Here is a 274,731-nt window from a genome sequence, read left to right on the forward strand (position 1 = left end):
AGTAACGAAAAAGAAAATCATCGATAAATACTCACCCATATTTACAATCGAATTTAGACCGTCGATAGTTGTCTACGAATTTTTGACTATTGATAATTCTCGATATTTTTTTTGATCTATTAGTATAATTCATTGACAAACATTTACTGACATATTTTTGTTATTGATAATATCAATTTTTCTTGTAATGTAACTGTAGTTAAGAATTGTCTAAAACATAACTTTAGTTAATATTGGTTGAAAGAGAACTCTGCCTAACATGAATTGAAATGAAAAAATATATTTGACATCAACCAAAATGATTAAAAATGTTCTTTGTAATCAAATTATTATATTGTATTTTGTTTATAACTTAAATTATAAATTTAGTATTTAGTCGTGTAATTTATGAAAATCATGTAAAATATCATCTTCAAAAAAAACGATGTTTTCCATGCCTTTCACAAAATGTATGAATGAAATATGTTATAATTTAATTATGAATGAAACACTTTTTTTTTTATAATAGTTGTAACAAATAACATATTTAACCCAAAAAATATAATAATAAAAAAATACTTTGACTTGAAAAATAACTATCTTAACATCACCAATAAACTAATTTTAACTATGTCAACTTGAAAAGTAACCATGGTTAATTTTAGTCTAAAAGAAACTTTCAACTTATAAAAACATATTGAGATTATGACACTTGATCAAGCTAATAATATTTTATGTTGAGAAGATAATAAATATAAATTAAAAATTATATAAAATTTTAGATTAAATTTGAAATTTTCTAAGAAATTAAATTTCTAAAATTTTTGAAATAATTTCAATTTCTTTTCAAAGCATTTACACTATTTTATTGTTTTCTTTTTTCTGTAAAATTCAACCAGTTTCTTAAAATTCCCTGTCGAAAAAGGTCAACAGTATACTAAACAAATTCAATATTGACCTTATTTTTGGATATTATTTATGCGATTGTTAAATTTGATACAACTTACACTAACAAATCCTATTTCTCTTTCACAAAATTCTATATATAATGATTTAGAATCATTACTTTTAAGAATGAAAATATTAAATGTTGTATTTTCTTTTTTTCTCAAGACACTTCTTATGTCTTTGTCATTGATATTTTATATTTTCAAGACCCCTCAATTTCTTTGCTAATATCGTCTTTAATGCTAACTTTTTTAATTTCAACTTTCTTAAATATGTTAATTTCATGTTTTTGAATTGTTTTCCCCAAATTTAAATTGTTTGTACTTCCACTCTTAATTGCAACTGCTTCTTGTTATTTCTTTAAATTAATTACCTCTACCAATATATCAATTGTTCACCGAAATAGTACACTTTTTTTTTTTAATTTTCGAATTGGGTTATCAGGGAACAAATTATGTGAAAGAAAATGCCTGGAAAAAAATAGAAAAGAATTATTAGAAAACTGAAATTTAAACTGATTTTTTTTTTCATTAAAAGAAAAGAGAGGAAGAGATTTTCGAAAAATCCAATATGCAAAAAACAAAAGTTCAAAATTCAGTTCTTTGAAGTCGAATTCTGACTTTAAAAAAATTCATGCAAATATTTGGCACAATATGCTGCCTAGGTTCATTTTAGGTCCAAGTGTGCTATTTGGGTGAAAAAATCACTTATAATATATTGTAATTTTAGATTTTTTAAATTTTATTTTAAAGAAATAAATAAAAAATTTATTTTAAAAAAATAAAATCAATACTCAACTTTATATATGCACTGTAATTATAATTTTTTAGATCGCTGAAAAGAAAATTAATTTATATTGTCTAAAATAAATTCACTTTTTGTACCTAAGCAAATTTAGAGGTTGAGAATTTTGATCCTTTTTCGATCTAATCTTATCAGTAGGCAACAAAAAAGGATTTGAGTTTTTTCAAATACAACTTAAAAACCACTTGTGAAATTATTTTCTCTTCCCAAAAACAACACAATACATTTAATTTCTTCTTTGTTCATTTAGTTTCATATTTATTTGGCCATAGTTTGGTCCCATAGTTTGAAGTTTGAAGTTTTGTTTTTAGCGGCAAGTAGCTTGGAGTATTACAACATCCTTAAAGACATGAAAGAGAAAAAGAATTAAAAAGGTAGATAAGTCGTTTTGACTTGATAGAAAATTGAAGGAATCACTTAATGTTCATCACTTAAATTATTTTATAAACCAAAAAGGACAAAACAAACTAAACTAAGAAGGTGTTACTCATGGTGTCATCATTTGCTGGTTTGTCTCAATGACAATGTTTTTTATTTATATTATTTATAATTCATATATAGTTAATATATGAAGATGTGGAAGACTCTAACAATTTGCATAAAATTAATTATGTGTCATACTCCACAACTTGCTAACCCTAAAGTTGATACCATTATATATTTGTGTGTTGTTGTTAAGAATAATAAATAAATTCAATGGGTTAAGTATAGTTTGGCTAGCTAGGAGTTTGATAGAAAATTCTTCGTAGGCAATTATTTTTTATAAGATTATAAAATTCACAGGTATTTTCTATAAATTTATTGCGAAAAGTCTTTTATATAAAATATTTTGAAAAAAGTTAGACAGTAATTCCTATAATTTTTTTTTATAACAAAATTTATAAGTATTTTCTAAAAAAATTTCAAAACAAAATTGACAAAAAAATATGAATTTTGTTAGTAGTGATATTTATATAATTGTTATGTGTAAATTTTTTAATTGTTATTTTTTATCCTTATTATAAAATAAGGTAAGTTTAATATTAAAAATAAAATACCAGTTAATGTAATTAAGGCAAAATATGTGTTTTAAATTAAGGTGGTTAACTTTTAGTTAGGTATTTTGATTAACTAATATTTTATTTATTTAATATAAATAAAGTATTATGCATATTTTTTTATTCAATAATTTACTCTCTTTTTTATTGAAAACCAGTGTAATTTGTTTAGATTTTTACAATTTAATTATAGTATTTTTGTTTCAATAATATAACTTCGAATGATTGTAATGATTTATTTTTTAAATTAGATATTTAATTTCTAAAGAAAAAGAATAGTAAAATATGTTTTAAACATTTTAGAATTACTAATCATATTATATTAAAATTATTTATAACTTTTTTTTTTATCTTTACACAAGTTCAAACTACTATAAAATAATTTATTCATAATATTTTTTTCGTTAATGGTTTTTACATATAAAATGATAACTATATAACTATAAAGTAAAAACTATACGAAATAGTTTCCTTTAAATAAAATTGTATAAACAAAAAATATTTATTATCCTAAAGAACAAAATGAAAAGTATTAAAAAGTATAAAACTACAAGTAATAATTTATTTATATAAAATTTTTAATATACTATTTAATTGAATGAAAACAAATAAAATCTGTTTATATGGAGTAAAAACACTTTCAAATTTTTACGAAAATAAAATTAACATTATATACATTATTTTTGTTAAACAAAAATGAAAATGATAATTCAAAAGGATAACTACATCATTATGTCCTCTTAATTAATTAATTAATCTATGGAGTATAGTGAGGATAACATTAAATATGAAAAATTCAATCCCGAAGTGTTGATTTGACCAACTCAAAATTTAAGTGATGAAACATAGGAAAATAATTATTCAATTAATGTATTTGGCGGCTAAATAATGAATTTGTTTGTATGTATATAAAGTGGTGTAGAATATTCAAACATAAACAAATCATTTGTAAGTATATAAAGTTTTTTTCTTCTGGTAGTCGTTGGTGCTATACAATTTAACTAATTATGCTCATGCATTTTTTTAATCATTAATTTTTTATTATTATAAAAATATTTTATGATTTATCTTACAATACTACAATAATATAAAATAATATTGGAATAACATATTTTTGTTCTTTTCTAAAATAATGATTTGTTTGCGAACAATACGTATGTTTTTGAAAAAATTGTTGCACAGACTATAGAAAAAAGATCTCTAGACAATTAATTTTTAATAGATTTGATTATGAAGACAGGAATGACTAGTTAAATTTATCTAGCATGCTGAAATTTAAATATTTGATTAGTTGTGTTAAAATATTTATGAAATAGAAAAGTTTAATCATTCAGATATTTTTTTTAAGAGATTTATTAATTAAGGAAGAGAATAATATAATCTATTAATCATATTTGCGCATGGGTATTGTATATCTAGATATGAGTGTTTACATATACATAGTTTTGATAGAAAAAGATGATTTCTATTAGGAATGATAAGGGAGGTGGGTGAGTATAGGTTTGACTAACACCTCTTTATTTTTTAAAATTAAAACTCATCTCCATCGTTATCTGTATAATTAATTAATGGAACTTTTGTTTCATTCCTAACTTACTTTATTATATCTGCTGCAATTCTTTTTTATTTTAAATACTAATTAAATATTTGTTTAATAAGAATTCAAAATTTTTAAGTAGAAATGTGATCTTATTAAGTATTTAATATTAAAAGGATATGTCAAATATTAAGAAAGAAATTAAAATTATATAAATGTAAAATAAGAGTATCAAATAATAATTGGAACAAAGTCAAATAGTTATGTAGAAAGTAAAAATATGAAATGTGTATTATAAAAATAAGTTATGAAATTAAAGACTTAAAATAAAAACGTTTTACTAATTTAAAATGGGATCAAATATGAGGATAAAATTAAGTATAAGGTACGGAGATGAGACAAATATATAAAAACTCATCATATCTCCATATCCAATATAGATAATTAGGTGCACCTATATCATACTAGATTATTTGTGAAAATTGGGATATGTTTTAATAATATCGTCAGACACAATTTCCTTTGTCATTCTTAATCTTTACTAGTTTAGGGTTATAATGACACCTCCAATTTGATTGTTAAAGTTTTTTTTTGTAGATATGTAAGTTTGAACTTCATGTGGTAAAATCTACATGTGGTAAAATCTACATTTTGTACAAGTGTTGTTTCGAGTAGTTGGAATTTTAATTAAATGAAGTTAGTTAAAATTTGATAATATCTTGGGGTTGAGGATTTGTACCTGGTAGATGTGACCTAGTAATGATGGTGAATTTTTGTGTAAGAATATATTCATATGAATTTATTTGTTGGTTGTATTTTTGAGATGTATGTATAAACATGAGATATGAGGTATTAATGATGATTTTTTGTTTGGGAACTTGTTTATACTTTTCGGTAGAAATTCATGTAGTAAGGTAAATAAGAAATTGTACATGTTTTACTTTTGAGAAAAATGTAAGTAGTTTTAGAATGGAAATTTGAATGTTTTAAAATAAGTTTGATTGATTTGGACAATAGAGAAATTATGTGAATGGATCTTGTTAGTAGGGTTTGGGATTGTCAAATATAATTATATACACTTTTGCATGAAAATTGATACTTGAACTTGGTATACATTGATGATTTGTAATTTGTTGATGGTTAAATTGTCAAATTTGATATGTTTGGTTGAGTTTTGAATTATCCATAAATACAATTTTTTTAATCATAAGTTTAATGGATCTAAAAATCACCCAACACCTTTGAAGTTATGAGAAAAAAAGTTTGTGTGAAGACTGAATTATAAGGAAAAATTGTGTTTAATGGCCAAATTTTATGTAGTGTGACTATGGAGAGAGATTTTTATGACTTAACTTGGAATATGAAAAAGAATAAATTCTTACAAGTCAGAAATTTATCATCATATGAGTAAATAATGTTTTTTGTCTCTAATTATGAAAGACAACAATAGTGTGATAAAGATATGATATATCTTCTGTTTTTAATTCAATTGATATACAGATAGCATATATTTTATTTCTCTTTGTTATCAAATATTTTGTATTGATGATATATTATATTTTTTTTTCTTATATTGTGGGATAATGTACTATATATATATTGGACAAGTTTCTAATAGATTAATATGAAAGCTCTCATTGAGTTGCTCTTCATCAAACACCTCTTGTAGACATTTTTCCTTCTCATGGCTTATACATATCTAACATATCATAGCTAATAGCCTTCCACATTTTCTCCTTTCTTGTTGATTGTCTGTCATGGGAATACTACTTCATCTTCTGGTTCTCCCACAAATTCTGTGAAAGGACTGTTTTCTCATGGTTTTGCTTTCTAATGGTGTAGACTTTCTCACGGTGTCGACTTTAGGATGCCTACCTTGAAAGGGGTGATAAAGATATCATATATCTTCTAGTTTTAATTCTATTGATATCATATTATCTTCTAGTTTTAATTGTATTGATATAGAGATATCATATATTTTATTTTTGTTTATTATTAGATATTTTGTATTATGATGACATATTATATTTATTTTTTTCCTCATATTATAAGATATTATACTCTATATATTATATGAGTTTCTAATAGATTAATATGAAAACTCTCATTGAGTTGCTCTTCATCAAACATCTCTTATGGGTATTTATGAGTATTTATAAGTATTTTTTCTTCTCATGACTTATACATATTTAATAATAACGTGACATGTGCAAATGTGAAACTATATATAAATGTGATTTCATCAAACATATAATATAATGTGATGTCAAACATATAATGTGATGATATAGATAAATATGAGTGTAATACTTCTTAGATGTAGAAAGTGATATCTTTAAATTTTGACATATAATGGATACACGTTTTGATTAGTTATATATTAGTTAAGATATGCTTGTGAATTTTTTTAATTACTAATTTATTCCTTTCAGATGATATAATTACAATAATAGTATTCTTGCACCAAATAATAATCTTGAAGATGAGAATAAGTTACTTAAAATGAGTTGATTTTTTTATTGATTTTTTTTAATGATGTTTGTAACTATTTTAAACAAAAAGACTTAATTGTTTAGAGCTTGAAATGTGGTGGGATGTTAGAAAGATAAAGAAGAAAAGGAATTCACGAAATTAAAGTTGAAATAAGAAAAAAAAAAGTGAAATGAACACAATGCTATAGACTAAAACTAAATCAGCATAAAGAAAAATAGGAAAATGCAACATTTGTAACTAGCCAATTCACTCAAACGATTAAAATGAGAAATATTCTTTTTAAGGAGACAAAAATAATAAAATTGACTGAGGAATGTATTTCCTCTAATACGAATCAATGCATTTGCAAAGGTATTAGAAACATGTCCATAACATATATTTTATATTTTTCTATTAATCGATCTAACATACTCGTGTAATGCAAAAACTAAATTATACCATGTCACCATTTACATTTTTTCTAAGGAGGATTTTCGTGATTATGAAATTTATAATTATTTTAATCTGAGAAATAACAATTGTGATGTGAGTTTAAGTTACTGAATTTTTCTGGAGCAGAACTTTTACCTTTTCTCTACTACCATACATTAATCAATGGAGGAAAGTTAGGAAACAGAGATAATATTATTTTAAGGTTGATATTTGTAGATGATTGTGACCAATGTATGACGTGTCACCCTTTTCAACTTGCTAAATTATAATATTCTTACTTTGGTTTCTTATAATCTTGTATTGAATTTGTATGGTATATTATTATGCTTTCTCATTCACTCCTTTCTATACATTGTTTTAGTTTTTTTTTCTTATTTTTTACAAATTGAACTAATGATTGAAAGCGTATATAGTTTTGGATCAAATCGGGAAAGATTTTTTATTGGTTAGTACTTAATTTTTACAATTTGTAGTTTAATAAGAAAGTGAGTGCAATCTAACTTGTTTGATTGAACCAAACTAACCCAATTTTATTTAACCAAATTTGACATCGTGAATCCAGATTAACTCTATCTTAACTTGAATTAATATGACACATTTGAACTTGATCTAACATTGTTCAAACGTGAATCCAACTCAATTTAGTCCAACATTGACCTGACTCAAATTGGTTTGATGTGGGTCCAACCATCACTAAACCAAAGACTAGTTCTACTTGACTCAACATATTGTAGGTTGACTCAACTCAACCCGAGATGGACACAATTGATTCGGTCCTATGTGGACCCAACTAGACTCGACCTAACATTGGCTTGACCGACTCAATCCAATGAGGCTCGCCTCCACTCGACCTAACACAAATACAACTCTACTAGATTCAGCACAAGCTTGACTCAATTAGGACCATGATTGACCCAACTAGAGTCAATGCCAACATGACTCGACTAGAGATGGGCTTGACTTAACTTCGCATGATGTAAAATTTGCTATAACTTGTGGGTTTAGCTCAATTTGAATATAGTCGGCCTGACACGGACCCTACTTGCTCTAATTTGAGGTGGGTTTGACTCGAATTGGCTTGAAGTGTATCCAACTCAATTGGACATGAGGTGGGTCTAACTTGATTAAACCTGACATGAGCCTAATGTGGGATTAACTTAATGCAATCCATCATGGACCTAACTCTACTTGGTCTGAGTGGACCCAATTTGATGGGGCTCACATGAGTCTAACTTGATTTGACTCGACTTGATTGGGCTTGAGTGAGTCTTACTCAACTTAACCTGCGATACGTCCGACTCACTTTGACTAAAGGTGTGACCAACTCAACACCGACTCTCATAGATCGACCCATGGGTTGACCCTTACCTATGGGGCTTTTGTTGTTATTTTGGCCATGTGAACTTTTTCTTTTGTTCACTTTTTGACCTTGTGGACTTTTCTAGTCTTGACCTGTGTGGATCATGATCAAGCCCAATGAACTAGGCCAAATTGATAGGTTTAAGAAAAGGTTAGACTATATAGGATTATGATTGTCCTTAGTGGTGGGTGCCTAGTATAATAACTTGCATTAAAGGTAAGATAATTCTTCTATTTTAATGGAAGTCACCTTTAATATAATGAAATAACTAGTGTAAATAAATTAACTACATAGATAAACCGCACTTATAAGAAAAACGTAGCATATGCTTACTTGGTGACATTTTTGAAAATATTGTCAAAGTATAGGCTACGATTTAGATAAAATCAAAGCATATACTAGTAAAGACTATGACTTTATCTAAATTGTGTCCTATACTTCCCTGAATAGAGTTATTTTCTACATTTTTTACTTGCCCACGAGAGTTCCTATTGCCTTTCGCCACTACAAACTAGTCGTTTTTCTCTTGTATCCCAAAAGGTAATCTTTTTCTTGTTTGGTCTTCTTGGCTTTTGTTTGGAAGCACCCATGAGTGGTTGCATTCGGGTTCCTCCTTTTGATGCAAGAGTCTCCTACATAAGTCTATTTTAATAAAAATAGGCCAAGGCTCCTAAGAACCGTAACTTATTAAAAATTATATGTCTTGATTTTGAACTATAATAGAAAATGATTGTTTTATACTATAGTAATGTACTACAATTTTTTTAACCATATTTTATCATCTAAAATAACCAAAAATATTTTTGCTGCAACAGTGAATCGGTGATTTTTATAAAATTAAATTCTATGTAATACAAATTCAAGATGAAATATTGAAGAATATATTAAGTTTAAAAAGAAGGAGAATTTCAAAGAATGGTTGTCTTGACTTAATGTGGCTTCATCAGTTCATATAAGCTTAAATTAAAAAAAAATAACATTTAATATTGGATATGTAAGTTTCTAGTATGAATTCTTGTCAATATAAAGAAAAGAAATCAATGCCAAAATAGTTATATAATGATGAAAAGTGGGGTCAAGTCGGCCCAACAACCTAGACGGGTTGGGTCGGGCTGGGTTGGCGAACTTGACGGGCATGATTGGCCTATATGGGTTGTCAGGCTGATCAAGCCTGTCTGGATCGTCGGGTCAACCCAACCTAGGCTATCTGAGTTTCCCAATTGGTCCGGCTCGGCTTAGTCGTCAGGTTAGCTCGACCCATTTGGGTCTTCGAGCCCATTTCCAAATTTATCATGAACTCAAAACATAATTAAGCCTAAAATAAATATTTTTAAAATGAAATTTTATCTCACAATAAATTCAATTATTTTATCCAAACAAGAAATTAAAATGTAAGGTATTTTAATTTCTTTATCCAAACAAGTTATTTAGAAAATGAAGGGAATTTAATTGCATGCAATTCAAATAGAATACATTTTAATTTCTTAACATTGTTGAAATGCTTCGTCCAAATACAAGATTAAAGTATAAACTAGGACTAAATCAACCAATAAATTTGCATTCTAACACGAATATAAATAAGAAAATAATAAAATAAAGAAGTGATATAAAATATAAAACAAAATGTGTATTCAAATTGTTGTTATACATATTTTTACTGCTCATTATTTTTGCAATAAAAATATGAATAGTAATAATAATAAGATAATAATGATAATAAAGATTAAATAGTTTTAGTCTTTAAATTTTGACGCAAAATTAAAATTTATTTATATTTTAAACTTTGATATATATATTTTTTTGAAATTTTAAAGATGAATAGATATAATTCTTATAATCTAACTGAATTAAAATTTTTTGATGTGTTAGAAAGACATTTTAAATTACTTACACTATTTAACACGTTCCAACTCATATATCAATTTAGAACACTATAGTTATCACCTAAAATAAATTTAATGTCATTAAATTACAAAAATTATGTCTATTATTTTTAAAATTTGTGAATTAAAATATATCAAAATTCGAAACATAAATAAATTTTAGTTTCACGTCTAAATCTAAAAATAGTAATTGTTTTTAAAAAATTGCTATATTTAATATTACATTAAAAATATAATAAAAATAGTTGAGTTGTTAATATGGGTAGGTAGAATATTATACTTTTACATTGTTGTTGCCAAAAAAAATGCTAAAGAAGATGATACGTGTATGAACTAAAATAAGTTAAAAAGTGTACAAGCAAGCAATGATTAGGAAGAGAAATTTCTAACAATAGAGAAATAAAATACAATAAAAATGAAACCAGTAACAAGGAAGAAAAAAGTAACCACATATGTAATGAGTAAGAACATGAACACATGGAGTTTTTATGAATTTTATTCCCATGTACACTGTATTTTCCCTCTTGAATTTGAGGTCCATCACCCTTTAATTATTCTTATACATTGCATAGTTTGTTTCAATCACATCATCCCCCAAGATGGTTATAGTTCTTGTTCAAAAGTGCTTGCTTTTGCCATTATGGTGTTCTTTCAATCAAGTCAACTCTTCAAATGTTCCTTTTGAAACATCCAATTGACACAATATTGAAATATGCAAAAGTTAAAACATATCATTATAACTATTGAAAGATGGAATGGACAATGAAGTTAAAATGTTTAATTACTATATATAGATTCATGTACATGATAAAACATAAAATTTAATCTAATTATGGTGATAATTTCGTTGGTTCCTTCAACTTTTGAAAATAATGTGGAGATGTGAGAATGATAAATGATATTTATAACAAATATGCTATTGTTAGTATATTGATTGAGATAAGTTTTTGAAAAATGAAAAAAAATATATTATTATAAAAACTAGGGTGTTCTGTACAAGTGAAATAGAAAGTATTTTTCACATAATATTGGCTCCGATGACGAACTTTTCTATATTTCGGTACAAAAAGAAGTGTTTTAAGTGGTGATATAAAATTTGGGAGAAACAAAGTTTCCCAATAATTTATATAAATATTTTTTACTTTTGACTTTTTAATCATTATAGAACAAATTTATCAATCGATGATTAAAGAATAAAAGTATTCTTATAGTATAAGTTCACTACAAGAAATTTTTTAAAGAATAATTAAGTTAAATAATTAAAAATAATTACTCATTATAACTAATTTAGATATCAATTTATAAATTAAAAATTATTAATAACTAAAACAATTTTTCTAATAAATAAAATTTTATAATTAGCTTTTGAATTGGTAATTAATCAATATTTAAATTGGTCATTATAGGTAAACAAAATTTTATTATTAATGAAATTGATTTCTAATTAGGAATGTGATCTATAATTAAAAAAATTGTCTCTAAATTTGTGTCCAAATATATTTTTTGTCACTAATTTTTTTTTAGTGAATACCTATATTTCAATTTCAAATATACTATAAAATTACATCATTAAGTTAATTATGATGACATTCCATATTGATGTAATTATTTTAATTTATATGTTCTTTTATTTGATTTTTTTTATCTTACAATTTGGATGTGCCAATAACGTGCTTCTCACATTTTGATTTAAATTGATTTGAGCAGCACTTGGAAGTGTTACCTCCATAGACTCATAGACTTGAATTGAGAATGGTGAGATAACGTCTTCTTCTTGGTATGGTTGAGTATAGCACGAGGACATTTCCTTATGGATAGGGTTATTGACTGTTTCATAATGAATTTTCTAAAGCAATTAATGTTTTTTCCTCATTGTACAACATTAAGGTTTACAAAGGGTAAGAAATTAAGCCATTGTTAAAAAAAAAAACACGTTTTATTTTAATACCATTTGGCCTCTATATGGTTGAAAAATGAACAAAATAAGGATAAGAACAAATATTAGTCAGCTGAAGATGGATATTAGGTTTTATCATCTCCAAATCAGGTAACAATGAAGGAAAAACCATGCATGAAAAGAAAAAAAAATGAAAAAAAAATCTATAATATATTTAAATAAATAGAAGTATATTTTTAAAAAATCCATAAAAATTGAATGCATGCATATAGATGTAGATTATTTATTCATTGGGCTCAATCTACACACGTTGAAATTGCGCAAGCAAAATGTCAACGCCCTCTCATATCTGAAATCTCTTGTATATATCAATCTTCTGAGCACACCATTTTATCAACTCACACACCTAACGCTGCCGAGTACGTCAAAGTGTACCTCTGTTCTTCCTTCAATATATCAAAATCCTCACCCAGAAACAGAAACTGATCAAGAGAACACTCTCAGACAAAGAAACACAAAGAAAGAAGAAGACACATATATATGCACACCATGAAGCTCGTTTGGTCCCCAGAAACAGCCTTAAAAGCTTACATAGACACCGTTAAATCAGTAAGCACCCTTTACATCAAGATTCAAGAACCATGTATATCGATCTGTCACACACTTTTCTTGCTTCTTAGCTCTATATTTTCCGCTGTATGTGTGGTTGTGCAGTGATGAATTTGATAAAGGTGTGAGTTTTATAAGAAAAGATTTCATTTTTGTTATGTGGGTCGAGTTTGATTTGTTTGTTTTGCCAGTGTGAGAAATTCAAGGAATCTGGGGTACCGGAGTTGCTGTCAGCCATGGCTGCCGGATTTAACACAAAGCTCATAGTGGAATCATGGTGCTACGGTGGTCCTATAGCGGCAAGCGTAGGCTTAGCAGTTGCAGCTCGCAACACGGGTGCGAGGCACGTGTGCATAGTCCCGGATGAAAAGTCGAGGGTGCGGTACATAGAGGCTCTGGCGGAGATGGGGGTGTCTCCGCCGCCGGAGGTGGTGGCGGGGGAGGCGGAGGCGGCGGTGTCGCGGCTGGCGGGGCTGGACTTTCTGGTGGTGGATTGCAAGAGGAGGGAGTTCGCTAGGGTTCTGAGGGTGGCCAAAGTTAGTCCCAAAGGAGCGGTTTTAGCATGCAAGAATGCATGGCAGAGAAATTCGCGTGGCGGGTTCAGATGGAGCGTGGTGCTTCAGAGGGGTGTGCGAGTGGTTAGGTCGGTGTTCCTCCCCGTTGGGAAGGGTTTGGATATCGCATACATAGGTAGTAGAAGTGGTGCACCACTGCCACCTCCGCCGCAAACCACCGCTTCAAACGGTGGTACTTGCCGTTGGATCAAGCACATAGACCAACAATCAGGAGAAGAACACCTCTTCAGAGAGTGACCCATTTTGTTCATATAATAACTTAGAGCATAATTAAATAAACTATTCAGACTCCTTAAAAAATATTAACATGTTTGGTTTTCACGTTTTGATTTTCAGATATGTCTAAACCTGGTTTCTTCTGTTCAAAACGTGTTCCAAACATGTTTTTGTTTTCACGTTATGTGATTTTCAGATATATATATCAAACATGATTCTTGTGTTCGAAAAAAGAGTTTCTAAAAACATGTTATATATATATATATATATATATATATATATATATATATATATATATATTTTGGTGGGTTCAGTTTGAATGTCTAAGATGAATTGTTTCTGATGAGTCTGATGAAGATAAAATTTCTTAACTGGGTTTCTGAGAAAATCGTGCACGTATGTATGATGGATTCAGATATTATTTTTATAACTAGGATAATGGCTAAGGAAGATTTATGAAATGATAATTAATGTTACGTATATGCTTAATTAGTTTAATGCATATAGATACAGAGTTTTGTTTTTCAAAATTATTTGTTGTTCCCCAGAAGCTTGACTTTGTTCTTTCACTTATTTTATGGCAATTTGATGCATAAAATCCAATCTACAGAGTCATACTCATTGGCTTTTATTGTATTTGTAGCCAAAGTTGTGCTTTTCTTTGACCAAGTCTTGTATATTATTTCACTGTTCATGAGAAGAAAAAGCATATTTTTTACACATTTTTCTTCTACCAAGTGGCAATTGAGAACTACTTGCGATTTTATATAACTAAGTTAAGATTGATCATTGGGAAGTAATGATAGGTACAATAAACTTTTTGTTGAAGTCAATATCTCAGTTCGATCAGAGAGTTAAATTAATATTTTCTTCTTCTTTCTCACCTTTTTTTTTATTGTATGAGTAGCTGTAAGGTTTTATAAATTGATATATTTCAATGTCAATTAGTTATATAATGTCAATTTGGGTTTGGTGGGTTGATGGCAATCATTCCAGAATTTTGGTTATTTTTGTGATAGTTTGTGGCATACAAATCAACACTAAAAGTTTAATAGAGTCAGCCTCTCACCATTTTGGAGATTCATATGTTGAAATAGCAATTTTTTTACCGAAGTGTTTATCTTTTTATAGAAAATTTCAAAGTACATTTATGTGGTTTTAAAGACATGAGTTCTAACAATAAAAATTATATTTTTAATTACGTAATATCTTTTTAGAGTTTACTTATTTTTTTATGATTTTTTTTCCTGTGGAAAGTAGAAAAAGAAAACCCAAGATTGGGACATGGGTTATCATTTCTGAAAGTTTTTACTTTCATTAAACTTTTCGTTACATGAAATTATTTTGAAACTTTTTTATAAACATTTATAGAAAATTGACGTAGAAATTGGTATTAAAATTAATAGTCGTATACGTGAATGTTATAAAAAAGTTTTCTGGATGACTTTATGACAAACTAGTGGAAACACATGTAACTAAATATAATTTTTTTTTTACAATAGAAAATTTTTATTTACTCTGTAAATATTTTTTATTAGATAGTTATTTTAGTTTAAAAACAATACTCAAATAAAAAAAGTTTTTAATTTAAAAAGAACAGTTACTTAAAAAAATTAAAGGTTGATAAAATTATGTTAACTTCAAAAAATGTACATCCCAATTGTAATAATATTCATAATCTAATGCTGTTTCTTATTTATTATAGGATATCTAATAGTATTTAGGTAGCTAGCCACTTAATTAATTATTATCAGAAGTTTACTCTCTCAATCTACAAATTACTATCTTTTGTTTAGATTCCATATTAATTGCACAAGCATAGGAAAAATAATTTTTTATGATCTATTTATATCCCGACAGTTTATTTGATTCATGTAATCAAATTATTGATTGGTTCCAAGCTTTTATAACACTGGACCATCATGGCATGTGCATGTGCATACTAAAGCATTTTTTAAACTTCTTAAATAAAATTTTGCATGGTTTTGTGTTACCTTGTGAAAATTTTCATTATACTTTGTGAATAAAAACTACCTTTACATCAACACCTCGTCAAGATATTAGTGATGATGGATTGTTGACATGTATCTAATATATCGATTATGAAAAAACAACTTTTCTTTATTCTAAATAATAATCTTTAAAGCAGTATTGACTAACATAAAATAGATATATAATGTCTGTAATTTGATGTCTGATATAAAGAGATAAGACATTAAACATAACCAATGATAAATTGGTAAATAAGTAATCAATATTCATAAAAATATTACAATATGTGTAAAGTAGAGATTATAATGGAGTGTAGTGTTCTATATTTTTGAAAATAAAAGATAAAGAATAAAAAATATTAAAAAGAAGTAGAAATAATTAAATGAGTGTTCTAAAAATTATTTGATTAGATGAAATTAAGGTTTTGTTTCTTAAAATGGAATAAATCATTTGAGCGAAGCGATACCAGGAAAAAAAGATATCTAATTAAGATTATGATAAAAATAAAAATACTTTAAAAATTTCAGTGAACTCTGTAAATATTGAACATGAAGAACAACAATTTAGAAAAAAATAGAAAATTTTGTCTAAATAAATAAATAATTTTTTTAAATGAAACAAAACTAAGAACAAGAAAGAATAGTGAATATAAATTTTATGATATAGTAAAATGAGGACACTACTAGTAAACTTCTAAATAGTGACCAATTTTAATGATCAATAATGATTAGTAATTATAGTAACCAATTTTAGATATTTACAAAACTAAAAATTATTAATTATTAAAATAATACTATTATGAATAAATTATAATTGGTCTTCAAAATTAGCTACTATAGTTTTGACTACCAAAGGAAATTGATCATTAAAAATTAGCTACTTAGGTTTTGACAACCAAAATGACTTAGTTTTTAAATTGGTCTCTAATTAATTAGTGACAAATTATAATTTTTTATTTATAACAGTGATTATTTTAGTAACCAATAATTTTTAATTTTGTAAATTGGTATCTAAATTGGTCACTATATAGTATGAATAACTATTTTTGTTTTCTGATTGATGGTTTTATTGTAGTGGGATATGTATGAAGATGAAAAATGATGAGTGATGAATCCAATCTATAGAAGCCTAAAATTGTCCATTTAATTAAATAAATCAAAATAAATTAATAAAAAATAGATCTTCAATATATAAAATGATTTTTTATGTTTGTGTAAATTATAAAGCTAAATGCTTTTTGAATTATGTTTGTATTTGATTTTTATTAAAGTAAGGGGTAAGAAATACGGTTTTAGTAATCATGTGCTGAGTTTGAGAGGTTTATATTTAGTTTTTTATTATCAGAAATTCAAAGATATAAGAGGCACAATTTTGGTCGTTATGGAATTGTAAGTATACAAGACATTTAGTTATTACGAAACCTATTTCCCACCTTAAATTTTGAGAAGCTTTAAAAATTTGTTGAAGGAACAACATCTTGATGAGAGAATTCACTTGACAGCCAAATGAATATCTTGCACACACTCAATGTAATACCAAATTTGCAATATAAACTGTTATAATGATTAGTATCTAGGGTGAACAATTTAACATGAGCATGTGTATATAAATTGCTTCTCTTGTAAAACGCTTTTTGTTATGATCATGATGTAAGGTTCAATGCTCTTTTGTATAGGATTATCATGTTCTTTTTGTAAAAAGGTTAAAATATTCCACAAATGATCTATTTTAATATTAATTTAATTTTTTACCGATAAAAAGGATAAGATTTAGACTATAGTTATTCACTTTTGTGAGATAATTAAATAAATTAGAGACAATAAAATTAATATTCCATTTTTTTTAAGATAAGGATAATGTAAGTATATAAAGCATGTAATATATAGAATGATGTGCGAGTGCATGATAAAAAAATGTTTAATTATTCATTTGTTGTCTATTTTCGTTTAAAAATATCAAGTTGGTCATCTAATTTTTTTAGTCTCAATTTAGTTTCTGTTTGTGAAAATGAATGTAATTTGGTCCTAATTTTTTAAAAAATTGATGTAATTTGGTCATTTTTGTTAAATTTTTTAAAATAAATTAAGATTTTTCATCATATTTGACACTAGGATTATGTTAATTACACAAATAAACAAATCATCCTCATCAACAACTTCATGAAAAAACTTTTATCCATGTCAAAAAATTTAACGAAAATAATCAAATTGTATCAATTTTTCATAATTCAAAATCAAATTATAATCGATTTCCACATATCGGAACCAAATTAAGAGTAAAAATGATTGGTGAAGCAATTTGATATTTTTAAACAAAAACAAAAACCAAATGAATAATTAAACTAAAAAAGAAAAAAAAAACAATTGAACACAAAGTATAAAAATTTCATAACTGTAACTAATAAATAAAAATTAATAAAAAACTCAATATTGTTGCATCATTCATCAATTTTCTCTCTACACCTAATAAAAATAGGATAAAAATAATAACGAATGAAACTTTAAATTTTTTTCAAAGCTTCAGTACGCGAAAATACTTCCTTCAAGACTTTCGGAAAAGTGAATAACGGGATAAATTGCAGGTTTCTAGTTTTTAATACTGGCACTATATATTTTTCAATTTTTCTATGATAGTTTTATTGACAGGTTATTAAATAGTTTTGGATAAATAGTCGTATGTTAATAATTAGTATAATAAGAAAAAGAATATAGCTTTAGTACACAAATTTGAATTTCTATTATTTTTAATGTTAATTTTTAATTGTTTAAAATACTGACAAATATTGAAGACTAGATATGAATTCAGGTAACTTAGTTATTTATGAAATTTGTAAGCATTTTAGTATTTGACTTGTATATATTGTTTGACACACTTTTATTTTAATGTTAAGTTAAATATTATTATGAAATGCGCTTAAAATGTCAAATAAACTGAACAAAATTTGATTAAAAAAATTAAATCTACGTATTTCGAAAGATGAAGAACTACATTAATCCAAAATTTTAAAATAAACTAATTCCAAAATTCACCGAAAGGGACAAAAATATATTTAATCCTAAAAATTTAAATAAAGTTAATGTAATTAAAATTTTCATATTAAGTTTATAATTTTTTTATTATATTAATTGAAATATATATGAATCAATTTTATTTACTTTATTTTAGGTTTTTCTTTATTTATTTTTCAAATTTGAAAGATTATTATCTTTATTAGTAAGTGCTCGGAAACACTTATATATGACTATTTTATATTTATATTTAATTTTAATGAAAGATTTTTACTTTTCACATCAAGAAAATATTTTGAAGTTAAAGATATTACTTCTTTTTTTATTATTGATGTAATTTTTTATTATTATTGCTCTTCAAAATATTCTTTCAAGTTACATATTTTAGTTTTTTTTTTTTTGTTATTTACCACCGTTAACACATGACAATAAAAAATTAATAATACATAGATAATCCTATTTAGACCTACAATCAGAAGATGAGAACTAGTCATCATTGATTTGTGTTATTATAAAATAATATTTTAGATTTGAAAATATATTTTTTTTCTATAAATCACACAAGTGTTGACATTTACCTAAACTTCTAAATTATGAAGGTTAACAATAAACTCCCAAGTCCTATACCTCGAAATTCCACAACAACCCCAATAAAAATGTAGAAAGTAACAAAACCTCAAATTCAAATGACTGGGGTCTGTTCCTAAAGAATCAACATCCTAAGAAGCAATGACCATAAGTTCATAATTAACATATTTCACCATTTCAGCTCAAACTAATATTTGAAAACTTTTCTCTTCCTGTAATAGTATAACCAAAATGAATTTAAAATTACACGTTATATTTAAAATGACTAATCAGAATAAATATTTTTTATATAAGATTATTTTATTCTATTTAATATTTATTATTTTAAATATTTAAAGTTAAATTTTCAACTATAAATTATACAACTCTTCGTTTAAAAATTAATTAATAATAATAATAATAAATTAATATAATGAAGAAAGAAGGGGAATTAAGTCTATGCACGTTAAATTCTTCTATTTTCGTTATTTCTTTGCACCCAACCCAAAACTCTTTTTTTTTTTCTCGAATCCGCCTTCTATTTCATTTGTTTAAGAAATTAATCACACATTGAGTAATTGACGTGTCAACAAACATTTTGGATCGATTAGTTTTTCGAGTAAGTTTATATTTACTTTATTGTTCCTTTTTCTTGAGTTTTAGTAGTACTTTAGTCATCAAACGAAGTTAGGGACAGTTGAAATAAGTGACCATTTCATTTTGATTTACCTTATACTGATTTTTGGTCTTGTTTGGACATTATGCAATAAATCTTTAATCGGGAGTGATTCAATTATTAGAGTTTTAGCTTTGGATAATTTTATTTGAGGTAGGAGAAACTATAAGGATTGTATAATACTATTATTTTAAAGTTATAGTAATATTCAAACGCCACTAATGAGAACTTCAGGAGTTTGATTGATTTTTTTGGTTTTTCTTTTTGATGTTGTTATGTTGAGTTGATTTGCCTTGTGTTGAATAAATCATTTGGGATGCAACTTTTATAAGAAATGGGATCGGGTAAAATATATGATTTAGGTTTAATGTGTTCAAATTGGTACATTGGTGTATCCAGGACAATTCTTTCAAAAGGAAAAGTCTTTATGATATAAGGAAGTCTTGAGCACTTGTGATATTTTCGTTGTACGAGAGTGGACTTTCATTGGCGAAAATTTGAGAGAATTATTTTGTTATTACTATGTTTTAAATTAATTAGAAGTGATAGAAGTATATTATGATGTTTTGTGTGAATGTGGTCTATGTAATGATTCCTGATGTGGGTCACTGATAAGTGTTCATTTTAACTAAAATTCAGTTGCATTTTAGCACTTAACTTGATTAATTATATTGAATATGCTAAGATTTTATTCCCGTTTACCTAGAATTCACTAACCTTGTGTTTTGATGAAGTATTTCAACAATGTTGAGAAATTCAAATCCATTGTATTTGAATTGCTTGCAAATAAATTTCCTTCATTTTCTAAATAACTTGTTTGGATAAAGAAATTAAAATACCTTACATTTCAATTTCTTGTTTGGATAAAGTAATTGAATTTCTTGTGAGATAAAATTTCATTTTAACAATGTTTATTTTAGACTTAATTATGTTTTGAGTTCATGATAAATTTGGACTTGACTTACCTGTTTGTGTTGTCAAGCCCACCTGACCTGTATGTGTTATCAGGTCACCCCGGTCTTGTCTATCTAGACCATCTAGCCAACCTAGTATGTCATGGTTGTCGGATTTGTTGGATCCGTTTGTGGTTGAGTCCAGAGTGTGGGGTTAAGTGAGAAGAATTTCAAATTCCACCTTTTTTTAGGGTATTTGAATTTCTTCTAATTTAGATAATTGAAATACTTCAAAAAAATGCATGGATTTTAAATGCTTTTTAATTTCTCTATCCAAACAAAACATTTTGTTACAAAGAATTTTAAATTCTCCAAATAAATGAATCACCCTCTTCAATTGCCTCATCCAAATACACCATAAAAGAATTTAGACATAAACATGTATGGTAAATTAATGCATTTCTAAATGAATTTTTGCAGATTTAGAAGAAACAAAGTCTAGCAACTTGAGCTCTAGAATCATAGCTTGAGCATTAAAAGGCGGTTTCAAGAAGATTCAAATTTTGTTTCCACAACTTAAGTAGAGAAGATAGTGTTTGAGCCACGTGAAGAAAGCTTCACCATGAAGTAATCTAAAACACCCAATTCTAGAACTCAACCATGGAGGAAAACCATCATTGAATGAAAACTTATGGGTTGAGCATCACAAAAACGATTTAAGCTATGAAGAAACCCTCTATGGAAGAAAATTTCAAAAGATCATCCACCATGTTTGAAGCTACAACAAAAAATCCAAAATTCTATAAATTAAGGCATAAACCTTCCTGTTTTATATCCAGAATTCTATATCTAGGTTCTTAGTCTCTCTCTGACTTCAGTTTAATATGATCATAAGTTGTTGAACTTCCAAGTGCTGGGATTGGATGTAGCACTCTGAACTTTTGTATTGGTACTGTTTTATTGATTTATATAAGTATTTGTTCATATGTTAGTGATTCAATTCACATTTCACGTGTGATGAACCGACCAATCATTCATTGCATAATAACTCGAGTTAGGTGAAAGTTAATTTGTATTGTAGATCAAATTGAGTCGTCTAATGTTGTTAGGTGGTAGATATGCATCTATATGCTTTAGCTGGTGATATAGTTTTGTTCAAATTAATGCAAAGATTTCATTCATTAGGAGTGAAGAAATCGCACTAAGTTTGAATGTCTTTAGGTCCTAGGCTGCAAACATAGGTCTAGGATTACATTAGTGTACTTATAAAAATGAATGAAGCTTGTTAATTCAATGAAACAATAACCAAATTTAGGAACAAAGTCGCAAAATCCAATTCCAAACACGCTTTCTTTTATCAAGTTATCCATTTTACTTTGAAGTTATGGATCATCATATTTTTCCAATCAAATCGTTTTAATTACAAATCCAAATAACATCACGAGTTCTAATAAAAGTTTATTGAATCTATATGAATATGACACTTGGTACTACAATTGAATCAATGCACTTGTTGGTGTGGTTGCTCCCCACTCGGGAGGTCATCAATGACGATAGGTGGTGGTGTATTGAAAAGAATTCTGTGTGGAGACTATCCTATCTCGACCATCATTTGACTCAAGTAGAGGATGATTTCTAGTGGTGAGAGCCGAATGAGGTTTCTATACTTTGGAGTTCAATATGAAAAAGGACTGGACCCACAAATATAGAAATTTATCCTAATCATCCTGATATTCAAATCTATAGTTATGGTTCCTAAGAGGCAACAAAGAGACTTGACAGGTGTAGGGTCTCTAAGTCACCCAATACACTAGACTTCTAGAAATAAAGTTAAATTTTATAATTATATGTGCTATGAAGGTGCATAATAAGATGAATATTGATCAATGTTATTGAATCTTTTGTGATAATATTTGATTATAAGAGTATTAAAAAATTTCACTAGGTTATACTTCATTCTTTTATGGTATTTTGATATTCACTTGGAGTGATTGTATATGTATTATACATGAGTAGATAACCAGGTCAATATTCCTGAGTAGTGAGGATTAATGGTGAGGTTATGTAGTCGTTATTTTGTATGATAATTGAAAAATGTAATTATACGATAAATATTGTAAATATTGTGTTAGAATTTCTTAAACATACCGATTATTAGGTTCTTTTTAAAAGACTTCCATATACAATTTAAATACTTGTATATTAGTATTTCATTGGTATTGTCGTATTACGACGTTACCATAATATGTAGAATTATTATTACCTTTCTATATAATTATTTATCAGTCAAAAATTTATATTCTAAATAAAAACTAATAAATGTATATTCTAAATAATTTTTTTTTAAATTTTGAATTTCACGGTTTTTTTGTATTTCTGGATTGTTTTGACCATGAATTTGTAAAATAGGGTGACATTAAAGGTGAAGTCATCGGGGACGACAATAAAAGTGAAGTCGTCCTCCCCTAAACCGGTTTCATTTTTTTAAAAAAAAGTAATGTCGTCAGGTGGTGGAGACCGATTTCAGATTAAAGTCGTTAGAGTACATGACGGTTTCACTTTTATTTTTTTTTAAAGTTATGTTTTGAGTTGTGACCAGTTATTTCAAATGGTAATTAATAGTATAAATCACAATGAAATTGCTTTTCTTGTTTGGAAATATTAGAGTGGAAGAAAGAGTGATGACAGAGGAAATAAAATAAAAATCTGAGAGAGGTGCTAATTGAGTTGGAAGTCTGCAAAAAAGGTTGCACCAGGACAGGAAAAGCAAGAGTGTAAAAACAGGGCATCCATTGATTGATCGATTCCGAAACCCGAAAAGATGAACCAAATTTGGCGTTGGATAAGAAAAAGGTAGTACTGTTGTTGTGAATAAGGGTTGAAGTTCCAATTTTTTTTCTACCACTAATTGTTTAAAAAAAGTTAAGAAAAAAAAACATAAAAGTGAAGTAGTCAATCATGAAGACGACTTCACTAGACGACTTCATGTGGAGATGACAGAAATCGGACTAGTCTATGACGACATCGCTTTTTAAAGAAAAGGTATAAATATTGATTTGGTACCCCAACTTTTTGGGAAAGTTCAATTTGGTACCCCAACTTTAGGAATGTTCAATTTGGTACCCAAACTTTTTAAACAGGTTTATTTTGGTACCTTCTGTTAAACACTACATAACGTCGTTTGGCTTCTGTTGAGGTGGCACTGTGCAGGGCATACGTGGCAGAAACATGGTTGGGTACGTGGTTTTTATGGTAAAAAAAAATTGAAGTAAATAATTTGTGAAGTAAAAAATTTTACAAAAGCGTTGTTTTCGATTTGGGAAAAAAATTAGGGATGTGAAATCGAAAAATTTGCAGAACGAAAAATTAGGGCAGAAGCTAAATTTGGGAATTAGGGTTCAGTGGTTGATTTGCGTTCGATGATCGGAGAAGAAGGACGAAGATTTCCTTCCGTTCGTTGGAGAGGGCGAAGTTGGAAAGAAAAAGCTTCAGCCGTTCTCCAAAATTGTCTCCCACCATTCTTGATAGTTCTAGCCGTTCTCAGCACAGCTTCCACTCCGCAATTGCATGTGGGTGCTTCACCCAACCCTCTACAGCCACCACTATTACAGGACAAGCTTTGATTTCACATCAACCATGAATTGTGAGAGCAAGAGGAAGATGATTGAGCCCTTGACATTTCTTCAATGTCTAGAAAGATCAAAAGAAGAGAAAACCACCTATTAGGGCACTCTCCACAAAATAGGGCACTTAAAGTTTACAAATAAAGGGGGATTCCAACTCATTTTATCTGAACCATTGTTTTTGCCACGTATCCCCAGCACAGTGCCACCTCAATAAAAGCCAAACGTCGTTATGTAGTGTTTAACAGAGATACTAAAATGAACCCGTTTAAAAAGTTTGGGTACCAAATTGAACATTCCCAAAGTTCGAGTACCAAATTGAACTTTTTCAAAAAATTGGGATACCAAATCAATATTTATATCTTGAAAAAACAAAAATCAATCGAAAGGAGGACGACTTCACCTTTAATGTCGTCCTCCCCTAACTCTGTTTCGCATAAAATAAATATCGAAAGACCTCTTTTTATAAATTTGAGTTACAATGACCTCCGGTTACAAAAAAAAAAGCCGAATTTCACGTTTGAAATTGATAAACTTCGAAGAAGGATAGGTCTGCAAGCATATTTTTGGAAATTGGTAACGCTCTTTTGTTTATTTTTACTTTTTTTCTAATAATTATGAAAAAAATTGTATTATAAGTTTAAAATGTTATCGTCAATCTATCATAGGATAAGTGGTGCTCAAATTAAAGTGTTCCAACGTGAACAATGAATTTCCTCTCCCAAGACATGCCATACTTGTTAGCTCACTAAACTGAAAATCTGAAAATCTGATCAATTTATAGAAAGAAAAGCATAGCACACCATCTTCAATTCCATCATATGAATTTATTTTGTTTATAAATAATATTATTTAATAGCATCCTTAATCGTGATCGAAGTCTATTCTGAACTGGATAATACTGAGAGTGCCAAGAAACTGTTTGATGAAATGCATGAGAGAACTGTTCCCATGTAAAATATACATTGATGGCTTCTTTGACCTGTGAAAAAAAACTAACAGGCCAAATGATTTACAAAGATATACACTTAAACACATGAAAAAGAAAAAGGCAAAATAAAAGATCACTGAACACCAAATAGCTTCTGTTCTATGACACATTCCTAAGAGGTACCCTTGAGACCATGTTATATCTATGTTTACTTCTACCATTTGATATTATTCATAATCATAAACAAAACCTATGAAACTATTAGCTTAGACTTGAATCTGCACTTTCTTATGAGGAGAGGTGACCCTAAAAATATGTTCCTCTCCAGTGCAGTTGTCCACTTGAACAATCCAACGACTCCTCCTTTGTTCAATCCTGTGATTATTATTTGGATCTATTTTGGCCACCAACAACCCTTCTCCAATGGGTAAAAATGATGCTCTTAGTTGTCTCCATCTTGAAGCTCTGTGCTTAACATTGTATCCAACCACAACTGCACCGTCTCTACTAGCACCTTTAAATGCTGCTAGAAAAGCTTCCCTTGCATTACCAATGTCACAATCCACAAGCACAAAATCAGCACCTTTGTAATCTCCTAGCAGAAGGCTTCTCACATCTCCTTCAACAAACTCAACATGATCTGCATAAACTCCTAGATCTTTTCTCAATGGTTTTGTCTCTGTTTGATCACAACATACACATATCACACGGCCACCGGTTTGATGAGCCGCTGCAGCCAGAGCAAGTGTGGCCGAACCGGCTACACCTGCTCCGGCCACCACCATGAGTTGTGCATTGTTTCCTGCTGCAAGAGCAGATATGAACTCTGCCACATCAGGTTCTTTGTCTCTTTTGGCCTGCAAAAACACAGCAAAAACTATGATAAATGAGGGTCGAAGATCACTCCGATATAATACCAATAAGATATGAATCAAACTCGAAAAACTTTAAGATTTGTATAAATTTTCTTCCTTGTATAATACTGCACTTTTATGAATTTTCTTTCTTATATAATACTGCACTTTTTTATTTTTATCTGAGACTTAAATTCACATTTAAATTTTTCTGACCATGATATCACTGATTAGTTCCACAACAGAATTTAACAGTATACTTAACTCACAGTATTCAAAACCTTAACATTATATCATTTTTACTTATGATGTTCAACTCAAGAATATGTTACACATACCCTCTTCCTTTAATCCACATAGACATCTTTTAATAAACAAAATTATGCAGATTAACCAGGTTTTATAGCAGATAATATCTAAAATACAGTAATTAACCTTAACAGTTTACAGAACATAACATATAAGTCATTCCCACATCTTAATGTCCAAAAATGCTACATCACTCATGAATCAAGATTAAATCAAGATTAAAGATAACTTATAATCACTCTACTACTCTAACCTAATAGACACCTTAAGAAACAAAACCAGGAGTTACCAGATTCATCACCTTGATTATTAGATCCCAACCAAATCATGACTACAACAAATCTCATGGGACAAAAGAAACAAAGTGACATAAGACAAACCCATGTCAGATATTGGTGCTGGTTCTTACCATTTTGAGTGCTTGAAGATAAGCTTTCTTGGCATTTTCAGGGGACCAATTGGCCATGTCGTTGATGTGTTGGTTTCTCTGAAATGGGAGATTTCTTTGAGTAGAACTTTGAGGTAGCTTTGATGTGTGAAAATGGTTGCTTCATGTTGGTGAAGAGGTACCAAGGTTATACATATATAGTAATAATAATAAATGTGGTGAGAAAACCATAGCTTATCTCTGCTACTGGCATTGAATATTTTAGACTTTTTGAGTTTGGAAGCAACTGAGGGAGGCCGTTATCGTAGATTCTCAAAATTCTGCCGTCCAAACAGGCGCCATTAATGTTCAAAGTCTCGTTACAAAATAAATATGATTCAATTTTGCAAATTAGATTCTCCTTTCTCATACAAACGCTACAAAGACATCATACAACACATTATTTTGAATATTCTTTCAGGATTCATGGTAAAATTCCTTATTTGACCACTTTTACATCGCACATATATATATATATATATATATATATATATATATATATGTATAAACTATTTGATTTATAACATTATTTACAAATTATTATGAAAAATAATTTTTTATTCACCAACAAATATATCTTTACAAATAGGATAAAAAAAATATGTGACAGTTTTGTTGAACAAATTTCAAAATAGTGATTATTCTTAAAAAAGGTAATTAATAATAATTATATTATAAAGAATAAAATAAAAATATGAATTATATATAAAAAAGAATATATATATATATATATAAAATGAATTAAATATATTTTTAGTATTTAAATTTTGACATAAAATTTGAATTGGTTCAAATTTTTTTGTGTTAAAAGACTATATTTTTTTTTTTTTAAATTTTTGAGAACTAACATTTTTGTAAAGATACAAAATTCAATTTTTCGTTAAAATTTGTGCCTAAAAACATATTTAAATTCTTTTAAATTTAATACATAAATTATAACTACTACAATAATCAATTATAAGATGACATCCTAACTAATCATTACTAAGCTATTTGAACTAATGGTTATATTCATTAACCTAAACACTTTTGTTTTTGTTGAAGATTACACAATTCCCAAATAAAATTGTGTGGCAATTAGGTTCACCAAATATCTGCCACATATATAACTTGGGCAACCAAATTTATATCCTTTGATCTCCATAATTAAATAAGCAATTTGGTCACAAGCACGCAAGGACACGTGGAGGGAGGGATTTTGTTCTTTGATAACCATGCATGTATGGATGAAAGTGTGGAATTAGAGATTTGATTTTAAAGTTTTCCTTTATATTGGAAGAGGAGCATTCAATTAATTAAGTGGTCCAAACTAACCTTAAACACCACAATTACACATACAATATAAAGGGTTAGATATGTTTTTGGTCCCTCAAGTTTCAGTGAATTTTGGAATTAGTCCCTCTTCGAAATTTTATACCAATTTAGTCCTTCATCTTTAGAAATGCGTGGATTTAGTCCTTCTTACCAAATTTTTTTTAAGTTTATTTGACATTTTAAACACATTTTATGATAATATTTGAGTTAACATTGAAGTAAAAATGTGTCAAACAGTGTAAATAAGTCAAATACTATCATGAAATGCGTTTGAAACGTTAGATAAACTTAACAAAATTCGGTTAAAAGGACTAAATTCACACATTTTTAAAGATGAAGGACTAAATTGGTCAAAAATTTTGATGAGAGACTAATTTCAAATTTCTCTGAAACTTGAGGGACCAAAAACATATTTAACCCCAATATAAATTAAGGCATCTTAATTGTAATGTTTAAGGCATGGAGTTTACTAAGTTTAAAATTTGCGTATTATATGATCTTTCCGTTGGAGAAGGCTAACATGGTAAAGAATTCTAAGATTTTTTTTATTTTGAATAACATACTAAGTTATAAGATTTTTTTTTTTTAATCATGAAGACTTTTTTTTTGCTAACAATTAAATAAAACATTGATTAAAGTAGGAATCGTATAAGATCCTTTGCATTGGAGTAAAAGTTCTAAAGATATTTGAAAGAAGTACGGCACACTAAAGTCTACAAAAGTAAATTAAAATTTTTTACAAGATGACCTAATTGATATAACCATTTTTTAATGAGAAGCTAAATATTTGCCATAAACCTAATACAGTATATGAGAATAATTTGTATTTGTGCATTGAAGAAAAAGAAAAATAATTAGATAGTGAAATTCAATCCTAGCATCTTCTCATTTTGTTATCTTTTAACATTGTAGTTATCTTAATTGTGATTCACTTTACAACTTACAACTCAATAGTAAATGAACAACATTAAATTTAAATTGTGCACAAACCTTTTTATTACAAGTTTAATTAGAATTATATGCTGCAAAATATCTCATAAGATCTTAAGGATATAACACTTATTTCAAAATATTACAATAAACTTGGTACACTTATGAAAATAGTAAGAATATAAAATTGTCTATAACATTAAAAATATACACATTTTTTTTTATGGAAGAAAAAAATTGAATACACAAAAAATATTCGTAAGTTGGTTAAGATGTGCCATTATGACTCATAACAGTATATGTTCCGATATAAAATACGACCAAAATAATCATCATAAGACAAATAAAATATAAACAAGACTAAACTAATCTGAATTAATCTCAAATATAAATTGTTTTGAATAATCATGCAAAACTCCTGTATACATGTCACATCAATATTCATTCTTAATTCAATTAAATAATCTCATTGAATAAATTACACTTGACCATTTTTAAACACATTGTTGGTATATTATCTCAAATCCATGAAATCAACATAATTAATATAATTAATATAATCAAATCATACAAAATATATATATGATCAATTTCAAAACATTGTTAGTCAATAAACACCAACTTTAATGAAATCATGACAACGTGTAAATTCTTATAAGACTTGTATTAAGTACATTCCATCAAAGACTAAAATGTGACTTATACTAACATTGATAAATTGATAAATTTTAAGAAAATATTTTAGGATGCCAAATTGGTTTACAAAATTGTTAGGATACCAAATATACAATGTATATTAAAATAAAATACATTATTTTCATTTATAAATGTGAAAATAAAAATTAGGAGAGTCAAACTCTGTCTCAGACACAACAAAGCTCTATCACTACATACTAAGTACTTTTGATTTACAAACCTCAAAAGTCAAGGTAAACTCATTTAATAAATAATTATAAAAGTGATACATAAACCTACTTTGATTTCTCAGCATATGATATATTATTTAGATTATAAAAGAATATTTCATTAATGGGTTCATCTACTAAATACTACAAATCATAAACTTGTTCAACATAACATTATGGATATCTACTTATCTCATTCAAGTAAAAATATCACTTAAACCAATCAAATTCATACATATAATTAGAATGAGATTCAAATTTCATACATTAGACCAATGAAAGTTATAAGAAATTATTTTATACCTAATTCAATTTATCTACATAATTTTTTATATACAATCAAACACATACACACACAAGCGTGCATACGCACATACCTTTTTAAGTAACATGAAGTATTTGTAAATAGAGATATGTCGCTTAATTAAGGTAACCTTTCTTGTGTAACTTGTCTTCGCCGAACAAAACATAACTTTTTGCTTAAGTTGTGAATTCACCATTTAAGCACTACATCATATTGATTGAGCAAGCTTATGTCACTTGTACGATAATAACTTAAGAGAAAATAGAGTTGGTTCAACCCCTTCTTTGTTTGAGTATCCAACGAAATGTTTGAGCACTCAATTTTCTATGGAAAGAAGTCAACATTGTGTCATCGCCCAAACATTGCATCCTTAAGCAACATGACTTTGTACATCAAGTCACCTACTTATAAAACCATCTCATATCAAACTTTCATCCCTACTCTCAATTGACTGATGAAATATCTAAAGTTAAGAGAATTGTCTTAACGTCTCTCTTTTTCTTAAATTTGTAGTTGTGACTTGAGTGATGAGCATTATTGCTTAAGCGACCAATTGGATAGTATTTAATAGTGTTCTGTGCATGAAATAAATGACATTGCTCAAATTATACTCAAATGATAACTCAATGCTCAAACGGTACGTGAAAAAATATTGCACAAATTAATGCACAGTCAAATTTTACCAATTCTAAAAACCCTAACTTCTTTATATATCAATTTACATCTACTATATACTTAGTTACCTAAAATTACAAGTAATTCAAAATATACATACACCTAAAATGAAATCCAAAATCACTTGTATTGCTAATTGAGTTATAATTCATTTTCATAATTCTTAATCAATCTTCACATCCAATCCAACATCGTATACTACTAACAATTTAATATCACAAAATCAATGTAAAATATATAGCAGATTTTTAGTTCAACTTCCCCTTCCCTTTAGATATTGTATTTAATTTTTTTCCAAAACTTTGAATTTAGTAAAATTCTAACTTACTTCAAAAAATCTAATTACAAACATAACACATTTATATATAAACTAACATAGATGCAATTATACGTAGTTGTATGTAGTATAGCTACGCAAGCAAGATACAACACATAAAAAAAAAATACAAAAATGCGAGAAAACAAAGCATACGTATGATAAGTTGAAAGTGATTTATATTGATCACATCCTAATTGAGAAAATAAGTTTCCAAAAAGGGAAAATGAGGAAGAAAAAAAAAATATAAATATAAATAAAGATGAGAGAGAAAGCACGAAAATTGTATTTTTCTATTGAAAAACACGGTGTTTACGTCATTAACATATTTATTATTTATAATTTATTGGAGAATAATCAAAATAAGTTTTTCAAAATATTAAATTGAAATTAGACTTCAAAATTCTCAATAATATCACTTACGATTTTCTGAACTAAAATAAATCTCATAATTAATGATTTTTTTTTATTAAAGAAAAAGTAAAGCATGAAATATTATGATATAATACATATAATTTATGATATAATACATATAAAATGATGACTCTCTCTTTTAATTTACTCCCTTTATTTCTTTTAATTTTTTTAAAATTATTATTATGTATTTACCATATGTTAAATTAAAAATTACATTAATTACCTTTTTTTATCAGTTACATGTTTATATCTTTTATAATATTTAAATAACTTACACATATATTTATTGTATAAAATAAAAGTTCTATAACTACTTTATTATTAGAATAAAAATGACTTTTTTATCAACTAGATTATTCATTTACTAGAACTTAGGAATACTTTATTGAATACTGAAATATATTTAAATGATTGATAACTTTCATAAGATATTTTTCTTTATACAAAAGTAAAGAATGTAATATCTTATGTTATGAGCATTGTATCTCTTAGTAAAATCCATAATTATCTATTAATCTCACCTCGAAATCTTAATTATGCGTGCAAAATGTAATTGTGGTGCAATGTTCCATGTCAGGGAATTTGTGTCATGCACTTAGATCAAGATTCAGAAACTAAATAATAGTTTCATCACCGTCCAAAATCTGCTCCAGGCAACAAATAATGAACTATTATATTGTTAAATTCTGTCCCCAAATCTAAGAATATTATATTAATTTATTTCATTTCAACATATAATTGTATCAGTAAAAAGGAGAAAAAAAAAACTTACACTAACAATTAAAGAAAATAAAAGATTGAAATTAATTTATAAATAAACTAAATTTATTTATATAAAAACTAATTAAAAAATATGTAATTTTCAAAATTTTAATTTTACTTTGTATAAATATCTGTTTTGATCTTTTTTCTAGTGTTATTTATAACTCTAGTGACTAAAGTAAGAAGATTTTATGCAATTAATATCCAGTATCATGTACATGTACAGAGGTATAGATTTAATAATAAAATTTCATTGATTTGATTGATACTTAGTATACATTTTGGATTTGAATAATGTGAAAAGAAAAGATATATAATTACCAAAACTTTATTAAAAGTATCTAACATATTTATATTTATAAGTGAATTTCATTAACAAAGTGATAGCGATTTTGAACAAATCTAAATAATCCAGAAATTTAAAAATTGAGATGATCATACATAAATACATCTAGTATTTTGAACTAATAAAGGTTAAATTTAGGTTAAATCATTTTAGAAGTCTGATTTTTGTAGCGAAATTTCAAGTAGATTTCCCAATTTTCATTTAACTCAATTAAGTCCCTATTTTTTAAAATTCGTTGCGATCAGTTCCTTTTTGTATAGTAATAATGTTAATTATGTGTCACATGTCAGCACGTGGTTTTTTTTGACTTTTTTTATTATTTTATAATTTTTTTTTATAATTTTTTTTATAATTTTTTTAAAAATAAAATAAAATTTCCACGTGTCAATCTGACATTGTGCCACATGACAGAGACAATGTGATGTGGCAATGCCACGTGTCACTGTTGGATGTGAAAAGTCTCAATGTAGTCCTTGTATTTGTTATTTTGTCTCAATTTGATCCCAAATTTTTTAAAATTGAATCAATTTCATCCCTATATCAAATTTAATTTTGGTATAAATTTTACAATGATATTTTTATTATAGTTGATATTTTTAACAAAATTGAGTTTATTTAAATGTATATTTTGCACTGATATTTATTTAATTTTTTTAAAATATTTATATATATAATTTATAGATAAATGTTAGAGTTGCTATAAAAATAAAAACTTTATAAATTCAAATATAAAATTTTAAATTTAAATTCTAACCTTTGTCTAATAAATTATTAATATATAAATATTTGAAACAATATTTAAATAAAGTTCAATGCAAAATATATATTTAAATAAACTTAATTTTGTTAAAAATATCAATTATAATAAAAATACCATTGTAAAATTTATATAGAAATTAAATTTGACATAGGGATGAAATTAATTTAGTTTTAAAAAAATTGAGACCAAATTAAGACAAAATAACAAATACAGGGACTACATCAAGACTTTTCACCTTCAATAGTGACACGTGACACTGTCATTGTCATTGCCATTGCCACTGCCACATCACATTGTCTCTACCACGCACAATGTCAGATTGACACGTGGCAATTTTATTTTTTATTTTTTAAATTATAAAAAAAATTAAAAATTAAAAAAAAGTAAAAAAAAACAAAAAAAAAACCACGTGACAAATAATTAACACTGTACAACTAACGGGAAGAAACTGATTGCAACAAATTTTCAAAAAGAAAGATTCAATTGAGTCACATGAAAATAGAGGGATCTAATTGAGATTTCGTTACAAAAATAAGAATCTCTAAAAATAATTTAACCTTAAATTTATGGTGATGGATGTATTTATCATTAATAGTTTGAGTCAACTATAACATATATTTATCAATTCTTATTCTGGAGGCAATTATATATATATATATATATATATATATATATATATATTTAAAATTTGAAAATAAAATTATAATTTGTTTTTATTTTAAATTTTATACATTTTAATTTTAAAATTTAAAAAGAAAATTAATATTTTTTAATTCAATAACATTAATTTTTTCACGTATTAAATAATATTCATGTAAATATTTAAGTTTAAAGATGTACAAAAATTTGAAAAAAAAAGAATTTTAATTTTAGTTTAGAATTAAAAATGTATTTAAAAAAATAAACTTTTATTAATAAATCACATGTGAATCATTATTTAAACATTAGTTGTGGCGTTTTGGTCTATGTAGGATATTGGTATCATTATTCTTTTTGTCTTTATTACCACGTTCATAGTCCACTGTCACATGCTAACAATGTATTTATTAATACGTTAATTTAAAAATAAAATAGTAACAAATGATTAGTCAGATTTTCTTTTCATCTACTGAACAATTAATTTTATATCCATATGATCTAAAAAAATGGTTATATTAAAGTTGATGGATTGTTGATTATATTAATATTTATACAGTGATATTCATATCTTGGAACCAATCAAAGATCCATTTTTATATAAAAAAAATTGCAATTTTAAGTCATTAATAATCATGAATAATCCTTTCATTTTAACCGGTTTATCCTATTTTTCAATTCACATAAATAACCGTAAAACCTTAGAAAATTATATTTTAACAGTAATAATTTAAAAATAATGAGATTCAATTATTTAAATATTTAAAGATTTTAGTATAAATAAAATTGTCATAAAAGAGTTTCATTATTTTAAATTACATTATTTTTCTAAAATCATTTTCTTAGAGCTATGATATTTTTCTAAGAGTGTTGTTTTTGGTCGTCTGATCGAAGAATCGAGATAGTAGGGTTGATTTTCAGCGAGTTCTTCAAATTGGACCGATTAGTTTCTCCTCTTGGGTAAGTTAATTTTTCGCTCTTTTTTTTTGTCTATTTTTATTTTTGCACATGAGCTCTCTTTCGCTTGTGTGCGTCGTTTTATTCATCAATATTAGTCTTTATTGATAAGTGATCATAATAGTATGTTCTGATCATTATTGTGATGTTTCTATGAGGAGATAGAGCATCCTCTGAAGTTAGAGTTGTTTGACATTCATAGAGTTGTTTAAGCAGTATACCAGGTAAGGGAAGCTAATTGCATTATTTTTAAGTTGCAAACATGTTAGAATTGTAAATTGTATTGTTGTACTGTGATTGATTGTTTTATCTAAAATTTTAAATGATTTGTTATATGTGAAAGATATGAAATCTAAGTGTTTAAATTATGTTCGTATAGAAATATTGATGTTTAGTATTGCAATTGAGGTGAATTGGTACTGATGTTTGTACTATACTTGATTTTGATATGTGATTGACATCTACAAAGGTTCTTGGGTTGTCTGGATCAGCTTGAGTATGCATAATTATACAGAAATCAGATTCTACATAATTATGCAGACTTGCTGGACGAGCATTATTCGTTGGGCAAATGGGTTGATTTGCAGAACTACACAGAATACTAAGCTGCAAATTTATGCAGATTCGCAAACTCGTTGGGCGAATTTTCAAGTCTAGAACTTCCAGACCTGGGGCAGTAGCTGGACGAGTGTTACTCGGTAGACGAATATGGGTCAGTAGTTGGGCAAGTATTACTCGCTAGGCGAGCAGGTTAGAACCTGAATTATTCCTTATGTGGTCAATTGAATATGATTTGAATTGTTGTGGATGTTATTTAAATTATTGATTGATTAATGAGTATATAAGCATACTTATTCGAGGAGAATTACTGGTTGTAATTATAATGTAAGCATTGATGTGGGAGTTCAGTTGGAAAGTTATCATGTCGCTCTAATGACCATCAATTTCTCAAATAGAGAAAATGGTCGGGAGAGGAGCAGTAGGTCCTAACTTAGGGTTTTGTTGACAAAAGGAAAAAGATGAACATCTTCTTCCAATAAGGAGTTTTGATGATGATGATGACTTATGAAGAAGTATGGAAGACTTGATGATGATGCATGAAAAAATGTTGAAGACTTAAAAGAATGCTTTGATTCAAGAGATGCATTGAAGACTTAAGGGTTTAGTTGTTTAAGTCTTGTAATTTGTGTTTGTTATTTAAAATAGTTAAATTAGCATGTCAAGAGTCAAAAGGCAAAACCCAAGTAGTAGAGCACTAAGAGATTTTTTTTTTATCTGCAAAACTTACTGGAATAATCGATTATTCTTAGTGATAATCGATTATCTTAGTTAAAACTGATTTTTGAGAAAAGCCTCTGGAATAATCGATTATCACTGCTGATAATCGATTATCACCTGCTAATAATAGATTATCCTGACTGATAATAGATTATCACAGCAAGAAAAATATTTTTAGAAAAGTTTTTGTGATAATCGATTATCACTTATGATAATCGATTATCTATGGCAGTTATGACTTAACTTTTCATATTCTTAACCTAATTCCTAAATAGGCTTCTATAAATAGAGTGGTAGGCTTTCATTATAAAAATACAGAAGTTAGAGAAGTCTGAGTACTTGAGAACTCTCTGTGGGAAGGCTTTGAAAAACCTAGTGTGGGTAGAGCGATAACTTTCATCAAGTGGGATCTTGAGTGATTGAGTGCTGCTGTTGTTGCTAGGAGAAGCCGATCATCCTTTGTGGGATTCAAAGGAGGTGTTCATTCCTTGTGTGATTCAAGGAAGGTGTTTTCATCCCTTGTGGATTTCAAGGGAGGTGTCTTCATCTCTTGTGTGATTCAAGAGAGGTGTTTTCTAAACCCTAATCTTTCTTATCATTGATTATAAGTTTGGTTTATTTTAGTGATTGAGTTAATATCGTTTTTTAGAGATTAACAACTGGACATAGGATCTTTTGATATGAACCAGTATAAATACTCTGTGCAATTTTCTCTTCTCTACTCTCTTTATTTTATTGTGTTTATTAAAATAAAGGAGATAATTTTAATTGATATTTGATTTTAAAAGGGAAAATTTTAAAAGCACAATTTTTATTAAGAACTCAATTAACCCCCTTTTAGTTTTTGTCCAAACGCTTAAACATTCTGCTGCGCGATACCAACAATTGGATGAATTATTATGATGATGGGAAAATATAAAATAAATTGTGATGATGGGAAAAAAGAAGAATCAAGATAAATTGCGATGATGGGAAAAATAGGAATAATAGTTTATTTGATTTGATATAGACGAAAAGCTTTGGTATTCCATGAGAGCTTCTTCTCCCATTTGTTTTCGTACTGATTTAACAATGGCATAATTCTACTTTTACAATTGCAACTTATATTTTATATAACATCTCATTTATGACTTACCTTTTTCATTGTGGATTTATTAGTGGAGTTTATTTATTTTTTTCTATTATAGCATTATTATTTTTTTCACCTGTATGAGAGAAAAAGTTAGAAATGATAATAGAAATTCTATTAAAAATACACAAATGGTTTCCTTATTTTTATTAACTAACAGTGCTATTAAAGTAATTGAACTGTGGTATCAAATTCAACACATTTTAAGTATGCAAATTATCAGTCAAAGATAAATAAAAGAGTCAATTCATATTTTAAATTTATTACTTAATGGAAAAAAAATTCAAGTGTCAAAAGTTTCTGATACATATAGTTAATATGTATTTAAGTGTTTTCAACAATTATTTAATATGCTATTAACTTTACAACAAATAATTAATTTAAGTGTTTTCATGATAATTTGTTCAATTCTTATAATTTATTAATATTATTATCACTATAATAATAACAATACCATTAAATATTATTTATAAGACATTATGTTTTTTTATATAAATTTAAATAATAAAGAATCTTAATGTGTCATAAACATAAGATATAGTTCTATAATATGAAAACACAAGCGTTTACTTTTTATAGTAAAAATATTATAATTATAAAAATAAATAAAAGAATTTCTACAATTTATTTATAGAGAATTTTTTTAGATGATTCTTATTTATTTAATTTTAAAAAATGGTTAAATTTTAAAAAAATAGTTAAATTCAAATAAAAAAGTAATTTATAGAATAAAATTGAAAAAAATGGGATATAATAAAGATGAATCATCTCCGTATAATAATATAGATTATTGTTATTATTATAATTATAAAATTAAATATAAATATTTTTTATAGTTTTTTTGTAAATAACTTTTATTTATTTTGTAGATAATTTTATGATTACAAAATAGTAAAATTAATAAATAATTAATTTGTTTTAAAAAAACTTTTATTTAAAGAATATAATCTAACTATTATATATATATATATATATATATATATATATATATTTTTTTTTTTTTTTTTTTTGAAGGAACACTTCAAATATGCGATAGTATTTCATTACAAGAATAAGCTGAATTATTCACATATAATTATCTATAGAAAAAAGTTAGTTTGTATATACTTATTACATACAGGATTACTTACTGATTTTAATAATATTAATAAAAAATTATAAAAAAAAGGAAAACTAGACCCATAATAAAGTTATCTACGAGAATAGGGACCAAGGGAAAAAAAATCCATGGGTAAGACTAATTAATACGTCGATAAAATAAACCTAAAACAAATTAAATTAAAAACAAAATAAACCTAGTACTCTTCTCCCAAAATCTATCTAACATTCCAACTTTGGTAAAATTTCTCTTCAAACCCATGGCCTCCAAATGTCTTGAAACCTAGCTCCCACTCTCCCAAAATATTTGACAATGAGCCCTAAATCTATGAAAGATAGGAGAATCTTGAATGGGGAGAACTAATTTTTTTTTGTTTCCGCAATGCACAAGTGTTGCTCGCGTGATTCTTTTGTCACAACAAAGTAAAAGGAAGAAGGGTCCTTCTCACATAAGTGCTACGCCTCTTTTCCCTATTTGGTTTTTCACAACAGGTGGGTAAATGATTTTTTGTTTTAACTATAAAGGATTGAAATATTTTTTGTTTTAGCTATAAAGGAAGATTCTTGGTTTGAAAATTTTGATACTCCTTTGTAATTAACAGGTGAAAGGGTGGGAGAAGTAAAAGTTGTTGTTGAGGTGAGAGCAGTTGCTGCATTGCTGAAGTAAAAGTTGTTCCGCGTTATTAGGTTTGATTGCAAATATAGTTTTTTAATAAATAAAAGACTGCAATCACGAGTGTGCAAATGTTGAAATTCTTGGGTGAATGAATATATATTATAATAGATATTTGAGATATGCAAATGTTTTATACAAAACCAACTTTCATGGCACATTCCAAGGCTATTATCAGACGGAGCAACCCTTCAAAGTTGGTTCAAAGTGATGTTGACCTTTCATGAACCCTTTATTCATTTATGTGATGTTTTTCTATTGAATTCACTGATATATGTTAGGTTATGTAACCACTTTTGACTTGACAAAAGTTAAATAAGGTTTGAATTAATTATATCCATAGGCCCACTTATTCATTGTGATTAGTTAGGATGTATGTGCCAACTCCACTACGAAACAAAATACTCTAGTGAGATCCAAGTCTATGAGTTCCACCAATCCAACTAGGGTGAACATCTCTCAAGTATCAGAAGATGGTTGCATTCTTCAGAAACTACATAATTCATCCTAGGCTCAGCAAGATCAAGAAAATGAAAAACGATGATAGTTTGGTTCTATTTTCATTGGCTCTTGCTCCTCCAATCCTAACCACAAGGTAACAGTAGTAGAGAATGTCAATGAGGATTGAATAAAGGGTTAGCCTTTGGGTTTTGTTGGGAGGAAAGGCTATTAAAGCTGATAAGATTCTGGTGCCATATTCAAATATGGGGCTGGTCCAACAACCATAGAGGGATTGGATCAATGCATAAATCAAAGTAATTACACCAACTGCCAGACTCGTTTAGTGCCAATGCATATGAACATAATTCCCATTGCACATGTTAATAGGGGACTCGGCCAAAATGCTAACCTGACTACTCTTGTGGAGTGGCATGTCGTGATGTGTTGTCGTGTGAAACCAACAATTCCAGCACATGTTGTTGAAGTTAGAAAGTGGGGGTAACATTTCTGAGGGTGCAAATGGTGGGTGTGAGCGTCAGAGATAAGACCAAGAACAAATACAAGTAGAGCAGAATTGGAAAACCTTTCTTGTTGCTTGACCCGCCATTGTTGTTTTATTGGGAAAGTTTGAATCTTGTGCATGCAACAAATGATGAAGTTGACTTTAGTTTTTTCAACCACGTGACATGGAACAAATGTAATGCATGTAAATTTTGTTGATTAACAAGCAATGGTACAAAATCAGACTTTTATAAGACATGGATGCGTCGGCAGTAGATAAACATGATTGAGAAGAAACACTAGAAGAAGAAGAAGAAAGAGGCAAAAGGAAGTTAAAGATACCGTAAAGAACAAAAGATTAAAGGAACAAAGAGAGACACAAAATCGTGATGGGACTGTGAACGAAAGCCTCTGATGTGGAGGTTGTGCTTGGATATGGATGGTGTTTTAGATTGATTGCATTTTGACATGTTATCTTTCATTTTATTTTTTATTATGTTTGATTTGGATAGTGTTTGAAATTAATTTTGAATTGTGTAATGATTGAAAAAATACTGTGTTCAATGTTATTTAAGTATTAAAATGATTGCAATTTTTAATGCATTATTTAGGTTTTTGAACAAATCCATATTAATCATCCACATGTTTAAAATGGTGAATAATTTTACCTAGTAAAATTTAGTCATGGGAGATTACCCACAAACTGTTTGCAATGGGAAATTACCCATGGATAATGATCTATTAACATTACCTACAAAAGTTAAAGTGTGAGAAATTACCTACGGAAGGTGATCATATGTATTATCCACATAATTTGAGTAGTGGATAATTTACCCACGGACTACGCTCTGTATGTATTATCAATACATTTTCTACGGACCAAAAATTCATCAAAATTTACCTATACAACTATTACATACAAAATTAGAGTCATCGGTAATCCGTGGATAATTTCTGATTACCTACAAACTTTTGTCATTACCCACGAACTTTTACCATTTGTAATTTCTATTTTTTTGGCGATGTTTGGACACTAGACCTTTCTTCAATTTTTTCTTAGAAAAATCAAATATTATACAAATTAAAGAAATAGTTTGGACAAGTGACATCTCTTTATTTTTTTCTTAAAAAAATGAAATATATATATATATATATATATATATATATATATATATATATATCAAACTTAGATAACATTTTATTTCTTTATAAACAATTTTAAAAAATTAACAATACTTTTCTAACAAAACTTAAAAATATAAAAATAATAGTTAAGATAATATGTATAAAATTGATAACAAAAATGGTAACAAATGTGACAACGATATTGTGATAACAATATTATAAATATTATAATGAAAATAAAGTGATATAAGGTTAGAAAAAAATGTTCATTTTTAAATGTTTTTTTTTCTTTGTGAAAATATTATTTAAGATAAAAGATGTCTTGTAAGAATATTCGTTAAGAAAGAAGATGTATTTTAAAAATATTTTTTAAGATAAAGTCTCATAGGAATATGTTATCACCTTATTTTACAATTTATATCCTAAAGGACCAAATTGAATCGCAAAAGAAAAAAATGACAAAATTGTAATCTATACCAGAACAAGGATTAAAATAGATAAATTTGTATTTATCCAAACATCAATGTTATTTAATGATTTGTGAGCATACGTATACCATTAATCAATTAAGGAGAGTGGTGGTACCATATTTTAGTACCACTCTACAAAGTTCTTAAAACTGTTCAAGCCATAAAATCGAAGTTACAATAGTCTTTGCAAAAGATTAAATACCAAAAACCTTCACAAACACTAGAACACACATAATCCAGAATCATGAAACAAATCAATAGAATAAGGTGATGTTCACTAGTAGACTTCAAAGTTCTAATTAATAAATTAGTATGGTGGTAACCATCAATGAAAAAAATTACGAGAGCGTAGGTTATAATTTTTCATAGCTGTGATTGAATTCTCTGTAACTTCTTCTGGAGGTATGTAATCAGGATCATGAAGGCAATTAACATCATCGGATAAATCACCATCTATCCATTCAGACCAATCCTCGTAATCAGTATCCATGTCACATGACAATTCTTTTTGTGTTTGCATGGTGTTAACATTGTTTATCAGAGTTAACAACATTTGATGGTTCAAAGTTTCATAGTCCCTGCATGATTAACAAACAAATTCTGAGATACAAAACTTATATTCAAAATAGCATTTTTTTTTACACTTTATCAACTTACTTGTATGTGCAAATGGCATGTAGCAGTTGAACCGAAGCAGCTACCATGAATAACAATCTTGCCACATTTATTATCCAAGTTTGGAGCTCAATGTTGTCACTTGTTAAACGAATAATGAGTACTTCCACAAAGAAAGTTGCAAAAAGCTCTGTAAAGAACCAATAATATTTAGTCCAAAATTATATATAATCTGAGGTTTATAAACTAATAGCACTATTCAGTACATACCAATATATAGGAATGGTCTCATATTGTATGTTTGTTTCGTACTAGTCAACATGAAGATGACAAAGATTGATATGGAATAAACAAAGAAAGCTTTGATCATTCTTGATTCAAGTAACAAGGCATTTTGCAGAGCAAAAATCCTGTCTAAAACAACAAACATGGAAGCCTGCTTTGATTCAAAAGATTCCTGAAAATTAGAAAAAGAAGTTTTGGTTAAAATTTCATGAAGCAAAAAAACCAGTAGTCTACAAGAAATTGCAAACCTGAGATGACAAAATTGACTTTGAATTTTCCATCAAACGATCATGAAATCCTTGAATCTGTTCCTGACGTTGAACAAGCTCTTCATGTTGTCTATGTCCATATTCAGCAAAATATTGTAGGGTTTTCCTGCAACACACCAAGAAGTTCAGCTTTTTCCAAATTTGATCTCTTTATTCAAATTTGAGTTAACTTGTCTACCTGCTCTCTTCTAGTGCTTTGGATTGAAACTGAATCAATGAATTTAGGGACTCAAGTGCTGTGGATTGTCCATCTAAAAGTTGGTGTTGCTTATCTAAGGAAAGCCCAGCCATATTTCCAATATCTTCAGCTTTGCTTTGCAGAGTGTTCATCCTTGATGACATGGCATCTCCAACTTTAATTACCTCATTCTCTATCTCAATGGCTTCATCCCTCAACTTTCCAATTTCTTTTCCCAGATAATTATAAGATTCTTTGAGCATTGTTACCCCATCTTCCAAACTTCTCTTCATACCCTCTTGACCTTCTTGTAACTGTGATTGTGATAGTGCAATTTTTGTAGTTTGCTCATAAACATTCTGTGAATGAATTAACACAGAATCTATGTGACCTTCCAGATGTCTAGCAGTTTGAGCTACCTGTTGGGTGTGGCTACCAATTGAATCAAGAGAATCATGAATTCTCTTAGATCCTTGTAACAGATGTTCTGATTTCTCTTCAATGTTATCTAACTTGTCCTCAACATACTGGGCTGAACTTTTTAATTCAGTCACAAGTCTCTCAGTTTCATGTTTGAATGCATACGCCCTATAAAAATGTACAAAACATTATTCAAGTTGAGACAAGACAAACACAGAAAATAAATAAATAAATAACAAAATATAGATTGGTTAAAGGAACTGCACTTAACTGCAACTGATAACAAATGATGTTAGTTTCAAGGTAGAATTCAAGGTAAACCTTATGGGCAAGGTCATCTAAGGTTCTCAAGCATGAAGAAATAGAAGCTTTGGGGTCACAGTGAGGAAAAGGAGATCTTCCAGAATCCCTCTGAAAGCAATCACTTAGGTGCCAAGCTAATCTAGACCTCTTCTCATCAACAGCCAAGATCTCAGAACACCCAGCAAAAAGATGTTCATACGCATTTTTCCAACAAGAGTTTGAGGTAATCATTTTCTTCTGAGCATTATCTATTAATTTCACTCCCTTTTGGTCGTTGAAGGCCTCAATGGAGAACTCTGCACTAGAACCTCTAAAATTGCCTCCATTGGAATAGGCCCTGTCACTGGAAGGAGTCTCTTTTGATGATGAAAACCATCCCCATGACTCACTTCTTAGCAAGAATGACAGCAAAATAATAGCTAGAAGAGGACTCTCGCCACCACCCATAGAAGAATTTAATCATACAGTTTATGTCCAAGTTTCACAACCCTGCATCAAACAACGTAACTAATCAAATTTGTTACCAAAAACAATTACCCCGTGCTGCATAACAGAAATAAGAAGCAAAATTCAGAATATTGAAATAAATTGATAAACTAAGACACGCCTTATACTCCAAAATTAAGATATAAATTTCACCAACAAACCAAATGGTTGTTTTCTGATCAGAGAACTACAACATTCTTTTTAAAGGAAACAAAGGCTGCAACAGTACACTAGAACTAATATTAATATTATGTACTTCAATTTTGTTTCAATTGCAGTATATGCACTTCACAACTAAATTGAGAGAGAGAGAGTAAAAATTTATATATCCTTTATTTTCAACAAGTTGAGTGTGGCAATAATTTAAGGTTAATTTGGGATATGAATGAAAGGGATATATAAGGAAAGAGAAACTTGGGATCCAAGAAATATAAAGTCGGCAGGCACAAAGCAAAGTGAACTAAACTTTCCTTTTATTCAAACAACAAATCACAAAAAACAAAGAACATGTCAACATTTCGGATTTCAGATAATTCATTGTTCTACAACTTAACATAATCAAAGGAACCGTTTGTATCAATCACTTATCATTCTCTACGAAAATATACTTGAGAAAAAAAAAATGTGAAAACATCCACCATCAAACTTTTAACATAATTGTCTTCAATTAAAATAAAATAACTACAAATGAATTGCGTAAAATAACATCAACAATTTTCTAAACATGGGTAAAGCAAAACAGGAAAATGTTAAAGAAAAATCTGTGGTATCCTTTTATGCTACGACTAAAGTGGAATTAAAATCTGAATTTTGATGGCTACTTAACAAGTAAATAAATAAATTAATAAAATTGTTAAACTGGTGCGCACCGTTTTGTAGGGGAAATTGTCAGAATGAAATCCAAGAAGAACGAAAGGGTAGTTGACTAAAGTTTGAGATGAAACAAGAAACAAGGGACAAACCTAAAGCATGGAAACGGTGCGTTTGGTGTTTGCAAGATTGTGAAAATGAAGTTATAAACAAAGCTTATATAGAAGAACAGAAACCAATGGACACAAGTCTTTCCAAAGAATATAACGCTACGTTTAGTCAAAAAGGCGGTAACAGTTACAATACTTCTTAAGAACGAAGTTGTATCTCATCACAGAATTCAAAATTTCGAAACACTACTTTCACCAGAAAAATTTTAATACAATTTAAAGAGACATGACTTTTCTGAGTTTTGAAAAAAAAAAGTTTGAGTTTCCTCTCTCTCTACATATATATATATATATATATATATCCATTTTGGAGTCAAAATCTCAAAATGGTACTCAAATATTTAAAAGTCTCTAAATGATCCTTTTTTTTGTTGAAATGTTTCACGTTTGCCCTTCCCGTTAAGTCAAGGTTGACGCCGTTAGAGAGAGTGCCACGTGTCAGTTCCTCGATTTTTTGAATTTTTTTATTAACTTTTTTTTATTTTTAATTTTTATTTTAAATTTTTTTTAAAAAATCAAAAAATTGCCACGTGTCAAGCTGTCATCGTGCCACGTGATAGTGACAATGACACGTGTCAGTATTACGCCACGTGTCATTTTGTTAGTCTCAATTTGGTTCCTTTATTTTAATTTGTCTCAATTTAGTTCCAATTTTTGTAAAAATGAGCAATTTTGTCCCTCTTCAAATTGAAAAAAAATTTAATTTTATATAAATGTTATACAAATATTTTTATTAAATTTGATATTTGTATTCAAATTGATATTTTTATTATATATTTTTATTATATATTTTTAACATAGCTAAATTTAATTAAAATTATGTTTCACATTCAACTTTACTTAAAATTATTTTAAAATTTTAAATTTATATGTGTTTTATTGTAACATGAACTAGGTAATTTATGAATTTTTTTCTATTAACAACTTTTAAACCATTTTAAATAAAGTTCAATGTAAAATATTAATTAAATGAACTTAATTTGATTAAAAATATTTACTTGAAATATCAATTTTGATGAAAATATTTGTGTACATTTATACAGAAATTAAATTTGATTTTAATTTGGAGAGGGACAAAATTGCTAATTTTTAAAAAAATTGAGACTAAATTGAGACAAATTAAAATAAAGGGACGAAATTGAGACTAAAAAAATGACATGTGGCGTAATACTGACACGTGTCACTGTCACTGCCACATGGCACGATGACAGCTTGACACGTGACAATTTTTTAATTTTTTTAAAAAATTCAAAATAAAAAAAATTCAAAAAAAAATTCAAAATATCGAGGAACTAACACGTGGCACTCCCTCTAAGGACGTCAACGTTGACTTAACGACAAAGACAAACCTGAGACGTTTCAACAAAAAAGAGGACCATTTTGAGACTTTTAAAATTTGGATACCATTTTGAGATTTTGACTCCAAAATGAAGACCAAAAGCATAATTAAACCTCTATATATATATATATATATATATTATGATTAAAAAATGAAGATAGCTTAATATAGTCTTTTACCATGTTTAACATGTAACTTTAACATTTACAAATGGTAAAAATTAATATTACACGAGAAGTTTAACACCAAACAAAGTTACAATGTTCTTGAAGACACTAAAGCACACCTCAATTCTGTGTTTACAAACAGAGAGGGAAGCTCCACTACCAAATCCTAACATTCACTCAATATTGATTCTAATAACTTTCTTTGTTCTTCCCCCTGAATTGTTTCCTGCCTCATACTTTGATGGGAATTTCCTATCTCCTTTAGATGGCTCCAAATATGCTAGTGGCCAAGTGTGGTTCCTGTTCAGCTTCCCATTGCTGGAATCTACAACATTGTGATGCTCTAGCATTCAGACACTTTTTGGTTAAACAAATCATGTTGAAAATCAGTTGTGATGAAACAATAATTGTAGATATGTTAAAAAAAGGTTAATATTATGAGTCACAGAAGCACATAGTATTTTCAGACATGCAAGAATAGTAGCATAGTAAAATGTGGAATTGAGCAAAACATAAAGCACGGAACTTGGTCCGATTAGCATGCACCAACATGAATTTGGTCGCTCAAATGTGTAGATCAAATCCAGATCAAGCAAAATATTTAGGAAATAAATCAAATCCTACCCCCGCTCATATGTACATCAAATCCAGGCAATTGTGCCATATTATTTCCTTTCCATGCTTCTTCAAATCCTGAAAGTTCATCTGAAGAATAAAAAAAGATACATCAGTATTGAAAGGAAGAAAAAAAAACACTACAACTTTTGATATTGCAAACTAGTAATCACATAGAGACAATGAACAAACCTTCATTAAGATTGTGCAGTGTCTGGGTTGTATCAACCTTACCATATGAGTCAAGCTTCCTTAAAACTGAATGACCCTACATGTACATAGAGCATAATCGAGCTTAACATCTATGTTAAAAAGAGAACAAAGACCGAACTGTAATAACATTCTCTTTTCTGATATACACACCTTGTCATGGATTCCTCTGCTAATCCTATGTGTTGCTTGGCCTGTTGTTGAATCAGCTTCTTTGTTCTCCTCCATCACCACCTGATTCACAAAGATATAATATTAAAGCAAACAATACTACCAATGGTGACAATAATCCTAACAAGTGACACTAACACAAAATCCCATACCCCATTAGACCCCATCCTTCTGGTTCTAGTAGAAGTATAATATGCACCATCTATTCCACCATAAGTTACTCTGCTACTCTGAAAAGAATATTTGTTAGCCTTCGAGGGTTCGGTCTTGTAATGGTTATTCTTGTATGTTACATCACTGTTCTTCCTTTCTGCAAGGAATCAAACAAAACAGTAACATATGAGAAAAGCAAATAAAAGAAACGTTTGTCCAAAACAACAAAAGTCTTACCCTGCAGAATAAGAACAATATAAATTACTAAATATATTAACGAATTTTAAATTGAAAACATTGAAAACATCCCTCCTCCTAGGACCAGGTATGAAACAACAAGCTCAGTGAATGGAAATATCCAAAGCTTTAAAAAGCGGTGTCCAACCACGATTGCAGTTCAAAATCAAGGTTTTGTAACAACAACACAATCACAATTATGGTCACATTGATCAAAACGCGGACAATTTTTCACAATATCATGCAATGTAACAAAATCGCGAACGTGACTGCAATTTAAAACCTTAAAACACCTAACAATGATAAAATAAAAAATATAATAAGAACAGAAAATAGAACATACCACTAACATCATCATCATCTGGATACTCAACCGATGGTTCCACGGTTGATCTAGATTTTTTCTGATCAAAATCTTTGTCTCCATGTTGAGGGCAATTATCAGCCCCTTCATCATCAGAGTCTAACTCTTCTATAACTATTCCTTTTTCTCTGTTTGGATTCTGCACTGCTCTCGATGCAGAATTTGAACCAAACAAGCTATCAAACGGGTCTCTGAAGAAGGGATCATCAAATGGGTCCCTGCCTCCAAAAAGACTTGGCATCATTCTTTCTTGAAATCCAAACCCACCAAAATCTCCAAACCCTCTTGGTTCAAAAATATCATCTCGAACTTCTCTACGCTTCTGCATCTTTTGTATCTAATTTACTCTTCAGAAAAGAAAAATCCAGACCAAAAATCACATCAAATGAGCAATCAAAAAGTTCATCCAAAAACTCGAACAGTACCAAACAATGCTCATAACTCCTAAACAAGACTGAAACAACATGAATTACAAAAAGCAATCACCACAATTTTGCATGTTTCGTAATATTTCTTGATGAAATCGTTATCACCTATAGAGAAGGAGAAAGGTGGCTTCATAAAGAATAAACATAAGGGATATCAAAACTTTTAGTTGTTGCAATGAAAAGTTTTGAATGCACAAAAAGAATAAAATGTTATGAAATGTTGTTACCTGAGGAAAGCAATTTGAATTGAATTGAGGGTGAGAAGAATAAGGAAGAACCAGAAAATCCTATGACATGAAACTTTGTAATAAAGGGACCAATTTATATGGTACAGAAGCAACACTGAGAGAAGGACACCTGGATTTTGAAACTAGAACCTTCTGGCTCTCTCTCTTTTTCTCTACGGTGATGCAATTTTTCATAATAACTTTATTTTGAGGCACTATTTATTTTCTATATTATCAAATTAACCAAATTGGGATAACTTTAAATTTGGATGTTCTTTTCGTTAATTTTTATTTTACTCATTTATAATTTATGGATTGACGAGAAAAAGGGAAATTTCTTAAACGGAAATTAAAAATTAAAATAAGTCACAATTCAGAAAAAATAAACTTAAATGTAGATTAAATCATTTCATTCATTCTTATTTTTCCAGTGAAATTTTAAATAGTTGTTTTATGTGCGTTAGTTTTGTTCGTATATTTAAAAATGATATATGTTGGTTTGTGATTTCTTTCTAACTCTTTAAATTTTTTTAGTCTTTTAACTTTTTAAAAAGAAATCGTTACATATTAAGTTGAGGTTGAGAGTATGTGATGCAAAGTTATCACATGCGAATGTCACATCAACTATCATTATTTCATTCTTAATTTATTTTATTTAATTGAATAATTTTATTTTTATTTAAATCGAAAACAAATTTAATTTTTATATAATTATTATATGAATAGTTTTATTAAAATTGATATTTTTATTAAATATTTTAATAAAATTAAATTTATTTAAATTTATATTTTGTATTAAATTTTATTTAAAATTATTTTCAAATGTTAAATTTACGTGTTTTAATTTGTTGTCAAATTATTTTAAAATACTTTGAAATTTTACGTTTGATTTCATAAACTTATTTTTTAAGTCAACTCTAATATATATATATATATATATATATATATATATATATATATATATATATATTATTGTATTTTACATATTTTAAAAATATATTATTATTTAAAATATAAATTAAAATAAAAAATAAATATTAAAGTATGATTTAATAAAATAAACGAATAATAAAGTTTAATATAAATTTAAAATAGTTAAACGAAAGTTGATAAAAGTATTTTATTTTATGAAATGTCGGAACAAAAGAAATATTTTAAAATTAAACAAGTTCAAATAAAAGAAAAGATTCTCAATGTTTTTACTTTTTTACTTCTGTTTATAACTCTTTATTTTAATTTTTATTGTATTATGTATATAGTACAATAAAATTGAAATTCTAATGAAAATAGAAAAAACCAAAATATATTTTATTTTACTATAGAATAAAATTTTAAATAGTGTTTTTATATATTTAAAGGATGATATATGTCGGTTTGTGGTTTTTTCTAACATTTTAAATTTTTTGCAAAAATAAAATTGTTATATATTAAATTAAAATTATATCACCTGACAGTTGTGATATTGATACGTGTGATTGTCATGTCAAAGTATCATTATTATATTTTTAATTAATATAAGACTCCAGTCCATGAACGTATTTTTTGGTTGTATTTTTTATTTTGATTTACATTTTTTTTATTATTGTTATATTTAAATAAATTATTTATTTGTATAATTATATTTTATTATTATATAATTAATATAATTATTGTTATATTAATAATAATAATAGTAGATTATACTAATATTAATATTAATAATAATAATAAGATTAAAAAATAGTAATCAAATATGAATTTGTTTGTTTTAAATCATAAAATTGATACTAATTGATTATTAATGTGTAATAAAACAATACTCTTACATGATTAAAATTTACAATTACAGTTTTGAGTTATATACTATATTAAAATAAAATGTGTATGCAAGGTCGTATTTAAAATAAAATGTAGGTATATTATGTAATATGGTCTGTACAAAATAAGTATATGATATTTGTTAAAATTTGTAAATAAAAACACACATAGAAATAAACACATGTATATTTTATTAAAATTAAAGGTGTATGCACGGGTTGTTGTTAAAATAGAATGTAAACATATTGTGTAATCTGGGTGATCTGGTCCCGTACAAGATAAATACATCATGAAATTAACGTTAAGAAAGTAGTGTTCAGATACAAAGTTTAAATTAAAAGTTTAACTTTCATCTCAATTCAGAGTGACGACCTATAAAAATACTTAAACTAATAATCATAATAATAATAATAATAATAATAATGTTAATGTTAATGTTAATGTTAAGGTTAATAATAATAATACAAACATTACCACTACTAATAATAATTCAAATAATAATATGATCATTTAGAAAATATGTATGTAATCGAAATATGGTCCCATAGAAAATTAAAACATGAGATTGATATTAAAATATGTAAATAGAAATATATGTAGATATTGACAAACACATACAAAGCTATTGAAATATATTTATATATAAAATCAAAGATATTATTATTTTTTTAGATGAAAAATGTTAAGACTAAAAAATAACATTTGAATTGATAGTTAAAATTAAATACAAAACTACCACTATAAAATGTAATAAAAATTATTAAAAAGTAATTAAACATAAAAACAACTACCAAAGTAACACATTAATAAAAATTACTAAAGACCATTTAAATAAAATAATATATCACAGTAAAAAAATTATTAAAAAGTAGTGGATATGGATTGCTAGAATTAGTGTTTAAACATATTTGAAGGTATTATATATTAAAAATAAACTTAAAATTAAAATTAAAATTTAAAAAATTATGTTTTTTTTAAATAAATACAACATGAAATTGATGTTAAAATTTTCAAATCAAAACACATGTAGATAATGTATGGGTCATTATTTAAGTAAGATGTATGCATATTGTGTAATATGATCTTGTACAAAACAAAAACAACATGAAATTGATGTTAAAATTTTTAAATAAAAACACATGTATATTATATTAAAATGTGTAAGGACGGGTCGTTATTAGAGTAAAATATAGGTATATTGTGTAATCAGGTCTCGTATAATACAAAATGAACTGTCACTACCACGTGGCACCATGTCAGCTTGACACGTGACAATTTTTTTAAAAGATTTTTAAAAAATAAATAAAATAAAATAAAAATTCAAAAAATCTAGAAACTGACACATGGTATACTACTCACAGAAATGACTTATTGCATCAAATTTCCCAAAATAGGGACCAAATTGAGTTAAAAAAAATAGAGGGATCAAATTGATATTTTGCTACAAAAATGGGACTAAAGGTATAATTTAACCTTAGAGTGAAATATAAGTATATTGTGTAATAGGGTCTCGTACAATACAACATGAATTGGATATTAAAATTTTAAATAGAAAAACATATAAATATAAACACATATATATTATATTAAAATGAAATGCGGACGCATGATCATTATTAGAGCAAGATATAAGCATGTTGTATAATGTGATCCTGTGCATTTGTTTTTATTTTTAACTTGTATTAAAACATTAATACAATTATTATTAATTTAAATAAGTTATTTTATTTATATGATTTTATAATTATGAATATAATATTTAAATAAAAAGTTGACTGAAAAAGAATCAAATAAATAATTATTGATGTTTTTCTATAACAAATTAATTAAAATTAATAATATTGAATTTTTACGTTAAAGTAATAGATTTATAAAAAATACAATTGCTAAGGAGTAGTAGTAATAATATTATTATTATTATTATTATTTTATTACTAATAATAAAATAAATAATAATATTTAAATATAAATTTATTATTTTGATGATAGCATGTACTACCTGTATGTATTATATTAATTGAAAAATGACCTCGTATTCACTACAAGTTACATGTGCCAACAGTAAAATTATTGATTTGGCTAAACTAAAAATCCATTTTACATTAAAAAGAAAATTTGAAAATACCAAATATTTGTCAATTATATTGATAATCGCTTAAAGTATATAATACTGTCAATATCCTGTGAAAACCATATATATCAGACTTGATTTTAGATTTTCTTGCGTATCATGTTGTTAGGACTATGAACATTTCTTTTTCTATAAATTTCTACTCCACTTTTCATTAAAAGTTAAAGGTCATTAAATAAAATAAAAAATCATATTGATCACTTAGAGCTACAAATACCATCATACATTAACCTCTTTTATGATCCACCATATAAAGTATGTAGAACATTAAAACTTTACTCCACCATTACATCAGTCGAAATTTCAGCAACAGGAACATCAAACTTTCCTTTGTTCTTACTGTGCAGTGTTATCACAAATATTAAAGTTAAAATACATATGTTTTATTAAAAACAATTTTAAGGTTAATTCTTAAAATATCCACAAAATTATACAATATTATTGTATACTTACATTAATTGATAAGCTTTTATGTGTTTGAGAAATTCTCTCCTACAAGCTAACACTTAAAAATATCAAACCACTAATGTAGTCAACTGAGTATTTAATATTATTCAATATGAGGCTTAGGTACCCCATAATACCCTAACATTTATCAAACTCATATCTAATATTACTTGTATTTATTTATAAGTTCAAGGACTCAGATTTAAAGTGTAGTTGGATGTGTTTAAATATTTCAAAGAAGTATGGGACTAACAAATTAATTTAAGCTTTATTCCATGATCTTGTAAGAATTTCTGAAATGGATCTTAACAAATTAATCAAATGAGTAGGTACTCATCTATCACAAATTAGGAAATCTGCCATTTTTTTATTTGTGAATTTATGGCGCAGACTTAGTGGTTAAGCATAGGGAACCACTTCTCTTAAAATAACTGTTAAATCTAAAAATGATACTGGTTTTAATCTGTGATGTGATTTCACTAAAAAGTTAGGAACTGGTACCATAAATAACAATCCATTTGTTACGCAAAGACTTCCATAAATTAACTACTTTGACATCAAACTTCCTATATCAAATGCTTATACTTTGATACAACCTTACCAGAATTAGCATCATGCTTATGAGGAGCTTTCCATAGACTACCAAACCACGATTTTGCAACCATTGCTTTTATCAGAAAATAAAATTGCCCTCTTTAAGATAAATACAGCTCCATAACTCTACAATGCTTAACAAATAAAATATAAAATGAAATAGTTAAAAAGGCATTAATAATCTTTTACTCATTTCAAAGAAATTTCAGCCTATATAAAAAATTTTCAAAGCTCAGATTATTGTCTCTAAATAATACCAAGGAAACTATTAACACCAGATGTATACATGTATGAAAGGAAACAAAATAATGTCTATTGTGTTGCTACTTGACAATAAAAAACTCTTGACATGATATTGCACCAGACATTTCATACCACATGCTAAAATTAAACTTAAGGTTAGAAATCTACATACTTTAAAGCATTTCATAGGCAGAATTGTACTTCACCATTAAGAACCATCTACATGCACAAAATTGTTCTAGTTAGCATGCTCAATATTTTTCGTCTTAAAATTTGATTATTCCAACATCCCAAATTTCTAGAAAGTTTAAAAACTCAAGGGATTAGCATTACAGGGATCCAAATTCATATCATTAGTAGCATTACAGGATACATTGGCCCAAACACATTTTTTGCTCATCCTTAAATCTTCAGTAGACTATCAAAGGCAAACAAAAGTAGAAAAAGTAGTACAACCTATAGGACATATTACAATTTCATTATCAAATTCTGGAACATACTTGAATATATATGATGACAGAAGAAAATGAAGTAAGATCGAGAAGCAAACACAAACATATCCATATATAAGATGATAAAATCCACAAAATCAATGTCAAAATCACAAGCATTCTCTAAGAACATGGGAATAACACCTATAGTTGTTGAGCTAGCCTACAAATTTTTTAATTAGCAAACATAATTACTTCATCAAATTCCAATAATTAGTTCGTAATATATAAGGTCATTCTACAATTATTTTACTATAACCCAATTCTTTATAATAATAATAATAATAATAATAATAATAATAATAATAATCAGGCAATCCTCATCATAGCAACTCAAGAAAGGTCACATTGATCACAATTTTGCTATACTTTCCTTGATATTTTATCAAAGGCAGAATCCAACATGAATGGATAATTATGATTATTTCGGTGTACTATGGTAAAACTTTATATTCATAGTTTTTGTTATGCATGTATAGTAAAACTCAATGGTGATGTTAATGTAAAGTATTCATATTATTTGATGGAATTAGAATTATTATGAAGCGGAATAGGAATTAATACTCTTATTAGGAATTAAAAGAATTAGCTTTCAATTTTTTGACTTGGGATTGGGACCCTCCAATGTCTCCATTGTCTTTTGTTAAAAACAAATCTGTCTAATACTCTTAACCACAAAGGGATCCGAATTGATTAATGAGTTTTTCACTTACTTAATGTGAATCTTGAAGGAGTCTTTAAGGTTTAAAACTCAATTAATCAATTTCGCAGTTCTGGGTTAATGGACTGTTTAAATCAATCAAGAAAGATTAAGAGAGAGAAGAAAGAATCAAGACACACAATTTATACTGGTTCGATTCAATGCGAATCTACATCTAGTCTTCTCCTAAGTAACACACTTAGGAGGATTCCACTAAACAGAAAGGTTCCAAGAATTACAAGCACACCTATGTAATTCTAACCCTCAAAACCCAAGAACTTGATTCAACAATCAAGAACTCCCCCTAGAAGCAATGCATCCACACAATTGCACCTAGGTCCACACTTCAAACACTGAAGCAACTGTAATCAAAAATACAGAAAACAAAACAAGAAACGAATACACCTAAGCTGTGCAGATTTGACTTGATGCTCCTTGAATCAAGCAAGATCCATCATGGTAGAATCAACCATCAATTCTTCTTGGATCTGTACTTGAGTTATCTTGCAGAATCTTCTGAAACTTTATGTCTTTCAGATGGCTCTGTCTCAGATGAAAACTGCGTGATCTTTCTGATTTTTTCCAGACCAAAAACAGATTCCAAAACAGCTTTTATACAAAGGTTTTTGCTGTCACTAATTCGATTAGCAATTTACCTAATCGATTATCGTGAGTATATTTTCACTTACTTTGTACCATAGTCACAACTAATCTATTAGTTAAAAAACTAATCATATGCAGAATTACACAACAGGCCTGAAATACATTTGATAAAGAGAAGCTAATTGCCTAATGCACATCCTAACTGGACCAAGCTATGTTTTATCCTAGATCAGTAGACATCATCAAAATTGTTCTTCATTTATGGATGAAAGGCTCCCCCTTCCAACAGTCTCCCCCTTTTTGATGATGTCCAAAACATGGACTGTGATAAGCCTACCTGCAGCACATTAAGCAAACAACAACAGCAGTACACAGTACAGGCACACAAGGCAAACAACAACATAGGCATATAATAGATATCACTTTCATTTTATGCTCCCCCTATCAGTATAGCCTATCAATGTAGTGGCAAAATAATCTCCCCCTTTTTGGACAGTAGCAAAAACACATATTCAATATTGTAAGACCCGTAGAATTTAATTAATTAAATAAATAATTAATTAATAAATACGGGAGGGGTAATAATTATGACATTAAATTATGGTTGGTATGACGTGGAAAAGTGCTAGCTCATGTGGTTGAGAGCACTTTGATTGTGCGAGAGGACTTGAGTTCGAGTCCTATGTATGCTAACTTTTGATGTTATGTTTTGTTATTTAAAATTATGAAAAGCGTGTTCTTGTATGTTATGATGCTTGAATTGTAGTTCCTAGCATGAAATATGGATTGGATAAATGGTGTGATATTGATTGGGCAATTGCATGGTTATGGGTTCAAGCCTTGGAGAAACTTACATTAAACTGTATATTTTTTTGGCATTTTTGGTTCTGATGTGAATATGTAAAGGTGGGGAGGAGACCTAATTGAGTGGGCAGCCTTTGGCATTTTTGGTTCTGATGTGAATATGTAAAGGTGGGGAGGAGACCTAATTGAGTGGGCAGCCAAAGGAGGCTGGAAGGGCAACCAAGGGAGAGATTGAATGGCACATTATGTATCATTCAATGCTATTTTCGTTTTAGAAGTTAATTCCTTAGTTCAGGCACACTTTAAAAGGGAAAATTAGGTTAAGGGCTAAGGTTTGGATAAGCTGATAAACTATACCTAAACTAGAGCACGAAAATCAGAGGGATTGGTGAGGTTTGAGTGAGAGGGGCTGGCGTGAGGGAATTGAAGGCAGAATTGAGGGAAAACCGAGGTTGGCCATTGGTGAACAAGGGAGAGCTTCATCAAGTATTCAAATTTAAGCTAAGGAACCAGGTTAGGGGAGCTTTCCACGTTAATATTGATTGTTGGTCTGGATTGTATGAAATACTATGTCATTTAAACATGTGCTGTGACTGGATTATATTTTTGTTGATTTCTGGAAATTTTCCAGAAACCGCCTGGCGGGCTATACATAGCCGCCAGGCGGCTCATCTATTTGTGTGTACTTCGCTGTGTTATGAGATGCAGCGCCTGGCGGTGATTCCCTGTGCCGCCAGGCGACTCATAGTCTGGGCCATTCTGGGGGTTTTTGGGATGAACTGCCTGGCGGGATTGGTTATGATCGCCAGGCGGCGCGGGTGAACTACTCGTTTTTAAGCTTTTCTTGAGTGTTTGGCGTGAATTGTTCGGGAGGGAAGCAAAGGGTGAGCCTTATGAGTGGATCTGGTATGGAGGTGTATTGGTTCGAGTGAAATTGACAAGGAACTTTAATGGAACAGTGACCAAGCTGTTAGGGTTGAACAATTGGGGTTTGATGTTGTGAGAGGGGTCAGTGATTGGAATGCTGGAATAATTATAATAGGGTGAGTGTAGGTAGCGAGGAAGACGATATATAAGGAAGATGGCGAGAGGTATGAAGGAGTTGAATCGGGAATGAAAAGCAAGAGAAAGTGAGACTGCTAAGGTGCGGGAATTCTAGAAATTTTACCAGAATTCTAATGCATCGCCTGGCGGCACGAGACTAGCCGCCAGGCGCTAGTACAGTGACGTGGATGCTATGGTTATTCTGGTCTGGGAGGGTGTTGATGGGTTAATTGATGTTTGGTCTCTTAGTAAATGGAAGTGTAGGGGTTTTATTACGGAAATGATAATTTCCCCTTACTAAACAAGCGAACTTGAGGAGCGTATAAATTGATTGAGATGGTGGTAATAGGGAGCTTGGGGAGTATGTCAGGTCACGGGATATTCTAGTACTGTTAGAGTTTTTAACAATCTGCGCATCAGTGTGGAATTGGGGAAAAAAATAAGGATGACACCTAAGCATGAGTGAGTTTCTTAGTTGTAATTATTTTAATCAGAGTTGTAGTAGAGTGGGAGAGTAGTACAGTTTCGACTAAATGAACCATACCATGCACTGAGTTAGGAGTAGGATGGACTAAGGTTGAGGGGTGAGTGCAAGACGCGAAGGGTAATTGACCAAAACCAGTACTGCATAAGTACTGACACGGCGCCTGGCGACAGAATTAGGTCCGCCAGGCGGTAGAAAGGCAACAGTGGGGTCCTGGTGCAGGGGGCGCCTGGCGGCAAGGGGTTCCGCCAGGCGATGGCGAAGAATTACGTGATCCCTGGAACAGCGTCCGCCTGGCGGTGTATACTGTCCCGCCAGGCGGTGGTTGCAGACTATGTGTGTTGAGGCGCTTGGCGCCTGGCGGTACGTGTCCCCCGCCAGGCGGTCTGGAAGCTGTGGCGCCTAGCGGTACGTGTCCCCCGCTAGGCGTTCTAGATGCTGTAAGTCCCAGTTGTTGGACTTCGTAGGGTGTTCTACAAGGTTCTGGTAATGCTTTAAGGGTGATGATGCTGGAGTTCCTTGAGTTGTGGCTCGGAACGTATCCCTTGAGTTGTGGCTCGGGATAGGGGTTAAGCACGTGGTATTCCTTGAGTTGTGGCTCGGAATAGCATCTCTTGAGTTGTGGCTCGGGATGGCGGATGGACACGAGTAACCCTGGAGTTGTGGCTCGGGTTGGCGAGTGTGGCCGGTATGAGTGTGCTGGTTGTGGCCAGTACGGATGGGTCCAGATAGATTGCCCTCCTCAGTTTTTGGCTGACGAGTTTGGTAGTCTTGGGACGATACGGACTTTGTTCGTATGTGGGAACTCTACCTGGCGTTGCGGTGTATGATCCGTAGCATGTATTCCCGCACGTGCTCTATCGGTTGTGGCCGATAGGTATGGCAGCAAGTCACCTTGAAGTAATTAGCAGACGAGGTAGAACACGAATAAACGTATTGGAGATTGAATTGAGAGAATAAAAATATAGGACAATGTGAGAAGTTAATTTAAGTGATGATACGTGAATGATTACTGATTTATATGTATGTGTTTATAGTTTTGTATATATATGTGTTTTATCTGCTAAGCTCACCCTATCTGCGTGTGTGTGGCGATGATCATGTACTCGGTACACGGGAGCAGATGCTGGCGATGCAGGTGACTCAGGTGCAGCTTAGGCGCGGAGAGGGGATTAATCTGGGGAAACTTTTCTTATGTATTTACTTGTTTTTGAAAACAATTGTAAACCCTGAGGGGTGACTTGATGTTATTGAGGTTTCAGTTTTGTAATGAACACTTTTAAATTATCTGCACGAATAATAAAGTTTTAAATTTTCCCGCGTTTTGGGAAAATGAGGTATTATTAAATGCGTTGTCTTAATTATTCTATTTATTTATTTATAATTTAGTAATATCCTGGCGGGATGTTACAAATATGGTACAGGGAAAGAAAACAGCTAAATAGCGCAACAAAGTAAAAGATGCAGCAGTAGTTAATGCATAACAACCAGGATAACAACCATAATTCATAACAATTTCGCATAATGGATTAGCGGGCTCCTTTTGAGAAATTAAGTAGCAACTATGTGATGCAGAACTTAACACAGACTAAGCTTCAGACAGAACACGATAATGGATTAAGGCCAAGGTTAGGCAAGCAACTACACAGTTTGAACACAGTAGGCATACAAAGTATGACAATACTAACAACGCAGCAGGTGAAATCAGTAGCACAGGTTAACATCAGAGTGCAGACATTTATGGAAGTATAGAGCAAATAGAAACCAAGACATGTGATGGATAAAAAATTTGACCTTTGTTATTATCACTTCTTGTAACATGACCAATAATTGGCTTTGTAAGATATCCTGCAGAAGTTCTTCACATCTCCTTTCATGTGTCTTGACCATCCATTATATAAAAGCTACATTGTTTTCCTTGCATCAAGACACACCTGAAACAAAGATTAAAGAGAAGATGCAGGTACCCAATTGAACTTGGGTCCTTTCATGTTAGTGGTTTGAGGTGTTCCTTTAGGTACCCATTTGTGCTCTCCTTTAGGAACCCCACAATTTTTAAAGTAGCAGGAATTAGAAAAATGGCCAGGTTCAGAACAGTAAGTGCAGATAATAGAGGATGGTTTGCTGATGTTGAGGAAATTTCTACACGATAATCGATTAGAGTTGCCACTATAACCAATTCCCTCTTTATTCAGCACACTCCTTTGAGATCCTAGTACAACATCTAGGTTGGATCTTCCTAATGTAAATTTTGAGAGAGTTTTCATCAAATACTCTATCTTTTCTAGCTGTCCTAGGCAGTGCTCACATCTAGACCTGAAATGTTTTTCAGATTGTTCTAATCTTTCCAAGGAAGTTGTTAGATTCTCATTTTCCTCTTCTAACTGCTCTATTCTACCCTCCAGCCACTTAATCTCTTCTTTACGTTTGCTATTTGACTTTTGTAGTTTTGTAGCTTCCTTATGCAGTTCATTAAAGGCATCAAGCAGTTCATAGTAGTCATTTTCCTCATGGTCAGATGTGAAACTACTTACACTGTTTTTGGATGATTCTGCTTTAATGGATGTTTCAGCTTTAGCCATCAGACACAAATTATTCTCCTCTTCAGTGCTGTCATCTGAATCACTGGATGTGTTGGAGTCATTTTCCTCCCATGCAATATAGGCTCTCTTTTTCTTCATGTGCTTCTCTGCCTCATTTTACTCATCCAGTTTCTGCTTCATCTTCAGCACTGGACAATCAGCTTTGACGTGTCCTGTTTTACCACACTCATAGCAGGTTTGAGTTCCAGATCTGGTCTGCCTCTTGTTTCCTGCATAACTGTTGTTAGTCTTGTTCTTATACTTCAGAAATTTTGAGAACTTTTTCACCATTAAGCTCAAAGCTTCACTGTCAGAGTTTCCATCATTGGAGTCGTCTGCAGAATCTGCCTTTTTCTGTTTTACTGCAGATTTCACTACACTCTTCAAGGCTATAGTGTGCCTCTTTTCTCCATCCTCTTCTTCCTTGAGTCTTCCAAGCTCTAATTCATGTTCCCTCAATTTTCCAAAGAGAGTGGCTATGCTCATGCTAGTGAGATCTCTAGATTCAGAAATTGCTGTAACTTTGGGTTGCCATGTCCTATTTAAGCTCTTCAAAATTTTGATATTGAGTTCCTCTTTGTCAAAGGTCTTGCCAAGAGCTAGGAGGTGATTTACTATATGTGTAAATCTTTTCTACACATCACAAATGCTTTCTCCAGCCTTCATTCAGAACATCTCATACTCTTGAATGAGAGTATTCTTCCTTGCCCTTTTGACTTCATTCGTGCCCTCATGGGTTACTTCCAAGACATCCCACATTTCTTTGGCTGATTCACACACAGATACCCTGTAAAATTCATCCAAAGTTAGTGCAGAAGATATAATATTTATGGCTCTAACATCATAATGTGCCCTCTTATTCTCATCAGGGGTCCATTGTGAGAATTCTTTAGGAAAAGTCTCTCCATCCACTATTTTAATTGGTTTAAAAGGTCCATTCACCACTGCATCCCATACCCCTTTGTCTACTGATTCAAGAAAGATTTTCATTTGAATTTTCCAGAAGGGATAGTTTTCCCCAGCAAACAGAGGGGGCCTGTTAATGGATGCCCCTTCAGCAAAGGTTTGAGATGTATTAGACATAACAGGATCTTTCTAATCGATTAGTGTGCGATTAACCAGCTCTGGTGCCAATTGTTAAAAACAAACCTGTCTATACTCTTAACCACAAAGGGATCCGAATTGATTAATGAGTTTTTCACTTACTTAATGTGAATCTTGAAGGAGTCTTTAAGGTTTAAAACTCAATTAATCAATTTCGCAGTTCTGGGTTAATGGACTGTTTAAATCAATCAAGAAAGATTAAGAGAGAGAAGAAAGAATCAAGACACACAATTTATACTGGTTCGATTCAATGCGAATCTACATCTAGTCTTCTCCTAAGTAACACACTTAGGAGGATTCTACTAAACAGAAAGGTTCCAAGAATTACAAGCACACCTATGTAATTCTAACCCTCAAAACCCAAGAACTTGATTCAACAATCAAGAACTCCCCCTAGGAGCAATGCATCCACACAATTGCACCTAGGTCCATACTTCAAACACTGAAGCAACTGTAATCAAAAATACAGAAAACAAAACAAGAAACGAATACACCTAAGCTGTGCAGATTTGACTTGATGCTCCTTGAATCAAGCAAGATCCATCATGGTAGAATCAACCATCAATTCTTCTTGGATCTGTACTTGAGTTATCTTGCAGAATCTTCTGAAACTTTATGTCTTTCAGATGGCTCTATCTCAGATGAAAACTGCGTGATCTTTCTGATTTTTTCCAGACCAAAAACAGATTCCAAAACAGCTTTTATACAAAGGTTTTTGCTGTCACTAATTCGATTAGCAATTTACCTAATCGATTATCGTGAGTATATTTTCACTTACTTTGTACCATACTCAAAGCTAATCCATTAGTTAAAAAACTAATCATATGCAGAATTACACAACAGGCCTGAAATACATTTGATAAAGAGAAGCTAATTGGACATCATCAAAATTGGTCTTCATTTATGGATGAAAGGCTCCCCCTTCCAACATCTTTATGGATTGAATGATAAAAGGAAGAACTAACCATTCACTCTTCTAAAACAACAAAACAATATTGTGCATCTTCGACAATCAAAATTTCTATACTGAATCACATAATTAATCATTAAAAAAGACAACAAAAAAATCAAATATGAAAACTATTATAATTATATGGTAGCTATATCACTACTAACAGGTATTTTATCAGAGTAACAACTGATTAACTTAATTAGGAACATTCTAAATTACAATGAACTGAATGAACAACAACTACTAATAGAAACATGCACATAACCTAACTCATTATTCATTTTTTGAGAAGTTAGACTTATTCTTTGTGTGCATGTTGTAGCCTCTTTCTTTTAACATCCAAACATATATTTGAGATACTAGATGCATAGGCATGGGACTTCTAGTTGAATCCAAGCAAAAAATATAGTTAGTTTTTCCATATCTTTTACAATGTTCAATTCTTACTGAGAGTAAAAAACTAAAGAAATAAGACTTCAAAATATTTGGATCTTTCCATGGACCTTTATTAGACCTCATACAACCACCTTAATCTATTTAGTATAAGAAATTGTAGTCAAAGTTAAACTCCTGATTTAAATATCAGCAAATAGCTACACTTAGTCATTTACCTAATTTATATTTAGTTAGATTTAGTTATATGATCGAATGAGATCATATTTATTGGGCATGAATTAAATTTTTTTTTAAGTTCATTAAAAAAACAATACAACCCATTCAATAATAGCTATGCCAATCCATTGAATAAAGGGTAGGGTTAAATGCTTACCTAACTTGGTTCCGATTAGAATTATTGGAACACCAAGGGCATGGGCGTAATGCCTTAGTTCAGGGATCCAGGGATCCAGGGATCCACTGACAGAAGAAATAGAAAGAACAACTTCATCATTTATATCATAATAAGTGCACAAGTTGATTTAAATGGAAACCATTTTGAATGAATTTTTCACATGAAAGAAAAGAACCAAACCTTCTTAGCAATATTTTTCATGGCTAGCCTGATCCATTTCATTTCATTAGATGTCCATAAATAGCATAATCCACCCATCTGCATTCATCTGTTATTTCAAGGGACCATCACTTCCATGTGCATGCACCATAGAAGATACCACATTCAACAACTCACTTGACAAAGCTTTTGCAGCATCTCATCATTAACATAGTAGATACCAATCTGAAATATCCACATAGATTAATTTAAGAGCACAAATTACACATTTTTTGTCAGTTGTTCTCACATTACTTCATACAACCATGTTTTTTATTTGAATTCATAAATATTGTTAAGTGGCTTCAGTAGTTAAGTTCAAACCATCAGAAGACAATAAGCCCAAGGCAAAAATAAAGTCACAGAATAGTTGTAAAGTCCAATAATGTACTAACTTCTGAAAACCATGGAAATAAAAGCAATACACAAAACTATTCATATATGAGCCTTAAAATCATGAAAATAAGCAAATTAAACACTTGTGTTTAGATTTCAAAGAAAAATGTTTTATACTCACCTCTAAAGCCTTTTTCCTCATCATATATAAATTATGGCAAATTTCTCACCAATCCCTTCTTGTCGGTGCTAATTATGGCCTTAATGATCTGTGTAATAATAAAATAATAATATACTAAAATAGTAAAAAATTTCGTTCTCCATCATATAAAGTTTGAAGAAAAAATTACAATGCACTTCTTGACATCATTAAATTTTTAAACATGTGCAAAGCCAACTATTTATATTTATGCTACATACATGCTTACCCCCATCAACTTCGGATTCAACAAAACATAAAATTAAATTTATTTAAATTTTTATTTCACATTAAATTTTATTTAAAATTAATTTCAATGTTAAATTTACTTGTTTTAATTTGTTGTCAAATTGTTTTAAAATATTTTGAAATTTTGCATTTAAATTCGTAAAATTATTTTTTAAATCAACTCTAATAATTATATATATATTTAAAATATAAATTCAAATACAAAATAATATTAAAGTATTATTTAATAAAATATCAATAAAAATAAATTTTAATATAAATTATAAAACAATTAAAAGAAAGTTGATAAATGTATTTTATTTTATGAAATGTCGGAATAAAAAATATTTCAAAATTGGACAAGTTCAAATGAAAGAAAATTCTCGATGATTTTATTTTTATTTTCTAACTTTTTACTTTTGTTCATAACTCTTTATTTTCTTTTTTATTGTATTATGTATATAGCACAATAAAATTGAAATTCTAATGAAAATAGAAAAAACAAAAATAACATTTATTTTATTAAAGAATAAAATGATTGTCATGGTTAACATTTTTAGTTAGATATGTATTTATATTCAATCTATCTTTTTGTTCTTAGGGGACCAAGTTGTATTTCACAAGTCTACTGGACGACTCTGATGCTGGGTGGTCGGGTGAATCTTCTTACTCCGATGAGGTTCCGAGGACGGCACAAGTGTGCCCACAAAAGACACTCTGATGCCTAAGTCAGTGCTGGTAATGTCAGAGAATTCAGAGAATATTTAATGCGTAACCAATGCATAGAATAATGTGATATTTATACCTTTTTACTTGTGGGTCCTACCTGAAATGGGCTTTCTGGCCCAATATTCCCTTTCTGGTCACTCCGGGATCCAGTGGTAAGGAGAGAAATTACCAGGAGGCCCTTCGAGGGTTGGTGGTTGTCGTTCATGGGCCTCCATTGCCGATTACCGTATACCTATGGGAATGGATTCGATGTGGGCGACACTTGGTACTCGGTCATGAGGATCTCCATGGTTGGGCACTTCTTGTGCGTCTTGACAATCTAAGTGGCAGTTGAATTTAGGTTGCTTGCCTCTTGGTCTTTGGTGTAAAACAAGTGGTTTGGGGAAGGATACTCAGTGCAGGGTATGCGGCCCACGGGACTGTTGGCAGCCGCATATTGTAGAGGAGGACTAATACAGGGTATGCGACCTAGAGGGTCACTGGTGGTCGCGTACTGTAGATGGGGGCACCTAGTACAGGATATGCAGCCTAAATGATTGTTGGTGACTGCATCCTTCAGGGGGGTATCTGTTATAGAGTATGCAGCCCAGAGGGTCGCTGGTGGCCGCCTCATAGAGTGTGGTATACTGAAGGGGTAGTATAGAGTATGCGGTCAGGGGCTTGCTGGGGGGCCGCATACTTAGGTGTGGTTAGGACACTTTTATTCATTCCATCTTTTGTTTTAGTTGTCTTGATAAATAAGTTAAAATATTACTTTTTTTCTTCCACTTTCTATGATCTCTTTTAAAAACAAATATTGTGATGGAGCATTCAAACGGGACAATACAATAAAAGGTAGTTGAATTTAACAATATCACTCGACAAAGTTAAGATCAAAAACTATAATTAAAATACATTAGTTCAAGAATAACACGAAATTCATGCACCAAACACTAACGAATTACAAATAGATGTTCAAAATTCTAGAACTCAAAATAATCTCAAAGAATGTCACTACCAAACTTGAACTCCATAAACAAGAATCACATCAGCAACATTATTATATAATTAAAACTTAATTACATTTTAAGTCCATGATAAATTGAAAAACTTTAATATTTTACGTTAACATATTGATGTAATTGTTAGGTAGACCTATGTAATTTAGTTATTTTAAAATTTTATAAATTATAATTTTAAACTTATGCTCTTGAGAACTGAAACTTATACATAATTGTCCAGTATTTGTACAAAATCTTTAATGCAACTCTCCACTTTTTTGCACATGGCTCCCCACATTTGTAACTCCTATTGTCATACTTTTTTTCCATTAAGATTGGATTCAACAAACTCTTTTTTTTCTTCAGGAAGACTGTAATGTCACTTTTTTTGTTCATATTATATACATTAAACATGTCGTCTCATACTTACATAATTGTCTAGTGTTTGTATTAAAATCCCAACGCAACTCTCCACTTCTTTGCACATGGTTCCCCACATGTTTATGATTCCCTTTGTCATATTTTTTTCGTTAAGAATGGGTCCAACAAACTTTTTTGTTTTTCATGTAGACTGCAATGTCATTTTTGTGGTCCATATTAAGAACATTGAACATGTTTCATAAATACATAACTATCCAATATTTGTAAAAAAACTCAACGTAACTTCTCACTTATTTGCACATAGTTCCCCACATGTGTGTGACTTCTATTATTATATTTTTTTTTCGTTAAGATTGGGTCCAATGAAGCTTTCTGTTCTTCATGAGGATTGCAATGTGATTTTTGTGGTTGACATTAGGTATATTGAAGTTGTTGTCTCATATTTACATGATTGTCTAGTATTTGTACAAAAACCTGAACGCACATCCCTACTTATTTGCACATGGCTCCCCACATGTCAGTGACTCCCGTTGTCATATTTTTTTTTTTCATTAAGATTGGGTCTAACAGACTTTTTAGTTCTTCATAAGGACTTCAATGACATTTTATGGTTCATATTAGGTACATTGAACATGATGTCTCATACTTGCAGAACTGTCCAATATTTGTACAAAAACTCCAACGCAACTCCCCACCTATTTACACATAGATCCCCACATCGTGTGACTCCTGCTATCATATTTTTTTCCGTTAAGAGTGGTTTTAGTGTCGTCATCTTCAACTCAGAAAAAACCTAAATTCTAAATGATATCTACACCAACAACAACGATAGAATGGAAAAACCCTACAACTCACCCACAAAACAACCAACCACAAACATTTCAATTACGTATGACATTTGAACGAAAATGAATAATTGGTGATTGTAAGAGTGAAACAAAGAATAAAGTCAAAAGGAACCACCACCCATCACCGTTGAGAACCCAAACCTTAGACCCTACTTCTCTGTTCAATGACTTTGCGAGACATTGCTTTTCTCTTCTCTCAAGTTGCAGTTCTCTCTACCAAATGAGAAAACTATGGATTTTCTTTGCTGAACCTCTTTCCCATCTTCTCTCACACTTGTTTCAGTTTTAAAAAATAAAAATAAAACAAATTTTTAAATAAAAAAAATGAGATTGACACGTCAATATGTCAAAAGTATCTTCAAAAAATATATGTCTAAATATCATTTCTCTTTTGGAAAAAGCCCTCGTCGACGTATCGAGACCTGCAAGTCTAAATACTCCACTGCCGAAGAAATCGCCAACCATCTCCGTTCAACTTACACCGATTACCGGAGAATTAAAAGCCAAATCCTAATTCGGTTTGTTGAGGAAGCGCTTCATTCCACCGCGAAGCCGAAACACATTCCCAAGCCCGCGTATTCCGATGGTGACGATGACGGCAACAGAGAAATCCCGAAACGCGTCTCGAAAGCGTAGGAAGAAAATCGACGAGGGTGAAGAGAAGTCGAAGAAGATGAAAGTGTTACACGTGCGAAGGACGGTGCAGAATTTTTCCGCATCGTCATGTACTTCTTCGGAGAGTGATGATGAGGAAACGGTGTCCACTTCGGAGGACGCAATTTACGGGGAGAAGGTGGAGCCTCAGGTTGATGTGGTGAAAGAAGAGCTAAGGAAGTCATATACGCCTAAGAAGAAGGTGGTGGCGGCAGCGGCGGCGGAGGAAAAGAACACCGAAATGGAGATAAGGAATAGAGATAAATGTTTGCTGAATGAGGAGAGGAAGCAATCTCTGCTTTCAGTTTCAAACGGCCAGATTTTAAATGATCTAGTGAAGAAGAAGGATGGGTCAAGATTTAAGAATTTGGGCGGGATGAAGGAGGTTTTGAAGGAACTGGAAGAGAATGTGATTCGACCTTTGTTTCATGCCCAATTTCTTAAAAACTTAGGAGTGAAGCCAACGGGTGGCATTTTGTTGCATGGTCCACCTGGATGTGGGAAGACCAATCTTGCTGAAGCTATAGCTAATGAGAGTGGTCTTCCTTATTATCATGCTTCAGCTAGTAATTTAGTATCTGGAGTCTCAGGTATTAACATTGATTTGTTTGGACTTGAATATTAACTGTGTCCTGGACAATTCAATGGTTAAGTTGTATTTTTCTTTTGTTATCCTGCATCGTATGCATATAAATGATATTTTGAGGATAGTATATGAAATATTGGTTTCTTTTTTGGTAGGTGAAGAAAATATTGGAGAACTTTTTTTGCTAAAGCTTACAGAACGGCACCTCGGTCATTTTCATTGATGAGATTGATGTAATCTGTCCTAAAAGAGATGATTTGCAGCGAGAAACGGACAAACGAATGGTGACGCAATTAATGACTTGCATGGATGAATCAAACCGTTTTGGCTATGTTCTTGTAATAGGAGCTACAAATAGGCCTGATGCTATTGACCCTGCCTTGAGAAGGCCTGGTCGGTTTGATCTTGAAATTCCGATTTGTCATCCTGATGAATCTGCGAGGGAGGAGATCCTATCTGTGCTTACCTCTGATGTTAGACTTGAGGGTGTTGATCTACATCAAATAGCTCGGATTACATCAGGATTTGTTGGAACTGATCTGGAAAATCTTGTTAATGAGGCTGGTAGGGTGGCAATGAATAGAGCATTTGAAGAAAGGAGACTTGAACTCATGATTAAACACGGTGAAGACTGGGGGAAGGAACCTTGGTCAGCCGAAGAAATGGATAAGACCGTACGAACAATGTCTGATTTTGAGGTATTTTCGAATTGTGTTTTGTCTACTTATTATCATTATGAATATTTATAGTCTATGTTTTTTTTCATATATGTCAAACACTTATTCTTGCTAATCATCTTGTTAACAATCTTGTTACCAATTTATTTATCTGGACACTCATGCAGAAAGCATACAAAAGGTATTACCTTCCTTGAAAAGAGAAGGATTCTCCGTCATTCCTGATGTAAAATGGGAAGACATTGGAGGGCTTGATGTTTTAAGGAAGGAGCTTGAAGAATATATTATATGGCAAATAAAATATCCTAAAGAGTGTGAGGTAACAAATTACTGCACTTTTCTGGAATTGTGATTATTTGTATTCTCTAAGGTTAGGATCAATTGCATGATTTCAAATTTGTGGGCTTACATATGAGATTGGATTACATGGGAATATGAGATTTTAATATGGGTGTTATTAGGCATTGATTCTCATACTAAATAAAATTTTCTGTTGTACTTCGTACCGAGATTTTTAATATTTCTTTATTAAGGTCACTTAACTCCCCTTTACTATTGAACAAAATTTGTGATGAAATAGGTTATCATGGGTTTAATCACGTAATTTTAGAATTTTGTTCTACACAAAAAAGGCAGGTAATTGCTCAGTTAAGTTTCATGTACTGTTTGATTTTTGTCTTTGCATATATATCAGTCATTGATTACAGTGCATGCATTTCTTTGTTTTAGGCGCGTGGTCTTAAACGTGACCCTGGATTTTTGCTTTATGGACCTCCTGGCTGTGGTAAAACGTTGATTGCCAAAGCTCTTGCCAGTGAGGCAGGAGTTAATTTTATCCATATTAAGGTCTGTCTAAATAGTCCACCCATTCCTCATTAATAATTTTGGTTTTCTGGTTTTGAATATATATTTTTATAGATAATTAAATTGCTTTGTTGCAATTTTAGGGTCCTGAACTTCTCAATAAATACGTGGGAGAGTGTGAACTTGCAATTCGAACCATGTTTAGCCGTGCAAGGAGATGTGCACCATGTATACTCTTCTTTGATGAGGTTTGCGAATAGTTCTCTGTTTAGTCTTCTATGTTCTTTTTAGTCTTCTTAGTAGTGTTGGTTAACTTAATATCTTATATGATTTTTTTTTACATGCCTATTTGATTTTGAATAGCAAACGAAATAAAAAAGTATTATTGTCTAGATTTTTCTTTATTTGGAGGAACTACCATGGAGTACAGTTACTGTTTTGTTCTGTTCCTCTATTTATGGTTCAGTATTTTTTCTTTCCATTTTTCACATATTATTACTGTGATTGGTGCTTACTAAGCAAAAACAAGTTTTCAGCAAACAACGTCTTGTGTAGAAAAATATACCTACGAGTGCTAAAATTAATTTTTATGCCATTTTCAGGTTGATGCTTTGACAATAGAACGTGGGGCTTTTTTGTATTTAGGGTCGTTTTAAATTTAATTTTGTAAAAATGGGTCCGTTGAAATTTTTTTTGCAAAATAGGGTCAAGTCGTCGTGGTGAGGACGACGACATTAAGGTTGAAGTCGTCCTCCACCGTGCCGGTTTCTTTTTTTTTTTTTTTTCAAAAAGCGAAACCGTGCTCTCAGAAGCCGGTTTTTGTTTATTTTAAAAGTAAAGTCGTCCTTGGACCTGACGACTTCACTTTTTGATTTTTTTTTTTTTTTTTTTTACATTCAACTTTATATATATATTTTTAATTATATATTATTTAGTTTTTTTTAAAATACATTGTCAATCTTCTTCATGATAAATATTAATTAAAACTTTAACTTTCGTTGTAATTAATTATTCGACGTTGTATTAATTAATAAGCGTTATCGAAAATATTAATTTAAATTCAAGGACCAAAACGGTTGACCCCTGTAATTTTCTTAGTTTTCTCAGCCGAAACAAAATAAAGCTCATTATTCATATCGTGATTGTATTCTCTGTGGTTGTTTTTTTCTTGGATCATTGTCCCAATGAGTTCTCTTTTGTGCTTGCTTGTGGCTATTCTTCCACTTCTTTACAATATTGCTGCAGCTTGTTCTAATGGAACGTGCAAGGTTTGTATTCCATTCAGTTGGTCAATTTATTACGTTGAATGTTTTCTTGTTTTAATCTTTTGTTGGTTTCAAATTAATTTTTGAACATTGTAGCTTCTTGATGTGTGTTCATCAGACGGAGATTGTGACACTGGTCTCTACTGTTTTTCTTGTCCATTGAGATTTTCAGGCGCTGAGTGTAAAAAAAAAAAAAATCCAAAAAGTGAAGTCGTCAGACCTAAGGACGACTTCACTTTTAAAATAATTAGAAACCGGTCTTTGAGAGCACGGTTTCACTTTTAGAAAAAAAAAAAAAAACCGGCACGGTGAAGGACGACTTTGACCTTATTTTGCAAAAAAAATTTCAACGGATCCATTTTTACAAAATTGAATTTAAAACGACCCCTAAATAAAAAAAAAGCCAGAACGTGGCAAGGAAGGTGGTTCGGCTAACATACCCTTGCTCCAGGTCAAATAATTAGTAGATTTTGGGAATGTAAAAAGTATAGTCATCTTAATTGATAACACGATGGAAACATGACAGTTAAATGAATTTGCAGTTGCTTACTGAGTCAGATGGCGTCGATGATCGTCGCGGTGTTTTTGTGATTGGTGTAGGTACACTTTGTTCACCATATCTGTTCTCCTGTTCTTGAAGTACTTATTTCACCTGCTTGTAATGCCACCATATTCAAAGTCAGTTTCTTATTTTTGCAGGCCTGAGATGATGGATCCTGCTCTCTTACGACCTGGTAGATTTGGTAAACTTGTTTATGTTCCTCTTCCCGGCCTTGAAGAGAGAGTTTTGATATTGAAAGCACTTGCAAGGAATATGACAATTGATGCCACCGTAGATTTGAGTGTGATTGCCGGAAGGAGAGAATGTGAAAACTTAAGCGATGCTGATCTTTCTAACTTGGTTTGTCTCTGCTCTTTATTGATGCCCGCCTCTTTAAATCTCATCATGTTTAAATTGGTTTGACTCTGCACTGTATTGTTATATACTTGTTTGATTATTTTTAGGAACAACTATATAATCAGAATTATAACTATATATAATCAGAATTATAGGAGTTAGTTTGGGAAATACTAATTGTATTGTTTACACAGATCCATGAAGCGGCAATGGCTTCTATGAGAGATGCTATTAGGGATGGTACGAGAGAGAAAGATAAAATTCTCAAGAGTCATGATTTTGAGGTGGCACTGAGTAAAGTGTCGCCGTCGGTGTCCGAGAGGGTACGTCTTATTCCTCTCTACTTTCATACGCATGAAATATGATGCCTAGTGGTGAATAAATTAGTTACTAAATTTTCATGATTTATTTCTAGTTTTGGAACAGCAAAGACAGTACTATCAGCACTTGCCGGAGAGCTTTAAATAGCGTGAACAACATCCCATGGTTATAATTTATGGTTTACTTGCTCGATTTTTTTTTTTAAATGTTACTATTCAATCTGAGAATATTTGTTTTAGAGTTTTATTATAGTTTTATCCTAAAAAAATATATTTTAAAGTTGAAAATATTCGTGGATTCCTGTTGATGATATTAAAAATATATGCGGACTTATAGATATTCGTACATGTACGAAGACAAATACGAGACTTATATTTATTTAGTAAGCCGTACAACAGTCCATTCTTTACAAAAATTTTAGAAATATTTTGACACAAAATAAAGTTCGTTTCTATCACATAATAAGATTAATGAGCCGGAAAAAGGCAGCAACAGGAAAACAAAAAATAAGAGAATCAAAATCAATGAGTTAATTGTCATCATATTAATGCTCAACTCTTTTCAAAATTTAAATTTGCCTAAAGATCCATCCACGATTATAGGTGGTTGAATAATTTGTTAGTACAAGTAAATGAATGAAGATTGCATGAGTTTGTATTACAATTAAATCTACTGTAACATAGAAAGAAAAACAGAGAAAAGAAAACGAGCAGAGAATTTATGAAAGATCTTATTATTGATAGACCAGAATGTTGGCCTTTATATATAGGGAACATCTAACAGAAAGGAATATATTCTCTAGAGCTGAGTTGTCATAGTGGTTATAACCGTATAATAAATACAGAATCTGAGTCAAAACAGAATTGCAGAATATAATTCTATATACTCTAACATTCCCCCTCAAACACAAGGTTATTGAAAGGAATCAATAACATTGAGTTTGTGACGTAAGATACAGAACCGAGCTTGAGAGAGGGATTTGGTGAGGATGTCAGCAACTTGATCAGTAGCAGGGATGTGGGAGACAATTAAAGAGCGATCCAAAACCTTTTCTCGAACAAAGAAGATGTCTAATTCCATGTGCTTTGTGCGAGAATGTAGAATTGGATTATGGCTCAAAGCAACAGTACTTTGATTATCACAATAGATGACCGGTGTGGCACACGCAATTTTTAACTCTTTAAGAAGAGATTGCAACCATAAGAGCTCAGAAGCAGTGATAGCAAGGCTGCGATATTTGGCCTCTGCACTGGACCGAGCAACTAAAGTTTGTTTCTTAGACCACCAAGAAACCAGATTTTTACCAAAATAAATACAAGCACCTGAAGTGGACCTTCTGTCATCAATATCCGAGGCCCAATCAGCGTCACAGAAAGCAGTGAGAGTATACTGGGTAGAACTAAGAGCAGGCTGAAGATGTAACCCATAAGAAATAGTACCCTTTAAATAGTGCAGAATGCGTTTGACAGCTTTCCAGTGATCAGATAAAGGTTGAGACATGAATTGGCAAACTTTATTGACACTAAAGCCAATCTCAAGTCTGGTTATAGTGATATATTGCAAAGCACCCACAATGGATCTGTAGAGAGCAGGATCATCAAAGTAGTCAGAGCCATACTTGGAAAGTTTGAGGCCACCTTGAAGAGGAGTGGAAATGCCTTTAGCTTCTGTCATGCCAGCTTTGACAAGGAGATCACGAATGTATTTGGTTTGACAGAGAAGAAGAGAGCCATCAGGAAGATGTTTTACCTCAATACCCAAAAAATACTCAAGATCACTAAGTTGTTAAGAGCAAAAACAGCATGCAGTTTGGATATTATAGATTGCAGCAACACAGCAGAAGACCCAGTGAAAATTATGTCGTCAACATAGATAAGCACATAAACACAATCAGAAGCAGTAGTGAGAACTAACAGAGAGGGATCACACTTGCTGTGAACAAATCCAAAACTGACCAAGGTAGAGGTAAGTCTATCATACCAAGCGCGTGGGGCTTGTTTTAAGCCATAGATGGAACGATGAAGTTTGCAAACAAGAGAGGAATCAGGAGACTCAAAACCAGGAGGTTGAGTCATGTAGACATCTTCCTGTAAAATGCCATTTAAGAAGGCATTATTGATATCAATTTGTTGCACAGACCAGCGATTGGTTAGAGCAAGTGTAAGAATCAACCGAACAGTAACCGGCTTAACAACTAGAGAGAAAGTCTCAGAATAGTCACAACCTAACCTTTGATGAAACCCTTTAGCAACAAGACGGGCTTTATACTTTTGGATAGAACCATCTGGGTTTTTTTTGATGCGAAACACCCATTTGCAACCAATAGCAGTGCGGCCAGAAGGAAGAGCAGTAAGGGACCAGGTCTGATTGGCCATTAACGCATCATATTCACATTGCATAGCCTCACGCCAAGGAGGAGAAGACAAAGCTTGCTTAACAGTGGAAGGTTCTGCAACAGTTAGAAGTAAGGTGGGAAACCTACGGGGTTTAACAATGCCAGATTTTGAACGAGTTTGCATAGGATGAGTGGGTTGAGATGGTAAAGGCAAAACAGGAGGCAAGGATTGAGACTCAGGAGAAGAAGTTGACACATGAAAAGGAGGAACAACAGGTGGGTCTAATGAATGGGAGTGCGAGGAGAAAGACACAGGAGGATACAAAACAAGAGGTGTGTCAAGAGTAGCATGCTGAGTGGGAGTGACAATCACAGAAGGAATGATGCCAAGAGGAAGAACCCGAGAGGATGAAAGGGCTAACAAAGGAGGCTGGACTTGAGTGGCAAAGGGAAAAGTATGTTCATCAAAAACAACATCCTTAGATATAAAAATTTTGCCATTAGTATCGAGACATTTGTACCCTTTGTGACAAGGGGAATATCCTAAAAAGGTACAGGCTGTGGACCTAAACTGTAATTTGTTGTTATGGTAAGGACGTGTGTGTGGAAAACAAGCGCAACCAAAGATTTTGAGGAAATGATAGTCAATTTCTTTGTGAAAAAGAGTGAAATATGGGACATGATAAGGAGCAGCAGATGAGGGAAGACGATTGATGATATAAACGGCAGTGTGGAAAGCATGGTCCCAAAAAGACAGAGGAAGAGAAGCTTAAGATAGAAGAGTAAGACCCATGTCCACAATGTAACGATGTTTGCGTTCGACTACACCATTTTGGTGGTGAGTATGAGGACATATAAGACGATGGTGAATACCAAGGGATGTGAGATAATGACTGAAAGGTCTAAATTCACCACCCCAATCTGTTTGAATTTCTGTAATTTTGTGATTCAATTGAAGTTCAGCAGAAACTTTAAATTGTTTAAAAACATGGATGGTTTCAGATTTGTGCTTTAGAAAATAGATCCAAGTGTATCTGCTGTATGCATCAACAAATAAAACATAATAGTTATACCCCATGGAAGATTTAATATGCGAGGGACCCCACAAATCACAAAAAACAAGTTGTAACAGCTTAGTATAAGAATTTAAAGAGGAGTGAGAAGGAAGTTGGGGGACTTTCCCATACAGCATGCTACACAAAAATCTGAAGGAATTTTATTTAATGGAGAGAGATTACAGCATTTAAGAACATTTTGTAAAACTGTAACAGATGGATGGCCTAGCCTATTATGCCAAAGGGAAAACATAGTGAACTTGTGTGTGGGTACAGTGGAAACAGAGGGTGATTTGTGTGTAACAGAAACAGAGGGTGATTTGTGTTAACAGAAACAGATGGAGCATGAAGAGAAGGCTGACGATGAGAACGCAACGGAGGCAGAGGAAACTGATACAGACCATCACAACCAAGATACCCACGAAGCAAGATGGAGTGATCAACCTGAGACTTGACAAAACAAACAAAGGAGTGAAATTTGAAATACATGTTATTATCTTTGGCAAACCGACTAACACTCACAAGGTTTTTATTAAGGGAAGGAACATGTAAGAAATGCTTAAGCTGCAAAGAGATGTGGGGATCATGAGAAGAAGAAAATGTTGCAGAACCTGAAAGATGAATGGGCAAACCTTGTCTGTTACCAAGGAAGACATGATCATCCCGGGAAGAAGGCATAGGGTCAATAATATTTGTGGCATCAGGGGTTATATGATGTGACGCGCCAGAGTCAACGAACCAGTTCTGAGACTGCTGGGCAGGAACCGGGACAGGTGGGGCATATGTAGGAGGTGGAGGCGGTGGAGTTGGGGCATGAGTAACATATGCATGAGGTGGAACAGATGGCATAGGATGAAGAGAAGACGCTTGTGGTGGATGAGAACGTGGCGAGAAAGAGGCTCCTGGAAACTGAGTGCCTTGAAAGTGAGGTGAATGGGAGGAATAAAAGTGTTGTTGAGGCGGTGCAGAAGCAAAAGTATATGATGGAGCCACATAGTTGGGGTCAAAGCGAAAATAACAAACTGAAGCGGTGTGGCCATACTTGGTGCAAACTTGGCATTGAACGTTGCTACGACCAGAGAGCCCACCCCTACGACCATGACTGGATCTGCCGTGCTGATAATAACCTCCCCGTGTAAGGGCGGATGGGGAAAGCGAGGATGAGACGGCGAGCACATTTCAGTAACTTGAACAGTGGGGGTTGAAGCTGTTTGTGAATGTGCCTGACTGAGGTTGAGAGAAACATTGTCATTATCATGTTTGAATCGCTCAAGGTGTGCTTCCTGAGCGACCAACAGTGACTCGATCTCGGCAAACGAGAACAGTTCAGGTTTGCTATGCATAAGAGAAAGAAATGCTTCATATTCAACGGGAAGGCCTTCAAGGAGAATATCTAACTGTTCGGACTCAGAAACAGGATCACCAATCGAATTAAGAGAGTGAACGAGAGCCTTGATACGGAGAAGAAATTCACTAATAGAGCGATCACCTTTCTTGATGGTGTAGAGTTCTGTACGCAGCTGACGTGCCCGAGCCTTTGTCTGAGAGTGGAAATGGGTATGAATTTTATCCCAAACTTGAAACGCATGATTACAACCAAGCATACACGCTAAGAACGGAGCAGATAAGGAAGACTGCAACCATGAAAGTAAGAGCTGATCTTGGGTCTCCCAAGTTGTGTATTCTGGATTTTCAATCCCTAATTCATGATCAGCAAGAGAGAGAAATTGCAAGGGAATGGACGGATTGACGAGATAACGATGAAGACGATGGGCTTTAATCACAGGCTCGACTTGTTGTTTCCAAACTAAAAAGTTAGTGTCGGATAGCTTCTCAGAGATGACATACGAGAAGATGATCGGAGTCGTCGACGAAGATGTCATTGGAGAAAGAGGAGTCGTGAGCTCAGGACCGGTGCCCATAAATTAGGCTTCACGCTCTGGATACCATATTACAATTAAATCTACTGTAACATAGAAAGAAAAACAGAGAAAAAAAAAACAGCAGAGAATTTATGAAAGATCTTCTTATTATTGATAAACCAGAATGTTGGCCTTTATATATAGGGAACATCTAACAGAAAGGAATATATTCTCTAGAGCTGAGCTGTCACAGTGGTTATAACTGTATAACAAATACAGAATCTGAGTCAAAACAGAATTGCAGAATATAATTCTATATACTCTAACAGAAAGAGAATTTTTATTTGTGTTTCATATTTCCTTTTTCATTCAGGAAGACTAAATAACATAAGCAGTTGCTCTCCAACTGAATTAAAATTCATATATAAAATATATTTTTGAATTATATAAGTTTTTATGATATATGATTTTAGATCATATGAATTTGGAAACGGATTATTTGTTTTAATAAAAATTCAAAAATAAAATATTTATTAAAATAAAATTGTTAAGAATATATATATATATATATATATATATATATATATATTTATTTATTTATTTATTTATTTATTGAAGTTCAAAGAAAACGGTTTTATCCTTATAAAACAGTTAAAACAGTTTTGAAAAGTTAAAAAAGAAAAATATATTTAAATTATTTTATCACTTCTAATCTTTGAAATTATTACACATACTAAAACATTATAATTAAATAAACACTAATTATATTTACTCTCTCGAGCGATGTATATAAGAACATTTTGCATATTATGTTTACAAGTTCAAACCACTAAAATCATTATTTTCGTTCATTATCTTTGCCTGATGTCTAAGTTAAATGTCGGTAACTTTTAAATAAAATTATCGACAATCAAAGATGTATACAAAATTTGAATCGTTCACTCTAAAACAAATGTATCACTTACTTAAAATATTAATTTTCTATAAATTTAAAATTAAACCCTTATCAGAATAAAATTACGCCTATTTTACAAAACAAAACCAAACTATAAATCGGTCCTTACTACAAATTTGGATTGGTACGACAGTTAAATATGGATGAATGAATACTTTTCTATTAATTTTTTTAATTATTAGAAATGCAAGTAATGAATAACTTTGTTCTTAATAAATACTTAAATTTTGTTAAACATTTCATTTCATTTGTCAATTAATAACAGATATTAAAACACTTAACCTACACTTAAGTGTTTTGTGCCTGCTACTGAACAATAGTTTCAGATAGTTGCTTCCTCTACCCAAAAATTTCTTCTCTCCCCAACCAGAACATCGTTTTAACATTTCATATTGATCAATCTGAAAGGTAAAAATTGGTAAGGTGAAGGAAAGAACAACCTTAGTTTCATGAACCATAGTTCTTTTTAGAAACTCGTTTGGTTTGAAATCAAATAATGAGAAACTATTGTGAACAACTTTGATTGAACTTCAAAACTTTAGTGACAAGCTCATCCACATATAAAATTCAGAAACTAGTCTGCAACTAAAGAGTAAATTCCAGCACAAAAAGAGATTGTTATTTCACTCAACCAGAATACAAAGGACATGTAAGAAGAATATTGCATTGCTTGGGAAAACAGTTCCTATCATTGAGGGAACATAAACACATTGGCCCCAGAAACCAGCATCACACCACCTTGGCCCCCATTGCTTCCTTCATTTCAACATGACACAAGCACCTTAGAAAAACAATTTCAAAAAAAAAATAATACAAAACAAAACATCATACTAGGTGTCTGTGTAGATGAATCGCTGGGGCCACATTTACTTACACGCTACATTGTGTTAGAAAGTGGAAGTAGAGGGTTGTGGAGTCTCTCCATGTCTTTTGTTACATGAAGTGAATATATATATATTAGGTTTTAGAACTATTGCAAATCAAAGTCAGGTTTTGAAGGGTAGTCAAGACCTTGTAGAGCTGGCATCTTTCGGATATCCTCATCTGTATATGAAGGAATGAACCAGTACTTCTTGTCCATTCCAAAAACCTGATATCCAACCAAACATCAATCATAATGTAACCACATATATTAGTCAATAATAATACCAGAACAAGACCACCCCCAGCATCCATATTATAATCATGACTCACATGATGAGTCCAGATTCTATGCTGGTTTTTTAGTGTTGTTTCTCTACTAAGCATTCAAAATACACTGATGTTGGTATATTAAAATTTTTAATATATTTTAATGCATCAAAATCAGTGTACATCAGTATATTTTCAAAACACAGCAGAGGAACAACACAAAAAACCAATTCCTCACATGATCTACCAGCACATTTGTCAACTATCCCAAAAAGGATTGGATTGCTCTCTAGATATTAAGTGTGTTTGCTTTTACTTTAAGTCATCCATAATCACGTTGAAATACCAGCTTAAATAGTTTTATGTAAATATTCATATGCTCAGTCCATTGCTAAAAGATTGGTTCTAGATCTAAAACTGATTTTGGGTTGAAACAACTTCAAGTAACTTTTATGTTAGATCAGAAATTTTATACAGTTAAAGTGATAACTTGATTTTAGAATAAGAACACTCAAACATAAATCACACACATCATCACTTCAAAATCAATTCTATTTAGAGTCAAATTTGAATACACTCACCCAATAACACTAAAGAACAAGATACGATCATATTAGAAAGAGGCATACAATTTATGAGGTAACAACCTCGCTAAATTTGGTTATAGGGTCTACTTTATTTATACTTTTATATCTCAAACAAGCTCCCTCACCCCAAGTGAGAGCCTATTTGGCTTGAAGTGTTGATAATGTACCTTTTACAGAAATTTAACTTTTTATTTAGGAAAATGGAGACAGCAAGAATCAAACTGTAGGCCATTTCATTTGGTTTTACAAATTTTCAAAGGCTTAACACATTAATCCTAGAGATATATTTAAGATACAAACACAGTTCCTGCACAAGAATGCATTTAAACACTAGTCATTCCAAGGAAATGTTCTGAAGTGAATATTAAGACAGACATCAAGGTGGTGCTAGCCAAATTGGAGCTGGTTGTTAAAAGTGTTGCTTCCCATCTGTCTCATTTCAAGTTAAACTAGTTCAAAATAAATAACAATGTAAAGCTGGTTTTGTAATATTCCATATGAAACACGGACATAGACATGGAGACCGAACACTTTACACTGTGGCACTTATAATCTCCAAAATGTAGGACATGGATATAAATATATTGAAAACAGTTAGTTGAATATAATAATCATAACATTGTTGATAAATATAAAAATGAATCTAATTCCTCTATCCAAGGTCCGAGGATCTAATTCATTAAAGACATATACCCCATTCTTGATCATCATCAATGAAAAAGATACTCTAGTTAAGGTTCATCTAAAGACAAATTAACAACTTTAAAGAATGCCACAATATACGAAGGTATGTGATTTATGAATAAATAAAATTGTTTTCAATAATACATATATATTCTAAATATTCCTAAGTATATAGAATTTGCTCCTTATTTCTTTAATTATAATAGAAACTTACACAAGTTTCTGAGTTTCTAACTTCTAAAAAAAAATCTGTGTCCGCTCTCATTAATGTTGTGTCAGAACCATGTTGGAGATGCTAAAGAACGCATTTCTAAGTTTGATACTTCAAAAGATTGTCTGATACACATCATACACGTAGTTGTGTTTGATATGTGTCGGACACAAGAACACGTCATTGAAGAGATGTGTTGATGATAGAACTGATATCCAAAATATACACTGAATATACTTCTTTATTGAACAAAGACTATTTCCGTACCAATGTGCGTAGATTGTTTAGGCTTAGCAGGTTTTATTCAAGTGTCACGATTTATCAAACAATACTTTGCAGCCAGCATCAAATTCAACCATAAAGTGACATTTAAAACCAAAGTGATATAAAACTGTCATTGAGTATATAATCCCACAAACAGACCTGCTCAAAATTTTTTCGACGACCAAGGTCATAACGCCATTTTGGAGTACTTTTCTTCTCATAAGCCTGTTCAGAGGAAGCAAAGTTGATCAATTCCCCCTTAACATTAGCTATAATGAAAATATCATGCAGGAGAATATTGTAAAATTTTCACACATTCAAAGCATTTACCTCTGCGACAGAGGGTACAGTTTACTACCAACAAATCATCATCAATTCAAATGCAACAAAATACTATCATTCAATTACGAGCAGAACCATTTCTTCAGGCAAAACTCAAAAGATATTATGGATCAACTTCAAAGAAGCGAGACAGATAACATAATTTTCTCTAGCTTATTTTAGGCAAAAGTTTACCTCAATAGTGGTAGTATTACCAGCCACCAAAGATATGTGCATGATGAGAAATCCCAAGACACTTAGTGCAAAGGCCAGGTTTAAAACTGCAGGTAATCCAACACAATTATAGAAATCCAAAGATGGAATCAACAGTTAAACCATGTTCTGAGATCCTACCAAAAGCAAGAAAAGTTGTAGCAAGAGAGCCAGGTGTTCCAGGAATTTCTCCATCACTAAAGAATGCTATAAAATGTGGCAGTAAGGATGCAGTCACTAGAGTCGTCTCAAGAAAAGTGTAGAACTGCACTAAGATTCAATCAAAACATATTAACAAAGGTAAGTGTTTTATATAAGCTGCAATATATATAAAACGAACAAATTTACAAATAGTAACAGGAAAAATATGGAGACTTCTGTATGTATAATCATATACTTCATAATGTGACATTTATTACAGTGTAAACACAATCAAAGCCATAACATCTTTTTTAAAAGTATAAATGACATAAAAGAGGTTACTGATTAATTAGCCTCAACACAGGTCACTCGGAAAACACCATGCAAATAATACTACGACCAAGAAGGAATTCATAGTATTATGTCCACCGTGATTACAATTACATAGTATCAGTTCTTTGCTGCTTCAGACAGAATAAGCCATCTTTCTTTCACCTCTTCAAACTTATGAAAGTAATATCATCCATTATACCACCCAAGGTGACAAATAAAAAGCAATGAAAAAGTATCATAATTAGGGTTACATAATCCATCAGGCCCTAAAGAAAGTTTCTGACAAGCTGTATGGACTACAACAGGGAGATCATAAAACTGCAACTCCTTGTGGCTCAATTATACTAATAATAGTATAGCTTAGCCCACATCATGAAACATAACAATTTTCAACTATAATCTCTTTTTAAGCTTACCCAATCTGTGTTGTCATAAATAAGTCCCCATTAAATCCAACACTATTAGCATAAAACCATTAGGATAGTCAAAATTCAGAGCTCCCGTCCATTTCAAAATTTGAAGAGAAATAAGTTTGGTATGGCTAATTGCAGTATATAAGCAAACTGCACACTACAGAAGAGGAAATTTTAAACCAGGTAAGAAGTAATTTAGTATGTGTATGTTTCTACTTCCCAACTTAAAAATAATTAAACACTGCGTAATATAAAACAGTGTACATCACAAGATAGAAAAAACTCTTCAGAGAATTGAAGACATAAAACAATCATTGTATGTCAGAAATAATAAAATTAACACAAGTATTAACTAGATAATGAAAGAATAACTCCAGCTAAGGCATCCATACCAAGAAGAGAAGGAAATACTTGTAATTTAGAGCCCCAACACAGTTGACTACCCACACACAATGGTGGTCCATCTTCAAAACACAGCGCCCACCTGGTATAAAGCCAAAAAAACATCAAACTTTTGCTGATTTATCTTCATGAGGCAGTACAAAAAATGGAAACTTTTGGAAGCAATAAAACTCACAAACTGAACAATGGTGGCATCGAGGTGGCTTGAGCTGATTGCACTTCCGACAGTACCGAATCCGTTGATTGGGATCAGCCTGCACGTTACTAAACTCCGTCCCAACCAATGGATCAGCCTCTCCTCTTTCCTCATCAATTGTAGGCCTCCAGTTAGGAGGAACGCTCCCAGGATCAGTAAAAACAACAGAGAAGTAACTCCACAACAGCATAACCAACTGCTCAACCAAGAGAAAAGTTATCAATACATTAAAACTAACTATTCGTCTTTAAACCGCATTCCAGCATCCGGCAAAAGGCCAAAGTCAAAATGAATTCCCACGAACACATTTCAAACATCATGCTCAATTGCTTCTCAAAAATCTCACTTTAGTATCATCGTTAATGCAACAAACTCTTGCTCATCATATAAACCAAATAAATGATCACGATGCTAACTATTTCCAGCTATGACAAGCTAAGGTCTAACAAATTCACAAACATCTCTCATACATCCACTCCATATCCCATAAAACAAATCAAAAAATTAAAAAACCCAAAGATCACAAATTAAAAAACAAAAAACGGCTCTAGAAGCTTACCAAACAATGAAACAAGATCAACACTAGCAAGGCAACAAGAAAATCAAGTCCTCCAGCAGACAAAGCAGGGCCATAATTGGTCAAAACAACAGCATAATAAGTCACACCAACGACCCCAAGAACCAACAGAATCATGATCGAGCCCAACCCTCGCAGAGCAGTGCAGAACTTGAACACGTTCCAAGCCATCGTAGCTCCAGATCTATGCATACTCGACACACCCACCACGATTCAACCCCAAAACTCGTTACTTTCCCACCTTCACGTTGATCCCACAAACGAAACTAGACCCGATGTTCTGCAAAATAATCAATTTCCTCGAAGGAAACACATGGTCATGCCCCAAGCAACAACCTCGGAGCAGGAAAAGTGTGTTTTGAGTCGCTGGGTTCCTTCTTTGTCGGTGGGTTCGGTGAATCTAGGGTTTATAGAGAAAATTGGGTTGAAAAGGGGAGATTTTTATTTTTGGGTGCAGAAGAAAATGAAGAAGGAAGTGAATAGAGCAGGCAGATAGATGAAAATTGTGGTTTGTTTCCTTAATTCTAATATTAGTTTGTGTTTAGGTTCTATGTTTGTTTCTTTTTCTTCAATGGATAACTCCTTTGTTTGTTTTTACTGATTTCCTGTAGCAGATGAGGGAACTTTAGGTGAGTGCTGTGTTTTTATTTACTCACAGATGATTTGCAAAGAGAGATTTGGAGGAATGAAAAGAGAATCATCTTCTTTAAAAATAAAAAGATTGGAGTGAAAAACATCTTACTATAATTGCTATTTTATTATTATATTTTTCTGTTTTTCGCTTTTATATTTTTTTTTACTTTTTTAATTACATTTTATTTCAAATGTATAATTTTTAATTTAAATTATTTTTATTAATGTATAATTTTTTTAACAAAATTATTTTCATTTAACTTATAGTAATTTTAAATTAACACGTATCAATTTAAAATAATTTTACAATATCAAATTATTATTTAACTTTTTTTAAACTAATCTCAACATTATATTTTAATTTTTAAAAATCATATTTTTATCGATGTTTTTTAATTTAAATAACAACTGATATTTTATTATAATATAATATGCATTATTTATAATTTAATTTAAATTATTTTTATGCATAAAGATAAATTATTAATTTTGTTTTCTTCTCGGTTAAACTATTTTATTTTATTTTATCACATTCATTACATCACTTACAATAAAATTTTCTTTAATTCTTTTTCAAATTTTATTATCTTTCCCTTGATTTAAATAACAACTTTCACTCATTTTTTTCCTTTAAATTCATTTAAATCCACCTCTTAAATTCTCTTCCTAAAATAAACTCACGGTAAAAATAATCTATTACAGGAATTGAAACAAGGTTTTGAAAAGTGATAAGATATGATTTTAGCTAATAAGGTTGTAATAGTAGAGTATCTGCTGGAGATTTTTCTGGATAAACTATTGCTGAAATGTTTTTTAATAACTATTATTAATACCAATTTAAATTATGGAAACATTAATTAGTTGTTAATTGATACTATTATTAGTAATTAATAAATAAATGGGTGATGAAATATCTAACAGCTGTGATATTTTGGTCAAATATCTAGAAGGTGAGACATAGTCATAGGACGTGACTTGACAGATTCATATTATCTGAGTGAATTATTCAAGCAAAATAGAAAAAGATGGTTCATGGAAGGTGAGTTTTTAATTTGTTTGAGGTATAAATACACATTTGGTACCCAAACTTTTTCGGAAAGTTCAATGTGGTACCCGAATTTTAGGAATGTTCAATTTGGTACCCCAATTTTCTAAAGAGGTTCAATTTGGTCCTCTCCGTTAAGTTGGAGTTAACACCGTGTCCGTACAGGACACGTGTCAAGCCATGAAATTTTTTTTTTTTAATTTTTTTTTTCAAAAAGTTAATTTTTTTTTCAAAAAATTTAAAAAACTGCCACGTGTCAGTTTATCATCGTGCCACGTGGCAACTTACAAGCATGACACGTGGCAGTGTAATAGTTGTTTTCAATTTAGTACCCCAATTTAAATTTTTGGTTCAATTTAGTACCCAAATTTTTTAAAATGATCCAATTTCGTCCTTTCCTATTTGAGACCAAATTAGTAAATAAGCTTAATTATAATTTATATAAACATGTTAAAATAATTGTTTTGAATTTATACATCAAATCACTACACCTAAATATTCAAATTATTTTATTTTTTACAAGTGTAAAAAATTTCATGTATAAAGAATTACAAAGGTTAAAATGAAAAAAATAAAATAATTTAAGTATTTAGGTGAAATGATTTGATGTATATATAATATAAAAAGTTATTGCAACATGTATATATAGGTTGTAATTAAGCTTATTTACTAATTTGGTGTCAAATGGAAGATGACGAAATTGAATGATTTTCAAAAATTGGGGTACTAAATTGAACCAAAAATTTAAATTAGGGTACTAAATTGAAAACAACTATTACATTGCCACGTGTCATGCTTGTAAGCTGCCACGTGGCACGATGATAAACTGACACGTGGCAGTTTTTTAAATTTTTTGAAAAAAAAATTAATTTTTTGAAAAAAAATAAAAAAAAATAAAAATTTCATGGCTTGACACGTGTCCTGTACGGACACGGTGTTAACTCCAACTTAACGGAGAGGACCAAATTGAACCTCTTTAGAAAATTGGGGTACCAAATTGAACATTCCTAAAGTTCGGGTACCACATTGAACTTTCCGAAAAAGTTTGGGTACCAAATGTATATTTATACCTTTGTTTGAATTATTGTTGTTAAAATTAAGAAATTTATTTGTGTTAAACATCGAATATTTTTTAACTAGTGCAAGTGAAATTAAATTGAATACACATATTATACACTTTTTTGGTCACATGGCATGTCATACACTCAATTCAAGTATAAATTACTTGAAATATTTTGTTTCATAAAATAGGATAAAAATATTTTTTGTAAAAGCAGATATTTTATAAAATATTATCAATTATTATTTTTAAAATTAAAATAATATAATATTAGTTCAATTAGGTGTATTTGAAGGGATTGAGTCGTTTGATTATATTATCACTCAGTTTTGAAACTCGATTGTGTTAACTTAGTACTTAATTTGGTATAGGAAATAAGTATTAATTAGTTTCTTAAAGTCTTGAGTTTTTTGGATTAAAAATAATTGAGCACGTATTGAATATGTTTATCATCTAATTCCTTATATAGAAGTTGTTTTGTTTAATCAAAGGAAACAAAAAAACAAAGTTATTTTCATAAAAGTAAATTATATTCATAATTTGAGAATAGGATTCAATGATTGTGATGGTTTAAAAAATTAATTTTAAGTTCTTCCCATTCCTCCAATAAGTTATCTTGAAAAGGAATCCACTCATTGAAATATTTGCCTATCAATAGTAGCAAGATAAAATCTCTTAAAAATAGCTCAGAATATAATTTTTAAAAAATAAAATTAAAAATAAATTAATCCATTAATTTTAGAAACCAAATTGTATTTTTTGATAAATTAATTTGGAGTTTATTTGAATTGATTTAAAACCAATTTTATATTCAAAAATCAATTTTTGTTTGAATGACGAGGAAATATCTTCTCATAGGAAAGATCTTTCCGGAATTGTAGTAAGTATAAAATTATGATGATATGAATAATCAATTTCCTATGCAATAATTTGTATTGGACAATTAATATTTCAAAATAGTATACGAGGGTACTTTGAAATGTAAAATTTCAAAAGAAATCCACCTTATATAAATACATTAAATCTAAAGGTTAATTTAATATATTGATTTAATTTATACATTTATACAATATTAATACAATGAATATTAACTATTAAGGGATATGGCGTAGTCCTGCAAGAAAATACGAAAGTGAAACTTTGGAGTAGTATCTCTGCGATATGATTTCAGTTTAGGTGTGACAATCATATCGGTATACACAAATGATATTTAAACATATATTTTGAACTTACTTTTGACATAGTGACGTATCAATCATTTTTCATATTTAAAAATTTGTTTTATTGTATTTTTTTAAAACTGAAACACATGTGGGAGAAGATGGGGAAGAGGTTCAGCAAAGAGAACCCATAGTTTTCTCATTTGGCTGAGAGAACTGCAACTTGAGAGAAGAGAGAAGCAATGCCTTGCGACGTCATCGAACAAAGAAGTAGGGTCTGAGGTTTGGGTTCTCAATGGCGATGGGTGGTGGTTCGTTTTGACTTTGTTCTCTGTTTCACTCTCACAATCGCCAATGATTCATTTTCGTTCAAATACCATACGTGATTGAAATGTTTGTGGTTGGTTGTTTTGTGGGTGAGTTGTAGGGTTTCTCCATTCTATCGTTGTTGTTGGTGTAGATATCATTTAGGATTTAGGTTTTTTTTTTTGAGTTGAAGATGACGACACTAGAACCACTCTTAACGGAAAAAAATATGACAGCAGGAATCACACAATATGGGGGATCTATGTGCAAATGGGTGGGGAGTTGCATTGGAGTTTTTGTACAAATACTGAACAGCTCTGCAAGTATGAGACATCATGTTCAATGTACCTAATATGAACCATAAAATGACATTGAAGTCCTCATGAAGAACTAAAAAGTCTATTAGACCCAATCTTAATGAAAAAAATATGACAGCGGGAGTCACTGACATGTGGGGAGTCATGTGCAAATAAGTAGGGAGGTGCATTGAGGTTTTTGTACAAATACTAGACAATCATGTAAATATGAGACAACAACTTTAATATACCTAATGTCAACCACAAAAATCACATTGCAATCCTCATGAAGAACAAAAAGCTTCATTGGACCCAATCTTAACGAAAAAAAATATAACAGCAGAAGTCACACAAATGTGGGAAACTATGTGCAAATAAGTGGGGAGTTACGTTGAGTTTTTTGTACAAATACTGGACAATTATGTATTTATGAAACAACATGTTCAATGTTCCTAATATGGACCACAAAAATGACATTGCAGTCTACATGAAAAACAAAAAAGTTTGTTGGACCCAGTCTTAACGAAAAAAAATATGACAGAGGGAATCATAAACATGTGGGGAACCATGTGCAAAGAAGTGGAGAGTTGTGTTGGGATTTTAATACAAATACTAAACAATTATGTAAGTATGAGACGACATGTTCAATGTATATAATATGAACCAAAAAAGTGACATTGCAGTCTTCATGAAAAAAAAAAGAGTTTGTTGAATCCAATCTTAATGGAAAAAAATATGACAGCAAGAGTCACAAATGTGGGGAGTCATGTGCAAAAAAGTGGGGAGTTGCATTGAAGATTTTGTACAAATATTGGTCAATTATGTAATTATGAGACAATTTGTTCAATGTAGTTAATATGGATGACAAAAATGACATTGTAGTCCTCATGAAGAACAAAAAAATTTGTTGGACCTAATCTTAACAAAATAAAAAGACAGCAGGACTCACATGTGGGGAACCATGTGCAAATAAGTGGGGAGTTATGTTAAATTTTTTGTACAAATACTGGACAATTCTATATTTACGAGACATGTTCAATGTACCTAATATGGGCCACAAAAATGACATTGTAGTCTTCATGAAGAACAAAAAAGTTTATTAGATCTAGTCTTAATAAAAAAAATGACAGAAGGAATCATTAACATGTGGCAAAGAAGTGGGGAGTTGCTTTGAGATTTTAATACAAATACTAGACAATTATCTTAATTGTATAGAACATAACATGTATAAATTTTTAACTTGTACATACAACATGACTGTTAAGACTGAGTCGAACAAACTATTTTGTTTTTCATAAGGATTAAAAAGTGATTTTTATAACCAACCTTAGATACATTGAACATGTTGTCTCATAAATACAGAATTGTCCAGTATTTGTACAAAAATCTTAACGTAACTCCCCACTTATTTGCACATGGTTCCCCACATGTGTGTGACTCCTGCTGTCTTTTTATTTTGTTAAGATTGGGTCCAACAGATTTTTTTGTTCTTCATGAGGACTACAATGTCATTTTTGTCATTCATATTAACTACATTGAACATATTGTCTCATAATTACATAATTGTCCAGTATTTGTACAAAATCTTCAATGCAACTCCCCACTTTTTTGCAAATGGCTCCCTACATTTGTCACTCATGTTGTCCCTACATTTGTCCAGTATTTTTTTTATCTGAAGATCCGCTACTGATTATATGTTGAATGATTTTCTTTTTAATTATTTACTATGTGAGATGACCTATTAAATGAATATGAAGATTGCCTATAAATTTGAAGTTTTCATTGAAATATTAAAGTTAGGTACGTCTAATAACAAAAGAGAACCTAATACAAATATGTTGTTAAGATACATAAAAGACCATAAATATCGGTGATAAAAAAAATTAAAGGTATTTGTTGGTGGAACTATAAAATGTGATTGTGAATTTTGACAATAGAAAAAATCATTAAATAATGATGAAAAATAAGTTGTCAAGTTAGTATATAGAAATCATACTCACAACTTTTATAAATGTTCATGTTTATTAATATGATAAAGAATAGGATGAAGCCTACAAACATTCTATTGGTGTTGAAGGATCACAATGAATAAAATAGGACTAATATAAAATAAGTCTATATTGCAAGATATACACGTTAAAGAGCTCAAATATTAATTTAAAATACTATTTATCACGTAAATTTTTTTTTTAAATTATTAAGTTAAACATTATTAAATTAAACAGACTATATTCAATTATTTTTAAATTTTTACAACCAAAAAATGTATCAACATTTTAAACTTAAACGAATTTTAATTTTACATACTAAAATCATAAAACCTAAACAAAGGTTTGAAAAGTCACCGAGAGAGTTAAGAACTTGAGGTTTTTATATAATTTACGATTTTGAATTTACTTTTGAAATTGTGCAATCTAGAAACCTCCCAGATTCTATAATCCAAAATGTTATATACAAAACAACTTTGACTAACAGATTGTAGAATTCAAATGTGAAAATTGTATCTGAATTATGTAATTTATAATACAATTCCGTGTCTAAAAATATCTTCATATTAGATCATAAAAAATGTATTAATTTTTGAAAAATGTTACAGTTTGTACAATGTGAAAACTTTTCAAAATAACCATTGCAAAATAAATTTACATAACAGAAGAGGAAAAAACTTTTAAAAAACTATGACAATGAAGTAAATGAAGTGGAGATGCAGAATAAAGGGTAGAGAACAAAAAATTAGGTTAAAAATATATAACTTCCTAATAAAATAAATGTGAGAACTTTTATGAGTTTTTATTAAAATTTTATAGTTTACGGAGAATACAAACAGATTTTATTTTATAATTGAGTCATTTTTTTTAATTGAATGACGTGATTGTTAATTAGATGATGTATCTATTATCTTATTATTTCACATTGCTCACTCATCACCAAGTTATTTTGTAGTTTAATGACTTTATAATTTTATAATTAATAAAATTTTGCCATTTTATAATACACTTTTATGTTAACATAAGATATCGTCCATGGCAAAACTCATTTTCTGTCATGGCTAAAGCACAAATTCAAAATGTCATGGTTGAAAAAAAGAGACTACTCTCAGTAATAAAAAAAGAGGAGATATGAATATCTTAAAAAAAAAAATTATATATTTAAGTTTTATATAATGGACGAAAATATTAGTTGGATATAAGATTTGTAACAATATAAAAAGTACTATATTAATTAAAAATATTGATATTTATAATAAATATAACCTATGATGCATAAATATTGATATTCTTTTTATAATAAATATAATCTATGATGCATGGATACATATCGGATATGATATGTATTCGATATGCTAATACATTTATTTTAAAAATAATAGGATATGATACGTAATATATGTATATTGAAAAGTGTCAAACAATTCTTAAAAATATGATAAATATATAATTGTTATTGTGTGAATTGCAATTAAAATCATATGTATTAAATGTTGTCAACATTAAAAAATTATAAACTATTGTCATCATAAAAGTATTACTATTTTATATATTAGATGCTTTATTGGTAAGTATCGATAAAATATCCTATAATATCGGATACATATATGTATCGGACACGGATACATGATACAAATTGAAATATTGGTGTATAGAATATAACTATTATTAAAAATATTAAAGAATGACTAATATTTTAATTTGAAGGGATATAAGTTTTAAGTTTTACATATATAGCTAAAACATTAAAAAAAAGGTGATAAATTATTTTTTATTTTATTCTAATAATTAATCTGTATAATACTAGAAGCTAAGTTGCATGTAAATATCAACAAATCAGAGTGGCGCAGCGGAAGCGTGGTGGGCCCATAACCCACAGGTCCCAGGATCGAAACCTGGCTCTGATAAAAAGAGAAGGCTTTCCGCTAATAAATTTTTGTTTTCTTATTTTCTGTAAATACACAATCTGGGCTGGTTTTCGAATCTGATTTAGGTCAAATGTGGGCCTTTATGAAATTAGGTCTGGATGGGAAACACTTTAGGCCCAAAAAATCTCTACTGTATCAGTGTAAATCATTAATAAAATATTTTACATTGTTAATGTATGTGCACAACATGTACGATAAATTGAACTCTGGAGGCAATATTTTAAAAATATGGCTATATTGGTAATTTTGTTAAAAAATTACACTAATTTTATAAGAAACCTAAAAGCTGGTTTTGCAGAAAACATATCATCCGAATAGTTACTCATCATAAAGATATAATAAGAACTCACTAAAAATTTTCAACTTTATTTGTTAAATTTTTAAAAATTAACTGTTACTTTTACAAATTTTTATAAAACTATTTATTTATCTTTTATCTTTTTCTTCTTTCCTATTCATTCATCAACAGTTATTTTTTTATATTTTTTTCCGTACATTTCATTTTATTTTTTATAAATATAATTTTATTTTGTTTATTAACTTAATAACATTACAATATCATCAATTAATATAATATCATGCATATTCAACAAATACGTATACACAGACGCGATAACACGGTGTTTACGCTAGTGTGTTTGTGTGTGTATATATATATATATATATATATATATATATATATATATATATATATATATATTATACATTAAGTGTATTGGTGTCATTTAACCACTCAATAAGGCTTGCATAAAAATTACGAGAGTGCAAAAAGAATTGCAAACTCGGCCCATTTCGAAGCAGATTCTAAATCTGATAGTCGTTTTAAAATTAAACAAATAACAGTACCTTTGCACAAATTTCTTCTAAGGGTAATCACTAATATTATGCATTATTATATGCAAATTCCGAAAGGTACTTTACTCACGACAAACAAATAATTTAGAAACAAACTAAAGGAATGAAAAGAACTCAGTATGCACAACTGAGTTACTATATACAAATGGGTAAATGTATCTAAAAGTCAATATTCTGAGATCTATATGTGAAAGAAATACAACAAAATGAAAAATACCTAACCACTGTCTAAACCTCTGTTTTCAGCTCATTACATATAATCGCTTCTTAATACGAAAATAAAATGGGAGGTTAAGAAAAGTTCCTTAGAGGAAAGAGATCCATGAATTCAACAGAGAATATCTATTTATCCTCGGCCACCTTCCTGCGTATCTCATGAGCAACATTAAAAATGCCTAGTGTTGGCTGGTTGCAGACAAAACACTTCTTATTCTTTGCATGATGCTGTAAATAAAACAAACACAAAGTTAGACATAACTAAATGGCAAGATATTTAGTGTTTATGTCACAAATCTAAAGGAACAAAAAGAGTATTCATCAGTAGTATGTCTGATTAATCAATCAATTCTTTCAGAAAATAAACGTTTAACCAAGCAGGGGAACATAAAATCAGTAGTCCTATAACAACTGCAACCGAATGTATCACACTAAAATGAGAAACATAAAATCTTAATTATAACTATTTCATCAGATGCACAACATTGAATAACTATAAATATATACCTTCAATGCACAATGCTCGCAGAAGTAGTGCTTGCACTTGGTTACAACAGGATCCACAAAGGGGTTTCTGCAGATGAAACATGCAAAAGGTAATGAATCCTCGTCATCTTCATCACTCAAATTGGCACCCTCCACCACGTCTGCGTCTTCACCTGCAGCCAATCTCATCTTCCTTGCTTTCTCAGCTTCATCCCATTCCTTCTCCAACTGCCACCCAGACTTGTAATCCCCTCGATCATGCATAAACTTACATGAGTCGCCATATCCACAATAACCAGTTTCCTTATAGTCCTTACATATGTCAGGCTGATAATCAAACCTTGCTGAAACTCTAATATGCGCCGAAGCCCTCAGAGGACCATGTGCTCCACCAGCTTTTTCACTAGCAATGGTTTGTTCTCTACGGAAGCCAGCCTTGTAGTCTTTGTAACTGTTCATCCCCTTATATAATTTTTCATCCTCAGGCCTTGCACTTTTCCCTTTCAGACTCTCTGATGCTTGCTTGAGAGCTCTTTCACGGATGGCACGAGCATCTCTCGAAAACTCAGTCTCAGTCTCTAGAGTTGCTGTTGCTTTGCTATCATGTTGAACTTGAATCTCTTTTGAAGACTCAAACTGAAAGACTGGTTTTCCAGACTCTTCACTTGGTTCAGCAGATACAGAACTTTTTGACGAGCCCGTGGAAAAGAACAACTTGTTGTCAGGCTTTAAGGTTTTCTTTTGAATATGCAACAGAGAAGTTTCTTTGTTTGAGTCCTCCTCATTGTCCTCATCATCAATAGTCCGCTTCCTTATATTCTTTTTATTTATCGGTTTTCTGAAAAAACTACAAACTGAAAGAAAACAAAACATATCAAATAATACAACAGTGCACTAATAAATAACAACTAACAAACTCTGATCAAATGAACAAAAACCAAGCAAGATTGGACATTTAGGTCCAATGCAGAGGCAGATTTTAACAAATTATAGATAAAATAATCGGACATACCTTGTTCAGGTTGCTGTTTTTCAGTAGACTTGGCAGGTTGGTCATCTTCCATAATCAGAATGATTTATGCACCTGACACAGATAAACATCCAGATTCTAATTAGGAATAAGACTATATCATATTTATGAATCTCTATTTACAAATTGTATAACCACTTGAGACTGGACTTTAAAATATATGAGTAGTGGACAACAGTACCACTCTCCTCCTCTTCTATTTATAATGAAGCAAGTACATATGAAAAGACTACTCTAAGATGTGTTGACCAAGTCATTAAGGGGACCTCGGATTGAGTTCATTTGTTCCAAGCTTGGTTCATACAATTTGTATGCTCCAGCTTGAGGGGGAGTGTTAGAATTATTACCTATTGTATCATTAACCCTATGTGTAGGGTGTTGAGTGTGGGAAACTACCTACTGCCGTATCTACTGTTACATGTAATCATGCCTAGTATCTTAGAGTAGTCTTTTCATATGTACTTGCTTCATTATAAATAGAAGAGGAGGAGAGTGGTACTGTTGTCCACTACTCATATATTTTAAAGTCTCAGTCTCAAGTGTTCTTTCTATCACAACTAAGAGTTTTGCTTGAAACTAACCGGCTGACAACTAACTGGCTGACCAACTTGGGAATCCAAATGGGAAAACTTTCAAAAGGACATCTTAATACTACTTTCAAAAGGACATACCCTTCCACTCACTTTAATTACCCATCTCACTCGCGCAGATAAAATCTCATTCAAATCACAGTCAAACATAAAATGTTTCTTTTTACAATGATTCTACTTTAATCCACCATCCTAAAAACCTAGCCACTTTCATCTCACCCCATTCATTACCAACTCCTTTCCAGAATGAAGATATACAGGGCCTCATCCTCATCTCCTTATTCTTTTCTAGAAAAGAATAAATTAAAAGAGGATAGTGTCGTTAGCTAAAAGAAAATTCCGCACCTTCCTTGGTCTTGGTGCCATTTTTTTCTAGCTTGCCTTAGTTCAGCAGGTGCATAAATTTGAGTTCATTCTCTGCCATTTAAAAGAACAATTTTTCAACTTAGAGGGCTTGTGATGAGGAAGGTCATCATCATCATAATTCATATGTGCTGTGTCCTGTTGTTGGATCCGTCATGTACAACCTACATCATAGTCATCTCTTACGTGTTGAATATAGCTAGGCATATACCTAATTGATTGTTACAACCATCACACTATTCATTTTACTGGTAAACACACCTGATAACCATTTATAGAACATGGACAAACTGATCAAGCAACTCCTACGTTAAAATTTTCACCAAACAGGAGCCTACCCTATGAATTAGTGAAGAAGAATATAATGAATAAAGTAAAACAAAATCACTTCAGACCAGATAGAATATGCTTTCAAAGTTATACCATTTATTATTCTTTTACATTCCTCTGTATATAAACTATGTAAACCATGGTTATCAAACTCGCGGGTTGACTCGTACACCCGTACGAGTCTGCGAGTCATGACAGTGTTCACGGGTTAACTCGCATATAAACTCGTTTTTTTTCAAACTCGTAATGAACTCGGAGTAAACTCGTCGACTCGTACCAAACTCGCGAGTTCGAGAGCGAGTCACCGAGTTCGAAGAACGAGACGAATTGACACAAAAACATGTTGTTGGCTTTCGGATTTTAAGCCCAAACCAAAACCCCAATGCCCCAAATCGAAAATCCAAGCAAAAATAGAGATCGAAACCCAACTCGAAAACCCTAATCGAAGAAGAAGAGAAGATCGAACTTGAAAACGTTTACCTATTTCGAAATCTCAGCCCCGGTCATTCACGTCGCAGCTCCGATCATCTCGCACGGCAGCTCTGATCGCCTCGCGTGGCAGCTCCGTCGGGTCGCTGGTTCAGTGGCGTCGTTGTTCCCTTCTTCTCTTTTCCCTCTTTCGAATTAATGACATACGTATATAATATATCTTTCTTTGTTTTTTATTTCATTTTTTTTACTTTTACTGATCATTACATATATAATATATTATATATCTTTCTTTGTTTTTTATTTCATTTTTTTTCTCTGGCTTTTGTTGTTGTTCTGTTACGTGTATATATATATATAATATATCTAGTTTTGCTTTTTATTTATTTTATTTTTGGTTTTCTAAAAATTAAATTATTTGATTTTTAATTGATTGAGACTGGTTTATAATGTCTGGAAGTGAGACTGGCAAGATAATGTTGTAGATGATAAAAGTAGAGGATTGGGGTCAAAAAGTTGAAGTTATTTATGATTTTTGATTCATATTAACTTGTGTGTTTGTTGAAATTTGAACTTATATAACAATCATGTTTGTTAAATTAAGTTATTTTACAATTATTGAACTATTATTTACTATTTGCATTAATTGTGGTGATGTGGTGATTAAATTCTGAATTGGTATGGTACTATATGCACTTTTTCATATGAAGTAGGGTGTAGTAGACTCTTACGAGTCTCCGAGTTGGGTCTACGAGTCGAGTCTACGAAGCTCTCACGAGTCTACGTAGACTCTCGAGTCTGATAACCTTGATGTAAACAATATAATAACTTCACTTTATGAGGAAAATAATGAATGCACACTAACAACATTAAGCTTTTTTTTTTCTGTAACCAGATAATTGTGTATACTTGTTTATAGCTGTAGAAGTCTCTTTCATTTGATCTGATTCAATTTTATAATAAGTTGATTGAATGGAGGGCAGTGGAAAGAAACAAGGGTAGGGGGTAGGGATTTATCATTTAGTAGGTGAGTGCATGTAGGCTCACAATCTTTCTGCTCCCATCTTCTGATCCACATTCAACATGTGCATAAGATTCTTATAGCCACTCCAGATGACCCTTATGTTTGTTTATGTTGCTCATGACAGTTAGTCTAAACAAAAATTCAAATTTTGAAGCATCCCAGCTAGAATCATACTTACCATGTCACAAACCACTAAAACAAGTTTTTTTTTTTTTTTTTTTTTTTTTATGATGATAAGGGATTAAACTAGTTTGAAAGAGTTGTATGAAAATTTTAAACTTTGTAGACTGGTATAATAAATAAACTAGTACTTCCCTTGATAAAAAAATGGTGTTCCCAAAGACAAATAAAAATTTAACTAGTAGTTATACTTGAAAGGCTTCTACTGATAATTTGTATATAAAGTTAATTTTTTTTTGTCTTTCGCTGTAGTTTTGGTGTAAAAGATCTTCCAGAAAACGGTAATTAAAGTTTAGTTCATATCTAGCACATCAGTGAATGAGTGGATCATTGCTTTAAAATGTGTGTAACAGATACAAGATGAAGTAAGATGTAAAAGGAATCCAATTATAGATGAACTAAGGCAAGCTAGAAAAAAATGGCATCAAGACGACGGAAGGTGCTGAATTTTCTTTTAGCTAAAGACACTATCTTCTGCTTCAGCACTTGGTGAGTTAGAGAGACACGACAGATTCCCAGGTCCCCACACAAATACAGCGTTAGGTGTGATTTGTGGAGCTGTGATTGTACTAAATTCACATGCCCCCATCCTCATGATATGAATTTTGAGTGTCCTTTGAGGTTACCTATTAGTGTATTGGAGGCTAAGCCATTCTTGGCACATAAAGGAACAATGAGCTCTCTACTCTCTAGCGTCTACACAACTGCAACTAACACAGTTTGCAACAGTGTAATACAGAAAAAACCCAAAAGACGTATTATAATCCTTTCTCAACCCAAGCTTAAAATCAATACAGCAAAAACATAGAATCCACCCAATAGTATAAGCATAAACCCACTGACAAAAACAACAAAATAAACACGCTTGCTCACATACTCCTGATCAATCTCCTGTCGTACGTTCAACCAATAAATCAATGTAAGCACATTCATACTTGGTTGGACTCAAATGCTTAAAAGAAGGTTAGAATAAAAAAATAGAAATTTCATAAAGTTAGTATATGGTAGTCAAGAGTAAGCAGGAATAGAAGTTTCAACAGTAAGATTTTACGATTGAAGAGCTCTAAAAGTCAACCAAACAGCGACTGAGAAAGATGCCCCACCCAGGCATACAAAATGGCTTTTACAGTATCACAAAAAAAAGAAGATCAAAACCTGATTTTCAGAGTTTCACAAGAACTCAACAAACAGTCTTCAAGTTTTCAAGACATCTTCCGTTTTGGTAACCGACCTCATACATGTAGACAAGAATAGCTTCGACTGTTTTCACTGAATCACACAACACTCCCAAACCACAAAACCCCAAATAGTGAAACAAATGATCGGTGTTGTCGATTGATAAACAGAAGGCAAATATGGCTAAAGTAGTCGAAAGAAACGCTAACCTCGTCAACGATTTTCTTCTTCTACCACTCGATCGTCGTCGCTATTACCGCCGCCTAAACCACCGTGTGTCGCTGTCGAACTCCACCGGTGGCAGTTGGGGAATGTGAGCTTTCTTTTGAACTTGGGTGAAGGGTTAAGAAATTTTTTTAAAGTTTGGGGCTTTCTTACTACTCCTCCAAGATTTCTTTCTGCACCCCCAAGCTTTTTGTATATTCCTGTATGACCATTAACCATTGACCACACAATAAACGAAAAAGCACCGTAAATGTCAACTTTGAATTAAAGAGAACAAAATCGAAAAAAAAAAAGAGGATGAGAAGTAAAGCAACATCAGTCTTTGCACGAAGAAGAAAAATAATCACCAATGGGGTTCGTAAATTTAGGACAGATATTGTGGAGGAATAAATTCAAAAGTAAAACATATAACTAACCCTAAAAATGGAACCAAGTCACGACAGAGACAGAGATTTATTTTTTTGCTGTGAACAAGTGTGGTGGAGCACCATGAATACAGTGAACAAAGCTTCATGAGTTTGATATTGATATTCTTAGACATCGATGATGAAGTTCTATATTTCCATTTTTTTTTCCATGGTCATTTAATGTATTTATACAAATTTTTTCATATGGATTGTGTCATTAGTTATGTATATAGATTTTATGGATAAATGTTAATATTAAATTGTATTTGTAGGAAGGTATATATTATATTTATGAAAAAAGTTGTATTGCGTTTGATACATAAATTGTTTTTGATTGATCTTTAAACTTTGGCACTCTTTTTAAGAGTTCGTAGTTTGATTTATGTTTTTCATTATGTCGTGTTCTTTCATTTATGTCATGTAGTTGTATAGTATTGGTTTCAGTGATGTTGTATGCTATGTATGATTGATTTTTGGTATGGTCAATTTCAGTTTTGAGGAACTTGGTCAGTGTTTCATGACATTTATAACGAATAAGGATGTCAAATATCGTAATAGTTCCGTTGAGAATAAGGATGCATGTCATTATAATACATTTAATTTGTGTTTGAAATTTGAGTAAGTCGCATGATCTAGTTGTTTAACTGCATTTGTATATATATTTGAGACATTTAAGTGGAATAAAATATGTTGGGTTTATTAATAAACTAACAACAGAAGGCATTGATCAGTTCATTTTGTTACAAGATTATTACGTTGAACAAGTTAGTTTATATAACACATTTAGTCATCTGTTTTCCAAAATTTTCTGATTTATCAGTTTTGATCTGTTTTAAATCTTTAGATATGATGGCCAGGATAGTGTAATTGTTTGTATTCAACATCATGTACTGCGTTTACCACTTAACTTAACCACCACGCATTGTTTGGTAGTTACATAGCACACACAAACATTTTATTGACAAAATTGAGAGTAATTTTTTATTTTTTTATGGAAGTTAAAAAACAAAATAATAGTTTTAAGATTTTTTTTATCAAAAATGATTTTTTTTTCAAAGTTTATCAGACAAAACTTGATCAAAGTATCATTTCTCTCTAAAATCTAGGAAACCCGAATTGAATTAATACTTTTGCATTTGTGTCTTCAAAAATATAATTAAACTAGCTTGTTGTCTCCTTCATAAAGAACAAATTGGTTGAAATGTAAACACTGTTAGGGAAAACATAAGACAAGTAAGTGATACATAGGTTTAGCATCTGAATCAGACATGGACCTAGATAACCGGGTAATTCTTCTTTGATTTGTGTTCTTTGTTTTCATCAAACACTAACACTGTCATGTTTTCAATTTTGGAATGAATTGAATTGAATTATTGTTATTGAACTTGCCTGCACTGCAGAAAAATGCACCATTTTCATCCAATCTCCAGCTCTATTCTTACTGCTATAGCTCTTGCTCATGGCGTACCCGCTTTGCTTTATGCCTCAAAGGTTCCTTCCTCACCCCTTTTTTTTATGACACAGAGCTTTAGGTACTGTTGTTCAATCAGATTTTCAATAATCTGTTTAATGAAGGTTTCATTAAATATCAAATCAAGAAGAGTAAAGTAAAACTCCAGTTCTAATGGGTGAACACCAAACGCACCAATTGAATTAGTTTTGTTCCATTTTGATAGAATAACTTCATAACAACATTGCTTCTTTTTATTCAGTTGGATTGGACTCAAGAACAAAAATTTTAGTTTCGTGATTGATTTTGTTTTCTTTTGATCTGATATGACTAGGAATTCCATGAGTACAAAGAAATAGACCAAGAAAAAGGACAGTAGTACAGTCCAGGTGAATACAGAGCTCAATAATAAATGTAGTGCTTTACCAACCAAACTCAATAGTGGTTAGAAAATTTTGTTTGACTGAAAAAATTCCATTTCTGCTTAAATTTCATAATTCGAGAGATTGAACCCTCTGCACTATGTTCCAGTATTAGTTGATGATAATATAGTAGTTTTAGACTCTTATGCAATAATTCTGGTAAGTCTAATGCTATAGACACTGAAAATATTGAATACTCTCTACCCAATTCCACCTGAAAAACTACTAACTTTTTTAAGCTCAAGTATCTATCTTTTCAATCATTCATCTCACTGATTAGGTTTGGTATTCTGTTATTCAAATTGCCACTTTGTGTGTTTTCACTTTTACCTTTATGGATAGCATTTGGAGGAAAAATATACTCAGAAGCCACTGTTGCAAGTTGGTCCACAGCTCAGAGCTCTCAATCTTCAGGTAAAATTCAAGATGATTGATTTGTATTTCTAACGTGAATGTGTTGAATCAAGATTGATTCTAACTGATAACCCTACTGGTTTGGTATCTTGTGAAGGAATTCAGTGAGAAAAAGCAAATCTTGTTGTGAATTCTTATGCTTAAACATCATAGAGGTTTCCAAATATTTGATAATGCTTATACTCTTATAATTGATCAACACATATTTGTGAAATCCTTTAAAAAAAAGTAACAAAAATCTAATACAGCTAAGTATGAGACTAAAACTCATGTATGAGAAGGAGCTAGATCATGTGTTACACAATCTTTCTATAGCTTGGCTACTATCTGATGATTATTATATTATTTTACAGGTTGCAAGTATTGTTCACTCCAGTATACAGCCTCTTCACATGCTTTCTCTTCTGGTACATTCATTCTGATTATTTGATCTGAAATCATTGGATTCCATAATGCTCTAATATTTTGGATTTTTTACACACATTTTTCTACAGAAAGATATGGAGAAAAAGTTTGGTGCAGAATCAAAACCATGGGCCCAATTTACCATTAACAAAGGTTTCTCAGGTAAGCATATTCTATACTATTATTTCCTTCTCAACTTTTTCTATATCTATTCAGTTCTCTTACTTTCACTTGGACTATGTCCAGCTCTTGAAAAGCTACTGAAGGATTTTGCTGCAACATATGCCTCAGGGAACGTATCTGTATGGTATAAACTGGTTGTGCTAAAGCCTTCTTTCTCTTTTTACTTACTATAATGGTTTTCTTCAACATGATTTGAAGCCTTATTTTGAATCTGTTCCTTGTTGTGTGTGGTCAATGTCAATTCCTGAAACATTTCTTGATGTCTATTTATTGAATGGAGAAAGGAAAAATTGGAAATGGAACTTTCTTTACATTTTCCTCACAGTCTGGCAGAAAAATCTCCCCTCCAATTTTACCTTTTAACTGTTATGGTGGGTTGTATGAAACTTTCATGTTCATCTTTTTCACTTAAAGTGTTTCCTATGCTCAAATGAACAATGTGATGATCTTGCTGGAAACAGTGAAATTTTGTGTTATTTTGAACTTATACTTCCAACCCTAGAAAGGCCTATATATATAACAAAGAAAACACTGTATTATGCAGGCTGATGTATTTTTGGTAGCAGACATAGAACAGTCAGTTGAGAGGTTTGGTGTTGATATGGTCAAGTATAGTTCTTACAATTTCTCAATATATTTTTGTTTCATTATATACAAATATTGGTACACAAGCCTGAGTGGTTGAGAGTGGATATAGAATTCTTCTCATCTCTTTTCTTCACTTCTGCATATTATGAACATTTTACAATTTTTGTGAGTTTTTGCAGTCCAAATTCCCTACCCTGAGTAGGTTGTATGAAACATACAAAGCTTTGCCAGAGTTTCAAGCATCATCTCACCAAAGACAACATCATTCACAACCCTCGACTACTTGAGCATCTGAAATTTCTATGTTGTTTTGGTTTTGGAGTTACCATGCAAATTAAATGGTTGTCACAAGGCCTAGTTGTGTCTGCCCCACAACAGCTTCATCAGTTGAAAGTTAAAACTGGGTTTCCTTCATAAGCATTTGACAGCATTATGGTTATACTTAACTAGTGTGTATTATTATGTCCCCTCAAAACCAGCGATTGAATATTTTGGTATTTCAAATAGATCACTATGTCAAGCTCAATATTAAAAATACATTTAGATTTTTGGTTATGCAGAACTATTTAAAGACTCAACAAAGATATAAAAAAATAATGTTGCTAACATTTTATATGAATGTGTAATATAATTTAATATTTAACTCTTTTTAAAGTGAATACATGTGTAATATTTAACTTATTCTTACGTTAATTAAGACCATGAAGTATTCCCATTAAAGTTAGCTGTGTATGTATGATAGTATATTCATCATATATTCAGTAAATAAAGCTATATTAAGTTCTAAAACGGCAAACTTTTATAAGCCCGTCTAGCTCAGTTGGTAGAGCGCAAGGCTCTTAACCTTGTGGTCGTGGGTTCGAGCCCCACGGTGGGCGAAAATTTTGACACTTTTAGATTTTTAACTTTTTTTAACTCTTATACACTTAATCTGAAAAATGGGGAAGAGTTATTTATACAAATGCAACGAGAAGTTAAATAACAATTTAATGTGAGGTTAAAGGATATATAGTCCAAGAAAATATACACATCAAAACTTTCAATGACCTTTTTATTATTTTTATAAATTACGCACTAGGAAGCTGCAAACAAGAAGCTGGAATCAAATTTGAAAATAAGCTGAACTTGGAGTGTAAAATAACTTCTTAAAAAGTGTATATCTAAGGACAATGCTCAAGGACTGTTCAAAACTAGCCTAAACTCTTTGCTTCACCAAACTTCAAATTTGGCACATTAGCAACTAAAACTCACTACAAAATTGTTAGCCAATAAATTCAGCATGATACATGACTAATGAAGCACACATTAAATCCCTACAATTTCACTAACGTAATTTCTAACATTTTCTCAGCGAAACTATACGACTTCCACAAAAGCATGTCAAAGAGGATGAAAGAATATCAGTATTTCTGAAGCATCACTTGTGCAAATTAGTCCAGCCATGTGCTTGACCATGCTACTGCAATTAGTGTGCTGAGGTAGTTGATGGAGCTGCCCACCATTTTCTTGTTCACCAATGTTGTGGCTAAAACTGAGATGCATTCTTTTCCTGCCGAATGCAACCAAAATAAAAATAAATAAATTGATATGATAGATTGAGGATGCAATCCAGACACTAAAACAACTCAACCTCTCACCCAAACACATTCACAACAGCCAAACATGTTGGTCCTCCTCCCAAAATTATATATCAAATTCTTCATGAAATTTCTCAAAATATTTTTTTAATCTTCTAAATTCTTCATGAAATTTCTCAAATTATATTTTTAATCTTCCAATGCTACTGTAAACAAGAAAAACATATATGTAACAGATTTGGCAAAATTACACTTGATATAGGAAGTACATAGTAACTTGGATTACACAAACAATTGAATAAATGCACATTTTACCTTCAATGTTGAGCAATTATGATAGCCCTTTAGATTTTACTTTCTTTTTCCTAGAACTTTTATGCTGAGGGCCTTTTTGTGTCCCCATGAGCAATTCGTTATGCATTTGTAGCCATAACTCTTCAAAGTGCTTGTGAAAACTATGCTGAAACCAATCCAAAATTTCTGCAAATAGTTCCCTAGGATTCTCCTTCCACACCATTCTTAGCACAGCAGAGCTATCAATCAGCCTGCTTTTTAACTTGCTTAAAAGATTTCCCACCCTTTTCTGACCAAATGCTTCTTTCTTCATGATACTTTCAGGGGGAGCCGACATATATTTTCGAACAGATTTTAAACAGGGACACACCTGGCCTTCAAGCAAAGCATAGGCAAACACTTGCACCCGATCTTCATCATTGCTAATGGGCAATGAATGCATTGGAAGCTTCCAAGAGAAACGGCCAAAGGCTGGGGTTACCCAACATTTTACTTGGTCAGTCTGGGCATCATAGTAAGATCTAGGATCCTTCAGGGGAGCTGAGAAGACGCATGAGGACTTAGCATGCTCAACAAGCCAAGCTGGCTCTACACTTGTTGCTCCATGCATATATGCTCTCATGGTACTTATCCCTTCTTTATTTGGTCTTTTGGTCTCTAATAGTTCATTGTAAACCAAATACTCAGGGCCTACAGTAGAAAGTGATGACCAACGATGAAGTAAAACACTTTCATCAACCATGCATGATTGATACCTTAAGGCACGAGATGTTTTCTCCCCATCGAAGACCCTAGAAAAAGATGTAATACGTTTAGCAACCCTATCCGCCCAGCCAGCACATATTGCTTCACAGATGAGTCTTTCCTCAACAAGAGAAAGTGGATATTTTTCAGAAGAAACCTGCCAAGCACATTCAACATCCTCTAAAGTTCCATGGATCCATGAGTACTCTTCTTCAAGACCACCTTTATCAACCTGATAAAAGACCAGTTTAAGTAGCTGTTGTCGAAGTTTGGACATTTCATCCATGGTTTTGAAATGCAAAGCATAGTCATCACAGAATTCTACTGATTTCTGTGAATGTTCAAAACACTGTAAAGCATAAGCTATGGTGAGGGCATCACTAGTGACAACTCGAAATTTTTCTCGTGCAACTTTTGCCGTTTCTTTTAGTTTCTTTCTTCTTGACTTTCCCTTTTTATCAAAGTCTCGCTCACCATCTCCCATTCCAGATTTCTCAGACATCTTTGAATCTCTGCTGTTATCATCTTCATATTGCATTATAAAAGGATTTGACAAGCTCAATGCCGCAGCAGCTGCAACAGCATATGCCAAAAGCAAATTTAAATTACATTTAAGCTCCTGTCTTGTATTTTTAACAACAGTGAGGAGCATTCTAGAATGACGAGGACTCAATGGATAATGTGCCATGGCTTTTCCCAAGGTTGTAAGTTCATCCTTGCTATCAAGTGCTTCAAGAGATTTCAAGCAATTTTCAGCTTCAAGCAAAGAAGCAGCTTTAAGAGATGTAGGAAATGGGAAATTTGCAACCTGGATGAGAAGCAAAATTAATGATTAAAAAAATACCTCAAACTGAAAAACAGAATAGAAAAAGAAAGGAAAATCCAATTTCACCTGGTGGGAAATGAATAAATAACATAGCCATTTGTAAAACTTGATAAATTTTACGATATAGAACAAAATTGACAACGCAGGACAAATTTTGAGATTACAATGTTTTAGAGCCAAACAACAACAATCCAAATGAATGCAATCTTCTTAATGATATATGTTGCATAAGACCATTTGGCTTATGAGGATTCCATTTCCTCACTCAGCCCATGATAAATAGTCAAGCTATCTGAAAGGAGTACATAACGAACTACTTCGTATCATATCTTCTAATGATACTACCCGACTTTAAAAAAGCAAATACAATGAAAACTCAACGGATAAAGTAATACACTTAACCTACCTTTTTAATATGCATGGATTTCAAGAGAAGGACAACACCATGAACAGGTACTTTCTCAACTTCGGCAGGAGAGTGCTCAGGAAATTCATTATTAAAGGCTGCAGAAGAATAGAGACGGTAACAGTGTCCAGGACCAGTTCTTCCAGATCTGCCTGCACGCTGTGCAGCAGATGCCTTACTTATCCATTGTATTTCGTATGTCTCCATGCCATTAGAGGGGTCATAATTCTTCACCTTTTCTCTTCCAGTATCAACCACATACTTTATCCCGGGGATAGTTAAAGATGTTTCAGCAACATTTGTAGCAACAACTACAAGCCGCTCTCCCTCCCCAACTTTTTCAAATACACGAAGTTGAGCTGCTGCAGGAAGCATGGCATACAAAGGTAGAACACAGAGCGCACCTGGAGTACTGCAATTTTCTTTAGTTCTTTTCTCGCTGAGAGCTTTTGATTGGTCCAAATTACCTTCTATGTTCGCAGAAAATGTCTTCTCTTCATTTGAGGAGCTTGATGTGGCCTGCCCAGACAATTTTTCAAAAGCAGCCTTTAGTGAAGCAAGACTTCCTGCCTGTCCCAAGGCATTCACAATATTACTATTGTTCTCTGGAAGCACAAGATTATCATCATCAAATTCCAGTTCACTCTCTGTTTCAGTGTCATAAGAAAAATCAGATTCATTCTCATTTGCATTATCCTCATCTTCATCATAACTACTAAATCTATCAGTTTGCTGGAAGGATGAAGTTCCATGAACCTCAAATGCTTCATTAATCTCTCTAATATTTACTCCCTCATCAGACTTTTTTTCATTGATCACAGTGCTATCAGTTTGCACAGATCCTTCAACTTTTTTCTTGATAAACTCCTTTGATGCTTTCCGTAATTTCCTACACAAGTCCTCTACTTCCCTTTGCCCAGTAACAAACACAAGTATGCCCCCAGGTGGCAACCTCTTGTGAATTGCCAAGACCTTTTTATATGCTTCTCCAATGTAATCTGTTTTCTCTGTTTTCTTTGAGAAGTATACTGTTACTGGAAATTGCCTAGTAGGAACTTCTATAACAGGTGGAGCAGTTTGGAATAACTTCCCAGAAGTGAAGTCTTGTACTCGCAAGGTGGCACTCATAAGCACAAGTCTTAAGGGAAAAATAATTTTTTCAGGACTTATAATTTCCCCTGAAAGTATCATCTTCTGTTGTTCATTATAAATCTGTCATCATATCAAAATAAAAGATCATCTTGATCAGAATGTCAGAGGCACAATAAATATACATAGAGCATATTTCATTTGTAAAATAAAGAACTTTCATGCTAACCATTTGGCGAGTTTTAATTACACGTGAGAGCATCCCGATCAAAATGTCCGTGTTCAAGCTCCTCTCATGGGCCTCATCAAGAATTATGACAGAATAACGTCTCAACAAAATATCATTCTGCACCAGTTATTCGGTTAAACAACATAAGTACAAACAATTCTGTAAATCTGTTACTTATTTTAGTGTTACTAAAGAATGGAGTCATCATAACAATACAAAAATAATAGCAAATGACAGGAAAATTTTTAATAAATCACTTTTCAGTTTCCAATCTAAAGTGACATGGATTATGCATCATCCTAAAATGTGCTCACATTCACATACAAATAGTAATGTTCTCAAATATTTCACAAATGAATACATGTTCTTAAGTGATTTGCCTTAGAATGAATAAGGTGTTACACAATAAAGTAAATAATAAATTCATAGATCCTATCATGTATTAAGTTTTAAGTAACATAAAAGAATCCTTGTTTCTTAATACAAAATTGTTTCTACGTTCCTGTGATTATGATAGAAGCACTTCTCAATATTAAAAATTGTTGGTAGGGATAACAACCTGAACTTCTCGTAGCAAAATTCCATCCGTCATAAACTTGATAGAACAATTTTCACCAATCTTCTTGTCATATCTGACTTGAAAACCAACCTCCTTCCCTAAGTGAAGACCAAGCTCATATGCCACACGCTTAGCTGTAGCAAGAACAGCCACTCGACGAGGTTGAGTAACACCAATGACACCCTTACTTGAACCGTAACCAGCTTCATAAAGAAACTGATCAATTAAAAAAATTCAAAAGAAAATAATCAACAGGTAAGCTGAATAAAATGAAGAATGCTATCAACATAATCAAGCATTAGACAAACTCACCTGAGGAACTTGAGTTGTTTTACCACACCCAGTTTCTCCACATATGATAACACTTGAACAGTCATTTATAGCTTCCATTATCTCTTGCTCCATCATAACTATAGGCAAATCTTTTCTTTTGTCTTCAACTTCACTTGGTCTATACACATGCACAACAGTAGGAACATTTGAAGCCCTTGGTGCAGAATAATCAAGGTTGCTCAATCCATTGGGCTTATTGTTCTCATCTGTTCTATCCTGTCCCATGTTAACAAACAAGTTCCGAAAAGCATTAAAGCAAATTAATGAAAGACAAAAGGGATCTCAAAAATCATGTCATCAGTTAATAACAAAGTATGAGATGTTAACTAACTACTTTACAGGTATATAAGCATGGTGTAGTGTGTGTAAAAGATTATTTCTCCCCAAATTACCAACAGAAAATAAAATTTTGAAAGCAGGTGTAAGTTTTACATACACAAAAAGAAAGTAAAGTGATGAATATAAGACCTAAATGTTATATGTGGGATATTATTCCAGTGGTCCAATGAAACAATTGAATTATATCTTATGCCTTGATTATCCACACTAACTTGCAAACACTAACTTGCAATTTAATTAGGTACTATACCTTTATTTCATCGACCGAACAAGACAATGGAGAACTTCTGATTTCATAAAGTTGTTTGTCAATGGAAATGTCAGCAAGATTTCCAGAAACGTATTTATAATTTTCAACTTCATTGCCATGAAGTAGTTCTTCAGAGGACTCCAGAGGTGTTAAAGTTGTATTTAAGACTTCTTCTGATTTAATGGGTTGAATTTGAATGTCATTTTTTTCAACTTCATCATCCTGTGCTGAATGAATCTCGTCCATCTCAGGTTCCTTAGACAGTCCATTATATGAAACGTTCAATCCTTCTTTCAACAAATGAACAGCCCTCCTACGCTTTTCCTTCATAGTCTCATTCTATAAATATATGACAGCACCAGTAAACAAACAGTCTCAACACTAATTAATTTTACCATAAATATACCACTGTTTCAACAACACATACCCGATTTATATTGCATGAAGACTGTAGAAGATGATACGCATACTCTGGAAGTGTGTGCTCGCTGGAAAAGAATTACTTCAAGGTTTTATCAACGACCCACAGAAAACAACATTAAAGAAAAAAATGTAACTGAATAATAAGTCATTCACATACTTCATTGTCTTAATAGCTTGTTCCTGCAGACGTTGTTTCTCCTTGTCATCCTACGTAGGCAACCAAACAAACTGAGACTAATAACAGAAGAGAAGAGAATGAAAAGCGCTCACTTTTTGTCTACCCAACAAACCTCAAACTTCTTCTTCCTCTTCTGAGGTTTGCTCAATTTCTGTTTTTTATTTGATTGAGCTTTTCGATGATCCTAAATAAACAGAAGTTATATCAGACAATGTTTGTAAACATACAAAATTGAATGAACAAAATGGCACGTTCAACTGTCTCTACCTGTTCCTTCCCTTTCCTTTTCTTCATCCTCTTTGCAGGCAAAATCAGTGCATTACTATCACCATCTCCCAGACTAGCCAAAAGATAAACATTCAGATCATTTAAAACGAAATATAAAAATGGTGTTTCCTCATTTTTGCAGCTTCCACAAAAAGGAGTAATTTTACCTTTGAGAATTCATTTCAATAACATCACCAGAGCTTTCCCAAGTTTCCATTTTGCTATTCTCAGAAGCCAGTGCTTCCCTAAACACAGGGGAATTGCATGCATTTTGACTTAATACAGATAATTACGTCAAAAAATTAAAAAAAAAAAAAAATATATATATATATATATATATATATATATATATATACATGGTTATCAAACTCGCGGGTTGACTCGTACACCCGTACGAGTCTGCGAGTCATGACAGTGTTCACGGGTTAACTCGCATATAAACTCGTTTTTTTTCAAACTCGTAATGAACTCGGAGTAAACCCGTCGACTCGTACCAAACTCGCGAGTTCGAGAGCGAGTCACCGAGTTCGAAGAACGAGACGAATTGACACAAAAACATGTTGTTGGCTTTCGGATTTTAAGCCCAAACCAAAACCCCAATGCCCCAAATCGAAAATCCAAGCAAAAATAGAGATCGAAACCCAACTCGAAAACCCTAATCGAAGAAGAAGAGAAGATCGAACTTGAAAACGTTTACCTATTTCGAAATCTCAGCCCCGGTCATTCACGTCGCAGCTCCGATCATCTCGCACGGCAGCTCTGATCGCCTCGCGTGGCAGCTCCGTCGGGTCGCTGGTTCAGTGGCGTCGTTGTTCCCTTCTTCTCTTTTCCCTCTTTCGAATTAATGACATACGTATATAATATATCTTTCTTTGTTTTTTATTTCATTTTTTTTACTTTTACTGATCATTACATATATAATATATTATATATCTTTCTTTGTTTTTTTATTTCATTTTTTTTCTCTGGCTTTTGTTGTTGTTCTGTTACGTGTATATATATATATATAATATATCTAGTTTTGCTTTTTATTTATTTTATTTCTGGTTTTCTAAAAATTAAATTATTTGATTTTTAATTGATTGAGACTGGTTTATAATGTCTAGAAGTGAGACTGGCAAGATAATGTTGTAGATGATAAAAGTAGAGGATTGGGGTCAAAAAGTTGAAGTTATTTATGATTTTTGATTCATATTAACTTGTGTGTTTGTTGAAATTTGAACTTATATAACAATCATGTTTGTTAAATTAAGTTATTTTACAATTATTGAACTATTATTTACTATTTGCATTAATTGTGGTGATTAAATTCTGAATTGGTATGGTACTATATGCACTTTTTCATATGAAGTAGGGTGTAGTAGACTCTTACGAGTCTCCGAGTCGGGTCTACGAGTCGAGTCTACGAAGCTCTCACGAGTCTACGTAGACTCTCGAGTCTGATAACCTTATATATATATATATATATATATATATATATTTGCTCTTAAACGGGCTACTCAGAAATCAAGCAGCAGAACTGCAAATATAGCCTATCTTTACTTCTAGGTCTATCAAACTAACAAGCAATCAAAAAGTTCTTGTAATTTCAATAGAACCACAATTTTTATTGGAATTTCAAATCACTACAGAATTCGGAAATCAGGAAAATAGTGTGGCTAACCTGCAATGATGTGAGTGTGTGAGTGTGTCACGTGCACCGGAGTTTGGTGGTGTGGTATGCGGCGGCAAGAAGCTTAGTTTGACGGCGGCACACGGCGGTGAGGGGCTGGAAAGAACTACCTTTATTCTGAACGTCTTCCAGAGTGTAGCCGATAGGGTAAGCACTCGCTGAACAAAATACTAGGTCGTTTTGATGATTTCACACCACGTTATTTTATCATTATTTACACTCTTTTTTTTTTCTTGATTATTGGTTTTTTTATCTCTAATTCTAAATTAATTTTATTAACTTTTAATAATAATAGAGATCCTTGTAACACAATATAAAGTATTTATTGTTAATTTAAAATAATATTTAAATATTTAAAATATTTATTTAGCATAGATTTTAATTTTATAAAATAAATATTCATTCCATATTATGTAATTCTATGTTTGATAAGAGAAATTTCATCTATATTTTAGAACATTAAAAAAAAAATATTCTTCCTTTTAACTAACTATTTTTTTTATTATGTACAAATCTTTATCATTTTATTCTTTAAGTAATTATTGTTTAAACTAAATTAACTATAACAATAAAAAATACTATTTCCATTATAAAAACTATTTACAACAAAATTGTAAAAAATTATTTATTTTTATGATTAACTTTTTTTAATAATTATTATGATAATAAGTTTTTAATTTTTTTTATAAAAAAAATGATTGAAACACATGATTCCACCGATGAGAATGAGATCTACACAAAATATATATATATATATATATATATATATATATATATATATATATATATATATATATATATATATATTATCGGATTTTGGTCGGTATGATTGAGGTAATCAAAATAATATATTTAAAATTTATATATATTTAATTATTATCACTAATATAATAAAAATGAATATAAATTTAGTATAATAATAAAAAAAGGAAATTATATATATCTAAAAGATTATAATATCATACTTAAAATATAGTTATAAAAACACACAGTACAATTTTTCTTTTTATGTTCATAAAATAAAAAAGTGAATATATAAGAAACTCATTAAATAAAAGATTAAACTATTTTATTATAAAGTGAGATAATAAATAATTACCTTCTTTATTTCTTGGAGATGAAAGAAAACAGCTGAGAGATGAGAGTAAAAATAATATATCTTTTTCTCTTTAAATACAAAACAAAAGAAAATGAGAGATGAAAAGAATTTGTGAAAAACTCAAGACATATAATGGAACCACAATTAAAATCCGGTTATAAAAAAAATACACAATACACTATTTTTTCGTCCATGTTCATAAAATAAAAAATTAATATAAAAGAGTTCATTAAATAAATTATTTAATTAATATTTCACTATTAAAAATTACCTTTTTATTTTCTTCCTTGAAAATGGAAAAAAAATAAGAGCAAAAATAGTAGATATTTTTCTCTTCAAAAATAAAAGAAAACACAAAATAATAGATAAGAACAATTTATTACAAAAACTCAGTCCATAATGAAAAAGAATAATAAATATATTAATAAATCTTTTAATTCTTTATTTTTTATTATATTTAATTATATATTTTATTATTTATTAACATTAATTATTATGTTTATAAAATAAAGAAAATATTTGATTTAATCATCATTATTTTTGTAATGTATTTTTTAATATCTATAATAAAATATAATATCTATAATATAAAAAAATTCAAAATACCAATAACAAAAAAATTTCAAAATTTTTGGAGGCCATAGCCCTGTCACCAAATACTCCGCATATATATATATATATATATATATATATATATATATATATATATATATATATATATATATATATATATATATATATATATAAAAGATAATTTTTTTCAAATGAATGTCTTAGAAAAGGAATATTAGAATAAGTTTAATAAAAGAAGTTATTATTATAATATTTAAACTTTTTTAATATAAAAGTTTAAGATTTAAGATTGAAGAGTAAGAGAAGTATTTGGATTGAGATATGGTCAGCTGATTTGCAACGATGCATTTAAAATTTTATATAAGTTCATTTGAAGAGAAATGCCTTGAATTGATAAGATGGATTTACAAAATTACATAAAAATTTTATCCCTGCAACATATTTGAGTGGATGCCATTTGATTTTACAAATTTATCCTCATCAAATTACATCACTGCATTTTATAAGTTATTATACATTATTATTATTTTTATTAATTATTATTTATTTATTAATATTATTTTATTATATATAATTATTATTTTTATTATTTTATTATGTATATATATAATAAAATAATAATATATATTTATATCTATAATAATAATAGTTATTACTAATAATATATGTATATAATAATTAATAATTATAAAAATATATATAAAATAATAATTAATAATATATATAATTATTATTAATAATATATGTATATAATAATTAATAATAAAAATTAAAATATTATTAAAATTTAATATTTTTTATTTATTTAAAAATTATTTAATTTTATTTTTATTAAAAGGGTAGTTTGGTCATTTTTAAATTTTATTTATTATAATGTTTTTTAATCTATCACATTACTCAAATCACTTACTAACTTTCATAAAATTCATCTTCAAATCCACTTACTTTACTTTCTAAATCCACTAAAAAAAAACACATATTTATCTACACAAATTCACACAAATTCATCTTCACACTCCCCCCTAAATCCATCTTCTCAGGCAAACATAGCCTTAATGTTGATTTAAGAGAAGGAATGATTCTATTTAAAAAATATAGGGATTTAGTTGAGTAAAATAAAATATAAGAAAATTAAGTAATCATATGTTTATTTAAATATAGAAATCAATTTACTAATCAAGCTTTGAAAAAATTTTACCTTAAAACTTCAAGATTATAGGTTATTTTCTTGCTTAAGCTAAAAACTTTCAGAGAATAAAAAGTTTTAGGTAAGGAAAGTTAACTTAATCCATCTATTTTTGTAAGATTTTAATAAAAAGTCATGCCTTGCTGTGGAGTTTAAAGTTAGTGAGCTTCATATGAGTTTGAAGCTTTTAAATTGAGACAAGAAGTAGTTTTGTTGCATGTGCATCTAATGTTTTTTTGTTATATGTAGAATCAAAAGAAATGTGTTTTTGACATTCTTTAGTTGCATGTATAACCTAAAGAACTTTTATTGCAAGTGATTTTTTAACTTTTTTTTCATTTCTGAAGTTAATTTGTTGCATATAAATATGATGCTTATTTAGTATACATTGAGTTTGAAGTTTATCTATTCTACGTGCATTTGTCTAATAAAAGTTTTCATTTTCTTTAGTCTTAAAATAAATTCATTTTTTAAAGAATTAATCTTATGAGATGGAATGAAAATGTTGTTTAGTTTAAGTGAGTTAGTTTTTGTTTTTAGAGTTGTTGAAATTTGAAATGTTTATGCAAATGTATCGTGTTTGAGTCACCTTAGTGTGTGTTTTCATCAGGGGTGGTTATGGATTGATTTTTGAATGATCCAATTCACATCCATTTTAAATCCAAATAATTGGATCAAATTTTCAATCCAAATCCATTTTTTCAAAAAAACTATTTTGGATTTTTTTAAAATTCATATCCAAATATTTGGATCAAAATTTAAATCCAGACCAAATATTTGGATCAAGTTCAAAATCCAGAATTCATTTATTCTAAAAGAAATTTAAATTGAATTTTCTAAAACTTGTGTTCTTAAAGTCGACAAGATACAATTTGGCCCAACCCATAAGGTTAGGCTCTAGCCCACGTGAGCTAGGGCCAAAAAATCCCCCCATTAAAGAAGTCCACAAGGCCAAAAATCACACAAAAGCCCTGTGGGCCAAGGCTTGTCCATGTTTTCTTCTTAAACATGAAAAATATATTATTTTTTAAAATATATTATTATACTTTCTATCGTCGGCTCAAGGTCGATAAGTCTAGTGGTCGTGTCGACCCGACCTCACATGGTCGGTTCATCATTCCCGCCTGGCCCATCAAGGTTGTCGGCCCTGTCTGGTTTGTATGGGTCGTCTGACACAACCCATCCGAGTCGTCGGAATAACTCAGTCTGTCCGAGTCGTTGAGCCCGCCCAACCCATCAAGGTCGTCAGGCCTGCCCAATCCGTATAAGTCATTGGGTCAGCCCTACTCATATGGGGCTTCAGACTCGCTTGGCCCGTTCGGGTCATTAGGTCCGCTCGACTTTTTCGGGTCATCGGGTCCGACCAACTCGATCCAGTCGTCCGGCCACCCTACTCGTTCGTGTCTTTGGGTCCGTCCAACCCGTTATGGTCGTCGGGCCCACCCGACCTTATAGGGGTCGTCGGGCCTGCCCAACCCGTAAAGGTCGTCGAGCAAGTTATGTCTGAGTTTGAATTTAGCCTAGTCCATCTCAACCTTTAACCTAATCCAACTAAAAATTTAAATTGAAAATTTGGATTGAATTTTTTGGATTATCCATTTTTAAAAATCTTTATTTAGAGAATGAATATCCAATTCATAAAATATATAAAATGTAGATTATATAGAAATCCAATAGATTTTAAATAGATTAAATTTTTAATAAAATAAATTTTAAATGAATTAGATAGGAAAAAAATGGATCGGACAAAAAAAATTAAATTTTTTGTCCATCCCTAATTTTCATGATACCTTGCTCAACAAAAATATTTCCTTAAGTCACTTATATAAGGGCATCATTTAATACTTTCGCTCAACAAAATACGAAGCCCTTAAACAAATGTACTACTTGAGTCGCTCTACTCAGCATTTCTATAATACTTTTTTCTCAACGAATTATTGAAGTGCTTAAGCAATGGTATTGTGCGAGTGTCTTAAGTGAGAGTACCAATCCGATATGCTCACTAAATAGAAAGTAGTTTTGCTCAACTAGAGATATCACATGATATATAGAGATTTTTCATCGTTTTTTTTATTATATATATAAAATAAAGTTACGATAGACTAAGATGAATTTATGTAGGTAGTTTGTGGCACTATAATAAATTTCTTTTTAGGAACTTAACGCACGCGTACATCCTAAAATTATGTCTGGAAAAGATTGAATTGTTGCTCAAAAAACGTTCAGATACACATTATGAAATTAATTAAATTTAGTATTTTAAATTGCTGAATATTACAAAATACTTTTAATATTATATAATGAAATTCATTTTACAAATCGTCAGGGTTATAGCTTATTGATACAAGGTTTTGGAGTGTTATATAAATTATACTAAACTTAAGTTCCTTAATATTAGAGTTAAATATTGACTCATGCGAACGAAGAAAACTTGTTAAAACTCTGCCATTGCTTGTAATAAAAGAACGTTAACCCAATTACAACTTTATTTTCCATTTTTGTTATTTGAGATTTTTAGATCATACACACATTAATCAATTCAACTATCAATTTTTTTTTAATGATTTGATATTTCATTAAAAAATTAATGTAAAATATACTTTTTAAATATAAATAAATATCATTGTAAGATTACATTATATAAATGCTTGATTTATATACAACTCAATATGCTTGATCATCATCATGTTCATATCAAAATTTTCAATCATGAGATTGATATAATTTAATATTATATATTAATCATTAAAGAAAATAATTCTATAAAAAATTATTGTTTGTTAATCCTAAATAACTTTTGTTTTCTTCTGCATTACTAAGGGTTGAACCACGCATGTAAAGATGAATTGAAGACTTTCTTTTGGATCACAGCTGAAAGGAAGAAAATAAAAGACAAAGTGATAGAAAAAAAGAAGAAGGAAAAATGTATTTAATGAATGAGAAGAAAAAGAAGAAGAGAACAAATACAAGTGAATGAACGAAGAAAAAAAGTAAAAAAATAATAATATACTTTTATTATGTTATTTTTTAACAAAAGTCTTTATTATTATTATTATTTTAATTTTTAATTATCATTTTTAAAGCAACCTCTCATGCATTTTTCCATAAAATTAGAACCAAAGTGAGAGGAAATATATTATTGTGCACTCTCAAATTATTGCAACTCTTTTCAATTCTCCTTCAAAAAAAAAAAATCCTTCTTTTAAAGGATGTATAAACCATAACATTACAAGACTACCTGTACTCTTATATAAAATTTTGGTTTTGAAGCAGAGCTAAACTAACATTTAGAAAACTGACAGTGAATTATAAAGATAAGACTTTTTTCAAATTAATCAAAATAATTTATTAAAATTCTATGATTTTACTGAATAGTTAGGTTTTGAATTTTGAGATGTAGATCTACTTGTTGAATTATCAAAACTATAATCTCATTAATATTTCCTTGTAAATCTTAAATAAGGTGTATAGGTTTTTATTCCGTAAAGGAGAAAAAAAGTGGAGATGAGATAGGTTAAAAAAATAGATAAATGACCGATAGAGAGAATGACATTATGCAGCACAGACAATGGAATGAAACTTTTTCTTCCGCGAAGAAAGAGTCATGATTAGACAGCTTATTTAGTGGAAAATTACTTCTTTTTTTGAAGTCATAAGTGAAGGCTTCAGTTTACGAAACCCAGAAGTAAAAAAAGAAGTAATACTCTAAATACAACCTACAAAGTTCAACCTTTGGAAACATAAAATTAAACTTTATCTTTTGTTGGTGTATATATATTTAGAGAAAGAAATGGAAGAGGCAAATATAATTTATATACTAAATCAAGGTATCCTTTAACTTAAAATCGACATGAAAAATAAATATACTTTAATAGCTTATGACAAAAATGTCCATCGTATACACTCAGAAGAAAAAGAAAAAGAAAAAGATGTTGGTGTGATGTTTTAACAAAATTTGTATATCAAAAAAATTGAAAGGGTCGCTGTGTTCATCCCTTGTTTGTGTAGAGGGTATAAAGTTTAAACTTTCTAATGTATAAACAATTAGGGATATTTATAAATTATAATTGATACAAAAGGGATGTCGCCAACCTGCTTGTAATTATCAGTTTCCGGAAAAATGTTATATGCCGAGGCCATTCAATGGTTGTTCAACTGGGCGTTCGCCCAATGTCCTTAATTTCTGTACATTCACCACAGCAGAAAAATGTAAATCAATCAATAATATGAACAACAATAAATGTCAGCAACCAGCTACTTCAGTTATACACTTTTTCCTACCCAACAATCTCTGTCTATCATGATTTATATGGTATTTTTTCTATGTAAAGACATCCAACTATATATCCTACTTTTTGCGATATTTCTCAGTTTTACTCTATCTTGTCTTTGCATAGTAAATGGTCTAAATAGTTTCTTGTGGTTAATTAACAAGGTGTTTGGTTTTCAGTAGAAAAAGAAAAAACCCAAAGGTTAAAATGGAGTTCCAAATAATACGCGGGATAGTAGCCTGAAACTCAAGAACTTAATAGAAGGATATATTGTAACTACAGAGTCACTATAAGAGTTAAAAGAGTCACTTAATGACGTCAGTTGAACCAGAGAATTTAAACTGAAATTATTTGAGAAGAATTTAATTCAAAAAAGAAACTTTTAAAAGCACAAAACCAAAATAGCAACATGATGATCGACAAAATCAGGGCATTGCTTAACATAAAATCTACATTATAAGAGCACTTCTCATTGTGAGAAAAATTGTGCAAAAGAGAATAACAAGGGCTTATTATTACCGTCATATATTGCGGAGGATCGTCCATGGAAGTAGTACCTAGGATTACTTCCCTTTTTAATTTTGTTGTCAACTTGTGACAAACTCGCAGCTGAAAAAATAAAGAAATACAAGTTAAGATTATAATTTAAACATTCAAGATGTTGTTCTTAAAGTTTCTTTTATCATCACACTCTACCTCGGATCGAGTAGCCCCGCCAATAATAAATATAAAGATTCGCTTTCCCATCTTCTTGAAATCAGTAAGCACATTCTTCAACGTGGAGTCACTATTGAAGGTAGGAAAAATTATAAAATCAGCTTTGAACTTTGAAAACCATTAAAGCACAACTTGTATCTGGTAAAGAAACAAACTTGAGTGAGATAATATAGTTCATGTAACCTTGAATATCCATCATCTGAAGTACGAGATCTTCCCCAGTTTGCTGTCCTCCTAGATCTAATTGAATTAGGAGCAGTGGTTGGGGCTGTTTGGGGAACTTTGCTGTTTTTTGCTGGACCTCCCCGGGCACTACTTTTAATTGGCTCATTTATACACGAATATTCAGTCTTAGGTAATTCACCCTTATTGAGCTTTTCAATGAGTTCCTAATAAACACAATACCATAAATATTTTACATCTTATCATATAAAAGAAAACAAATAATATTTTATACTAATATCATACTATGTTTAAGCAAGCAAAATGATTTCTTACAGCTCAGCTTCTTGCACCCATACGACAACAAAAGAAGAATACTCGATAAGCTAATTTTATCAACTCATCAAATATGACACTCTCAGCACAAAAAAAATGAACTACCACACTGGCTAAGAAACAAGCTAGAGGGAAAAATCATTGAAACTTATGACTGTTGACATCTAACTGAAACTAATGTCAATTTTAGATAAACTTCATGTTAAAATTACTCATAATAGAAAAAAAAACTTCAAAAATATATTAAACTTTTCTCAAAAACTAAAATTAATTAATTTTTTAGTTTTTGTAGAAATCTTACTATTTATTTTTTCAAAAAGTTGAGATATATAAATTATAGTTTATGAAATAATTTTTTTTTCTTTTATAATTATTCACCGAGAAATTTGTTGAAAAAGACCTAAATTAAACATGTTGAGTCTTTGTAATGGGCATATTTTACTAAGCAAGGAAATTTTCTTGTCTTTTCCTTCTTTCTATAATAAATTCGACTGACCGATGAACTCAATTTATTTCTTTAGTTACAGTCAACAGAAAGGAAAAAGAATAAATTAATCACTTCATTTCTTTATAGTTCCAGTGAACAAAAGAGGAAAAAGAATAAATCACATCAGGTAAAGGTTGTATTGTACAAAAACAATTTGAGAAATAAAGGATTGCATGATCTGTAGTCATACCTCTAACATGGGAAAAAATCGAAATAGTTGCCACGTTTCTTCCTCTTCACCGGTCCGATCTTTGCGTGCTGCATGTTTTATCTATGAAGAAAACCAACCCTTTTACAGATATTTGATGTGAAAGAGTTATGGACAACGCCATGCAAGAGATATATCATTTTTGGATATAAATAAACAAAATTCTTATAGAAAACACGAATCCACTCCTTAAATATTCAGGTTAAGAGAATTTTGATTAGTAAAATATAATAAGACAACTATCTTAATAAATTCTAATATGTTATTTGTTGTTCTTATCTTAAGAAACATATAATTTTTATTGATATTAATTTATATAATAATATATACTATAATTTTATTTAATATATTATCTAATATATGCTTATAATCTTTTTTACACAATTTTAAATTACATTATCTATTAAAATATTAGTTATAATTTCAAAGTTATATACTTTTTTTATGATAAAAAAGTAGGTGTATATCTCTAATTTGGTTAAAACTATGTTTTTATAATTTATAAAACAATTAAAATAAAAATTTTTAAGAAAATTTATATGTAATTTTAATGAAAAATTTAATTTAAACATAATCTATATTACATTTTATTATTAGTTATTCTGTTATATTCTGTATATCCAGGATGGTGAGAAGGACAATTTTATTAGCTAAACTATATATATTCATTAACTTTTCTACAAACTATTCACCGTAAAATATCCAAATCATATAAAAAAGTATTAAAATATCCAAAATGTTAATTATAATAACCAAAAATCTGCATATACTAATTATTAGTATTTTAAGATAAATCAAATTTTTTTTAGAAATTCATGTTTACAAATATTGACCATTAGATTTATATGTCACAAAAAAAAAATCATTATTAATTTATAATGAAAATTAATATATAGGTTAATTTCATTTTTTTAAATCTTTAATTAATTTCTAAAAACTGAGCAAACTATAATAAAATTTCACCGGGCTACAAAAAAAAATTTAAATTGATATAATAATCATGGATTAGAATTATTTTTTCACAAATATGCAATGAAACCCAATATTTTTTTAATTTATTTGACAAGTTTGGATCTACAGAAACACATAAAATCATTAGAACATTAGTGTAAGTAATTTGATGATTATATAAAAGAGTTTAATTATGGATTTAAGATTTGGCTTAATTAATTTAAATTAAACATATGTGGGCAGGTAGGAATGCCAAACAATCCATGTTTGCACGCATTGTCCAAACTCATCTTTAGGTCGATGTTGGCATGAGTTTGAGTAATATATAACTTTCTAAATCAGGTCAGACTGATATGATTATGGACATTTTGTTGGAACTATCTCTCTTTATGTCAGGGAAACATTTTTCTGTGCATGTGAACTAAGAAAATAATTTATTCTAAGGTATTCAAATTATTTCCTTGCTATCTGCTTGCATTTTTTATGGAAAACATGAACCAAGAAGATAATTTATTCTAAGCTCTTAAAATTATTTTCCTTTATATCTACATGCACTCTTCAGAAAACCTCAATCATATGCTATAAAGAGGAGTCTTGAGAGAGAGAAAGAAGACACACAAAAGTTGAGAATCAATTGAGAAAGAAAGAAGATACAAAAGTTGAGAATCAATTGAGAAAGAAAAGAGATATTTCATCATTCTTGATAAAATTGTTGTAATTTATCCAAAGGAAAGTGAGTTAGTGTTTCATCTTATTAAAAAAGAGAGATATTTTTGCAATTCTACTATTATAATGAATTTTATAGTAGGTTGAAGCCACTTTTCTATTTTCTATTTGAGTGGATTTTCATGTTAAAAAGTTAGTGTTAACATTTGCTCTTCTTATTTCTCACAAGCATGTTTTAAGTTACACAAGGAAACTTTTCCACTTTCTGCCTAAATTGCTATGTCTTCCCACATATTTTTTCCTTATCTTATCTCATACTTATCCAAATTTTAAATTACTAAAACATTCCTAGATTATTTAGCATTTTATTATAAAATTTCTTAATAATATTATGTTTCACTTATATGAGATTAGTTTTTGTAAGAAAAAAGTAATAAATATTTGATCAAGTATGGACGCAAGTATGGTATACCTGTTACTCGACATGGATGAAAAATAAAATTTCATTTATGTCAGGCACCAGAAATGGGAAGGAGTTGTCATTCCTGTATGTATGGTTGCTTCTATGCTAGAAAGGACAAACATAATAATTTAGGACGGTGTTTACCGTATATATGGTTGGGCTTGTTATTTTAGTAAGTCTGAGATCTGAAGTCATAATAAAGTACCGAGTTAGAAATTTATAGGGACAAATTCATTAACATTGTATTGGGAGGCTCATTTCAGAAACAAAAGGTTCAAACTTTCTCTTATACCATTCTCTCTTCCTTCAACCCTCCTATTTTCTCCTCCTCGTCTCAAATCTTTATTATAGAGAAACCACAACTTTATTTTTTTCATAAAGAAATTTTAAGTATCAATCCCAATTTTACATTGGGTAAGTTTATCGCCTTTATCTTTATTCAATTCTCATTTTCTTCAACGAGATGACAGATGCATGGAGTTAGGTGTGAGAAATTCGTTCAATTTTAGTCATTTACTAAATATACATTATATTTGTTGGTTTATTGTGATTGTTTTATAAATATAATTATCATATTTTTGACACGAGACAAAAGACAATAATGCAAAAAATATCTATAAAAGTAGAAGAATGGAATGAGAAGAAAAATACTAAGTGAATCTAAAATCTTTCTTTTTGAAACAGAATATCTAAAATCTTAAACGATGAATCATTTGTATAATATTCATATAATTAAGTTTACCACTAAAGGTTAATATGGTATTTCATTCTCAAATCATACATAATAAAATTATGTAATATTAAAAAAATTGTTAACGTCTTCTAAATATAATTATTTATACTAAAAGATGGATAATAAAATATTAAATATTTTATTTAAAAGAAAATTAATGTAATTGTTTCTATAATAAAACTATAAAAACAAATAGAAATTTAATGTAAAATGCTCAAAGTATTCAATGAATTAATTTTATAACAACAATAAAAAATATTTCATAAAAAATTCAAATATTATTATTTTATGTAAAAAATAAAAATATTTTTAAGATTAATATTATATATATATATATATATATAATTATGAAATTATAAAAAATTAAAGGAGCCAAATATCTCCCTGAATTGTATGTTTTTTTTTTGTGTACACCAAACATATATACATATGCATATATATATATATATATATATATATATATATATATATATATATATATATATATATTTGTGTGTATGTATGTATAAACCATCCTTGATATACAAAGGTACTGTGAAATGAATATGTATGTTTACCTTCTGGTTATTGAACTTGAGTGAGAAAGCACCTTCTCCACCAGATGATTTCTTCTTATGTGATCCCGCCAGCAGTTGCATGTTAGTGATAACTTTCATGTCATCAGGTGATAGTTTTGCCAACTGATTAGATGAGCAGAACCATCAACATATAAAATCACTTTACTTAGGCACAACTTGTACACGTCTTTTGTTTAGAATTTTGTAATTCGTGCTGATCTTGAATTATCAAATTAGTTTTGTAATAGTTGATAGAGGCTGAATTCCTTGAAAAACGGATTGGTGTCTAATTTGTCCTGTCTTAGACACCTCATCCAGGTTTACATAGGAGTGATTTATAAATAAAGCGAGGCAAAGTTATATGAGCAAAGTTCATTTACAGCAAACAAAAGATGAGAGTCAGGCACAGTCACCCAGGTGCAATTTAGTCAAATTTACCTAAAAAGATTATGAATCTGATGAGATATTGAGACTCTTGTATAACAAACGTTGAAGTTATGAGAAATGGGAATACCATAAATATGTTTTCAATTTAATTATTATATTCATGTGCAATAAAAGTAAAAATTTGGAGAATACAATAAACATGTAAGAGTTGATAATAACCTGCATTAGCTTTGAAGCTTTATCACCCTCAAACTTTTCAGGATAGACAATTGCATAAATCATCAACAAACGCAACTTATTTTCAGGTGTACTCTGCACGGGCAAAAGTTTTTTAGTAAATAAAGGGATTATAATAAAATACTATTGACCATTCAGATATCTCTTCATTTCAAGACCTGCTTTCTTAAAAATTGAATAACTTCCTTTGCTCCAGCATCCCCAAAAACAAGATCTTGTTCCAGCTGTCCGAGCTCTCTAAGTTCTGTTGCTCTGATAATTGTGTTGATCTTTCCAGCTATCTGCTTTGAATTCATCAAGCAGAATGGTTAGCATAGGAATTTATTTATTTTGTTATTACAGTGCGACCCTTTTCAGGTTGAAAGAGATATGTCATTTGTGTAAAGCCATCACGAGTTCTCATTTCTCAAGAAGTATGTCATTTCGTTCTCTCACATTCCATTGCCATTCTCAAGATGCAATAAAAAAAACTATACTTTTCCTAGACAAACCATAAAAAAGAAAAAATAGAAGATGACGAAAGTTAGATGGAATAAATCACCTCCACATGGAGTGAAATCTTTTCCACTTGCTCAGTGTATTGCGGCAATGCTTGAACCATTTTTTGCAAATCTCGCGTAGATATTTCACCACCATCTCTGCAGAAAATTAAATTTATAGGTCTAAAATAAGTGGCACGTGGTTTTGTCAAAATAAGTGCTCAAGGTTGGAGGTAGCAACGTAACCTGTTTTGAGAAGGCTTGGGAGGCTATACAAGTCTTCCTGTCGGATATGTAATTAATCTTAGTTTAGCCCAAGTTCACAGTTCATCTTACTTAGGTTCGGTTGGATAAGTATACCCTCATACTTGTGAGGTATCATCACCCATATAATCCATAACTACTATAACGAGACACTATTTAACTTTTCATTATTTTCTTACAGAATTAAATGTACACTCCTATTTCTTATTTAATCTTCATTTTCTTTCTTTTTTCTGATTTATGCTATCTTAAAAATTCATAGCAAGCACATGATGTCTCTTTCAAAATAAATTTGTACATATAATGACGTTTTTTATTGCAGAAACTGCCCTGATCAGTGTCTATGCAATAAAAAATCAAAAACTGTGCTACTAAAACTAAACTCCTTTTCTAGCTCTATTTTTTCCTTCTAACAAGAATGAAACTTAGAACCCTGTATATACCTACCACTATATAGATCCTAATGGTTCCTTCTCGTGCTTTCTCTGATTCCCTGGCATTGGTTCTCTCGCTCTCTATAATTCTGTGTAAAGCCCACCCGTCATTGTTTCCCTCCTATTCTTTATGTACAACGTCAACTATTTAAGTAACTGTGTAAGTTGTACACTTTGAGTCTGAGACTGTTCTAACTTGGACCAAGAACCAAATAATTCTTGCTCGGTATTGTTGACTTATACACTGAAATACTGTAATACTAGCTACTAATGGTAGAGCATTTATATTCTCGCTCAGGCACAAATTCCAGATTTATGGTACTTTTATCACCATATAATCATAACAATGAAGTATTTTAAGTAAAAGAACAAGTTTTAAAGGCATATGGGATTTAAAGACTAATAGTGCATTTAGTCACGAGAACGTAGAGAAGGGAAGGGGAGAGAGACTCTGAAAGGTAAAATGGATTATAATCCTTTTTCTATATTTACAGAATTTTAATGAGATGTTGTTTTTCTTTATTTTCCTTCCATTTAAAATTTAGAAAAACAAACAATACACTCTCTCTTACAACTTCATTTAAATACACATTTCTTTTTTGGATGAGATTTTTTTAAAATTAAAAAATTATATAACTCTCATTTGTTATTTAATAAATCTCACTAATAATTTTGTAGTTTAAATATATTTAAACAAAAAAAAAAAACGCTTTAAAGAAGCCACCACTCCACTAGATTTATTCATATTTTCCCTTTAGTTGCAAAGCAAAAAGCGAGATCTTCCTTTGTTATAATATTTTTCTCTCTCTCTCCTTTGATTATCCCCATGTGTTTGGATTGACAGTATTTTTAAATAAAAACCCTTTCTAAGTGGTCTTAAAAAAAGTAATTATTTTTCAGAAAAAAAAAACTTTCCAAACACATCATACCCGAAATGAATAATGACAAATTTAGTGAAAGCTAGGTCCTTAAATTAATTGGGAGGCATTTCACGAAAATGGCCATTATTTTTCATAAAGGAAGAAGAAAAGTGCCAATGCAAACCTTCCCCTTTGTTGCATTTGTGCTGCTTTGTTCTTTGATACGAAGTTGGTAAACTTGTCATGCAGTCTTTCACTAGCCTGGTATTAATGACGGTAAAAGAGCAATGAGATTTGAGAAATATATAAATTTTGAGTTGATAATATTAGATGAGTTCGGATAAATTTGTTATAAATATTTGTAAAAAAAAATAAAAAAATAACTTTCTTTTATATGTGAAAATTAGATTATGCATAACATAAATTTTTTTTTGGAGAAATTAATATTACATAAACTTGTTTCATTTAACAAAATCTGTATATATATATATATATATATATATATATATATATAATTTTCTTTTTATTTTTTCAAAAAATTATCTAAATAGATAGTGAAAGAGACGTACATCTGCTATATGAGCGTGGCGAAGTTCAAGCCAGACTGAATCATGATCTTGTAGAATGACCTCCTTGATCTCAGGTTCATCCCCGGTTTTGCTGGGAACCTAACATGATTGCTACGTTAAAATCAGAACTAGCAAAATGCAAAAACTTGTATACCTGAAGGCTGACTCAATAAAAGTGATGCTTCAAATAAATTGAGCGACCTTTTTATAAGAAAGCTGTACTTTTAATTATTTAATCAATATATGTAGCCTTTTATTTTATATATAAAAACTAATAACTGATAATTTTTATTTGTGAGTCCAAAGTTTAATTTAAGTAACCTTATTTTTATAATGATGGAGGGAAGGGCAAGCTAAAAGAAAGTGATACCTCATGCATATATTTATCTCCATCCATATTCAACAAATCATGGCACATAGCATCATAGGTCCATTCATGAATGACAGGAGCAATCTGTGATGCAGATTAAACACAGTTAAAAGTGAGATATAAAAGGAGACATTCATTGTGAACAGACTATTTTAACCTGATCTACGGTTCTGTCAATAATGAGCAGATCACAAGTTTCCTCTTGTGGAAAACTTGGAATGGTAGATTTATATTTAGAAACCATGTCCCAAACAACGCTAGCAAGGTTTGTAGGAACTAATTCTCGAACTTGTGCTGCAGTAGACTCGTCGTCAGTTTCCCTTGCAGCACGAAACCACACATATGGTAACTCCTAAAAAGATACACACATTTTTTAATATACTCTTTTAGAAGTTATACCTTATACGGAGAAGATTAGGAATTTAGGGAAAGTCAAGTATAACTTGTGCAGTAGAATTCGAAAATATGTTATAGATAGATCATGATTGACACTACATTTAAACATCTAAACCGATGATAGTTAATATCTTCAATAGATTTAAATACTATCATGATTACCTTATAAATGTTTTTAATCTTCACTGTCATTAAAAGAATGCCCTATGTTGTACCTTAAATTACAAGTAAAGAGTAATCTAGTTTTATTTTTACTCAAATTCGCCACCCACGTAAACAACCAAAGCATGCTTGAACTGAAATGATGGGTAAAAGTTACAGAAGTGGTCACAAATATGAAATTTATTGCATCCCACGAAATCATAACGTAGTAATTATTTAATTCTGAGTGACTTCTGCTAAAATAGTTTGTTAGACGTACAGCAAAATATATATTCACCAAAAACGAATGGAAATTAGAAAGGCTATATTACATAAAAATATGTAAGAATCAAACGGGATAAAAGAAGAAAAAGGACGACTTAAAAAGTACCAGTAAAATCTCATTACAGTGAGTCGAGAGTAGTCTATTAATATCTTAACCTACGTTAGTGGCAAATATAGAGTACAAGAGGTCATACCTTTAATGAAGCAAAAACTGTAGCTATTCGAATAGCCATATTATTCAAGCAGGAGTTAAATCTGCGAGTATTCTCAATGTTGCCAAAAAGATCGTCCATTGCTGTGTCTTGATCAGTAGTAAACCCCTGCATCATACACATCTCAGTAGAAAATCCCATTTTCCCCCTCGTTTTGAGTTCAAGGTGTTTCTTCGCTTGAGAATAAATACAATAATATATACTATTACTCTGTTGACCAAATTTCCATGGATTTGTATTTCTTATGCTAGTATTTATATATTGGTTGTGTCACGCAAATCATGACTTTGAATGCACTGCAATCCCAAATTCCTTGAGAACGCTGCTAAGTTTAGTAAGATTAAGAACATAAATAAAACCTTTGGATCATATGACAAAATCATGCATATAGGAATTTCATTTTGAAATCAGTAAATTCATCGAGGTAGTTTATTCTTGCAACTATGACGTACCATGAGCAATTAAAAAAATGTGTTTTGTTATACACGAAGATTTTGAGTAGGTAGGTAGGTTAATGGTTACTAAACAATTTCATTTAAGGTATGCATGAAGGTAAATACTACAAATAAACTGCGAAAGTACCTGGCTATCTACGGGAAAATATTCCAAATTCATCTGCAAAATAGAACCAAAGTAATTTCAATAAATAAAAAATTTGATGTTGACCGCCTGCTGATATCAATTAGATAGAAGGGGACAACAAAATCTTGACCTCTCTCAATGCTCCTATGCGGGGTAAAACACTTGTATCACACTTGATGTGGTTTACAAGTTCCTTTGGGATCGGTGAACTGAAAAATATATAGGCTCTGAAACGTGCAGAGGAAGAAAGAACACAGCCCCCGCCCCATTTTAAAAGAAAAAACAACGCTGTTAAGTTTTCTCCTGAGTTAAGCTTTTAAAAATCTTGAAACAATATTAAATTTGGGGAAAATTTAGAATGCTTCTCATACTTCTTATAGAGGGGCTCCCTTCCAGACATATCAGACAGAAACATGACCACACTGCAAGCTAGCAAAAGACATGTTTAATATGGATAAACTATGCGAGTGAAAAAAAAGGAACAACAGAAAAAATAGTTCATTTAAATTAATGCATGGAAGAGAAAACTTTAGATTGGGTTAAAATGGGAATAAAATTGGAAACAGAAGGGATTAGAGAAATAATTGAACCCTGATTGTGGCCTTATATTGCTGATAGATTAAGATTGGAAAGGTACCCATAAAAAAATGTACATTTCTCAATTTAAGGGTAACAGTTGTATAATTAATTAGAAAAATTTTGCTATTCAAGTTGTCAACCCTTTGCAAGCTTCAATTACTTTAAAGTGATGCTATAAGCTAATGAAAACATCCATTTTCAACAACAACAAAAAACAGTTTTTTCTTAAGAATAAGAGCTTCACATAAAAATATGAAAAAGACTCACAAATTCATTGTCTAAAGCATTTACATAGATGTTGATGCTTTGGTCTTTTATATGAGTTTATTAATTATGCATTGGTGATGAATTTCTTTGGTGTTTTCTTTCAAAAAAACCTACAAATGATATCAGAATCGACTTGTTGAGTATGATATGAAATGCGTGAAAAATCCTCGACAGTTTCAGACAAGTGTGATCATTTTTGGTAAATGACCGTACAAGTAAGAAATACTTATCCTTTTGAAAAGGAAGGAAGAATATCAATATGGAAAAGACCCACACAAAGACAAGTCATCATTAAGAATTCAAGTCTAAACGAAAAATATACCACCATCCTCAACAGATTCACACATATTCCCTAACATAACTTTTATGTAATCTCTATCACAATAATCATTGTATGAGATCTTAGTTTATTTTTTTTAGTCTTTATAATTTTTGTTCCAATACAAGGGCTTATAAGACTCACACTCATTATTGTTTTATTAGGTTAGAGATAAAAATATACATTTTTAATATAGAATAATAATATTTTGTATTGTTATGGCCCGGAGTCTTATTTAAGATCTAAGAACTTATTTAAGACCGTAAATTTTAAATTTCGTGTCATCTGAACATATTTTAATAAAAAAAATTATAAACTTAAGTCTTAAGCTTATAATTTTGTACATATGAAAATGAACACTTACATTTTTTATATTTTGATACAACCTGACCTTGTGTTGCATCAAATAGTGAGATTAGGTCATATATATATATATATATATATATATATATATATATATATATATATATATATATATATATGAATGAATTTTTTCTTCTGTAAGTTAAAAATAGCTTATACACAATTTAAAAATAAAAATTTAGAAAAAATAACGAGAGAAGCTTTACAAATTAGTTTGTGTATAAGTTAAGTTTACCTTACGGAGAAATTCAATTTTTCTTCCTACTTTTTTTTTTCTATTAACAGTTTTATGAAGAAACTCATCAAAAGAGATGTATATGTATTGAAATAGAATTTGGCAAACGAGAAATGAAAGAAATAAGCAGGCTAACTGTACACGTTTGCAAGCGTGGAAGTGAATGCTAGCAATCTTTTTATCCCTATGTTTTATATAACAAAAAATAAAATAGAAACTGCTAAAATCTATGAAAATTCAATTCATATTGTGTTATAATGAAAGAGTCTTCCTGGAATAATAAAAGAATTATTTAATTTTTAGATGATACTTTTATGTTTATTGCTGACATATATGGAAAATTCTAATTAAGAGAGGAAGTTACTTCTCTTTAGAAGGTTGCATGAAATAAACAGCATCCAAAGTTGGTAAAGGTTGCCTTCTCCGAAAGAGGTCTTCCACCACTGCAATATGATATTAACAGATGATACTGTATCAATATTATAACCGAGAAATCACAGAACGGATGCTATTTTAAAGTGGGCTCAGTAAAATATAGAGGAAAAGCATACGATAAAATGAACAGAAAAATAAAACATCTAATGTAATGTTCAACATTCAAATCTAAAAGAGATTGACAAATGTACATTGCCAATTGGAGTGGAGAGGACTATGTATTGGAAAAAGACTAAGACTAACGATATTATGTGCAAAATGATAATATGACTTAATCGAATGAAAAATGTTGTGTCAAATGATTTTATATTTTGTACAAGTTCTGTTCTTCAATCAAAAGATGACACCCAGATGCTGTTCATTACATTATTAAATAACCTCTTCCAAATGTGTTGCAGAATTTTAAAAAAGAAATCCATTTGTAATCCTTAAGTTACAGAACTCGATGGTAAGGATACAACTTGGATGTAAATTTTGTCCTTTAACTCCTTAAACTAGCATACATTTGAGAAACACTCCTAATCTTTTTGAAATCGTTGGAAGAAAAAGAACAGCATTAATGATAAGTTTCTAACAAAACAAGTGATTTCACAATTGCTCCTTTAAATTTTACGCCCTTGGATAGAAAGTAAGTGGGCCCTTGGAGAAGACATACAGAAAAATACATAAAGTTAAAAGGCGATATCATTTCGAAGGGTTCTCACAGGAAATCTCTTGGTCCGTAATATCTGCCATTTTACACGAATGTGACATAACTTTCACAGTGACTTTATCCATTATGAGCACCTGTAAGAGTAAGAAAAAAGTGACCAAATGTATCCCTAGCTTGAATTAACTAAAAATGAGATGAGAAGATGTAAACGTGGTAAAATATCCACTTTAAACTCTGAAGACACACCTTCCATGCCTTCGAATCTGGTGACCTTGCCGATCTAAGCATTTCATATAATAACCCTATTAGCATCCAACGATGAAAAATGATTACGAAACATGTCACGAAAGTGAAGCCAGCACGGTACTTAATTAAATTTTGCTCTCTTATTTGATTTAAATACATAAAACAAGGAGAGAGCACAGTTACGATTCATATTTCATTGCACACAATTTTCTCTCCGTGGATTCGTTTTCATGATAATTGGACCCATCAAAGTTAAGGAAAAAAAAATCACAAATACAACATTTCTTTTTCCAATCATGACATTATTGTAGAATATACTACTAATAGCTTAATCGATGTAAAAAAAGTCATTCAATATTTGAATGTAAAACTTTACTTAGCCTATCTACATTCAGTTTATTTCATAAAACAACTTATTATTAAGTTTCAAAAGACCGACTTCCAATCCAAACAAAATGCAGATTGAGAGATACAAAATTTCCAGCGAGATTCACAGTAACGAAGTTCACATTTCTTTTCACACAACTTTCTACCAGACAAAACCACTGATTCATTTCCTAGATGATTGGACGAAAGAAAAGCTAGGGAACGAAAAATAAATAAAAATCACAAACACAACATATTCGTTAGATTCAAATGACACTCCGAAATTCAATTTCCAAACGAAAATGCATATTGCGAGATGTTTCGATGGTGAGCTCCGTTCAACAGCTAGAAAACGAAGCTTCGAAATCAAGTTTCCAGTCCTAAACCAAATACATTAAACGGAGAACGAAAGAGAAAGCGGAAAGGAAAAGAAAAATGCGAAAGGAAAAGGATCTTACGGTCACGGCTGATTTGGCGGAACGGCTTGTACTCCGATGCTCCGGAGGAGGTTTCGGAATCGGAAAACGACATGGTTGATTGGTTGCAGCAAGAGGTGGTGATTGGAGCTGCGAACGCAGATTTGCTTATCGGAAGCGGTTGAGAGAGAACCGTTGGAGTCGTTGAATGAGGCTGAGAAATTTGTTTCATATGTGAGAGGGAAGGAAGGAGCGTTGGACGTGTGACACTTGGAACTTGAGTTTCGGTTACGGTTTTGCGCTCTCAATCTCCATTCATGTCAAGGTGCCTCACAAAGTAGCATGCTCATTATGTTTAAAAATATTATTTCATTAATTCAATAACTAAATTCAATGTTATGGAATTAAAAAAAAATACGTAAATTAAATTACATATTAGCAATTAGATATTAAATAAAAAAAAGCTGGAAATAATACCATGAATCATAGAACAGTACTCTCTTTTTCTAATTTCATACCTAGGATTGCAACATAGATAATGAAAATTTAATAAATACTAACAATAATTTTAAAAAATTATTTTATTTCTTCATTTTATGAAAATAATGTATAAAATTTCTTTATCGATAAAAAATATCCTTTTTATTTCTATTTAGATATTCATTTAAGTAAAATAAAACTTTACGAGAGTTTCTTACAATTACTTAGAGATGTTCGCCGTTAAGCAACTAACAATATTTGTAAAAATTTTCCTCAATAAAATCTTAAAAAACTTATTTCTATAATTTTATTTACTTAAAAATTAATTTAATAATTATTAACTTAGTAGTTGATGGTGCTGTCAATCATAATAGTAATTAACTTAATAATTGATATTTATTACCATTTAAACCAAATAAAAAGAAATGATTGTTTAAAAATTGTCATTATAATGATTTAATAGTTTTTCTTTTAAAAAATAACATCAAGTGTAGTCAAATTAAAAAAATAATAATTTTAATTATATAATATTGTTATTTTTTTGCTACTAAATTTAAAAAACAATAAATTTTATTTTTTAGCAAAAGTTTCTTGTGTTAATCATGATGCTTGATGAACTCAAGCTTACCAAATTCTGATTTCTCACAAATCAAATCAAAGTCAGAATCTCAGGTAAGTACAAATAATATTTACTAGGTATTCCTACATACTGTTTTTTCAAAAATCAGATGTTTATACACATATCTGATCATCACTGAGACAAAAGAAAATGCAGATTTCTATTTCATTTCAGTTCATGAAGTGAAGGTTTCATTCAACTATTGGTTCAGGTTTAACAAAGAAACTCCTGGCTTCCTCATCAGTAACATCACTGTAAAGAAACCAAATAACAAATTATGATCCAATGAAGAAAAAAAATATACTTGTATGGATTGAACCATCATGAGAAAGGTGATAAGATAATACAAGAACCTGTCTACAGCTTCTGTTGTGGAGATCAAGGTGAGATCCTTAGAAGCAATATACTGACAGAAACTGTGAAGACTTTTCTCTTGACAGAAATAACATATATGTTTAAGGAAACCATTGAACTGTTTTGATTTCTTCACAAACGAAAAATTGTTAGTTCAACAAGTTAAAAATTCAAGGAGTGATCACAAATAAAGGGTTGAATAGTGAAAATCCTAGCCATCGTTTACTTGCATGAATAAGGTAGATGATTACCTGCTCAAGGATGCAACTCTTGCGAAGCAGAAGTAGATATTCCAATGCTTTAGGATAGTTATCACCTTTGTGGGGATCCTCCACCAGGTCAAAGATTTTACTTTTCATTTCATTGATTGCTTTCACAACCCAATCTGAACTATCTTTATCGAAAATCAAGGCTACAAAATCTTGGGCTGGAGTCAGATCCTCTATTTTCTCAACTTTAACAGATGCATTTTCAATGAGATTGGCAGGTTCAGCAGAAATGTTTTCTTTAACCTCTTCATCATTTGAAGAAGATCTCTTTCCTCCCAATAAACGCCTACACTTTTTCTGCAGCAAGACATTTGAAAGTAGATCATAATTGACATGGTTATTCAAAAGATCACAATTGATGTTCAAAGAATAAGAGCGAAGAACTCATTCTTATCTTACCATTGGATTTCCCTTAAGGTCAAAAGACCTGCAGAATGAGTTTATTACAGATTTGTTCTGTAGAAGCAGGTGAGTATCAAGCTCTGTAATTTTCTTGAGTGTGTCATCAACAGAAGGTACTGCCACATCTGGATTCTTTGATTTCAGCTCCAGGTAACGATAGAAGCGCTGAAAGGTTGAAGAAACATAATAGATTACCCTTTAAAGGGACGAGAGGGGATAGTTTATTAGATTAGAGATCAATGCAAAATTTTCCGGTGGGTGAATATGCTGATCAACTTTAAAAATAGGATTAAATATGTTTTTAGTCCCTAAATTTTGACGTAAAATTGGAATTCGTGTTTTATGTTAATACTTGTGTTGTTTACACCGTTTCACACAAGTTCCCTATTCAATGTTAACTAGAAACGCATTTGACACATAAAGAAAGTTTAACGTAATTGAGTTAAAATAATTATATCTATTTTTTTTAATTTTGAAGATCAAAATGTATCAAAGTTTCGGACTAGATGAATTTCAATTTTGTGTCAAAGTTCACTGACTAAAAAAATATTTAACCCTTAAAAGTATAAAAGATAACAAATATTAAGCATATTTCTTCATGTCTTAAAGCATCCAGCACTAACTCTAGCCAATAAGAAATGCCAAATGAAGATTCAGCTGAAAAAATAAAGATGGAACTATGAGTGAATAAAGGAAAAAATTGTTAACAAGTGGATTAAGCCTAACTCAACTCCACAAAACTCGTTAGTATGATAAGGTTTGCATCTATATTCTAAATTGACTTTATCTCTAGTCGATATGGACTTCCAACAGGAAGAAATGAGAATATAAACCAAAAGTATATGAATGGATAGAATACGTACCTCTGACACTGGATTTGGTGTAAAGTCAGGTAGCAAAACTTCCTGTTGCCCATGTGGTGCAAGATCAAGCTTTTTTATTAAGTTAGCTGCAGCTTTTAGCTGTTTTCCATTTGGCTGTCTTGAAGCTGGGAAATTAGAGAAAGAAGGGAATTGAAACTCTCGCACATCCTCAGCAAAAGGAAGTACATTGAAGTAAAATGAATCAGGCTGCACAGCATAATCAGAGAAGCAAGAAATAAACAAATATGAAGAGGAAAAACTGAAGTGAGAACAGATAAAATTATAAAAATACAACAGACACAAAAAGCTTACAATATGTTCTTTCTCTGACAAATTGGGTGTCAAGACCCCAATGGTAACTTTCTTTAGTCCCTTTGTCCACACACAGCGTAATATTGCCACCTTATCCATTTCCTTCATGGCTCGTGCAAGTGCAGAAACTGCAACCATGGCTCTTGTATTTCCACGTTCAGGTAGGAACACATATGCATCTTTCATGTAATGGTGTCTATGGTGCAATTTTCATATTCAGACATGAATATATGAGATAAGGAGTCAAGAAATCTCCATTATAAGTTCAAATCAGATATATTCTTCTGAAGCATGTACAATCTTACCTATATACATTAGAAGAATCAGTAAAACCAAAAAGCTTCACACCCTTTTCTGGTTTGAATTTAACAGCATCCCATTCGGCAGAGGATATGGGAACTATTTGAGGTCCATAGCCTTTGATTCTTTGATCAGGAGGGACAACTCTGTCAGGATCTTCAGAACTCTTGTACCCATAATCTATTTTGACTTCATGTGTAACACGTTTATAATTTGGAGGAGCCTTATCTGAATATCTCTTCACAATAGGAGATTTCTCTCGTCCTGATTTCTTGTATACCCATACCTGATTAACATTAACATTTTCAAGTAAGGAAAATACCTTTTACTAAGAAATGAAAATGCTCCTTTCAAAAGACAAATTGGATAAAAAATAGCCCACTTGCATGGAGCACCAACTTGCCAGATGAAGAAGAAAAAAACTGAAGACACAGTAAACAAGCAATCTGCAACTTTAAATTCTGTTCACAAATTCTGATATACATTGCTCCAAAAAAAAGTTATCTTTTTTATTCTAACATCAAATTAAAAGAAATATGATGTTAAATAGTAACTTGCACTTGATGGGTTCGTTCTAAGGTACATACATCGATCATGGTCTGGAAATTAAGTTCAGGTATATACACCGATCTCACCTTAATGCTGAGATTTGGAGTGAATTCAAGATCCCCTCTGAAAACTGTAACCAGATTTATATTTCTTGTTCTAAGAGCACCAAATAAAGAAACTGGATTCTCCACATACAACAATCTTGTTGATGTTTCCTTTGAAAAGATATTTAACAAGCGATCATTCTCCTCCATTACTCCCTTGTTTGCCTTTTGACTAAGCTTTCCTCTAAAAACAATACTTTCCATTTTCATACCACGTGCAGTCAGTTTTTTGGCAATGGTGGTAACTTGCTTCTCCTTTGTTCCTTCTAAAGCTTCTTTAATTGGACATTGTGCATTAGTAATAAGACAGAGACGTTTGTCTCTCTTTTTGTTCGTCCAAATTTTCTTATCAACATATCCATGCCAACAATGATAGCATCAAGAACTAACATCAAAGTCAAGGTACGTGTGGAAAAGAGTGATGAAGTAAAATCTATGGCCGTAGGAAAGGATCAACTTTCTCTTGGAAATTTAAACATTCAATCTTAACAGCTTTTGCTACTCATTGCATCACTTGATTTTAGTTGCACAAACCTAATGCTTTTCAAGATAAACTTGTAATACCATTCATGCAAACAAATACTCATTAAGAAAGCAAGTAAATTGTACAATATAATGTAATCTGAAATACGATATCTCTGAGCTATTATCTGTTTTGGAGATTGAAACTTCTATCATGGTTTTGTCGTACTATTAGAAATACCATATTACCAAAACGATATGGTAATATTTTGACATGTTAAAAAAAAGTTAAAAAGTATAATTTAGCAGAACATAAAGCCAATGAATTTATGGATACAATCACCATCAGTTGTTCCTCGAGGCAGCTTTTGTAAAGCTTTAACAAAATCTCCATCCACAACTTTTGTGTTTCTCAAAATCACAACATGTTTATAGCCACCCACTTCCCTAGTAAGTGTATTATCGGTGTCTGAGAAAATGTCAGAATAAACACAGATGAGAGAAGCCCTTAATCAAATCAAATGACATAAAAGAAAACAAATAACAAAGTAGAAGGGATTTTTGGAGTGTCTCGTTGTAGCATGAAATGTAACATCTCAAACTCATAATACAATATTTTCCAATACAATACTTAAAATCATAGTAGTATTGTAAGATAATTTAAATATTTTACAATTTTGAAAATTCCTAATATATTACACATATAAACAAATATTTAATTAATAAAATAAAATATTTTAATTAAAATTTAATCTTTTAAAAAATAACTTTTTTAATATATATATATATATATATATAACAATATATAAAGAGATATCCTATGTGTCCACATTTTATTTTTCTAATTTTAACCTTAATTATTATTTTAATAATTCATTATTTTATAAATAATTTATTTTTAATTATTTTTTTAAAACCTTCTTCTATTTCTAATCCTTATTTTGAAAACTATCTCTTCGATCAATCATGACAATTCAAAAAATACAGAAAATTTCACCGGTATATAGAATCCAGATACTTGATTGAGCTTTCCTTTTATATAATATTCTTCTAATATGCCTTCAAGTATGCTAATCTTTCCATATTAAATATAATTTCTTTTAAAAAAATTAAAAATAGTGACATGTACAAACACGGAAGCGTTAACTTAATCAATTGAAAATATCAAATTGAATTATTTAAAAAAAAATTAAAATACAAACTAATTCATGACCAAAAATATAATTAAATCTTTTAATTAAGAAATCTTAAAAAATAATTATGTTAGTATTTATACTTTTTAATTTACTAAAATATAATTAAATTAATAATCATGAAATATCTGTAAAAAAAGTGTTAAACTTAGTGTAGTTTACAGGGAAAAGTTTATTTAGAAAGGGAATGAAAACAACAAAAATAAAAGAAAAATATTTAATTAATAATTTGATTTTTATATTTAGTTTCTTTTATTCCTTTTAGTTTCTATATTTATTTTTGAGTAGATTGAGTCCTATTTTTTAATAGAAAAAAAAATAATTGAATTCTTATTCTCCCAAAAAAAAATATCAATGTGACCATGTCTATTAAATTAGTGTTAATTCTATTTGACAAATCAGACACTTTCCAAACATCATTAATTTCCAAACGTAACTAAGATCAATTTAAGAGAAATAACCACGTTAACTCTATCTAAAAATATTTTAAAAAATGACAAGATTGATCCGAATTTTCAGTGCAAGCATACTCGGCAATCACATGACAATAAAATCAGCAATGCACGTAAAACACTAAATCAACACGATTCATTGTATTTGTATAGCAAAGATTAAAGAGAGCGAGAGTACCCTTAGTTCCAAATAACACTATTCCCACTTGATCATCTTTTCTAAATATCATCTGCAAATAAGCACAAAATCAGAACCAAATAACCTAGATTTTTTGCTAGATGTTAAGAAACAACATTGAAAAACATCTAAACCAAACACACAAGACTGAAATAACAAGAACATCACAAATGAAACTGTGAATAAGAAAGAGGGTGAGAATGATTAATACCTTCTTTTGTACAAGCAAGGAGCAGACTTTTTCAATTTCAGGAAGAACAGAATGCATGGATGGGCCAACGTCAAGCAGCAAAACCAAAGCTTCCTTTTTTTAGTATCATCGTCATCGAAGCAATACAAAGCAAATATAATGAATTTATACATTCAGATTAAGTAATGAAACTTAGAATAACAAAGGGAAAGACAAAAACATTCTAAATGGGATTTCCCTGGAAAATGAGTGATGTTGAAGTAAAACCACAAACCCAGAGAAGTGGAGAAAAAGGGTATGGAGAAATGAAGTAAAAAATGGAACCTTGTTTCGCCCATGGATGCAAAAGGAAAGAGCGGGAGATTGAGCTTGCAGAAGGAGGAAAGTTCTATGAATGCGACTTTGTGAATTCCCTCTTAGAAAGAGAAATTCCTCAACTGAATTTTTCTTATGAAAGTTGTTTTTGTAATAATTATTCCAAAATAAAACAATCTTTAATTAAGGATCTAAGTTAAAAAAAAAATTGTAGTGTTTTCATATTAAAAAGGTATTAAGGTGTAGATTTATTGAATTTATGATTTTTTTCTTGATTCAAGGAAATATATTAAAAATGTTACATCAGCTTAATTCACAGTATTTTATATATATATATATATATATATATATATATATATATAATCATCACCTAAATTAGTTTAATGATAATAAGGTTAAATTAGATTTAAATCTATGTAAATAAATCTCAAACAGAAAGTTCGGGTAAAGGGTGATGATAATAAACAATGCAAATGAACTAAAATAATCTTTTGATACTTGGATAACAATAATATGCAACACCTCGTTAGAAACAATAATACGATATGTCTTCTAATATAATTTTTTTCTGGTTTTATTTTTCTCGTTGCATGGCAATTTGAAACATCATTTACAAAAGTGGTGCAATTTTGCGGAAAATTTCAGCGGAGGTAAGTCATAGGATATTTGGACAACTTTGTCTCATAGAAGTTGCATGGAAGTGATACGATTTTAGTTAAGTAGAGTTGAAATAGTATCATATTATAATGATTTCAGTAGATTTGAGTGAAGTCGTGAGAGTCAAAGACGACTTTACTTAAGTTAAATTTGGTTAATAAGCAGAGTCGTGCCATTATAGTACGATATGAGTTTGAACTAAATTTTAAGGTTTTTAGTTGTTTTTAATATGTTATTGGATAGTCGAAGTTAGGTAATGGAAATATCTTGAATTTTGGTTATCATATATTTGGACAAGGCACATGGCAAATTGTTGTTCATTTTTTCTTATTAGAGCATAAATATCCTCCAGATATTAGTGATCAGCTCGTAACATGTATTCAATCTTCGTCCCTTGTTCCACGAACCATTTTTTGGTTCTTTAAAAAAAATTAACAAGAGCACAAATTGGCAATGATTTTGCTCCCTTCAAAATGGAGTTCATACATTTGACTAAATTTGTTATCATGTGGTTGTATATTTTCCCCCATCATAAGCCTGAGTCCACTTTTTCAATAGTAGTTGATTTATCCAAGAAGTTTCTTGTTGAAATTTGGCTCTCATAGCAGATATCTTTGCTTGAAGTCTAGGTTGTTTCATTTCATAACCTATGACATTTTCATCATTAGAATTAGGTAATAAAAAATAGTGTTTATTGTATTTAAAAATTGCAATATAACTAATATACATACCCATGTTTAGTGGTTGTGTCTTCACTTCCGCATTTTTGAACAGATTGTTGAAATTAAAGGCAACATGGCGAATGCAATAAACATATGTGAGTCCATTTCCTTCCCAACTAAATTCCGGAGATTGTAGTGCTGAGAGTATAGTTGTGCCTCTATCAGTGATCAAGCATAGATTTAGTTGTGGTGTCACATATTCTCGCAACAGTTGGAATAACCAAATCATGGCTTCCTTTGTTTCTCCTTCCACAATAGCAAATGCTAATGGAAAGATGTTGTGGTTGCCATCTTGACCAATTGTTGTTAACAATGTACCATTGTATCTTCTAGTCAAAAAAGTGCCATCAACTTGCATTATTAGCTTGCAATACTTGAATCCCTCAATACAAGGTTTGAAGGACCAAGAAACCCTTTGTAAGATGTATATTGACATGTCTTGTACATCACCAACAATATAAGGATGAGTCACATATTTCACAATTGTGCCTGGATTGCTATTTTGCATAGCTTTGAACCTCCGAGGAAGATGATTATATGATTCTTCCCAGTCACTGAATTCCATGGCAAGTGCCTTTTGCTTCGCATGCCAGGCTCTTTTATATGACACAGTATATTCAATGTGATTTTTTATTTCAGCAATCAAAGTAGCAATTTGGGCAAAGTTCAAATTAATGTGATCGTTAGAAATATATGTTGACAAACATGTATGTGTTGCCTCTATTTTTTTTTTATTTCCCATTGTCTCTATATTTTGCTGAAAGAAGCTTGGATTCTAAATCGGTAATCAATTCCATAACTCGTGCAACGCACAACATATCTGTCTAGTTTAGATTCAACCACCACAAACTTAAAGCCTTGATCAATATGGAATTGTTTTATAGCATTAAGGGTTGACTCTTTTGTACTAAAACATGTTCCCTTTGAATGTTGGAGTTGAATATTTTGAGCAGCCTTACTAAATGACACCCCCTGTTGGGTATATGATGTGGGGACCAAGTCTTCCTCTTCGTCAAATTCGACATTGGAATCATTTGAACTAGGATCATTCAATATGTCTCTTATTATTGGTTCAATTTTAAAAGTAATTGAAGGGTCACCTACGTTTCAATCATCCATTTGTCATAATAAAAGTAAACATTGAGATAATACATGCAATACATGGTCAATCAATGTTAGATAACGAAATGGATGGAGAAATGGTTTATAAGACTTGTGTTTCAATTGCTATTCGAAACGGTAGAAGAATATGGTTCAACACTAGTATTTTTTGTTCCCACACTAATAAGAATATGGTTCAATAACATTGAGTTGGTAATGACATAGTCTGGTAGATATATGATACTATGGTCTGCTTTAAGAGTGGTCAAGTTTGAAAACTTTGTATTAATGGTGCAACTACATAACAACCATTTCTCATTGTTGAAAATTCAAATGTTTTGAAGTTGTATTATATAACGTCAATGTTTTTCATTAATAAACTGAAGTTGTTTAAAATTGAAACAACTTTGTAGTTGACGGAAGGTGAAGTCTTGGCATGTTAGGACGGATTCATCATCAAGAAAGTCTTTGCAAATTGGGACAACTTCTTCATGAAGTGGGGAATCTACCCATTATGACACGACTTATGCTTTTGTAAGTAAGACAAAATGACGCTGGACACTTGTGATGAACATCTGAAGTTTTGGGGTTCACCTCCGCAACACATAATCATATTGAGTGTCTTGTTGATCGTGTATTGCTACAAAAAAACGTGTATCACAACGGAAAATAAAGTGTGTTGCAATGCCAGAGATTCTTTCCATATACTAGGCTTTGCACACACATGATTAGTAACAATGGGTGACTAGTGGGTGAACTATTCATGCAAGTATCAATGCAGGCTGTGAATTATATTTAAAAAGGCACGTCAACACAATGATTGGTGCTCATAGACCACTTGTTTTGAGAATGCTCATAGACCACTTGTTTTGAGAGTGTTCAAGTCACATAACGCATTGTGATTCCCTCTTGGTTATAACTACCTCTTCTAAGGTAAAGCTTTCATAGTTTGTTACCTCTGGGTTATTAGTATTTAATAGTTTGTTACATTACATTTAGATATTAATATTTTAGTTTAATTAGTCGGATAATACTCATTTTCATTCAGATGTATCAGTTTGGTACCCGGTTTTAAAAAGGTAGCAATTGAGTCACAACTTTTGAAAAAATGTCTCAATTAGGTTCTTTTCAGAAAAAATTATTAATGTCGTTAACTTTATTCATGACTTTTACCACTAAATTTTAATATAAATATCAATACTTAATTTTGCAAGTCATTTTAAATATCAATATTGTTAGTGACATTAATAATTTTTTTAAAAGGACCTAATTGAGACATTTTTTCAAAATTTGAAACTCAATTGACACATTTTTAAAAGCATGTATCAAATTGACACATCCGAATGAAAGTGGGTATCATCCGGCTAATTAAACCTAATATTTTATACATGTTAGAATAAAAAAATATATTTTTTGTAATAATATGTGTATGCATCAATTGTTGGAGCGTACATCCATTAATATGTAATACTTTTAAAGTTGAATGGTATTGATCCACAAGTGGGTGACATTTAAAATAAAGTTTGATTTAACACTTTACATTATAGATGCATAACTGTAAATAGTATTGATTATATGTAGGTCTTCATAAAAGCGATGACTCATAATGTTAGATTCTCTTGTGATAAGTTTGTATTACAATTGCAAGAGAGATATGTTACTAATGCAGATTGAAAGGTCATGATAGACTATTATGTCCAAGAAAACACTATATTTGGACAACGAACCATGTTATCTGAATTGATCCACGAGTGAAGACAATGATGGATGTTGCTGGATTTGGGCAGTTATTGCCATTTTGTAACATGAACATCAATTGTCACTTAATAACTACATTAAAGGAGAGGTGAAGGACATAGACGCATACATTTCATCTTTCGCACAAAGAGACCACAATTACATTAGAAGATGTTGTCGTTCAGTTGGGTCTTCCTATTAATGGTGAACCTATTATTGGTGAAACATCACTTGAAGACTTGATACCACGAGTGGGAAAACTACTAGGGTTCATACCCCCCAGATTCTCTTAAAGGAAACTTAATAAAAATTTCTTGACTAAACAACATGTTCTAGGAACTACCACATGATGCAACCGAGATAATGTTGTTGCTCAACATGCAAGGGCTCATATTTTTTGCAATAATTGGAAATCTATTGATACTTGATACATCAGGTGCTAGAATCTATATGATGTATCTACTACTATTGGGTGATCTACACTCAGTTCGTAATTATAGTTAGGGATCAACTGTCTTGGCGTCTTTGTATTATGCCTTAGGTCATATATTAACTAGGAAAACATTGGTGGTTGCATGCTTCTACTACAATGTTGGGCATGAGAACAAATTACATGTATTGCTTCTATTGAGCCATTAACTCCCAAACAAATTGTTGCAGGTGATGGTTTCCCACTTGAAAAAAGGCACATTTCTATTCCTTAATCATGCAACGAATAATTTATACATTTTTCTTCCAATTACACGCAAGTTTTTGTTTTACAAAGGTGATATTGTGCTCCAAATCAAAGGCATTATGCCCTTACCAAGATCGTTCCCTTAGTAAGGAAAATCTTGGACTAACTGAACACTAAACAGGTGAACTGTGATTCTTGTACAAAGTTTGTATGTATGGTTAACAAACAATTTCCACCGCTATTGACATGTACTCTTTATAGTTCTTATGGACTCCATACTCCAAGGATGACGTCGTTGTACTGATTGATATTGAGGTTTCTCCAGTTTGTCGAGTAGTAGTCCCTTTTATTTGTTTTGCCACTATGGAATTTCATCAGGTTGATCGGTTCATGTGACAATTTCGATTTTGCCAAAATTTTCCAACTAACCCTTTGAATTTGGATCAGCTTCACATAAAAGATATGAAAGGTAGAACATAAAGAATGTGGAATGATCGTTATTATCGTTTAATTGAAGATATTAATTTCACTGGTAATGGCCATTTACATGACACAACAACATACATGCAGTGGTACATCAACCATGTTATTTGTTACATTTTGCCTCTATAATCATCCTCTGATGACGATGTAAGTCACTTGTCTTTAACAAGTTATTTGAGATTTCTTTTCATGTGAACTATACATTTCCCTTTTATATTACAGTATGACACACCACAAGAGTCTACCCAACCTCCATCAAACACTCCTTATCAATATGTTGGGTCTTCTTCGTACGTTCAACAACCTTAGTACCAGTCACTTGGTCAGACTAGTTTTCAACCACTGTCTTTTCCACTATACTTGGATGTGTCACAACCAATGTTTTCAAATGCTCCATTGTAGCAAGTTCTATACACATACAACATGTTTCCTCAACAAGCAGATACTTTCTCTAGTCCTTCACAAAATGTATTTGCAACTTCTTCGTCAACACCTCTGTCAGCAGATACTTTCTCTGGTCCTTCACAAAATGTATTTGCAACTTCTTCGTCAACACCTCTGTCAGCATATCCCACATCCTTTTAGTAATATTATCGGCCTACAATGTCGCCACAAATGTCGGAAGATGTCAACCAAACACAACAAGATGAAGACATTGATGACAATAATCTAGTTCAGACCCCTCAAATAAGACCTAGACGACATCGATGAAGATCTCTTTGTGGCACGTGCTCTCATAGATAACTTTCACGCCCTATTGAGATGAACAAAATCATCATGAACATTTTTAAATACTTATATGCTTTATTATTTAACAAATTAATATCACTAAAAAATTATTACTTTTACTCAGCCTACAAATCCCTTAACGTGCATTAATCACTAAAAAAATGCATTAACCGAAGTCGTTCAAATATAATACGACTTCTTCATTACGAATCTAATGCTGAAGTTGTCCAAATATGACACAACTTTTTCATTACGAATCTAATACTGAAGTCGTGTCATATTGAAACGACTTGCTTAGACAGATGATTAACTCAATTAAAGTCGTATCTACTTAGCACAACTTCACATCAACAAGAAAGTCTTACCATTTTGGCACGACTTCAAATCATTTTAACACAAGTCGTCTTATATTGACGCAATTTCTTCATTGTGAAATTGTACCATTATCCCATGACTTCTCGTTTGTTGAAATATTTAAAATTTCCGTACTACTTTAGTAATTACAAAAGTAAATTGCATTAGGAAAAAACCGATTTTTTCTTCTGCTTCTTTTATTAATCTTGATTTTCATTTGTGTACCTTAAAACCAATTAATTAGTCTTTACAATTAAGAAATGTATACTTTAATTTTTTATGTTTTTGATCAGAGTAAAAAACTATCATGTAAAAGAAAAAATGACAGCTACATTAAAAAATTATTAGTTTATAAAAGTTATTAATAACGATGATTTATTTTATTTATTCATATAATTAACATAATTATAATATTAATTTTCAATTTTAATAAAAAATATTGATTCGTTTCAAAAAATTTAATAAAAAATATTAAATTATATCAACTTTTAAAAAATTAAGATGAAATTAATTAAACAAAGTATTCATAAATATAGATTTAAGTATAAAATAAAATTAAAACTATACATTTTAAAAAATTAATCTGAATTCATCAATTTAAATCAAGTCTAAAAAAAAGTCGAAGAATCAAAAGCCTCTTTTTTTCTTGATTAAACATTCAAATATATTTTTTCTTAATATCCAAATCACAAAAAAAAAAAAAAAATTGGTGCTGAGAGGAAGATTCCCACCGTCCACCTTCCCTTATTCATCATATGATTCACATCTTCTCTAATATTTTAAGTGTCACGTTCTTCAATTTCGGATCATAAGTAGTCCCAAGCTCCTTAATTTTTTCAAACCTTGTTCATATTTTCACCTACAAAACAATGGCTTCAGTGACACCTTCAAGCTCCTTCTGTAGCTACTTCAAGGTTTGCACCAAACCCAACAATGGTAGAATCAGAGTTTCCTCTTTTCCTCGCATTCTATTCTGTCAGAAGCACCACGATGATATTCCCACCGACCAAATCAACCGAAGGTTCTTCACACTCTTGCTTTTCTTACTCTTATCTATTGATTGTTCATGACTGTTCATAACCATCTTCTAAAATTTATTCACTTTTTTCTTTTGTTTTGGTATTTTGCAGAGAACTCATATTGAGAAGCAGTGAAATAGCGACCATTGGTGCTATCTTCAACTTCAGGTAACCCACCTCTGTTTTTGAAAAAAAAAAAAGTTTTTTTTTGGTGTAAATTTAATTCAAGATTTGATTTTGTTGATGGGTATTGACACCCATTTGGTTTTTAGTTTTGGTTTTGCTTTGGGTGGAAAATGGGTGGTTGTTAAAGAAGATAATTTGGTCTGGGTTTTGTGTTTTGGTGGTGCATGCAGTGGGAAAAAACCTGATTATCTTGGAGTGCAGAAAAACCCACCAGCATTAGCTCTGTGTCCAGCAACTAAGAACTGTGTATCAACCTCTGAGAATATCAGTGATCGCACACATTATGCTCCTCCTTGGTAAAACCTCCCTTCTTTTCCTCACTTGAATTTTAGTATTAGTTTTATGGGATTATTATATGAATATGTGAATTAAATGCAAGTTTTTAGTTGTGTTTAGATAAACAACTTAAACACCTTAGTTCAGTGTTTATGGATTAAGTGCCCGTAATGTAAGTAATTATGTATAAGTTGGTACTATGATTAAATTATTTTCATCCAATACAGGTTCTGAACTATTTTCACAAGCTATTCTCGAAAAGCTTGTTGAAATAAACTGAAAACAACTCATAGAAACATCGTAAAGTTATCTTCAAAGATACTTGTATTATAAGTCTAATTAGTTTTCAAGCTTATTCAAATATGATGTTTTTCCATTATGTTGTTCTTTGGAGTCTTGATTTTTGGATAAGTGTCAAGTTGTGTCAAATTTGCGTGCTGAGAACAATCTGGTAAGCCGAATTTAGGAGATAAGTACTCGGTTTAGGTATTTTTTGGATTTAGTCCAAAAGATGTTATGAAATATTTGTGAGAATCACGTTGCAATAAACAAAGTGCACTTGGAACAATTTATCACGTTTCAAACTGCGTGAAAGTTGTGCAATCTTTACTTTTCTATTTTTTGACAAAAGAAACTTTTCTGTAGATTGGTCTTTGTATTGAGTATGGTCCCACCAAATTCCAAACTTTGTTATTGGACATAGATGAATCATGATGTCACTCTGTTTAACTGTTTTCTTTCTTCTTCAGGAACTATAATCCTGAAGGCAGGAAAAATCCTGTGAGCAGAGAGGAAGCCATGGAGGAACTGATAGACGTGGTAAGAAAATCTATCTGAACTGAAATCACGAATTATGATTTTTTTCTTCTTTTCCTTCCTTTACTCTATCAACATAGATCATAATTTATAACAATTTATCTATCAATGGAGGGTTAGTAAGTAGTATACTTTGCAGCTAACTATTTCTATTACACTCTCTTTTCTCTTTATTGGTTACAACTTATTGAAAGTTATGAAGTTACAAAAGAAACTCATCAACTAGGAGTGAAACCTGCATAACTTGGACTTTTTCAATAAGATTTCACTAATAACAGAGTTATCAAAAACAGTGTTGAAGATCCTTCTTTAACTAGTGATTTAGTTAAATCAAACTATTTGAGTGGAGATAACGCTCATCTTAATTGTGAGTCTGTTTTGTAGGATCAAATTAGATGTAAACTTTGATTATGATGCTAACCTTTTTCTAATTTGTAACTTATAACTGTGTTGTAATAGTTGGATATTTGCACTTTTTCAATCATGTAAGTTGAAAACCAGTTTATTTTTGCAGATTGAATCGACAACACCGGACAAATTTACCCCAAGGATAGTTGAAAGGGAAGAAGACTATATCCGTGTGGAGTATCAAAGCTCAATCTTGGGGGTATGTGCAACTTACATCTAAGGAAACTCATCATAAACAAAAATAACCATTTTAAATATTTTGGCTGATATCAAGAGCCATCTCTAATTTCCTTCTCCTTTTCTCTGTCTTGTTTTAACAGTTTGTTGATGATGTTGAGTTCTGGTTTCCACCTGATAAGGGTTCTACTGTGGAGTATAGATCTGCATCTCGGATGGGAAACTTTGATTTTGATCTGAATAGGAAAAGAATAAAGGTATGGTTTGTTTCATCCTCCTATCATGTGCTTTCTCTATAGCTACATCAAGAAATTCTTGGTTTGCAGGAAGAAACCTTCCTTTTCCCTCATCATGTCAAATACTTGTTCAAGTTTTTGTATGATTCACTAAATATGTGTTCAGTAAATTAGAGGTGTCAGAGTGAGCCAATTTGACTCAGACGGGTTGGTTCACCACTGATTGAGCTAAAATGAGTCGGTTTTCTTTTTAGTGAGCCAGAAATTTTGTAACTCACATCAACCCACCATGGATTGGCGAGTTAATGGATTGACTCACTTAAGGATGTTTTGCTTTTCCTATTTATTTTATATATTTATTACATCAAAGTGGATTGACTCTTGTCAACCTACATAAATAGTAGTAAATAATTATAATAAAAACCTTATAAAAAATGGTAAAACATAAAGGACGGTTGTTAGCGAGTTACAGGTCGATTCACCCTCAACCTGGTTCAAACATGTTTATCAGATTAAGTGAGTCGAGTTCAGTTTGACTCATTTAAAAAAACTGAATTTTTCAAACCCAAACCTTCTCGACCGTGGTTTGGCTCATGGCTTATGTGTTAGAATTCATTTTGATATCTCTACAAAAAATTCGTCTCTGATCAGAAATAAATTGACATGTTTTTTTTAAAATGGTAGAGATAAAGAACACTTTTGTAATGGATGCAAGTCCTTACCTTAAATATTGTTTTGATGAAAACATGTTGGTTGGTGTCAGGCACTGCGACAAGAGTTGGAGAAGAAAGGATGGGCATCTCAAGACACGATATGATGATAAATTCAGGCAGAAGTGACACATTTCATAGACTTTGTGACCTCGTTTACTTTAGTAATTGAAACAAATCTCACAGAATCATCATTGAAAGTAATTTTTTTCTTTGATGATTGGAACTAACCCCGTATCTTCTTTGAAGTTCTTTAGTTTGGCCACTTGTTTACTCTTTCACTCAGTTCAATCTGAATCATTCTTGTTTCAAGAATTTTTATTTGTTGTGGTGGAAAGTTTGTCTATGCTTTTCTAATTTAAGTTACATCGAAGCCATGTTTTCAAAGACTTTCTAATTTCCTTAATATTTTTAACTAGGGATGAGAACTAATTCTGTCAGTTTGCATAAATTTGTTTTGCATAACTCACTCTATATGGATATAAATGTATTGTCCCATCTTGTAATTTATATTGATTTTTTTTATATTTTATTATTGTGTAGTATCGTTTCATTAATATAATATATTTGTAAGTACAGATTTTATTTTATAGTCTACTTTAACATTTTTTTTTCATAAAATGTCTTTTCTTATTTTCTTATAGTAAATAGCAAAATAATTAATCTTTAAAATTTTTGCAGTAATTGTTGTATTTACTAAATTTTGGCTTTTTATAATATACTCAAATTAGAATTAAAAGATTACAAAGCATTTTGTTAATTTACTTTTGAAATTTATGTGAACTACTTTGCAAATCCGGAATTATACAGGGTGTTCAATATCCATTAACTCACAAATCTTATACAGTCACCTTAATCCAACTTACTTTTGACCTATCAAATGTGAGGCAAATCAATATTGCGTGAATTTTTTGTAAATATTTATATAAAAAAAATAAAAGAAACATGATTAATTAAAATTTTAAATTTAGCTTATTCACTTCAATACTTACACGATTTTTTTTCTTATCAAACTTCAAAAAATTTGAGAAATATAAAATGATCATAGGTAAATATATCAAACAACTGATTAAACAAATTTATTTTATGTGTTGATTATTCTACTCTTATGGGATGACATAATAGATACTTTTCCTGTAACAAATATCTTATCCTAGCTACCAAATGTATCCATATAGTATTAACACTCTAAGCGGAATAAATTGTTAACCAAATCTCTACATAAATGACGCCTAGGTGGTGACTTTTCAATGCAAGTATGGAAATGGCCTAAATATACTTTTACAAAATGATTTGTGAAATATACATTTAAAAATACTACAATTTTGATACATTTCCAATCTTAAATTTATTAAACAAAATTCTATGAATTTTTTTAAGAGAATTATTTTAAAAATTAATCTTATTATGCTCTATCATCCATGAAGAAACAATGATAAAAATTATTTACATTATCAACACAATTTTTTATGTTTTCGATGATAGAGATTCTGTCAATGCATCCCAATTAAATTAAACAAGGATTAAGTATGTTTTTAGTCCCTGAACTTTAGTCCAAAATTGAAATTCGTCCCTAGTCGAAACTTTGATAAATTTTGGTCCCTAAACTTTAAAAATGAATGAATATAATCCTTTTAACCCAATTTTGTTAATTCTTTTTTAAGTTTCGAACACATTTCTCAGTAAATATTAGAGTTGTTTACGTCGTTTGACACATTCTCGACTCAATATTTACTGAGAAATGCGTTCAAAACGAGAAAAAAAAAAGTTAACAAAATTAGGTTAAAATAATTATATTCATTCATTTTTAAAGTTTAGGGACCAAAATTTATCAAAGTTTTGACCAGGGACAAATTCCAATTTTGAGTCAAAATTCAGTGACTAAAAACATACTTAACCCATTAAACAAATATTTCACTCATTTAGTTACACATTATTTAACACGAGAAGAAATTTAAAGAAATATACCTAAGCTGCACTACTCAAAAACTAAATAATTTATTATTTAGTCATTAGAAAGGTAGCTCCTATAATTTCCAATTAACTATAAATAATTAAAAATCAACAAGATATAAATGATATGGTACATAATACACTATCTCTACATATATGAATAACTCAATTATCCAAAATAATGTGACTGAGTTCTCTAAGAAGAAAAAAGAAACAAGAAACCAAATGTTAATTCTTGTAAGAGGTTTTACACAATCATATCTAATAATCCTCAACTTACTAGGTTTCTATAAGAGAGTTTCAAAAGGGAATAGGTTGTCTGCTAGGCCATGATTCTATCTTCTCAAAAAATTTGGGAGGAACAACGCCATCAAAACCTTCCGTCAAGATTACCTTGTTGTCAGAAATGTAAAGCTTCATACCTTCTGAAATAGGATAAAAAACAAATAAAGAAGCTATCAGTAATCTTTTACTTACCATCATCAAACAACAAATAACATTTCAAGATGAGGATATTAAAGAACACATTGTTTGGAATATTGTCATATCATACCCTCCAATGCTTTTCTGACGTCAATAAAGATAAGAACATTGACATCTCGCCTCATACCTGGGAAAATCAAAATAAAAAAGATGAGTAATTGGTACACTGAGGAAGCAAGTCTAAGTGCCTAACTGTTAGAACCTAATGCTTCTAAGGAAATAGCTGAAACTACTTAAGATCGTGCTACACATTCGTACTTTCATATGCTAAAGTAATTTCATAGGATGATAGGGGTGACAGAACATAATAATTCCCATGTTAGCCAAGAGGAGTGATAGGAACTGAAATTTACTACTAATGTTTGATGAGAATTCATGGAACTGGCCTTGATTACAGTATTTAAATAGTATATCACGTTACCACTAATTACTTCTCCATCTGTTGGTAAACCACAAGAGAAATGAACATGCAATCTTTTCATGCGCTTCAGCCCAGATCCTAGAATTGATTCCAAGTTCTTTCTGTAGGTTCCATGCACACAAACTGCATGCAGTCACAAAATCAAGTAAATGAAACAAATAAAATATAAATACAGAAAGAGATAAAATTCACAGAATGAGTTGAAAAGGCAGATGTACAGATCTTAAGTAATTAGAATTTTGTTAATATAATACCAGGTTGTTGGAAAACACTAAGTTTGGTAACATATCCACCATTAAAGAGATAAATTTAAATTATAAATATGTACATAGCATCATAACATACAGAACTTAGTGTGTTGCTATGTACAGCGTTCATCATAGCTTGAGTCTAGTTAAAAAATTCCAAATCTAATGATTATGCACCTGGAACTTCTTCAGCTGAAAGGATTGGTTTCAATAAGCTTTCAGTTTCAACAGTCTGCAGATGAAAAGTCAATAATTGTATTGTAAGGGCAGATGGACAAAATTAAATGAATTCAAGATTCAAAAGTTCAACATAACACAAGTGACAACATTACTCTACTATTTTTAACTGCTAAAAAATTGGAAACAGAAGTATTAGTGAAACATATGCAAAAGACAAGCAACAGAATTTGGCAAGGCTGCGGACAACATAACAGGCATAATTTTTTCCCGTCACTTGACTGGAAATTTTAAAGATATATTAAGGGAATATGCAGCCCAGGGTTAAAAAAGGTTTAGCTCATTGACAATAGAAACCATTGATAATACTTATTATAAACATTTATTGGTGTTAGTATATCTCCATCAACCTTAAGGCATTGTTTAAACAGGTTGGAACAGGAAAAAGCATAATATACGAGTTCTGTTAGAAAAGCATAATATGTCTTGTATAGCTTAAAATGAGAACAGACCATAAGCCAAAGTGAATAGAATAAAACAGACTGTCCCATTTGATTATGTTCACATGCCTAGCTGCACTGTACAGTCTAAAGGCATAAAGAAACGAACTCACATGACAAATGTGTTATTTTCAGAACTGAGTAAAAATATTGTATCTAAAAGTACTTTGGACTTCATGTAACCATGAAAGAAATGAATATGTCATGGAAGTCATATTAGCGTTCTTATAAAGAAAACAAAAAACTCAGGAAGTTGACAAAGGAAAGAGAGTACAACACAAGACAGTAAGCATTATTGTTGAGTTTTTCATTAGCACGTTAACATGACAATGGCAATCGAAAATTTTAACAGGACATTAAATGCATAACCATATGTTGCATTCCAGAGTATAGAATTGATTCTTCAACACTTCAAAAGTAGATGGAATACATGAAGCTGTCACCGCTTGATAAAGAGGAATACCCTACCGTTACAGTGTGGCCTTGGTTTGCACGTATTAATAGTTCCCCATTCTCTTCCATGAGGCTAAACCGTTGCTTATTATCTCTTCGAACAGCCTAAGAGAGTAACCAAAAGATATTTTAGAATAAAATGTTTTTCTTTCAGTTAATTAGCATTATAATGAGATGGACTTACAACAAGTTGTTTACAAGAATGAAAAAATAAAACCAAATACAAATAGGTATAACTTAGACAAAAAGAGGTTATATAAGCATAAATAGTCATTCAAAGGCAACAGAAGCCACGTACAGTACTAAAAATTAAGTTGAAATTTAAGAGTAGGTCTAAACCACTAATATACTCAACATGTAAATTCTTTGCATGACAGAAAAATACCATGCTAATGTTCCTAGTCAATTTCCTAAATTATTAACTCATACCAGAATTAGTTGCTGAAAGCAGAAATGATAGATCAGGTACATTCTTAAGCTGTTAGCCATATTCTGACTACTTTTACAAGAGAAAGACAAATATCAATCTTCTAAAATTCTACAGAAGTGAGAAAGGATGCTAGTAAATAAATACAACGAATTTATCTTTGACACAATACAATGAAGTGATCTTTTATGCTTCATAACAATAAAAATTGAAGAGGTAATCTATTATCAACAATATGACAATCTTATAATTATATCCTTATTTTTTATATTTTCACCCATATGCTTCTTAGATAATGTGACTCAAGAATCTAACTACAAAATAAACGGTATTGACAAGGCAGGACAAAATTGGAATGCTGAAACAGAGAAATATATGAAAATATTTTACCTCCTTAATATCATCAACAGTGTGCGATCTCAATGGAATATTAGCAAATGTCTTCATATTCAGCTTTAGCAAATCATTAACTTTCACAAAACCATCATTTCGCATTTTCAAATTCAATTCAGATGCCATATGTCGCAAAATTCGTGTCCTGCACATATTAAACAGAGATAAATTGAGAGTATTTACTTCCTAGAAGATCAAGCACAAAACAGCTATGATGCTGAAATCTGAAAGCAAACAAATTCCATATGTTTCCCAAAGTTCTTTCCACACAGAAAAAGAATGACAATGCCACTGTATTTTTCAAACAAAAACAAAAAACAATTGATGAAACTCACATTTGGTAGCTGTGAAGAAAGAAAACAAAGACAATGTTTATGAAAAATAAGAAATTATCAGAGAGAAGTAATGCTTACAGGAGCCTACCAAGAGCGTCGATTTTGTCCTTTCCTGAGCCACTCTCCCCACCACGCCCTCTTGTTTTTTCTCTATCATTTCTCATATCAAAAGCCTTTCCACGGCCACTGCCAAAATTGAACATAAAGATCAAAAAGCATAAAACCTCCTGCTTTATGTATACAGACCAATGAAACCGCAAATCTTGAGCTTCAATCCTCAAAAGTTTTGTACACTAGAATACTCCAAGATAACTGCATCAATGTCCAAGAGAAGCTTTGAATCACCAACCATGCAAAGCCAACAAAACGCCTCTATTTCACCTCCTTGAGTGGTGAAAACATCAAAATGTTCAATCACAAGAATTCATCCACAACAAAAAGATGGCAATCTCCAACACAATGATATAACCGTCATTTCCAAATACGAAAAACGACGTAGTTTCTCATTGCATGTAGCTACATTGATAACATCATCTAAGCATTCGATTCACAATCACATTCCCTAAACCAAACAAATCCTTCGAAATTCACAAAAATTTGAACAGAGGCATTTGGGGAAGAGAAAAGAGAAAGGGAATTGGTGAGTTTGGAGGAAGGTGAAGGAGATATGAGAAGCAACCTGGAAGAGGCGTGAGCGTAGGAGGAAAAGCGGTTGTTGCTGCCATTGTCCATCGGAGCTGAAGCACCGAACCTGTGCAGGAGAGAGCAAAATTCAAGAGTGAGGACACGTGGACGGAGGAGAGCGCAGCGGCGTAATATATTGATGCTGCTGCTGTTGCTCACCGAAGCAAACATGGATTGGAATTGGAGATTGCAGAGAGAGACAGAAGAATGGAACCTGAAAGAAGATTTTGCACAGTAGAGAAATATTAAATTGCAAATTAGTCCTTATCATCGCAACATTTTCAACTTTTTATTAATGACCTATAAAAATTACCCCAATAACACATTTCTTTTTCTTAAGTGTTAATTTTTAATATTTATTACTTTTTTTAAAAAAAAAGTTGTATGTTAATTTATATCTTTTATGCTGTAGATCCATACAATAAGACATTTTATTAGGGAAATTCAATGTTTTACAGAATCAATCGTAAGTACATTGTAGAATTCAATTAATTAAAGTTTTATGTTACTGCGTCAACAATATAAAGCTCCCTACTGCAGATGCATATGGCACTTTAGACATGTGATTTTCTTCTTCCTCTGTCTGAGAAGATTGCCTTTTTGAGAACTTTAAGTGAGTTCCCAAAGGTGTATTCCTGGTTTTAGCATTTCCAACATTGAACCTACTAAGCAACTTTTCTATATATTTTTCCTAAGATAAATTTAGAATACCTTTAGATCTATCCCTGGAAATTCTCATACCAAGAATTTGCTTGGCTGGACCAAGATCCTTCATTTCAAAATTTTCTGACAATTGTTTCTTCAACCTGTCAATTTCTGCCATATTAGCACCAGCAATCAACATGTCATCAACATACAAGGCAAGAATGATATAACTATCAATATATTTCTTCACATAACAACAATGATCTTCTTCACATCTGTGAAATCCTGAGTTTCTCATAAACTCATTAAACTTCTTATACCATTGTCGCGGTGCTTGTTTCAACCCATACAAACTTTTATGAAGCTTGCATACAAGATTTTATTTGCCTTGTACTTCAAAACCTTTTGGTTGTGCCATAAAGATTTCTTCCTCAAGATCTCCATGTAGGAATGCAGTTTTCACATCTAACTGCTCCAGATGAAGATTTTCTGCAGCTACTATACTCAAGATAACTCTGATGGTAGTCATCTTGACAATAGGAGAGAAAATTTCTGTGAAGTCAATTCCTTGTCTCTGTTGGAACCCTTTCACTACGAGTCTGGCCTTATATCGTTTGCTGCCATCTGGTTCTTCTTTTAACCGATAGACCCACCTGTTTTGCAAAACCTTCTTTCCTTCTGGAAGCTTGGTTAAAGACCATGTCTTATTCTTTTGAAGAGACTTTATCTCATCTTCCATTGCTAGCTCCCACTTAATAGATTCACCTCCCTGCATAGCCTCAGCAAAATGCTCTGGCTCACCAGCATCAGTCAACAACAAGTAATGCAATGAAGGGGAGTACCTTTGTGGTGCTACAATGGTTCTGCTAGACCTTCTAGTCGGTAATTCAGGAGTTACTGACTCTACTATCTGTTCAGGTTCTGACCCAAACTCTGACTCGGGCTCTGACTCAGGCTCTACTTCTGTATTCTGCCTTCTGTTGGCTACATCACTTTCTGAAACTTCTTCTAATGATACCTGCTCTGACTTTTTATTTGCATTTGAAAATTCTGCAGTCCTGTCCTTATAGAACATGTTTTCATTAAAAGTATCATTTCTACTTCTGATAATTTTCTTGTTTTGGTCATCCCAAAACCTGTAGCCATACATGTCAGATCCATAGCCAATGAAAATAGCATCGCTTTGCCTTGGGGTCCAATTTATCTCTACTATTAGAGTTCAACAAAATATATGAAGCACAACCAAAAACTTTCAGATGTGAAAGGTTTACCTCATTTCCAGACCATACTTCTTCAGGTAACTGATAGCCTAAAGGAACTGATGGTCCTCTGTTTATGAGATAGGCTGCTGTGCTTATTGCATCTGCCCAAAATACCTTGGGTAATCCTGACTGGATTCTCATACATCTTGCCCTTTCATTCAAGGTTCTGTTCATTCTTTCTGCCACACCGTTTTGTTCTGGTGTTCCTGGAACCGTCTTGATCATTCTGATCCCATTCTCTGAACAAAACTCCTTGAATTGATTACTGTCATATTCTCCACCATTATCAGACTTCAAACATTTAATCTTTAAACCTGTTTGAGTCTCAACCTCCTGTTTCCACCTTTTAAACACACAAAACACATCAGATTTATTTTTAAGAAAATAAACCCATACCTTTCTTGTAGAGTCATCAATGAAGGTTACGTAATACTGTGAACCTCCAAGAGATTTCACTGGAGCTGGCCCCCAAACATCTGTATGCACTAGTGCAAGTCTTTCAACTTTAGACGACTTACTTGTTTTGGAGAAGCTAACCTTTTTCTACTTTCCAAAGATACAATGTTCGCAAGGTCCAACGTCAACATGCTTCAAGTTAGGTATTTTACCTTTTGAGACCATGAGCTTCATTCCTTTCTCACTCATATGCCCAAGTCTCTGATGCCACAAAGAGGAACTGTTGCCAACTTCTGCAACTGATATCATATCCTCATCTGCAATCATGTAAAGAGATCCTCGCTTCTTTCCACGAGCAACAACAAGATTACCTTTCATTACTTTCCAGTTTCCATCTCCAAAGGTGGTGTAATGACCTTTATCATCCAACTCCGCTATAGATATTAAGTTTCTCTTTAAGGCAGGAATATGTCTGACATTATTCAAAGTCCACACACTTCCATTAGAGGTTCTGATATTGATATCACCTCTTCCTATAATATCAAGAGATTTTCCATTTGCAAGGTAGACCTTCCCAAACTTTCCTGGAACATAGTTAGATAATAGTTCTAAAGAAGGTGTAGTATGAAATGACGCACCTGAGTCCATAATCCATGAATCAATAGAACAATCTAGACTACATAATAGTGCATCTTCAATTTCATCAGTTGCTGCATTTGCTGATTGATCACTATCTTGCCTCTTGTTGTTGTTGTTCTTCCTTGGAGCCCTACATTGATTTGTAAAGTGACCCCTTTTCTGACAATTCCAACAAGTGATATCATTCCGGAATTTTGGTTTTGATTTCTCTCTAGACTTTGATCTGCCTCGGCCTTGATTACGACCTTTCTGGCTACTTCTTCCTCTAGTTTCAGTACTCAATGCTGAACCGGAACTAGAACTGGAAGATTCCCCTGAACTTTTCCTGCGAACATCTTCGCTTAAGATCAAGTCACGGATGTTATCAAGCTTCAACTTACTATTACTTGCAGAATTACTAACTGCAGTAACAGTTGCACTCCAACTTTCCGGAAGAGATGATAATAAAATTAATGCTTTCACCTCATCATCAAATGTTATCTGCACTGATGTCAACTGCGCAATAATTGTATTGAATTCACTAATATGATTAGTAATCGAGTTACCTTCACCCATTTTTAGGTTGACTAGTCTGCGAATCAAATACACTTTATTGGCTGCAGATGGCTTCTCATACATATTTGACAATGCCTTCATCAAATCTACGGTTGTGTTCTCGTTCATGATGTTGAACGCAACATTCTTGGCTAATGTCAATCGGATTACACCGAGTGTCTGCCGATCTAACAAATCCCATTCCGCCTGCTCCATGTCAGTTGGCTTCTGCCCTGTTAAGGGTAGATACAACTTCTTCTGATACAGGTAGTCCTCTATCTGCATCTTCCAGAACCCGAAGTCATTGCCATCAAACTTCTCAATCCTCACCTTCCCTTCTTCCAATGCCATTGGTCTTGCTGCTTTGACGAAAGCTCCTGCTGCGGCTTTTGACCAAAGCTCCTGCTGCGGCTTTTGACCAAAGCTCCTGCTGCCTTTGACCAAAGCTTCTGCTGCCTTTGACCAAAGCTCCTGCTGCTTCTCTAAACTGAGATCCCCAAGAAGAAAAAAATAGAAACCAAATCTTTTCTGATGTGGAAGATCAGACAATGCTGCAACCACAGAGCATACTAAGAAAAATGGCTCTTGATACCAATTGTTAGGAACAAGGCAATAAAGGAAAGAATAAAGGAGAGAAAAATAGACACAGAGAATTTAACGTGGTTCGGCTACAATGTGTATGCCTACGTCCACGACTACACTAGAAAGTATTTGTATTTTTGGTGTATCTTAAAGCTTTACATAGAGTCTCTTATATAGTAAAATAGAGAACCACAACTCACTATTCTAAGCGATGTGGGACTAAATCAAGCACCATAATTCTAACAGACACGACTAGTGGAATGGGCTTGACATAACAAAAGTTAATTTGGGAGTGTGCTCCTTCCTGTGGCTGCACTATCCTGACTTTGACCTTGAGGACAAGGTCCTTTTTTTTTCATGGGGGAGGTGAGGTAATGAGTATCTGTTGAGTTTTGTGCTGATTCTATCTGGTTGTTACAAGGACAAGTTGCGTTTGTAGCTGAAAACAAGGGAAGTGGATTGGATTTGGGGGAGGAACTGCGGATCAAAAGAATTTAAGGCATGTAAAACAGTAAAAGGAGAAGGAAGGCATGAAATCAATTAGTATTCCTTCTAAGGGCTGTACCGGTCTCCCTCTTCACTTTAGATTTCTATCCCTTCATCTCTTCTTCAAAGTTTTAACTAGCTTCATTATAGGTTTTGTTAAATTTTCTGTTTTTTGACTATATCTTCTGCAATGTAATGGAATTCCTACTTCATTATTGTTATTCAATATTATTAAGAAGTTTCTGTGTCATAGATTGCTTTACATTATGTACACTTATCAATTCAATCAGTAGCTACCATTATGGAATCAAGCAGGAGGTTTTATGCTTTTTGATCTTTATGTTCAATTTTGGCAGTGGCCGTGGAAAGGCTTTTGATATGAGAAATGATAGAGAAAAAACAAGAGGGCGTGGTGGGGAGAGTGGCTCAGGAAAGGACAAAATCGACGCTCTTGGTAGGCTCCTGTAAGCATTACTTCTCTCTGATAATTTCTTATTTTTCATAAACATTGTCTTTGTTTTCTTTCTTCATAGCTACCAAATGTGAGTTTCATCAATTGTTTTTTGTTTTTGTTTGAAAAATACAGTGGCATTGTCATTCTTTTTCTGTGTGGAAAGAACTTTGGGAAACATATGGAATTTGTTTGCTTTCAGATTTCAGCATCATAGCTGTTTTGTGCTTGATCTTCTAGGAAGTAAATACTCTCAATTTATCTCTGTTTAATATGTGCAGGACACGAATTTTGCGACATATGGCATCTGAATTGAATTTGAAAATGCGAAATGATGGTTTTGTGAAAGTTAATGATTTGCTAAAGCTGAATATGAAGACATTTGCTAATATTCCATTGAGATCGCACACTGTTGATGATATTAAGGAGGTAAAATATTTTCATATATTTCTCTGTTTCAGCATTCCAATTTTGTCCTGCCTTGTCAATACCGTTTATTTTGTAGTTAGATTCTTGAGTCACATTATCTAAGAAGCATATGGGTGAAAATATAAAAAATAAGGATATAATTATAAGATTGTCATATTGTTGATAATAGATTACCTCTTCAATTTTTATTGTTATGAAGCATAAAAGATCACTTCATTGTATTGTGTCAAAGATAAATTCGTTGTATTTATTTACTAGCATCCTTTCTCACTTCTGTAGAATTTTAGAAGATTGATATTTGTCTTTCTCTTGTAAAAGTAGTCAGAATATGGCTAACAGCTTAAGAATGTACCTGATCTATCATTTCTGCTTTCAGCAACTAATTCTGGTATGAGTTAATAATTTAAGAAATTGACTAGGAACATTAGCATGGTATTTTTCTGTCATGCAAAGAATTTACATGTTGAGTATATTAGTGGTTTAGACCTACTCTTAAATTTCAACTTAATTTTTAGTACTGTACGTGGCTTCTGTTGCCTTTGAATGACTATTTATGCTTATATAACCTCTTTTTGTCTAAGTTATACCTATTTGTATTTGGTTTTATTTTTTCATTCTTGTAAACAACTTGTTGTAAGTCCATCTCATTATAATGCTAATTAACTGAAAGAAAAACATTTTATTCTAAAATATCTTTTGGTTACTCTCTTAGGCTGTTCGAAGAGATAATAAGCAACGGTTTAGCCTCATGGAAGAGAATGGGGAACTATTAATACGTGCAAACCAAGGCCACACTGTAACGGTAGGGTATTCCTCTTTATCAAGCGGTGACAGCTTCATGTATTCCATCTACTTTTGAAGTGTTGAAGAATCAATTCTATACTCTGGAATGCAACATATGGTTATGCATTTAATGTCCTGTTAAAATTTTCGATTGCCATTGTCATGTTAACGTGCTAATGAAAAACTCAACAATAATGCTTACTGTCTTGTGTTGTACTCTCTTTCCTTTGTCAACTTCCTGAGTTTTTTGTTTTCTTTATAAGAACGCTAATATGACTTCCATGACATATTCATTTCTTTCATGGTTACATGAAGTCCAAAGTACTTTTAGATACAATATTTTTACTCAGTTCTGAAAATAACACATTTGTCATGTGAGTTCGTTTCTTTATGCCTTTAGACTGTACAGTGCAGCTAGGCATGTGAACATAATCAAATGGGACAGTCTGTTTTATTCTATTCACTTTGGCTTATGGTCTGTTCTCATTTTAAGCTATACAAGACATATTATGCTTTTCTAACAGAACTCGTATATTATGCTTTTTCCTGTTCCAACCTGTTTAAACAATGCCTTAAGGTTGATGGAGATATACTAACACCAATAAATGTTTATAATAAGTATTATCAATGGTTTCTATTGTCAATGAGCTAAACCTTTTTTAACCCTGGGCTGCATATTCCCTTAATATATCTTTAAAATTTCCAGTCAAGTGACGGGAAAAAATTATGCCTGTTATGTTGTCCGCAGCCTTGCCAAATTCTGTTGCTTGTCTTTTGCATATGTTTCACTAATACTTCTGTTTCCAATTTTTTAGCAGTTAAAAATAGTAGAGTAATGTTGTCACTTGTGTTATGTTGAACTTTTGAATCTTGAATTCATTTAATTTTGTCCATCTGCCCTTACAATACAATTATTGACTTTTCATCTGCAGACTGTTGAAACTGAAAGCTTATTGAAACCAATCCTTTCAGCTGAAGAAGTTCCAGGTGCATAATCATTAGATTTGGAATTTTTTAACTAGACTCAAGCTATGATGAACGCTGTACATAGCAACACACTAAGTTCTGTATGTTATGATGCTATGTACATATTTATAATTTAAATTTATCTCTTTAATGGTGGATATGTTACCAAACTTAGTGTTTTCCAACAACCTGGTATTATATTAACAAAATTCTAATTACTTAAGATCTGTACATCTGCCTTTTCAACTCATTCTGTGAATTTTATCTCTTTCTGTATTTATATTTTATTTGTTTCATTTACTTGATTTTGTGACTGCATGCAGTTTGTGTGCATGGAACCTACAGAAAGAACTTGGAATCAATTCTAGGATCTGGGCTGAAGCGCATGAAAAGATTGCATGTTCATTTCTCTTGTGGTTTACCAACAGATGGAGAAGTAATTAGTGGTAACGTGATATACTATTTAAATACTGTAATCAAGGCCAGTTCCATGAATTCTCATCAAACATTAGTAGTAAATTTCAGTTCCTATCACTCCTCTTGGCTAACATGGGAATTATTATGTTCTGTCACCCCTATCATCCTATGAAATTACTTTAGCATATGAAAGTACGAATGTGTAGCACGATCTTAAGTAGTTTCAGCTATTTCCTTAGAAGCATTAGGTTCTAACAGTTAGGCACTTAGACTTGCTTCCTCAGTGTACCAATTACTCATCTTTTTTATTTTGATTTTCCCAGGTATGAGGCGAGATGTCAATGTTCTTATCTTTATTGACGTCAGAAAAGCATTGGAGGGTATGATATGACAATATTCCAAACAATGTGTTCTTTAATATCCTCATCTTGAAATGTTATTTGTTGTTTGATGATGGTAAGTAAAAGATTACTGATAGCTTCTTTATTTGTTTTTTATCCTATTTCAGAAGGTATGAAGCTTTACATTTCTGACAACAAGGTAATCTTGACGGAAGGTTTTGATGGCGTTGTTCCTCCCAAATTTTTTGAGAAGATAGAATCATGGCCTAGCAGACAACCTATTCCCTTTTGAAACTCTCTTATAGAAACCTAGTAAGTTGAGGATTATTAGATATGATTGTGTAAAACCTCTTACAAGAATTAACATTTGGTTTCTTGTTTCCTTTTTCTTCTTAGAGAACTCAGTCACATTACTTTGGATAATTGAGTTATTCATATATGTAGAGATAGTGTATTATGTACCATATCATTTATATCTTGTTGATTTTTAATTATTTATAGTTAATTGGAAATTATAGGAGCTACCTTTCTAATGACTAAATAATAAATTATTTAGTTTTTGAGTAGTGCAGCTTAGGTATATTTCTTTAAATTTCTTCTCGTGTTAAATAATGTGTAACTAAATGAGTGAAATATTTGTTTAATGGGTTAAGTATGTTTTTAGTCACTGAACTTTGACTCAAAATTGGAATTTGTCCCTGGTCAAAACTTTGATAAATTTTGGTCCCTAAATCAAGCACCATAATTCTAACAATTCTCCCACTTGGGGTTTGATTTACATTACCACCTAGTGTAGTGCCTTCATCATCAATCTTCTCGAAGGCCAGTTGAGGCAATGCAAAGCCTCAACTTAGTTGTTGTGACAGTCTTGGTCAATATATCACCGTCATATTTTAAATAACCGTTGCAGATAAACCCCACCCCAAACTCAACCTCTTCAACATCACTCAGTAGCAATTCAAATCAGCTAATTAAACAAACGAATTTCACAATCGAATAAATCATCAAACAATCTAACAAAATACACAATCACCAAACACAAATTTCCAAAGTTCAGGAATGATGCGAATAGTCGTGAGGAAATATCAGCTTCACCACTCCATTTGATTTCATCAACCCATTAGAATACACCCAATCAGCCCCAATAACCCTCAGAACGAATCCAAATCGAGAAAGAAATGAAACAGAGAAAGAGGGAGAGAGGATGATACGCACACACAGAGAAACGCGGCAGAAAACAGGATGGAGATTATGTGATTACGTCTCACCGGAAATGGCAGCGGCGGCCTAGGGTTCCGACGTCGCAGTCTCAAGTGTTCTTTCTATCACAACTAAGAGTTTTGCTTGAAACTAACCGGCTGACAACTAACTGGCTGACCAACTTGGGAATCCAAATGGGAAAACTTTCAAAAGGACATCTTAATACTACTTTCAAAAGGACATACCCTTCCACTCACTTTAATTACCCATCTCACTCGCGCAGATAAAATCTCATTCAAATCACAGTCAAACATAAAATGTTTCTTTTTACAATGATTCTACTTTAATCCACCATCCTAAAAACCTAGCCACTTTCATCTCACCCCATTCATTACCAACTCCTTTCCAGAATGAAGATATACAGGGCCTCATCCTCATCTCCTTATTCTTTTCTAGAAAAGAATAAATTAAAAGAGGATAGTGTCGTTAGCTAAAAGAAAATTCCGCACCTTCCTTGGTCTTGGTGCCATTTTTTTCTAGCTTGCCTTAGTTCAGCAGGTGCATAAATTTGAGTTCATTCTCTGCCATTTAAAAGAACAATTTTTCAACTTAGAGGGCTTGTGATGAGGAAGGTCATCATCATCATAATTCATATGTGCTGTGTCCTGTTGTTGGATCCGTCATGTACAACCTACATCATAGTCATCTCTTACGTGTTGAATATAGCTAGGCATATACCTAATTGATTGTTACAACCATCACACTATTCATTTTACTGGTAAACACACCTGATAACCATTTATAGAACATGGACAAACTGATCAAGCAACTCCTACGTTAAAATTTTCACCAAACAGGAGCCTACCCTATGAATTAGTGAAGAAGAATATAATGAATAAAGTAAAACAAAATCACTTCAGACCAGATAGAATATGCTTTCAAAGTTATACCATTTATTATTCTTTTACATTCCTCTGTATATAAACTATGTAAACCATGGTTATCAAACTCGCGGGTTGACTCGTACACCCGTACGAGTCTGCGAGTCATGACAGTGTTCACGGGTTAACTCGCATATAAACTCGTTTTTTTTCAAACTCGTAATGAACTCGGAGTAAACTCGTCGACTCGTACCAAACTCGCGAGTTCGAGAGCGAGTCACCGAGTTCGAAGAACGAGACGAATTGACACAAAAACATGTTGTTGGCTTTCGGATTTTAAGCCCAAACCAAAACCCCAATGCCCCAAATCGAAAATCCAAGCAAAAATAGAGATCGAAACCCAACTCGAAAACCCTAATCGAAGAAGAAGAGAAGATCGAACTTGAAAACGTTTACCTATTTCGAAATCTCAGCCCCGGTCATTCACGTCGCAGCTCCGATCATCTCGCACGGCAGCTCTGATCGCCTCGCGTGGCAGCTCCGTCGGGTCGCTGGTTCAGTGGCGTCGTTGTTCCCTTCTTCTCTTTTCCCTCTTTCGAATTAATGACATACGTATATAATATATCTTTCTTTGTTTTTTATTTCATTTTTTTTACTTTTACTGATCATTACATATATAATATATTATATATCTTTCTTTGTTTTTTTATTTCATTTTTTTTCTCTGGCTTTTGTTGTTGTTCTGTTACGTGTATATATATATATAATATATCTAGTTTTGCTTTTTATTTATTTTATTTTTGGTTTTCTAAAAATTAAATTATTTGATTTTTAATTGATTGAGACTGGTTTATAATGTCTGGAAGTGAGACTGGCAAGATAATGTTGTAGATGATAAAAGTAGAGGATTGGGGTCAAAAAGTTGAAGTTATTTATGATTTTTGATTCATATTAACTTGTGTGTTTGTTGAAATTTGAACTTATATAACAATCATGTTTGTTAAATTAAGTTATTTTACAATTATTGAACTATTATTTACTATTTGCATTAATTGTGGTGATGTGGTGATTAAATTCTGAATTGGTATGGTACTATATGCACTTTTTCATATGAAGTAGGGTGTAGTAGACTCTTACGAGTCTCCGAGTTGGGTCTACGAGTCGAGTCTACGAAGCTCTCACGAGTCTACGTAGACTCTCGAGTCTGATAACCTTGATGTAAACAATATAATAACTTCACTTTATGAGGAAAATAATGAATGCACACTAACAACATTAAGCTTTTTTTTTTCTGTAACCAGATAATTGTGTATACTTGTTTATAGCTGTAGAAGTCTCTTTCATTTGATCTGATTCAATTTTATAATAAGTTGATTGAATGGAGGGCAGTGGAAAGAAACAAGGGTAGGGGGTAGGGATTTATCATTTAGTAGGTGAGTGCATGTAGGCTCACAATCTTTCTGCTCCCATCTTCTGATCCACATTCAACATGTGCATAAGATTCTTATAGCCACTCCAGATGACCCTTATGTTTGTTTATGTTGCTCATGACAGTTAGTCTAAACAAAAATTCAAATTTTGAAGCATCCCAGCTAGAATCATACTTACCATGTCACAAACCACTAAAACAAGTTTTTTTTTTTTTTTTTTTTTTTTTATGATGATAAGGGATTAAACTAGTTTGAAAGAGTTGTATGAAAATTTTAAACTTTGTAGACTGGTATAATAAATAAACTAGTACTTCCCTTGATAAAAAAATGGTGTTCCCAAAGACAAATAAAAATTTAACTAGTAGTTATACTTGAAAGGCTTCTACTGATAATTTGTATATAAAGTTAATTTTTTTTTTGTCTTTCGCTGTAGTTTTGGTGTAAAAGATCTTCCAGAAAACGGTAATTAAAGTTTAGTTCATATCTAGCACATCAGTGAATGAGTGGATCATTGCTTTAAAATGTGTGTAACAGATACAAGATGAAGTAAGATGTAAAAGGAATCCAATTATAGATGAACTAAGGCAAGCTAGAAAAAAATGGCATCAAGACGACGGAAGGTGCTGAATTTTCTTTTAGCTAAAGACACTATCTTCTGCTTCAGCACTTGGTGAGTTAGAGAGACACGACAGATTCCCAGGTCCCCACACAAATACAGCGTTAGGTGTGATTTGTGGAGCTGTGATTGTACTAAATTCACATGCCCCCATCCTCATGATATGAATTTTGAGTGTCCTTTGAGGTTACCTATTAGTGTATTGGAGGCTAAGCCATTCTTGGCACATAAAGGAACAATGAGCTCTCTACTCTCTAGCGTCTACACAACTGCAACTAACACAGTTTGCAACAGTGTAATACAGAAAAAACCCAAAAGACGTATTATAATCCTTTCTCAACCCAAGCTTAAAATCAATACAGCAAAAACATAGAATCCACCCAATAGTATAAGCATAAACCCACTGACAAAAACAACAAAATAAACACGCTTGCTCACATACTCCTGATCAATCTCCTGTCGTACGTTCAACCAATAAATCAATGTAAGCACATTCATACTTGGTTGGACTCAAATGCTTAAAAGAAGGTTAGAATAAAAAAATAGAAATTTCATAAAGTTAGTATATGGTAGTCAAGAGTAAGCAGGAATAGAAGTTTCAACAGTAAGATTTTACGATTGAAGAGCTCTAAAAGTCAACCAAACAGCGACTGAGAAAGATGCCCCACCCAGGCATACAAAATGGCTTTTACAGTATCACAAAAAAAAGAAGATCAAAACCTGATTTTCAGAGTTTCACAAGAACTCAACAAACAGTCTTCAAGTTTTCAAGACATCTTCCGTTTTGGTAACCGACCTCATACATGTAGACAAGAATAGCTTCGACTGTTTTCACTGAATCACACAACACTCCCAAACCACAAAACCCCAAATAGTGAAACAAATGATCGGTGTTGTCGATTGATAAACAGAAGGCAAATATGGCTAAAGTAGTCGAAAGAAACGCTAACCTCGTCAACGATTTTCTTCTTCTACCACTCGATCGTCGTCGCTATTACCGCCGCCTAAACCACCGTGTGTCGCTGTCGAACTCCACCGGTGGCAGTTGGGGAATGTGAGCTTTCTTTTGAACTTGGGTGAAGGGTTAAGAAATTTTTTTAAAGTTTGGGGCTTTCTTACTACTCCTCCAAGATTTCTTTCTGCACCCCCAAGCTTTTTGTATATTCCTGTATGACCATTAACCATTGACCACACAATAAACGAAAAAGCACCGTAAATGTCAACTTTGAATTAAAGAGAACAAAATCGAAAAAAAAAAAGAGGATGAGAAGTAAAGCAACATCAGTCTTTGCACGAAGAAGAAAAATAATCACCAATGGGGTTCGTAAATTTAGGACAGATATTGTGGAGGAATAAATTCAAAAGTAAAACATATAACTAACCCTAAAAATGGAACCAAGTCACGACAGAGACAGAGATTTATTTTTTTGCTGTGAACAAGTGTGGTGGAGCACCATGAATACAGTGAACAAAGCTTCATGAGTTTGATATTGATATTCTTAGACATCGATGATGAAGTTCTATATTTCCATTTTTTTTTCCATGGTCATTTAATGTATTTATACAAATTTTTTCATATGGATTGTGTCATTAGTTATGTATATAGATTTTATGGATAAATGTTAATATTAAATTGTATTTGTAGGAAGGTATATATTATATTTATGAAAAAAGTTGTATTGCGTTTGATACATAAATTGTTTTTGATTGATCTTTAAACTTTGGCACTCTTTTTAAGAGTTCGTAGTTTGATTTATGTTTTTCATTATGTCGTGTTCTTTCATTTATGTCATGTAGTTGTATAGTATTGGTTTCAGTGATGTTGTATGCTATGTATGATTGATTTTTGGTATGGTCAATTTCAGTTTTGAGGAACTTGGTCAGTGTTTCATGACATTTATAACGAATAAGGATGTCAAATATCGTAATAGTTCCGTTGAGAATAAGGATGCATGTCATTATAATACATTTAATTTGTGTTTGAAATTTGAGTAAGTCGCATGATCTAGTTGTTTAACTGCATTTGTATATATATTTGAGACATTTAAGTGGAATAAAATATGTTGGGTTTATTAATAAACTAACAACAGAAGGCATTGATCAGTTCATTTTGTTACAAGATTATTACGTTGAACAAGTTAGTTTATATAACACATTTAGTCATCTGTTTTCCAAAATTTTCTGATTTATCAGTTTTGATCTGTTTTAAATCTTTAGATATGATGGCCAGGATAGTGTAATTGTTTGTATTCAACATCATGTACTGCGTTTACCACTTAACTTAACCACCACGCATTGTTTGGTAGTTACATAGCACACACAAACATTTTATTGACAAAATTGAGAGTAATTTTTTATTTTTTTATGGAAGTTAAAAAACAAAATAATAGTTTTAAGATTTTTTTTTATCAAAAATGATTTTTTTTTCAAAGTTTATCAGACAAAACTTGATCAAAGTATCATTTCTCTCTAAAATCTAGGAAACCCGAATTGAATTAATACTTTTGCATTTGTGTCTTCAAAAATATAATTAAACTAGCTTGTTGTCTCCTTCATAAAGAACAAATTGGTTGAAATGTAAACACTGTTAGGGAAAACATAAGACAAGTAAGTGATACATAGGTTTAGCATCTGAATCAGACATGGACCTAGATAACCGGGTAATTCTTCTTTGATTTGTGTTCTTTGTTTTCATCAAACACTAACACTGTCATGTTTTCAATTTTGGAATGAATTGAATTGAATTATTGTTATTGAACTTGCCTGCACTGCAGAAAAATGCACCATTTTCATCCAATCTCCAGCTCTATTCTTACTGCTATAGCTCTTGCTCATGGCGTACCCGCTTTGCTTTATGCCTCAAAGGTTCCTTCCTCACCCCTTTTTTTTATGACACAGAGCTTTAGGTACTGTTGTTCAATCAGATTTTCAATAATCTGTTTAATGAAGGTTTCATTAAATATCAAATCAAGAAGAGTAAAGTAAAACTCCAGTTCTAATGGGTGAACACCAAACGCACCAATTGAATTAGTTTTGTTCCATTTTGATAGAATAACTTCATAACAACATTGCTTCTTTTTATTCAGTTGGATTGGACTCAAGAACAAAAATTTTAGTTTCGTGATTGATTTTGTTTTCTTTTGATCTGATATGACTAGGAATTCCATGAGTACAAAGAAATAGACCAAGAAAAAGGACAGTAGTACAGTCCAGGTGAATACAGAGCTCAATAATAAATGTAGTGCTTTACCAACCAAACTCAATAGTGGTTAGAAAATTTTGTTTGACTGAAAAAATTCCATTTCTGCTTAAATTTCATAATTCGAGAGATTGAACCCTCTGCACTATGTTCCAGTATTAGTTGATGATAATATAGTAGTTTTAGACTCTTATGCAATAATTCTGGTAAGTCTAATGCTATAGACACTGAAAATATTGAATACTCTCTACCCAATTCCACCTGAAAAACTACTAACTTTTTTAAGCTCAAGTATCTATCTTTTCAATCATTCATCTCACTGATTAGGTTTGGTATTCTGTTATTCAAATTGCCACTTTGTGTGTTTTCACTTTTACCTTTATGGATAGCATTTGGAGGAAAAATATACTCAGAAGCCACTGTTGCAAGTTGGTCCACAGCTCAGAGCTCTCAATCTTCAGGTAAAATTCAAGATGATTGATTTGTATTTCTAACGTGAATGTGTTGAATCAAGATTGATTCTAACTGATAACCCTACTGGTTTGGTATCTTGTGAAGGAATTCAGTGAGAAAAAGCAAATCTTGTTGTGAATTCTTATGCTTAAACATCATAGAGGTTTCCAAATATTTGATAATGCTTATACTCTTATAATTGATCAACACATATTTGTGAAATCCTTTAAAAAAAAGTAACAAAAATCTAATACAGCTAAGTATGAGACTAAAACTCATGTATGAGAAGGAGCTAGATCATGTGTTACACAATCTTTCTATAGCTTGGCTACTATCTGATGATTATTATATTATTTTACAGGTTGCAAGTATTGTTCACTCCAGTATACAGCCTCTTCACATGCTTTCTCTTCTGGTACATTCATTCTGATTATTTGATCTGAAATCATTGGATTCCATAATGCTCTAATATTTTGGATTTTTTACACACATTTTTCTACAGAAAGATATGGAGAAAAAGTTTGGTGCAGAATCAAAACCATGGGCCCAATTTACCATTAACAAAGGTTTCTCAGGTAAGCATATTCTATACTATTATTTCCTTCTCAACTTTTTCTATATCTATTCAGTTCTCTTACTTTCACTTGGACTATGTCCAGCTCTTGAAAAGCTACTGAAGGATTTTGCTGCAACATATGCCTCAGGGAACGTATCTGTATGGTATAAACTGGTTGTGCTAAAGCCTTCTTTCTCTTTTTACTTACTATAATGGTTTTCTTCAACATGATTTGAAGCCTTATTTTGAATCTGTTCCTTGTTGTGTGTGGTCAATGTCAATTCCTGAAACATTTCTTGATGTCTATTTATTGAATGGAGAAAGGAAAAATTGGAAATGGAACTTTCTTTACATTTTCCTCACAGTCTGGCAGAAAAATCTCCCCTCCAATTTTACCTTTTAACTGTTATGGTGGGTTGTATGAAACTTTCATGTTCATCTTTTTCACTTAAAGTGTTTCCTATGCTCAAATGAACAATGTGATGATCTTGCTGGAAACAGTGAAATTTTGTGTTATTTTGAACTTATACTTCCAACCCTAGAAAGGCCTATATATATAACAAAGAAAACACTGTATTATGCAGGCTGATGTATTTTTGGTAGCAGACATAGAACAGTCAGTTGAGAGGTTTGGTGTTGATATGGTCAAGTATAGTTCTTACAATTTCTCAATATATTTTTGTTTCATTATATACAAATATTGGTACACAAGCCTGAGTGGTTGAGAGTGGATATAGAATTCTTCTCATCTCTTTTCTTCACTTCTGCATATTATGAACATTTTACAATTTTTGTGAGTTTTTGCAGTCCAAATTCCCTACCCTGAGTAGGTTGTATGAAACATACAAAGCTTTGCCAGAGTTTCAAGCATCATCTCACCAAAGACAACATCATTCACAACCCTCGACTACTTGAGCATCTGAAATTTCTATGTTGTTTTGGTTTTGGAGTTACCATGCAAATTAAATGGTTGTCACAAGGCCTAGTTGTGTCTGCCCCACAACAGCTTCATCAGTTGAAAGTTAAAACTGGGTTTCCTTCATAAGCATTTGACAGCATTATGGTTATACTTAACTAGTGTGTATTATTATGTCCCCTCAAAACCAGCGATTGAATATTTTGGTATTTCAAATAGATCACTATGTCAAGCTCAATATTAAAAATACATTTAGATTTTTGGTTATGCAGAACTATTTAAAGACTCAACAAAGATATAAAAAAATAATGTTGCTAACATTTTATATGAATGTGTAATATAATTTAATATTTAACTCTTTTTAAAGTGAATACATGTGTAATATTTAACTTATTCTTACGTTAATTAAGACCATGAAGTATTCCCATTAAAGTTAGCTGTGTATGTATGATAGTATATTCATCATATATTCAGTAAATAAAGCTATATTAAGTTCTAAAACGGCAAACTTTTATAAGCCCGTCTAGCTCAGTTGGTAGAGCGCAAGGCTCTTAACCTTGTGGTCGTGGGTTCGAGCCCCACGGTGGGCGAAAATTTTGACACTTTTAGATTTTTAACTTTTTTTAACTCTTATACACTTAATCTGAAAAATGGGGAAGAGTTATTTATACAAATGCAACGAGAAGTTAAATAACAATTTAATGTGAGGTTAAAGGATATATAGTCCAAGAAAATATACACATCAAAACTTTCAATGACCTTTTTATTATTTTTATAAATTACGCACTAGGAAGCTGCAAACAAGAAGCTGGAATCAAATTTGAAAATAAGCTGAACTTGGAGTGTAAAATAACTTCTTAAAAAGTGTATATCTAAGGACAATGCTCAAGGACTGTTCAAAACTAGCCTAAACTCTTTGCTTCACCAAACTTCAAATTTGGCACATTAGCAACTAAAACTCACTACAAAATTGTTAGCCAATAAATTCAGCATGATACATGACTAATGAAGCACACATTAAATCCCTACAATTTCACTAACGTAATTTCTAACATTTTCTCAGCGAAACTATACGACTTCCACAAAAGCATGTCAAAGAGGATGAAAGAATATCAGTATTTCTGAAGCATCACTTGTGCAAATTAGTCCAGCCATGTGCTTGACCATGCTACTGCAATTAGTGTGCTGAGGTAGTTGATGGAGCTGCCCACCATTTTCTTGTTCACCAATGTTGTGGCTAAAACTGAGATGCATTCTTTTCCTGCCGAATGCAACCAAAATAAAAATAAATAAATTGATATGATAGATTGAGGATGCAATCCAGACACTAAAACAACTCAACCTCTCACCCAAACACATTCACAACAGCCAAACATGTTGGTCCTCCTCCCAAAATTATATATCAAATTCTTCATGAAATTTCTCAAAATATTTTTTTAATCTTCTAAATTCTTCATGAAATTTCTCAAATTATATTTTTAATCTTCCAATGCTACTGTAAACAAGAAAAACATATATGTAACAGATTTGGCAAAATTACACTTGATATAGGAAGTACATAGTAACTTGGATTACACAAACAATTGAATAAATGCACATTTTACCTTCAATGTTGAGCAATTATGATAGCCCTTTAGATTTTACTTTCTTTTTCCTAGAACTTTTATGCTGAGGGCCTTTTTGTGTCCCCATGAGCAATTCGTTATGCATTTGTAGCCATAACTCTTCAAAGTGCTTGTGAAAACTATGCTGAAACCAATCCAAAATTTCTGCAAATAGTTCCCTAGGATTCTCCTTCCACACCATTCTTAGCACAGCAGAGCTATCAATCAGCCTGCTTTTTAACTTGCTTAAAAGATTTCCCACCCTTTTCTGACCAAATGCTTCTTTCTTCATGATACTTTCAGGGGGAGCCGACATATATTTTCGAACAGATTTTAAACAGGGACACACCTGGCCTTCAAGCAAAGCATAGGCAAACACTTGCACCCGATCTTCATCATTGCTAATGGGCAATGAATGCATTGGAAGCTTCCAAGAGAAACGGCCAAAGGCTGGGGTTACCCAACATTTTACTTGGTCAGTCTGGGCATCATAGTAAGATCTAGGATCCTTCAGGGGAGCTGAGAAGACGCATGAGGACTTAGGATCCTTTTTGACCGCGTAGTTCTCGAGTTTCACTGTGATGACCATGGGGTCGTCCTGCTGGTGGTCGACACCAAGGAAATCATCGTCCGTAAAGGTAATGGGAGGCATGCGGCGTTTGTGGTGAGAGTGTGATAATGGACTGGAGTTGGCGGAGATATTTCTTTCTAGCTAAGGAGGTGGATCCACTGCTAGCAAAGCCTCTAAAGATGGTGTTAATCGTGTCGCGTAGTGGGGATCAGACGAGGTGATATCAGTGCGGGCAGGTTGTGGGTCTTGGCTAGTTGGTTAGGTTGAGTGTCAGTCGTGGCGAGTACTGCAGGGGGATATCTATGATCAGATCGTGATATATGTGAGTGTTCGTCTCTGCGGATGAAGCGGGGGAAATGGCCGACACAAACCAATTCTTTTATTTTATCTTGGAGTGCCTTGCATTCGTCTGTGGTATGACCATTGTTTCTGTGGTAGCGGCAGTACTTGGTCATGTCTGCGTTGGGAGGGTTGGATGTTTTACAAGGTGGTGGGATGAGGTCGACATGGAGGGCTTCGTCCATAAGGCGGGACTGGGGGACACTTAGAGGCGCGTATCTGGTGAAGCGTGGTTGTCTGGGCTCTCTGGGTCTGGAGTCAGGTCGTGAGGGTGGTTTATCGTGGGCAGCGGTTGAGGGTGTGTAATCATTGTAGAACTTGGTGTGGAGGGTCTGCATCTCTTCCATGCGGATGTAGTCTGCCGCACGGGGTTTAAGTTCGTGGATGGTTGCGGGGGAGGGGGGGAGGTAGACGTTATTAGCGAACGATCCTGGTTTAAGGGTGAGGGCCATACATTGCAGTATCATTTCTTTGTTGAGGTGGGGTGTGTGGAGGGCGGCTTTACTGAAGCGATCGATGAAGGCTCGCAGCGTCTCGTCTTGTTCTTATCTGACGCCAAGGAGGGAAAAAGTGGTGGTTTGATGTGGGCGACTACTAGCGAAATGGGTAGTGAACATGTGGGAGAGGGTGTCAAAACAGTCTATGGAGTATGATGGAAGGGTACTGAACCATTCGAGGGTAGGGCCTTTGAGGGTGGTGGGGAAAGCTTTGCAGAAGACGACGTCATGGGATGTATAAAGGGCGACATGGGTTATGTATATCTTGAGGTGCTCGTTAGGGTCGGTTTCGCCCGTATAACGGTACAATGTGAAGGGTTCCCATTGGGCAGGGAGAGTGGTGTTGGTGATGGCATCAGTGAAAGGGTGGCGACGCCTCGGTCGTTGGGGTGGTAACGGGTGTGGTGGAATGGGGTGGTGGACGAGGGTAGGGAAAGTACTGGTGAAGTTGTGCGGTGGGATGAGTAGTGGGAAGGGTGGAAGCAGTGGTAGATACTGCGGTGTGTCTAGGGAGGGTGGGATGGATGTGTGTGTGATGGGTAGAGATGATGGGTGTCTGTTGAGTGGTGGTGAAGTTGTGCGGGGTAGGATTGTACTCGCTTTCTTCCTCACTGGGCTGGTAAACTGGAGACTTGGGGGATTTTGACGCTTCCCTGGCTTTCCCCTTCTAGGTGGGGTCAGCCTCGATCTTCTCCTCAGCCGGGAGTTTTCTTGCCTGAGTGCCTCCATTTCATCAGCACTACGCTTCCTCAGATCAGTGAGCTCCTGTTGCATCTTGACTTAACCTTCAAGGATGGCGGCCAAGTCCGGGGTGGCTTTAGCAGGCGTTGTGGGACCTGCTTCAGGTTGCTTTGTGACTCCAACTTTGTTGCGAGTGGAAACCATCGTCGATAGTGTGCGGGCTGATACATAAGGTGTTACTTCATGCCCCACGGTGGGCGCCAATTGTTCCTACGGAGAACAAATAAGAGAAGTCAGACACAAACATCACCTTACCTCAATCCGCAATCTCTCTAGTTGGCTTCTCCTCAGCTCGCGCTTGCCATATGTATCACGACTTGGACCCGTGGGGGGTTACCTTCGGAGAGGGCTCTGACAATCAAGTCAGCTAAAAAACTCTCAGAAAGTCAAATCTCGTGATTAAGGGATTAATGAATGCGTACCTTTAATTGCTGGGGTCCATGCGTATTTATAGTCTATTAATTATGTTTGGCCTTGTCATGGGCTGGGTTATTTCTTGGGTCGTAGGTAGGCCTAGGCCCCCTTAATTCAATGATAGTTGGTCTTAGGGGTTTTGTCTTAATATTCTAAGTCTGGAATGGCCAGCAGATGTCGTCCTGTCCTCTGAAGTAGGCGGCCTAGGTCGCTTATGCTTGTCCGTTGATTCATTTGATAACTGTTTCCATACTTGCGGGCTATATAGGCGGATTTTACCGTATAGTCGTGTTGGGCCGCCTAGATGCAGTACACCAGTCCCCCAACCTTTATCGATGGAGATACAACGACAAAGGATGAGAAGTATGAACAATTTTGTTGGACTGCTTAGGTGCAATACAAAATCTATTAAAATAATTAATAACGATTGGTATAAATATATATATATATATATATATATATATATATATATATACTGTTTTTTTTAATTTTTTTGTTACTTTAATTTTTAATTATATTTTTAAACGTGTTAAATTCAATTTAGTCTAGATTCACGGTTGAATATTAAAAAAAATTAAATTTAAGTTGTATAATAAACGTGTAAATAAGATTTATACTGATAATTTCCATGATAATATTCTTCTTCTTTTATTTTTAGCAATATTTGAAAATAAATTATCTCCTAGCGTGTGTTCATTTTCAGCCACAAAAATCTCACAAATAAAGAATTGCAACGATAGTTCCAAAATCGATGGAGTAAACTACGGAAAACAAAAAAATATCATCTTCATCTTTCCGCCCATACATGCAAGTAAAAGTTTTTTTCTACTTTTTATAATAAATTGTATTTAAAAACTATCTTATAATCAATTAAACAAATAAATATAATTAATTAAAATAAAATAAAATACATCACCGTGACTATATCACCGTCATTTAGGTTGAGAATCCAGCTGATATGTTGACCAAGACTGTCACAACAACTAAGTTGAGGCTTTGCATTGCCTCAACTGGCCTTCGAGAAGATTGATGATGAAGGCACTACACTAGGTGGTAATGTAAATCAAACCCCAAGGGGGAGAATTTCTAGAATTATGGTGCTTGATTTAGTCCCACATCACTTAGAATAGTGAGTTGTGGTTCTCTATTTTACTATATAAGAGACTCTATGTAAAGCTTTAAGATACACCAAAAATACAAATACTTTCTAGTGTAGTCGTGGACGTAGGCATACACATTGTAGCCGAACCACGTTAAATTCTCTGTGTCTATATAAGAATAAAGACCCATAAACCCATTGCCTTAAGGTTTTGGGTTGAGAGTGGTGTCAGTGTCTTATGTGGTTAGGCTTAGGTCTCATTGGTGTGTTGTATCTCCCCAGTGATACCTCCTCCTTATAAACCTGACAAGTGGTATCAGAGCCGATGGTTAATACCGGCTTAGACGAGTGCAGTACCAGTATGGTCCTAGTATCGAAAGTCTTCCTAGCAAAAGTCCCAGATAAGGGTTCCAGGTAAAGCGTGTCCCATTAAGAATAACGACGGTACAGAAAAGGGTAGAAAAGGAGTGCTCGTGGTTGGGCAGCTTCCGCTGAAGGGGGAGTGTACCAATGTGGTTGAAGGGACTCACCCTTGAGGGGGAGATTGTTAGGAATACAAGTATGAGTCTAAGTCTCACATTGACCAGAAATGAGAAAGTAGAGCACCATATAAGAATAAAGACCCATAAACCCATTGCCTTAAGGTTTTAGGTTGAGAGTGGTGTCAGTGTCTTATGTGGTTAGGCTCAGGTCTCATTGGTGTGTTGTATCTCCCCAGTGATACCTCCTCCTTATAAACCTGACGGTGTCCACGCAGACCAACAATTCTATTAACCAGCACAAATTTATGTATACAGACCAATGAAACCGCAAATCTTGAGCTTCAATCCTCAAAAGTTTTGTACACTAGAATACTCCAAGATAACTGCATCAATGTCCAAGAGAAGCTTTGAATCACCAACCATGCAAAGCCAACAAAACGCCTCTATTTCACCTCCTTGAGTGGTGAAAACATCAAAATGTTCAATCACAAGAATTCATCCACAACAAAAAGATGGCAATCTCCAACACAATGATATAACCGTCATTTCCAAATACGAAAAACGACGTAGTTTCTCATTGCATGTAGCTACATCGATAACATCATCTAAGCATTCGATTCACAATCACATTCCCTAAACCAAACAAATCCTTCGAAATTCACAAAAATTTGAACAGAGGCATTTGGGGAAGAGAAAAGAGAAAGGGAATTGGTGAGTTTGGAGGAAGGTGAAGGAGATATGAGAAGCAACCTGGAAGAGGCGTGAGCGTAGGAGGAAAAGCGGTTGTTGCTGCCATTGTCCATCGGAGCTGAAGCACCGAACCTGTGCAGGAGAGAGCAAAATTCAAGAGTGAGGACACGTGGACGGAGGAGAGCGCAGCGGCGTAATATATTGATGCTGCTGCTGTTGCTCACCGAAGCAAACATGGATTGGAATTGGAGTTGGAGATTGCAGAGAGAGACAGAAGAATGGAACCTGAAAGAAGATTTTGCACAGTAGAGAAATATTAAATTGCAAATTAGTCCTTATCATCGCAACATTTTCAACTTTTTATTAATGACCTATAAAAATTACCCCAATAACACATTTCTTTTTCTTAAGTGTTAATTTTTAATATTTATTACTTTTTTTTTAAAAAAAGTTGTATGTTAATTTATATCTTTTATGCTGTAGATCCATACAATAAGACATTTTATTAGGGAAATTCAATATTTTACAGAATCAATCGTAAGTACATTGTAGAATTCAATTAATTAAAGTTTTATGTTACTGCGTCAACAATATAAAAATAAACGGATAAGATGTAATCAAAATAAATCAATGATATAGACTTTAAGGGTTTCTTTTTTTGTATTTCGGTGTTGGTTTTGAAAAATCAAATGAGTCATGACAGTTTTATGTATTAGAAAAGTAAAGATTTCAGTATATCAGATAAATGAAGTCGTCAGAACTCGTTATGATTTTAATATATTAGAAGATAAAGTCATTAGAACTCATAGAACTTTATTCTTTTCAAGAAAAAATAAATTGCAAAATCGTTTTGGACGACTGCACCTGAAAATAAAATAAATCGATCCATATGTACAATTTTCACCTTAAATCAACCCCAAATACAAAATGCCAAACTTATCCATTGTATTTGTCTATATAGACAAGTGCCCATTAAATTTAGAAGGTTACCTTACCTTGTTTTAATTTTTGTGTTTACATTACAAATTACGAAAAAGAAAAATAAAGAGTGTGAAAGTGAAAAACAATCATTTAAATACTCAATCCAATGCTTTCCATAACTCACAACCCTTCAAAATCAAATAATAGAGTGATAGGTTCAAATTAATAAAACCACAAAACTTTAAGAATTTATACAAAATTTATCCACTCTAAAATTACAACGGACGGTGAACAAAACGACATATAAAACATAAGGAAGAAAAAATTAATATAAATTTTAAAATATTTATTTTTTAAAAAATATTTATGTTTATTTAGATTCGATAAAAATTGACCTTATTTCTATTTATCTCAGATAGGTATATAATTTTTAAAAATTATTTGAAAAAGTAATTTAATTTTTTATTTTAAAAATTATTTGAGAAAACAATTTAATTTGTTTTATAAACTCGACAAAGACTAGTTTATTTTCATTTAAAATGAAAAAAAAATAAGAATGTCGTATTCTTAAAAAACCTTATGTTTTGTTAATATTTTTTAATTTTTAATTTTTAATATTTAAAAAAAATATTTGAACATAAATTTTAATTATCAAATAAATATTATCCTTGAGATTATAATTAATAATTTTTTAAAATATTATAAATTTTTAATTATCAAACTCAACGTAGTAATTACATTTTTTTTCCTTTTTAAGTGAATAAAACTTTAATTGTTAAATAAGTTCAAGACTTAAGATATAATAAATTTTTTAAAGTTTAAAATAAATATTCTAATTATTATTATTATTTTTACTATTTTTTATTTCTTATCCTTAAAATCTTTAAAAAAATTCATATAGAATCATCATTACGACCATCGTACTTGCCCCTATCATCAATATATTGATTGAATTAACCAATCAAATCTAACTTCAGTCATTATATATTGAACAAAAGTAAAAGATTATAATGGTAGGATGATAATAAAAAGTAATAGCAAATGTTGTAGCTACTTAGACTAAAAAAATAAGTAAGTGAAATTCCTCTTAAATAATGAAATATGTTCACATGAGGCGAAACATATTTACTGGTTATATCATCGACAATCGCCTTTTAAGACATTCTTCAATGGATTGCTAAACAAAAAAGACTATTATTTAGAAAATTAGTCAATGATGGATTTCAATGGGTTCACCTATATAAGTTGCAATTAAAGTAGCAAAAATTATAGTTTAAATTTAACTTGAGAATAATCCAAGGATCATGACAGACATAGAAACTACTAAAGATATTAAAAAAACAAGAACAATAACTACTAATTCATTAGCTAATATACTTTTGAAAAGTTGAAAACTAAGGGATAAGGATTTTGTGAAATCTTCTAATATGTTAATTGGTAAAAGGATTGTAGTTGGTTGGATGTATTTACTAAAATAAGCTAATCCTTTTTTTTTAAAGACCCGCATAGAAATATGCAACTAATGAAGTTAATGCAATTGTAATATTTATATCATTTGTAGGTGTAACTAACTCTCAATGAGGTAATGGGATGATTTTCAAAGGTAAGAGAGTCCTTGACTAATTAAAAACAAAAAATAAATAGACACAAAGTTTCAATAAAAGGAACCCACAAACCATATTCTTCTCCCGTATGAGTTTTGCTCACGTCTGGAATGTATTCAAGAACATATTCAAATAAATTCTAAATAACGTAAATGGCTTGCAAATTTTGAATACCTAAATGGCTAAAACCAATAAGATAGCAATTACAACTAGGGATGTCAACGGGGCGGGTAGGGTACGGATAGTAGCTCCTCCGTACCCTATTATATGGGTATCCGTATATTTTTTATTTTTCTTAATATACACGGATATCCACGGGTACCAGTGGGTATTTACAAAATAAATATTTAATTTTTAACAATATATTTAACCATTAATTCAAATAAAAAACAATGCATAATATTCATAAATTTCAAAGAAAATCCAAATAACTCATTTAAATATTGTTGTGTAAAAGTTTACAAAGAAATGAAGATTTTTTAAAACCTATTGATAAGTAATAACTCATTCAAGATCAATATATTAATGTTTTAATCATGTTTTTTTTTAATTTAAATTAGAGTATAGCGGGTGTAACGTCCTAGCCGGAAATTACTTATTAAAAAATAAATAAGAAATAATTTTTATAAAACATCGTATTTATTCTCGTAATTTCCCAAAAACGCGGAAAAATTAAAAGTTCAACATTGCTTCCATAGTAAATAAAATCACAGTGTTTAGTCATTACAAAACCAAACCATAAAAGAAAATTACAAAAGTAAACCATATTAAAACTGAGTAAATAATCTCGTCATGATCCCCACTCCGTCTCTACACATCTGCATGCTCACCTGCATCAACATCTGCTCCCATGTAACAAGTTACATGATCATCGCCAAGCACACACAAATAGGGTGAGCTCATGTAAATAAAACCAAACAAAAATAATATTAAACACAACATCTCAACGTTAAAACCCTGGGTTAGTATTCTTCTCCCTTTTTCCTTACTTCTCCACTTCCAGCACTTGCATTAGACGTCTATCATTTATATACCCTTTAGGTGAGATAAATGATCGATCTTTGTTGTACGAGTGTCCACTCGCCCCTCCGACTACAGGCCACCACCTGATAGTCCACACGTGGGAATAACGTTGCCACAACATCTCATCATGACACCAAGTGGAGTTCCCCAAAACAAACCTAAGTTTGTAGTTGTTTCCAGACTACCAAATCTCTATCAGAATCCACTGAAGAGGGCAATCATCTGAAACCTCGCCGTACGAGCCACAACCCGCACACTCCACTGAACTTCCTAAACCATCAGGCTACAACCTAGAGTGGTCACGTGTTACCCCAATACAAGATGCACTCGTAACTGGGCCCCCAGCCAAAGCATCGCATCATGAACATCCCCTAAAGTGGGGTAGAAAACTTTCCTCGCGCACCATCACTGGACCAAAACCGTCTGGCGCGCATCTCACGCCGCTAAGCGAAATTTAGCTCCAGACCGCCTAGCGGGCATCACACACCGCCAGGCGCCAAGCGCCTGCAAAATCAACACTGCATCGTCACCGCCTGGCGGACACCATCTTGCCGCCCGGCGCCTCTGACATCGTCGCCGCCTGGCGCTTCCACCCTGTGTCGCTAGGCGCCTGTCTTCTTCCAGGTCTCCTGCTGCACCGATTCTGCCTGGCGGAACCATCCTTACCGCCAGGCGCGCTGTGTTAACAGTGGCCACTGCCACCGATTGAAGGTCCTACCACCTGGCGGCTCGCTCATGCCGCCAGGCGCCATACCAGTAACGTAATGCTACTGGTTTTTGGCACCTAAAAACAGGTCCTAACAGACCCATAACATACAACACTTGAAATTTTAACACAACATGATTTCCTAGACATATTCTATAATTAGTTAACATCACACAAATATGTATCCCATCAATCCCTTTTTCATTATGCACACATCTTTGTCAAGGCAAAGAGTCAATACTTTCATGTCAAAAACCACATTCTTTTACAAGCGCTACTTTAAAACATGTTGTAACACGCTCAAGAATACAAGTCACATACTTCAACAGATGAATACTAAGATATCTCCTACCAATTCACATACCAATGTTACCTAATCGAAAAAAGACAATTATCTCACTGCAACAACCAATATATATTTATACATCACAGCACACCAACCCATATTTCACACACCAATTGATCCCATAATCGTTTCCCATTACCGCTATATTAGAATCCCTATTTTCACATACCACACTTTATTTACAGTCAACACAATGGATTACATACCATAATTATTTTACACACACCACCCTTAGTCCATAATCTTCTCCGTTTTAACCCTCTTTCATTATAATCCATGCCCATCACAACACAGATCACGTACATGCATAAACAATTCTTATATGAACAACAACGTCTGTTTAACTACTTACGCACACTTTATAGTCCAAAAATTTCGAATGGTTCCATCACCCAAGTCTAGGTTTACTTATTTTCCAGAATCTTTCAATGTACGCATATACACAACATTCCAACAAGATCATACATGGTAGCACATAGGTACTCTGCTCATAATAGCGTCATTTTCAACAAAATAGTGCCAATCATGTACTTATATCATGCACCATTATTTTTGTCTCCCAACATAAACCCAACACCCAATTTCAGATCAAAAGTCATGCCTTGCAACATAATAAGCATAAGCAAAGTCCATCAAACATCAAAATTCACATTCGAACATACAGACATCACGGCTACATCACAGGTACCCCAAAATTATCAAAAATGGCCAAAAAAAACAGTGTAACTGTGTTCGTGCTGCCTCGCGGTTCATCCTCTGCCGCCAGGCGGTTCATAGTTGATACCCAAAAACTGGGTCTGGTGCATGTGTCGCCTGGCGGTCACACACGACCCGCTAGGCAGTTTCTAGAAAAATTCCAGAAACCCGATTTCATCTCTGATTTTCACGTAAATTGCAATCCCAACCCCGCATACATCACGATTCAATCAACAATGAATAAAAAAACATCGAACAATCAATAGAAACTCCCCTAACCTGGAATTCCTTCGCTTAAAATGAAATGCTTGCGTTCTTTCCTTGATTCCAACAATTCCTCAAGCTCTCCCGCTGTCCAGCCCTTCATTGAGCAGACTCCAAAACCCTCCTCTCTCTCACAATTAGCCTTTTAATTGGGTCTTAATTATGGTTTAATGGCATAAAACGAAATTGCTTGTGATAAGTGTCATTCAAGACCATTATAGGTTGCCTTCACGCAGCTGCTAGGGTTTCTACCCCTTCCCCTCTTTGCCAAAACGAAATTTAGCAAAAATAAAGTTTTGATTTAGGTTCTCCAAGGCTTAAAGCCACCACCTTGCCAATGCCGAATCAATGCTAAACCACCAAGCCAATTCATGTTTCTTGATGATTAATATAATTTTATGATTATATTATCACTCAACAAGATCAAGAATATTATATTATAAAAATAATACTGAATTAAATAACACACAATTGGCATACTTAGGACTCGAACCCAAGTCCTCTCACACAACCTAAATACTCTTAACCACTTGAACAAGTACTTTTCCACATCATGAAGGTTAACCTTTAATGTCATAAAGGTTTCTCACACCCACATTTATTAAATAATTATTTATTTAATTATTTAAATTTAGTGGGTCTTACCACGGGTATGAGTATATATGGATATATTTTCCTTCAGGTGTATGAGTGACCCCTTTTTGGTTATGGTTATGCGGTCAGTCACTCCGAATCATCGGCTCTGATACCATTGTTAGGTTTATATTTTTTTTTCTCATATGGTTTGGTTATATATGAGTTATATGACATTAGTATTACACTTATAAGGCATTTGACACCAGTTTTACACCAAAATCTTAAGGCAATGTTGTTATGGGTCTTTATTATTATATAGTGTTTAACTTTGTCTTTTCTATCCAATGTGGGACTTTGACTCACACTTGGACTATTCCCAACAATCCGCGGGTATCCATTTACAATATTCATTTCCTACCCGTTGCGGGTTTTATCCACGGATACCCGCGGGTACAATTTTTTTTGACATTCCTACTTACAACCTAATAAGTAATAGTACTTGGGCATGTATTAGGAAACTTCCTATTTGCAAGTAGACATGTTGACCTACTTCCACAAAATATGTATCGTATAATCTTTTTAGACTTAAATACTCTTTTGGTTTCTATTTTCGTCAAGTTTGTTCAATTTGTTCATTTTTTGTGTACATTCAATTAGGTTCTAATTTTAGTCATTTTTTTGTCAATTTGATCATTTTTGTAAATGATGTTTAAATAGTTAATGCTTGTGAACAATGCATGTCATGTGTTAGTTCCTAATTTTTTTTAATGTTTATTTTTTTTTAACTTAAAAGAAATTGTCCACATGTCAAGTCAGTATCGTATCACGTGTCAATGTTAGAGTCACATGTCAATTCATTTTCTTTTCTTCAATTTAATCTTTATATTCGTTATTTATGTTCACTCTCAATTTTTATTAAAATAAAAAAATTATTCCTTTCAAATTGAGACACAATTTAATTTTTATATAATATTATACTGATTTTTATTGAAATTAACATTTTTTTAGTTATTTTTGAAAATAAATTATAAATTATTATATTTAATTATAAATTGAATATAATTTTTAGATTTAATTATTAACTAAAATATAATTATAATAATATTATTAAAATATACATATTATATTATTAAAATATAATCATTATTTTTTTTAATAATTCTATTCTAAATATCCAAATATTTCAAAAATTGATTCTTGAAGAAACTACAGCAACTGCATAAAGAGAAGAAAGATCAAGATCATGTAAACAACATGTGAATAAAAGGAAAAATACGGATTATATATCCTTTAAAAAGACTAGCGTACACACAGGCGCTATCGCGTTTGTGTGTATGCGTTCTTTAAATATGTGTGTTATTATATTAGTAGGTGAATATTGTAATGTTATTAAGTTAATATATAAATTAAAATTAAATTTATTAAAAATGAAGTGAAATATATGATAACAAATGAAAGAATAACCATTAATAAATGAAGACGAAGAGAAGAAGCAGAGACCTCCGATTTTATAAAAATCTTGTAAAAGTAACGGTCAATTTTTAAAAATTTAATAAATTATTATATTTAAAAGGTAAAATGAGTATTTTGAAATGTGGACACAAAAAGAAAATTCCCTTTATATATTGTTATAGATTATTGTGGTTGAAAAAGCTAAATCCTTCGAGATGTTATGAATTAATGAATTAATGATTGTCCATTGATTTGATACATTTACTCATATGATTGATACTCATATGATTCATTACTCTTTATGTACATATTTGTATACGTTGATTTTTGTTTCCTTCATGGAATACATGTTGTATATATAAATAGGACTCTTCCTATCAATTATTAATAATAAGATACAGATGAGTTGCTCCCTATTCTCTCATTCTCTATTCTCTCTTGTTCTTCTCTTCTCTATTATTTGTCGTCATTCTCTATATTATTCGCTTTATTTCATAACACGAGAGAGATATATATGACAATTTTCATTTTTAAGACCAAGAAGTAGAGTTGAATCATAGTTTAATTATTAAAAGTATCGTGAGTAATTACATTATCACTTTAAAACATATTTCAGGAAAAAGAAAAGTAGAATATGAAATAAAAGTTTAGTTCAGAGTGAGAAATGAAGAAAAAGAAACAAACTTTCTGTATCTTTAAATTATTGGCTACACTTGAACTTTCTGTAACTATGCGAGGAAATGAAAAGTAGAAAATGAAATTTTGGAAGTTTAAATGAAGAAAAAGAAACTTAAAACAGAATACTGGCGTCGCCCGGACTTGAACCGGAGACCTTCGGTGTGTTAGACTGACGTGATAACCAACTACACTACGACACCTCATGCTCTAAACTTTTCGCTTAATATTTTGTCTGATAAAACAGTAAATAATTTATTTCCGAAAATATATTGTACTAGTAAGTTGGTTTCTAAAAGCAAAAATTGATAAAAATGTCCCTAAAATTAAAAAGTGACAGGCAATCTGATCGTAATTGTGATTGTCATGCATGTTTGATATTAATTGAGAAGGTATATATATAAAGGATAATGATATTTTAATTTTTTTTTACCTTTTTTAACCTATTTATATGTTTGCTGAAATGTCATTATTATAAAAATAAATTGCACCAGAATTATAAAATAGCTTATAAGTTAGGTAGGGTTTTGCATATGAATATTAAAATTATAAAAGTACATAATTTTAAATTTCAAAACATAAAATTCAAGATATTTAAAATTTAATAGTAAAATTTTTAAAAAATTGTAAAGTATGGAATTTGTCAAAACTAAATATCCTACGGAAACAATTTTTTTTATATTAGTCGAAATATATGATATTAAAAAAATGTAGAAATACAGTAAGGAATTATATATATCCATTTATACTACAAAAAAATTTGATTTTAGGAGAGGTTATTTTGCCGAGGTCGTAAGAAACCTCAACAAATTAACATTACTTGGAATGATTTTACAGATTATCTAAAATGAAAATAATAGCAGGGGTTTTCATTCTATTTGGAGGAGGTTATCTGTGATTCTTTTTTTTCCTTCCCTTGTTTTTTTCACTCCTTCCCTCCTTTTCATTTCTAAACCTTCACTGTTTCGTTCTTCGTTTGCCATTGCACAAAACCCTTCACCCTTCCCAAACCAGCTTCAAGTTGTGAGATACCTAGGAACAATGTCCCAATCCAAACATTGTGCGTCCTTCATTCGACTGAGGCATCACGTAGCGGCACCGATCATCGTTCCCTCTCTGTCTCGACTCTGATGCTCACACGAGAAAAGAGACTCTGCATCTTCGAGAATTGGTTTTTTTTGGTCAAGTAAGTGATGATTTATGGTTTTACATTTTGAGTTTCTTTGGATGATTTTATTGAATTCCACCTCCCCAATTTTAGTAGAAATACCTGATGTTTGAGAAATTCATACTGATGTTGTATCTGTAGGGTTCTGCTCCTCTAGGTTACGTCATTTTTGTTGGTTAGATGTTAAGTACAGTGGGCAAACAACAATGTTGAAAAGGAGACTTTGATGAATCGGGTGAGCTTTGTGTGATGTCGCTAAAGGTGCTTGGATTGCAACATTTTTATATTTTCGTTGCATAGTTTCATACATTTGTGTCCTGTATCTTGATTCCTTATTGTCATGACCACAAAATGAATCATAGTTTTATCTCCTAATTGCATCGAAGTTAAGAAACTTGATTTTTTGTAGAGATGTGATTAGTGGTGGTTGTACTGTGGACTTAATTTTTTTATTTGAATGCATTGAGAAACTAAGCACAAAAGAAGAGGTGTGGAGTTGATGTTGTTTTCTCTCCAGGGACACCAGAAAGAGTTCTATAGAGTTTTTTGCACTCATTTCTTGATAGCAGACTTGGTGGAGTGCCTTTTCATCCTACGCCTCTTTATGATCATGCAAACTTACATTGATCTTTCTGTTGGTTTTGCAGGTTAGAGGTGTTAAACCACTTCCACTTCCTGAAACTTTTGATTGCCTTGTGATGGATCAGTACTTTTGCTTCTTGGCATTTTGTATTTTGTCTTTTTAACTTGTTGTTAATGATTCACTTTAGCAATCTGAAGTCGTGAAAAAGCACACCGATTTAAAAGTGGGAACGTATTGCAGAGTCGTGGGAGTTGACTTCTGGGACACTGTTATGTGGAAACAAGAAATGGAGAAATATGAGGTGAGGATTTTTGCATTTCTATTAAGACTGAAAGATGCCCTTGTTAGTTGTATGAACATGCTCTACTTAATCATAATTTGTCTGTTTGTGCCTTGTGTGGATGCTTTGGATATGCAGCTTTTGGAAATCAAACACTAGAGAATCTCTTAACAGGGTTTGGGTTTTATGAGCCTTATTGGCTTATTGACTTTGCTAATGCTTGCATTGTTCCGTGGGAGGATATCAGGTACTATACATAAGATTAATAGAAATCAATTGAACTACTAATTTCTTTTCTTAACATGAAATTAATTAAAATAATGGTATTCATGCCTAAAGCACCACTGCACCAGGTAATTAAGTTACCATCAGGAAGAAATTAAAAGAACTATTAATATACTTATTTTTTAATGGAGAATGAAAAAGATTGACTTCAAAACTTCATAATGCCCTTTTGCTAGCAATTGCTTCATGTCTGAACTCTTTCATGTTACTTGAGAAATCATAGTTCTGTCATGTTTGCAGTCATGTTAATTTTAATCTCTTTGTCTTTTAGTTATAATAGAGTAATATTAACTTAGGCTTAATCATTTATAGTTTTAAAAACTTTTCCTTTCGATTTCTACAATGAAGAATTATTTTATTTTGATTCTTATAAATATCAATTCAATAATTTTTAATTCATATGTATGCATGAGTTTTAGTTTTCTATTTTACTTTTTATCCTCTAAAATTGCATAGATTAAAAATAATCTATTTACATATTAAAATAAACATGACTATTTTCTTGTGAAAAGTTATATGATCAAATCAAAGGTAAAAGTTAGTGATCTACGTATCTTCTTTACCATTTCTTATGAAATTAACACATTGATGTATTTTCCTAGAATCTTCTTCGTGATGTATTTTTATAAATTTACTAGATCTTTAAAGTTGTGTTTTTTTATTTACATTTTAATAATGATTTTTGCAGGGAGACCAAAATTGTATTGGTATCATACCGCTAGCTATCAAAGATGCTTTTTTAGCATTATCCAAGATGTGAGCTTTCATGCTAATAATATAGTAAGTGTTGATAAGTCATTGTTATTTATGGGTTAATTTAGAAATACTCGTGTGGCTCTGGCCATTGTTTTTCACTATAATATTGTGCTTTGGACAAGCAGTTTAACTAACACTATAATTTACATAATTTGATTTGAAAATGTTTTCAGACACCATGATCTGTGAAAGCCATGTTCAAGGACCCTTGCATTTGACTTGCATCAGAGGTATCGAAAGTACTGATAGAACTTTCCAACAACATAAGAAATTGTTGTCATTGCTCTCCAGAAATACTCTCTGATCATCTCTAGAAATACTCTCTCCAGAAATATTCATCACTTAATAACGTAAGCCTTATTCAAAGAGTTATCGTTCTCTTTTTGAGAAAGAATCGACAGAGGACTACGAAGAAGAACAACGAAGGGATCAATAGATTAATCTTTGTTTGAGTAGCTTTAAACTCTAAACTCAGTTTTTATATTTATAAGATTATGCATTTTCTTTTTTCAACATTATGTATTTTTTTTATATTTACATTGTAAATGTTAATACTTTATCAAATCATCAATAAAATTAATTTTGGTTAATTTTTGTGTACTTAACAAATTTACATATTTTATTTATTTATTATCATAAAGATAATTTCATTAATTAATAAATTCTAAATGCAGGTGGGTAATTACAAATAAAGGAGGTTTCAAACCTCCACAAAATAATAGACACCAATAGAAGAGGTTAAAACCCTCCACAAAATAACCTCTGCAATATAACTCAGATACCAGGGTCACTCAAAACCTCCACAAATAACTTGTGGCGACTCTAAATTTGGAGGTTTAAAAAATCTCCGCAAATTAATTTACAGAGGGTGAAATCCATAGATCGAAAAAAAAACCTCCACTAAATAATATTAATTAATACTATTTTAAGAGTAAAAAATATTTGTTATCTATTTCACATTTCTAATATTAAATATATTGTTGCTTTGTTTAATGTTTATTTTTAAAATTAAAACATATTTCTTGATGTTTTCCTAAAATTTAAATATACTTTGAAGTTTTGATAAAATAATGATGGGTAGACACTCACAGACGTAGACAACTATAATCATTCCAACGTTATGGTTATCTTTATCATAATTTCTTTGTTTATCCTTATTACTAATATGTCCTAAAATTATTTTTAAATATAGAAAGATAAAAATAACAAAATATTCAGATAAATATATTTTATCACCGTTAGTAATCATTGAGGATGCACTCATACCACCCAAGGATCCCTCGTTTTATTTGATCACCGTTAGTTTTCATTTATGCAGTCTGTAAGTGAATCTTTTTACCTTGAAAAAATACATGGTCTTTGTAAATTTTGCAAAAATTAACCCTTAGTTAAGACTTCGGTTCTTTATAAAATTAAAGCGTATAACAATAAGCTTCGTTTTTATAAAGAACTGAAATCTACAACTTGACACTAAAATAAAATATTTTAAATGTTAGAAAATATTATTCAAATAATATTAATAATAATATAAATATGAAATAATATAATAATAATTATTAAATCAATAATAATACTAAGACAATATATAAAATAATTAATATTAATCAGAGATCAACAATTATAATAATAATAATAAATAAAAGATAAAAGATAAGGAGTGAAAATATCTTGGGTTGAGGCACGCATAGCGCTATCTTTAAAGAGAAAACGCCCCTACTGCACATGGTTAAACAAATATGTCAATACACAATCATATGTGTTTCTTATTCTTATCATATGCGTTTCTCTCCCAAGATACAACAACCTGTCAGATCGATCGAGTGCAGCGAAGGATCTCCGCACCTTATGAACACCACTGTCTTAAAGATAATATAGAGAAGAAAAGAAGAACATTTCAGAGAAAACTCTAATGTTTGTTGTCGTTGTGTTGTTGTTTCTTTCCCCATGCACCTAGGTGGTATTTATAGGTAGCAAAAGGAGACAAAGGAGTAAAGTGTAATAAGAATATAGCCGTTAGCCATAAAAAAACATTAACCCATAAATTAAAGGTCTATAAAAGCTTTAGTAATAGTAGAATTTCTATTTTAATTATTTATTTTTTAAATTATATTAAAATATTTCTAACATTAAATTTAATAGTATTTTTGAAATTATTAAGAACCTTTAAGCACTGATTTCCTAACAACTAAAGTTTGTTCCTCCGTAGACTTCAGTTTTAAAGAGAACCAAAGCTTAAGAATTAACAAATTTTTTTAAAATGTCACTCTGTATTTATATTTATAAACTTGCTTTTTTTAAACGTAAGACATATTAAGTGTACCACACCTAGCCAATTCAACCAAGTAATAATAATAAACGTCCACCATATCTACACGCGAAGTTATTCAGGTAACCGGCCTAGGCTGACCTAATCCTAACCGGCCTAAATCGGTAACCTAAGACACTAAGACCAGCCTAGGACCACGTATTAGCAATGGCGGCATAAGCCGCCAAAGAGGTAATCGGCCTATGCCGACCACCCTGGTATACTTAACGAAATCAAAGCCCACAACAGTCGAGACTAAGGCCCTGGGCCAAAGCCTAGGTCCACCTATAGCCCAAACCAAGGCCCAGCCCATGGAATAGGCAAACATAATTAGTAATCTATAAATACACATGGACCCCACGAATTAAAGGTACACATTCATTACTCCATTAATCACCTTATTTGACTTATTGAGAGCTTTGGCTGACTTAAGCTTCGGAGTCCCTTCTACAGGTAACCCCTCCCGGTTCCAAGCCGATATATGCCAAATGGGAAGAAGCCAACCGAGGAGATAGCGGATATGGGTAAGGTGATACTTATGCCTAACTGATCTTATTTGTTCCCTTCTGTAGGAACAATTGGCGCCTACAGTGGGGCACGAGATAACACTTTACTACCCGTTTTCTCCGAAGATGGTTTCAACCCGTAGTAGAGCTGAAGTTAACAAGCAAGCTGACGCTGGCCCTTCAGGACCCGCTAACATCACTCCAGATATGGCCGCCATCTTAGACGGTCAAGCCAAGATGCAACAAGAGCTAGCTGATCTAAAGAAGCGCAACGTTGATGAGATGGAAGCACTGCGACAGGAAAACTCTCGCCTCAGGCGAAAGATCGAGGCCGATCCCACTCAAAAGGGAAAGGCCAAGGAGGCATCTGAAGCTGCAAGGTCCCCGGGCTTCCAACCCACAGAAGAAGAAGCGAGTACAATCCTACCCCACACACCTTCACCACCACCCAATAAACACCCATCCTCTCAACCCATCCCACTCACTTCCCCTCCACCCTACCAGGGCACACTGCGACCCCCACCCCTACCGCCACCCTCCCCACCACTTAGGTTCCCTACAACATACCCACCACCCTACACACTACTCATATCCCACCACCCTATAACCCCCACTACCTCCCTACAACCCACATCCCCCCTCACAACTTCACCTCCACCTTTCCCACCCTTGTCCACCATCCCATTCCCCTCATCCGCTCCCACCCCACCAACCCAGACGTCGCCACCCCTTCACCGACTTTATCGCTAACACCCCCTTCCCACCTAGTGGGAACCCTTCACACTAGAGCGTTACACTGGTGAAATCGACCCCGACGAACACCTTAAGGTGTACATCACCCACGTCGCCCTATACACTTCCCAAGATGCCGTCTTCTGCAAAGCCTTTCCCACCACCCTCAAAGGCCCCACTCTCGAATGGTTCACAACCCTACCACCTTATTCTATCGACAGCTTCGACATCCTCTCCCACATGTTCACAACTCATTTTGCTGGCAGCTGCTGACATCAAACTACTATAATCTCCCTCCTCGGCATTAGGCAAGAACAGGGTGAGCCGCTTCGGGCATTCATCGATCGCTTCAACAAGGCTACCATTCGCACCCCACACCTCAACCAAGAAATGATTCTCCAGTGTATGACCCTCATCCTTCAACTCGACCCCTTCACCAACAACATCTACCTTCATCCACCTGCCTCTATGCACGAGCTAAAGTTGCGTGCCGCCGACTATGTTTGCATGGAGGAAATGCAGACCCTCCACACCAAATTCTGCAATGACTATGCACCCACCGCTGCTAACCCGACCCCACAACCCTCCTGCCCTGATCCAAGACCATGAGAGCCCCAACAACCCCGCTTTAGTAGATATGCTCCCCTCAATGTCCCCAGATCTCGCCTCCTTGATGAGGCCTTACAAGCCGACCTCATCCCACCACCACGCAAAACGACCACTCCCCCCATGCTGAGATGACCAAATATTGCCGCTATCACCGAACCCATGGCCACACTATAGAGGACTGCAAAGCACTCTAAGATAAAATTGAAGAACTGGTGCGTGCTGGCCACTTTCGCCGCTTCATTCGCATAGAGGATCATCCCTCTCGATCCCGCCATCCTCCTCGCTCCGACCACATGACTCTCGCCACGATAGACGCCCTAACCAGCCCACCAACCAAGACCCCCAACTGGCTCGCACCGATGTTACCCCTGTCGATCGTCCCGTAAGCGGCACTATCAACACCATCTCCGGTGGTTTCGCTAGTGGAGGATCCACCTCTTCTACCAGAAAGAAACACCTCCGCCATATTCGTTCCATTAACCACATTACCCATTCCCATCACAGACGCCGCATGCCTCCCATCACCTTAACGGACGACGACTTCCATGACCTCGATCACCAACAAGATAACCCTATGGTCATCACTGTTGAAATCGAAAACTACGCAGTCAAAAAAGTCCTCATCGACCAGGGCAGCTCCGTTGACATCCTCTACTGGGCAACATATCAGAAACTTCAACTCCCAGATACCGCCATGGTCCCATATGATGAACCAATTTATTGCTTTTCTGGAGAACAAGTTTTCACCCGCGGCTACATTGACCTTCACACCGTCTTCCGTGATGGAGCTCAAACCAAAACTGTTCCCATCCGCTTCCTCATTGTTGACGCACCCACATCTTATAATGTCCTTCTTGGCCGCCCCTCGCTCAACACCCTTGGCGCCGTCGTCTCCACCCCTCATCTGGCCATGAAATTTCCCTCCCCTTCTGGCGACATCCTCACCATCCATTACGACCAACGCCTGGCACACGAATGCTACATGGCCAGCCTACGCCCATAACTCCCTATCCAGCAAACCAATCACATCGAGCGGCCACCCGGTTCTGGAATCGCTCTGTCGGGTGACGATCTAGACCCGAGAGCGGGCCGAGAGGTTCGTCTCGAACCTGTTGAAGAGACCACCCCCCTAGAGCTTCCGAATGGCCACTCCATCAACCTTGGCACCAGATTAGACTCTGACGAGCGTGCCATCATCACACCCGATCTAGTCGGCAATGCAGACCTTTTTGCTTGGTCAACTGCTGACTTACATGGAGTGGACCTCTGGTAGCATCCCACAAGTTATCCATCTACAAAGAAGCCCGCTATATCTCCCAGAAAAAACGCAAACTCGGCGAAGAGCATGACTCATTGAAGAAGTTCATTACACCACTTGGCTTTCTAACATAGTCCTGGTGAAGAAAGCCAACGGCAAGTGACGGATGTGTATCGATTACACAGACCTAAACAAAACTTGTCCTCGAGATGCCTACCCCTTACCCAACATTGACCGACTTGTTGACGGCACGACGGGAAACAAAGTCCTCAGTTTTCTTGACGCATATTTCGGTTACAATCAAATCCTCATGGCCGCATCCGACATGAACAAAATCGCTTTCATCACAGACGACGCCAATTATTTTTACAAAGTTATGCCTTTTGGCCTCAAAAACGCCGGAGCGACCTACCAACGATTGATGGACAAAGTTTTTAGTCATTTGATAGGCAAATGTGTCGAAGTATACGTCGATGACATGGTTGTCAAATCTCCAAGCCATCACCAACACGCGTAGGACCTCTCAGCAGTCTTCTCTGCATTACGCCAATACAACCTTCGCCTCAACCCTGACAAGTGCGTATTTGGCGTCGACCGCGGTAAATTCCTCGGATTCATGCTAACCCAGCGCGGCATAGAGACCAACCCTGAAAAGTGCAAAGCGATCATCGAAATGCGTAGTCCCACCAACATCAAAGAAGTCCAACACCTCATAGGCCGCCTTACAACCATTTCTCGCTTCCTGCCCAAATTAGCTGAACAAACCCAACCCATCATACAACTACTCAAAAAATTTGCCAGGTTCACGTGGATTGACGACTGTGAACAAATTTTCCAAAAGCTGAAAACGACCCTTACCTCACCACCTATCCTCCACAAATCGGATACTCATCAACCCTTGGTGGTTTATATCACAACTACAGATCACACCGTCAGCGTCGCGCTGGTTCAGGATGTAGGCAGCACTCAACATCCTGTTTACTTCGTCAACAAAACGCTGCAAGATCCTGAAACTAGATATCAAATGGTGGAAAAGCTAGCTCTATCCTTGGTACACACAGCCCGCCGCCTACGCCCATACTTCTAAAATCACAACATCATCGTCAAAACCGATTACCCAAATCAGAAGATATTGCAAAAATCAGACCTGGCAGGACAGATGTCGTCCTGGGCCGTTGAGTTGTCCGAATTTAACATTCGTTATGAACCTCATGGCCCCATAAAAGCTCAATGCCTCCTAGACTTCGTCAACGACCTCCAACAGACACCCACAGAGGACCAGTGGACACTTCACGTAGATGGTTCTTCAAATCCGAAAGGTGTATGTGCTGGCATCGTGTTGGAAGGCCCCAACGATATCCTCATTGAGAAATCCCTCCAATTCGCCTTCAAAACATCCAACAACCAAGTCGAATACGAAGCCATCCTCGCCGGCCTATCCCTGGCCCACGAGGTTGGCGTCAAATCCTTAACTTGCAAAACTGATTCCAAGCTTACTGTGGGCCATCTGAATGACGAGTTCCAGATCAAGGACCCCACCCTTTTACAATATTACCATCTAGTCCGTGCAGTCATCCAATCTGCCTTCGACCAAGTTCGCATCGAACACATTCCTAGGACCAACAACATCAGAGCCGACACCAAATCCCTATTGCAACAGACACTATCCACCCCTTCCATCACAAATACTTGCCATAGCCTAACCCACTCCCAAGCCGACAACCTAACCCATCCCCAAGCCGACAATTGGACCACTCCTTATATGCGATATCTCCAAACCGGTAACCCCCCACCAAATACTGACAAAACTTGGATAGCTAAACCCGCCAGATATACATGATAGGCGATGATCTTTACAAACGCGGATATGGCCAACCACTTCTCAAATGTGTCACTGCAGAACAAGCCCGGTACATCATTAAGGAATTACATGAAGGCATTTGCGGCTATCATTTCAGCGCACGCACCATGGCTACCAAAATCCTTCGGCCCGATTACTTCTGGCCAACTATAGAAGCGAATTGCCAAGACTTCGTCAAAAAATGCAAACCATGCCAAAAGCATGGCAACCTCATCCACCAGAAACAAGAACAACTTCATTCCATACTAGCCAATTCAACCAAGTAATAATAATAAACGTCCACCATATCTACATGCGAAGTTATTCAGGTAACCGGCCTAGGCTGACCTAATCCTAACCGGCCTAAACCGGTAACCTAAGACACTAAGACCAGCCTAGGATCACGTATTAGCAATGGCGGCATGAGCCGCCAAAGAGGTAATCGGCCTATGCCGACCACCCTGGTATACTTAACGAAATCAAAGCCCACAACAATCGAGACTAAGGGCCTGGGCCAAAGCCTAGGCCCACCTATAGCCCAAACCAAGGCCCAACCCATGGAATAGGCAAACATAATTAATAGTCTATAAATACACATGGATCCCACGAATTAAAGGTACGCATTCATTACTCCATTAATCACCTTATTTGAACTTTTGAGAGCTTTGGCTGACTTAAGCTTCGGAGTCCCTTCTACAGGTAACCCCTCCCGGGTCCAAGCTGATATATGCTAAATGGGAAGAAGCCAACCGAGGAGATAGCGGATATGGGTAAGGTGATACTTGTGCCTAACTGATCTTATTTGTTCCCTTCTACAGGAACATTAGACAAAGAAAAATAGACATTTTACACTAGTGTTCGTGTCTAAGTTGGGAAAAATAATGTGAGAGACCCAAATATATATATATATATATATATATATATATATATATATATATATATATATATATATATATATATATATATATATATTTAAATTAGATATTGATTCATCCTGGTCATACATACAAATATTTTGTTCTAATTTTGTTCCCTATAAAAGTACTTGCACAAAGTCTGCCTTGAGGTTTTCTTCCTCGGCTAAAATACCCTATAAAATTGTGTGGAATATATTCACGCCACTCATCGATATTAATATACTTACAAATTGCATTCGAAATGAATACAATTAAATCAAAATAAATGGTAAGATAATATCGTGTTAAATATACAACTTAAAATATAAAACACAAAGCCTAAATCACTCTATACCATCCTAAAAAACATGTTCTTTGATAATGAATAAAAATTGTATCGTATGGACCAATCGGCGAACCAAACATCGATCGACATCCAAAATAATTTACATAACCAAACAAAATCCTGCAAATAGGTCAGCATGGCTCGTCGATCGGCTTGCACGAATGTGAGCATGTAGAACAAATCTTGTTCAAGTAAAGGTCGATGCGGCAAACAAGTAACTTCTTCCGGACGTTGCGATCACTTCGGAGATCATGAGGTAATGTGTCAATGAGCGACCAGTCACACACGACACTAAGCGGATAACACGTCGTCTGCCAAAGCGCCAACTATTGATAATATGCAATTATGTGCCAACGAATGACCAGTCATGTAGGCACCGAGGGAATATTATGTTAGCCACCAAAGCCCCAATTATTGATAATATACAATTATGTGTCAATGAGCACCAATAAACCACGTCGCGATGCTTGCCATAAATATGTCAGATGTTTTAATGTGTCATACAATGACATATGTCGATAACACTGAACGAGTCTAAGATAAACAAGTCAACTGCTGGTTGAAAGATAAACATTTCAGTAATAAGGTTTTTAAAGTAATTGGGCCTTGATTAAATCAACCCTAATCAAAGGCCCACAAAAAAAACTATAAATAAAGATTAAAGGTAAAGTTGTTGGAACTTTTCTCTCGTATTTATTATAGCATTAACTGCTATTACAGATCAAATCATTGCTAACTTAAGAATCAGAGTCTCTTTAGCAATGCTAAGTAAACTATTGATCGCTAAACGAACTATTGGAGTGAGGATTTGAAGACCAGACAAATTGTTTTAAGTAGACATTAGGTCCCTACACTCGAAACAAAAATCATAATGCAAATTTATATATCAATGATTTAGTTTTGGTAGATGTCTTATTATTATTAAGAACTAAATTGATTCAATGTGAGTTCTTTTTTACAAGGCTAGCAAACACCTACTTTTCAAACTAACTAGGGTGTTTTATGTTTAAGCGTCTACGAAGAAAATTAATTTGATGCAAAACTCGCTAATTTCGTGAACTAGTCTCACCCAAAGACTTGATGAAGTCAATCACTTTTTACTTGGATTTCAATGAGAATTTCACGCATTTCGCACTAACACAATTTATATTTTTGTTTCTTTCGATTTTCTAATAACAATAGAGATGGGAATACAATAATAATGGATGAAGCGTAATTTACACAAATTGTAATGAAATGAAAAGAACACCAAAGTAAATTGAAAGAAATAAATTATTAAGGAAAATAAAAAAAATTCGTAACATAAATCAACGAGAGTAGTGATCAAATTACTGGATTAATCATTCTTTTTGTTCACGGGTTTATTAGAATGTATGCATTCACTAGTCCAAAAATTGCTTTTGTAACGAAAGTGTGAACTAACAAGGGGGTGGAGGTGTTAGACCTATACGTATGATAACAATTCAAGGATTTCTCATTCCGACGTATGTGATTTTATATGTTGGTTGTCGCCATAACTGACATACAATATCGACTTTCTATATACCAGTTGTATCTATGTCAATACTACATTTGAGATTGTTGTATATGGTAGCATTTATAGAGTCCGATTACCTACCGGAAAAATTGTTGCATTGAAGAAAACTTACTGAATTGAATCTAAAATTCCATCTTCCAGTAAAAGTTTTCGCAACGAGGTGAAGATGTTAACAAAATTCCATAATAGAAACATCGTAAAGGTTCCTGACTTTTGCTTCCACAATCGGTTCAAGTTTCTTATCTGTCAATACATGGATAGAAAAGAACTAGCGAATTTTTATATATTGAATAATGATGTGGAATATGCCTTGTGCTACATTCATAATGATGTATTAGTAAACAAAAGATGTTGAATATATAACGCTTGCTGCAACAATAGCATTAAGATGTTTGTGTTCCAAACCAAAGTTCAGGCCATCAATACAAGAGGTGGTTGAAAAGAAAGAGGACCACATTATGAAAACTTTATGAATGAACAAGATGCACAAGTCCAAGCCATAGAGTCCAGATTTATTATTGATTTTTTGTTGTTTTCATTTGTTGTACTTTCAAAATACACTAATGTTAGTATTTTAAAAATCTTTTTAATGTATTTTAAAACAACGATATAAGTGTCCATCTATATATTTTGGAGATATAGTAGAAGACTGGTCCAGAAAAACATAAGAGATAGAAATAGAAAGGGGTGTCTTTTTCTATAGACCAAAATTAACTTCTGCATGAATTAAAATTGTTTCTACAAATTAACTTCTGCATGAAGAATTTTTAACTTTGAACAAATTTATATATACATTTACTTATTTTCCCAGAAAGGCTTATCTTTCCAAATGCACTGTGAAGAACTTTCAAATTTGACCATTGTATCAGTTGCACAGTTCCTTCCAAATTCAGATAAATGGGAGAATTAAACATTGAACAGATATGCAACCGTGTATATAAGATTGAAGTCCATGGAATGCAAAGCAAAGATTAGTTGTTGAGTGGAGTTATTGAGAAGACACATTTGGAGTAACATAAGAAGAAAGATCATCTAAAGCAACATGTGAATGAAGGGGAAAATACAGATTATAAAGTTATATCATGCAGTGTCTTATATGAATTATTAAAATTAAAGTGAGTAATTAGATTATCACTTTAAAACATCATGCATATTTATTATTTATTGTAAGAATTTAGCAAATGTTCTGACTGTATTAAGTCCCTCTCTATCCCTATTAAATTTAAATTATTCCATGTACATGAAGTTTCTGTAACTATGAAAAAGAAAAGTAGGTTCAGTTTACAGTAAGACTGAAATCAAGAAAAACAAACATAAAACTAAATTTGGCGTCGCCCGGACTTGAACCGGAGACCTTCAGTGTGTTAGACTGACGTGATAACCAACTACACCACGACACCAAGTCCCTAACTTTGACTTAATATTTTTTAGATAAAAAATAATGAATAACCAATTCTAAAAATTGTATCGTAGTAACAAGTTGGTTTCTAAAAGTAAAAACTTGAAAAGAATGTCCCTACAATTAAAAAACATGTCTGACACACCTATGTAACACCTGTGTTTCAATATGTACTTTGATGGTCTAATATAATGTTTATTTATGTAAAAAAATAATTTGTAATTATTTAATTAATATCAGATTAAATAAAAATATATCACTCAAATCTATTGTTAAACATACATAATATTTATTTACGTGATTAAAATGTTAATTCACATATGGATCTATATAAGATAAGTTTGTTTATACTTTCAAAATAAACTAATTTTAAATTCGTGCTTACGATTGAAATTTATTTTTGTTTTTTTTAATGATAGTAAATATATCTTATATTAAGAAGAATTTAAAGATCAAGAAAATAAATAATAAACTATTTTTAAATTTATAATTAAGTACAGAATAAAGTTATCACAAAAAATATTTATACATTTAGAAAGTTAATATGTGTGTAAAATATGTAAATAATAAACTTTATAAAAATATAAATGATAAAGTATGTGCAAAAAATATAGAGTATGCATAAATATGTAAAGTAGACCGACTAAAACCACAATTTAGTGCATGAAAAGACTCGTCTAATGTGTATTGATAAACTCATCTTATTTGTGTATCAACAAACTTGGTTAATATGTGTTATTAGACTTGTCTAGTCAATATATGGACACATTTACCCAATGTGTATTGTTAGACTCATTTTAATCAATGTATGGATAGACTCATCTTATGTGTATTGCAATACTTCTATAATTAGAGCATTAGAGCATGAATATAATTGTCTAATGTGTATGAATAAACTAGTGTAATATATATATATATATATATATATATATATATATATATATATTGGTAGACTTATGTAACCAGTGAATAAACTCGTTTAATCAATATATGAGTAATTACTATTTTGTTTAATAAAACTTTGCAATATTAAAAATAGCTATGAATTTTTGTTGTTTATATTTAATTATCTCAATTTGATTGCTCATTTTCACGTATATTTCTAAATATATTTATTATTATTATAACTTTGAAGTATTAAATGAAAAAATAAATGGATAAAAGAGTAAATATATTATTTTTTGAAATAATATTATTTTAAAAAATAAAAGTAAAATTTAACTATATTTTTCTAAAAGAAAAAAATTGGGTAAAAGAGGAAATATATTATTTTAAATAATAAAGTTAAAAATAAAATATTTTCTTAAAATAAAAACAAATGGATAAAAGTATAAATTAACTATTTAGGGACAAAGTGATCAAATGTGTACATTCTTAGACCATGCAATTAATGAATGATCAAATTGATCTAATGTATATTAATAAACTCGTATAATCTATGTATGGACACATTTGCCTAATATATATTGTTAGGCTCATTTAATCAATATATAGACAAACTCGTTTAATAAGTGCATAGACAAAGTTGCCTAATGTATATGAGTAGACTCTAGAGATGACAAATAAACCAGCCCCTATGCGTATTGCCTGAACTCATCCCCGTTTTGACGTAGAATCCTCGCATGGACTAGGTATGAGTATGGGTATGGGGAATCCCCGACTTTTTCAATTGGATATGGGGATGGGTATGGGAATGTACATATCTCCGCCATAATACTTGTCCCCGCCACATCTTCCTCTCCATTTAAATTATTAAAATATTCACAATTTATTAAGTAACCCTATACATACATACATACACACATACATACATACATACATACATATATATATATATGTATGTATGTATATATATATATATATATATATATATATATTATAGGGTTATTTCTTCTAATTACATACTTTCTATTTTTTATTTCTTCTAATTATTTGGTTTGTTATGAAATTCATTCGCATCTCCAATATATTTTTCATCTTATCATAACCTTTATGTAATTATGTTAAAACCAAACTGAAATTTCATGACAAATAGATGGACCAAAAGAGTAATTTAACCTTAAAATTAATATTGAAGTATAAGAAAATGGGTACGGGTATGGGTACGAAATTATATACGTTACTCGATGGGGATGGCGATGGGACAAAAGTTCGATACTCGTTGGATTTGGGTATGGGGATGGGGATGAATTATTTCTACGGGGATGAGTATGGGATAGTGAAACTCATTCCCGCCCCGTTGCCATCCCTAGTAGACTCGTCTAATCAATGTGTATGGAATAACTCATTTAATATTTTTTGGTATACTTACCTAATTGGTGTATGAACAAACTCGTCTACTATATATTGTATGACTCGTCGTATAATTGGTGTACAAATATACTCGTCTAATGGGTGTTGTTAGACTCATCTAATTAGTATATTAGTAAAATGGTCTTTTGTGTATTTCTAGACTCGTCTAACCAATGTATGAAAAAATTTGGATTCTTTGTTGGTTTTTTCTGTGTAGTTCCTCTGTTGTGTCTTCAAAATACACTACTAGCCACTGATTTTAAAATTTTAAAATATATTACAAAGATTTTTAAAGTATCAATACTGTGTATTTTTAATGCTCAACAGGGACAACACAAAAAATCTCAGTAGAAAACCTAGACTCTATGAACTAACTAATTTAATTTGTTTTCTTATATCTCTAATCAGTGTATGAACAGACTCTTCAATGCGTATTGCTAAACTCGTATATTTAGTGTGAGGACAAACTTGTCTAATATGTATCGTAAAATTCATCTAATCAGTGAATTAACAAAGTCATCTATTTGTATAAATAGACTCGTCTAAATTATGTATGAATAGGTTCATCTAATGTCTATTTTTATACTCGTCTAATCAATATATGAATTTTTTTGTCTAATGTGCGTGTTTAGACTCGTATATTTAGTGTATAAACATACTTGTGTAACTTGTATTGTTATACTCATGTACTCAATGTGTGGACAAAGTCGTCTAATGTGTACTTCTAGACTCGTATAGTCAATGTATGGTCTGATTTGTCTAATCAATAAATGGAGTGACTCGCCTAATGTTGTTTGGAAAACTCGTTTAATTAGTTTACCAAAAAACTTGATGTGTTCCTCATATCAAAACTTATCTAATGTGTTTTGCCATATGCTTATAATTAGTGTATGAACAAAGTTATCTAATATGTATTATTATATATATTCGTTTAATTAGTTATATACAAAGTCGTCTAATGTGTATGGCTAGACTCGTCGAATCAATGTAAGGACAAAGTCATCTAATATTTATTCCTAGACTCGTCTAATTAATATATGAAATGATTTGTCATCTTCTATTTTCTTTTACATTAAACAAATGGATCAAATTTATTAAACAATATTTTCATTATACCTTCCAAGCCCTAATGGTCTTACATCAATATGGATACTTCCAGTAGATCGTGCGTTACCACAGATACAACGCGTTCGATACACCACCTTCATGGTCTATATAAAGTGTGACGCTTGTGATTTATTTTTATTCGACTAACTATGTACATCAATCCAAGGTAACCATATCATCATCCTCTATTCCCCTAGGTCTACATGATCTTTCTTTGGACTCTATACTTAGTGTGTCTTTATAACTATTCATATGTCCTTAAAAATGACATTATTTTCTCATCTGCAATTTCATTCACTATAATTTATTTTGTAGTCCTTATTCCACATTAACTTTTCATACAATTCTAAAACTAAAATTTATTCAAAAAAAGTTGGCAGCATAACAGTTGTATTTCTAACTTCCCAAAATTTTTAAAACAGTCAAAATTACAAGGTAATACAATTCATATAATTATTTCCGCCGCGGGGATAAAACAAAAATTAATGTTCCCCTATCAGATTGTCTCACTGTTGAGATTAACTTGGTCTCATTAAGTTAGGTTTGAACCCACAACCCATCAATTACCAAGTCAAATGCACAACCAATTCAACCAATTCACATTTATGATAATTCTTAAAATTTTAGGATTATATTATCACGTCCAGCATTTAATTATATTAACGAAATAATGCATAAATTAAAATGACACACAAAGGCATACATAAGACTCGAACCTAAGTCCTCTCACACAATAAAGTACTCTCAACCATTTGAGCTAGTACTTTTTCACATCACAAAAATTAGCATTAAATGCCATAAATGCTTCCACTACCGCATTTATTAAATAATTATTAATTTAATTATTTAAATTTCCCGGGTCTTATAGAAATAAATCCTAACTCTAGTTCTAACTAAATGAAACTATATGACTAAGAATTTAAATGACTAGGAAAGGAATAAAAAAGAATATAAGAGAAAAAAAAGAGTAGGAAAAAAGAAGAAGAGAAAGCTTTCCTTATGTCTTTATTTCTCTAATTGTAGGAAATTGTGAGAAAGATGTGAAAAATGTAGTTGTATTTAATGGAAAAACTTTGCACAAAAAAGGCAAAGATAATTTGTAAAAGAAATAAGTTTTTAATCCTAGTAATTACATTTGGAAGATTGTCATTGGAAGAGAAGAAAAAAATCTACTCAACCTTATGCCTTTACATTAAATCTGTCATGCCAGGTAGAAGAATGTTCTTACTTTGCTCTTATCGTGGGTGCACCCTCTAGTGAAAAAAGGGGAATCTATGATGACTTATTATGACAAATATAAGCCACCTGTCATAATAAGTTGACCGATGACATTTTTGTAATAAAAGTAACAGTTATTATGATTGGTAAAAAGGGATCTGTCATAATAAATGAAAAGGGAAAATTTATTATGACAGGTGCAGAGGACCTATCATAGTAGATAGCCGCGGTGGCAAAATTGAAATTATGTTAAAAATATATTATGACAGTTTTGAGAAACATGTCATAATATCTTTAAATCCCTAATTTTTATCCTTCCCTCTTTTCTCCTTCTTGTCTCCATTCTTTCTCCAGAAGTATCCTTTCTTTCTTAAACAGTCATGTTGCCTTCTTGTTTTGCATTGTCGCCACTGCTCCATTCATCGCGCCATTCGTTGCACCAATCGTCGCACCGTTCGTGATCGTTTGTGTGTTGTTCGCGTGCCGTTCGTGCACCCTTCGTGCATCATCCGTGTGTCATTCGCACACCATCCACATCGTCCGCGTGCCATTCGCGCATCGTCCGCACGCCATTTACGCACCGTCCGCGCCGTTCGCCCACCGTTCATGCATCGTTCACTCACCGTTTGCACACTGTTCCTGGTTACTGCATTGGTGATTTTGCCTCCCTTTGGACAATTTTTCCCTCTTTTCTTCACTTAGTTTGCACATGTGTGTTGGGCTATGGTTTTGCTTTGGAGTGAGTGAGATATGCCTTGCCCTAAATCTCGTTGCTAGACTGTAAGAATTAAGAATCCATATCTTGTGTGTCTTGCTATGGATTTAAATAAAAGTAATACATAAAAATGCTTGGTTTCTAGCTCATGTCATACTGCTATTTGTAACTAGAAGACATGAAATGTTGAAAGTATATTCAAATAAACCGAAGAAAATAACATTGTTGAAAATGACCTCTATATTTAAATCAAATAGTCAAAAGTAGACACATGTCTAAGACAAAAGTTTGTGCTATTTTGCTTTGTCTCCAGAAAGCTTTGTACTATAGGGGATAACTAATTTGACTAAGCCCTTCCTTCCTCATAATATATTTCAAACCACACACGTTGCGATGTTTCCTAGGAAGCAAAAAACACACAACACATAAATTATTAGAGACTATGAGTCAATGATCACTCTTGCTACACTAGAGTTATTTCTAGGCCAAACAACACAATTTCACATGTGCTTTTTAGACTAATAAAGCTCTGCTTTACTAAAATAAGGCACTTTAGATTTTACATGCATTCACACAACTTGTGAATCTTGTGTAGATAGGTGTAGTGGTTGTGAATGACAAGTAATTCAATTCATATTCAACTTTGAATATGGCAATATTCAATTGGATTCAAGGAGCTAGGAGTTTAGTGTACAAAATTACTACAAGTCTTAAACAAAACTTGTATTCTTTTTGCTTAACATTATATTCTTAGCATCACTTCTTTTTGTTTATTTTTGCATAATGTATGTGGTTATTGGGTATATAGCATATATTATATGTGTTTAGCTTTGATTCCAGGAAAATCTGCAACTTTGGCAAACTAAAAAATTGGTGCATTGTAGAGCGAGAAGAATAGGATCACTTCTTTTCTTTTCTTTCTTTAGCTTTTAAAATTTTTTTTATTTTACCAAATATATAACATTAAGTTAGACATGTGGTAATGAGCGCTAAAGTTGTAAAGATCAATAATATTATTACATTAATTTTATATTATTGAAAGTAATAATTACGATAAAGCTCCACATACAGTGGCTTCCCCGATTATTGCTAGCACAAAGGGAAGTTGTCCTCTTCCTGAAGAATCAGAGGATGATGTTGATGTTCCTACTGATTGTGAACTATATGTTGATGACGCCCCTCGACATTTGGTGGCCTTAGGTAATCTCATTCCTATCATATAATTTTTCTTTATATTTGCTTTATATTTTGTTTATTATCATCTATTTTTTGTCTTAAGTAAAATATATAATTTGGGAAAGACCATCCACCACCATACTATTAAAGATTATATGATGCGAGTGGTGGTTGTAAATGTTAAAGATTCTTCTGCTCGCGTTCCTGTACCCACTGAGGAGGTTGAAACAGTGGACAAGCTCTAGGGAATTTTATCATTTGGCCAGTCAGATTGGCTAAACCAATTTTAGTAAGTGTTGGTTTTCATATTTTATTTATTTATGTAAGTATTTGTTGAAATTGGACGGATATATTATTCTACTAATTTTATTTAAATTTAGGAGGGTTCTAAGAATGCAAACATTGTTACACCTCCACAACCACAATTGTCTCCTCTCCAACAACTCGGTGTAGCGGTAGTGACAATGGGGAATAAAACTATCCAGTTAGATATGCCTCATGAATTGACAGGCAAGACTAGTGCCACCCCTTTTTTGTATGTCATAAGGATATTTGTGAAATTATGATTGGTAATGATCTCATATCCGCAACAGTTCTACAAGTTTGGAATTTGTAAGTAAGCCTTCATTAACCATAAACATAGTTTAATATTGTATTCAATAATTTATTCTAACTTTATTTGTTGATATTGAAGGTATTTGCATCACCTATGCATCAAAAAGAAGAATGCTAATATTTATGGATTTCTTGACCTTATTATCATTCAGAGTGTAGGAAATAGATTGCAAGTGGTGCAAAAATACTTAACAGAGATATTTGGAAAAGCTGGCAAATAGGTGTATTTAGCACCTTACACTACAAGAAAATGTCTTATTAGTAACCAATTTTAGTGACTAAAAGTTGTTAGTTACTATAGTGACCAATTTAGATTTCAATTTACAAAATTAAAATTTATTGGTTACTAAAATAGTCACTAATATAAATAAAAAATTATAATTGGTCACTAAATTTGTTACTAATTAATTAGAGAGCAATTTAGTAACTAAGTTATTTTGGTAGCCAAAACTTAGGTAGCTAATTTTTACTGACCAGTTTTCTTTGGTAGCCAAAACTATGGTAGCTAATTTTAAAAACCAATTTAGTTACCAATTATAATTTTTTATTCATAATAGTAACTATTTTAGTAACCAATGATTTTTTTACTTTGTAAACTTGTATCAAATTAGTAATTATAGTAACTAACAACTTTTGGTCACTAAAATTGGTTACTAATAAAACATTTTCTTTTAGTGTTACTTGCATAAGTAAATACACAATTCTTGAATTATAGGTAACTAATTTAGAACTTATTTTTTTATTAATATTATTCCAACTTGTATGGAATTGGTTTAGTTTGGAATTGTTTGGTCTGGTGATATGAAAGTTATTTGCAGGTGAATTGAATGGAAAGGAAAATGGTAAAATAGAGAAAATCATAACAAAAAAGAAAATTGTCTTATTATGATGTAGTTTGCACTACCTATCACAGTAATTTGGACTTATTATGACGTATTTTGCATTACCTGTCATAGTAAGTTGGACTTACTATTATAGATTTTACAAAAAATTGTTATAGTAAGTTCATTAATTGTCCCAGCATCATCAACTTGTGCGGTGGTAAGTTATACTTATTATGATTGCTAATCGAACACCTATCACAGTAAGTCTGACTTACTATGACAGGTTTCTGCAGCGTGTGTGCATTTTCTATAACTCTTGGACCATTTTCCAGTAGTGACCAAATTTTTGAGTGAAATTGGTTTGATCCACTTGTTTCTATTGTTTTCACATGAGACCAAACAATGGGCTTGAGGTATTGGTTTGTAATACACAATTTTGTTATTTTTAACCACTTAGTAAATCCAAAATCATTTATTTCAATAAAAAAACATTTCAAAATTTGTTTAATACATTCTAACATTTTATTTCTATGAACTATTGACAATTTAAATTTATACTAAAAACCACAACGATGATTACAAATTTAGTAGTTGTATATTAAGGATGTATTGTTTGTTGAAGAAACCACTTCACTTAAAAGATAAGTTGGCGTCGCCCGGACTTGAACCGGAGACCTTCAGTGTGTTAGACTGACGTGATAACCAACTACACCACGACACTAGATGTTCAATGTTTTAACTTAATATTTACTGGCATTAAGGAATAAATAACTTATTCCAAAATAAAAGTTGGTTTCTAAAAGTAAACACTTATTAGAACTTATAATCATTTTCCTTTCTAAACCAATTTAAAGCATATGGTGTCATGGTGTAGTTGGTTATCAAGTCAGTCTAGCACACTAAATGATACAACCTATCTAGGAAAGAGTATAATCGTTTCTGAATTTGAATCCTCAAGAGGCAGGACATGAATAAACCAAAGAAGAACGCGAAATAAGATAGAGATGGAGGATGCCATAATCTAGCAGATTGGTAAGTCAAGTAAAGATTCGCCACAAAGATGTTAATCTTTGATAAGAATCAGAGTTCTAATCCAAGAACCAAGAAAATCCTCTCTCAAATAATGCAAATGCATATAATATGAATAAAAAAATGTCTACATTAGTTTTTGGTACCTCTATATATAGGCACATAAGTTTAAGAAAACTTGGAAATCCCACAAGAAGACCCGAGCCCAAAAACATAAAAATATAAACTAATTTATAAAAGAAAGCTCAAAGCCCAAAAACATATAAACATAACTAATTTCTAACAGAAAACCCAAAGTCCAAAATCATAAACTATTTTTTCTAAAAACTATCCTTCAAATGTGTTCCAAGTCATCGTCTTCATATCCTTTGAATTTCTGGTTGCTTGATCTCCCAATCTCTTGCTCCTTGCCCTTATCATATGTCCTTTGAATTGTAAATGTTCATCTGTAAGTTCTTCTTGTATGGAATCTATGGATAGTCCTCTATCATTCCTTCCTTCTTGAAGAGAATTTGTCCTCAAATTCATACTACTTGAAATTTAGGAGATATTCCTCTATCATACCCTCATTCTTAAAGAGAATTTGTCCTCAAATTTGTCTCACTTGAAGATTCCTTATCACTGAAGGTCTCCAATTTAAGTCCGGGTGACACCAAATTTAGTTCTGAGTTTGTGTTTTTCATTTCTTATTTAATCTAAACTAAACTCTCAAGATTTCATGTTCTACTTTTCTTTTTCTTCACATATAACACAATGCATGATGTAACTCTATAGTTCTTAGTCTTAAAAATGAAAAATGTTATATATATGTCTTGAAGAAGGATTTAGCTTTTTCAACAACAATAAATATTTTAAAGGATATATAATCTGTATTTTCACTTTTATTTCATATGTTGTTTACATTATCTATCTTCTTTTATGCACTTGATGTAGTTTCTTCAACAAAAAATAATCATCCTTCCAACGAAGAAAGACAGGCTTTACATCCAGTGAGACCATACTCAGAAAGAATTTCAAGACATTACGTATGTTGATTTAGAACCAAACCACGTTGAGATCTTGCAACTTCAATCCCAAAAAAAAAATTAATTCCCCAAGGTCCTTGATGTGAAACTGGTTATGAAGATATTGTTTGACACGACTTATCATGTAGAGACTATTACCCGTGATTACGATATCATTGACATAGACTAAATTGTAAGCATCATTGTTTGTACGAAGAAGAAATTATCAATTATGCTGTGAGTGAAACCAAAATTTAATAAGGCAGTGTTCATAAAGGACAAAACAAAGGACAAGACAAAGGAAGAAGATGAAGCAACGAGAATAATGGCCTTCTCTATAAATATTTTTGCGATTTTGAACCCTAGAAACACATTTAGACATCAGTTATTTCGAAAACCAAGGGGTCAAAGGCTTAACTACCTCAGTTATAATAAAATCTTAGGCCTAAAAGGGTGTGTCTAGTGGCAATTTTGAAATTTTGACCAGCTTTTCGGCCTCGATTATTAAAGACCCGAAGCATATACCCCCATTATGTCTTGGTTGTGGGGAAACCGAAGTCATTTCGCGTATTAAATAATTAAAAAAAGAGTGAAAAATTTGTAAATTTGAGGAACTTCTAGGCACTGGATTGTAAAAAGAAGCATATTAGCTTTTCTGCTTCGATTTCAGAAGAACCGAAGCCCAAACCTCTACATTCAAATTAAAAAATCCAAAATAATTGACAAATTTTGGAGACCTTAAGCTTCAGTTATTGCGGAACCAAAACAAAAAGACCTTTATGTTTCAGTTATTAGGACAACTAAAGCATAAAAGTTCGCTAAAATTGTAAAATTGCGACTGCATCTTAATATGTTTCGGTTCCACTCTAACTGAAACATATAGGGTGATTTAAAAGCCCAAATGTGCACTAGTGAATGGGAATCTCATCCTGGTAACATAAAGGCTTAACAACAACAAATCTCACTAAAATACATTTTGAATGGTTCTGATGACTATTTTAAGAATGAGATTTTAAATGTAACTCAACCTTAAAAATTATTTTGTAAGATAAAATTACCGCTACTTATATATATATTTATAATTCATTTTAGTTCCCAGTATGCCATAAACCTTCATAAACTAAACAATTATTCGGCGCATTATATAATGTCAAGGAATAAACTGATTAATATTAACATAAATACTTTCAATAATTTTTTATTTATCCTCAAGCTACTTTTAAATATTTTAAGTTAACAAGATTTTCTAACTAATAATGTCAATTCCATTATTAAATTGATAGTTTTACTAGTAATGTTAATATTCGTAAAATAATTTTTATTTTATTCAAACTATATCTTTACATCGTACACTCTACACAATTACATTAAATTAAACATGGTGAGTCTGATAAGGCATATCCAAAAGTTGGATAGTAAGTAACGTGAAGAATACATTGTATCAATGAGAAAAAAAAAACATAGCACGATCATTAGTTAGCTTTGAAACTAAATAAGAAAGAAATTAAAAGCATAACTTATATGATTTCCTCGGGCAGATGACAATTGTAATTATTTATTATGGGACTTTCCTTTGTTAATTTTGATCTTTCTTAATATATTTCTCTAATTATTTCTGTGAAATACATTTTAGAATGACATATATTAACTAGTGGAGGCATCTTATATAGAGAAATATGAATATTATTTGTTCTTGCCAGACTAATATGTATTAAGCCAACCCATGTGTTCACTTATATTTTATGTCTGGAATAAAGTAATTATCTTCCTTAATACATTCATAATATATAAACACCATCCATTTAATATCAAACATACATCATTCTCACAAACACATAATATTACGTGTGGCTTTCCTTTTTCTAATTTTAGGGCCTTTTTTTTATCGAGTTTTTGCTTTTAAAAGCCAACTTAATAGTACAATGTATTTTCAGGAATAAATTATTCATTTTTATTCAGAAATTGTTAACAGAAAATTTAAAGCATGAGCTGTCGTGGTGTAGTTGGTTATCACGTCAGTCTAACACACTAAAGGTCTCCGGTTCAAGTCTGGGCGACGCCAACTTTTGAATTTTCACTCTTTATGTTTCTTTTTCTTCATTTCTTACTCTGAACTAAACTTTGAAGATTTCATGTTCTACTAAACTAAATTTTCTATTTCATGTCCTACTTTTCTTTTTCCTCACATAGTTACAGAAACTTCAAGTGCAACCAATAATTTAGATTTAATACAGTTAGAAAATTTGCTAAATTCTTACAAAAAAATAATAAATATAAATATGCATGATGTTTTAAAGTGTCAAATTTCTTAATTCTACATCCTTAATTGGGTAAAATTCCCTAGTTCTACTGGTACTGAACCACCAATTTGATCAAAAGCAAAGAAGAAAAAGTATCAAAATCTTCAAAAGTAGTATAAGAGGTTGTTGAAAAGAGAGATTTTTGAGAAAGGATGAGTATAGTTTGTTTGTTGAAGAAACTATATCAGCTGCATAAAAGAACACAGACCATGTAAACAACATGTCAATAAAACTCAAAATTCAGAACCTAAATCCTTCAAGTCACACTTTTCAGTTTTAAGACTGAGAACTGCAGAGTTAGATCACGCAGTGTCTTAAAACAAAACTTGAACATCAAATGTTAAAACATTACTTTTAGAATAACACTCAAATGAAGAAAAACAAAATTCATGGCGTCGCCCGGACTTGAACCGGAGACCTTCAGTGTGTTAGACTGACGTGATAACCAACTACACCACGACACCACATGCCTGAGATTTTCACTTAATATATTCTCCCATAAAACAGTGAATAATTTATTCCCGAAAGTATATTGTACTATTAAGTTGGCTTTTAAAAGCAAAAACTCGATAAAAAAAGTCCCTAAAATTAGAAAAATGTCAGCTACACTTCAGCCGATATGTAATTGTGAGAGTTATGTATGTTTGATGTTAAATGAGATTGTGTATATAAATCATGAATGTACTGAAACAAGTCTATTACTTGAGAACTATGAAAATTTAGTTACTTGAAGCTTTTTTTTTTTTGGAACAAATAATGCTAATGTTTGAGTGTTGGTGTAGTTATAACATCATGAAAATCATATGACTTTATTAAATGACTTTTTCTGAGTATTTCCAAAGATAAAGTTGATAATTTTATTCACGTGACAATCTTTAAAACTCGTTTCAATGTGTAAGATGAATGATTATGAGTAAGAATATTTTTCGTTCACCATAAATTATCTTATTTTTCATGTTTCAGTTATCTTTCTCATCATAGGAAAAATAACATTGAGTTTAAATACTGGTTCACCATCTTGTTCTTAAAGGGCGTCGCATTCACGACTTTATCTTGAAATAATACTTTGGAGGGTGAAAGGATGAAAGAGTGTTTAAACTGCATTTGACCTCGATTCCTAAGTAATGTGAAGCTTATTGGGTGTACCAAAACAAGTCCCCAATCGAGGACAAAGGGAGTTGCCAGTCCCCACGATGGACGCTAATGTTCCAATTCGACTTAAGTTCGTATGACAGTATCATTAGAAACAACCACCGTGTTTCCCGAGGTATTGTTCGCTTTGGAAGGTGGAGCTTCGTCACAGTTTTGTCCTTAAAAGACGCCTCAGGAGGTGGAAGGAATATTTAAACTGCACTTGACTTCGACTCCTAAGAAATGTGAGACATATTGGATGTACCGGAACAATACCCATTTACATGTAACTTGAAAGTGTGATGCTGATACCCATCAATCACTTTCATTTAGGAATCATTAGAATTAGAGCTGTCAAAATGGGTTGGAACCCACGAGCCAACCTGGCTCACCACGGGTTTAGGCCGGGTTGGGTTGAAATTTTTTTACAAATTTCAATACGGATTGATTTTTGACCCAGCTCATTTAGAACCCGGCTCATTCAGGTTGAACCCGTGGTGAGCCGGGTTGGCTCACCAACTCGCAGATAAAAGGGTTACACAAATGTTTTTTATTTTTTTTATTAAGTTGAACTTTACATTTGGGTCATGTTAAGTTCTTTTTATATCCAACACATTAATAATTTGTATTTTTTTTATTTTGGTTTGTATTTGGACTGTATTAAAGTTTATTTAGATTTTAATTAGAATTGCAATTTAGTTTTGACTGAAAAAAAATAAAAAAATAATATTTTTTAATTAAGTGAACCCATGAGCCAACCCGTTTAACCCGTCAATCCATGGTGGGTCGGGCTGGGTTCGAATTTTTTAGCTCGCTAAAAAATGAGTCGGGTTGAGTTAGCTCACTAAATCATCAATCTTTGGTGAGTGAAGCCGGATCAAGCTGTATTACCCGTTTTGACAACTCTAGTTAGAATATATGATTAAACCTTTACAAAAGGATCTTTCTTTTCATTTTCTTAACTAGTATCATCACATCTTTCATATTGCATTATGATATCCCTCAAAGTGAATACTTGTACAAATATTTATAATCTTTATGCAAACATTACGATAATTTCATATCGCATAATTTTCTATTTATATTTGGTCAATTTGGTTGAACAAATTCCAAAATTTAACTCCATTTTCATACTTTTTAGCGACACAACTTACGTTTATCCAATTGTGGTCCATTTTCCAATTTATTGAATACAAGAACTCTATAGCATGCATGCACATCTCACTATTTTATGAAGGATGACATCTTATCTCATTAGAAAAGTCATTCGATAAGTCTCATTTTTCATTTTCATAAAATTTTAGCAACATATCACTTTGATCTCCAAGTAGATAACATGAAAATGATCAAATTAAATCTACCACAATCATATATGTTCACAAAGAACAAAACGAAATCCACATATTAAAATTTCAATACAACTTAACGAGAGACTTAAGGTTCAGGGTTTAAACCCTAAGGTTGTATTTTATATAATTTTATTATATAAAATTTTATTCTTCATTTTATTATTATCATGAATTAACATTAATCACTAAATTATATTATTTGTAAATCTCAATTATATTGCACAATTGTTATTAATTTATGGATAATACATATTGAGTTTTTAATGAATAGTCTGTGATGAATTTAAATATTCAGTAACTTGTTGAGAGGTCCCTAGTCTCTGATAAAAAGGATATAAAATTGATACTCATTAATCAATTTTTATTATGACGTAAAACTATACTCAGATACACGATATATTTTAGAATAACCGTACCAAAAAAAGAACAAGTATGCTCTCAACACAGTTATAGAAAGAAGGATCCTTCACTGATTTCATGTGCTCTACAAGTGCTAATATTTCACCTACTCTCTCAATAACTAAGTACGCTCTCCTGTCCAGTATTTTAGTATTGAGAACTTGTATTTTAGTATTGAGAATTATTCTATTAATTTAGGGTTTATTTTTTATGATTAATCTTTACTATTCATAATCTAACACTTAATGCATTGTGTACCTATTAATCAAGTAAAGAAAAATGAATGTTTAAATTATAAGATTCATTAAAATAATAAATACTACATTAATCATTATATTACATCTCAAATATAAAGCCAAGATTAATAAATTTATAACTTTAATATAAAAAAGTTACGATTCTTTATATATATATATATATATATATATATATATATATATATATATATATATATATATATATATATATATATATATTAATATGAAATATTTTATTTTTTCATAAAAATTTAATATATTATGCTCTATTTCTCTTGACAAAAATTTGCAATAAGAAATATGTTAAACAATTACATTCATCGTATAACAAACCTTTTATTTAAGTCTCAATTAATTTCAACTAAAATAAAGATTAAATATGTGAAGAACATTGTCACCGGTATCACCATTTTTATATCCATTATTTTTTCTATGAATTTTAAACATTTCATACAAGTCAATAATATTAGTCACACTAGTACAAAAAATGCTTATAATATTATTACTTCCACGTCACGTCGCATGATCCAAAATTTAACGCTAAGAATGCGCAATTATATTTTTGTAAATATTTTTTCAAATTAACGTCGGATCCCTTACAATAGATGTCAATTTCGAATTTGACGTCGATCCTGTGACCAACAAATATTAAAAAATGTTGACTACCCTAGGTCCAACATTTTTTAACGTCTATTGGCCATAGGACCGAAATCAAATTAGAAACTAACATCTATTGTGAGGGATTTGACATTTAAAATTTCAGAAACAACATCAATGATCTCACATTTCTCTTTTTCGTTTGTACAAAACCTTCCACCAAAGTGCAGTGACAACGCAAAACCCGTAGGAGCAAGTTCTTCAACCCATTTCACTCAATCTTGCTGGGATGGTGCTCGTTTGGGCTCAAACTTTCATTCTCTCCTATTGCATTTCAATTAAGGTTAATGCTAATCATTGTTGTGTGCCCTAAAGGTTATGTTTTGTATTTTTAGGTTAACCAAAATTTTGTAAAAGTAACTAAAAATAGCTAGAAAATGATTTTTTGACTCAATAATTTTTTTTGTGGTAATTTCTATTAGGTTTTATTAAACTCTAATGAAACGTTGTGTTGGTATCGCGTAGCGAAATGACTAAACAGTGGTAAAAAATGAAGAAGGGGGATGAATTGGATTTTTATAAAACTTAACAGATTTAAAAAATTTTCTAAAAATTTTACTAATTAACTTATAGTCACAGTTACTTTAAATGCAAATGCAGAAAACTAAAGAGTTTAGGGAAGAAGATAAGCACTGATATTTATACTGGTTCGGATCAAAAGACCATGCGTCCAGTTGTTAATCTCTTAAACAAAGAGATTAACTCAATCACTATAATAATCAGAGTACAAACATATTATAAAAGAGTAAAGAATTAGAAAACACCTCTCTTGAATCACACAAGAGATCAAGACACCTCCCTTGAAATCCACAAGGGATGAAAACACCTTCCTTGAATCACACAAGGAATGAACAAAAACTTTCCCTGAGTCACACATGTCAGGTTTTACAGAGGGGGTTTCATTGGGGAGAACAACACCAATGAGATATGAGCCTAACCACAAAAGACACTGACACCACTCTCAACCCAAAACCTTAAGGCAATGGGTTTTGATTCTTATATAGTGCTCTACTTTCTCATTTCTGGTCAATGTGGGACTTAGACAGCGGCTGCCCTTTTTTGTACCGTCGTTCTTCTTAACGGGACACGCTTATCTAAAACCCTTACCTGGGACCTTTGCCAGGAAGACTTTCGATACTAGGACCATACTGCACTCGTCTGAGTCGATATTAACCATTGCTCTGATACCACTTGTTAGGTTTATAAGGAGAGGGTTTCACTGGGGAGAACAACACCAATGAGATCTGAGCCTAACCACATAAGACACTGACACCACTCTCAACCCAAAACCTTAAGGCAATGGGTTTATGGGTCTTGATTCTTATATAGTGCTCTACTTTCTCATTTCTGGTCAATGTGGGACTTAAACTCACACTTGGATTCTTAACAACACAGAGGATGACCAGCTTTTCTAGGAACACCACAACACTCAATCTTCTAAGAACTCACTTAAAAAAATTATCATTCACTCACACTAGGCTTTTCAAAGCTATTTTTAAGAATCTCACAGAGCACCACTTTGTAGTCACAACACAAGAACTCTGAATCTTAAAAAGGTACTTTTGAAGTTGGAAATTGAGTTCTATTTAAAGAGGTTTTCTAAAGCTAAGTTAGAAATGAAGAGTTGAGCTGAAATTGTCAAGGATAATCGATTACCACTTAAGATAATTGATTAATCTAGTGGTTTTCGAAAATAAAGTTTTGCAGTGGTAATCAATTACCCAAAATGGCAATCGATTATCTCATGTACATTTTTGAACAAATAATTTTGTAATTGCCAATGATAATCGATTATTTTGAGTCGTTTTGCAAGAGCTAAGTTATAACTGCCTGTGATAATCGATTATCATTCGTGGTAATTGATTATCTTAAGTGCATTTTTGAAAAATAAAAGTTTTAAGTTGGTAATCGATTATCGTAAGTTGGTAATCGATTACCACACTGATTTTTGTGAAAATTTAGTTTTTCTCAGAGGAGTTGTGAGTTGGCTATTTTCTAACAATCTTACAACTAACTAGAGAAAGTTAAGTCTATTACAATAAGAACTTTAAATTTAAAATGTATTATCTTCAAGTATTTTCTTCAATATATTTATCATCATCAAAATATTTTTAATCAATCTTCTTCTTTTGTCAACACGTTGGGCTCTGAAATATCGGTCACGGATTCATAGTTGTGAAGATTTGGTGGTGAAAAACTTCAAATGGTCATAAGCTTTGCTAAGAACCTTAGATGTAGATGTTCCAAAAATGAAAGTTATTGAAAATGTGGTGATGAAAGCTGTAAAGGGAATATTGGTTATGAAATTTTTAAAAATTCATCGTTTAAGGTATGCTTTTTTATTTTCTTAGTATTTTTCACCATTTTTATATATTTTACACTTTTATTTTAGATACACATTCTACTAAAATTCTAGAAATTTTTGTGATGTATTTTTATATCGTATATTGATTTTTCATTGTTTCATTGGAGGAAAATATTTGCGAAAAATTTAAACTAAAAAAACCCACAAATTGATACGTTAATTGATGTCTGTTGTTTCTGCAACTAGGGATGTCAAAAAAATTCATACATGCGGGAATCTGAGAATAAAACTCGCAACAGGTAGAAAATGAATATTGTAAATAGATATCTGTGGGTAATGGGTATGGTATTTTTTATACTTGTATGTTAACGGGGCGGGTACAGGTATCATAATATCTGTACCTATGGATACTCGTACCAACTATACTCTAATTTTAATTAAAAAAAATAAAAGACATGATTAAAACATTAACACATTGATTTTGAATGGGTTATTTTTTATCAATTGGTTTTAAAAAATCTTCATTTCTTTATTAATTGTCATTCAACACTATTAAATGGGTTATTTGCACTTTGTTTGAAATTTATGAATATTATACATTGTATTTTTATTTGAATTTATCGTTAAAATATATTGTTAAATATTAAATTTCTTTTTTGTAAATATTCGCAAGTACTCGTGGATAATAAAAAAATATGTGGGTACTTGCATAACGGATACCCACACAGATATGAATACGGGTAAGGGACGAATATTTATCCAACAGATAAGGTACGAATAAGACAGTACATATACCATACTCATCTTGTTGACATCCTTGTCTACAACAAACATCAATCAACGTCTGTTATAAATGCAATTGACAAAAGACGTCAATTTAACGTCTCTTGCTATGACATCAAATCTTTAGTCAAATGTCAGAAACCTAAAATAACATATTTTAAAGTTATATATATATATATATATATATATATATTTATTTATTTATTAGTGCCACTAACTATAAGAATATGCGATACCAACTTTATTTATTTATGTTCATGCTAAACTTCGTTGTTACAATTTATGTTGTCTTTGTAATATATTATAATATGCAAAGTTTACGTTAATTATTTTTAACTAATCTCAAAATCTTGTGTACTAATGATTTGAGTTTAGAATAGACATCATGTCCACTAATTTTTACTATATTACGACAAAAAATTACTTTAGACAATACTAAACAAGATCATGGGTATAAAAATGTTGTCTAAACATAATAAAGGTAACATTTATTTAGACGTGACTTAAAAAACTATCTTAAACAACATTGATATAAATGTTTCTTGTAAAAAGTGTAGGCTAATCCAAAAAAAAATGTAGTCTAAAATACAATAAAAATTAAAGTTTTTATATTAGAAACTAGTAGGAGACCCGTGCATACGCACGGGTCGTGTCTTTTATTTTTTATGTTTTGTAATTTTTAAAACAGAAATTTTATTATTATTATTATATAAATCAATTATTTAAATGATTATTATTATTGGTTTAATTGCATATAATGATTAATTTTATTATTTAAATACGTTATCAATTTAATTAATTATAAAATTTATAATAATGGTATTAATAATAATAATAATAATAAATAATATTATCATTAAATTAGACTAAATTGCATATATATAGATATATTATGTAATATGATTCCGTATAAATTAAATACAATATTGAATTGATTTAAATATTTTGAACAGAACCATATGTATATATAAATACTTGTATGTTATATTGAAATGAAATGTATATGCACGAATCGTTATTAAAGTAAAATGTAGACATATGGTGTTATATGGTCCCGTATAAAATATACACCATGAAATTGATGTTCAAAATTTTAAATATAAACACATGTAGATATAAATAAAAACATGTATATTATACTAAAATAAAATGCATATGGGTCATTATTAAAGTCAAATATAGACATATTATGTAATATGGTCCCTATAAATTAAATACAACATAAAATTGATGTTAAAATTTATGTGTAGAAACACATGTACATATAAACACTTCAATGTTATATCAAATTGAAATGTGTATGTATGAGTCTTTATTAAAGTAAAATGTAGGCATATGGTGTAATACAGCCCCGTATAATATATATATATATATATATATATATATATATATATATATATAACATGAAATTGATGTCAAAATTATTAAATAGAAATACATGTAGATATAAACACATATGTATATTATATTAAAATGATATGTGTATCTAGGGACGTCGTTGTTAGAGTAAAATGTAGACATATTGTGTAATATTGTCCCGTATAAAATAATACAACATGAAATTGATGTTAAATTTTTTAAATAAAACCACATGTACATATAAATACATGTATACTACATTAAAATAAAATGTGTATCGACGCATATGGTTAAAGAAAAATGTAAGCATATTGTATAATATGATCCCGTATAAAATAAATACAACATGAAATTGGTATTAAAATTTTTAAATAGAAACACATGTAGATATAACCACATGTATATTAGATTAAAATGAAATACGTATGTACATGGTTTTTGATTTTTTTGTAATTTTTAAAATAGATTTTTTTTGTTATTATATATATATATATATATATATATATATATATATATATATATATAACATGAAATAGATGTCAAAATTATTAAATAGAAATACATGTAGATATAAACACATATGTATATTATATTAAAATGATATGTGTATCCATCGTTGTTAGAGTAAAATGTAGACATATTGTGTAATATTGTCCCGTATAAAATAATACAACATGAAATTGATGTTAAATTTTTTAAATAAAACCACATGTAGATATAAATACTACATTAAAATAAAATGTGTATCGACGCATATGGTTAAAGTAAAATGTAAACATATTGTATAATATGGTTCCGTATAAAATAAATACAACATGAAATTGGTATTAAAAATTTTAAATAGAAACACATGTAGATATAACCACATGTATATTAGATTAAAATGAAATACGTATGTACATGTCGTGGTTTTTGATTTTTTTGTAATTTTTAAAATAGATTTTTTTGTTATTATATATATATATATATATATATATATCTAAATAAAATATTAATTTAATTGTTTATTTTTATTAATTTAATTATGTACGATAATTAACTTATTATTTTATTATAAGATTATTTGATAATTATAATAAATTTATTTTAGTTAAATTAATTAAAAGAAATAGTTGTAATAACAGTATTAAATAATAAATATATAAATATGTTATTAATATTGGTGCATATTATACTGCATTTTTTAATTAATAAAAATTTTAATTATAATATTATATTTTACTATTATATAATTAATGTAATTTTTGATATATTAATAATAGTAGATTATACTAATATTATTATTAATAATAATTAGATTAAAAAATAATAGTTAGATATGGATTTGTTTGTTTTAAATTATGAAATTGATACTAATTGATAAATAATGTATAGTAAAATAATATTGTTACATGATTAAAATTTATAATTATAAGTTTAAGTTATATATTATATTAAAATGAAAAGTACAAGTACACGTGGTCGTGGTTTAAGTAGAATGTAAGTATATTGTGTAATATGGTCTCTACAAAATAAATATAACATGAAATTGATGTTAAATTTTTAAATTTTTTATATAAATAAACATGTAGATATATTTACATATATATTATATTTAAATGAGATGTGTATGCACAGTAAAATGTAGACATTTTGTATAATATGGTCCCGTATAAATTAAATACAACATGAGATTGATGTTACAATTTTTAAATAGAGACACATGTAGATATAAATACTTGTATGCTATACTAAAATGAAATGCAAATGGTCGTTATAAAGTAAAACGAATGCATATGGTGTAATAAGATCCCGTACAAATATATACAACATGAGATTGATGTTAAAATTTTTAAATAAAAATACACGTAGATATAAACATATGTATATTATATTAAAATAAAATACGTATCTACATGTCATTATTAAAGTAAAATGCGTGTATATTGTGTAATATGGTCTCGTATAAAATAAATACAACATGAAATTGATGTTAAAATTTGTAAATAGAAAAACATGTAGATATAAACACATGTATATTATATTAAAATAAAATGTATATGCACGAATCATTTCTAAAGTAAAATATAGATATATTATGTACTATGGTACCGTATAAAATGAATACAACATTAAATTGACGTTAACATTTTTAAATAAAAACACATTATATTACATTAAAATAAAAACCCTAGACATACTGTGCAATATGGTTCTGTATAAAATAAAGGGTTAAATATGTTTTTGGTCCCTCAAGTTTGAGCGAAATTTGGGTTTAGTCCCTCATCAAAACTTTTGACCAATTTAGTCCTTCATCTTCCAAAATGCGTGAATTTAGTCCTTTTAACCAAATTTTGTTAAGTTTATTTGACATTTCAAGCGCATTTCATGATAGTATTTAAATTATTTATACTGTTTGACACATTTTTGTTTGACACATTTTTGCTTCAATGTTAATTTAAATACTATCATGAAATGCGCTCGAAACTATAGATAAACTTAACAAAATTTGGTTAAAAGGACTAAATTCACGCATTTTGAAAAATGAAAGACTAAATTGGTCAAAAGTTTTGATGAGGGACTAATTCCAAATTTCGCTGAAACTTGAGGGACCAAAAACATATTTAACCCTAAAATAAATACAATATAAAATTGATGTTAAAATTTTTAAATAGAAACACTTATAGATATATAATAATAATAATAATAATAATAATAATAATAATAATATAAATACTTAATAATTAATAATTATAATGATAATATTAATAATACGCGCGGATGGTTGCTGTTTTTTTTTATTTTTTTTATATTTCAAAAATAAATAATATTGTTATTATATTTAAATTGGCAATTTTTTGGAATAATTATATTTAAATGGTTTAATTATTTAGTGTATGAGATTAATAGCTATCAAGCTAAATCAAAATTTTGAACCGTAAGTCGTCTAGATTAGGTAACTAAATATGACTACAAACAATTTGAATATAAAGTAATTGAAATAAAGCAAGTCAAATTCCACAAAATATATGACTTACCATCACCATCCAACAACAACATTAACACACGTCCACATAAATATTAGCATAGGAGAAAAAATGAAAGAGAACCGCACACTCAATTTTATTCGTAGCTGACATTGATTTTCATCACAACGTGTTCCAAACATTGATTTTAAAATTAATAATATAATTGTTAACTGTAAATGTATAAATTTAAAAGATTTAAAAAATTAAAGGATAAAAAATAATTTATTGAGTTAGAAAAAAGTAAAAATAATTAATGAAATTAACTGTTCAATTAATGATTTTTTTAAATAAATCATATAATTATTGATCGTATAAATCAAATTCCAATCTGTATATCTATGAGCCCAAATCATTACTAAATTGAATTTTTATCAATAAAGATATTTTCTTTATAAGTCTCCTCATAAGAATAATATTTAAAGGAACATTATTTTATATATTTATCTATATCATTTTAAGAATAACCATTTTATTTTTTGAAATATAGATAGTAAAATTACACTAACATAAATATAATTTAATAATATAAACGTAAATTTAAATTTAGTAACTAAATGTATCAATTTAAAATGATGATTATAATATGAACTTATGATGGTGTATCTTTTAGATTATAAATATATTATATTATAAGTTATTTAGGTATTTCGCTAAACAGATAGATTGTTTATTTTATAATTACTTGTTAAGTTGTTAAAAAGTTAATCAAATGCTTGTACATAATTGGTGTTAGAAATTAACAAATATATGAAAGAAATACAAATTTTGGTTCTAAAATAATTGAAATGGAAGAATGGTTTATGAATCTTAATTGACATAAACTAATCATGTGTTCTGCCACTAATATTGTAATCATTATTACAATAAAATAAGATCTCATAGGATCTTAACAAATCTTGCCATTAATTATCATTCCAAAGTTTTAGCATAAGTTATATCTTGCAAACATTGAAAAAGTCAATTATCAGCACCACAATATTTACATACAACGTTTTTAATGTTATAAAATTTCTAACAAAAAAATAGAACATTCATTTTAATGCTAAAGATACGTATTTTCTTAGTACAATTCAGAATTCAGTGTTAAAATGATATACACAGAGATAATTATAGCTAATACATTACAATTCAAAGAAGGATAATTGAAATATCCCAAGTTTATGAGATACAGTGAACCAAAGTTAATTGCAAAACAACAAAACAGAATCAGTGATAAGACTCTAGACTTTGTCTTGCAGCATCTCAATGTAGGTGATAGCATCTATAATAATTGTTCCTCTATTCATCTAAAACAAAATTTAGAATCTTTAATGAGATTATATCCCAGCAATTTGGAAATCAAACAATGAAATCGAATATCGAATGAACTCTTAAACAAAGATGCAAGAGTCAAGAAAATAAGGACTTAGATAATTGCATTTGTGATGACAGGGAATCATACCTCTATAGTTTACTCTAACAGTCATGTTGGTATGCTCCCTACAATGGTAGAAAACAGAACAATTACATAAATATTTAGATTAAATACCATAAACACAAAATCAACCAATGATTTAAGTTAGAAAAGCTTGGAAGTAAATAATATTTATCTAAATCCAGCTTAAGAAAATTCATCTGATTAAACTTTATACACTATCAACGAAGTTCATGCAGAACTTCACAAACATCTATATGTCTAACCTGTTTAGTTAGAACTACATTATGAATTTGGTCCTTTGTATCATACGCCAGTACCAATGTATCATTATCTTTGTTAACAGGCAGCCTAACATTGTGTTATTACATTAACAACAATAACAACAATTTTGTCTCAAAGATCACAAAATATTTTTCACTTCTATTATCAACATTAACATAAAAGTCATAGTTAACCTTCTATCACCAGTGGACGTTGTAATTGCCATTGTTAATGAAGAATACTATTACTTTCATCTTTATACCCATTACAGATTCTTGAGTTGCCTATCCTATCATTATTGTATAGATTTAAGTTTGAGAAGCAAAAAGAATAGTCAATAGAATTTGAAATTATAAGATAGAAATATGAAGAAGATAAATTGGAAATAACTGTCATAAAAAAATAATGTTGAAAATGCAAGACATACCACCACAACAATTCATGCTCGTCAGAGACATTTTTTAGAGCACCTGATTTTGAATCTTCAACTCAAGTGACTTGTTGCCTTTTTCTGTTACATCAAATGCAACATTTGGGTTTGCAATTGAATTAACTAAAGAAACACACTCCTCCTGCAATTGAGTTAAAAACGGAGCATGCAAGATCAACACCATCCATGCTAATAGCTTGAATCAAATAGTTTTTGATTCAACATCAAAACCAAAGCTCTCATATTATGTAATTTAGAAGAAAGTAATATTTGTTATGCCTGATTGGTCAGAAATATGTGTTTTAATAGGCAAAGATGGCTAGAATAAATACTAATGATCCTAATTACAAAATATAAATAAGGAAAAGATGCAAATCTACTAAAACATATTTATGGTTGTTGAGTAGTTTATTTTTTTTCCCTTGAAGATGGATAGAAATTCTCAACACATAAAATTCAGATATAGGGTACCCATACTAATTTTCCACATAATACTAATGTGTTCCTTTCTGTAGTCCCCTCGGAAGGTCATCTTAATGTATTCAGATTCTTCTCCAAGCTTCACATATGCCCTATACTTGTCGTACACCCAAGCAACTACAATAACCAAAATTATGACGAACTCGTTAAAACCAAAAGATAAAGTTTAAACAACACACCCCGATTGAATTAAAATAAAATCATGTCAAAATAAAATATAAAAAAGGAGTAAGAAGTACACTAAAACAAAACACGGCAAAAAAAAAAATCAAAATTTCCTAATTTTTTAATTTCAAACAAATATTGTCTTTCTTCTACAAATTTACCTCATCTGGACAATTCCAACATTGACCACCTTTTGGATCTTATTCATCATCATAGGATTCTTCGTATATTCCTGTGCAGCCTTGGGATTTTCCTTGAAATCAACCAACACCTGCATAGACATTACAAATCTAATTCTGTTAAGCATGTTTGATTCTTCAATCCACAACCATAAACATCAAAGAAGCAACTAAACACACAACACTGAGATTAAAAACGAAAAATAGTAAATATGTCTTCTAAAATCAAAAGGTTTAACCTTTTCTTCAATCCACAATGATAGGTATACGAAACAGAATAGAAGAAGACCATGAAGAAGAAGAAAGAAAACTCAAGCTATTGACTTTCAACAACTACTAAAATGTACTAATCCACGGTACACCATCTTCAACACAAAAATCCTCAAAAAAAATTAAAGCTTTCGTGAAGAAAAAGTAAGAGCAAATCTGAAAATGTCTTTCAAAAAGTAAGAAAAAAAAATCCAAGAAGGAGAACTAACCTTGAGGCCGAAAGGTTTTGTTCTGGTTCTATAAAATTGCCTTCTGTCATTGTACCCATCCATTCTAAAAATTTCAAACAAACAATGAGCCTAATTGCAAACAATAACATGTGAAGAAGGACATAAAAGATGAAATTGCAATAACTTGATTTTGTTATGATGCAGCAACAAACTTCGATCCATTTAGCCATTTGGGTCTGAAATCCTCTAGTCTACAAAAGCAAGAAACGATTTCAGCAACAAACCAAAGCTTTTTACGAAAAAAAAAATTAGCAAACCCCTAAGTATCGAACAAAAACATAAAAATATACCCAACTAACCCGATTGGAAATGAATAAAAAAAATCCAACAAATATATCCTTTAATGCTTTCTGCAGACCCAAAAGAAAGTCGACTCAAAATCTAAGAACGGCGGCAAGGATGTTTAGATATATTTCACCAAATAAAAAGCAAAAGAATACCATTTGATGAAGGAGACCTACAGAGACGAAATAGAAACAAAGTTCGGTTAAAACAAAAGTAAATAGAAATTAACAATGTCTAACGTTTGATCCATTGTTAAGATGAAGAAGGATAAGTTTTGAGAAGAAGTAAAAATACCTTTTATGAAGACCGAGAAGGAGAATTCGAAAACAAAGTTGAGTTATTATAACTTACCTTCATCTCGATATGGCGACACAAACAGGAGACAAAAAAGAAAAAGAAGGAGACAACCTTGAGGTTGGAGGGTTTTTTTCTAGATCTGTCAACTTTTGTAGAAGAAGATTGAAAATAGTTTTTTTTTTCTTGGAGAAGAAGAAGAAGAATAGTAACTGCAGCCAACACGTCAATCAACATTCAATCAATATCAATATTTTAATAAAATATTAAATGTGGAATCATTCAAAAAATTGTCAGCCATTAAGGAGGGAAGAAGCGGGAAAGCTTAAACATCGAAAAGACGAAAAAACCCTCCATTTGGGACACGTGTCAACGAATTGGAATGGCCAGTTTAGTAACTTCATTATACTAACCTTTTCTTAGATATATAGTAGATATTCCCTATGTCCTTTTTTATTGAAAATGCAAAACTTAGTTCCAAAAACGCAAAAATTTGAATTTCTTCCCTCCTTTTGATTTTAGACGGAAAACGCCAAGAATTCACAGTGTTAAAATGTGAAGTTTTGAAAAACATGTATGTTAAAATTATTGCCTTTTATAAAGATTTTATAAAGATTTTAAACAACGATTTTAAAATTGTTACCGTACTGAAAACCGTGACTTATTATCTACAGCAACGCTCACCTAGACTAGGTCTAAAAAATTGTTGTCTAAACTTTAACCTACAACTTTTGTGATTTAACTCACAATTTTGTGTTGTTGTTTAAAGTAATTTTTGTTGTAGTACTATATTTCGGTTAGGGGACTCAAAATATGTTAAATTGTTTTATAATTTTATAATTTATCTACATTTAGGAACATGAACTCTGTCTATGAAATAAAATCGAGGGTTTTATGTCAACTCTTACTGTTGAGTCCTTCGGTGACAAACTTTGGATATGCATAAAATTCTCACACTTAATAGAAGTTATAAACATCTTCCTTCCTAAACCAATTTAAACAAATTTTTAAGATAACATCAAAGTTTCAAACCTTAAAAACAATATATCAAATGTAATAATTAATTTTTACAATGTTATCTAAAAATACTTAAGGTTAAACATTAACTTAATTTGTTGAGATAATGAAGAATGGTAATATTCTTTAATCCTTAACTAAAAGAGGTGTTCGTGTTTCAATACATTCACAAGATTTAAGATATAGATTTATACACACCATCATATTTTAAATCGAACATACAGCAGAATCACATATGTTATTAGGTGTGGCTGACATTTTTTAGTTTTAGGGACTTTTTTATTAAGTTTTTACTTTTAGAAACCAACTTTTGTTAGTACACTACAATTTTTTGAATTAATTATTATTTTGTATGTGAAGAAATATTGACTGAAAATTTTCATAGTTGTGGTGTAGTTGGTTATCACGTCAGTCTTACCGCAGCCAATCATTTAAATTTAATATGGATTGAAAGGCTCAGAACATTTACTAAATTCTTACAAAAAATAATAAATATAAATATGCATGATGTTTTAAATTTTAATAATTCATATAAAACCCCGCATGATATAACTTTATAGATCTTAATCTTAATAATGAAAACTGTCCCTTTTATTCACATGTTGTTTAGATGCTCTTTCTTCTTTTATGCAGCTCATGTAGTTTCTTCAAACAATACTCATCCTTACTCCAAATGTGTTTTCTGAATAACTCAATTCAAGGACTAATGTTTGCATTCTATGGACTTCAATCTTATAAACAAGGTTGCATATCTGTCCAATGTTAGATTCTAAATAAATTATGTTTTCTTCTCTAAATTTTGTGTTTTAATTTGTTCCTAAAAATTAAAAAAGTTTCAACTTGTTCTCTTACTATAAGCATGTCCTTTTACCGATGATCAATATAACATCCCAATTTTTGCAGCATAAAACTAATAAAATAGGAAGTTTCACCTTAATGTTCAAAACAGATGAACCAATGTATAAAATATATTAATACAATATTATAATTGATAGGACTATAAATATATTAATTATACAAACCAAACATTTCTAGTTCTAAACAAGACTAACCACTTACAATAGCGTCCCATTGAGACCTTCCACCAACCTAATAGATTCTCCTCATCCTCCAGAGGTGCCTCTCACCACATACTTCATTCCTCTCTACTTGATAATTTGAATGGTTATTAGAGTATCAAGATAATTGTCAAGACAATCCCTACACCAATGCATACACTACTACAACCATTGCTAATCCTCCTCAGATTAGCATAAACCAATCTCAATTTAATCTCATAAATAATCTCATATTACATCTCATATACTAATCATTTCTAAAGCAATCATTCATAAAAGTTACAAAGCTTCTAAAATAGATCAATCATCATTTGCTTAGGTTCTAATCCACTCGCTCAGCGAGCACATCTTCTCGCGGGACTAAAAGTAAATTCTCGCCCAGTTATAGACTGCTCGCCTAGTGAGTTATGAGTTTATCACTAGAGCTCCAAGGAAATTTTTTCAAACAAATTTGCCTAGCAAGTATTTCCTCGGGTAGCGAATTAAAAGTCAATGAACCCCTAACTTGAAACTCACCCAGCGAGTAATGCTCACCCAGCAGGTCTACATAGTTCTGCAGAATCAGACTTCTACATAATGTTGTAGTCCCAAGGGAATTTATAAACTTTCCCTAGACCTTCACTGATGCCAAGCAAGCATAGATCAAACTCAAGTCTATCACAAACATCCATATCAATTGATCTTATTTGCAACACAACCACCAACAAATCTAGACAAACAGAATTCAACCATATACCATAATTTCACATATGTCATGTCATACCACAACTTAGATACAACCTCAAATTCTCAGTACAATCCTACAATATTTAAGAATTTCATCATACAACTCAATTCATGCTAGCAAATCACAGTACAACAATGTAACAAATAATTTTAAACATGTATATAACTTAAAACAGTGTAATTAGTTTCCCTTACCTATTATCTTGCTTAAATAACTTTATAAACGTCAAACGTCTCTAACTCCAAAGGATGTTTTATCTACACATAGACACATCACATGAACGATCATGATGTTTTATCTACACGTAAAAAAATCATTGATCAACAAAGACTCATACTAATTATTAAAACGACACATGAAAGTGGAAGAGGACTCACATGCAACAAAAAAAAAAACCAAAAAGAGAGCGAAAACTTAACTTACGCGAACAGAAAAATTGATTGGTCTAACTTGAAGAGTTTGTCAAGAGGATCAATCCTACTGTCTCAGTTCTTCAATCAGATGACCAGAGAGATAGAACTCCTAGAGCGAATTCAGAGAACTCTAGAAAAGTGGTTTCTAGAGAAGTAGTGTTTTAAAATAATGAAATTCTTTTATAACAATTTTATTTATACTGTAATCATTTTAAATATTAAAATAATCGAGTTTACTATTTTTAAACCACTTCCACTCTAAAAATACCATTTTCTAGGGTTTTACAATCAACATTATTGATACAATCTTATCCAGGAAAGAGTATAATCGTTTCTGAATTTGAATCTTCCAAAATCACAATGAAAATAAATCAGAGAAGAACACGGAATAAGACAGAGATGGAGGATGTCACAATCTAGCAGATTAACAAATCAAGTGAAGATTCGCCACAAAGATGTTAATTTTTGATAAGAATCAGAGTTCTAATCCAAGAACTAAGAGAATTCTCTCTCAAATAATGCAAATGCATATAATATGACTCAAAAGTTTCTATATAAGTTTTTTGTACCTTTATATATAGGCCCATAAGTTTAAGAAAACATGAGAACTCCACAAAAAGGTATGAGCCCAAAAACATAAAAAACATAGACTAATTTATAAAAGAAAGCCCAAAAACATAGAAACATAACTAATTTCTAAAAGAAAAACCCAAAGTCCAAAAACATTAATTAATTTTTCTAAAAATTATCCTTCAAATGTGCTCCAAGCCATAATCTTCATATCCTTTGAATTTCCAGTTGCTTGTAGCATCAAGAGCCTTTGAATAGATTTCATCTTCCAATCTCTTGTTTTTTACCCTTGTCATAAGTCCTTTGAATTGTAAAGGTTCATCTTCAAGTTCTTCATATACAGAATCTAGGGATAGTCATCTACTTGAAGAGAATTTGTCCTCAAATTCGTATCACTTAAAGTTAAAAAGGAGATAGTCTTCTATCAACTACTTTTGTTAATTTAGTGGAAATTGCGAAAAATATTTACCACCTAAGCCAAAGTTTGCAACGCTAAATCTTATCCATATTAATGACATAAGATTCTGAAATTTGAATTTAACTTCGGAAGATCATTAGAGATCACATAATGGAAGTAATTTCTTTTAGTGAAATGTGTCTATAAATAAAATAAAAAAATTAAATAAAAATTGTACTAGGATAAGGAGAAGGACACCTCGGGCGGACTACATATCCGAATAAATCAGAGGGTCGAAGACACTTCGACAAAGTATCACAACATGGGATAGAATACTTGAATGTTCAAATAGGCAGCAGGATAGATCACAATTAAATAAATGAGGATTAAAGATAATTAAACAAATTATAAAATCTTAAAACAAGGTAAAGACTCTAAGTCCATTAATCAAAGCTCATCTAAGTACTATATATAGTCACTTATGTCAGCAAATTCATTTATTATTATACTCTCATTTATAACACTAGCGTAACACAGGCGCTATCGCGTCTGTGTATATATTTTTTAAATATACGTGATATTATATTAGTAGGTGATAATATGATAATGTTATTAAGTTAATATATATACATATATTAGAATTATATTTATTAAAAATAAAGTGAAATATATCAGAACAGATAAAAGAATAACCATTAATAAATAAAGAAGAAGTAGAGACATCTGATTTTATAAAATTTTTGTAAAAGTAACGGTCAATTTTAAAAAATTTAAAAAATTGTTATATTTAAAGGGTAAAATCGGTATTTTAAAAAGTGGACACAAAAAGGGGAATCCCCTTTATATATTGTTATAGATAACACTAACTTAGCGTAGAGTATATTTGTAGACTGTCCCACCGAGTACATCCAAGTCATATAGAAAGAAGTCGTATCGACACAACTGGTATAGGACACATCTTGATCTGAAGAACAAGAAGGCAAGTGGACATATGTGCTTTTAAACACCTAAAAAAATTAAAATATATAACAAATTTAATGTGATTTATCCTGACACACAAATAATTGTCTAAATTTCTTGTACACTTAAAGAGATTTATGGAGTTGTAATAACAACTCTCATACTAAATCTTCATGTATTTAGATTAATTTTCTGTTTTTTTCCTCTTTCACGTTACTCATACCTGTGAGAACCAACAAGAATATAAACATGAAAAAAGCAGGACAGAACTAACTTGTTAGTATATTATCATTTTTGGAACTAACTATACATTATTTATGGGAAGAAAAACTGAGTCAAAATTTAAGGCATGTGGTATCGTGGTGTAGTTGGTTATCACGTCAGTCTAACACACTGAAGGTCTCCGGTTCAAGTCCGGGCGACGCCAAATTTAGTTATACGTTTGGTATTTTCATTTCTTACTGAATCTAAACTATAGCTTTTTCAAGGATTTACAATCTGTATTTTCCCTTTTATTCACATGTTTACATTATCCTTCTTCTTTTATGCACCTGATGTAGTTTCTTCAACAAAAAATACTCATCCTTCCAACCAGGAAAGACAGGCTTTGATCAAGAGTGGTTGGTGGAATGATTACACAAATATTTCAAATCTCAATGAACACTTTGTGGATTTAAATGGAATGATATGAGTGGAAGCATTCTTCACAAAAATATGAATGTTTTAGTGAAGTTTTCTTTTTTCTTCACAAAATATTTTAATAAACACTTTAACCAGTATTTGGCTTAAATATTTTATCCTTATTTTCGTTATTTTTATTTAATTTAGTCTTCTTTTTTGTTTTGTGTTTGGTCCTCATTTTCATCAAATTTTGGTTAATTTGATTTTTTTTACTAATGATTTTAAATAATTAATGTCTTTTAACGGTACATGTCACATGTTAGCTCTTTTTTTTTCTAATTTTTTTAAAAAAATTTATTTTTTTTAATTTTAAAAAAATTGTCTACAATGTCAAGTCATAATTGTGTCACGTGTCAATGTCAATGTCACGTGTCAGTTTGTGGTTGTGTTATTTTTTTTTTGTTCATTTTAATCTTTATATTCATTATTTTTGTTCAGTTTAGTGTCTATATTCATTATTTTTGTTCATTTTCATTCCAATTTTGGTTAAAATGAATCAGTTTTGTTTCTTTCAAATTGACACCAAATTTAATATCTTTTATAAAAATTATACTAATATTTTTTCTAAAATTGACATTTTTATTAATTATTTTTGAAATTCAATTATAAATTATTAAATTTAATTATAAATTGAATAAAATTATTATATTTAATTGTTAAATAAAATACAATTATTTAAAATATTATAAGAATATAAATCTTAAATGTTTTTTTCTAATATTTACGAGAGACACGTGGTCACCTCCTAAAGTTGTTAGTGTTGATTTCACAAAAGAGACCATATTGTTTCTATTTCGGGATACTTTTTTTGGAGGAAAAAGATGGTGAAGAATGGAGGAAGAAGAAGGTGATGACTAGGTGGTGCTGGTGAAGGAAGGGGTTTCAAAGATGGAGGAAGAAGGAGGCGACATTGAAAATGGGGGAAGAAGTGGGTACCAGTAGAGGTGGAATGAGAAGAAGGGAGGCAAGTCAAGGTGAGGGAACGCTGATGGAGGTAGAGAAAAAAGATGGGGACATCGATGAAGGTGTAGGAAGAAGAAAGGAGGTAAGCTGGTGGAGGGGAAAAAGATAGTGTTAAAATTATTCGATGAATTTATTTTATTACGTGACTTATTTGAAATATGATAATGATTCTCATTGTGATTTAATAAAATATAACGATTTATTAGTTATTATGAAAAGTTATAATAAAATAAAATAAAGATCAATTTAATGAACATTAGGTTATAAAAAGAATTAAAATTATATATCTGGTCATAAAGTTCTTTTACGGTAAGTCATTAAGAATGTGTGAGAGAAAAAAGAAAAACAAAAAGATAGATTAACAAACAAAATTGTACAACGTACAAATTAAAAAAACGTATTCTCATAATATCCTTTATAATTCTATTATTTTTTATTGTATGAGAATCTTAACTCTTAAATATTCTAAAATAGTTGTCTCGAATTAAGTACGTATGGAAACTATGATTTAATTTACAGTGAGAAGAAAAAAATAAATGTAAATGAAACACATCACAATTCTATGAAATGGCTAAATGGAGGTGCATGAAGACATTAATGAAGCAATTGAGGGCTTTAACATCAACTACTACTATTGAGCCCAATTGTCGAGTGAAAAGTTGTTGTAACGAAGAAACTTCACTGGAATCTCAAAATTTATCATTCGATAATAGTATTTGCAGCGAGGTAAAGGTCTTAATCGAAATCTGTCACAAGAATCATCGTAAAGCTTCATGGGTTTTCCTCCGTACATGTTTTGTTGTATCAGGACATGAAAAGAGAAAGGTGATTTTATGTGTTGAATAAAGTAATTAATCTTTCTTAATACATTCATAATTTATAAACACCATCTCATTTAATATCCAACATACATCATTCTCACAGGCACATATCATGTTACGTGTGGCTCACATTTTTCTAATTTTAGGGACTTTTTTTTATCGATTTTTTGCTTTTAAAAGCCAACTTGCGGGTACAATGTATTTTCAGGAATAAATTATTCATTGTTTTATCCACAAATTGTTAACCGAAAGTTTAGAACATGAGGTGTCGTGGTGTAGTTGGTTATCACGTCCGTCTAACACACTGAAGGTCTCCGGTTCAAGTCCGGGCGACGCCAGTTTTTGTTTTATTTTTGTTTTTCTTCATTTCTTAATCTAAAACTAATCTTTTAACATTTCATGGTGAACACCATATTCAACAAGATGTAAATTTGAGTCCAAATTGAAGGAACTTCAACGGAGAATGCAGAATTGTTTTCTCTACGGAACTTAAGTTACTTTTAAAGAAACAAGAGTGTGACATGAAGTAGTATATTCAAGAATGCATCTCTAAACTTTTCAGAAGCTGTTCTTCAAGTTATGGAATCTTTGTCTTTCACAGAAATTTCATCAAACTGTGTCCCCCACCAGTTTAACGACTGCAACCTTGAAAAACAATATATATGTGTCTCTCGGATTTTACTGCAATCAAAGTACCCAATTCTGTTTTTTAAGGGAAAAGTAAACTATAGAACTAATAAAGATGACAAATCTAGCACGATGATTACATGCAAGACTTGCATAACTCCGAAGAAAAAAGAAATTCAGCACTTTGACAAAGGAAAGTTCCAATGTAATCTTGTGACATTTCTTATTTTTATTCATGCTTTATTAAAAACTTCATCATTAGTGAGAAAAAAAAAAGTATATTTACGACGACATTTTTAATTAAAATAAAAACGTAAATTCTTGTTTATTATGTTGAAGAACTTTTTAAAGTCTTTTATTTGATCATTTTTTTTTCTGACTTGACCATTGTATCATTCACGTATGACACTAGGTTGTTTTACTCCTTGTTGATGATCACGCTTCTGAAACATCTCCAAAATCCCTTCTTTATGTACCTTTCAATTTGATTCGTCAAAGGAAACTATGTTATGCTTTGGAAGGCTGTTGAACCAATCCAGGGCTATCTCCGCTAAGGTTCTTGCGAACAATTTGCATTTGACAACATCACTTCCTCTGCTTATCAACATTTGGGCATGAAACATTTTTACGTGCTCCAAGGGGTCCTGATGTCTTGTGAACATCTTCATCTTTGGAAACGCATAGTGTTACGGTATTGGTTCTTGTAAGATATTATTTGCAAATGGTTCTGGCCAAAAGGACTGGTGTTCGATCAATCCAATCAACCATAGCATTCAAAGTGTACTCCTCTTTTTCCTTGCCATGTACCCTTATTTATCGTACCTTCTCTTAGTTTTCTTAACTTCTTGGTCCCCTTAACACTTCCTTAATGCCTCGTTAATGCACTCCTTTACTTCCTATGATACGTTATCTGATCAATGTCTTTAATCTCTTCTTTAATATTCTTTATTACTTGTGTGGTATCCTAAGTTGATCTATTATTTCTCCTTATAACGTATCTGATTCGGCATTAGGCCGACTGGTTGAACCTATCACCACAGAAACCTTTTAAAAATATATGCATGAATTTTTTATTCTAATATCTTTTAATATAACCACTAGACAGGGAGAATTTCTTCTCATATATAAGTTCTTTGGTAATTCCCCAGATGTTGGTTAGATTAAGGTGAATATTGATGGTGCAGCTTGAGGAAGTCTTGGTCTTGTAGCTTCTGCTAACTTTTTTAGAGGTAGTATAAGTGAATATATTGATAATTTCTATGCTTTTTTTGGGTGCAAAATTCTTTTTATGCTGAAATCATGTGAGCCATTCTAGTTATTGAGTATTCTTAGGAGGTTGGCTTTAGACTTATTTGGTTGGAAAGTGATTTTATATTTTGTGCAAAGTTTTTTCTGATTCTCAAATTATTCCATGGTCTTTTAGAGAGAAATGGAGAATTCGCTTAAAGATATGTAAAATAATAGAATTTAAGTATTCTCATATGTTTAAGGAGAGAAATAATTATACAAATAAGTTGACCTCTTTAGATTAAAAAATAAAATCTTATATATTTTTGTACATGAATTTGGTTTGATCTCAATGTTTTTTGTTTTTATTTTTCTTTTTAATAATATCTTTTTATGTAATAACAAATAATTAGTGTGCTTTAATACATCGATATATAATTGAAATATCATAATACATAGTTATATCCAATATGACTTTAATATATATATATATATATATATATATGGGTAGGATCTTTCATTTTTATGGTAACAATGTGTACAAAGTGTTCAACAGAATTCTTTCCAATTAGCTTCAACAAATATCTTTTCATTTAGCTTCAACAAAATTCTTTCCAATTAGATTTCTTTCTTTAAACCTTTGCAGTTCTCTTTACATTCATTACTTCAATCTTCGTATTCTACATTTTTCATATTACTAAATTACTACGCAAATCCCAAAATAGATGGTATCTAATTACAATTGTTATTTGAACAGTTTGATGCAATTTGCAAAATCCAAAATTAAAATCATGAAAGTACGGCACTCACAAATTAACATAAAATTATGTTATTTTAACTTTATTTTATAAGTAATTGAAATATTTTAGGATGATATAAACTCATGATAGAATATACGATATGAAAAAATGAAAAAAATAATAATCTTTGAGTAGAATTATAAGAGCTTAAAATTAAATAAAATCTAAAATTACATTTACTCAAAAAATTCCACTATCCATGAAATAAAAACAAAATGTTATATCAAATGTAGCATAGACGCATTCGTTTTTGTTGTCTCACGTTTATTAGCTACTTCAACTAATAATGTTATCAAATAATTTTAATTTAGTAAGTGTCTTAACCATTTTCAACCTTTAGTCATCAACTACCTTTTCACCTTTATCATGCATTTCAAGTTTCAAATAGTTTTTCAACTACTTGTATTAAAAATTGTCTTGGGAGATCAATTATTATAATTGAAATGATGATGGAGCTAATAACTTTTCAACATAAGTGAATTTATGGAGTTGTTGACTTTTTGGCAACAGTACTATATTTGTAAACTGTGAAATGAATTTTGTGTTCAAGTATGTACCTTAGAATATTGACGCTATTTTGTGTAATGAATGTTACTTTTTTTAACTTAATTTCGGTGTTCAAGAAAATGTTGATTCAATTATGCAGAAAATTAAATAACAAGATTGAAGGAAATTGGTTTGGACTTTCGACATAGAACTAGTGATGAAGATTATTTGCTCTGTAATGATTTTAAATAAAGTGAAGCTTAAGCTTCACTAAATCATGTGATAGTGCATGCAATTAAGAGTGCACACAGACATACGACATTACAACTTTTTTAAATATCATCAAAACACATCCTTAAACTATAGAAAGAACTAAGAAATCTCAACACACCAATCATAAGGAAAAGAAGAAATGGTTGAACAAATTCAGTCATAAATAAATATGCAAACAAGTTTTCATTACATCCGAATTAGCCTACTCATAACACTGCAGAGTGCAGCATCTACCTAATGAGCCGATAAATAATATATCAGATACTCTACCTAGCTGCAACTTACAACACTGAAACTACATCCTACGGTAATAGACAACATCAGACATGTTTGAAACAATCTTCAGATGAGACATTAAATAAAACAGCCGAGTCATGAACTTTGTCAGCAAGAGTGCTTCAGGTTGATCTTCTTCACCTTAACAATCAGGCAAAGATATGTTAATATCAGTAGCTGACTTTCTTGAGTCTGCCATAGAGTGCATGTTCACCCAGCTCTCTCTTCTAAAGGCATTTGGAGGACTCAGGTTAGGGTTAAGACTCCCAGAATTTTGCAGCACATGTGCTCCACTCATTACATTAATATTCACATTCACATCCTCTTTTTCAGCATTGGTCGGTGGAGGCGGCGGCGGCGCCGCCGCCACCGGTGGTGTAGGAGACACGGCAATAACCGGAGAAACAGCTGCTGCTGCTGCTGCATAATCAGTAGACTTAGGCTTCTTTAGTTTCTGCTCTTGCTGGCTGCTTGGTAAAAAGCTTCCCACCACCACCTAAACATAAAGAACACATGCATAAGTCATCATCAAAGAGCGAGTATGAGTGACAGATCTAAAACCCTAAGTCAGTAAAGACAAGAACTACACACAAGTTTATCATAGAACAGTGGCAAACAGGTTCAAATTTGTTCAGATACTTAGTAATAATTTAACAAGACCAGAGGGTGCATGTGCACACTCTCTTGTACACGTAGATCTGTCGCTGATTATGAGTATTAGCAAACTTTGTTTTGGACATTGATATTACAAAAATGGTTTTTGATTTATATGGAGGAAGATCACTTGCCTGCACAGGGCTGGCAGCTACAAGGAGACCGGCGACTCCACCGCCGACGACACGGCCGTCGGGGCTAGCCAGAGAGACAGACATTCCACCAGACCTGCTTCTTGTACCTTGGTTGTCAGTAGGCATGAATGAACCAGACAAGGAAAGTATCTCAAAACGACCCTGCAAGAGAAAATGCTTTCAGAAAAACTGTAACAGTTGTAATATATTTGAGATCAAAACAGTTCCACATTTACAGAAAATGGAACTTCCAACTACGGATAGATTTAGTAGAGACTATTCCTCAAGATTATGACAAGTGATGCAACTTTCAACTTTCTCAATACTAATACCAATACCAATGAACAGTTATGATGTATTTGGTTAAGTAGAGAAGAGAAAGGAAGAAAATAAGAGAACAGGAATAAGAATGATAGAAGTAAAAGAAAAATAATGCAGCATTGGAACTAAAGAGTAAAAGAACAGAACTGAAGAAACTTTTCTATCCTAGTTCAGATTAGGAGAGTCAAAACAAAAGAAATAAATAACTTCAATGCAAAATGTTTTAGAACAACTAAATTTAGGATATGTTCGGATAATATTCTCCATAAGTACTTCTTAGAAAGAGAAATAAGAAAAATGTTAAATAAGCTTATTCATTAGTTAAAATTAGCTGATGCAGAGGCAAATTTACACAAAATTTAACATAAATATAACTTCTCCAAGATTTTATAAGTCAATTTGTGTATAAGCTAATTTTAGTTGACAGAAAAACTCATTACATTGTTTCTTATTTTTCTCTTCTAAAGAAGCTTGTCCATTCAGACCATTTACCAAAAAAAGATTAAAGTTTTAACACCATTTTTTTTCTTAATAAAAATTATTTATTTTGCTTTAGCAATTTTGCCATAAAAAGTTATTGAACTATTTAAGAAACTAAACATGAAAAAGATAACCTATTTCTCTTCTCCTATCAAGCAAAAAGAGAAAATTGGTATTTCTATCATTTCTCCCTTTTCTCCATCTCCTTCCTCTCCAATTACACCCAAAGCAAACAACATGAAAATGAAATACATGAACATGTTGTTTCCTAAGTACATTAAATGTCATTATTCAACAAATTGCAACAACCAAAAAAGTTTTAGGATAACTAAAAAAACGAATGCATCCACTTGTTAATCAAAGTTTTTTGTTCAACTATCATTCAAATGAGTTCATGCAGGCTTAGACAGAAGGAGGATTCTTGTGCAAAATTGCATTAAAATATCAGAAAGCTCCAAAAAAAGAAATACAATAAAACAATGAATGACATAAATTAATGTCACACCTCATAAGTTAAAGTGCCCCCAGAAGAATCAGGTTGTCGAAGTGTAACATTAGAAATTACACCATTAGCAGATAAAATACAAATAGCTCTTGGCCCTTGTTGAGAGAAGGATATCACCTTCATTGTAATGTCCTACAACAACCAATGAGTAATGCAAGATAACATCAATCAACTATAATCATCATCATATTATGAACTTTACTATAATCATTGAATCTGAGTAGTACCCTTCTTTCCAAAACACCATAATAAAGCATGGACACAAAAACTAAAAAAGGGGAAAAACTCAATTCAATGAAACTTTTCCTTTGCCCTGTCCCAGTGAAGCATACCTCACCAGCATTGACAGTGATGATGTGTGGCATAAAATTTGTACCATCAGAGCATGCATTCAAGTCACCTACAGAAGCACCAAAAATAGATATCACTGATCTGAGTTGAAGCTTAGAAACCAATCACTAATATCTGAAAAAACAAATCATGTTTTGGAACAAAAGATGGCTTCAAAGGCTGTTGAAAAATTTAGAACTGAATGAAACATTTGTGGAAAGTAGATTCAAAGAACCACAAACAAGTAATTCATCATCAGAAACACAAACACACTTGAAACTTCAGAACAAGGTACAACAAAAAGAAAGTCATTTGAAAAACCATATTCATTACCAACAAGAACAATCAACATTGAACTCATCAAAGAGACAAGGATGCATGATTTACCTAGATAATCCAAACCAAGTTTTTTCGACTGTTTATACTCCATTCCCCGCATTTTCCCCCTCTTGCCAGATGAAAAATCATTAGAAGATGGTGCAGATGACGAGATTGGCATTGGTGACAATGCCATAGTGACAGACCCATCAGGTCCATATTTCCTTGGTCTACCTCGTTTCTTCTTTGCTGTTCCATCCAACCCCACACTCACCGGTGAGATTCCAATACCTGGAGCACCACCAATGCCGCCACCACCGCCGCCGCCGCCACCACCACCATCAGGGACATGAACCTGATTTGGTGCTTCACTCCTTGGTGCAACATGATAAGCTGATGGAGCTTCTGCCCCTATCACTGTAACCCCAGAACTAATACCTTCTCTGGCTTCCATGCAAATTTTGATTCTTCACTCCCCAACCCTGTATCACCAAACCAACACCTACAAACCCAGAATAGAATGAAGAACAATTAGTAAGTAAACGGAATATTAGAGCATAATCCATTAAAAAAAATCATAGCTTTTCCCAGAAACATCAATGCCTTCAAGCAAACCTTCTAGAGCATGTTACAAAGACACTGTGAAAACCCATCTAAGGATCTCACTGACCACTAAGAAGGTAATGAAAAGATGCAAACTTCAGTTTTACAATAAGATTTTTCACTTAATCAGCAAGATCTGTTGAGATTTTTAGCTATATGCAATGAGAAAAAAAAATTAAAAAAAAAAATCAACACTTCGTGTTCTTAGTAGAGGAATCATAATAAGAAATGCAGAGTTAAGATTTTTGGTATTTGTTCATGTCTGAAAACGGGTACTTGGTTTCAAACACAGGAACAGGAAATTTACCTCTTGGCAAGAGATGAAAAAAGAAAAAGAAAATATTAGCCACTAAAAGCAAAATAACAAAAACCAGTAAAATAGTACAATTTTATAGTTTTTCAAAAGAATTCCCCACTTGGCTAAAATAACTAGGAAAAACCTGGTAAAGATAAAAAAAAATCATCCATTTGTTCAAATATTTCTCAAGCTGGAGTGCAAAAATAAAGCAGAAGCCACAGAAAAACATCATAGGCTTTTCAGAAACAGAAAAACAAACAACACCCTTTGCCATAAATCTGCTTCATACCCAGCATTTTTTTGTTTCCAATCTTTAAAAGACAGAAAGCTGGAAGAAAGGAGAAAAATAGTAATAAATACCAAAAATACAAAATAACATTACGAAACAAAGCTCCTTATATATTCTCTTATGGAAAGCATATCAACATCAGGGTGTGGATATTCTTCAGAATGCAAAGATCATGACCTGTCACAGTGATTCCACACTTGAGCAAGCTTCTTCCAAAGCTGAAAACTTGTATTCAGATTTCTTTTTCAGCTCAACAAGAAACTCATCAACTCAACTGGACTCACCCCAGAGAGTGAAAACACAAAAAGAAGAAAAAAAAATACACAAAAAAAGAAGAAAAAAATACACTGTTTGCTCTGGAAAATTGAAGCCACTTACAAATTTCAGAAGGTGAAAAATACTCGTTGGCTGGTTGGTTTTTCCAAAGCTGCTTGAATTGAGAGTTGAAAAAGAAAGAAAAATGGAAAGCTCAAAATAAATACTACTGTTACAGCAATTAAAAGCTAAATAACAATACCGATAATAATAATAATTATTATCATCATTCAGGAAGAAAAAAAAAGTGTAATAATAAAGTGTGTTTCAATTAAACAAATAAAATATATTAAAGATTTTATTTGATTTGAATAAATTCCTAAACCCGATAAATACAATTTGGTTAAGAAGAATTTGGCGTCCGTGAGGGGCAATTAAAAATTCTGAAAATCAAAATCAAAATCAAAATGTGTGTACCCATTTGAATCCATGGTTATTATGGTAAATTTGTTGTAAAGCAATCAAATTTATAGAAAATAAAGTGTTCTCTTTTTCTTTTTTTATTCTCAAATTAATTAATTTTCCTATTTAAAGCTGCAAAGACAGTGTTGGACGGCCAAACCTTTATGTTTCCGCTGACCTCCTTTTTGTCTTTTTTCTCAAAATGAAATATTGTGTCACTTATTATGCCCTTAATCTTCCTTCTAATTACCCTTAATGCCACTGAAGTGGAACTCTTTTTTCTTCAATTTTCTTATTTTTATCCTTTTTTATTAAAAAAATCTGTTAAATTCATTGAATGTCTTTAGTTTGGAGTTAATTAGGGTTGCTTCCATTGACAAAATTGAAGTGTGACCAACAAAAAGTTGTTGATTTTTGTTCATAAATACCCACCAATTATTATAATATTATTTTATTAAACAACAATATATTTATTGTTTAAACAAGAAGGCTTGTAGATTAGAAAGAGGCAGAGAAATAAAGATTCCAGACTTTCAAAATATATAATGCCAATTACTTCTTTGAAAATATCAACCTCACAATCATCTTAATTATTTGCAGAGTAAGAAAAAGTTAACAAGAAAAACATTAAATTAATTTTAAGACGATTTAATGTCCCCTTTTGCTTTTTGTTTTATTTGAACCATAATAATATTTCTAAAATAATACACAAGTTGTGTTTATAATTAAGGATAGAATTCAATCTCCCCGTAAATCAGCAAGTGCTGTGATGAGTAATTAGTCATACATCTATTTTATTAAAACAATTTAATTATTCATATATTCTTTTTCACGATTTTTTTTTTCGTCAAACCTGAAATATTATCATCAGATTATAACAATCCTCTTAAATTTTAATATCAAACATCTTTAAAATATTCAAAATCCTTAACAAAATCAAAATCTAACAGGAGTAATGATTCATGGATACTATAAAGATGTATTAACATCTAGTGTACACTTAGAAAAATAATAAAAATAGTAGATTTATAGGTTATGTATATAATAATAAAAGAGAAATAAAAAATATAAATGTACTATAAATAGGTGTAGAAAAAATCAATGTGTTTGTGAATATTTTTCATCTAAGATCATAGTGGTTGGAGGGTTTGGTGTTCATGTGAGTTTTGGTGAGGAGATTGTGGAGAAAGGAAAGTAATTATTTTTTCTATATAAGTAGTGAATTTAATGTTCAAGAATTTAGGATTTAAGAAAAAAAATTCAATGGAGTTAATTTTAAACTAAAGAAAAATTGGGATAGCCAATTTTTGTCCATCAAACAAAACATAAACAAATTTAATTGATGATAATAATTATATAAGGATTAAAGTTATTTGCATGCATTCCATGTTGAATGTTGAATTAGCATTTATAATTACCCATCAAAAGAAAAAAAAAAGTCATAATTCTATGTATAGAAATAAACCATGATCACAATAGTTATCTAAAAAGATGGAGAATAATAACATTAAAAAGATACTAAACTATTTAAAAACATAATAATTAAACGTACTTAGACCCCATAACGTTGAATTAGGTTTTATTATATAGCCTTCTGTTTCACTACAAAAATATTTTTTAAAAAATAATTTTTATTTAGATCGTTGAAATTGCTAGAATCAAGTCTTGTTTAAGAAAAAAAAGTATTTTATGGCAAAAATCATTATACCAAGCAAGGATAATTGAGTAATTTTGTTATATATATATGATTAAAAAAAGTGAATTGAATTTAATAGAAAAAAAAAGGAAGATATTTGTTGGTGTTGTATAAAAAGGGTATGGTGTGTGATGTATTGGCATTGATGACATAATGTTTATGCATGGAATGTGTAATGTGTAATAAAGAAAAAGAAGATGTTGTTGATTACATGGTAGAATCTGAAAGCAGAGAGTGTCACGTGAGAGAGTCACGTGAGAGTGGGGATTGGTCATTGTAGCAGGTAGCCACCTGCCTCAGTTAGGAAACACTTTCCTTACCCGTGAGTTAGTGACGGAAACAAAAAATTATTATTTATTATTATTTTTTGGATATAAAAAGAAATTAAGAAAACCATATCTTGCCCACAAAGTCATGCCTTCCATCAACAAATTTAATAAAGTTACGTTTCATCTAATCTAATCTAATCTAACTTAGATCTTATTATTATTATTATTATTATCAATCAAAAACCCTTTTCAAATTGTATCTAGATTCAAGGATTAGTTACAATCCAACTATTCAAAACAAATCAAATAGAATGCTCGTTTAATTCGAATAAAATGAGATAAAGTTTTGTGTATTAGTTAAGTGCGTGTGATACTTTTCTATTAATAATTAGAAAATAAAGATTTGATATAAATTTAAATATTTTTAATTAAGTTCTCTTGTAAGTACTTTAATTTTGTATTAATTTTTCAATTAAGTCTACAGTATTTGATTTGTTTAAATAACGTTGTTATTTTGGATTGTTATCTTATTTAATTATATGGATGTATTAAAAAATGTAAAATCTTGTTATTAATATAAAAATATATTGTACTTAGTATAAAATAACGAGTAACATTTATTGTTTGTATTGAAAACATACTAGATAACAAGTTTTATCATATTCTCGAATGACTTCTATATCATCATTTATAGCGATTAAGAGACAGTTCATTTCACACTCATTAGTGAAGACATGTTAGACGAACAAATTGAATATGTAGTCGAGACTGGGTAAACATAGTCAGCTAAAATCAACATGGACCATATGTAATTACAAAGATTAATATGTAAAACTGATTAGTAGAATCCGAAAGAGATTAACAAAAATAATCATCTAGTAGTCAAAACTCAATAAGGTAAAAGTCCATAAAATAACATTGCTCACAAGGTAATTAATTAATTATATATTTATTACAACTTTTATAATCACGTAACGTCCACTTGAGTGGAAGAGTGTCTTTTGCATACACACTTCCTCTGAAATTGTGGTGACATTTGCAATAGTTCCCAGATACCTTGATATTAAGAAATTATTTCTACTAGAAGATCGAAAATATAGTAAAACTCTTGTGAGTGTTCACAGTAAATATTTAAATAATCACGGTATCATTTTAATATTAATCACAAAATCTCATATTTCTTAACATAAAAAAATAATAAAAAATAAATTAAAAAATTAACGAAATTCAATTAAAAGATTTTATATTTATTGAAACTTAAAATTTAATTAAACTAAAATTCTATCATGAAAGTTCTAATATAATTCTTATTATATTTCCATAACCTAATTTTTTTTAAGTAAGATAGGAAAGGAAAAAAAAAGTAGTGCGAAAAACAGAGCAATTATGGATGGGTGTTTAGTTTTAGGTGGGATCAATTTTCAAACAATGTTAAATGCTTATCATGGTGGGTGGAAATTACGTGCTGGTCCCTTAAGCTTTATCAAAAAACAACACTTTACCTATATTTATTTACAAAATATTATTATCCTAACAACCCTTTTTTATAATCAATTTTTCATTGACTGGGAGAGGGGCAGAGAAGAATATGAAATTCTCTTTCTTTTTTTAAATTAAAGAATGTGAATTCTTTGTACACACCAAACCAAATTTATCATGAGTTAGGGGTGCATTTTCTCTAAGACATATTTTATTGTTTGTTAAAGTTTATTAAAAATGTTAAATTAATTAAAAAAATCAGTAAATAAAAAATAAGATTGTTTAAAAGTTGTAATTTATAATAAATTTTAAGATACTAATAAATAATATGTTTGAAAGATGATGTTAGAGAGTTGTATTTATATGTGTTTCGGGTATAGAGACCGAGTGATTATCCAAACACACTTGTCTTTTTTCTTTTTCTCGTCACTACTCGGTTCTTCTATTTCTTTCTGTTCGGATTTTCAGACAATTCGGATACATGTAAATTAGACTCTGATGCTTAAGTCAAAGTCAGTTCAAGTTCGTTCGGAATTAACAATTAATGTTGTCATAAATGCGAAGTAAAAGTCTTTACTAACTTACCTTGGGGTACTATTTATAGTTTTTTATGTGGGCATGTGATTAAGATTTTCTTAATTGAGGCTCAATTGGTTTTTAAACTTAATTACTAACTTGTTTTACTTTAACTACAAATGTTTGATTCTTTCGCTTCGCCGCCCGACTAACGAGGTCGTGCGTGTGCTCCGTGATCAGTTATGACTTTGCGCCCTAACAGCCATATGAGAATAGCAAGTCATGGCTGATGTTGTCAAGGGCTACATGAAGATGAATCTTAATGTGATTTCTAGTTAGTTATTGACAAAACCAATGTGATATAAGATCGCCTGTACCAACCGTTGCAGACGATCTTCCATCGTTTTTTCTTGGATCGTCCAGTCATGGAGGGTGATCAAGTCCTACTGTACATATGCTTTTTTCTTTTTGAGAAAGGTTGCATGAACTTGAAACAATTTTTTTTTAAGTTATATCATGTATATTGTATTAATTTTCATTTTTTTCTGATAATGAAAATAAAAAACTGTTGTTTTAATATTTTCAGTACAAAATCTTAAATGAAAAAATGTTTTTTAATTTCATTCATATACAGAAATAACAAGTCATTATCAACATATTAAAATACTAAGTTATCCAATTATTTTGGTATAAGATTTTAAGAAATGAAGTACAAAATATAGCTAAACAATTGAAATATCCATATCACAAAGTTACAATAAAGCTCAACAAAATCAAGTTTAGAAAAGACAAAATTACTTTTTGATCAGTAAATTATATAGGATTTCTTTCAGTGGAAGTAAAACACACAAATGGAATAAAGTGCAGTTTAATTTTTAATAGGTTAAGTGTTTTCTTCAAGAAACCTCAAAGTTTGTGTGTGTATAATTTATCCTAATGCAAAATGTTTACACAAAAATAACTTTTTAACAATAATTTTTGTTTACTCTTTCTTATATAATTGCATATGCACATACAAGAAAAAAATTAAAAACAAAATAAACATAATATCACGTACACCATTCATCATTATTTTAATATTCAAATAAGGAATCTTAATATGGGTACAAACAAATCTTAAGACTTAAAAATAATTCAAATTTTAAATTGGAAGTTGAGGGAAAAATCATTCACCCCAAAGTACATTTCTTTTATTTTGGACCAAACATTGAAGTTAAATATCTTTAATAACACTTGTACTCACTCCATTATTTAGAACAAAGAAAACCCTAATAGCATTTTAAATTTAATTCTTTAAATTATAAAAATTGTGTTCGTGTTTAACAAGGACCACATGTCTTATCTATTAATATAGTATTCATTTAACATTATTTTATTTGTACGAAATATTTATCAATTTTCCCAATGACTAATTTTTGTCAAAAAGAAACACGATTTATTATTTTTTAAACTAAAAAAATTCGAAGTCTAGTTAGTTCCTAAAATTAACATGTCTTAATTATAATATTAAGAATTCAATTTGAATTGTAAGTGTTAGTGGTATTAGCTGTACATCAATTTCATTTGAATATAAAATAGTGAATCATTTGCCGTGATAAAAACGATTTTTGATATCTTAAGAATTTGGCATAATTAATAACTTTTTTTTTTGTGTGTGTTGATGTCTTTTTAATCGAGTGTAGCATCTCTGTCTAATCTTTTCTTCCAGTGAAATTTCAAACACAATCATTAACATTAGATTTTCTTAATAAAGAATCCATGTCTTTGCTTCCTTTCAAATCATTATAATTGATTGAATCTCGCAAAAAAGAAAAAATTGGTTCAAAAACCAAAACTTCAAGTTCAATTCAAACTGTTTGCTGAATTTTTTTTTTTTGCTGGAAATTAATAAACAAAATCTCAATCTCAATGTTTGTAAAAGATTAATAACTTTAATTAAGGTTTAAGTTTTTAATAGACTTAGATAATTTTAATTAGTTTTTTACTGATTTTTTAATTAAATATTTAATTTCCTTTTTTCATTTTTAATCGAATTTTATAGTTTAATTTTCTATTTATTAAGTGATATAATTATTATATTATTATATTTTTATTTATTTATCTTTATGTGTTAAGAATCAGAAGGTTACGTTACGTGAATATTTAAGTTAATATAAAATAACAGATTATTTTGATTGTTGAATACACATCTGAATAAAATCATAGAACAGGATATCAATTAAAAAAAAATTATAAACTTTTGAATACTTGATAAGATAAAATAAAAATTAATAAAACTTAATTAAAATAATTATATATATATATATATATATATATATATCAGGCGATTTTAGTCAAGATTTTAATATAATAATATAACAACCAAGATTTTAGTCAAAATATTAATTAAATCAAGATTTTAGTCCATTTTTGTTTTATTATATAACTAGATAGTTCATTAGCCCACCTGATCCCATAATAGACAATTTGATCATATTACTTGTGGACAAACTTTAGATATTGATAAATAAATAAAATTCAAAGAGAAATTTATTAAAGAAAGAAAATATTAGGAGTGACAACGTGGATCGATCGTTACATTTAAGTTCGTTCCACACTTAGCTCACGAAATGTGGGTTGGACTAGTCCGCTCGGCATTGAAAATGTGGGTTGAAAAGTCTGATTTGTCCTGCATAGATTATCTACAGATCCACAGGACAATCCATTTTTTTTTAATTTCTTGTGACAAAGTTTTCAATGTTCAACAAATTGAGAAACTCTAACAAGTTCACAAAATGAAACAAAGACTTTAGGGGGTTGAATGATAAATTTATAACTTAACATTTTCATCATATTCATATTCGTACTTTGACATGCACAATGAATTTTTTTTTCAAATTTTAACACGTTAAAAAATACATAACACTTGTTTTTTCCACTACAAAAGATCATAAGGAAAGTAATCAATATAAAGAAGTGCACATTTTTTTTTCTTTATGTGAGTCGCAGGTCAACCCGCGCAAACTGCAAATTATATACAGGTTAAGCGACGGATTATATCTCAACTCCGTCTCACACTTGTTTTGTTGTCTTACATATTGATCCACCAGAACAAGTTCACATTCTTATTCCATATATATATATATATATATATATATACCATTCACATTCTCATCCTTTATTTATTTATATATATATATATATATATATATATTATAGATATATTTCATAAATATTCTTTTTATATTATATTTAACTTTATTATTTTTATTCAACGTAAAACTTACATTTAGATTACTTTTGACACTAAGTACTGAATCAACTATGTTCGATCATATATCTCAGTATTATCTTTCTATATGCTTGAAAATATATGAACCTAGTTTTAACCTAAGTGAAAATGAATAATCAATTTCTATTATGATAGGACACAATCTTTTATTCTTGAGTTAAAGAAGACAAAGAAAACATTAACAAAATTTTAATTATTTATGGTGAAAAGACTTGATTATTTGGGAGAATTTTAATCTAATTAATTTTTTTAAATACTGATAAAAGCTCATTCTAAATCCAATTTAATTTATAAAAGAGGAAAAAAAATATAGAATATATAAGTAGTGTATGTAGTGAAGGTACATTCCAATAGGAGTGAAGAACCAAAGTCCAATGTTTGTGTCCCTACTTTTTCCACGTGTAGGACAGCCATGTGAGGAAATTGGATTTTGTATTGAGCTCTAAGCCTTGACACACGTCCTAGGTTGCTTCACTTTTCATATTCTCTCTCTTATCAAACAGTGCATGCCACATGCTTTGTCTAACATATTACACGGTCAAACCCAACATCAAGCTACTTTGTCTTCAACTCATTCAAATCCATACATACATTTTTCAATTTACTCATTTTAATCTAAAACATCAATTATATACCTCTATTCTTCTATCTTCCGTTTCTATGTTCTAAGAAAATGATTTTCTAATAATTAAATTTTAACAATTTCATATAAAGTTTTTACTTTATATTTTAAAATTATTTAGAAGATATCACTATAAAAGATGGGTTAAATATATTTTTGATCATTTGACTTTCAGTCAATTTCTGAATTAGTTCATTTCAAAATTTTTTGACCAATTTAGTCATTCATCTTTTAAAATACATGGATTTAATCATTTTAATCAATTTTTTTAAAATTTAGTTGACATTTTAAGCGTATTTTATAATAATATTTGACTTAACATTAAAACAAAAATGTATCAAATAGTATAAACAACTCAAATACAATTTTGAAATGCGTACGAAACATCGAATAAACTTAACAAAATTTGATTAAAATAACTAAATCCACGTATTTCAAAAGTTGAAGAACTAAATTGGTTCAAAATTTCGAAATAGACTAATTTCAAATTTCACTGAAATTTAAGGGACAATAACATATTTAACTCTAAAAAAATTATCAAAATATAATTGTCTTTTTACATATGAAAGACATTCATCTCATTCAAACTAAACTTAATCTTAATCTTATTTTGTTGCATCGACTGATACTTAAATATACCTGTAAACAGATTAAAAAAACTATATTTAAAGTTATTATTTTGTGACTTCGTGTGAATTCACTTATGCTAATAAATACTCAAATCATAATTAGCTACTTTTTGTGTTGTGTGTGTATACATATACTAGAAGGAACTACATGCATCTTCATTTCATAAGAAGCAATTTTGTTTAGATATTTAATTTAATGCAATAGCACATTTAAGATGTTTTCATATTCAAATAAAATATATAATAAATAGAAGTAATATTATTATTAAGTAATATTAATTTTTCGTATTATTAAAGTCTTTTTGAAAATATTTAATATTTTATTTTACTCGATAAGATTGAATTGAAAATAAATATAATAATTAAAATCATTTTTTTAGAGAAGACAGTTGAATTAGATATGGCTATGAATTATTAGCACCCAAACACGTTGAGTAGTTAACAAGATGCATTTTCAAAATTTGAATTCAAGATTATGTATATTGGTATTGGAAAAAAAATCATTTTTCTAAGACCACTAAACATATATGCAAAATTATTTCAGTTTAATCTAATCAATGATATTATAAAAAAATCTTTTAAATCAAGTATAATAATCCTTATATGTCGACATTTAAAACTTCATTAACTAAAAATAAAAGAAAATATAGTTAATAATACATTATATATATATATATATATATATATATATATATATTAATATGAAAAGTGCACTACTTAACAAAATAAAATTCTTTTAAATCATAAATATAAAAACAAATACTCAAATTACAATACAAAACTTAATATTTTGTGAGTACTTTAACAATTAATGTTGATATGTGAAGTTGGTCCCAAATGAGCAAGACAGAATTTACCATCCCTCGTGTATTGAATGTAATTTTATACTAAAAGGATCAGAATATTAATACAAAGTAAAACACATGATATGCATTTTTAAAAGTTAAAAATAAAGGACTTAAATTCATTGTTATCCTCATAATTTTATTAAATTTTAATTCCTATGAAAAATTAATTGTACATTTGGTTCTTTGTTTTTCTCAAAATATTAAATAATTCCACACTACTATTCATTGAAAAGATGTTAGGTTTTTCTTGATATATAATATTGGACTAAAATATTTTAGAAGATTACAGGGAAAAAATTTAAATAAACGAAATTAAGAAATAAAAATATTTAAGTCTCGGAAACAATCAAAGGTTGAAGATGCATATGTTGATTAAGACCATTGTGAAGTTCAAGTGGTCTTTGATACAGAGAAACACAAGGACAGACACAAACTCCACACCCACCGCCACTATAACATGCTATAAATCAATATCAACTTTTTTTAGGTTATTTTCTAACATTTTGTATTGGTTAACTTATCCATGTATTTATTATTTAGTTTTAATTAGTCGGATGACATCGACTTTTGTTTGAATGACATTAATTTTTGTTTGGATGTGTCAGTTTGATATTCGTTTTTAAAAATATGTTAATTACATCTCAACTTATAAAAAAATGTTTCAATTAGATCCCAATTAAAAAATATAAGTATTATTGAAAATGTTATACTGATATTTTTATTGAAAATGATGTTATAACATTATATTTTTATAATTGTTAACTCATGTTTTGTTATTCACGACTTTTACCACTAAATTTTGTTCTAAAAGAAACCTAATTGAAGCATTTTTTTTAAAAGTTGGGACGCAATTGACACACTTTTAAAAGTAAGTATCAAACTGACACATCTAAACGAAAGTGAGTACCATCCGACTAATTAATTAAATATATTATTTATATAGGAAATAGATTTCAACGTCTACTACATGTAGATTTTAACTATTATAGAGTTTTTCATATTTCATATATTTTATATTAGTTGAATGATAAATAAATTCGTTATTGTCCAAACTTTTTTTGTACGAAAAATTCCTACATTAATGGAGTATGTATGAGTATGGAGAATGACCAATTTTTTTAATTATATATGGGGACGAGGATACAAATTACATATCAGTCACGTCCACATACCTCTCATAATACTTATTCTCGCCCTATTCATATTTATATTTTTAAAATATTTATAGTCTACTAAGTAACATTATATATATATATATATATATATATATATATATATATATATATATATATATATATATATATATATATATATATATACTACACACTTTCTTTTTTTCATTTTTGCTATTGGTTTGACTTATGAAATTCATTTACATCTCCTAGAAATTTTTTCTTTGATCATACCTTTTGGTTCAAATTATGTATGTCAATTAAATATCTTTTGTTTCTCACATGTGAATGTATCTACTCTATTTAAATATTTTTTTATTGTATATTTTCTTTTAACATAAGAATGTTTAATCGTGTAAATTAAGTGTTGAATAACATAAGCCTTTCATCTATTAGATAATATAAAAAACTTATCATCTTTATTCTATTATTATTATTATTATTATTTTTTGTTTTATTTGAAAAACTCTTTTGTTTTGCTAAAACAATTTCTATTGTCTCTCACACGTTCCACTAGGTTGATATTTGAAAAATTTTATTGATCTCTAAATTCTTTTTCATCTTATCATACCCTTAACTATACTATATTTTTTTATCTTACCATATCCTTAACAACTATCCATTTGTATTCCTTTGTGCAATTTCATTTAACAGTTTATCAAATTGTTTCTATTTGATCATTTTTTTAATATTTTTATTTGTTGTTTATTTTTATCATTGTCGCAACCGAAATCGTGACGAGACAACGAACCAAAAATAAAATTTGAACAATACAAAGAATGTGGAGTCACCACCATATAATTTATTTTGGAGAACTTCGAAAAAACTGAAAAGATAAAACAATGTCTGCGAAAACTAGATTTTGGGTCCGGAAGTCGGTTATACGTAGGGTTAGCACCCTACAAAGCTCGTCCTAAGACGGTACCTCTAATTAAATGTGCAAAAGTTATATAGTTTTCAAAATATTTTATTTTCCCAAAAAAAATTATAAAAGAATGTTCAAAAGAGACAAAAATAATTGTTTAGTTTTTTGGGTCTGACGAGGATTAATCGTTACTCCTACATATCTTCATTCACAATGGAGAATTAGGTTACGTAGTTCTTTAACAACCTTCTAGAAATTGTTGATTTAATTTTTTATTTTTTTATAATTTTGAAAACATTTTTATGTTTTTTAGTATTTTTAATTATTTTTTATTTTGGTTCTTTATATATATATATATATTAGAAAAAAAAATTGAAAATGAGTGTTACGCGATGCGAGCGACTGGATAGACACTAAAAGAAATGTGAGAAATATTTGTTTATGATTAAAAAATATAATGTAAAATGAAAAAAATAAATCAAAAGAAATAGAAACTGACAGTAACATAGCTTCCAAATTTTATAATATATGTTCTTTTCTATATCAATATCACCATCTCGTTTTCCCAACAAAGGTATAAAGGAGATTTGTCTATGTAGGTGGTAATGGGAGAGAAACAGGAAGTGTAAAGAATATCTCTTTTTTTGTTCGATCCCAAACTAATGGTCTTAATTGTAATGAACAAAAAGAATTGCAGAGCACAATGTCAATCTTCATCAATAATATTGATTCTAATCATTAGAAGAGATATTGTTTCTAATTATTAGAATCATCTCACTATTTTCTATATCAGAAACAAACAAAGGTAGAAAGTACGTTGGTTGGGTTGTTTGGCTCATGAGGAGGAATGCGATAAATAAAAACCAAATTGAACTCTTCCTTCTTTTTCTACTTTTTATTTCATCTTTTGTTTGCTAAAATTAAAGTTTGAGAATCTTGGAAGAAAATTTTATTTCACCCTTTTTTATTTAACATTAACTAAAAACTATGATGCACCAATACTTTAACTTGAGTCACGTATCTGAGTCCGATACATATACGTGTCTGATACTTTAGGATACTTATCAATGAAGTATCTAATTTATAAAGTCGTAGTACACTATAAGAAAATCTTTGAATAATGACCAATTTTAGTGACAAAAAATAATTAGTCACTATATAGTGTCCAATTTAGGTACCAATTTAAAAATTAAAAATTATTGACAACTAAAATAATTCTAAAAAATTATAATTGGTCTCTAAATTGATAATTAAATAGTTTCTATTATGAATTGATTTCTAAATTGGTCACTAACATTAGTTACCAAGATTTTGACTACCAAAATAATTTGTTTCTAAATTGGTCACTAACATTAGCTACCAAGGTTTTTACCACCAATATAATTGGTATCTAAATAGGAAATTAGTCTCTAACATATTTTTGGTTACTAAAATTTGTCATTATTTAAGAAAATTTTATTTCACCCTTTTTTATTTACCATTAACTAAAAACTATGATGCACCAATACTTTAACTTGAGTCACGTATCTGAGTCCGATACATATACGTGTCTGATACTTTAGGATACTTATCAATGAAGTATCTAATTTATAAAGTCGTAGTACACTATAAGAAAATCTTTGAATAATGACCAATTTTAGTGACAAAAAATAATTAGTCACTATATAGTGTCCAATTTAGGTACCAATTTAAAAACTAAAAAATTATTGACAACTAAAATAATTCTAAAAAATTATAATTGGTCTCTAAATTGATAATTAAATAGTTTCTATTATGAATTGATTTCTAAATTGGTCACTAACATTAGTTACCAAGATTTTGACTACCAAAATAATTTGTTTCTAAATTGGTCACTAACATTAGCTACTAAGGTTTTTACCACCAATATAATTGGTATCTAAATAGGAAATTAGTCTCTAACATATTTTTGGTTACTAAAATTTGTCATTATTTAAGAAAATTTTATTTTACCCTTTTTTATTTACCATTAACTAAAAACTATGATGCACCAATACTTTAACTTGAGTCACGTATCTGAGTCCGATACATATACGTGTCTGATACTTTAGGATACTTATCAATGAAGTATCTAATTTATAAAGTCATAGTACACTATAAGAAAATCTTTGAATAATGACCAATTTTAGTGACAAAAAATAATTAGTCACTATATAGTGTCCAATTTAGGTACCAATTTAAAAACTAAAAATTATTGACAACTAAAATAATTCTAAAAAATTATAATTGGTCTCTAAATTGATAATTAAATAGTTTCTATTATGAATTGATTTCTAAATTGGTCACTAACATTAGTTACCAAGATTTTGACTACCAAAATAATTTGTTTCTAAATTGGTCACTAACATTAGCTACCAAGGGTTTGACCACCAATATAATTGGTATCTAAATAGGAAATTAGTCTCTAACATATTTTTGGTTACTAAAATTTGTCATTATTTAAGAGTTTTCTTGTAATGGTACTTTTATGGTGACAATAATTTATATTTTTTTACTTTAGTATCGTATCTGTGTATCATAGATTAAATATTGAATAATTATAAAAGGAAAAAAAGAAAACATAAAAGACAATGGTAGCATGACGCTTTAACGATAAACATTTTTATTGGAAAACTAATTGGATACGAAAAAACAAATGGCCTATACAAGTCTCAAACCTGTGACCTTCGTGTTATTAGCACGACGCTCTAACCAACTGAGCTAATAGGCCATACATTTCTCTATTCTAAATAACCGTTAAATTTGTTTATTGAAAAAAAATATCCGGTATTGGAAAAATAATTGGATACTGACTAATTATAAAGGGAAAAAAACAAATAATTTATATTGACTAATCTACATATTAAGAAAGTAAGATATTACCAAAATTACTATATTACCTATTGTCTTTTATTGACAAAAAACCATTTTTTTATTCTTTTTGAAAATAAATTTATTCATCAAACAAAATTGGGTGTTGACAATCATGTAGAATGTTTGTTTTGATATTTTTTATATAATATATTTTTATTTTCTAACCCATTATTATACGTGTAATTTTATCACTATAATTGTATAAATACATGTTATTTACTATAATATAATAATTCAATGTAATTGTTGTGAATCTTTTTTATCACCATCCAACATATAATGAAATTCAAAAGATAAAATATCTATGATAAATGTCAATTATTATTAAGTTTGATATTTGTTCTTTGTGTGATTTCGATCAAATGATGTATTATAATTTTTATTAATGTAAAAAATATTTCATTAGAATTTAAAAAATTGAAGTAAACATACATTTAAAATATATTTTAATGTAAATATATGTTTTTCTTTAGCATAAATATCAGCATAAGTAATTTGAGGTGTTTGGGCAATCTAGACCTGTTTTTAGCTCAACTTGGTACTGTAACATACCGACCGGATATTAAGCATTTAAATAGTAAAATAAAGAATTATTACATCAACTTCCTTTATTAAAACCTCATTTCCCAAAAATGCGGGAAATTTAAAACTTTTATTATAGTAATAAATATTCTCATAATCTCTATTATAACTCAACTTAAAATCCATAATAAAATTCAAGTTTAATAATATAAATTATTACAACTATTCCAAAACATAATAAAACTCTGAATAAAATTTTGAATCCCAATCTAGCCCTGCTCCGGCTTGAAGTCTCACCAGATCCACCTGCAACATCATCTGCTCTCGTGTACCGCGTACACAATCGTCGCCAAACACAAGCAAATAGGGTGAGCTAATAGAATAAAACATATATATACAATGCATTCATATATAACACACTCGCACCAAAGGAATTTTCATCCTTTGATTTCATACCACATGGCCACAACCATGTTAACCGTGTTCTACATCTTCTAGTGAGTATCCCAAGGTGTATTGTTGTCATACCTATCGGCCACAACCGATAGAGCACGTGTGGGAAACCATGCTACAGATCACACACCGTAACGCCAGGTGGAGTTCCCAATACGAACATAATTCGTAACGTCCCAAGACTACCAAACTCGTCAGCTAATTACTGAGGAGGGCAATCTATCTGGACCCATCCGTATTGGCCACAACCAACACACTCACCCGGCAACACTCGCCAACCCGAGCCACAATTCAAGAGTTCCTTGTGTTCATCCGCCATCCCGAGCATAACTCAAGGGATGTTATTCTGAGCCATGACTCAAGGAATACCACGTGCTTAACCCCTATCCCGAGCCACAACTCAAGGAACATCAACAAGCCGACCTTTGAGATATCCTAGAAGCCTTGTAGATCATGCACATCAAAGCAACACAACACCAAGCTGCTGCAACACCATCGCTTGGCGGGGGATGTGTACCGCTAGGCACCAAGCGCCTCTGCACAATCTGACTTTGCATCTATCGCCTGGCGGAACCGTCCCTGCCGCCAGGCGCCACGAGTTCCCAATCCTCTTTGTTCTGACGGTATCGCCTGGCGGAGTATAGCTCCCTGCCAAGCGATATACCAATAGTTGCAAAATACTTGTTTTCTAGTCACCCAGGTCAGATCGCACACTTAAACTGGTGATCAAGCTCATATTGAACTTCCCTAAGTGAACTACATCAATTCTAAATTTTATCTCGTCACCACAGTACCTATGCCACTTTAGGTTCATAAATTCAAGACTTACAATTCTTAGTCTTACTTAAGTTCAAGCTGCCCAAACTCATATTTTGCTATTGTTACTCTATAGACTTATACTCTATCAATATTTCCACATGGTACTTGTCCTCTAAAATCCTCAACAATTATAACCATTATAAGTTACTCATATTTACTCCACACTTCTAGCTAAGACACTTCAGTTTATATCACCTTCTTAATCACAATTTGCCTGTTTGTCAAATCTTACAATGGTTTGGTCAATCTGAAATCCAGTGTCACGACATCCAATTTTATTCAACATTCATGGAGTAACACATTTGCCTTCATGTCATACACCACTCCATCCACTTAACGCCATAACCACCTAATTCCTTTCTACTTTCACATACATCGCAATTAACCTCAATGACCCTTCCAAACCCCAAACTGCACCCCACAACCACGTAGAATCCTCTTCTATACCGTCAGGTGGTGCATACAATCTGGGAATTTCCATATTTTTCCCCAACACCCGTGAACCCAACCTTTCACAATTCTCCCTTCCTTGCAATCTTTACCAATTTCCACACGAATTCATTCACATTCAAAATATTTCATAACCTAATCACATTGATCAACAATTTCCAATGCAATTGAACCACCCATTATTCTCATGGTATCACTATTCCCAAATTTTCGAACCCTAATAGAGTGATCATAGCAATTTCCTCGAATTGACTCTAATAGAAGTATAATTTCCCAATTTATAGAGTCCAATGACCAATGCACAGTTGAAACCTTCTCTATTTCCGTTTGCCATTCTCCTAGAACCCTCAAAACCACAACAATCGAGCCATTACTCTCGCGTCACTTGGCGGTTATTCATCACCGCCACGCAGTTCATGATAATACCCAGAAATTGGGTGTAATAGGGATGTGTCGCATGGCGGCCCATTGCTTGTCGTCAGGCGGTTCCTCGTAGGAACCCATTAAACCACACAAAAACGGATGAGTCGCTTGGCAGCAGTTCATCGTTCGTTAGGCGGTTTCTGGAAAATTTCCAAAAACTCGAATTTCAATGTAAGCGAAAGGGGATCATACATGTACGGGTTATAATACATACAAATATGCGTAAAAATATAAATAGAACGTGGTTCAGCTCCCCTAACCTAGATTCCTTTGCTTAACAATTGAAAATATGATTGTTCCCTTGATCACCAATGGCCTCCCTTTGGCTTTCTCTCACAATTCAGCTCCTATGCGTCAGTCCACCACACAATTCCACTCTAAATTCTCTCTCCCCAAAGTGCAGTACAATGGTATCCTTCAACCTTCTCTTTTCCCCTTAATTGACTAATTAACAAGCCTTAATTTTGCTTAATGACTCCAAAAACGAAAATAGTCATTAACAAGGCGTAATTGTCATTCATTATTTGTGATTTTCCAGCCCTCTTGGTTGCTCTTGAGTCAGCTAGGGTTTCTATGCCCTTTCACATTCATGCCAAAGAAAATTTTGGCAAAAAGGAAGTTAAATTTAATTCTACCAAGGTTTGAACCCATTACCTTACCAATGCCAACTCAATTACAAAACCATTTAACCAGATCATATTTCATAATGACTCTTATAATTCTATAATTATATTACCACTCAACACGATCAAGCATAATTATTAAAAGTAATAATAATAATTAAATAACACACAAATGACATACATAAGACTCAAACCCAAGTCCTTTCACGCAGTGAAGTACTCTCAACCATTTAAGCTAGTACTTTTGTACAACATAACAATCAATATTAAATGCCATAAAGGCTTCCACAAAACGTATTTATTAATTAATTAATTATTTAATAAATTAATTTTCACGAGTCTTACATGTACTTTTCCTTTAGGCATTGGTTTAAAACAGTTTTTGAATCATAGAGTTGGTACCAATTTGATCAATAACTCAAATACTACGTTTCTCAATTACACCAAATTAATCCACAACATACCACAAGAATTACACTTCCACTTAAACCAAAATCATACAAATTCAAACTTTATCAACCCTAGAAAATGCAGAATTCATGAACATTCAATTAAACACAAGTTTAAGGCTAGCTCAACCGACTCTAAAATGCTAAAAGCTCTCTCAAGCCATAAGGTACTCTATCTACACATAGAAATATCACATAAACGATCAAATCATATTCTCATTATCATTGATCAATAGAGAAGCAAAAAGGAGACTACAATGATACATCAACCTCAAAGACAAACATATGCAAGGAAGAACATAAATTAACAAAAAGAAGACATGAAAATAAACTTACTCAAATAGAGAAATTGATTGATCAGCCTTGAAAATCTTTTCGCGAGGATCACACGAGCGGTCTCCGATCTTCAAACATATACGACACAATTAGACTTTGTATAGAGAAGGAAGAAGGCTATATAGAAAAAGTTGTTAGAGAAATAGAATGTTTAAAAGTAATGAAACTCATTTATAAAGTTTCTATGTGTACTTTAGTATTTTATTATTATAATACTTTATTACCTTTATTTTAAACACAATACTTTACGATAAGCATAACTTTAATGTTAACACCGTCTCTGTACATGCCATGTGTCATTTTGTGAAAATTTTAATTTTTTTAAATTTTTTTTAATTTTATTATTATTTTTTAAATTAAACTGCCATGTGTCACGTCATGGTTGTGCCACGTGTCAACTTATTAAATTTTTAAATTTTTAATTATTTTAATTAAAAAAAAGTGCCATGTGGCAGGTCACGATTGCGCCACGTGTCAAATTAACATTGGTTGTTTTCAATTTAGTCCCTTTATATACAATTTTGATTCAATTTAGTCCCCAAATTTTTAAAATGATTCAGTTTTGTCCTCCCTAATTTGAGACCAAATTAGTAATTAATTTTAATTACAACTTATATATACATGTTGAAATAATTTTTATTATATTTATAGATCAAATTACTCCATCTAACTATTCAAATTATTTTTTTTACATTTGTACAAATTTTAAGTGTAAAAAATTACAAGGAAAAAATGTAAGAAATAAAATAACATGAGTATTTAGGGAGTGATTTGATGAGTATTTAGAGAGTAATTTAATGTATAAATAATAAAAAATTATTTTAACATTAATATATAAATTGTAATTAAGCTTAATTATTAATTTGGTCTCAAATTGGAGAGGACAAAATTGAATCATTTTAAAAAATTGGGAGACTAAATTGAATCAAAAGTTCAAATAGAGGTACTAAATTGAAAACAATAAATGTTAGCTTGACACGTGGCACAATCGTGACCTGCCACGTGGCAAATTTATTTATTTTTTTTAAATAAAAAATCTCAAATTGACACGTGGCACAACCATAAAATGACATGTGACATGTACGTAGACTGTGTTAACGTCAACCTAACGGCAGAGACCAAATTGAACTTTTTTTTTTAAAGAATTAGAGAATCAAATTGAATAAAAAAAATAATAAAAGGATCAAAATGAACCAAACCAACGAATTAGAGGACTAAAATGGTAATTAAGCCTAACTAAAAATAAAACCTAAACTATGTATCCGAATAAAACTTATCTTAAAATCATACTTTCAAACTCAACTTATTAAATAATTTTTTAAAATTGATGCATTTTAATTAACTAAAAAAAACATACCCATTTGGTTTTTATTTTCTTAATTTCTTCCATTACTCTAATTTGTAGATTGAGTTTTAAGATGTTAACCCGTGTGTATAAGAGAGGCACATATTGCACATTTCTAGAGCAGTAAGAAACAAGTTTCACTATTAATCATGTTCTGTAAATTAAATATTTATTGTAAAATAATAATGATAATAATAATAAAATAATAATATTATTATTATTAATAATACAACTTAATTATATTTTATGATAAATTTGAAATTTTTAAATTGAGTTCTTATTCAATTATTTTTGTGGTCTTCCAAATTTTAAAATCTTTCGGTTAAGTTGATGTCCTTATATTTATATTACGAGACTTACGAGAATTTTCTTGAAAAGTTTACTATATTTAATAAAAAATATTTAAAAAAAATGAAAATTATAAAATTAAAAGGTAACAAATATATAAAATGAAATAATTAAAAAATAATTAAATAATTAAATATAAAATTATATTTTATAATTTTAATTTCATAATTTTTTAATTATCTAATTTTATAATTAATATTTTTATATTCTATAAATAAATTTATAAAACTAAATATTAAAAAAATTAAAAAATAAAATTTTACAATTATGACATTATAAAATTAAAAACTATAGAAAATAAAAGTATGAATTATAAAATATTAAATATAAAATTATAGAATATAAAAACATTTTCTGCTATATGAAAACCAATGCTTTCACGACAACGAAACAACACGACAATTAATGTCATTGGTTCCAGATGTCGCTCATCCAATCCTATAAAACCCTTTCAATATTTTAGAAATAAGATTTAAATATGTGCTTAATTCATGAAAAAATTATTAAATTTTGATCTTAGTTTTTAGAAAAATAAGTTAAATTTATATTTTTATTTCTTCATTCATTTATATTAATTAAAAATTTATATAATTAGCGAAATGTTAGATATCTATCCTAGATAGCACTAACTTATAAATTATATAAAGATAGTATTTGATATTCTTAAAAAACAGTTCTAAATCTTCAAACTAAATATAATGTATTTATTGTAAACAAACTTTTGGAACCAAATGTATTGATTTCATATGTTAAAGTGAAAAAAAGAAAAAAAGAATACATGTATCAAAACCAAAACGTGCTATTTTATTAGAAATAAAATAATAATTGCTTTTAAATTTTTAAAAAACGAAATCAAAATACACTTCTTTTACAGAAACTAAATTTTTCTCAAGTATCTGAGTTTATAAACAAAATCCTTAAACAATACAATGTATTTGACAAAACAAAAGGAGAAAATAATTTTATTTTATTTTAAGTCAAATGTGGTTGGTGTTGGTTTGATAGAATCATTTATACAAAGGTAAATTCAACCACAACAATACTACCAAGATGAACCAAGCTGTCACAATCAAAATGGTTGGAAATTAAAGATAGCAACATGAAATAAAATTTATAAAACTTAAGAGGGGAAAGCTTAGTTCAGATTATAGCTATCAATAATTAATAAACTAAACAAATAAATATATATATATATATATATATATATATATATATATATATATATATATATATATATATATATATATATATATATATATATATGAACAAAGACAAGAATCTCATTCATGCATTCATGTGTGCTATTTTCATCACACCCAAATTATTAATATCATATGTCACATCCATTTCCACATAGCAATGTGTATGATTTTAGTTGAACAAGTGCCAACCAATGCAAAATGCACTCAATAAATTACCAACTAGGGTTTCTAAAAAAATAAACCAAAATTTCAGTTTCACTATTTTCATTTCTGTCATCTTCTTCACTTCACTTTCATCTTTCATAATGTATTATTGTTGTGAAGCAGTGCTCCACAGCAAGAACTGTCATAGTCTTTGGTTCATGTGTTCTAGGAAGGTGTTCCTGTTACTGTGGAACAAATAGGAAATAGGTTAATTTAGTGTTCTTTTTATAGTTTAGATTTGGTGAAATTCATTTTAGTATAATTAATTTTAAGCTAATAATTCGTTTTAGTTTAATTTAGTATAATTAAAAAAAAAGTTAGTTTTAGTTTGTGTTTAAGATAACTAATATTATCAAAATCAACAAATTTATAATACTTAAATTTGAATAAAAAAGAAGACTTTAAACCTTTTTTTAGATTTGAGTTTTTCTTTTTGTCCATTAAGAGATTAATTCTCCATACGGAGCTTCATAGTTAAATCTCTTATTATTAGAAACTAATTTTAATAAAAAAAATAATTAATCATTAGGGACTAATTTATATATCGATTTATAAATTAAAATTATTGATAATTTAAATAATTTATAAATTGGTCTCTGATTAGTAATATTAGCTAGCTAGGTTTTAGCTACAAAAAGAAATGATCTCTAAATTTGTATCTAAATTAATCACTACTAGAACAAATTTAGAAACTAATTTTATTGGTAGTTAAAACTTTGGTAGATAATATTAGTAACTAATTTAGAGATCAATTCACTATAATGACCAATTTAAAGACTAATTTAAAAAATATTTTAATTATCAATAATTTTTAATCTATATATTGATATATAAATTGGTCATTATAATGACTAATTATTTTTTATCTTTAAAATTGATCACTATAATGACTAATTATTTTTTATCTCTAAAATTAGTCACTAATAAGAGTTTTTTTTAGTAATGCAACTCAAAAAAATGATGTTAATGTTAACTCCACATCACGTAATAGTGTCTCTTTAATTTAAATTTAATAGGATTGATGTTAATCGAAATTATTTTTTATTTGGTTCTTTACATTTGATTATTGTTAATTAAAAAAATATAATAATAGGAAGATACTCCTTTAAAAATGTTTAATGAAGTTCAGTTCATCAACTGAGATTAGTAACTAACAAAGCAGTTAGAAACTAATAATATGGTTAAACATTAATGAAAAACACTTTTATGTTAAACCATGTTTTTATTAAAACAAGAATAACATCTTTTAACTATGTAAAAAAAAAAAATAGAAACATTAATGTGCAAGAAGTTTCATCATAAGAAGTATCTTGACAGAAAAAGGTATTGTTGTGAGCCCAAGTTACTCTTTATATGATATATGTTTTTGGTGCATAAGTGCATCTGCATTCTGGTCTGTCTAGAAACAGAACATTTTAGCACAGTAATGGGCCTACATTAAAGATATTATATAAAATAGGATCATATATGCTTCATAGGGAGCTAGATAAAGGACATTTTTTATTTTTTTTTACATTATGTTATTTTGTTCATTAATTATTTTTTCTTTCTTTGTTTTTGTGTGTCTCTAAACATGGTATGATTTGTTAAAATATAAGGGGCATAATAAAAATAAAAATATTTGTTATCCATTTTATTTTTGAAATGGGACACCACACAATAAATGAGGTGGACAACATAAAACTATGAGAAGTTTCAATTTACTAAATCAAGGGACAACTCTTTGTCAAAAAGAGAAGTCAAAATTGTCTTTCTTTCACTTTGTACCACATCACTTCTTGTAGGGTTTCCATTGTGATTCTTATGTTTTAAAATGCTTATGATTTTTGGATTTAAAAACAATATAATCATAGATTTAGGTTCATATGTTGATGTTGTTACACAAATGGAGAAGACTTTCTTTCTTAAGCATATAGAGGTAAATGATGTCAAAGATTAATACTTGTCCATGTTTATATCAAATAAAAAAAAATGTAACTATAAGATATGCTCAAAATAAAATTATAATAGAGATATGTTTTTTTTTTCTTTCCAGAAAGATGAACAATGTAAAAAGAAAACTCGATATCTCATTAAAATTTAATGTCAAAGAATCATAATTAAACTCAGACATATTATCTATTATAATATAATAAAAAAATACTAATAAATTTATTTTATTATCTATGTTTATTTTATTTTATAAATTTATCAAAAATTAGATTTTTAGTCAGTTTGACATAATAATTATTTTTATTGTCACATGTGTATAGAAATTATTTTTCTCTTTTAACCATTTGTTTTATTTTCAAGTTATGCGCTAAAAATAAAAAAATATGTTTTAATGTGTGTCCTTAAATATATTTTAGGTTAAAATATATATTTGGTCCCTATTTTGTTCAGTTTTGTCAATCTAATCTTAATATTTTTTTTTCAATCAGGTCCCAATTTTTGTTAAATTTTGTTCAATTTGGTCATTGTTTGTTAACTTCTTTTAAATAATTAACGGTAATGATTAGGGACAGTCACGTATCACTGCACAATTTTTATGTTTTTTTATTTTATTTAAAAAAAATTGAAAAAAAAAATGTCCATGTGTTAGTTCAACAACGTGTGTCACGTGTCATAGTCCATATTTTATATTGAATTTGGTCGCTACATTCATTAATTTTGTACAATTTAGTCTCAATTGTTTTTAAAATTGAGCAATTTTGTCCCTTACCAAATTGAGACCAAATTTAAATTTTATATAAATGTTATAATGATGTTTTTATTAAAATTCACATTTTTATTAAATATTTTGGTTTAGACTTACGATCAATTTAAAATTACAACGAAAATAAAATAAAAAATGAAGGACAAAATTGCTCCATTTAAAAAAAATTGGGACTAAATTCAACAAGAGACACATGACAGGTAGGGATGTCAACGGGGCGGGTAGGATACGGGTAATAGCTCTCCCGTACCCTACCTGCTGGATAAATATCTACCCTGTACCCGTACCCATATCCATTGGGTATCCATTATGTAGGTACCTGTCTATTTTTTTCATATTCGCGGGTATCCACAGGTACCCGCGAGTATTTACAAAATTATTTTAAAAAATAAATATTTAATTTGAAATTCAAATAAAATACATCACTGTCATAAATTTTAAATAAAGATTAAATAAACTCAAGTTCATATAAGTCCAAATAATTAAAAAGTAAATATAAAATGACGTTCAACACAATAAAAATTCTTTAATTAGTGCTTTGATAAAAAAAATCCCACTTTCTCTTATTGATTCCTGAAAAATAAACAAATAATAAACCTCAACTATCACGTGCCAAGTATTCTTATTTTGATTCCATCATTTGACAACAAGCATACCATAAACGTCATTTTCTATATAAGATTTGATGTATATGCCCAATTTCAAAGAAAGAAAAGAGAAGAATGTCAAAGGGGTGTACCTTGAAGAGGACAACGTACCAATAATTGAAGCTGGAAGAATGAAGATAGAAGACAAGACAAGATGTACAACTTAAAAAAAATTAGGTCAGAATGTTTTTTTACTAATATATATATATATATATATATATATATATATATATATATATATATATATATATATATTATATGAGGGTATTGTTGTGAATTAAAGTTTAGCGGGTACGAATACTATGATACCCGTACCCGCCCATTAACATGCGGGTATCAAAAATACTTGTACCTGCGGGTAACGAGTATCCATTTTTAATATTTATTTTCTACCTGTTGCGGGGTTTATCTGCGGATCGCGAATACTAATTTTTTTGACATCCCTAGTGACAAATTCTTTGATTTACACATGCAAATTCTTTCAAAAGTAAAAAATAATTAAAAAGTTAAAAAAAAAAACTAAAAAAATCACTAAGTGAAACATGACGGTTACCGTTCATTATTGTTAATTGTTTAAATGACAATTGCAAAAAATGACCAAAATAAACAAAATTATCAAAAATTAGAACTTAATTGGACAAAAAAAAAATACTAGGACTAAATTGACAAAACTCAAAGAAGATTGGAACGAAATATATATTCTAACCTATATTTTAAGCATCATTAAAAGTTTTTTTTCTAATGTATTTTTAGTATATTTATTATTAAAGAATGACTTCTATTTAAAATGTTAATTCTTTTTTTCTCCAATATTTTTTCATTCTTAATTTTATTCTTATGTAATTTTTAATTACTTGTTCATTTAATAAATTATTAAAGAATAACTTATACTTAACTATTAATTTTTTTTATACATTTTTTCTTATTTTCAATTTTATTTTTTTATGATTTCTAATTATTTGATCATTTAATAAAATAAAATTTTAAAATACATTTTAATTTTACGCCTTAAAATACTATTATTTTAAAAAATAATATATATTTATTAAATGATAGAAATTATTTACATTATCACATAAAAAATATTCATGTAATAATTTTATCTTAACAAAAATTGTCAATAAAAAAATATTTATCATTTTTATATTGAATTATCATATAAATAATCTTATTGTTGTTCATATCTTTATTATGTAAAAATTAATTGATATTATTTAATAAAAAAATAGTATGAATCATACACACATAGAACTTTGTATAAAAATTTAAATAATTATATTTATAACAAAATAAATTAAAACATTATACTTAATGTCTCGTTTTAAAGCTCTAAAATATATATTTATTACGAAAAAAATCATATCTCTTAATATTATAAAATTTATTTTATATCTTTAATTTTTTACTATTTTCATCGCTTGTTACTTTAATGAGACGGAATATAAAAGTAAAAGTTAACAAAGAAATTCTCTTAAAATATATTACTTACTAATCTATTTTTATTGTCATTAGATGAGTTTATAAATATAATTATTAGTATTTTGATTAGATGAGTGTAACATGACTATAACAAAATAAATTAGATAAAAATAACTTATATTTAAAGTATTAATTGTTTTTTCTATACTATTTTTTTCATTTTTAATTTTATCCTTTTATTATCTCTAATTACTTGATCATTTAATAAAATAAAATAAAATTTAGGAAAAATTATTGTACTTTATTTTTGAAAATAATATTATTTAA

General features: G+C 30.9%; 16 protein-coding genes, 1 long non-coding RNA gene, 11 other non-coding genes and 1 pseudogene across 59 annotated transcripts; 12 read left to right on the forward strand and 17 right to left on the reverse strand.

Annotated features, from left to right (window-relative positions):
- Nucleotides 1-12,699: 12,699 nt before the first annotated feature.
- On the forward strand, nt 12,700-14,003 carry LOC114167271. The gene is made up of 2 exons (XM_028052308.1): nt 12,700-12,979; nt 13,171-14,003. The coding sequence occupies exons 1-2, from the start codon at nt 12,911-12,913 to the stop codon at nt 13,789-13,791; spliced, it is 690 nt and encodes a 229-aa protein (XP_027908109.1). The 5' UTR covers nt 12,700-12,910; the 3' UTR covers nt 13,792-14,003.
- An 11,447-nt stretch (nt 14,004-25,450) lies between these two features.
- Nucleotides 25,451-27,202, reverse strand: LOC114167194. The gene is made up of 2 exons (XM_028052201.1): nt 27,033-27,202; nt 25,451-26,317 (listed from the first exon to the last, which is right to left on the reverse strand). Exons 1-2 carry the CDS (start codon nt 27,087-27,089, stop codon nt 25,727-25,729), a joined length of 648 nt encoding a protein of 215 aa, XP_027908002.1. The 5' UTR covers nt 27,090-27,202; the 3' UTR covers nt 25,451-25,726.
- Nucleotides 27,203-42,161: 14,959 nt separating this feature from the next.
- LOC114166614 (protein GAMETE EXPRESSED 1-like) lies at nt 42,162-45,677 on the reverse strand. Of its 2 annotated transcripts, none has more exons than XM_028051365.1 (7): nt 45,513-45,677; nt 44,126-44,646; nt 43,435-44,022; nt 43,236-43,362; nt 42,973-43,159; nt 42,745-42,892; nt 42,162-42,665 (listed from the first exon to the last, which is right to left on the reverse strand). In XM_028051365.1, the coding sequence occupies exons 2-7, from the start codon at nt 44,602-44,604 to the stop codon at nt 42,413-42,415; spliced, it is 1,782 nt and encodes a 593-aa protein (XP_027907166.1). In that variant the 5' UTR covers nt 44,605-44,646; nt 45,513-45,677; the 3' UTR covers nt 42,162-42,412. The 2 variants fall into 2 exon arrangements, with proteins under 2 accessions (XP_027907166.1, XP_027907167.1); XM_028051366.1 differs by lacking the exon at nt 45,513-45,677 and adding an exon at nt 44,805-44,993.
- A 1,496-nt stretch (nt 45,678-47,173) lies between these two features.
- LOC114166242 (myeloid leukemia factor 1) lies at nt 47,174-49,638 on the reverse strand. 3 transcript variants are annotated; one of them, XM_028050949.1, is made up of 8 exons: nt 49,535-49,591; nt 49,366-49,412; nt 48,859-49,226; nt 48,278-48,435; nt 48,108-48,188; nt 47,937-48,012; nt 47,754-47,834; nt 47,174-47,472 (listed from the first exon to the last, which is right to left on the reverse strand). In XM_028050949.1, exons 3-8 carry the CDS (start codon nt 49,205-49,207, stop codon nt 47,303-47,305), a joined length of 915 nt encoding a protein of 304 aa, XP_027906750.1. In that variant the 5' UTR covers nt 49,208-49,226; nt 49,366-49,412; nt 49,535-49,591; the 3' UTR covers nt 47,174-47,302. The 3 variants fall into 3 exon arrangements, with proteins under 3 accessions (XP_027906750.1, XP_027906751.1, XP_027906749.1); XM_028050950.1 differs by lacking the exon at nt 49,366-49,412 and having other exon boundaries at nt 47,174-47,454; nt 49,535-49,638; XM_028050948.1 differs by lacking the exon at nt 49,366-49,412 and having other exon boundaries at nt 49,535-49,638.
- A 16,555-nt stretch (nt 49,639-66,193) lies between these two features.
- On the forward strand, nt 66,194-73,691 carry LOC114165539 (annotated as a pseudogene).
- A 6,506-nt stretch (nt 73,692-80,197) lies between these two features.
- Nucleotides 80,198-85,701, reverse strand: LOC114166700 (probable protein S-acyltransferase 14). Of its 2 annotated transcripts, XM_028051474.1 has the most exons (9): nt 85,067-85,700; nt 84,487-84,703; nt 84,302-84,393; nt 83,164-83,287; nt 83,005-83,090; nt 82,648-82,713; nt 80,623-80,701; nt 80,486-80,538; nt 80,198-80,367 (listed from the first exon to the last, which is right to left on the reverse strand). In XM_028051474.1, the coding sequence occupies exons 1-8, from the start codon at nt 85,274-85,276 to the stop codon at nt 80,489-80,491; spliced, it is 924 nt and encodes a 307-aa protein (XP_027907275.1). In that variant the 5' UTR covers nt 85,277-85,700; the 3' UTR covers nt 80,198-80,367; nt 80,486-80,488. The 2 variants fall into 2 exon arrangements, with proteins under 2 accessions (XP_027907275.1, XP_027907274.1); XM_028051473.1 differs by lacking the exon at nt 80,486-80,538 and having other exon boundaries at nt 85,067-85,701.
- A 7,706-nt stretch (nt 85,702-93,407) lies between these two features.
- On the forward strand, nt 93,408-93,479 carry TRNAM-CAU. The gene has a single exon. It is a non-coding gene; the product is annotated as a tRNA-Met (tRNA).
- Nucleotides 93,480-94,357: 878 nt separating this feature from the next.
- LOC114165887 (zinc finger CCCH domain-containing protein 1) lies at nt 94,358-100,574 on the reverse strand. Of its 4 annotated transcripts, XM_028050509.1 has the most exons (5): nt 97,851-98,054; nt 97,023-97,094; nt 96,070-96,141; nt 95,079-95,911; nt 94,358-94,799 (listed from the first exon to the last, which is right to left on the reverse strand). In XM_028050509.1, the coding sequence occupies exons 3-5, from the start codon at nt 96,119-96,121 to the stop codon at nt 94,698-94,700; spliced, it is 987 nt and encodes a 328-aa protein (XP_027906310.1). In that variant the 5' UTR covers nt 96,122-96,141; nt 97,023-97,094; nt 97,851-98,054; the 3' UTR covers nt 94,358-94,697. The 4 variants fall into 4 exon arrangements, with proteins under 4 accessions (XP_027906310.1, XP_027906309.1, XP_027906308.1 ...); XM_028050508.1 differs by lacking the exons at nt 97,023-97,094; nt 97,851-98,054 and adding an exon at nt 100,389-100,574; XM_028050507.1 differs by lacking the exons at nt 97,023-97,094; nt 97,851-98,054 and adding an exon at nt 100,159-100,574.
- Nucleotides 100,575-101,976: 1,402 nt separating this feature from the next.
- LOC114165889 (glutathione S-transferase 1-like) lies at nt 101,977-104,886 on the forward strand. 5 transcript variants are annotated; one of them, XM_028050511.1, is made up of 8 exons: nt 101,977-102,097; nt 102,212-102,302; nt 103,026-103,097; nt 103,451-103,504; nt 103,592-103,664; nt 103,749-103,804; nt 104,230-104,294; nt 104,453-104,886. In XM_028050511.1, exons 2-8 carry the CDS (start codon nt 102,216-102,218, stop codon nt 104,469-104,471), a joined length of 426 nt encoding a protein of 141 aa, XP_027906312.1. In that variant the 5' UTR covers nt 101,977-102,097; nt 102,212-102,215; the 3' UTR covers nt 104,472-104,886. The 5 variants fall into 5 exon arrangements, with proteins under 5 accessions (XP_027906312.1, XP_027906311.1, XP_027906315.1 ...); XM_028050513.1 differs by having other exon boundaries at nt 101,982-102,097; nt 103,749-103,809; nt 104,453-104,543; XM_028050510.1 differs by having other exon boundaries at nt 101,979-102,097; nt 104,230-104,886.
- A 192-nt stretch (nt 104,887-105,078) lies between these two features.
- TRNAK-CUU lies at nt 105,079-105,151 on the forward strand. The gene has a single exon. It is a non-coding gene; the product is annotated as a tRNA-Lys (tRNA).
- Nucleotides 105,152-105,356: 205 nt separating this feature from the next.
- LOC114165886 (ATP-dependent RNA helicase DEAH13) lies at nt 105,357-112,740 on the reverse strand. Of its 3 annotated transcripts, XM_028050503.1 has the most exons (13): nt 112,485-112,739; nt 111,955-112,032; nt 111,788-111,860; nt 111,633-111,704; nt 111,500-111,549; nt 111,347-111,407; nt 110,920-111,258; nt 110,310-110,546; nt 109,998-110,213; nt 109,439-109,555; nt 108,121-109,332; nt 106,166-107,696; nt 105,357-105,822 (listed from the first exon to the last, which is right to left on the reverse strand). In XM_028050503.1, the coding sequence occupies exons 2-12, from the start codon at nt 112,002-112,004 to the stop codon at nt 106,182-106,184; spliced, it is 3,942 nt and encodes a 1,313-aa protein (XP_027906304.1). In that variant the 5' UTR covers nt 112,005-112,032; nt 112,485-112,739; the 3' UTR covers nt 105,357-105,822; nt 106,166-106,181. The 3 variants fall into 3 exon arrangements, with proteins under 3 accessions (XP_027906304.1, XP_027906305.1, XP_027906306.1); XM_028050504.1 differs by lacking the exon at nt 111,955-112,032 and having other exon boundaries at nt 112,485-112,740; XM_028050505.1 differs by lacking the exons at nt 111,633-111,704; nt 111,788-111,860; nt 111,955-112,032; nt 112,485-112,739 and having other exon boundaries at nt 111,347-111,421; nt 111,500-111,530.
- Nucleotides 112,741-120,253: 7,513 nt separating this feature from the next.
- LOC114165890 (protein transport Sec1a-like) lies at nt 120,254-135,148 on the reverse strand. The gene is made up of 21 exons (XM_028050515.1): nt 135,005-135,148; nt 134,181-134,236; nt 133,987-134,068; nt 133,212-133,290; nt 131,456-131,506; nt 131,215-131,311; nt 131,085-131,117; nt 130,485-130,610; nt 129,626-129,820; nt 129,469-129,552; nt 129,099-129,197; nt 128,714-128,790; nt 127,034-127,130; nt 126,651-126,773; nt 126,475-126,567; nt 125,869-125,991; nt 122,481-122,561; nt 121,489-121,694; nt 121,285-121,375; nt 121,108-121,197; nt 120,254-120,500 (listed from the first exon to the last, which is right to left on the reverse strand). Exons 1-21 carry the CDS (start codon nt 135,075-135,077, stop codon nt 120,441-120,443), a joined length of 2,016 nt encoding a protein of 671 aa, XP_027906316.1. The 5' UTR covers nt 135,078-135,148; the 3' UTR covers nt 120,254-120,440.
- A 1,001-nt stretch (nt 135,149-136,149) lies between these two features.
- Nucleotides 136,150-150,645, reverse strand: LOC114166323 (ATP-dependent DNA helicase 2 subunit KU80-like). Its single transcript, XM_028051036.1, is given in 13 exon segments — nt 136,150-136,313; nt 136,415-136,545; nt 136,667-136,981; nt 137,084-137,251; nt 137,950-138,156; nt 138,262-138,457; nt 138,567-138,847; nt 139,197-139,543; nt 139,546-139,599; nt 140,014-140,145; nt 141,500-141,551; nt 141,711-141,803; nt 150,631-150,645. Coding segments are annotated over 13 exon segments (2,052 nt in total). The 3' UTR covers nt 136,150-136,252.
- Nucleotides 149,214-152,664, forward strand: LOC114166324. The gene is made up of 7 exons (XM_028051037.1): nt 149,214-149,484; nt 149,594-149,650; nt 149,839-149,964; nt 150,694-150,763; nt 151,275-151,367; nt 151,489-151,602; nt 152,345-152,664. The coding sequence occupies exons 1-7, from the start codon at nt 149,333-149,335 to the stop codon at nt 152,396-152,398; spliced, it is 666 nt and encodes a 221-aa protein (XP_027906838.1). The 5' UTR covers nt 149,214-149,332; the 3' UTR covers nt 152,399-152,664.
- Nucleotides 152,665-154,345: 1,681 nt separating this feature from the next.
- On the reverse strand, nt 154,346-171,581 carry LOC114165046 (tRNA 2'-phosphotransferase 1-like). Of its 9 annotated transcripts, none has more exons than XM_028049683.1 (10): nt 171,374-171,575; nt 158,525-158,579; nt 158,361-158,432; nt 157,760-157,867; nt 157,344-157,491; nt 156,542-156,631; nt 155,574-155,628; nt 155,149-155,271; nt 154,798-154,854; nt 154,346-154,669 (listed from the first exon to the last, which is right to left on the reverse strand). In XM_028049683.1, exons 3-10 carry the CDS (start codon nt 158,411-158,413, stop codon nt 154,545-154,547), a joined length of 759 nt encoding a protein of 252 aa, XP_027905484.1. In that variant the 5' UTR covers nt 158,414-158,432; nt 158,525-158,579; nt 171,374-171,575; the 3' UTR covers nt 154,346-154,544. The 9 variants fall into 9 exon arrangements, with proteins under 9 accessions (XP_027905484.1, XP_027905483.1, XP_027905482.1 ...); XM_028049682.1 differs by lacking the exon at nt 171,374-171,575 and adding an exon at nt 168,834-169,051; XM_028049681.1 differs by lacking the exon at nt 171,374-171,575 and adding an exon at nt 159,077-159,105.
- Nucleotides 163,149-166,676, forward strand: LOC114165047 (tRNA 2'-phosphotransferase 1-like). Of its 2 annotated transcripts, none has more exons than XM_028049688.1 (7): nt 163,149-163,373; nt 163,642-163,789; nt 164,502-164,591; nt 165,505-165,559; nt 165,862-165,984; nt 166,279-166,335; nt 166,464-166,676. In XM_028049688.1, the coding sequence occupies exons 1-7, from the start codon at nt 163,249-163,251 to the stop codon at nt 166,586-166,588; spliced, it is 723 nt and encodes a 240-aa protein (XP_027905489.1). In that variant the 5' UTR covers nt 163,149-163,248; the 3' UTR covers nt 166,589-166,676. The 2 variants fall into 2 exon arrangements, with proteins under 2 accessions (XP_027905489.1, XP_027905490.1); XM_028049689.1 differs by having other exon boundaries at nt 163,262-163,363.
- Nucleotides 171,582-172,962: 1,381 nt separating the features above from the next.
- On the forward strand, nt 172,963-175,872 carry LOC114165049 (glutathione S-transferase 1-like). 5 transcript variants are annotated; one of them, XM_028049694.1, is made up of 8 exons: nt 172,963-173,083; nt 173,198-173,288; nt 174,012-174,083; nt 174,437-174,490; nt 174,578-174,650; nt 174,735-174,790; nt 175,216-175,280; nt 175,439-175,872. In XM_028049694.1, the coding sequence occupies exons 2-8, from the start codon at nt 173,202-173,204 to the stop codon at nt 175,455-175,457; spliced, it is 426 nt and encodes a 141-aa protein (XP_027905495.1). In that variant the 5' UTR covers nt 172,963-173,083; nt 173,198-173,201; the 3' UTR covers nt 175,458-175,872. The 5 variants fall into 5 exon arrangements, with proteins under 5 accessions (XP_027905495.1, XP_027905498.1, XP_027905493.1 ...); XM_028049696.1 differs by having other exon boundaries at nt 172,968-173,083; nt 174,735-174,795; nt 175,439-175,529; XM_028049697.1 differs by lacking the exon at nt 175,216-175,280 and having other exon boundaries at nt 172,965-173,083; nt 174,735-174,795.
- Nucleotides 175,873-176,064: 192 nt separating this feature from the next.
- On the forward strand, nt 176,065-176,137 carry TRNAK-CUU. The gene has a single exon. It is a non-coding gene; the product is annotated as a tRNA-Lys (tRNA).
- Nucleotides 176,138-176,342: 205 nt separating this feature from the next.
- Nucleotides 176,343-182,494, reverse strand: LOC114165048 (ATP-dependent RNA helicase DEAH13-like). Of its 3 annotated transcripts, XM_028049691.1 has the most exons (3): nt 182,209-182,421; nt 182,045-182,116; nt 176,343-176,808 (listed from the first exon to the last, which is right to left on the reverse strand). In XM_028049691.1, exons 1-3 carry the CDS (start codon nt 182,324-182,326, stop codon nt 176,690-176,692), a joined length of 309 nt encoding a protein of 102 aa, XP_027905492.1. In that variant the 5' UTR covers nt 182,327-182,421; the 3' UTR covers nt 176,343-176,689. The 3 variants fall into 3 exon arrangements, 2 of the variants coding, with proteins under 2 accessions (XP_027905492.1, XP_027905491.1); XM_028049690.1 differs by lacking the exons at nt 182,045-182,116; nt 182,209-182,421 and adding an exon at nt 177,152-177,818; XR_003599681.1 differs by lacking the exon at nt 176,343-176,808 and adding an exon at nt 181,597-181,677 and having other exon boundaries at nt 182,045-182,494.
- Nucleotides 182,495-190,376: 7,882 nt separating this feature from the next.
- Nucleotides 190,377-190,450, reverse strand: TRNAV-AAC. The gene has a single exon. It is a non-coding gene; the product is annotated as a tRNA-Val (tRNA).
- Nucleotides 190,451-204,674: 14,224 nt separating this feature from the next.
- On the reverse strand, nt 204,675-204,748 carry TRNAV-AAC. The gene has a single exon. It is a non-coding gene; the product is annotated as a tRNA-Val (tRNA).
- An 8,593-nt stretch (nt 204,749-213,341) lies between these two features.
- TRNAV-AAC lies at nt 213,342-213,415 on the reverse strand. The gene has a single exon. It is a non-coding gene; the product is annotated as a tRNA-Val (tRNA).
- Nucleotides 213,416-216,715: 3,300 nt separating this feature from the next.
- Nucleotides 216,716-216,789, forward strand: TRNAV-AAC. The gene has a single exon. It is a non-coding gene; the product is annotated as a tRNA-Val (tRNA).
- A 628-nt stretch (nt 216,790-217,417) lies between these two features.
- TRNAV-AAC lies at nt 217,418-217,491 on the reverse strand. Its single transcript has one exon. It is a non-coding gene; the product is annotated as a tRNA-Val (tRNA).
- An 11,942-nt stretch (nt 217,492-229,433) lies between these two features.
- On the reverse strand, nt 229,434-230,776 carry LOC114165995. The gene is made up of 3 exons (XR_003599827.1): nt 230,381-230,776; nt 229,717-229,754; nt 229,434-229,561 (listed from the first exon to the last, which is right to left on the reverse strand). It is a non-coding gene; the product is annotated as an uncharacterized LOC114165995 (long non-coding RNA).
- Nucleotides 230,777-237,781: 7,005 nt separating this feature from the next.
- On the forward strand, nt 237,782-237,855 carry TRNAV-AAC. Its single transcript has one exon. It is a non-coding gene; the product is annotated as a tRNA-Val (tRNA).
- A 2,302-nt stretch (nt 237,856-240,157) lies between these two features.
- On the forward strand, nt 240,158-240,231 carry TRNAV-AAC. Its single transcript has one exon. It is a non-coding gene; the product is annotated as a tRNA-Val (tRNA).
- A 3,199-nt stretch (nt 240,232-243,430) lies between these two features.
- LOC114167232 (AT-hook motif nuclear-localized protein 7-like) lies at nt 243,431-248,089 on the reverse strand. Of its 4 annotated transcripts, none has more exons than XM_028052252.1 (7): nt 247,893-248,068; nt 247,692-247,739; nt 246,394-246,826; nt 246,009-246,076; nt 245,677-245,808; nt 244,371-244,532; nt 243,431-244,078 (listed from the first exon to the last, which is right to left on the reverse strand). In XM_028052252.1, exons 3-7 carry the CDS (start codon nt 246,776-246,778, stop codon nt 243,725-243,727), a joined length of 1,101 nt encoding a protein of 366 aa, XP_027908053.1. In that variant the 5' UTR covers nt 246,779-246,826; nt 247,692-247,739; nt 247,893-248,068; the 3' UTR covers nt 243,431-243,724. The 4 variants fall into 4 exon arrangements, with proteins under 4 accessions (XP_027908053.1, XP_027908054.1, XP_027908051.1 ...); XM_028052253.1 differs by having other exon boundaries at nt 247,692-247,732; nt 247,893-247,997; XM_028052250.1 differs by lacking the exon at nt 247,692-247,739 and having other exon boundaries at nt 247,893-248,089.
- Nucleotides 248,090-262,252: 14,163 nt separating this feature from the next.
- Nucleotides 262,253-262,326, reverse strand: TRNAI-AAU. Its single transcript has one exon. It is a non-coding gene; the product is annotated as a tRNA-Ile (tRNA).
- Nucleotides 262,327-274,731: the final 12,405 nt, after the last annotated feature.

Source organism: Vigna unguiculata, chromosome 10, assembly GCF_004118075.2.
Source record: "Vigna unguiculata cultivar IT97K-499-35 chromosome 10, ASM411807v1, whole genome shotgun sequence".
Classification (NCBI taxonomy): domain Eukaryota; kingdom Viridiplantae; phylum Streptophyta; class Magnoliopsida; order Fabales; family Fabaceae; genus Vigna; species Vigna unguiculata.

Bases quoted from the DNA above. Each gene is read 5' to 3' on its own strand.
- LOC114165049 (XM_028049692.1), top strand. From the start codon at position 173,202: ATGCACCATTTTCATCCAATCTCCAGCTCTATTCTTACTGCTATAGCT. The intron at 174,084-174,436 runs GTAAAATTCAAG...ATTATTTTACAG, and splicing joins TCAGAGCTCTCAATCTTCAG to GTTGCAAGTATTGTTCACTC. The intron at 174,491-174,577 runs GTACATTCATTC...ATTTTTCTACAG, and splicing joins TTCACATGCTTTCTCTTCTG to AAAGATATGGAGAAAAAGTT.
- LOC114165890 (XM_028050515.1), bottom strand. From the start codon at position 135,077: ATGTCGTTTTCCGATTCCGAAACCTCCTCCGGAGCATCGGAGTACAAG. The intron at 134,069-134,180 runs GTGTGTCTTCAG...TTACTCTTACAG, and splicing joins CAGATTCGAAGGCATGGAAG to GTGCTCATAATGGATAAAGT. The intron at 129,821-130,484 runs GTATGACCTCTT...GTATCTTTTTAG, and splicing joins CAGTTTTTGCTTCATTAAAG to GAGTTACCATATGTGTGGTT.
- LOC114165889 (XM_028050510.1), top strand. From the start codon at position 102,216: ATGCACCATTTTCATCCAATCTCCAGCTCTATTCTTACTGCTATAGCT. The intron at 102,303-103,025 runs GTTCCTTCCTCA...CTTTATGGATAG, and splicing joins CTTTGCTTTATGCCTCAAAG to CATTTGGAGGAAAAATATAC. The intron at 103,098-103,450 runs GTAAAATTCAAG...ATTATTTTACAG, and splicing joins TCAGAGCTCTCAATCTTCAG to GTTGCAAGTATTGTTCACTC.
- LOC114165046 (XM_028049680.1), bottom strand. From the start codon at position 158,536: ATGTTTGCTTCGGTGAGCAACAGCAGCAGCATCAATATATTACGCCGC. The intron at 157,868-158,360 runs GTTGCTTCTCAT...CAATTTTGGCAG, and splicing joins TACGCTCACGCCTCTTCCAG to TGGCCGTGGAAAGGCTTTTG. The intron at 155,629-156,541 runs GTAGGGTATTCC...TTTCATCTGCAG, and splicing joins ACCAAGGCCACACTGTAACG to ACTGTTGAAACTGAAAGCTT.
- LOC114166700 (XM_028051473.1), bottom strand. From the start codon at position 85,276: ATGCATAGATCTGGAGCTACGATGGCTTGGAACGTGTTCAAGTTCTGC. The intron at 84,704-85,066 runs GTAAGCTTCTAG...TTGGTTGAGCAG, and splicing joins TGATCTTGTTTCATTGTTTG to TTGGTTATGCTGTTGTGGAG. The intron at 80,702-82,647 runs GTCTGTTTGTGG...GTTGGATATCAG, and splicing joins GTCGAAAAAATTTTGAGCAG to GTTTTTGGAATGGACAAGAA.
- LOC114166242 (XM_028050948.1), bottom strand. From the start codon at position 49,207: ATGCAGAAGCGTAGAGAAGTTCGAGATGATATTTTTGAACCAAGAGGG. The intron at 48,436-48,858 runs GTATGTTCTATT...GATTCCTTGCAG, and splicing joins AGATGATGATGATGTTAGTG to AAAGGAAGAACAGTGATGTA. The intron at 48,189-48,277 runs GTATGGGATTTT...TTTGTGAATCAG, and splicing joins GAAGGATGGGGTCTAATGGG to GTGGTGATGGAGGAGAACAA.
- LOC114165887 (XM_028050508.1), bottom strand. From the start codon at position 96,121: ATGGAAGATGACCAACCTGCCAAGTCTACTGAAAAACAGCAACCTGAA. The intron at 95,912-96,069 runs GTATGTCCGATT...GTTTTCTTTCAG, and splicing joins AAAACAGCAACCTGAACAAG to TTTGTAGTTTTTTCAGAAAA. The intron at 94,800-95,078 runs GTATATATTTAT...TTTTATTTACAG, and splicing joins GCGAGCATTGTGCATTGAAG to CATCATGCAAAGAATAAGAA.
- LOC114166324 (XM_028051037.1), top strand. From the start codon at position 149,333: ATGGCTTCAGTGACACCTTCAAGCTCCTTCTGTAGCTACTTCAAGGTT. The intron at 149,485-149,593 runs GTTCTTCACACT...GGTATTTTGCAG, and splicing joins ACCGACCAAATCAACCGAAG to AGAACTCATATTGAGAAGCA. The intron at 151,368-151,488 runs GTATGTGCAACT...TTGTTTTAACAG, and splicing joins ATCAAAGCTCAATCTTGGGG to TTTGTTGATGATGTTGAGTT.
- LOC114167194 (XM_028052201.1), bottom strand. From the start codon at position 27,089: ATGGCCAATTGGTCCCCTGAAAATGCCAAGAAAGCTTATCTTCAAGCA. The intron at 26,318-27,032 runs GTAAGAACCAGC...GTGTTTTTGCAG, and splicing joins ATCTTCAAGCACTCAAAATG to GCCAAAAGAGACAAAGAACC.
- LOC114167271 (XM_028052308.1), top strand. From the start codon at position 12,911: ATGCACACCATGAAGCTCGTTTGGTCCCCAGAAACAGCCTTAAAAGCT. The intron at 12,980-13,170 runs GTAAGCACCCTT...TTGTTTTGCCAG, and splicing joins ACATAGACACCGTTAAATCA to TGTGAGAAATTCAAGGAATC.
- LOC114165047 (XM_028049688.1), top strand. From the start codon at position 163,249: ATGTTCAATTTTGGCAGTGGCCGTGGAAAGGCTTTTGATATGAGAAAT. The intron at 163,790-164,501 runs GTAAAATATTTT...TTACTCTCTTAG, and splicing joins CTGTTGATGATATTAAGGAG to GCTGTTCGAAGAGATAATAA. The intron at 165,985-166,278 runs GTAACGTGATAT...TGATTTTCCCAG, and splicing joins AGATGGAGAAGTAATTAGTG to GTATGAGGCGAGATGTCAAT.
- LOC114165886 (XM_028050503.1), bottom strand. From the start codon at position 112,004: ATGGAAACTTGGGAAAGCTCTGGTGATGTTATTGAAATGAATTCTCAA. The intron at 109,556-109,997 runs GTTGTTATCCCT...TAACTGGTGCAG, and splicing joins TTTTGCTACGAGAAGTTCAG to AATGATATTTTGTTGAGACG. The intron at 107,697-108,120 runs GTAGGTTAAGTG...CTTCTCATCCAG, and splicing joins AATCCATGCATATTAAAAAG to GTTGCAAATTTCCCATTTCC.
- LOC114166614 (XM_028051365.1), bottom strand. From the start codon at position 44,604: ATGGGTGGTGGCGAGAGTCCTCTTCTAGCTATTATTTTGCTGTCATTC. The intron at 44,023-44,125 runs GTTAAGTGCAGT...ACATTTTTATAG, and splicing joins ATCATTTGTTATCAGTTGCA to GGCGTATGCATTCAAACATG. The intron at 42,893-42,972 runs GTATGTACTGAA...GGTTCTTTACAG, and splicing joins GAGACCATTCCTATATATTG to AGCTTTTTGCAACTTTCTTT.
- LOC114167232 (XM_028052250.1), bottom strand. From the start codon at position 246,778: ATGGAAGCCAGAGAAGGTATTAGTTCTGGGGTTACAGTGATAGGGGCA. The intron at 246,077-246,393 runs GTAAATCATGCA...GTGCTTCTGTAG, and splicing joins ACTTGGTTTGGATTATCTAG to GTGACTTGAATGCATGCTCT. The intron at 244,533-245,676 runs GTGTGACATTAA...TTTCTCTTGCAG, and splicing joins GGGGCACTTTAACTTATGAG to GGTCGTTTTGAGATACTTTC.
- LOC114165048 (XM_028049690.1), bottom strand. From the start codon at position 177,803: ATGCCTCCCATTACCTTTACGGACGATGATTTCCTTGGTGTCGACCAC.